This window comes from Tachypleus tridentatus, chromosome 13, assembly GCF_004210375.1.
Source record: "Tachypleus tridentatus isolate NWPU-2018 chromosome 13, ASM421037v1, whole genome shotgun sequence".
NCBI classification, from domain to species: domain Eukaryota; kingdom Metazoa; phylum Arthropoda; class Merostomata; order Xiphosura; family Limulidae; genus Tachypleus; species Tachypleus tridentatus.
In genome coordinates this window covers 26,855,141-27,143,498 of record NC_134837.1, presented here as the reverse complement: position 1 = coordinate 27,143,498, position 288,358 = coordinate 26,855,141, and the positions used below count along the sequence as shown (strand labels likewise).

The window sequence follows — 288,358 nt, the reverse complement described above, 5'->3', positions numbered from 1 at the left end:
ATTTTACTTTCTCGTATTTTTAACGCAAAGCTTTACAGTGAGCGATCTGTACTATGTCCTCCCAGAAGAATCGAGCCCAGATTTTAGCATTATAACAAAAGAAACTTATCGTTGATTGCAGGGGAATCTCCTTTTTTTTTATTTCAAGATCCATCGCTTATTACAAAAACTTTCAAGCAAATATGGAATCATCTTTAAGGGTTCGAGATAATATGATTAGAAACAAACTTGAGATCGAGGAGATTATGATAAAGATTTAGTAATACGAGAGAGATGTTAGTTGGTAGAAGTACAGGAAGTTTTGTCTGTGTTTGTTTTGTTTTCAATTTCGCGCAAAGATACACGAGGGATATCTGCGTTAGCCGTCCCTAATATAGCAATGTAAGATTAGAGGGAAGGCAGCTAGTCATCACCACCAACCGCCAACTTTTGGGCTACTTTTTTACCAAGGAATAGAGGGATTGACTGTCCCATTATAACGCCCCAACGGCTAGGAGAGCGATCATGTTTGGTGTGACGAGGACTCACATTACGAGTCGAATGCCTCAACCACCAGGGCATACTGGGTCTGTACAGGAAGTTGATATGATATTAAATATTTCAACAGGCGAACAAAACTAACCTGGATACTTCACAAATAAGTTAAATTAAACATGGAGGAAAGAAAGAAAAACAGATCTAACATTTTTGAATAACAATAATGCTTCTTTGAAAATAGCACCCGCATAAATTATACCTAAGTATGTAACTCCAAAGAAGTTAAAAAGGAAAACTGTCGATACCAATTATACTTTTCGTTCTTACCATTTTATCAAATATAGAAGAGGAACATCCGGGTATTGTCTCGAGAAAAATATGAACATATGTAGCTGTTTAAGAAATAATGGAGAACAACCCAGAAACGTTTTGCGACAACCACATTCTAACAGTCGCCTCAACGACCAATCTAAGGAAAGTAAGTCCGAAAATGGAATACAAAAGAACTCGATAAATTCAATTAATTCAAAAAGAATGCGTTATGCCATTAGAAGAACCATCAAACCAATCTGTGTATAATGCAGAATGCGTCAGGGGCGGTAGAGTGCGCCAAGTACACAATCTCTACGTGTTAAATATATCTAAAGTTAGCCTTACAAATACACGTATTTTCATTAAGAAAGAATTTAGATTATTGTCCCAAGAGAAAGTTTAATGACTTACAAATAGAACAGGATGTAGATAATTTAATTACGCATATCAAACTTAAAAGAGTTTTATACGTGGTAAGATAACATAAAACTAAACAATGGGCTATTTGTACTGTGTACTCTACAGGTATTAAACCCCGATATTCAACGTTATAATACCTCATACTTACCACTGATTCACCGAGAAGCTAGTTTTAACCAATATATAATATTTGTTTTAAATTGAATACATTATGTAATCGGATGAAAAAAATTTCCTCTGATTTAAACACGATATAGTAATCTCAGGAAAAACACATTATCAGTGTTGCAAATATATAATAGTTGAAAAAGCTGTTAAAGGGAACACAATAGTTTTAATAAATCTTTATGATAAACTCACTATGCGATATGTACGAGTGCGTGTGTGTTTGTTTTCTTATAGCCAAACCCACCGATGGGAATCGAACCCCTTATTTTAGCGTTTTAAATCCGCAGACATACCGCTGTACAAGCGGGAATCGAATATTTAAAAAACAACACAACTTATATGGGCCCGGCATGGCCAGGTCGTTAAGGCACTCTACTTGCAATGTGAGGATAGCGGGTTCGAGTCCTCGTCACACCAAATTTGCTCGCCCTTTCAGCAGTGGGGGCGTTATAACGTGACAGTCAATCACACTATTCGTTGGTAAAAGAGTAACCCAAGAGTTGGCGGTGGATGGAGATGACTAGCTGCCTTCCCTCTAGTCTTACACTGCTAAATTAGGGACGCCCAGCGCAGAGAGCCCTCGAGTAGCTTTGCGTGAAATTTAAACAAAATAAATCAACTTATATGAAGTTTGAATATAATAATTATGATAAATATGTATTACAAAACATTAAATGGTTTACTCAAAAATAAAAACTAGTAAATTGCAAGTAAATTATTTATTTAGTTTTACTCGAAACACTGGGATATTTGATGTCTTACAATATTTAAATAATGGTTATATACGAGTTACTGAAACTTTCCGTTGCCCTAGCAGAACCATTGTTGTAGGATATTAATGTTCCCCTCACCGTATTAATTATTTTGTGGATGAACTGTTAAAACCATTAACTGCTAAAATTAAGAGTTATGTGAGAGATTATTTAGATTTTATATCTAAATTACCTAGAGAACTTGGTCATAACACCAGTTTAATTACATTAGATGTAGTATCTTTATATACTAATATTGAACATGAATTTGATATTACATCTGTAAGCTATTTTTTTTTACCGTTAACCAGAACATTTATATTCCATAGTTATTTAAGAATATTTATTTGAAGCTGTAAAGTAGGTATTGATTAATAATTATTCATCTATAATAATGATGTATAAGATCAGATAAAAAGGAACCGCCATGTATATACATATAAAAAAAGATATCTACTTACGTTATTTTAATAACTGGCGTCCTCAGACAGAAGACGTATAATATTGTACCTCAGCCAATACAACATTGTTTGGAATGAAGATATAATCTGGTTTAATTTGAGTCAAGTTTTAAATGAACTAGATTTAAACATCAAATTTGGTGTTATAATTATTTACCCAAAGAATAAATTTGTTGAATATATTAATTGAAGCACCTGGTGCTAAGTCTTTAAAAACCGATCAATTTTCGTGGTGATTTAGATTTTAAAAGTAACCACTCTAGACGCGTCAAAATACGTTTTTTCCATCAATAAAGATTCTACAGATTGTTAACAATAAAGAAAAGTAGTTTTAGATTAAATGAATTAAAAATAGTTTTATTAAATACAAACTATCTAGAGAGCGTCATTGTCAACTGTGTATTTCGCGCCAAGTTTTACGGTCTAGAAGGTAATGACCAGAAAAAAAGTTTTAGATTAAATAAATTAAGGTTAGTTTAAGTTATCCAGAGAGCCTAATTGGCAATTGTAAATTTTGTGCCAAATTACATGGTCCAGAAGATAATAACCTTTCAGAAGTGTCAGCAGACGTTGTTACATGTACTTCATAGTTGCATGTTAACACTAAGTAATGCAAGACTTTTAATACCGTAAGTTTTTTTTTTTTAATTTCGGGCAAAGTTACACGAGGACTATCTGCGCTAGCCGTCCCTAATTTAGTAGTGTAAAACAAGAGGGGAGGCAGCTAGTCATCAACAACCACCGCCAACTCTTGGGCTACTCTTTTATCAACGAATAGTGGGATTGACTGTCACGTTATAACGCCTCCACTGTTGAAAGGACGAGCATGTTTGGTGTGACGAAGATTCTAACACGCGACCCTCAGATTAGGAGTCGAGTGCCTTAACCACCTGGCCACGCTCAGCCGAGCCGTAAGTAATATAATATATCTATAACTCACAGAAACATCTAAGAATTTTGAACAGTTTTTTTTATAATAAAAAATACTGAACGCTTGCAAATTTAATTGGTGTTATAATTTTAGATGTCAACACTGTAACATAGGTTATATAACTATTACTGATACCATTAGAAATACAGATCCAAATATAAACTTTTCAATCAAAATATATTTCACTTGCATTTTTAGGAACTGTATTTATATGATAGAATTTAACCATATATTTTAAATATTCACATATTCACAACTTTATCTAATTTACCCGCAGCTTATTACAAGAACTCTTGTTTTTCTTTTCCATCTTGGTTGTTTGGTAATCAGGAAAAAAAAAGTTAATGAACATTATTTTTAACAAATAAACTTGGAAGTGAATCTAATTTAAATATATATATTGTGGATTTATTATGTCTTTAAATTGTGTTTCATTATTTACAAGTTTTAATTATCTATGGATTGTAAATAATATATAATTGCTAATTATATCGATTTTAGAATTCTATTGGACTGAGGTATGTGTGTATATATATACATATTGTTATGTACTGTATTTACTTTATGAGTTATTTCTAATTAGATTGGATAAAGTGCAGAGTTAAAACAGAAATAACTTTATACAGCCAATCAAAATCAATAATATATGAGTATATATTTTAGTGAAATTAAATAATTACATCCAATAAAGTTAAATGTCAATTTACTGATGTCATGTTAATTGTGCCTCTACCATACTGGGGGAAGGAATGCAAACTTTAAGAGGTAAGTTTTATCTCACTTTACCATCAAATAGTGGTACCTTATTTTTATTTTATTTTTCATCTTTCTATGTTTATCTTTTTTTTATCCTTATTTTAACTTGGGAGAACAGTCATCTTCCCACAACTGTCTGCAGGCAGTGAAGGGTGATATAGATGTGGGACGTTATGGGCTTGAGCACCCACATCTCGTTCTCCTCATTTGTAAGTTTCTTATGTAAGACTAGCAAATTGGAGGTTAAGACTCATAGACGGTGCATCCCTACTACAATGTGAGTCCTACTTCCGCAGTCACCTCCATAACCTAGGATACATTTTATAATCCGACGTTGTAGCTTGTACCCTAGGGTCCTTTTTCAAAATATACAGCGTATTTTATTTCATATTAATTTGTTTTGTTTATGGCTTGAATATTTATGGTTAAAATATATAAATATATATATATATATATGTGCGATTTTATTTAGAAATATTCTGGGTAAGCTATAGAAACCTGTATGCTTCCTTCTAGGTACTATATATTTCATGATGAAGAGATGTGCGACAGGTAAGTATGTTCTTTGTGGCTGGGACTGAAACCTTATTGTTTCGCTGGTCAGCTTGTGACTGGCTAATGTGTTTTTTGTGCTTTTCTCCAATTGGCTACACTTGTACCAATCAAGATCGCATTAGAAGTGGATCATTGCCTCTGCATTTGTTTCGCCTGATTTTCTCACTTCCGTTCCTGATTAACGATAAGTGCTCCTCGTAAGTCCTCTAACGACGACGAGAAAATCCTTAAACTTTCTTAGGGAAGTTTAAGCTGCATCGATTTCAGCCATAAGAATCTAGTCTTGAAATTAACCTTAGATTTCTCTGATCTTTAAATGTTCACAAAAATAATATTAATATTTTTACACTTATCGAATAATATGCTGGACTTATTACGTCATCAATAATCAATTGACGATCAAATAACTGTGAGAAGTATCACATAGAGAGAACTAATAAGTTCCACTTTTTTTTCAAAGTTCCTTCCCGAAAGAACTTGAACACATTTAGTAACCAAGGTGACATGTAATAAAGATTGTTTAAAAAACTGAGTTTTTGTGCAGCAGTGAATTAACAAAGATGAGGTGACTTGTTATTCTTCAGTACTACACTAATGTAGCAGTGAATTAACAAAAAAAGATGAGGTGACTTGTTATTCTTCAGTACTACACTAATGTACAGTGAATTAACAAACAAAGATGAGGTGACTTGTTATTCTTCAGTACTACACTAATGTAGCAGTGAATTAACAAAAAAAGATGAGGTGACTTGTTATTCTTCAGTACTACACTAATGTACAGTGAATTAACAAACAAAGATGAGGTGACTTGTTATTCTTCAGTACTATGCTAATGTAGCAGTGAATTAACAAACAAAGATGAGGTGACTTGTTATTCTTCAGTACTACACTAATGTACAGTGAATTAACAAACAAAGATGAGGTGACTTGTTATTCTTCAGTACTATGCTAATGTAGCAGTGAATTAACAAAGATGAGGTGACTTGTTATTCTTCAGTACTACACTAATGTAGCAGTTAATTAACAAAGATGAGGTGACTTGTTATTCTTCAGTACTATGCTAATGTAGCAGTGAATTAACAAACAAAGATGAGATGACTTGTTATTCTTCAGTACTACAATAATGTACAGTGAATTAACAAACAAAGATGAGGTGACTTGTTATTCTTCAGTACTATGCTAATGTAGCAGTGAATTAACAAAGATGAGGTGACTTGTTATTCTTCAGTACTACACTAATGTAGCAGTTAATTAACAAAGATGAGGTGACTTGTTATTCTTCAGTACTATGCTAATGTAGCAGTGAATTAACAAACAAAGATGAGATGACTTGTTATTCTTCAGTACTACAATAATGTACAGTGAATTAACAAACAAAGATGAGGTGACTTGTTAATCTTCAGTACTACAATAATGCAGCAGTGAATTAACAAACAAAGATGAGGTGACTTGTTATTCTTCAGTACTACACTAATGTACAGTGAATTAACAAACAAAGATGAGATGACTTGTTATTCTTCAGTACCACACTAATGTAGCAGTGAATTAACAAACAAAGATGAGGTGACTCGTTATTCTTCAGTACTATGCTAATGTACAGTGAATTAACAAAGATGAGGTGACTTGTTATTCTTCAGTACTACACTAATGTAGCAGTGAATTAACAAAGATGAGGTGAATTGTTATTCTTCAGTGCTACACTAATGTAGCAGTGAATTAACAAAGATGAGGTGACTTGTTATTCTTCAGTGCTACACTAATGTACAGTGAATTAACAAACAAAGATGAGGTGACTTGTTATTCTTCAGTACTACACTAATGTAGCAGTGAATTAACAAAGATGAGGTGACTTGTTATTCTTCAGTGCTACACTAATGTACAGTGAATTAACAAAGATGAGGTGAATTGTTATTCTTCAGTGCTACACTAATGTAGCAGTGAATTAACAAAGATGAGGTGACTTGTTATTCTTCAGTACTACACTAATGTACAGTGAATTAACAAACAAAGATGAGGTGACTTGTTATTCTTCAGTACTATGCTAATGTACAGTGAATTAACAAACAAAGATGAGGTGACTTGTTATTCTTCAGTACTACAATAATGTACAGTGAATTAACAAACAAAGATGAGATGACTTGTTATTCTTCAGTACCACACTAATGTAGCAGTGAATTAACAAACAAAGATGAGGTGACTCGTTATTCTTCAGTACTATGCTAATGTACAGTGAATTAACAAACAAAGATGAGGTGACTTGTTATTCTTCAGTACTACACTAATGTAGCAGTGAATTAACAAAGATGAGGTGACTTGTTATTCTTCAGTGCTACACTGATGTACAGTGAATTAACAAACAAAGATGAGGTGACTTGTTATTCTTCAGTACTATGCTAATGTAGCAGTGAATTAACAAACAAAGATGAGGTGACTTGTTATTCTTCAGTACTACACTAATGTACAGTGAATTAACAAACAAAGATGAGGTGACTTGTTATTCTTCAGTACTATGCTAATGTAGCAGTGAATTAACAAACAAAGATGAGATGACTTGTTATTCTTCAGTACTACAATAATGTACAGTGAATTAACAAACAAAGATGAGGTGACTTGTTATTCTTCAGTACTACAATAATGCAGCAGTGAATTAACAAACAAAAATGAGGTGACTTGTTATTCTTCAGTACTACACTAATGTACAGTGAATTAACAAACAAAGATGAGATGACTTGTTATTCTTCAGTACCACACTAATGTAGCAGTGAATTAACAAACAAAGATGAGGTGACTCGTTATTCTTCAGTACTACACTAATGTAGCAGTGAATTAACAAAGATGAGGTGACTTGTTATTCTTCAGTACTACACTAATGTAGCAGTGAATTAACAAACAAAGATGAGGTGACTTGTTATTCTTCAGTACTACACTAATGTAGCAGTGAATTAACAAAGATGAGGTGACTTGTTATTCTTCAGTACTACACTAATGTAGCAGTGAATTAACAAACAAAGATGAGGTGACTTGTTATTCTTCAGTACTATGCTATTGTAGCAGTGAATTAACAAACAAAGATGAGGTGACTTGTTATTCTTCAGTACTACAATAATGTAGCAGTGAATTAACAAACAAAGATGAGGTGACTTGTTATTTTTCAGTACTACACTAATGTAGCAGTGAATTAACAAACAAAGATGAGGTGACTTGTTATTCTTGAGTACTAGACTAATGTACAGTGAATTAACAAACAAAGATGAGGTGACTTGTTATTCTTCAGTACTACACTAATGTAGCAGTGAATTAACAAACAAAGATGAGGTGACTTGTTATTCTTCAGTACTACACTAATGTACAGTGAATTAACAAACAAAGATGAGGTGACTTGTTATTCTTCAGTACTACACTAATGTAGCAGTGAATTAACAAACAAAGATGAGGTGACTTGTTATTCTTCAGTACTACACTAATGTAGCAGTGAATTAACAAAGATGAGGTGACTTGTTATTCTTCAGTACTACACTAATGTAGCAGTGAATTAACAAACAAAGATGAGGTGACTTGTTATTCTTCAGTACTATGCTTTTGTAGCAGTGAATTAACAAACAAAGATGAGGTGACTTGTTATTCTTCAGTACTACACTAATGTAGCAGTGAATTAACAAAGATGAGGTGACTTGTTATTCTTCAGTACTACACCAATGTAGCAGTGAATTAACAAACAAAGATGAGGTGACTTGTTATTCTTCAGTACTACACTAATGTACAGTGAATTAACAAACAAAGATGAGGTGACTTGTTATTCTTCAGTACTACACTAATGTAGCAGTGAATTAACAAAGATGAGGTGACTTGTTATTCTTCAGTACTACACTAATGTAGCAGTGAATTAACAAACAAAGATGAGGTGACTTGTTATTCTTCAGTACTATGCTATTGTAGCAGTGAATTAACAAACAAAGATGAGGTGACTTGTTATTCTTCAGTACTACAATAATGTAGCAGTGAATTAACAAACAAAGATGAGATGACTTGTTATTTTTCAGTACTACACTAATGTAGCAGTGAATTAACAAACAAAGATGAGGTGACTTGTTATTCTTGAGTACTAGACTAATGTACAGTGAATTAACAAACAAAGATGAGGTGACTTGTTATTCTTCAGTACTACACTAATGTAGCAGTGAATTAACAAACAAAGATGAGGTGACTTGTTATTCTTCAGTACTACACTAATGTACAGTGAATTAACAAACAAAGATGAGGTGACTTGTTATTCTTCAGTACTACACTAATGTAGCAGTGAATTAACAAAGATGAGGTGACTTGTTATTCTTCAATACTATGCTAATGTAGCAGTGAATTAACAAACAACAATTATTATCTGTTTTGTCGTTGGGCGATTTGCATAGAATAGAAGAGAGTACGTTAGAAGTTACTTGACGTTATTTTAGTAAGTTCCAATGCACTGAACTCATTTGTTTTGTTCACATCTGTTAGTTTTCTTCCGCAACGTTAAAACTGAGTACAAATAAAACGACACTTGTTGAAACTAGGTATAAACAGAATTAGAAATATTGAAACATGTAAGTGAGTATAACGCATTCACGACTGCAAGGGCGAGCATGGTTGGTTTGTTGGGGATTCAATTCCACGACTCTCAGATTCTTAGTCGAACGCCCTAACCACCTGGCCATGCCGCACCTAAGTATAAACAGAACAACGAATGTTGCAAATGAGTACAACTAGATTGAAAGATGTTGAAACTAGGTATAAACTGAACAACAAATGTTGAAACTGAATATAAACAGAAACTCACATGTAAACAGAAATTAAAGTTGAAATAAGCAAACAAAAACAGCTGACACAAGGTACAAGGAACAAACAGTTCTGGATTATGCAACAGGCAGACTAAGCACGTGCTTAGGGTACCAAAAATGATATATTTTTAAAAATAACTTGATATTTCAAAGAAAGCCTGGAAGTAGCCATCATGAGTTTGGTTTGTTTTGGATTTCGCGCAAAGCTTCACGAGGGCTATCTGCACCAGTTGTCGCTAATGTATCAGTGTAAGACTAGAGGAAGGCAGCTAGTCATCACCACCCACCGCCAACTCTTAGGATACTCTTTTACCAACAAATAGTGGGATTGACCGTCACATTATAACGTCCCCTCGGCTGAAATGGCAAGCATGTTTGATGTAATAACCCGGGAGTCCTCATGGGAAAATTCAAAAGTCTGTTAAACCTCCTTGTACTTCAATACACACTTCTCCCATAATGGTCTCTTTTTTTATTACTTATCCTCTCGTAAACGACGTCTGCATTGATAAATATCAAATTTATGAAGTTGTTTTTATTTTAAATTGTACATGTCGATATATATTATTTTAGAGAAAATGAATACTCATAGAGTTAAGTAAACAAAACAAAACGAAAGAATAAAAAACAGCAAATCCAAACCTCTGACTAATGATATTAGTTTGTTAACGTTTCGTTTAGAAATATAAGCGGCAGTTTATATCACATTAGCTCTTGTTCCTGAAATACAGGCGCCAACTAACACTCTGTTGACGTTTCGTTTAGTGGTGGTTGGGAATTATACTAGTTAATTTAGATAACTGAATGAGACCCTTCATACTAGTATAATTCGTTTACTGGGCTACCAGTCGGTGCCTTTCTATCATAATGGGAATTGGAATTCTATCTTTAAGAGGTAAGTTTAAAAACGGAATTACTCCTCAGGCGGTAGTACCTTATTTTTTCTTATTCTTCTTTTCATGTTTAATTTTTTTGTTTTTTTGTTTTGGAGAGCAGCCACCTTACCACAACCGTTTGCAGACAGTGAAGGGTGATATAGATGTGGGACGTTGTGGGCTTGAGCATCCATATCTCGCTCTCCTAATTTCTATTTCTATGTCTATTGGTATTCCTTTACTTTATTTATGTTTATGTGAGACTGACGAATGAAAGGTTAAGACTAATAGACGGTGTATCCCCACCGCAATGTGGGTCCTATTCCACAGTCACCTCCAAAACCTAGAGTACGTTTTATATCCCACATTATAGTTTGTACCCTGGGATCTTCAATTAAAACAGAGTTTTTTATTTATTAATTTTTGTTTTGACTTGTTTCTCATTATTACAAACTAGTATATACGGAGCACATTAATTATAACATTCATTATAACAAACTAGTATATACGGAGCACATCTATTTCCTTCAATGCTTAGTGCCTATAAATGTCTTAATCTGGTTCTGAGAACAAACTTCATGACAAATCAATGTTTATGCAAATGTACAAATAAGTAAACGGTATAAATTGTCATTTAACTATCGCACATCCAGAATACTTATTAACAATAGTGTTGTTACGTGTAAATGGTTTTCATGGTCGAATTATTATTTTTAGGAGTTTGTACTGGACCAGTGCAATTATATTAGTTAAATGTATTCACTTATGTTAAACATTAAATTCATAATACTACTCATGTTAAACATTAAGTTCATAATACCTCTCATGTTAAATATTAAGTTCATAATACCACTCATATTAAACATTAAGCTCATAATACCTCTCATGTTAAGCAGCAGGTTTATAATACCTCTCATGTTAAACATTAAGTTCATAATACATCTCATGTTAAACAGTAGGTTTATAATACCTCTCATGTTAAACATTAAGTTCATAATACCTCTTCTCCTATTCCAGCTCTATATATCAAAGAAGGACACTATACAATAATAACGCTTTCTTACCTTGGTAAGACTTGAGTGTCCATAAAGGACCTTATTAGAAACGTATTCGGAAATCCACTATGCTATTAAGCGATTTTGTTTTGTTGGTTATAATTTGACAAGTCATGTTTTTCCGATATTTTCGTGAATTCAAGATAATATATGACGAAATTCCTTCGGTTAAACTATAATCAGTCGGTGGTTTTCGAATTTTAAAAATTGTAGTTTGCTGTAACGCATTGACACGGTACGTTAGTTTTGAAATATCGAAAATAGCTAACGCTCTGCTCACAGTTGAGTTTAGAAATTTTATTTCTTCTGAAGTTACTGTGAAATACACACAGATATTACTATGAACACCATTTTGCTGTTTCTTTAGTTTAAGGTGTGTGTATGGAAACGTTTTTTTACTTTCATCTTAGATATACGGGCATTTGGTATCGTAAGTTCTATTTTAATCCTAAGTTTATTGTTACCTAATTGTCTCATATTTATTATGAACATAGACAACGAATGACGTGCGACGTTCGTTTTTGTTTTAATTGTTATTGTGCTACACTTTCAGAGGGATAGTAATGTGTTGGTCGTTCAGACGCGCGGAAAGTAGGTTTTATGAGTACTTGATTCAACCCAGAAACATAAGCGGCAGTTAATATTACATTACCTCTTGTTTCTGTATGTGTGTTTCTTATAGCAAAGTCACAAAGGGCTATCTGCTGTGTCCACCAAGGGGAATCGAGTCCCTGATTTTAGCGTTGTAACTCCGAATACCTACTGCTCTCCCAGCGAGGGACTTGCCTCTTGTTCTTGCAATACAGGCGACAACTACCTCCATTTTGACGTTTCGTTTAGAAATATGAGCAGCTGTTAATATCACATTGGCTCTTTTTCCTGGAATACAGTCAATATATAACGCCCTCTTGACGTTTCATATCGAAATATATGCAGTTGGTAACTGCATTTGATTCATATGGTAAAGTGACAAATACAATGACATTAAAATTCGATTAAAAATATATTTATATATAACTATAGTAATAACTTGTGGTATCACATTAACCTCTAGTTTAGAAGTGTGTCGCTTTCACTTTACGTTTAACATCCTTTCATTCTCCATGGGTTTAAAAGTATCCACTTTCAGTAAAAATGATATTTATATGGACGTCTCCTTCTTATTCAATTAAAAAAAAACTGTACAAAAACGAAAAGAACTTTTTTTATTTAATTTTATATTCATTCTGCACTGCCTCGTGATCCAAGATCCTGTTGTAGAAAACAAACATTCACAGTGTACGGCCCCTCCCTTAAAAAAAATCAAGCATCCAATGTGTCCATCTTTCAACGTTTATAACTAGCATATAATCGATGCATACTCGAACTTTAAAAATCAAACGAAATTGATAGAGACAGCATGTGTCACTTTCAGTTGTATACCTTGTAGTTCCTGACTGTACATACCCATACAGATATATCATATATATAGACCAGCACTTTCAAAGCATGCTAGAGTTATGAACTACCAGTCATTATAATACTGTTCTTCCATTGTACCAGGTGGAAATTTTATTGGTTGTTTTTTTACAACTTTCAATCTTAAATACATAAAGAAATACAGAAACGGTCCCATAGTTTATGAGAATGATTACTGGTAGCAAGTAACATCCTTCATTGGAAATGAGTTCAAATTTTCCATAAATCTCCGAGTTATTTATGTTATTTAACTTTTTGTCTTGTGTCAGAAGCACGTGGTCTCAGACAAGAAATAGAAAGGAATGGTTCCTCGGAGGAACGTTTTCTTCCTTTACAATCTCCACATGATTGATCTATGATAATGCTTCAGGACTTAGTCAGCTGCGTGTGTCACCTATACTTGAGGTTTGATTCTTCCAATATCGAATGAAATGAAAAGCAGTCATCTTCCCATTCCATATCATTGGAGATATGGTTTATAATTACGTAACTTAAACAAGTTTCTTTTTATAAAGAATCCGTCCTCATTGATTTCGGATGAATGTCAAGGGCTGAAATCATGGATAGTATTTTTTTTAAACCGTTTTAATTTTCTTTGAAATAGCTGTACTTTCATTATCAAAGAAAAAATTATGCCATTGTTATAATGTTGGGAATTGTTTATGGAGAAAATGATACGCATATATATATATATATGTGTATGTGTGTGTATACATATATATATACATATTGGAATTTTAATATTTTTATTTTTCGGTCTTGTGGTTATCGATTACTATATAACAGAGGCTTTTGTAAGAGTTGGTTTGGTGCGAAAACAAAGGGATTAAACCAATGTGAAATCGATATAATTATACTTTTAATTAAATAAAAATCTAGTCATTTTTTCTCTTTTTATAGACCAAATCAATTGTCATAATTGTGTAGCCTTAGTCTAGAATGGTCTATATATGGAAAATAAAAACAGGGAAACTCAACTGAACCTTAAATGATGTATTTATTCAAGTCCAAAGTGAGTTATTTAGTTTTTAATACTTTTGTTAACTAAGAGGACAGTGAAAACCACGTTTATTCATCACCGATGGTATCTTATTTCTTATTTATACGGTATATAACATAATAATGGATTGTTGACATCTTCTAGCTTCCGTTTCTTGATTCAACTAGATAACTTTAGAAATAACACGTATGAGAAATTCGTTACTTGAAAACAGTGTCCTCAAATCATTTTCTACAACACATCGACTTCTTCGTGTTGAGGAAGTTTATCTGTAGAAACATTCTGCTAAAGGTCTTTACAGACATCTTCTCCTGTTTGGAGAGATTTATATAAAACATAGAATACATGTTAGTCTCTGCTTCTATTCTCTTCATGTTTAAATATGCTTAGAAGGAGCATGCAAGGGAATATTCCTATTATTTTAACTTTAAACTGCATGTAAGATACGACTCTCAACATCCTTACTTTAAACAGCTTGTGAGATACGACTCTCAACATCCTCACTTTAAACAGCATGTACGATACGACTCTCAACATCCTCACTTTAAACAGCATGTAAGATACGACTCTCAACATCCTCACTTTAAACAGCATGTAAGATACGACTCTCAACATCCTCACTTTAAACAGCTTGTAAGAGAAGACTTCTAACATCCTCACTTTAAACAGCGTGTAAGAGAAGACAACCAACATCCTAACTTTAACAGCATGTAAGTAAAGACTCCAAACATCCTAATTTAAAAAGCATGTAAGAGAAGACTCACAACATCCTCATTTAAAAAGCAGGTAAGAGAAGACTCCTAACATCCTCACTCTAAACAGCATGTAAATAAAGACTCCAAACATCCTCATTTAAACAACATGTAAGTGACGACTCCCAACATTTCTCATTTAAACAGCATGCAAGTGACGACTCCAAACATCCTAATTTTAACAGCATGTATGAGAAGGCTTTCAACATCCTTACTTTAAGCTACATCCTTACTTAAGAAGACTCCTAGTGTCCTCACTTTCTTTTTGATCATATGGGATTGACTAGAAATAATTTGCTTGGAAACCTTACTAATATTCGCATTCTTCTCTGTCCATGAAAAATCCTGTTTTATGTTTCAGGATTCACTTGAACGTAAAAACACCGTTGACACCTGTATATATATTTTGACGACATTTATGTTTTAGCAAAAACCAAAATCTGAGTTTGTATGAAAACGGAGCCCTGACGTTCCAACTTTTGTAAAATGGAAACTATATATATTTTGTCACTCAGAACGTTATCTGTTCTCTAAGCCGTTATGAAATTTACAGTTGTTACTAAATAAAAACAAATTCCGTAAGTATTATAAATCATCCAACTGGGCGAATAATCTAAAAGCAAAGATCTTATATTTACATTTAACAAAGCAGGATTCTCATATAAAGAAACCTCATATTTAAACTGAACACATTTTGCACGATATTTGAAAAACTCTCAGAGAAACTGCTTTATATTATTTCCGCGATTTTCAATCAGCCCAATAAAACTATCTCGAAAAGAAGTTATTTCAGGCATCACGTGACCACGGATGGTTGTTGTTAACCCTCACGATGTCTCACATCTGAAATACACTTCACTCAGATCAATATTCACATGTCGTTGGAAGAGAAAGAGGAATAAAAAAATATAAACTTGTAGCAATAACGATTTAGATAACCAGCATAATATGGTTTAAAGTCACTTTATTATATTTAAGAGTTCATTTGAGATTGTAGCGATAAGGCTAACCCTAAAAACCATATTTAACTCTCTTTCTTTTTTTTCTAATACTTTTACTCTAACTGCGAAACTTATGAAATTTGGTGGCTGTCCTAGTGGCTGAATGTAATCTTATGGTTAACTATAAGAATGACGATGAAGTTTTATTTTCTACTAAATAAGACCTAGCAGTTATATTGACTATCAGCCCTCCCCCGCTGATGCAGCGGTAAGTATACAGACTTACAGCGCAGGGGTTCGATTCCCCACGCTAAACTCAGCAGATAGCCTGATGTGGCTATGCTACCAGAAAACACACACTATCAGCCCTCTTGTCTAGTCTACCTGTTCAAAATTTAAGACAAGTGTATATCGTGCCTGGTTTTAAAGACAAGAAATTTCGCACAAAGCTGCTCGAGGACTATCTGTGCTAGCCGTTCCTAATTTAATAGTGTAAGACTAGAGGGAAAGCAGCTAGTCATCACCACCCACCGTCAACTCTTGGGCTACTCTTTTATCAAAGAGTAGTTGGATTGACCGTCACATTTTAACGCCCTCATGGCTTAAAGGCGGTCGAGTATGTATGTTGCGACCGGGATTCGAACCCGCGGATTATAAGTCGAGTGCTTTAACCACCTGGCCATGCCGGACCTCCCTAGACATGAAAATTTAGAACTCTAGCTTTGTACGTCTCTTGCTACATTATCTACCAGACTGGATGCAGCTCATAAGCTACTCAATATGTATGTATTCTTATATGAACGTTATATTTTTATGACTATTTTATTTGGTCAATTTCAACAAAATGACTTTGATAATTTTAAATCTTCAAACACATAACGTTCGGATTTTTGGTGAAAATATAGAAATCGCTTTTTATTTAAGTTACTTTTGTTTCAGTGTTTTACGACAACAACATTTAAGTATACGACTAAATTGTTCAGAAGACACAGTAATTTATAGTCAGTAACTGGATGAAATATAATACGTGAAAATTCTGTTGTTAACTAAATATATTGTAGCACTTCTGTTCCCCATTATCAACCAGAGAACCTTTAAGGAATTTCAAAATAAGATAACTAGCTTTTCGTAGTTTTCGCTTCTAGCTTTAATTCCCCTTCACTTTGATGTCTGGTTGACGTAGAATTGTAATGGATGGAACCATCATTACAGTGAGATTAAGAAGTGATGCGTATACCTTACGCTTTCAAAGTTGGAAAAAAATAAAACTTACCAGAAGAGAGATAACGACTTCAGCAGCTGCGTATGTGTCTGATTTCTCTCCTTTTCTTTCCATAAATTTTTAATGTTACGGATTAGGAAACAACCTTTCTATGGGAATCAAGAAGTTTGGCGATAAGTAGAACTGGAGATTTATATAAATGTTTAAAGAAAAATAATTTTTCTCGCTATAAATTACTATAATCTGTTTCCAAATGCTTTAGAAATATTACAACGAACGCAAAACTATTTGTCGTTTTACATTTAAAAAAATATAATAGTGCAAACAGAAATATACATAACAAAATGTGCTATTTACACTCGGGAAACACCATCAAAGAAAGTTGGTTTTGGTTTCGTTACTTTAACTTTGGTAATTATTTCTCTGTAATACGTGTTTATAAGTACTTTTCACTTATCAATCTGGAATTTTAGTTCTCCTTAGGTTAATTCGTTTGAAGTTAAACACCAAGATCTATACTGTGAAATCTGTGCTCTGCCCTATACGGGTATTGAAACCCGGTTTCTAGGGCTGTAAGTCAGAAGACATACCGCTGTACCATTGAGAGGAGGTTGTGCCGACTCTAGTAATTGCAACTGTAATTGTTTTTTGTTGTTATTTTGTGTTTTTCTTACGGATAAAACACTTCGTAATCAACCCAGTTAAAGTACCAAGGTTCTATCAAACAAATTACATCCGCTGCCTTTCGTTTTTTGTTGTTATTTTGTTTTTTTTACGGATAAAACACTTCGTAATCAACTGAGTTAAAGTTCCCAGGTTCTATCAAACAAATTACATCCGCTGTCTTTCGTTTTTATTATCCACCAGTGTCTAATCTATAATATTGTAGGATTTTTAGTTTCGAGGGGATCACTTCCTTCCGCTTGTATATCAATTAAATCTCTACGTTTTTGCTATATTAAATATATATATATATACACACATAGTACTCTGTTACCGAGAGTTTTAGGCAATGGCTAATGCGTAATATAAGTTTGTCAATGTGGTATAATTCGGTAAAGACTGCTAAAGATTCAGCAGTTAAAAACTGCGTTTAAAAACTACTATTTATTCTTTTAATACTTCTAAAACAGAGACTGTTATCAAAGAAAATCAAAAAATGGACACTCAACACATTATATATCATGTTTTTTGTGATAGCTTCGGCTGTTGTTTTTTTTATGTATAGAGACAAAATTAGACAACTCGCATGGAAAGTAGTGTAATCGACTGTATGGGATTTTAAAAACACATATATACATATATATATATATATACAGAGTTTATTTATTTAATAAATACACGTTCGATTTAACCATATATATATATATATATATATTAGCTTCTAAATTAATAGTGCTTATTCGAAATAACCCAGTCACGTTTCAGGTGGATCTGTTTACTTCCGACATTCAATAATACAAATTATAAACAACCAATCACATTTAAGTGGATCTGTTTACTTCTAACTTAATAATGTATGACCAACCGCATTCAGATATATCTGTTAACCAGTAATTTAATACCACATATTTGAAATAGTCAGCCAAAAAGTAGATCCGTTTGTTTCTAACTTAATAATTAATCACGTAAGGTGCAGGTGTTTATATGGAAATAAATAAATACCGATATAATAGACTAAGTAAACCAATCACATTCGGGTTTGTTCTTTCATTGGTAAGTAGTAACTCTATGTTCAGTACAACTACCCATACGTTCATTCATTTTGTAAATACACAGACGACTTTATAATGTTCATACGAACATTCTTTTTGCTTGTTGGAAACTTTATTTCTGAAAACTTGACATAATATACAGGGTTTCCCAAAGGTCTTGACCCATAGGGAAAATAGACATCATATTCTAAAAGTTAAACAAACACATTTCTAATGTCAGTTGTATATATTTCAGGAAAAATAATAACCTGATGGCACAGTATACAAAGAACCAATATGTGTGTATGGCTGTTAATGTTATGCAATCTGAATAATAAACAAATTGAGAATAAGTTGTATATTTTCCCTGTGGGTCTAGACTTCTGGGATGCTATGTATATTTGAGTCTATCTTATTTAAATGAACTTTATTTCTCAATACACATTAATACGTATGTAATACCTTTAAAATCAGTCAGTTGTTAAAAATAAAATTAATTATTTTGTTCGATCATTCTGACCACAGGTAACATTTCAATTAACCAAGATCAAATGAACTTGTAGCTTGGGTGCTGTGTAAGATACGTTTACGAAACCACAACGTTAAAGTGTATTTAAGCAGGCACGTAAAAATGATCATGTACAGGTGGATTTGGTCGTTTTAAATTTTTTAAAATACATTTAACGAGTGCATGATGAACGACATATTTTCTTAAACTTTATACTATGGCGCTAGTTTTTACTAAGCTAAAAAAAAAGAATTCATATGTTGTAGGCTAGGTGTGGCGCAGTCGCAGTAGTTTTTACGCCGACTGGTGTCGAAAAGTCGCTTAACAAGTTTCAAATTTGATTCCAAGAGCAGACAAAACCCTTGCAGCAATGTATTTGAACCCAAGGGGTCTCTGGCATGGGCTTAATTCATCCTGTGTGCATGTGGTGTCGTTTACCTTCAGAATTTCACTTCCTGTGCGGTAGTTTGGATTTTTTAATGTAAAATCACTTTGATTTCTGTGAAAATAGATGTTTTTAAGTGTTTTTTTTTTTCATTCTTGGCATTTGAAACATCAAATACAGTTTAAGTTTAAAGAACTATCTGGTGAAAGTGAATTTATTTCAGAAGTGAGATTATTTGAAATCTACACAACTTTTAACTGTGAATCTAGAACAAATTTGTGGCTTAGAATATTTAAACAGGGTACAAGACACGTGATGAGAAATTGGCAAGAAACTGAACGAAGGTTGGTTTTTTTTTATTGTAAACGTGTATAAGGCCACATTTGAGCTAATGCATCTGTACAGCCTACCTGAGAGGGTTATACGTAATTGTACTGTGAAAAGTTGAGAAACATTTTCACTACTTAAAGTCTCTCACGTATAATTATTTATTGTTAGCAGAGACGTTATGCTTTTCTAGAAGTTAAGTGGCTTACTTCATTGTTTTTTTTTATTTGAAATTAGTTTTAGTGGCTACAGTGTAGAACACACTGAAACCATAGCAGACTCCACTATTTTCTATTTGTTTGCTTTAAGTTTCGCACAAATCTACTCGAAGGCTGACAGACTATCCGTCCCTAATTTGGCAGTGATAGACTAGAGAGAGATGACAACTACTTACATTACCCACTACTAATATTTGGGCTGCTCTTTTATTTACTAATAGAGGAATTGATCGACACATTATAATGCTCCTACATTGAAAGGATGAGCATATTTTGTGAAGGAAATGCGGATCGACGACTCGCAGACTGTAAGTCGCGAGTCCTAACTAACAGGTTATACCAAGCCTGCTGTTTTGTATCAGAGCATACTTAGCACATTTTATCTATGTGAGATCGAGTTATATAAATAGCTTTTGATCATAGTAGGCTATTTATAAACGACTGTAGGAGTGACGTATAAGCTAAGCAAGCCACTTACCTGAAATAAACTGACAAGTACATGATATCGTATATCAACCAAGAAAGATAATTGTGATGATCAGAGTGCATTTCGTCATCATCTAGATCCCTCTCTGTGAATAGTCTTCTCAACGTAATCCCACTGATATCTCTTCTTTATTCCGCAGTCTATAAGCTTAAGCCAACAAAGCAAAATAATTGTAATAAATGTAAATAGATAAAAATCGCTATCATAGAGTCTGAAATAGCTATTTATTTTAAACATGGATTTTTCATTTAATGAAGAAAAATGACCAATTCATTTTACCTTGAAATCTAAATTTCAGTCAGTTCATAAATCAAGCGCAAGAGTATGGTGATTGCTGAGAATTCACCAAGACACAAATTTGAAGAGGGAAAGTACAAAATGTGTTTGGTTAACTGTAATCCCACAATATGAAGAATCCCACAGTTATTCTACCGTTTCTATCAGGAAAGAATCTTTTCTGAAACTAATAAAAGTATCAAAATAGAAAATAAAGAACTTAGTTTTATGTGTTCAAATAAGTTTAATGATAGAGTAATGGTTTTAATGTCCGTATGTAAAATATGTAATTTATTTTCCACATCCTTTTTAATAGGCTAACATACCAGAGGTAGTCTATAAAGCTGTGATGAGGCGAACTCATAATGGAGACTTTTATAATCTTCTTCCTAACAATCATAAAGTGAAACCATGGAATGTTTGATTTCTAGTAATTACTGGTGGGGTTTTATAACCTCTCATTGAAGCTGCTACAGAGGTTTACCTTCGTTTAGAAAATCCATCAAAAGAGACGTTAATGTGCGGCGAAAGTACTTCTATGTCTGTCCATCAAGTTCTTAATATGGAACGAATTTTTAATTACTGCCTTAGGCTTAGTTTGACAAGTACGGTGTATTCGTTAGAGAGAAGTATGTGCGAAATCGTTAAAAATATTGCTTCATTTATTTTAATGACATTGGTACGAGTCCAAAACAATAAAGACAAGAGTCTGTCAAGTTGCGATTTAAACATTCTGTGGGGTAAATAGTCTTTTTACAACTTAGTTAACTACTGTAGAAAATTTTAACCCTCTTCTTCATTAAGAAAGAATGCGTTTCCTCACATATTTTCTTTTTTTTCCACTGGCTGGAAGGGCAATTGTCTTGAAAAGAAAGATTTGTTACAGCTGTTAGTCTTATATTCTACTTGTAAGAGGATAAACAAGGCAGCCACTATGAGTGATACGTGCATGTTCTAGGTTTTACATTTAGCCCATTCAACCACGGGTATCAAACACGGATTTTAGGAGTGTGTGTACACAGACACATCACAGCGTCACTTTGAATGGAGATTCAATGATTGTATTGTATTATTTGGCTCTGTTTTTATTCCGGCAAAAGATTTTGACCTAAATATACTTTACTTTGCTAAAGCTTAGGCTTTAGCTCAGCTTTACGCTAACGACTGCAATTTAACTTCAATTTTTAATCTAACTGTGTTTCGTTTTATACCCTTGTACACTTTTTTGCTCTATCTGTAAGTTAAACTTATACGTGTGATTTTCTTTCTGCTTTACACTTAAGTTCACGTATCCAAATCAACCCACAAAACTATGTTTCTCGGGCAGGTCTCTGGTATATACAGTCATGTGAAAAAGTTAAGACACCCTATGAAAGCCTGTGTATTTGTGTAACATTTTTGGATGTACAGATATTTAATCTTAATTTTAACAATACTGAGAGATTATAGGAATACAAGTAAACAATTAAAACTGAAGAAAAGACTTTTCAATATCTTCTGTAAATATAATTCTACAAAAATGCATATTCTAACTGAGAAAAAAGTTAGGACACCCCACTCCCTAATAGCTAGTGTTACCTCCTTTGGCTGAAATAACTGCAGTGAGACGCTTCTTGTAGCCATCTACCAGTCTCTGATATCGGTCTGAAGAAAGTTTACCCCACTCTTCAATGCAGAATTCTTTCAGCTGTGAGATGTTTGAGAGGTTTCTTGCATGTACAGCCCGTTTCAAGTCACCCCACAGAATCTCAATGGGATTAAGATCGGGGCTTTGACTCGGCCATTCCAGGACTCCCCATTTCTTAGTTTTCAGTCAGTCCTTGGTGGATTTACTGGTATGTTTTGGGACATTGTCGTGTTGCAGGGTCCAGTTCCGCTTCAGCTTTAATTTTCTTACATATGGTCTCACATGTTCCTCAAGCACTTTCTGATACACAGTAGAATTCATGGTGGATTCTATGATTGTGAGCTGTCCAGGTCCTGCTGCAGCAAAGCAGCCCCAAACCATGACACTTCCACCTCCATGCTTCACAGTTGATATGAGGTTCTTTTCCTGGAATGCTGTATTTGGTTTACGCCAAATATGTACTCTGTTCTGGTGTACAAATAATTCAATTTTGGACTCATCTGTCCAAAAAACATTATTCTAGAAGTCCTGGTCTTTGTATACATTCTCTCTCTCAAACTTCAGTCTGACCTTGATATTTCTCTTAGAGAGCAAAAGGTTTCCTCCTTGCACACCTCCCATGCAAGTTAAACTTGTGCAGTCTCTTTCTGATTGTAGAGGCATGCACTTTCACATCAACAGTAGCCAGAGCCTGCTGTAGGTCCCGTGATGACATGTTAGGGTGTTTGGAGACCTCTTTTAGCATCTTGCGGTCTGCTCTCGGGGTGAACTTGTTTGGACGTCCAGACCTGGGCATCTTGGCAGATGTTTTAAAGCCCTCCACTTGGTCACTATTTTCCGGACAGTGGAATGGCTGATTTCAAAATCTTTTGGGATCTTTTTAAATCCCTTACCAGACTCATAAGCTGCTACAATTTTCTTTCTGAAGGCCTCAGACAGCTTTTTTGCTCTCACCATGGTGCTCACTCTCACTTCAACAGTCAGGAGCACACCACACTAAATGTCTGAGGTTTAAATAGGGCAAGCCTCATTCAAAATGCTGAGTAACGATCTTCTAATCATGTCCACCTGACGTGATACACCTGTGTGCGAGTTGATCTTGAGTTATTTTAAGTGGTAATAAATGTGGGGGTGTTCTAACTTTTTCCTGAGTTGGAATATGCATTTTTGTAGAATTACATTTACAGAAGATCATGAAAAGTTTTTTCTTCAGTGTTAATTGTTTAGTTATATTCCTATAATATCTCAGTATTGTTAAAATTGAGATTAAATATCTATATATCCAAAAATGTTACAAAATACACAGGCTTTCATAGGGTGTCCGAAATTTTTCATATGACTGTAGCTTTACTTAATCTTCAAAACCATGCTGATGTTTCGTTCTTGCTATGCTTTACCTTCAGATCTGTCATGTACCTTACGTCTTAGAGGAACTTTACCTTTCATTGTAATTGTACTGTATAGGTATGCCAGTTGCAAAGCGTTATGTCAACTGACGTATAACAGTAGGAACTGGGTTTTGATACACGTGGTGGGTACAGCACAAATAGCTAATTGTGTAGCTTTGTGTTTAAATAGAAAATAAGTGTTGTGTAATCAAAACTGTGTTTTATTTTCGAGGCTGAGCCTTAGCGTAACATAGGTTAAATATTGTACTTTGCCTCGTGTTCTATCTCTGACATATATTCAAATCTATAGTTTTATTTTCAATTTCAGATTTAGAGGTATAGTTTTGCTGTAGGCCTTTCTACCTATAACTGTGTTTTATCTTCGATATTATTCAAAGGTATCTACAAAATGTTATCAACACATTTATTTCACTTTCCACTGTATAAAGAAACCAAAATTAATTTATTGAGATGAGGCTTTTATAGAGTGAAAGAAAATACGGTGTTAAACAGAAAGTTAATTTCACTGTGAACTTCTTTCGTCATTATTAAAATATATGTGTACGATAAATTAGAACAGTAAGCAAAATAGGTAAAGTATATATTCATTACAAAAGTGAGTTATGTATTTGTCTTGATTTGCAGCTATCGAAAAGAAGGAAATAAGCCATTCAGAGAACCCTACCACTCACCATTCATAATGAGGGATTGACTGACATTTATTACACTTAGGAGTAAGTAAAGTAATTTTAAATAAATTATTTTCGAATTTATAAACAAAACACAGAAAAAAATTAAACTCACATCCATACTTTCCTCGAGCTCGGCATGACCAGGTGGTTAAGACACTCGACTCGTAATCAGAGGGTCGTTGGTTCGAATCCCCGTCGCATCAAACATACTCGCCCTTTCAGCCGTGGGGGCGTTATAATGTGACTGTCAATCCGACTATTCGTTGGTAAAAGAATAGCCCAAGAGTTGGCAGTGGGTGGTAGTGACTAGCTGCCTTCCATCTAGTCTTACACTGCTCAGTTAGGGACGGCTAGGGCAGATAGCCCTTGTGTGGCTTTGGGCGAAATTCAAAACAGTTTTATTAGTTTTGACGCAGTACTTTTGTTACGCCCCACCAAATAAAATATAAAAAGTGTGGATTTTAACTCAACTTCATATTCATTTTAATCCTACGTGTTTTTTAGGTTGCACGTCTGATACTGTTGTATTTCAATATCACATAATTTCCATGTAAACATTGTGTTGACAGTGCAATATTCGATTTTGTACAACTCATGATTCTCTTGTAACAAATGATATTAGTTGTGTCGCAACTAACGACTGATTTATCTGCGCTTTTAAAGACATTGTGATTTTGCTTTGCAACGTATTTAAAATATTTTTTCACACTCAAGATTTTTATATTTATGATTTACTTTAAGCTCTTTCTGTTTGAAATATCAAAATATTTTACATTTATAATATAGGCCTGCGATAGTTTTATTGTCTTCAAATTTGTACGTGTTCCACAATAATTCCTGTACAACGAATACAAAAATGGTATCCATTTTTCTCCATCACGTGCAGACTTTTCACAAAACTTCATATTGTACTTTATACATAAGTGAATCATTTTCATTGAAATCCGGTCAGTTTTGCTATACTTCAAATGTTGACAACCACTGGCTATACATTTCTCTAGACCAATCGCGACGTGATAGTTTTATTGATCGTTCCAGAACTCAATTATAATAATACAAAAAAATGTTCACTGTGGTAAACGAAATAATAGTTTGATCTATGAAAGATATTTTTTTATTTCGGATTTGTGAAAAAAAAAATCATTACGTGATGGAAAATAAGAGAATATTATTTTCGAAACCTACGTAACTGAGTTATTGAAAATCCGTTATTAAAACCAAAATTTTTATGAAGTTTAAATTCATAGGCCTGTGAGTTAGTTCTTTCGTTTTATTTATAACTAGAAGTGTAATATTGTTTTAAACAACAATTAGATATTTAAGCCACGTATTATTTCTAATACAAACTGACAAGTTACCTTTATTATTCCGAATATTTCTTCTTATTATTTGATCTTATATTTCTTGCCTTTTTTTAAAATAACTTTTTTGATTTATAATAATGCTTATAACCAACAATGGTTTTACTACTGGTCCAACAGTGAGTAATCCCGTCAGTTACGAACTTACAACACTGAAACCCTGGGTTGATTTACACATATCCTATTGTGTAGCTTTGCACTAACACAAAACAATCATACACGCTTTCTGAATTACTGCGTATTTCATCATTTGTTTTACAACAAAATATACTTAATGTGGTACTTTTTATTGATAAATTAGATACATTAAACCACTTGTTTATTATTTATTTCTCTTACTTATCGTGAATGCCCGGCATGGCCAAGTATGTTAAGGCGATCGACTCGTAATCCGAGGGTCGCGGGTTTGAATCCCGGTCGCACCAAACATGCTCGCCACTTTAACCGTGAGAGCGTTATAATGTGACGGTCAATCCCACTATTCGTTGGTAAAAAAGTAACCCAAGAGCTGGTGGTGGGTGGTGAAGACTAGCTGCCTTCCCTATAGTCTCACACTGCAAAATTAGGGATGGCTAGCACAGATAGCCCTCGAGCCTTGCGCGAAATTCAAAACAAACAAACTTATCTGAATTTTCTCACGTTGTTACTAATACTTGGAGATGCCCTCCACTTGAAATATTCATATACTGGTGAATTTTGATTGTATTTTGAAATCCGTTCTTTCCGTGTGTTTGGCACATTATTATTTTCTAACATACAATACTAAATAATTGTTCTCTGCTACAATTCTATAAATGTATTACAATATTGCAGTATAATTTTGTGTTAATACGTCAACGTTCTATTCCACTTGTCTCTTTGAAGGACGCCCCGCTAGTACAGCGGTAAGCCTGCGGCTGTACAACGCTAAATTCATGGGTTCGATTCTCTCGGTGGGCTCAGCAGCCTGATATGGCTTTGCTATAAGAAATACACACACACTCTTTGAAGGAGTTGAATAAGTCTAATAGTGAGTTGCTGTTAGGCTTATTTCTCCATCGTTGAAATAATATAGGCTATTTTTGTTAAGCCTTTTCTGTCGTTTTTTCTGGAAATAGCTTGTTGGGGTTATGTACTGTTAAAGATCATGGATCATCAGTAGTTTTTATTCAAGTTGTTGCATGATCTCCTCTTTAACCTATCTTTCCTTTTCCCTTTTTAATTTCTTGTATATTTTCTTCCTTGAGATACAACATTTTTTCTCGCAATTTTTCCATTGCATTGTCCATCGTGTTTAATACTGTTGTTCAGTGATAAAGTTGCTTTTGATTACAAAATAAAATTTGTATCTTGGAAGGAACAGCAATTTCCATCCGACCCTTTGGGAACAATGTTTCTTTACACAGTATAACGCAGATATTTGCCAATTTTCCACCAGATCTCTTATAGATGATCCAGAGGAAGTCATCTTGAAACATACTGGTGTTTTATCAATCTTCATTTAAACAGCTATGACTTCCCCCCAGCGTGGTACTTGAAACAACACGTTCGGCAGTTATTAATACATATTGCGACATTAATACTATTTTTTAATATAAATGACTTAGTGATATAAAAATCCTTTGCAATTTTTATTTGTTAATTGTATGACTTTTGTCGGATATGCTTGTCTCTTGTAATAATAAACACGGATGTGTTTTCTTACAGCAAAGTCATGTCGGGCTATCTGCTGAGTCTGCCGAGGGGAATCAAACCCCTAATTTTAGCGTTGTAAATCCGTAGACTTACCGCTGTACCAGCGAGAAACAACTTGGAAATACTCTATTGTTGAACATAGGGTTATAATGTATGTTAAATTGGTAGGTGTTTTAGGTGGTTGTATTTTGATCTTATTACACTGTTTGATTGATAAGTCTTAGCACTACATTTGTCACACATACATATATAGATACATATGTATGTGTATTATTCAAGGCTTTCATTTTTTTCCTTGCATTCGTATTCATTAAATGAGATTTCACGTTTATTTTCTCTGCATGTTATACGGATGTTGGCTTTGATAAAGTACGTGGGCAGAATAACCAATCATACCTATCGAAACCGCATGTTGCTAGTTTTCAACATCACTTTATACAATGTTCGCCCTTCTTTTAAATTAGCATAACTCGTTAATACATGAATCCTGTTCATTGTCACTTGTCTCTTTGAAATTATTGTATTTGTTTTCCCGTCGTTTTAGTCCTATCTTTGTAATACCTTTAATATTATCTACTAATATAGCTATGTTTTGTTTGTTTTTGAATTTCGCACAAAGCTACTCGAGGGCTATCTGTGCTAGCCGTCCCTAATTTAGCAGTGTAAGACTAGAGGGAAGGCAGCTAGTCATTACCACCCACCGCAAACTCTTGGGCTACTCTTTTACCAACGAATAGTGGGATTGATAGTCATATTATAACGCCCCCACGGCTGAAAGAGCGAGCATGTTTGGCGCGACGGGGATGCGAACCCGCGATCCTCTGATTACGAGTCGCACGCCTTAACACGCTTGGCCATGCAGGGCCTAATATAGCTATGTATATAGATTTCAGGAAGCTCTTGTGTCGCTGCTTATTCTCTTAACTTTTAACACAAAAAATTGCACAGTTTATCCGAAATAATTCGAATTGTTCTCTTGTTGCCCCCTCAGAGAAACCAAATTCCTTCTTAAGATGAACCATGCGTGGCCTGATGCTCAGCGTAAAGGAGTGTGGCTCTGAACATTCGAGGTTCGCAATGTTATCGCAAAGAAGAAATAAGAAAAGCTGGATGAGTTATAAATATGACAGTTATATCACACTGTTAGTTCAGATAAAAGCATCTCAAAATCTGGCAACGTGTGCTCTGACTAGCTGCCATCTTGGAACAACTATGGGGACATAAATCCAGGAAAAAATGCCACAAGAAAAAAAAATCACAGGACAAAGTTACAATATAAACACAAACACACAATACAAACACGAACATATATATATATATATCTATACAAGCACTTCTGTATAAAATATTATTCCTTTTCCTACGTCTCTATTAGGGCCTGGCATGGCCTAGCGCGTAAAGCGTGCGACTCGTAATCCGAGGGTTGCGGGTTCGCGCCCGTGTCGCGCCAAACATGCTCACCCTCCCAGCCGTGGGGGCGTTATAATATGACGGTCAATCCCACTATTCGTTGGTAAAGGAGTAGCCCAAGAGTTGGCGGTGGGTGGTGATGACTAGCTGCCTTCCCTCTAGTCTTACATTGCTAAATTAGAAACGGCTAGCACAGATGGCCCTCGAGTAGCTTTGTGCGAAATTCGAAAACAAACAAACAAACGTCTTTATTTAACAGCGTTGTCAGTTAATAACTGATTTAGACATTTTTCCTACCAAAATTGTGACTTTATTTCTTTTCACAGCTCTCATAGCCCACTGTGTAGGTTTCTGGGAATTTTGAAAATAAATGTCGAGTCGAAACGATTCCCCGTGATCTTTTTCTTAATACCTTTTAATGTCCGATATCATACTCGTACATGTACTGCATTCACCTCTAAAAGTCTGCAGAATGTTTTCTAGTGAATTTAGCCCGCCAGTGGCACAGCGGTATGTCTTCGGACTCACACCGCTAGAAACCGGGTTTCGATACCCGTGGTGGGCAGAGCACAGGCAGCCCGTTGTGTAGTTTTGGACTTAATTATAAACGAACAAATAAATATTTTCCCTCCAGTGGCACAGTGGTATGTCTTCGGACTCACACCGCTAGAAACCGGGTTTCGATACCCGTGGTGGGCAGAGCACAGGCAGCCCGTTGTGTAGTTTTGGACTTAATTATAAACGAACAAATAAATATTTTCCCGCCAGTGGCACAGCGGTATGTCTTCGAACTCACACCGCTAGAAACCGGGTTTCGATACCCGTGATGGACAGAGCACAGATAGCTCTATGTGTAACTTTGGGCTTAATTTCATATAAACAAAAGAATTTTTATAATGTCTATATTTTGTATCAGATTTATATATATATATATATACTAATAAACCGACGATTTGAATAAAAGTATACCACCTGATAAAGGTAGAACAGTATGTAACGGATACTAGAAACTATCGTTAGTTCAAATTGCGTACTCTTCATACAGTTCTTAATAACTTCGATTTTACTGTTTAGTGGCAAAGTTAAAAAATTGTATAGATCGTGTTTTTCCGTTATAAAAGACTGACGTGGTGCATTATAACATTTGAATTTCAAGTACTTAGCTGACAGCAGGTTTTCAGATCGCATATATTGAGTTTTGTCGGTTGTTACAACCCAACACTAAACACATTTTAATCAAATATGCTATTTAAAAACATTGGCACTGCCATAAAATATATGTGTATTTTAAAAATAGAAAAAATAAACAACAGTAGCTGTTTTAATATTTTATGAAAGTCTATAGGGAAATATTTGTTTATATATATATTTATATATATATTTATTTATCGTTAATATTTATTACAGATTATAACGTGTAGTTTTCTTGACCACACATGCAACTACATCTCAGGGGAATCTCCAGTGATTATGGGTTTCTGAGGTCGCATAACAAAGTTATTGTGAATTACACATATCTGAGACTTTTCCAACAGTTTCTGTTTCATTTCTTCAGATGTTAAAATTTGTAAAGAATGTACCGCCTTTAAAAAGAAGGTGTTTTTTTTTCTGAAACCATCGTCCCTGAAACATTCAAAATACTGAATGTCGAAGACGTCTCAGTATTTAACCCAAATAAGTTTTGAGTACTCAACGTCCATAAATATATGTAAATATATCAAGATGAATAAATTAGATAACCAAAAGCAGTAACCCTAAAAAATCGCGAAACGTTTACCGTGGCTAAATGAGTATTATATTGTAGGTAATATAACAAACATGATCGAAGCTGAAGAATTATCATGTTGCCAGTAATATGATAAAAATGGCTCTAGATACATGTATAGGTGAATTTCTGTAAAGGTAACTTACGCTAATAGTGATCTCGTGAACGTTAATGTGTGTAATTGTACCAGTTACTTAATTAAGGGGAACTTTTATAAAGTAGAGTTAGCTTTGAGTGATTCGTGAAGGTTCATACGTGTAACGTTTGCTAATGTTGTATGTAATTTCCTGTTAAAGGAATTATATGAAATATATGTATGCTGTAGCTAACCATGTCGAGTTGCGTTGTCAGTAGTATGTTGAAGATAATATTGTGCTAAGCCCCGTTTCATTTTTTAAACCTAGTTATAGACATAACAAATCTGTTTTACATATTTTTCTAGGCTTTCAAAATTATCCAGAAAATAAAACTCTATTTTCCTACACTTTGTGGTTTGTTTGTTACGGATCAAACTCACATCGGCTATCTGCTGTGTCCAACAGAGGGTATCTAACTTCGGACTACAGCATTGTAAGTCCGTAAGCCTACCTCTGTCCCACCGAATGACACGTGCTTTAGTACAACTGTTCTATAACGTAAAATAAATTCAAAGTAACGTCTGATTTAAGGGGTTTTTACAGGCTGAGAAAATGTTGCAGCGGTGCGAGTTTCTGTGTTTCTCGAAAAAGGTAAATTTTACAAGTTTACCTAAACGTAATGATCAAAATAACACATTTCTTATTTTAAATTTTAATTGTAAGCAAGCTAAGACATAAAATAGCCTCTAGATATAGTCACAGATAGCGATAATTCATGTCGTATTTCATTAAAGTTTGAATTGAAAAGCAACGTTCAAAGGTTTTCACCAAATGGATTGTTGTGAAAAAGAGAGAAAAAAAATAATAGCATAAATTCGTTCAGGTACAATTTTATGTACATCTAGGATTAAATATCAGGCGTTTATCATGTTTTTTTTTATATCTTAAAACTATTGAATAACATATAAAGTCAGAGAGTGTCGCAAACGAATTGTACGAAAAATAATAACGCATTTAGTTAATAATAAGCACAATAGATGGCAGCAGCAAAACACAATTAGAAAATGTATACCTGGAGTAAAAGTTGTTTATAATTACACAAGGGATGTGTCGTTCCTTGTGTTGCTTTTCACTAGTTATTGTTCTAACGCCGTCTGAAATATTGCAGAGATTATTTAACTGAACTGAATTTAGTTTTTTTTACTATAATGCTTTCCTTAGCACTTCATACCAAACTAGAAGTAAGGAAGTAATTAAAATAAAAAAAAACTTAAATGTTGAAGCCACGTGTCCCCTATTCATGCCAACGCCACTCTGAATAATCAATTGTTTTCAAGATCTACATTCTTTGATCATTTCTTTGCAACTATGATAAAGCATGTGACACATGAAGTGACGTATGTTTTGATTTTAGAACCGACGAATTCGTTTGTTTATATATAATTCGTTGTTGTTATTCTGAGCAGTAAGTGTGTGACTTTTTATTTCTAAATCAATAGATGACGTACAAAGTTTCTTTCTTTAAATAATGTTTTATTAATCAATAAAACTGCTCAAGTGATTTTGTACGGAAAGAAACTGTAAATTTGGTACATTATATAAAATCTGTCGATACGAGAAAAAACGTTCAATATTCAGGCTTTGTACGTTCTATTTATTCCTTTTGACATTTAACATACATGCATGTTTTCCATTTCTCGATACACTTAATGTCTAATGTGTATCAATCATTACACAAAACACCTGGTGTTGAATGCTTTTGTTTTAGTATTGATAATACATAACATTATCTTTAACGTAAAATACAGTTGGAATAGATTATTATGCAAAAATAATAGACACATGATGAAAAACGCACAATATCGCGTTACATATATATATTGTGCGTTTTTCATCATCTGTTAATTGATTATTTATTTTGATAAAACAAGAAATATTTTCTTGAATAAATCTATATTAAATCCTTTTGCTACCACAAACTAGCTGGTACTTTCTTTTGTTCGTTTTGTTACAATACATTACCATCTGTCTGGAAACATTTATCAATGAAACCGACTTTGTTCCCATCCCTCAGGATATCTATGATGGTGGTTCTAGATATATTTTCGAAAGTTGTAGCACCTAGCATCGATTTAAGATATGCTCTATCCGCATGTTTTGAATAGATTGGCTTCCTCTCTAAATTTTTTCTCTCCAAAGAATATAGGATTCTGTATATAAAATTGGGTTATTTGAACTGTAAACCTTACCTGCGTATGACTTAAAAGATGTCAGTCGATAATTGAAATATATATTTGTATTAAAAAAGCCACTGGACCAGGTATTGATTTATCGCTGTTGTACGTTTACTCGCACTGAGTTGTACCTAGAATTGTCAATCACTAGAAATTTAGTTAAACTTTCGAAAACTAATATTTGGGGAAAACAGATTTCGTTAAAGACGAATCATTCTACTTAAGTACCAGTTAGTTTCGGCTTTAACTCAAATCGAATCTCTGGTGAAATAGCATGATGTCATTGGTTTAGCAATTATTAATCGCTAAGACTGTTGGAAAATATGTGGATCTCACTCAAGAAACAATGGAATAATTGATACGTATATTACACAGTTTCAAGGCCCAATTTAGGAACTACTAAAGTCAAATTACTCAGGCCTTGAGGTATAATTTAAGTAATCGTTTTAGAGAAATTGGTAACTTAAATAAGAATATTTTTGTTGGTTTGGAAAAGCAAGAAAAGAAACATTGTGCCAACGATGCTGAGTTTCTGTTGGAGAGCAACAGAACTAGTAAAAGCAATCTTGTGAGTGTGCGTGTTTCTCACAGCAAAGCCACATCGGGATATCTGCTGAGCCCACCGACGGGAATCGAACCCCTATTTTAGCGTTGTAAATCCGTAAACTTATCGCTGTACTAGCGGTGAACGAAACAATCTTCCTATTGACAAGTAAAATAGATGTACACTAATTTCATAGCGGAATTCAGCTTAGGAAGCGTTGTTCAACAGTAAACAAGAGAGATAATGGAAAACTTTACACAGAACTAGAAACGTTAGAGGACGTTGTCCAATAGTAAGCAGGACAATAAGCACAAAACCTTATCTTATGAAGAAGAGATAAAAACAGTATAAATGTCATCTATTAGGTTGAGGAATAATTCGTGAGCGTTTTTAAATCATTTCATTCAAGCATTACATGCAAGACTATACAATACTTCAATGCATGAACACATTACACCCAAAACATTTATTATGATACTTTATTTCATGTAATACCTAGGTATATAGTATGCATTGTTTTAAACGAAGTTGCAAGAAATTAAATGCGAAAAGCAGATGGTGTCGAAAATGCTCGATTTTGTCCACTTGACATTCCATTTAATGAGCTGAAAATCAAAGCAAAAATTAAAGACATATGAAAATCAAACACACCATCTATTAGAGCAAAAATTATCTACCAAATGACATGAAATATTTTGCGAAAGCGTTTCATTTATGAATATATTTTTTAACTTGAAAAAACGCTCACGAATTATTCCTCAACCCAATATTATCAATATATTTATAGAACATTGTTTGGCACTAAGAAAAACAATAGTTTAACACACTTAGTACTATGAAACCTAGGAAGAGTAAAATCTCATTGGTGTTTTAAAGGTTGGAATGAATATTTCGGAGGTTAAATAAATATTGTATAAGCAGTTAGAGAATGTAAGTCGCCGATTGGTTAGAAACTCAACAAATTGTGAAACCATTTAAGAGAGTTTATTGCCGATTGGTTAGAAATTCATATAGTTATAAATCCAGTTACAGAGTGTTAGTTGTCGATTGGATAGAAACTCAACTAGTTATAAAATCTATTCTCGACGGAAAAGTTTAAAAGCTGAATTTTATCAAATGAAATTGCACGAATATGTATTATTTTACAGTTTTAATTGTATCCCTTCCTTAGTGGTACAGCGGTATGTCTGCAGAGTTAAACTAGTTGAAATCGGGTTTTGATGTTCGAGGTGAGCAGAACACTGGCAGTCCATCGTGTGGATTTGTGGTTAACTGTAAAACAAACAGATAAATAGCTGTAAAATATTAGTAGTGATCATAATGTAAAACACACATCAGCTGTGAAATGTTAGACAAAACCTCTTATTGTAGTTGGAAGATTAGAGGGTATCTGATTGATTAAATATGTTTTCTGATAGCTGGCAAGGGGGAAAAAGTGATGAAGAAAGATCACAATGTTGTCTTGTTGACAAGGGAGGAAAGTGGTGAAGAAAGATCTAAATGTTTTCTTGTTGACAAGGGGGAAAGGGATGAAGAAAGATCTAAATGTTTTCTTGTTGACAAGGGAGAAAGGGATGAAGAAAGATTACAAGGTTGTCTTGTTGAAAGGGGAAACGTAGTAAGAAATACCACAATGTTGTCTTGTTGACAAGGGTGGAAAGTGGTGAAGAAAGATCACAATGTCGTCTTGTTGATATGGGAGGAAAGTGGTAAAGAAATCTACTCGGACAGTTTTCTAGCGAGTAAGTAGTTTTAGTTGTTTGTTTTAAAGCACAGTCATATTAGGCTGCTGTGTATATAGCGCAGAATCGAACTCCGTATTTTAATTTTCTAAGTTCTTTAACCCTCAAGTGACCCCCGAGCATACGATTAGTTCGAGGACTAACTTAAATTTTATTGGTTGTGAGAGTTATAGGACGTTATTTAACAAACAAGTACAAAAACCCACTAGGCAGTGTAAATTATCCATTTATTGACAATGCACAGAATAATTAAAGCATGATTGGAACTTGTAATATAATAGTTATAAGAGTAACAATTAATCACTTCGCTCAGTTAGTTATTATTCAAATTAGTCATGTAATATACGTTATATAATCATAAAAGCATGCGATTTGTCACGTGACCTCTGCTGAGCAAATCGGTATTGCACTTGATCTTCTCCCCACTTGTCACTTTTATTGCACAGAATTTAAAGTGCTCCGTTCAAAATGGACCGATAACATCAAAGGGTGAACCAGATTATCATTAGTCCAATGCATCAGCAAAGCAAAGAACAGAAACATGCAGAATATCATTACGTTACAAACCATGGTCTCTGACTTTCAACAATGAGGAAGGAAGAATACAAGACGGAACTACATTGCTCCTGAGTTATCGCTAGACCTCCGAAATAGATACTTGTAGGAAAAGTACAAAGTGGCTAATCACAGCAGACTATTGTAAAGTAGTTACAACTGTTTTAAAACAGATCGTGGGGCTACCTCTAAATCAATGTTACAGTTATTCTCAAGCCTTACAAGACACAACTGAACTAGCAGCCGCTGTCCGCCGATTGTGATTTGTCGCAATCGTAAAAGACCTACATGGAGACTGAACCTGATGTATGCAGCCGGCAAAAGTATAAGCTGTGACAATATACGGGTGATTAAAGATCAACTTTATTAGGCCAACTTGTGGGACAAAAAAGGTGAGTTAAGGTGCAGAACACCTCACCTACAATTGTAGCAAGAACATGTTCATAAGACCAAAAATAAGTAAAACGTTTTTATAAGTGATTCACTTTTGACCCTACATCTACATAACAAGCATGTAAGATATGGAGAAACTCAGAACCAGATACATACCCAGGAACGTGAGGCATTTAGTGATGATGGAAGAGTGTTGTGGGAAAGAACGAACATTAGTTGTGATAATGGTTTCTACGCTCAACTTCATTGAATGGTACCATTATTGTAATACAATACTGTGACAATATCTCACCATAGACTTCTAAACTTTGTTGAATGGTGCCATTACTGTAACACAATACCGTGACCATGTCTTACCGCATGCTTCTAAACTTTATTGAATGGTACCATTAATGTAACATATTAACATATGCTGAAAGATGTATCCCAGTAACAGAGCCCAAAGCCTAAAGAAGATGAGGAAACAGACCTTTCAAAGGAGTGGTCCAATATACTCATTAACATTTTGATGTTTAGTTTGTTATATTGATTCATTCTGTTTGTTTGTTTTGAATTTCGCGATAAGCTATACGAGGGCTATCTGCGCTACCCGCCCCTAATTTAACAGTGTAAGACTAGAGGGAAGACAGCAAGTCATCACCACCCACCGCCAACTCTTGGGCTACTCTTTTACCAGCGAATAGTGGGATTAACCGTAACATTACAATGCTTCCACGACTAAAATGGCAAACAAGTTTGGTGTGACAGGGATTCAAACCCGCGACCCTCAGATTACGATTGGAGTGCTCCTAGCCACTTGACTACGTTGTGCCTGTAATACTGATAACGATAGTTATTTCTGTTAGTGATGACCGTATTTAAAAAAAAATAATTTACTATTGTTACCTGTATGGCTAGCCATTTGCACTGTAACTCATGTAACACGACACCAGGCGCCTTGTTTAAATATTAAGGAAAAGTGATTGATGAACGTTATTCTATAGCGATATTTTAGAATTTTTATAGGTGAAATGCTTAAAATTTAATGATATTATATGTTGTGAGTTGTGTAATTAAAGGAGTCAATAGATAGTATATGGACTAAAATCATAGAATGAACCTTATCCACTAAACTAATTTATGGACTAACTAGAGAGCGTATAAATCTAATGAGCAGTCCAATATTGGGAAAGCGGATAATTTTCGGGCTTACCACTAAAATGTGGCGTTAGATTTCTCGCGCTAGAAGGTCTACCTAGTTTGCACTAAATAAACAAGAACAATAGTTTCCTAGAAAACATTGTCAGAACAACATCTGTTATAGTATTTTAAGGACCCAGCCAGTGGGATAAAGACTGAAATGCTTTGTCTAGAGATTCTCCATTGAAGGGTTAAGACGCCTTGACTGAATACTGCTTCATTGATGTGGTTCGTTTACTTTTATCCCGTTAGTTATGAGAGTATCTGTGTGCTCGGATTAATCATGCCGTTTTTGACATTTCATTGACAAACATCCAGTTAAGAAATAGGCGCCGCTAACTACTTTGCTCATACTTTTATCGGCGCTTCATTATATTTAGTTCTCGATCGTTGCGCCCTCACTAAATATTGGTTTCATTTGAGATAAAGCTCTCGTCACTTTCGTGATATAACGTTGTTTGTTATAGCAATGTGCCATATTTATTACTCGATACTATACAGCAAATCAACTCTTTAATAATTGTTACACGTTTTTATTTCCCCGATGGTCAAATTGAAAATATAGTCTGTGACGTAGAGGCCTAATATATTCTTTGATTGGTCTATCCATCAGGGCCCCCGGCATGGTCAGGTGGTTAAGGCACTCGACTCGTAATCCGAGGGTCTGGGGTTCGAATTCACGTCATACTAAACATGCTTGCCCTGTCAGCCGTGGGGCCGTTATAATGTTTCGATCAATCCCAAAAGAGTAGTCCAAGAGCTGGCGGTGGGTGGTAATGACCAGCTACCTTCTCTCTAGCCTTACACTACTAAATTAGGGACAGCTAGCGCAGATAGCCAAACAGAGTTTGGACCAGCAAACCTAAAAAAACAAATGTATGTCCCTTATAACAGGCGCGGCATGGCCATGCGTGTTAAGGCGTGCAACTCGTAATCTGAGGGTCGCGGGTTCGCATCCCTGTCGCGCCAAACACGCTCGCCCTTTCAGCCGTGTAAGGGCCAGGTGGTAAAGGTACTCAAACCGTAATCCGAGGGTCGCGGGATCGAATCCCCGTCACACCAAATATGGTCGCCCTTTCAGTTGTGGAGGCGTTATAATGTGACGGTGAATCCCACTATTCCTTGGTAAAGAGTAGCCCAAGAGTTGACGATGTGTGATGATGACTAGCTGCCTTCCCTCTAGTCTTACACTGCTAAATTAGGGACAGCTAGCACAGATAGCCCTGGAGTAGCTTTGTGCGAAATTCCAAAACAAACAAACCCTTATTACATGCCCTGCCATCTAACGATAGCTTCTACAAATATATATATTTCAATGCGTATTTATGTTATGGTAAGCAGACAAAGAACGATTCAGTTGCGGCATGTTCCTCATAATAAACCTACTTAATTAAGTTTATAAATTATTATTTGTCAATTCCCTATTATATTAGCGTAATATGCTTCTATACACAAGTAATTGTATTAACGAAATCTCATTTTGCGTTTGTTAATCCTAAAAGTAAAGATTGATATTTAATATACTAAGAATTTTTCATCAAATAAATTAGTTTAAATGACCCGAAATAATATGTTATTTCCGCAGGAGCGAAATTCCTTTTATCTTCTGAAATCACGTAATTTATAAAATTAACACAACAATGTAAAGTTCAAACTCACGTAGCGGTCTCCATATGCAAATTCATCCTACCACTTATAAAATGACATTGAATACATAATATTTATGTCCTGTCTTTAAGCCTCCCCCTTGCAAAGTTTACATATTTTGTTACAGTCTGAGCTTGCAACTGAAATCTTGAAACTTTCAAATGAGACTTTTCTATTTAGATTCTCTACAATCTGCTCCCAACAATGAAAGCTATAACAAAACGACGTACTGATATTATGTAAGTAAGTGAGGATATTAGAATCTTAATCAAAAAGCGCTTGACTCCCAGTCCGAGGGTCACGGGTTCGAATCCTTTCACACCAAACATGCTCGCCCTTTCAGCCGTGGAGACGTGAGGGCAGCTATCGTGCAGCTTTGCCCAAAATTCAAAAACATAAAAACAGACAGTTAGTATCTAACCCCTTTGTTACGGCAAACTTAAAGTAGTTCAGGTGCAAAAGATTGGTGACCTTTAAAAAATTTGCAGAATTCCACGATTCAGCTGAGAGTTGTAATTTATATATCAACAATATACGGGTCCTTACACAAAAATGGCTTGTATAGGTAAGAGTCAAAAAAGAATCCATCATTGAAAAAGAATCATCCTAAATATCTTATTGAGTTTGCTATAAAACTTATAAATGATGCTGTAAACATGTGGGAAAAGTTTTCGTGGTCAGACTAGACTAAAATTGAGTTTTTTTGCTCTACATTCAAAGCGTTAAGTTTGGCAAAAACCAAACACATCACATCACCCGGACAACTGTCAAGCAGTGGTAGTATCATGTTATTGGATGTCTTCTCATCAAAAAAGACTAGAAGGCTTGTCAGAATTGAGGGGAAGATGGATGGTGCAAAGTAGATGAACATCTAAAGTCATAGATGAATCAAATACTGGGTCAAAAATTCACATTTTTCAAGACCAAAGTCACACTGGAGCGGTTTTAAAGGAAGAGAGTGAATATCCTGGAGTAGCACAGTCGAAGTACTACTTGAATTCAATGGAACGTTTATTGTGAGACCTGAAGATTGTGGTAAATCAACAACCCCCAACGAAGTTGTCAGCATTGGAGCAACTATGTCAGAAAGATTGAGCAAAAATTACACTATCCCATTGTGAAAAGCTGGTAGATACTAATACAAAAAGACTCACAACAGCCATTGCTGCCAAACATACTTCCCTAAACATTGATTAGGCACCTGATTATGCAAACACCAAATTTTAATATATATATGTTTTATTTGAAGAGTTTGCTAACATTCAACTTCCTTCACACGTTACATCGTTAAGTTTGATCATTATAGTTTTTGATAAAAACAAATTCATTACAAAAAAAGAGCTTATATTATTTGTATTTTGCTAAAATGTTACATTGTTGGTAAGGGTGAATACTCCTGTAAAGTACCGAGGCCCGGCATGGCCAAGCGTTTTAAGGCGTTCGACTGGTAATCCGAGAGTCGCGGGTTCGAATCCCGGTCGTAACAAACATGCTCGCCCTTTCAGTCGTGGGAGCGTTATAATGTTACGGTCAATCCCACCATTCGTTGGTAAAAGAGTAGCCTGAGAGTTGGCGGTGGGTGTTGATGACTAGCTGCCTTTCCTCTAGTGTAACGCTGCTAAATTAGGGACGGCTAGCGTAGATAACTCTCGAGTAGCTTTGCGCGAAATTCAAAAACCAAAACAAACAAACAGTACACAATCCCTATCACCTTTTAACACTATGTAGTCACGTATTTGATAGATGGCGCTACGGACAGTCAAATGGTAATAAAACAAATCGTTATTAAAATGGAAAGTTCGAATTCCTCGGTTGTTTGAGCTGAATATCACATACAAAATATTCACTGTTTAAATTAATTCTATACATGTATTTATCGTCTGTTTATATGAAAGAGGTAAAGATTTTATCACTGTAAAGAAACATATTACTGAATTACAAGATCAAATTAGCCTAAACGATTTATATCATAGGTCAAAATCACTTGTGCATCACAACAATTTCCAATCATTCTGCTAAAAAATAAAAGGGCGAGGGTTTGTCTGTTTCACTTACAACAAACACATAAATATTAAATTACAGGAAACTAACAAGCGATTCCATCATGTCACCCTGTCCCCTCCTTATTCGATAAGTTTCTCAAAATGCAGCGGATTTCACGAAATAATAGTTTTCAAGGCAGAAGGACAGATAAGCTACAACATACTTATAGGAAAGATAGTTAGAAACTTAAGTATCAACTTGAGTCTTCCTGAGAGAAAGGCAGATTGGAAGATATTAGATTCTGACCGTGTTGCCAGTTGGGTCTTATTCGCCCAAAACTTGTCAGTAAAAGTTTTTTTTTTGCTCTGAATAAATCTATTTATGTGAAAACTAACTGAAGATTCAAGTTGATGCTTATATTTCCTTTTATGCATTGAACTATAACACATTTAATATATAAAATAGTAGCCCCTTGTAACGAGTGCAATATTTCTAGGTTCAGAGTTCTGCGTTACATCTATTGCAGTACTCGTACTTAGTTTACATTTTACTCCTGTAAAATCAAAAGATAGCCACAAATTGCATGTGCATCTGCTTTGGTTTGTGATGGTCGTTGTAAGGCATCGTTGAACAAAATCTTACTTTAAATGGTCAAAGTACAGAGGATTTATAAAAATCCATGAGTGAAAACAACTTATTTGTTTGTTTTAATTTCGTGCAAAGCTACACTAAGACTATCTGTGCTAGCCGTCCCTCATTTATCTGTGCATGACTACAAGGAAGGCAGCTAGTTGTCACCACTCACTACAATGGGGATTCAAAACCGCGACCCTTAGAGTGAGAGCAGAAGAGAATATGGTATATAATGTCAAGCACACTACATTTTCTATACCCAGTGCTGTCAAGACACTAAAAATCCTAAAATTGCGAAATAATTTGATCTTTGATTCCTAAAATAAAAATGGCCCGGCATGGCCAGATGGGTTATGGCTTTCGATTCGTCTTCTGAGGGTCGAAGGTTCGAGTCCCCTTAACACCAAACATGCTCACCCTTTCAGCCGTAAGGGAGGTTATGATGTTACGATCAATCCCACTATTCGTTGGTAAAAGAGTAACCCAAGAGTTAGCGGTAGGTGGAAATGACTATCTGCCTTCCCTTTAGTCTTACACTGCTAAATTAGGGACGGCTAGCGCAAATAGCCCTTGTGTAGCTTTGCGCGAAATTCAAAACAAACAAACAAACATAAAAAAATCTCAAAAAGGAACTAATCTCTAACCTAGCTATTTCAGTTTCTGGAATATTTTTAAATATATCAGATCTAGATTGGTGGAAATGTCAGATAAAGGCAGCCTTAACGAAAAAGTTTTGCAATGGTTTTATTATTATTATATATTATATATTATTATACTGTTTATGTAATGTTTTGCAATGTTTTTATTATTATTATATATTATTATACTGTTTATGTAAAGTTTTGCAATGTTTTTATTATTATTGTATATTATTATACTGTTTATGTAAAAGTTTTGTATATTATTATACTGTTTATTAATGTTTTGCAATGTTTTTATTATTATTATATATTATTATACTGTTTATGTAAAGTTTTGCAATGTTTTTATTATTATTATATATTATTATACTGTTTATGTAAAGTTTTGCAATGTTTTTATTATTATTATATATTATTATACTGTTTATGTAAAGTTTTGGGCGCCTTCTCTTTCATCTTGTTTTCTGGCATCCATGTAAAATCTGTGTAACCGGTGGGTGCCTCTGACTGGTTTCCATTCCTCTGATCGTCAGTTCTAAATTAAACCTTGGGATCTCTGATATCACTGCTTAAACAAGGTGTTGTATAAAAAATATATTAAGAGAAAAATACCGAATTACGTTCATGTAAAGTGTTTGTTTGTTTGTTCTGAATTTCAAGCAAAGTTACACGAAGGCTATTTGCGCTAACAGTCCCTAATTTAGAGGGAAGCTTTCCCCAATCATCACCAATTCTTAGGCTACTATTTTACCAACGAACAATGGAATTGACCGTAAATTATAACATCCTCCTATGGCTGAAAAGACGAACATGTCCGGTGAGACGGAAATTCAAACCCGCGACCCTAAGCTTGCGAGTCGAGCGCCTATACAACCTGGTCATGCCAATACTGAATTGACTTAACAACCAGGTCATGCCAATACTGAATTGACTTAACAACCTGATCATGCCAATAATGAATTGACTTAACAACCTAGTCATGCCAATACTGAATTGACTTAATAACCAGGTCATGCCAATACTGAATTGACTTAACAACCTGGTCATGCCAATACTAAATTGACATAACAACCAGGTCATACCAAATCTGAATTGACTTAACAACCTAGTCATGCCAATACTGAATTGACTTACCAAACAGACATAAAAATATCTGCCACATTCAAATCTTTGACTTTTTTTTTCAATATTCATGATTGAACTAGTAAGTAATGTCCAAACTATAATACAACTGAAAGGTTAGCACAGATTGCACAGTTTTAGGATCATTGATAAAGTTAGTTTTACAAAAAACGTTTTTAAAACTAAGCTGATTTAACAAGATCATTAGTCGCAAAAAAAATTCGTATTGCGTCTTATCTTTCGATAGGTAACGGTTATTATAATTTGCCTAATATACAATACACATTATAATATACAATAAAACTATGCTCTTCTTTTCTTTATTCGACTTTTATTTAAGCTATGTAACGTGTTCATCTTATTCTGAATATTCTATATATCACATTCTTAATTTTTTCTCTGAAAGATATTAAGATATTAACTTATTATATTATAACAAACATTACCATTTTCCGTTACCTATTTGTTACTCATAACACCCAGTTAGGTATGAGCCGCACAGTTGATGCTGTATAGCTGTGATTATTTGAACTTATTTATTTTATGTACTGCAGGATAAGCCTACATTTGATAGGGTAACGTCAACCAAACAGTTTGAACTGTGCACTCTGACCAATTATTGCTAAAAAATATATTTTGTGCGCATTGTGCTGCCATCTTGTAGGGAGACCTAGAATTACTTTGGTAAATAACTTTCACTGCTCTCACTAGATGGCAATAAAAATCGAGTAAGCGAATAATGACCAGCTGAGAACATTCTTGATCATTACAAAAACATAGTCTCCATTCAAGGGAATGGTTTCGTAAGTCTAGATTTTCTGGCGGGATTGGGTTTTGATTTAAAAAAGAGATTCACCCATCATTCCAGTTTGAGTGATTTATTTTATGAGTTCACTGATTCAAAGGTAAACATTACTGAAAACTATAACGAAGTTTCCAGTTTGAGAAGCGCTTTCGGCATCTGTTAAAAACATATAGAAGAAACTCGCTTATGAAACTCACTTAATGTTCCCATTTCTATTTAACTTTGTCTCTCCAATTCGTCTTACCTTAATCCCTGTCACAACGTAACCATGACATGCCGATTACACATATAACAGTCACACACTTCTTCCCCTCGCTGTTTAACACCACTCATCAACACCAGTTATTAGCATCACAACTTATTCCCCGTCCCTATGAGATTCCGTCCTGCCAACTATACTTAAGAACAACAGCAACTTTACAAACCTATGGACCTTGTTTCATCAACTCCAGTTATTAACATCACAACTTATTCCCCGTCGCTATGAGATTCCGTCCTGCCAACTATACTTAAGAACAACAGCAACTTTACAAACCTATGGACCTTGTTTCATCAACTCCAGTTATCAAGATCTCCAGTTGTTGTAAGAACAACAGTACAAACCTATGGACCTTGTTTCATCAACTCCAGTTATCAAGATCTCCAATTGTTGTGTAACTCTATCTCGCCAAATCCTCTTATAAGGTCACCATTTTTTGCCATCATTATATACCTGTCTGATGAACACCTTGTCATGCAAGTTCCAATGTGGAGAGATTTGTTTATTTCTAACAACATAATAAGAAAGGCATGATTTAGAATTAATAGCAAGAGTGGTAAATGTTATACAGGGTGTTCGGAAAATCACTATTTATTAACAGACATGTTTCAATATAGAATACAGGAGGTAAATATGAATGACAATTATAAACAACGTTGAAAGTGACCCCTGTTAGCATCATTACAGGCTTAGATCCTTCTTATTTTGTTTCTAAACACCGCTATCAGTTGCTGGCTTGAAATAGACTGAATAAATGTTGTTACAAAACTGCACAGTGACTTTCCGAACACCTTGTAGAACTACAGTTAACATAAGAAAAAGCAAATATTGTTCAATTACCTTTCAGCTCATAATCCAACTTTGAAACTTCTAACTCTGGTATAAAGCCCAAATCTACACTTCACAATTCAAACATGTGGTGCAGTTCTAGAACTTCTGGTTCTATCACATATTACATTTCCAGAGCTTCCAAACCTAGCATACAGTCCAGATTTATAGTTTTCATTTCCAGTACATGGTGCATCTTTAGAATTTCTAATTCCAGTTCATAGTCAAGCTTGGAAGCTTTCATTTCAAATTATCAAAAAAATTAATCTTGACGTAAACCAGAAAGTATCGAAAACACGCACACAGTCTTTCACTGACCAGAAAGTATCGAAAGCACGCACACTGTATCTGCCTTTCAATGAAGCTGCTAGATATACAGAGATTGTAAAAATCTCTTATGACTTCAACATCATTCATCTCAAGACGGCTCGTCATCACCAACATCATTCATCTCAAGACGTCTCGTCATCAAGAATTACTTTACCAACATCAGTTACTACCGACAACACAGTCACTGGTTTATACACAGATTGAATGTATCAATAAGACATCCAAGGTTCTTCTGTGTTGTCACCGCGAAAGCCTAGTGATTATTTTACGGGCAATACCTTGATCACTCGACAGAATTATATGGTTGTTTGCTTGTATCTTTGTACCTCTTTATAAATTGTACCGTGGAGCTGAAGGCATTATACTCAATGAAGACACAAGGAAATTGTAAAACGTCTCAAAGGAAAGTGCAATTTCATTGACAAGAAGCGAAAAGAAAGTTCAAGTACCTTTGAAATTTTCGTTAAAGATACACAAAAATCTGTTGTGCTCTGTCCAAATATATTCTACCCTTCAGATTAAGAAAAATAGCAAGGTTCAAATCCCGTCTTCTGCACGATAACTGAGAAAATAGGGGAACTTATGAGACTTCTATTTATTTGGATAATCATATTTAAATCAAGTGGATGATGTTTGCCATCTTTTAAACAAACTTGTGAAGTACTTGTTGCTAACTTACTTACTTTTCTAGGAACCAACTTTGACAAAAACGTAAACACGAGAGCTATCTGCGATAGCTATCCCTAATTGAGCAGTGTAAGACTAGAGGGAAGGTAGCTAGTCATCACTACCTACCGCCAACTCTTGAGCTAATCTTGTACCAGCGAAAAGTGGGATTGACCGTCACATTATAACGCCCCCACGCCTGAAAGAGCGAGCATGTTTTGTGTGACCGGGATTCGAACTGTTTGCTACTCTCAGATTACGAGTCAAGTGCCTTATCCACCTGGGCATGCCGAGCCAGTAAATTATTTACCATGCTAGAATACTTATAATGCGTACCATGTTAAAAAATATGCAAGTAGGTTGTATTCAAATAGGTTACATTAAACAATAAACTATGCATAAACATTGATTTATAATAGAAGTAATTTAAATGAATTATTTTAGTTTCAGAGATGTTTGTAGAAGTTGATTACAAGGAGATTTCGTACTTAAATGGTCGGGATAGTTTTAAAACAAAACCATACTGGGTTATCTGCTATTTTCACCGCGGTAAATCGAACCTGGGGTTTTAGTGTTGTACATCCTTACACTCACTGATGTCCCAGTGCGGTGACAAATGATTCTGTCTTTAAAAAAACCAGGAACCCAAAGAAAAGAATTTGCTATATTGATAATGAAAATATTTGTACAAGTTAGCTTGTGAATGGCACGTGGTGTTTCAATATCGCATTATACCCACAATATTTGAAGGAAATGAAAGTTTAAATCGGATTGTTATTTGTCTCGATTAAGTTTATTCGATTTTACGACCGAAAAAATACCTTCCATTTAAAAGTGATAAAAGGTACATGGGTGGTGATGACTAGCTGCCTTCTCTCCGTGTAACTTTGCGCGAAATTCAAAACGAAACATATTAGAGGTGTAAGCACTGCATTGTTATCAAACAATAATATAAATTTAACATTTTATTTCTCATGTATTGAGTTAGATATTTCTTTTTAAGTAACTTCTATATGGATGTTTAGAACTAGAACAGTCCTTGTAGACTAATATTTCCTCTAACAAAATCAAAGGATATACACGTCTGTAAATATCTACACCTTTTCAAAGCTGAAAATACGCTTAGATACCTTGGTGTTATCTTAGCGAAAGTCAATAAATAACCTTCGTATAATGTTTGTGTGAACACTAAGGAATAAGCTATGGAGATAATCCTTCAGAAAGATCAAAACAACGCCATTATTGAGAAGACGACAACGAAGAAACAAAACAGACAAATAAGGACAACTCTCCAAGGTAAAAAAGACAGAAACTTTTCTAAAGTACGTCTCTGTTTTAACTGAGAAATCACGTTCAAGAGCTTTATTAAGAAGTTCGTTATTTAATGAACTGTTGTCTTCCCTATTTATTGTCATAATATTCGCTCTTTACATAAGTGGTCCTACTTATTATTATTCTCTATAATTAAACACAATCTATCCTGAATCTAATGTATCTCTAAGACAGGACTGAGGAATTAAATTTGCGAACTTTCTATTTTAGTTTGTTACTAATCACATAAGCTATACGATGATCTACTGTGCTGCACCCAACAAGTATCGAAGCCAATTTTTAGCAGCTTAAGTTCTCAGACTTCAACTGAACCGCGAAAATCCGGATTTTAATATTATAAACTTTCAAATTTATCGCCCAGCCACTAAAGGTCTTGTAATCACGCGGTGTTTTTTTCAGAAATTTCCATTGAAACAAATCTCTCTTAGTGGTAAAGTGGTAAGTCTACGGAGTTACTACGTTAAAATCAGGGATTCGATTCCCCTCGGTGGACTCAGCAGATAGCCCGATGTGGCTTTGTTATAAGAAACACACACACATACACTTAGTAATATGATTGTGAGGAGGAAAAGGTCAGAGTAAATACTTTATCGTTGTCAGAAATTGGTTTCAAAACTACTGGTACTTCGCCATCTTAAACTACTTAAAGAAATAACTTAGAAACATAATCAAGTCAGTGTAGTAACAAACTCTCAACTGAATACAAGCACCTAACGATCACGTCCAGCGGATCTCTACTTAAACCTCATTAAAATTACAATCTAACGCTAGTAATGAATTCAACTTGTATTTGTGTATCTGTTACCCACTACCTCTTCGCTCCTACTAACTTTTATGTTGTTGAAAGCATGACGCTTCAACAGTGAATGATAAAGAACAATGATTATGGATATTCTTTTTCAATTCTCCAAGTTATTCTCGTTTCCAGAATTAATTTCACATAGTTCATCTCAGAAGGAAAGTATCACGTGATGTCACAACTGCTTCCGGCTTCTTCTCGCGTGATGACATCTTTGAAAAGTGACACACTTTTGAATCCCGCGTAGCTTAGCCCACGTGATAATGTGTGTAATTTGAGCACTATTCTGATATGTATTTCACTTCCGTTTGTGAGTTGCTTCCCTTTAAAGTCTAGTTAAATAATGATGGTTACAGTGTGTGTGTCTTGGGTTGATGCAACGCACCACAATTTGTGAAATCCATCCAAAAATGCTTGAGTGGTACAGTGTATTAAGAGCTAAGTTAAATGTAAATTCAACATTACGTCTTATAATCCAAGACAATGAACGTTAGGATATTTTATTTTAATATTACTCACTGTTTGAGTTAAAGTAAAATTGTGGATGGATTTACCAATAAAAGAAAATATAAAGTTACTAGGGATGATATTTCTTTCTTTTTATAAGAACTGTTTGTTTGTTTGTTTTTGAATTTTGCACAAAGCTACTCGAGGGCTATCTGTGCTAGCCGTTCCTAATTTAGCAGTGTAAGACTAGAGGGAAGGCAGCTAGTCACCACCACCCACCGCCAACTCTTGGGCTACGTTTTTGCCAACGAATAGTGGGATTGACCGTCACATTATAATGACTTCACGGCTGAAAGGGGAGCATGTTTAGCGCGATGGGGATGCGAACCAGCGACCATCAGATTACGAATCGCACGCCTTAACACGCTTGGCCATGCTGGGCCCTATAAGAACTGAAGCAGAGCTCAAAATTTACCTTCTATTATTAAAGATTTATTGATAGATTGTTTAGACAGAGTATTCATGATGAAACTTTGTAGAATGGATGGCAACTGCCTGTTGTGGAGACACAAGTGTAGAGGACGACGTTTCGAAAGTCTTCCGCCTTTTGTCTCCATGTCCACATCAGGCAGTTGCCGTCTATTCTACGAAGTTTCATTATTGAAGATATTTGTCTGTTTTTGAATTTCACGCAAGGCTAATTAAGCTGTAATATACTTAGAGGGAAATCAGCTAAGTAAAGCCACACTCCGCCACCTCATGAGCTACTCCTTCAGTAACAAATAATGGGATCGATCGATACATTATAATACCCTCACGGTTGAAAAGGTGAGCATGTTCGGTGACAAAAATTCGAACTTGCGATCTATCGATCGTGAGTCGAGCGCCCTAACCACCAGACCATTCCAGGGCCTGTAAAGAACTTGTTTATTTGATTTTTTAGAACAAAACCACATCGGGCTATCTGCTAAGTCTATTGAGGGAAATCGAACCCATGATTTTAGTGTTGTAAATCCATAGACTTACCGCTGTACCAGCGGGAGACCCTATAAAGGACACAATTGTTGTTATCACGTGGTGTTATACGTAATTCCTTTTAAAAAATAACTTTCATATATAGAATGGACAGTGTTCTGCACACAAAAAATACTTTTCTTAGAGCTTTACGGTAAAGAAATATCGCGATACGACTCGAAAGGCTTTGAAATATTTACGCCTTAAATGGCCTCATACAAGAACTTTTTTTGAAACAGCAAGAAACGAAGTAATCTAACTTGTTACCCTTAATAGAGGGCTAAGCTGACAAGTTTTTAGCGATAAAGGTCTTTGAACCGAAATAACTGAAATAAGTATCGTTTGAACAAAGACTTTACGTGCACTCAGTAAACCTGATGAACTCTCTGTTCTTCGGCAACGGACTACAAGAAAACGAACGATCTCTGTGTTTACTTGATGCGTTGCTTTAGTACCTCAGTGGATATCAAGCAGAAGAGACCAGATCGAAAGTGTTATAAAAAAGACGGTAATCATTTAATATCGACTTCTTTTTTTTTTTTTACGTCCTTTTTCGTACAATAATTTCGTTCGATATTTGTAATACTGACTGGTTCGATTAGGAAAACTTCAGTGGTTCGGGGTAGTTGTTTGTCTAAAAAGTGATATTCTGTAAATATATTGACTCATATACCTAAATATTACGCTGGGGTTATGTGTTGGTGTACAAAGGGATAAATAAAACTTATGATGGGCACGTAGTGACTCTGTGTGTTATATTTCTTGACGTTTTAATTTGAAAGAGGACCCGGCATGTCCAGGTTGGTTAAGGCATTCGACTCGAAACCTGATGGGTCGCGGGTTCGAATCCCCTTCGCATCAAACATGCTCGCCCTTTCAGCCGGGGACGTTATAATGTGACAGTCAATCCCACTATTCGTTGGTAAAAGAGTAACTCAAGAGTTGGCGGTGGGTGGTGATGACTAGCTGCCTTCCTTTTAGTCTTACACTGTTAAAATAGGGACGGCTAGCGCAGAGAGCCCTCGTGTAGCTTTGCGCGAAATTCCAAAACAATTTCAAGGTGCTTCCGTTACATGTATACTCTTCAATTTAGTAGCTCTGCATATAATGAAAGCGACCTCTAATGATAATGACAAGCGATAAATAAAACGCTGCAATGTTTGTGTATACATTTTGTTTGTTAATGTTTTAATCTCAAGGTGTTTCCGTTACTCATATACCCTTCAATGTAGTATGTACGCGTCTAAAGAAAGCGACATCTAGTGACAGTAATTAGCAATAACTAAAATATTGCGGTGGGAATGCGGTATCTCTATTACATCTCTTAATGTTTTAATCTTAACGTTCTTCTGTTGCACCAAAGCGACCTCTAATGATAGTGCTTGAAAGAACTTTGATTACTATGATATTTGCTTGTTTAATTTACAAAGGCATCTCGAACGTAAATCAACCACATTTGTTTCTTCGACAATTCTAAATTATTCATTCAACATTTTCAAAAAAATATATATCTGAACGAAATAACAGCTCTTTAAAAATATCGTAATCGAATTTCTCAATATTTAAACCTATGCATTCCAAAATTATAACACAGATATAAATTATTTTCTAGTTATTTTAATATTTTCATAAACAATGGCGAATGCTTTACAGATATTTGTGATACGTTAAGTGTGCATGCTCGTGTTTTCGTGTAGCAAAGCTGTATCGAGCTATCTGCTGCGTCCACCGAGGAGAACATTAAGTGTGAAGAAACAGCATAATTGTACGAAACTCTAGAAAGTATCCTTGTAGTTTAAAAGTTTTCAATATGTTGTACTTTTATGAAACGTATCTGTCAGTACGATTTACCAAATTTGTATATAAAAGAATCGAGGCAAATGAACTAGATAATATATTTATACGACTGTTTAAAAGTCTGAGTAAAAGTCAGTCGAACTTAAAACTTCTAGAATGGTTTGTCTTTGCCACTAATAACACTGATACTTGAGTATTTGTAGAATGTTTGTGAGAACACTGATACTGAAAGTTTTCATATGATATGTAATGTATGTTTTCTGATTGCGTAAAAACACGGGTTTTTATGATCCATGTTTTCTGGTTGAATACGGACACACGTTTTTATATAATCTGTAATGCATGTTTTCTGACTGAGTAAAGATACGTGGTTTTTTTTTCCTTATCTGTGATGCACGTTTCTAAATGAATACAATAAAATTGTTTTTAACAGGCTAATAATAACGCTTTTCTGAAAATGTTAGAAGTACGAACTTTCTGAATGGGTTCAAATACAAGTAGAAAAGAATGAACTGCTATCCAGTACACATTTTTTTATTGTAAGTTGTGTTACGAGTTTCTTCACGTAATTTATCGTTTCTGGTATGGCTATTAAAACAAACTATCATATGTAATTTCTGTTAAAGTATTGTTATGGTTTTTATGTTTGCTAAATTACGTTTAGTGTCCATTTTACTGTAAGAAATTTTCTGTAATAATCCTCACTTTGGTTTTGTTGCTTTGGTTTTGTTGTGAATAGTCGCCATGTTTCTACATGAGTATTCGCGTCAGTTTCGCTGTGGGTACTTGAACTAGTTTCTATGTGAGAACTTCCAATGGTTTCCTTATGAATACTCCCAGCACTTTCCGTACGAGTACTGGAATGGAAGAGATTTCTAGTCGTGTATATGTATTGTTTTTAGGGCCATTACTTACATTAATACCTACAGTTATTGACAGTGGCCTAATTGCTTAACTTCCGTAATGCAATTAATTTAATTACCTGGAAGGCTTAAGTGGCAGTTGAATTCTGAGGTCTATGGAAGTCGAACCTAGATGTCTTTAGGCATTCTCTTTAAAAGATATCAATACGCTACATAAGGTTATGCAGTATTTTATAACACATTAATGATTTACTAGAATGATAATACTGGTTGATTAGAAAGGATCAAAGGTAAGAATATTTTAATATACAGAAATTTAACCTACTCTTAGCTGGATTAGTTGTCGTGTGGTAAAGTTTAGAAAAATTTAAGCTACCCTCAGATTTATTAGTTCTAATGTGGTTAACATTAGATGTTGCAAGTCGAAAGTTTCAAGATTCGAGCCTGCTATATGACACCAAACATGTGACATTCATTTGTGGACATGTCATAAGCTGACGTTAATTCTGATATTAGTGGCTGATTTCCCTCCTTTATGAACTTGGCTACTTATTCTTTGTGTCACACCAGATTTCTTTCAGGTTAAAATGTTAAATAGCATTTAACTAATATGCCCTAACTTAACCTAGATGAACTAGGTTAATTATCATAAATGGACCTAATGCCTTGTTTCTCCTCGAAAAGTCCAATGTTCGAGCCCACCAAATGCCACTAAACATGCGATTTTCAGATGTGAACATGTAGGTTTCTTTCCTTTATGACCACCCCCGATAGTACAGCAGTAAGTCTACGGATTTACAACGCTAAAACCATGGGTTCGTTTCCCTCGATAGGCTCAACAGATATTTCGATGTGGCTTTGTTATTAAAAAAAAAACACACAAACATACACTCGTTTATGACCCTGGTTGTTTATCCTAGTGTTATATCAGATATATTTCAGGTTAAGATTATCAACTTAAAATCTAAGTTAACCTAACGTACATAGACTGATTAGTTATTTCCATATTTTGCGTAGAACATTGTTGTTATTTTATATAATTTCGGTTATTCAATCTATGTATCTTTAATGAATGACACATGAATTTTCAAAGTTGAGTACATTTAGTTCACAACGGTGATTTTGCATTTCGTCAATCTCCCTGTCACCTTCTTTATAAATAAACAGTTTAATATTAAGTTCATTAAAGATGAGGGTTTGTTGTTTGTAAATATGTGATGATAACTTGTGGAATAAAATATTGCGCCTGGTTTTACCAAGTGTTAATACAAACAATAATTGGATAATTTAGATATAGTAACCACATACGTTTAATTACGTTTTAACAATAGACACGAGGTTTTTTTTTATATATACATAATGACAACATGTTTGTTGTGCAGTTGAACCTGCCTGTACAACGTCATCATGGCTTGCAATATTGATGTTAAAACTGAATGCTTTCAAGTTTAAGACCAGTTTTAACAGCAACTAACTGGGGTAGCCAAGAGAAAAAAAAATGGATCTCTCATTTACCAACTCGTTCGTTGACCATGTCGAATAATAAATGTTAAAGTGGATTTTTTTTTTTAACTTGACATTCGCGTGAAATATATTAATGATATTTTGGGTGTAGTAACATACAACAAAGAGGCCATCTAACAATTTATTTCTTATGATCAGTCTTGTCATCACAAATACATTCCAAATGTACTTATATATTCCACAGATGTATTTCGTTTATATACAGTAATATAAACTTTTTGAGCAAAAATATTTGAAGTACATGATCATGTCTCACTGTTAAAGATGGACACAGCGGTAGCCCGACACATTCACACACACTGTTTACGAAGAAACTTTACACAGAATAAATTTATTATCCCTCAGATAGCTGTTTCAAAACTTGTTATTGTTCGCAGGTTAAGTGAATACGTCTTAAAACAACACAAAACTACCAGTAGCGACACGTTACTCAAACACAGGTCCTTCAAAGGACTAGTTTTATAGACTTAGTCGTATGCGCTGTAATGAACATGGATTAGAATTTAAGGCTTGACATAATAACTCTATTATTTGAACGAATTGTTGTCTTGTTAATGGTATTAGAAAGATCAGAAGGTAAGTGGGATGTCATACACAAACACTATAAAATATTCCTCTAAATCCAAAATAAACAGAATATCCTTGGTCTTATGTAACTAACCTTTCAACAATAGCATTACCAGAATCATACAGAAAATGCCCACCCCGCTAGCGTTTCGTTACTCGTCATGGGCAGAACACAAATAGCCCATTATGTAACTTTGTACTTTACTTTAAACAAACAGAAATTCGCCTTTCAAACAAGTGACCTTATTTTTCTTCCACCCCCACTCCGCTATCTTTCACAGGAGTTTAAGACTCAAAAACTACACGCAGTTCACTCACGAGTGTCGTGTAGAACAAAATCATGTTAACGCAGCATGCGTCTCAAGTGCGAATAACAAGTGCTTCATCTGTTGCGTCATCTGCAGTATATATACGTCTTCATATACTGGAGAGACGTCATGATTATTAGAAGTGATTAGACAGTAATTTTCGTGACGGTAACGAAGACAGCCCCTGTACCATGAGTGTTCAACTCTCCTATCCACTACAACACTGAAGATATGTGTGGCTTAGATTCAAACCATACAAGACAAAGTGGTATTTTAAATATTAAATTTCCTTACGGTTTGAGTAATGAAAAATCTTCTAATTGACGGGTTACTCTGTTATACCTTAACTCGCAAGAGCTGTATATATATATATATATAATTTTATATTGTTTAATTTGGTTTGGTTTGAATTTCGCGCAAAGCTACACGAGGACTATCTGCGCTATCAGTCCCTAATTTTGAAGTGTAAGACTAGAGGGAAGGAGGCTAGATATAACCTTCCACCGCCAACTCTTAGGCTACTCTTTTACCAAGGAATGGTGGGATTAACTGTCACATTATAACATCTCCGCGGCTGAAAGGGCGAGCATGTTTCGAGTTATGGGGACTTGAACCTCGGCCTTCAGATTATGAGTCGAAAGCCTTAACCACCTCGCCATGCCAGACATTTTTGTTGTTTCTAACGGTATACGAGGTCTGTTCAAAAAATACGCGGACTGTTTGAATTGCGCGGCTACAGTTGGTTCCAGGGGAATCCGCTTGGTGTCGCTAGGTTCGCACAGTTCAGCTGATTACAACGCCATTTCTCGATTGCAGATATCTTCATTTGTGTATTAGCTACGCGGTTTTAAGTAAAGTGAGATTTTTTCGTTTAGCGGATTTCAGAATGAATGACCTGAAGGAGCAACGACTTGCTGTGAAATTTTGTGTTAAACTTGGAAAATCTGCGACTGAAACTTTTGCTATGCTAAACACGGCTTACGGAGATGTTGCTATGAAGCGTACGGCATGTTTCAAGTGGCATGAACGTTTTAAGGATGGTCGACAGTCCATTAAAGATGATGAGCGTCCTGGACGTCCTTCCACGTCAACTGACGTCCCACACGTCGATAAAATCAACACCCTGGTGCGGGCAAATCGACGTCTGACTATCAGGGAGCTTGCTGAAGAGTGTGGGATATCAGTTGAATCTTGTTACGAGATTTTGACCGAAAAATTGAAGATGCACCGCGTTGCTGCGAAATTTGTGCCTCAGAACTCGTGAGTTTTTGGCCAAACACTCGATCACTGTTCTTCCCCACCCCCCTACTAACCTGACCTTGCTCCTTGCGATTTTTTCTTGTTCCCCAAACTCAAAAGACTCTTGAAAGGAAGAAGATTTGAGACGATTCCCGAGATTAAGGCAAATGCGACGAATGAGCTGGAGGACATTACAAAAGAAGCGTACCAGGACTGTTTCAACAAGTGGAAACACCGTTGGGATAAGTGTGTGCGCTGGGGAGGAGAGCACTTTGAAGGGGCCCCAGACCTGTAACTTCTAAATAAAGTACATTTTGTTTTATGACGTCAGTCCGCGTATTTTTTGAACAGCCCTTGTATACTATTACTTGATTATTAAAGGATTACGTATGTATATTTATATAAGTGTGTGTGTTTGTATATATATATATATATATATATATATACACACATATGTATCTGTGCATGCATAATTTATATAAATCTTTGTGTGTGTCTATTATATTGTCTAACTTTACTATATTGTTCGTGTTTTATCACGTGATTTTATCTTATTATTACTTTTTAGTGTAATCAACATATCTTTTATCGTGAGTCATATGCTTACATGAGAGTTTTTTTAAACCATACATCAGTCATTCATACTAATGACAAACCTTACTAGGAGCCGTTTTTCTTTGTTTTAGGTCAAATTCACTTCGCGCTATCTGCTGTGTCCAACCACGGAGAATCGAATTCAAGACTTATGCGTTGTAAGTTACTACTATTCCATCTGTATGGGTCGACTGCCTCTTTTCAATAAGTAACCATTTTTCTCTCCGTAAATTATGTTTAAAAATAGATCTTTGTGTAGTAAGACAGCTTTTTATCGGTCTGTGGACTTCTAGATTTAAAATACGATTTTCGTCTTTTTATCTTTTCAAGGCATAGCTGTCATCATCAGGATTTTCGAAGAGCTATTAATAGGTTTCGTTCACTCCTTTACATCTGCCCTTTTTTCAACGTCGGACTGACAATATTTACTTCAGTGCTTCGTGAAACCAGGTGTATTTTGTATACTTTCTTTTCTTATCAAGAGATTCCTGTCGGTTTTCAGTTAACACGAGCTCACCGAGTATTTAAGGTAAAACTTATAGCATAAGAGTCTTATACTTACAAAGAGCTAACTAATAAAGCACCTCTTCTTATCAATCAAATTAACATCTAACTGTTTCTCTAAACGACATCATGGCTTACAAGAGTGTAGGATCCATAGAAAATGCATATGTCATTCATAGAAAACATACGTCTGTGATCAACTGAACAGTTGTCGATACAATATCATTTACAATAATGAATTAGTAGTGTTAGTGCTACATATTGTTTAAGTACGTCCTATATTTAAACAGGATAATATTTAATTACATAAATACAGGTCTAATAGGGCGAGTAAAGGACACGTATATTAAATTAGGGTGACCGTCAAATGCAATTACCTAAATTGCGAGTAAAAGTTCAGTTGCACTTTGCTGGTTATATAATTTCGGCCTAGTCTAGTTTCTGGCTTCAACGATTACTTTGAACATGTTGGGAAATGGTACCACATCACGTTCACTAAGTGCATGCAAAGACATGCTAAAACTATTCTACCTAAGATTGTTTTAAACGATTTCTCATACTTCTGGTTTCCATACCCAACATGTTCGTTCTTTCAGCTTTAGGAGCGTATTAATATGACGGTCAAACCCACTTTTTGTTGTTAAAAGAGTACCCCAATAGTGGGCGGTGGGCGGTGTTGACTTGTTGCTGCATTCTCTCTAGTTTACCTTTTCAAAATTAAGAACGGTTACTGTAAGTAGCACTCATGTAGCTTTGCGCGAAATTCAAATAACAAACAGTGTTTTGACAATCGATCTGGCGAATAAGCGACTCTCCACAAATTTGGTGATTAAATTTTATTTAAACTTCACAATCTAATATGTAATTTAGATATAATTAGATTCGTTATCACACTAGAAGTACATAAAAATTCAAATGAAATATATTTAAGAGATAGTTTATTTTCGTACAAACAGTAGAAGTAGTAATAAAATAGCATATTGTTTTTGAATTTTGCGCAAAGCTACTCAAGGGCTATCTGCGCTAGCCGTCCCTAATTTAGTAGTGTAAGATTAGAGGGAAGGCAACTAGTCATCACCATCCACTGCCAACTCCTGGACTACTCTTTCACTAACGAATAGCGCGATTGACCGTCGCGTTATAACGCCACTACGGCTAAAAGAGCAAACATGTTTGTTGTGACTGGGATTGGAAACTGCGACCAACAAATGGCGAATCGAGCGCTCTAACCATCAGGCCATGCCGGGCCCGAACTGTATAAAAACTGAAGAGTTGTGACATATGAGCAAATAAGCTTAAAGGTGTAAAAAATAATATTATCGTTAGCACTGAGGGCTCAGAAATTAACTTGTTCACCTTTAATTAATGTCCTGAGCAAAAATGATGGCTTAACGTCGCCTGTTGCATGACAGAAAATAAATCCATTACGTTTAGAAGTAAATTGCAACATTGAATTATTAGAACTTACGTAAATCGTTAATGGTGTCATAGACCATAGAGAGATTATCAGAGTATCGTTTGAACAGTGCGTTCAACACCAAGTGTGAAAAGTACGTATGCTGGGAAAATGTAGCGACTGCAAAGCGTACAAAAAATTTTTCATTTCGTTTGGCGCGTCAGCTGGTAAGCTTCCTTGTAATATTGTATCAAACACAGACCTTTAAATTGGAATTTTCTTTGTTTCAGTTTGTGCGTCACTCAGCAGTACTGAGAATTGGACACTTACATATGATATCATGTTCTATATGAAAGCAATAACGTTGTTCACATTCACGTGTGACTGTGCTGTTAACGCACAGCTCTTTGTACTGTTATCATTAATGTGGCTATTATTTAAAGTTTGTTGATTATAAAGATAAACGCTAACAAAAATTAAAATAAATTAATAGTGGCGTTTTATTTTTTGTGTTGTACCTATGGAGTGAAATTATTTATTATTTTTTGTCAGTTTATGTTTGTTTCCTATACGTTCTGTTAGTCGCTTTATTTCTGTTCTCAGCGTTAGTATGATTTCAATCATATTCTATATACACTCTGTAAACTGATAGAGTTATTCACATTTTATAGCTAACGTTCTGCAAAATAATAAAGCTTTTGTTTGATTGTTTGTTTAGAATTTCGCGCAAAGATACACGAGGGCTATCTGCGATAGCCGTCCCTAATTTAGGAGTGTAAGACTAGAGGGTAGACAGCTAGTCATTACCACCCACCGCTAACTATTGGGCTACTCTTTTACCTACGAATAGTAGGATTGACCGTCACATTATAATGCCCCCACGGCTGAAAGGTCGAACATGTTTGGTACGACGGGGAGTCGAACGCCTTAACACACTTGGCCATGCCGGGCCAATAATAAAGCTATTCAGATATTTAACCTCTAAAAGAAATGAGAGTTTTTGACAGTACTGAGCGTGAAAAGTACGTTTGTATGACGTAAATGTGATATGATTATTTATGCATACTTGCATAATAATTGCTTCCAGAATAAATTACTTATTAATGCATAGAAAAAGTAGAGACAATTCAGGCCAAAAAGGCACGAGTGTAACTGATCAGAACAGTCATTTAGTCAAGCTATCAATCATTTTTATCTTTGTTCTTTCTTTTAGAAATTGGAGAGCATTAAATATAGTTACTCATATGTAAATATTTATAATACACATTACCTGTTCAAGTACTGGTAGATGTTTATAAAAATAATATACGGTTAATATTATAAAGAACGTTTTAGGATAAAGTGTTTAAAATGAACTATTTTTATGACAGGCTTCATAATCTGATGATCTATTTCATTCTGTTAGAACACTAAAATATGTCAGATCTACAGACTTAAAAGGCAAACATGTTTTAGATAGACTACTTACGTTCCACAAAACCAATGAACAACTAGATCGACTTATACTATAAGTTTAAAATTTATTTGTGAGGTTTAATAAAAGCAAAATAACCATTGGCAGAGACCTAGTGTGTTATTATTTATTCGAGGGCTATCTGCGCTAGCCGTCCCTAATTTATCAGTGTAAGACTAGAGGGAAGACAGATAGTCACCACCACCCATCGCCAACTATTTAAGCTACTCTTTTACCAACGAATAGTGGGATTGATCGAACTTTATAACGCTCCCACAGCTGAAATGGCGAGCATGTTTGGTGTAATAGGGATTTGAACCCGCGACCCTCAGGTTAAGAGTAGAGTGTCTTAACCACCTGGCCATGTCGGGCTTAGAGTTACTAAGTGTTTGCACTTAACAAGAAAATAAATAAATATTTCGAAAAGCATTTGAAAAGCGAAACTTAAAATGTAAATGGTTATGAATGTTTAATTTTCAACTTGTTATGGTCTTTGTAAAAAAGCTAATAAATTTTTATGATGATGTATTTAAAATGAATTCATTTCTTAGTCTAGTTAAAGGCTATTAGATAATTATATTATTATCTTATGAGCTTCTATATATTTGTACAATCTTGTTTTTGAATTAAAGACAAAGCTACACAATGGGCTATCTGAGCTCTGCCCACCACGGGTATTGAAACCCGGTTTTTAGCGTTGTTAGTCCGCAGACGTACCGCTGAGCCACTGGGGGCTCTACAGTCTTGAAGATTTATTGTATCAGCAGTATGTTCAATAACATTTGTTAGCCTATATATCATTCTTGATTTTTGGAACAACGATATTTGGTATCCTAACACTGGATACCATTGCTGTCCAGCAGTAATTCTACGGATTTACAACGCTAAAATCAGGGGTTCGATTCCCTCTGTGAGCTCAGCAGATAGCTCGAAGAGGCTTTGCTATTAGAAAACACTCACACTCAATCATAACACTGAAACACTGCTAGTGTTTAAAAACAGCTGTTGCAGATGTAACATAATTATTAAATTCTGATATTGAACAAAATGTCCCACTAGCAATGACGTCCAGTTTTAAAAATATGTATTTGAAAGCTTTTAATATCCGTAATGGGTGAATTACGAATACAGTGTACTAACAAAGACTATGTAATGTATGTTTCACCATATTTATTAAGCATGGTGATCACTTTATCTTCGCCACGTTAGGCATTATGCACCTTAACAGTATTTTTACCATCAATAACACAGCTGCAGAGACACAATCATGACGTAAAATATTCACGGCCCATTCTTTATGTGATGTCACGTTTTTTAGATGGTTTTTGTTTTTCTAAACTTCAAAGAATTTTAAAAACTCTTTCGAATTGTTCTTTTTTTCTTTTAATCCAGACTAGGTACATGAAGTATTATTGTACTACATTCGAGTTTATCATGTGTTAATGAAAACATTTTGAAACGACTGCGCCATGATTCTACATAAATAAAACGACCCTGGCAGAGATAAATGACTTATCTACTGAAATCGATACCAGACGTAAAAGTTACTTGTTTTTTTCTCTATCACGTTATATGCATTTATTGGGATTAATAAACGCATTATTATCCTTCACGTTTTTAAATATTAAAATTTCGTTTGTTCCTCGAAACTGAATTATTAAAGTTATATAATTTATCTTTCGTTTTTCTCTGAGCTCTCTTTTGTACAAGTTACCATTCTAGCATATCGCATGTATAATACTGCGTTCTCATATCTGTCGGATTTTCTCTGCTGTTGATATGTTTTAAACAACTATCAAAGCTAGAGAATGAAACAACCAAGAATTTACAATAAAACACATGCAAGTTGCGTTTCTCTCTTTATTTGTTTGGTTGTTTCACTTGAAATTCATCAAGTTGTAATAGAGTTTTGTAAGCAAAGTGCGTTTGTAATAAGAAAAAGTTCTGTTAAATAAATAACATATCCGTAACATTTCATTTTATATAATCTAGTATGTTTTATATATTGTTTAATGTTTCTGTTCTTATCATTTTTGTTAAGTATGCTGAAATTCAATGTGAATTCCGTTTGACTATTGAAACAGACTATGTGCTTGAAACTTAACGTCTCCTTAGAAGAATAAAAGTAACATAAAACGGTGGAAAGCGGTAGTAACAGATGGAGTGGTTTCCTTCTTTTACCCTCTAACAAGGACCACTTTCGGAAACTAGAAGCGAACATTCTTGTAAACAAAGAGTTAGAAAGTGCTGACGGTGAGATAGCCTGACACGTGCGCTTCTCTACAGTTTAGTTGGTTTGTTAAAGAGATTTGAGACACTTTTAAAGCGAATACAAATGACGTTACATACATGTATTTTTAATACGAACTTTCTATTCGATGTAAAGGCGAATTTATATACAGTAGTTTGCTAAGTCCTAATACTTGACATTAGAAGAGATTTTATTTCCAGCTGAAAACATTGATAATTAAATCATCTTATTTCAGGACTTATTTATGGGATAATCATACGCTCTAAGTGGTTTGTATGTCCTGTAAAAGAGATATGATAAGCTTTATGATTGAGACACAACACACTTGCACACGTATACGTCCTTTGTCTCTAGTTACATCAGAAGCAAGTGAAATATTACACTAGAATATCTGTTGACAGTATCTGTATAAAGCTTTGGAAGATGTAATATGATCCTAATAAAGTTGTAAGTGAAGAATAATTAGGAAGGAAGTACAAGTTACGTAATCTCGCATATCCTTGAGGACTTAAAAGGCAAATATGTTTTAGATAGACTACTTACGTTCCACAAAACCAATGAACAACTAGTTCGACTTATACTATAAGTTTAAAATTTATTTGTGAGGTTTAATAAAAGCAAAATAACCATTGGCAGAGTCCTAGTGTGTTATTATTTATTCGAGGGCTATCTGCGCTAGCCGTTCCTAATTTATCAGTGTAAGACTAGAGGGAAGACAGATAGTCACCACCACCCATCGCCAACTTTTTGGGCTACTCTTTTACCAACGAATAGTGGAATTTGACGTACTTTATAACGCCCCCACGGCTAAAATGGCGAAGATGTTTGGTGTAATAATGATTCGAACCTGCGACCTTCAGATTAAAAGTCAAGTGTCTTAACCACCTGGCCATGTCGGGCTTAGAGTTACTACGTATTTCAGTTGTTTGAGTGATCGTATTCTAGATTTTTGTTTTTCGCTTGTTACTATTACTGTATGTGTTATTTTGTTATATGTTTGTATTTCTTTCTCTACTGAAACTTCGGAGTCTCTCCAGTTGGATATAGAGAATCTAGCGTTGGACTTTTTGATCCGTACCAATGCAGGTTAGCTAATAAGCCTTACCTAACACATTTCTTGAATGCCATTGCTAGCGAGAATTTCGGTTTACGTCAGTTTTAGTGTGTATTTTTTTTAATCTTCAATTTATTGGCTACATTACGTTTCAAAACATTTTTGCTTCCTAGTGACGAGGTGATAATTCTGATTGCTTATAAAGCTAAAAACTGGACACAGCACACACAGCCTATTGTGTAACTTTGCGCTTAAATACAACGTAAAAAATTAAATTGCAAAAAAATGTTATTGCGTATTTCAGTTTTTTTGGTATTTTTGTCATCATTCTTACACCATCGCCCCCTAGCATCACAGCAGAATCTTAACGGACTTTAACTGCTAGAAACCAGATTTCGATACCAGTGGTGGGCTGAGCACAGAGAACCCATTGTGCAACGTTGTGCTTAATTACAAAAATTGCACTGTTTAGGATTCCTAAATATTACCGTTAACCGCAAAATTGGGAATGGATTCTATGTACATTTAAACACATTTTAAAATTATCTGTAATATTTATCCACCGAAATGTTTGTAGGTCCTTGGCTACGATGGTTACAGATTACCAACAACTAAATGAACCACACACACAGAAAATAGGGAAGTAAAAATAAAACCAATATTACCAAAAAGATCCCACTGATTACATTTGGAATCAAACTCATATCTTGGAGGTAAGTTGTGTTAGATTTTTTATCCAAAGCTCCAGATAAGTAATCTTTCATTATAATGTTTGCTTATACTTCAGAAATCCTCAGAAGTTCCAAATTACGCAACAGAACTGGACCGTTTCAATAAAAGAAACACTGGAGAAAGATAAACCATAAAACTGAAAACCCAAGTGTTCAAAAGAAAGAAGTTTTGGTAAAATGCCAAATGTTTTTCCTTATTTTTAGCTCTGTTTGTATTTGACCAAATTGGTTACCTCTCCAAGTGTATGTTATTAGTCATGACGACGGTAAATTTATGATCAACATGTTAAAGGAAGGCGCCTGCGGTCCTGAATCACTTGAACAGAAATATAAATGTCAGTTAGTTTTGGTTTTGTTTTTAAGATTTTTTTACGTGTAATCTGCACTGCTACTTTATCTACACGTTTAACTTTTATTGACTAAATGACATAAAATGTTCGTACCAGTGTTATTTAACCTTTTTGAGGAAGTTGTTTACTCTTTTTTCGTTTATTAAGTTTATTTTTCCTAAACAGGTCATAACTATTTACCGTTTCCTTTAACGTTAACTGTTACTATGCATGAGGAGATTATGCTTCTTCCCTGGTTCTGACTAAGTATTGCTAAAGAAACCACACGTTCTATGAAATATTAACTTATAGTTTTATGTGATCTATTTTGGCAAAATCCACATCTCAACAGCCAATCAGAGGCTCAAAGAGAAAGGTTTGGTAGTTTGATTCCCAAATAAAGCTTTCAGGTAGAATAGATATTTTAGCTTCCTTCACCGTCTGGATCCTGAACTGATCACCAGCGTGATTTAGGTAGTAAATCTCTAAAACCCATACCCTCATCCTAATTACCACACAAAACAGTGGTGGCCGTTTTACTTGTTGCACAATACAAAATACTGTTCCTCAGCACTATAAAACTGTTTTCTCCACAGTCTTACGACTTCTGTCGATATAGATGGACAACGACTATTCAACGAAACTTACTTGTTGCTGTAAGGCGACTAAATACAGTAATTGACTGAACATGAACCTATAATCTATTTTGTACAAAAGAACCACAATTAAGCCATCTCTGAGCCTCCACATCTTTGTGGCTGAACACTAACTGCTAAGAGGTGGTTCTTTGATTGTAATGTGTTTTTTTAAAGGTTTCTCTTCTCTGCAACACCTTTGTTGTAGTTCTAACTTAAATATCGGAAATTGTGACCCACCCAACCCTTTAACCTGGGTTTTATCCACCCACAGACTGAGTGTTAAGAAAGTTTTTTTTTCTTTTTAAAGGAAATATTTGTTCACATTAACAACTGAATGAAATTAAAGTCTCTGGCTTTAATCTTTTTTAAATTAAACTAGGTTAAGTAGGGTTTTTGTAAGAATTATTTCAATGGAATAAATGTAAGAACCCAGGAAATTATTCTCTAAACAAACATAAACTTACTTACAAATAGACACACACGCGAGGTCAGAAACTTAAATGTTAACTTTATAAGTAACTAAAGACGAAGGCTGAAAGAGTGATAAATAAGCAATGGGGAACAATGCGAAAGTGGAGAGAAAGTTCTTAAAACAGGCATTAACTAAATTAAAACCCCTCACTAAAAGCTTGAGGGATTTCGCTTTGGATTGCAGTAGTTATGAGAAGAAAAAAAACTCGTATAGAATAACAAAGGATGTGAGCAAAAGAGGAAAAAAAGTCTTCATTCCAGAAACGTTTCGCGCATCTCTCTGAAAATAAGTCCAAAGCTCGTCAAAATTACATCACTCGACCTTTAGCGCATTCTCTTGTTGACCCTAATTTCCCGCCGAACTCCATTAATGGTTGTAAAGGAGTCCCACAGAGGGTTGACAGGAGAAATAAAAAACCATCCAAACCAAAATACGTTAGATGTTTGTTCTTATCTCTTGCTGCAGGGAATACATAAGTAATTAATGAAACAGGGTTGCACCAGGTCAGCGATAATTAGAAACACCAAATTTAATGCAATTAATTAATCAAATGATGTAGAATTATTACTGTAAACATCTTTCAGTTCCTTTACTTCCGTAATTCACATTGCACTCTTTAATCGTTTGGGATAAACACAGAAATATCTTTGATAAATTGTTTAGGCAGAGCACTCATGAAGAAACTTTGAAGAATGGACGGCAGCTGCCTGTTGTGGAGACACAAGTGCAGAGGACGACGTTTTGAAAGTCTTCCGCCTTTTGTCTTCAGGTCCAATTACACGAGTGAAACTTTATTTTATGTACTCTTGTGCACTTGCACTCTCGTAAATTTCATTTCATTTCACGAATGTTCTGGTCCTACTAACCGTAAAGCAATCGTTGTTAACAAAAACAGGTATTGGTAAGATATTGCAATATACTTAAATCCCATGAAATTCAAGTAAGCCTAACATGATTTATGCTACTACTTGCTGTCTATAAATATTAAAGTAATTATAGTTAGCAAAAACAGGATACGGTAAGTTTCTGCGATATAGTGTTGTTGTTTTTTTTTAATTTCGCACAAAGCTACACGAGAGCTATCTGCGTCCCTAATATAGCAATGTAAGACTAGAGGGAAGACAGCTAGTCATCACCACCCACCGCCAACTCTTGGGCCTGCGTGAATGCCAAGAAATCTAACTAAGCCTAACATGTATGTTGTGGTCCAACTGTGTGTCTCTAAACAGTGTTATTTTATCTTATTGTTGTTTTGTTCATATATGTTAATATATCTCATTATATCTACGTAACCCTGAAGAGAAGACGGGTTTTTCTTTAGTTCCTGCTTTATTTCCTGTATTAAATATATTATTATTAATACAGATTATTTTAAATTTGAAAGTATTTTTTGCTCTTGATCAATTATGTTTTACAAATACGTAACGTGGTCTCGTCATCGAAGTAAAAATTTGTCTGAAGTAATCACAAATATTCTATTTTCACGGCATCGACCGAAGGCATGGTCTGGCAGTTAGGGCCCTCGACCTCTCATATGTGACTCAAGAAATCGAATCTCGTCGCCAAGTATGATCGCCCTTTCAAATGTTGGGGCGTTACAATGTTTCAACAAATCGCATATTTCATAGGTATAAAGGCAGCCCAAAATATGGCGATGGGTGTTGTTAGCTGGATGCTTCTACTCGAGTAAATAATAGTAACTAATAGTTACGTGAAAAACGGGTTGATTCTGTTGTTTTAATTGAATTTTGAGTGTGTTTTGTTTATACTTTATTGTAGAACTGTATTTGAGAAAGCTGTCTTTGGATTTTCTCCGAGTTTCTTTCATCACACTTGTGAAATTTTTTTCATCCATGCCTCTTACAAGAAATAATTTCCTCCTCGATAACGATTTATGCAAGACGGTTGTTAATTGTTCAGTGCAAAATTATAATATTTATCGAAGAAAATGTCAATGCAACTGGATGTTAGTTCTCAACGTCGAAGTAGAAATTATTTTATGAACTAAGATACGGCCCGGCGTGGCCAAGTGTGTTAAGGCGTTCTACTCGTATTCAGAGGGTCGCGGGTTTGAATCCCGATCGCACCAAAACATGCTCGCCCTTTCAGCCGTGGAGACGTTATAATGTGACGGTCATTCCCACTATTCGTTGGTAAAAGAGTAGCCCAAGAGTTGGTGGTGGGTGGTAATGACTAGCTGCCTTCCGTCTAGTCTTATGCTGTTAAATTAGGGACGGCTAGCGCAGATAGCCCTCGAGTAGCTTTGCGCGAAATTAAAATAACAAAAAAATTATGGTACAATTTCAAGTGAAACAAAAGTAGTTTTTAACGGAAATTATCACAAATATTAATTAATATAGGAACTTGTTAAGTGTTTGTGTGCTTTTTATAAAACACTGAGGACACTTTGCGTCAGTTGCGTTTTTTTTTAATTATGTATTCTTTTTTTTTCTCACAGATTTGGAAAAATTAATTTCGTCTTTGGTAACTTTGATCTCAGAATTGAAATCTAGGAATGTAATATTAGACCTGACCCAAACACTGGTGCGTGCAAATAAAATATTTCCTTCTATTAACATTCGTTTATACAACTTCAGTAAAACAGTGCGCCATCTTACTAAGTAGAGGAACCGCAATGAAATGGAAACGTGCATTACTATCAAAAACTAAAGTTATATCCTGTCTGACGTCAGAAATTAATTAAAAGAAGTTACAAATGAGGTTTGTGTCATAATAAAAACAACATGGCGTTTCCTCAAGCGAGTTTTTGTGTACGCTTTTCTCGCTCTTCTGAAATAAACTTGAAATAAACTAATTTAGAAAACAATATAATAAAAAAGTTTCTTTATGAAAATAAAACTAGAGAACGCAGTGCAATTGCATACTTTACAAAAAGATGATTTTGCTATTTTTTTTACAATTACAACAAAGCGAAGTTAATAATAAAGAAGAGAGGCTGGCATCCCCATCTAGTATCTCAGTGTTAGCAGTTAAACTGGGCTTTTTGTATCTTCATAAGTTATAATACTTTTATTTGTTTCCTGCTAAGTACAAATCTACGTAATGGGCTATTTCGCTTATACCCACCTCGGGTAAACAACCGATTTTTAATGTTATGAGCCCTCAGACATAAAGATTGTTCGTGTTTTTTTTAAATTTCGCGCAAAGTTACATCAGGGCTATCTGTTTAAACCTTCCCTAATTTAATAGTTCGTTCATTTTGTTAAGTAGATAATACACAAAGTACACTTAGTGTACGGTATTTCTGATCCTCGTGATTCAAATGAGTCAAATACAGTTACAAAATGTGTCATTTATTTTAACTTTTAGCTGTTATGAATTAGAGAGAGTTGGTTTGAATTTCGTGCGCATCTATACAAGGACTATCTGCGCTAGCTGTCCCTAATTTATCATTGTAAGATTAGAGGGAAGACAGCTAGTCATCACCACCAACCGCCAACTCTTGGACTACTCTTTTACCAGTGTGATTGACCGTCACATTATGACGCCCCCACTGCTAAAAGGGCGAGCATGCTTGGTGCGACGAGGATTCGAACCCGAGACCCTCAGATTACGAGTCGAGTGCTTTAACCCACCTGGCAATGCCGGGCCTGTATTTTAGTATACTCGTGAGTAAACATTCGTTTGTCTTTTTTCTGTTCTACTGTATTTTGTGAACTGAATGACCAAATGACCACTTTATTGGTATCATCAACTATCATCAGATTTAACCACATTTTTTCTGTAATATTATCGTGATCGTGGCGTGACATAAACTACATAAGGTGTTGTTTAACCCATTTGTTGGAGGGTATGGTTTTGAGTTTATTTGTTTTTAACAGATCTCATAAGAGATACAGTCATGTGAAAAAGTTAAGACACCCTAAGAAAGTGTGTGTATTTTGTAACATTATTGGATATATAGATATTTAATCACAATTTTAAAAATACTGAGATATTATAGGAATATAATAAACAATTGAAACTGAAGAAAAGACTTTTCATGATCTTCTGTAAATATAATTCTAGAAAAATGCATATTCTAACTGAGAAAAAAGTTAGGACACCCTACCCCTAATAGCTAGTGTTACCTCCTTTGGCTGAAATAACTGCAGTGAGACGCTTCTTGTAGCCATCTACCAGTCTCTGACATCAGTCTGAAGAAAGTTTGCCCCACTCTTCAATGCAGAATTCTTTCAGCTGTGAGATGTTTGAGGGGTTTCTTGTATGTACAGCCTGTTTCAAGTCCCCCACACCATCTCAATGGGATTAAGATCTGGGCTTTGACTCGGCCATTCCAGGACTCCCCATTTCTTAATTTTCAGTCAGTCCTTGGTGGATTTACTGGTATGTTTTGGTACATTGTCGTGTTGTAGCGTCCAGTTCCGCTTTAGCTTTAATTTTCTTACAGATGGTCTCACATGTTCTTCAAGCACCTTCTGATACACAGTAGAATTCATGGTGGATTCTATGTTTGTGAGCTATCCAGGTCCTGCTGCAGCAAAGCAGCCCCAAACCATGACACCTCCACCTCCATGCTTCACAGTTGATATGAGGTTCTTTTCCTGGAATGCTGTATTTGGTTTACGCCAAACATGTACTCTGTTTTGGTGTCCAAATAATTCAATTTTGGACTCATCTGTCCAAAGAACATTATTCCAGAAGTCCTGGTCTTTGTATACATTCTCTCTGTCAAACTTCAGTCTGACCTTGATGTTTCTCTTAGAGAGCAAAGGTTTCCTCCTTGCACACCTCCCATGCAAGTTAAACTTGTGCAGTCTCTTTCTGATTGTTGAGGCATGCACTTTCACATCAACAGTAGCCAGAGCTTGCTGTAGGTCCCGTGATGACATGTTAGGGTGTTTGGAGACCTCTTTTAGCATATTGCGGTCTGCTCTCGGGTGTGAAGTTGCTTGGACGACCAAACCTGGGCATGTTGGCAGTTGTTTTGAAAGCCCTCCACTTGTTGACTATTTTTCGGACAGTGGAATGGCTGATTTCAATATATTTTAGGATCTTTTTTAAATCCCTTACCAGACCTATAAACTGCTACAATTTTCTTTCTGAAGGCCTCAGACAGCTCTTTTGCTCTCACCATGGTATTCACTCTCACTTCAACAGTTAGGATCACACCAAACTAAATGTCTGACGTTTAAATAGGACAAGCCTTATTCAAAATGCTGAGTAACGATCTTCTAATCATGCGTACCTGACGTGATACACCTGTGTGTGAGTTGAGTTATTTTAAGTGGGAATAAATGTGGGGGGTGTCCTAACTTTTTCCTCAGTTGGAATATGCATTTTTGTAGAATTACATTTACAGAATATCATGAAAAGTCTTTTCTTCAGTTTTAATTGTTTAGTTATATTCTTATAATCTCCATTTATCCAAAAATGTTACAAAAATACACAGGCTTTTATAGGGTGTCCTAACTTTTTCACATGACTGTATATTGTAGCAGATGCAATACTCATCCGAAGTATTTTCAGATCTATTGACTAAGCTTGTTAATAGATGATTGAATTCCCGTTCTGGACAGTGAATTACTTTTGAACAATGTTTATTCAGTAGATTATTACATTTTCGTCTTATATGTACATTATTTGTCCTTGTAAAATAACCAAAGGATCCACTTACTCTCAAAAGAATGTTCACCATATTATTGCACCACCTTTATTATTAACCACTATTAGGGAAATAGAAGAAAGTTTTCATGTTATTATACACATACTTCATTTTGCTTCCAGTTTCAAAAGGGGCAAAAGACGACTTATTACCCGTTATCGCATGTTTTCAATCATTTATTACCCACGGTTTGTGAACTGAGTGTCGAAAAGTCCGAGCTTCTCTGTTCATATCTGAGAATAAGGAAACGTTTGTACTGCTGTTAGCAGCGTTGTGATGTCACTATTGATAGTTTTTAATAGCCTTTGTAGCATCTGTACAGCTGACAAAAAACCGGTATTATAGAGTGATTATTTTCCTGCTAGACGAATACCAACCGTTACGTCCCTTTGAAAGTTGGAACGATACCTGCTCTTGCTAGTGTCTTACATTGTAATAAAAACTAATGAAATTGCTCTGTGAAACTTAAACATTTGGAATAGTACAATATATCTTATTAAAAGATCGATGTAGAAACTAAAATGTAGTAAGCATGCACTGTCAATCATGTTTGGTCGTTGTTGTTCCATATATAAACTAAAATTAAAGTTTGTAATTAAAAGCGGATATAGGTGGTCAAGAATGGTGTTACATTTGATTTACTTCTTTCTGAAAATAATAGAAATAAAAAAGATGCTTTGGTACTGATCTATGCAACTCCTCTCTGTTGTCCTAAAACCACGTTCTGCAATTTCTGTTTGTGTGCTCATGGTAACGGGAACGGTCTAATTACACGATTCCGACATCCAGAAGGGTAGGTTACTGTACCAATAGTTTGCTTAGAGTGCATGGTTTAGCGCAAAGCTCTACAACAAGCTAACTACCGTTTTTCCACCGCGGAGAATCGAACATCGTGTTCGACAAAAATAGAAGATGACGTAAAAGCTGTTCCACCAAGCCATGTACAGATGTTTCAAATGTAAACCACTGATGTATTCACAGTGTAAAGACAGGATTACTTCCATACGTCAGTACCAAGTTAATGACATTCCAACCAATTAGGGTAACAGAAGCAAAATATTCAGACTGTGAAACACAAACATGACTTAGAAAAATTGCCCTGGGGTGAGGAATTAAAAGCAGCGTAGTGGTTTGCGATTTTTGCATTACCCTGTACAGATGAGCAGGTGCAAACCAAATAACATACTTATCTCCACGCACTGTGGCTTTAAGACTCTTTATCATAAAATCAAATTCGATCTCTTTTTTTCTTCCCGTTTGATCTCATGTTTCACTCAATGACTAAGCGTAGCTGTGATGCAATTACTAAGCAAGTGCCTTACTGTCTAACGCTTCTTTCCTTCTTTTTCAATATTTTAGCGTTGTAACCTCTTAAACTCACTGCTGTCCGACTGAGAAATTATAGTCTTACGAAACAAAGATATTTCTGTCAAATTCGTATTTTTCTATTTTTAAACAAAAAAGTAATTTTCCTTCATTTTTTTTAACTGTTTAAAACGCGTTTTCAGAACTTGTTTTATACACTAGCAAGAAACATCAGATGATTTTGGTGAGAAAAATTCTATCTGAAACACAACACCAACACTGAAACTGAAAGCACTCGAGTTAGCCCGTTGAACGTGTATGTCTTTAATAATGTAGCATCTGTAGCGACCTAAGAGACGAGCCGTATGGGACAATACCAGTTTTATGAGCGCAGCAGGGTGATTTCGAATAAACAAAGAGAATTATATAAACCAGACTTACGCGAAGTAATTCTTACTTTATTCGTACATTAGGTTTCTTACTTGACTTTAATGCGTTGAGAATTATTGCAGGTTTTCTTTCCCTGCTTTTGTTAAATGTTTGATAACACGATTCATAAGAAATACGTTTGACGATTAGTTAGAAACGATTTTCTTCGAATGAATTATTCATCTGAAAATTTACATTTTTTCACAATCAAATATTGAAAAAGCTAAAATCAAACATGAAGTTATAAATACATTAGAATACCAGTCTAACGCCAGTTTGTTTTGAATTTTGAGGAAAGCTACCTGAGGGCTATCTGTGCTAGCCGTTCCTAATTTACAGTGTAAAACTAGAGAGAAGGCAGCTAGTCATCACCACCCACTGCCAACTCTTGGGCTACTCTTTTACCAACAAATAGCGGGATTGACCTTCACATTATAACACCCTCATTGCTGAAAGGGCGAGCATGTTTGATGTGACGGGAATTCGAACCCGCGACCCTTGGATTATAGTAGCATGCATTAAAAACAAACAAACGTTAAATATTGTAAAGAGCATTTCTGCTAAAACTATGTACATCCGAAGCAAAAAATAGCATAAAGCTTCAACGGGCAATTAGAAAAGAATTTCTTGTCAATAATTGATGGACAACTGCCAAATTTGGCCGCTTCTTGTAATGGTAGTAAAATCCAATTAGTGAGAAAAGAACACGAGGAATCTAACCTTGTAGTCGCTGTTTCTGCAATGCAGGCTACTGAAAACTTGGTAATTGTATTGGGAACGTTTGTTTGTAGTTAAGCACAACGCCACAATGTGGGCTGTCTGTACTGTGCCCACAACTTAGCTTTTAGCATCATAAGCCTTTAGACTTAGCGCTAAGAAACTCGGAACGTTTATTTTCTGCAGTAACATCAACAGTTTGTTAAACGTTTTGGTGACATTGTTCACCAACAGTACTAGATGTACATCCAGTTTTGCTAGCCTTCTTCATCGTTTTCTAATAACTATAAAAATTTCCGTTAAAGTGTGATAGTCTGTGTCTGCTCAGTCCATAAAGTGTCTTCTATAATAATTGAGTACGTGATTATAAACGGTTGAGTGTGTTATATTGAAACGATACTGGAACCTTACCATGTTGTTATAGACCACGTCACCACGTCTAGCCATGCTCTACCTGAAGATCCGTACAGCTCAGTTTCTACTGTAAAAGAAGCTGTCGTAAAGTTGCTAAGTTTAGACTATACCACTCTTCCTTCAGGCTTTAGAGTGGTGCATCAGGACAATGGCTTTCCACTGCCTGTTTCAGCTGTCCATCGTACAGAAATGTATAAGCGCTGCATCCGACGAATCGATCTGGATGTCTTCATAAAGAACAACTTAAATACCCCTATCGTTCTTCTGCTAATTGACGTGTGATATGATTGAACGAGAGATATAACCAAAGCCTTATAGTTGTGGCACCGTTTCCAAGTAGAGATACTCCTTATTTATCTTGCATATTGTTGTCTGGTAGACGTGGACGAGTTTTGACACTGATCTTTGTGTTTGGGGATTCTTACCTACTAAAATACGCCGCACTTTCCTTACCAAAGTTGTAGTATGACTTATTACAAGTCCTTTTCTTAATAGTTCTGGTACTTCAAGTTGATCCATATTCTTTATTTCTTAATAGCGTTGGTTTCCAAATTTATTAAGTATAAAGGATATCTTGGTTCAAAAGTTCTAAATTCCCAATTTAAATATGTCTTTATGAATTGAGTGTATGAATATTTTAGTTGGAAAGCTCTGTCACATAAATTTTCCAAAAGTGACCAGTTTATAGAGATATCACAGAACCAACGAATGTCAATAAATATCAATATTTTCTCGTGATAAATGCCATTCCACCACAACTTTAGTTGTCACGCAATTTGCCTACTTACGAATTGAAAATTATTATATATCGTTGTTAATCTTACAATTCTTTTAAAAAGTGCTGTTTTAAATTCATTTTATTTTTATGTATCGAAATGCTTCATTTGTTATTTATAAAATGTGACTAAACGTAATCATTAAAGTTCAGGGTATGACTAAATTTTAAAATACTATTTTAGGTTTATTATTTTTGTGCAGGGATATTCATTTCTTGTTTTAAAATAAATAATTCAACACAAGCATTAAAGTTAGGGTGGAGATGTGACTAGTTCTTTAAAAATATAGAATATTTAACGCTAATCGTTTTTGTGTAAAAAATAGTTCGTCATAATCATTATATTTGTAAAATATCCTATTTTAATAGTATTTATTTAGTTTATAAAATAAGGCTTACGCTTCTAACTAATGTAGGCTTCAGCTGGTTTTATTTTTTCATACTAGTCATCTGTCATATTGCTGTCTGTGCTCGTATCGAATGCGATGAAAAGACAAATGACTTAATGACCAGTCATGTCTGGAGATGAAAACCACAAATTTGTTGTCTTTTGTAGCCATGCGACTTTATCTCTGCCTCCCAGGTTGTAGTAACCGGAGCTCTTTATTAAAGGATGGCACCGTATCATCACTTTCAAGCAGGACATCTGGTGGTGTTCAAAAAGAAAAAAGAAAGAAACTGTAGTATTTCGTTCTTCAGGGCTTCGAAGACGTGCAGCTTGTAAGTTATGACTGTTTTTTGTTGTTTTTTTTTCTAACTGGACAAGATCCGTTCGGTTGTAATACAGTTGGTAAGGTCGAATAGAAGAGCAAAAAAACAAAACAAAACCAGTGGTGCATGTTTTAATGGTCAAAAGTATTATATGCTTTTCTGGAGAGGCGGTATCGTGGACAGCCTATATTATCTTTCCGCCATTTTGCTTTAATGCTAAATAAAATATCAGGTGGTAAAATGTTTCAATGATCAATAATCGTTTTCTAGTAATATTGCATGTAAAGTTATTTTTAACTTTCAGTCAGCACCACTGTGAATGTTAGTTCTCAATGCTATGTGTATTACACAAGAAAACAAATAAAACTCCATATTTAAAATGGTTGAGTTTTAAATAGAAATAAAATTTCACTAGCGAATCACATGTTCTGTTAAAGAAACTGTGGATTGTGCCAGAGAATGTATCAAAATTTGTCTTCCTAAATCGTACAAAATTACATTACTGTTATTTCTCTTCCTTTTCTCTGTCTTTCATGAGACAAATTTGTAGAACTGAGTGAGTGTCAGTGTTTAAAATAATGAGAATAACAATGGTTTGGTTTGAATTTCTCGCAAAGATATACAAGGACTATTAGCGCGAGCCGTTCCTAATTTAGCAGTAAAATACAAAATGAAAAACAGCTAATCATCACCATCCACAGCCAACTCTTTTAATAACGAGTAGTGCGATTAACAATCACATTATAATTTACCAATGGTTAAAAGAGCGAGCATGTTTGGTTTAACTAGGGTTTGAACCCGCAACTTTTAGAGTGCGAGACTAGCACCCTAACCATGCCGGTTCCTCAATTCCATAATATATTATACTGGTGGCAACTTCATTTAGCGATGGCTTTTCTTTTTCTGTCACAGTTTATGAAATATCCTGCACTATTCAAGCACACTGCCAACCCTGAATAAAACTTCTGATTCACGATGTAAATACTTTGATTTTTTTTTCTTTTCATTTACTATATGCAGTGTATTTGTCAGCCACTGTTGTTTTGCGCAGTATTTTTTGTACTGATATGTCTACGGTTCTAAATTCTATAAATTATTAAGAAGAATTATTTATATTACTTTTTAAAGCGTCTAAGACAGTAAATTTGATAAACAACTCCCACTTTTATAGCGTGTGTGTTTTTCGTATAGTAAAGCCACAAAGGGCTATCTGCTCAGCCTACCGAGGGGAATCGAACCCCTGATTGTAGCGTTGTAAATCCGGAGACATACCGCTGTACTAGCGGGGGGCGCTTTTATAGCAACAACGACATACAACTATTTTCTTAAAACAGTGTAGTAACACTAATATAAAGAGCTATCAGTGCGTGTTTCTTACAGCAAAGCCACATTGGGCTATCTGCCGAGTCCGCCGAGGGGAATCGAGCCCCTGATTTTAGCGTTGTAACTCCGCCGTAGACATACCGCTGTATTAGCGGGGGACACTATCATTGTAAGCTTCATGTAGGTTAGTTCTAAAAGATATATTTTTATTTTTATATACATACGTGTGTGTGTGTGTGTGTGTGTGTGTGTGTTTTCTTAGAGCAAAGCCACATCAGGCTATCTGCTGAGTCCACCGAGGGAAATCGAACCCCTAATTTTAGCGTTGTAAATCCGGAGACAAACCGCTGTACTAGCAGGGGGCTTATATACAGATAGAGTACAAATCAAGGTTTTGGGATTTATCAAGACCGTAATCCCGAAAATCTTTAGACTAGTTTTATTTTTTTTTGTTTTAAAATTAAATTGAAAAAACAAAACTCTCTTGAATTAAAATCGCTTTCATCAGAAAACCTAAAATATTTTTACCATCTGAATCCAACATTATTATTCAAAACATATTTAATGATCTTTGATATGCACATTTCTGTTTTCTCTAAGAAAAAGGAACATTAAAAACGTATTTAAAACTGTTTTTAAGAAAACATATTTTTCACTTTTGTTTAATTACCAGATCTTATGAACGATTTGGTCCTTATTATCAACACAAAGACCATTGTGTGAGCAAATGAAACGTTGTACTTAAGGCCTTTTATACTCTTACAAAAGACTATTAAATATTATATAGAAATTATATGCGCTGTAATGACTACACAGACCTCACACTGCTGACAAGAATGCGCTCACTATGAATGTCTTAATACTTTTCTACATGCTCTGTTTTTTATACTTGTCGCAAACTATGCCTCGAAAGTTCAAGCATTTTTTGCCCTTAAACTACTCTATGAGACACATTTGGTTTTTTTATAAACAGAAGTTGCACGAAGGATTTTGTCGTCTTTGCTACAGTACTTGTTGTTTTTCTGTATTTAAGAAGCCTGATATTTTTTGTAAAGACATTAGATATTTCAAAGCAAATCGATATTTTGAGCTCAAATATGAACATATTAGATAGGTTTGGGCATTTTCGTGAAGATCGATCAATATTGATATAACACCGATCGTCTGCCGTTTTAGCACTGAGAAGTGAACACTATTGTCGTATGCATTCTGGATAAAAATAAAAAGAACAGATTCTTGTATCAAGAAGATTGATGGATGCACTCAGTGTTTTGATTTGTGATTGGCTATGAATAAAATTAGTTGAAATTTAACTCGATGTTATAGCTAACTAAACTGAAACAACTTAACCAATCACATACAAGCTGTGGTATGTGTGCAGAAAAACTGTCTTTGTGTGTTACGTGGAGCTAGTTACCTTGGTTTCAAACTGACATTTTATAGAAACATGCGTTAAACAGGACATTTTAAATGCATGGAGAGACTGCTTTAATGTTATGCTGTTATGTTGTGACGTAAATTTTATAAAGTAAATCTGTACAAAAACAAACATCTCGATTGTTTATTTGACTTTTGTACGTTTAATAGAATAAACAAATAAATCTTATATAGGTTAGACATAATTACAATTTTATCTTTTAAATAAAATTTTATCTTTTGTAATGAGATGTAATTTTCTTACTATATTATCAAGGTGGAAATGTACGTCACAATTATTCACGTATAACTATAACAACACCATTTGTTTTTCATTTTTTAGTAATATATTTCAACAATGATCCGTTTCTCAGTAAAAAGTGTGTTTATTACTCGGTAAGGAAATTGAGCTGTTATGTTTTTTAACGTAAAAATGTTCTCTCATGAAAATCAAGTTTATTTCTGTTATTTAGTAATGAATTACAACAATAGCTTGTGCCTCAATACAGGCTTATAAAAAGTGTTATTTATCTCTTGTTAAAATAACTGGTTTGCTACGCATTTTAACGCATAAATGTTTCCTCGTGAAAACTGTGTTTATATCCATTGTACAATAATGAATTACACGTCTCTTAAAAACTGTTTATCTCTTCGTAAAATAATTAGGTTCTAATGCATCTTAACGTGCAAACATTTTCCTCATTAAAACTTATTTTATTTCCTGGTAAATCATTGCCCGAGTAACACACTATAATAACACTTCTATTGATATGTCTACAAAAACTGTATTTCTTTATCCGTGAAAATAAACTGACATATTTAACACAACGTGATACGTCTTCTCACGTCAAAACGCTTGATATGTGAACATACATCCGAAACCAGATCATTTTTAATTTAAATAAAGTAGGCGGAAGAATATTTTATGATACTTATTCTTGTGTACTTATAATCCCACAAACAGTTGTTATCCGTATTATACAGAATAAGAAAACTTCAGGTACATTTATGTTTCCACTAAACCATCTTTATTTTCTTAGCCATTTTCAATATCACAGACACACAAACTAAGCAGAAAGTTACTGACGCTTTCAAGAAGTAACGCAATAGAAAACTCCATTTTAAATACTGAGAAAATATTAAAGGTTATATATATATATATATATTCATATATATAACAACTATTATATATGGTTCTTGAAACGTTGAAAGTAGTTCATCTCTTTCTAGGTTAAAGAGAAAGTATGTTTTAAAGTTGACAAACATCGAACATCTCAAGTGAGTCAGTATGACGTAGAATAACAAGTGTATCTCTACAGCTTAAACACCAAAATGAATTTTTTACTAACATGTAGTAATAGATTAATGAGCAAATTACGATTCTTTTAAAACAAACGAGCCACATGGAATGTGAAAACTTGTACGATATAACAGATTTTCGAAAATTACATACATACACGTGCCAGATACTTACCACTTTGGTTTTCAATTTACAAATTCGCTTGTTCCTTTCTCTCCACACATCGTATAACTCAGGTTATTAAATATGAAACATCTACTTAATATCTACTTAGGCATATGGACCGCTGGAAAATTCCAGTCTTTTTTTTTTCCTAACTAGCCCCTAGTGGCCGGATTCAATACTTCCACTGTTTCGGATCGAACGACTCTATCCAGCCATTCTTTTCTTCTCTAAGCTTTGTTACTAACGTGTTCACCGATGTTAAAAGACATATTTGACAACACATGCACGCCACGAGAGCTCAAATGTAAGGGGCTGAGCACGAAGACAGATGTATCTTATGGTTCGTTCATTCCTTTCTAGAGAGAATGAGCACCACCCAAGGAAACGAGACCTGTAGTCAACAACACAGAAACGTGAAAAAGGATTCGATCTCGAGGTCATCTTCTTACTAAGCTCACCACAAGAAGCAACAAGGCTGACAGAAGTCTGGAGACACTGCTACTAGCTCTGGACGAGCTACTTTCGTGCTGCATTGCTGCTGATTTTTCACCTGTAAGAGAAGAGCATAATCAATGTTTCCTGACTTACTCACCGTACATAGATCTACTAATTCGTATTCGTGTATTAGTTTGTAACACAGGCATGAAAAAGGTTTCACAAAAACATAAAACGTGACTGAAGAATTCCATCGACTTCTCCCCACCAAATGTGGGGTAGATAAAGGTTAGTAAATCACAAAGAATAACCAAACTATTCCAAATACAATTAGAAAGTCAAATACATAGGCGAGAAAATGTATACACATTAGGTTAAAGCTTTAGTACAACAAACGTGAGTTTAGCCTTGTTAATGAATCAAATAATTTAGCCACGTAATTCGAAACACGTGTAGTCGAGTATTATAGCCAGAAGGCATTACTTGTTTTATTTTGTTGTTGTTTCTTTTTTTTTACTTACAAGCTAAAGAAGCTTAGCGTCCACCAAAAAAAGAAGCACTCCTCCCTTCAACTGGGAAATCCCATCGCAGTACGTTTACCAATGCGCAGTCTAGGTAGTGTGAAACAATATGAAATATGAGTTCTAACACTGTTAGAAAGCGAAATAGCTTAGATGCGCAACGACCAAATATTTATAAACATGTTAGCAAGTAAAATGTTTTAGCATCAAAAACGAATTAAAAACAAATTTTGTAGGCTGGTGGTCCGTTGTTGCAAAATGTCGCTCCTCACTTTGTAACCAATCAGGCGAGAGTTGGCGGTGAGTGTTTCTAAATAGATTCCTTTCTTCTACCCTAGTTTAAAATTATGATTGTTTATACACAGGATACTTTGATAGTGTAACTCTACTGGAAATTCTAAATTAAACAAAGTTTCTACGTGATGGAATTATTGATGTTGTAAAAACATTACACTTGTAAAATAAACGAGAAATAGAAGACCCTAGCATTCCAGTGGGAGAAAATAAATCTCATTTAAATATGAGAACAAAAACGAAATAAATTTCAAAGAATAAAAATTCCGAAAAAATAAAGGATAGCATTAATCAGTGAAACTTTAATACGGAATTGAGGTATTGACCGTACATTATTGTTACATCAGTGGATTAAGCAGTTTTTTATTGGCAGTGCACCTGCGTACGGAATACATTACTGTACGATGTAAATGCAAATATATTTTTACAGAAACAAAATTATCATGTGTAATAAGTCAATATTAGCATTATTGAAATTCCTTGACTGGTTTCATAGAATAATGTAATAATAGCAAAACCTGGTGGTTAAGGCACTCGATTCGTAATTCGAAGGTCGCGGGTTTGAATCCCCGTCACACCAAATGTGCTCGCCCTTTCAGTCGTGAGGGCGTTATAATGTGACGGTCAATCCCATTATTCGTTGATAAAAGAGTAGTCCAAGAGTTGGCGGTGGGTGGTGATGACTAGCTGCTTTCCTTCTAGTCTTACACTGCTAAATTAGGGACGGCTAGCGCAGATAGCCCTTGAGTAGCTTTGAGCGAAATTCAAAACAAACAAACAAAGACTCACTGGGCGAGCTTCTTAAAATAAGGTCATAAATAATATCAATGTATTGGGATGTGCATGAGCTTTAAATGTGTAACAGGACAGTAAACTTTAAATCGATATCGAACTCTTCTACTGTTGGCTTGATACATTCTTGGTATAGTAGTACTTTATAAAAAAATAATCTGGGAAAAACAATAAAACTCACAATAACGAAAGGCTAATCACCAAATCCTTTACCTTCCTGACAGGTTAAACAATCTCCTGTTCAGCCCTGAGCAACAAAATTGCTTAGCAATATCAGAGATTTGAGTTTATAGTTTGTAAAAAAGAAATTCTTCTACGAGCTTTTCTTTTCAATTACGAATTTTTTTTCTAAACACGCACTTTTTAAAATAAATAATTTTATTCTTGCAGTCTCTTATACACTTGTACTATGGATTTATTGCAATACATAATCGCGTTTGATAGGATGGATTTCATTTTGTAAAAACACCATATTTTTAAAGTTCACTGTCCTGATTGGTACACTACCATTCAGTAAGGAACGTTAGTCAAATTTACTTACACTGCTATCATAAAATAATGATATATATATATACACATTTCCCAGTGTAAGATATAAATAAACAGCCCAAACTAACTGCATTCTAAAGTAGGATTTCAAGTTATACATACGCATATCAGCACATGAACTAGTAATTTTTAATGGCATTGAAATAAGTACGGTGCTGATGTGTAACATAAATATTCGCTAATGTTATTCTGAACTTTCGAGCTGAAACGTACGTAGTATTATTACGCTTCTATACAAAGCTAGAGAATACAGTAATTTTCAATACGGACTAAATAGCGTGACGCCTAGCTACAATTGTTGAAGAAAAACTTGAAAAATAACTACCTAATGATACATAAGCAATTTGTAAAGTTTCATTTCAAATCACATATATTCTAGATTGTTATTAATCATTGTTGGTTAAGTGGGTTTTATATATATATATATATATATATATATATCTGTTCATTCCTTTCAAAAACAATATCTGATCTTCTATAGTCATATATAGCAATACTCATTGACATTAGGGCGCAAAGTTTGAAATGTTGAGTTCGCGAAATATGTCAAGACATTTCAAATCAATTGCATACCTCTGCCCCAAAATGCTATTAAATAGAGTTTTTTTATAGAGTTACTAAATAAAACATAAGAGCTTTGTTACAAAGTTACTTAATAAAACTTACTTCTGCTATACAAAGCTTTATTAGAAAATTACTTAACAAAACTTACTACCGTTAAACAGAGCTTTGTTACAAAGTTACTTAATAAAACTTACTTCTGCTATACAAAGCTTTATTAGAAAATTACTTAACAAAACTTACTACCGTTAAACACAGCTTTGTTGGAGAATTATTTAATAACATTTAATACTGCTAAATAGAGTTTTATTAGAATATTATTAATAAGTTAATAAGTCTGATAAACAGAGTTTTGTCATAGAGTCATTTAAAAGACTTAACATTAATTTAATTAAACAGATCTTTGTTAGAGAAATACTTTATAAGACTTCATTCTGTTAAAAGAAGCTTTGTTACAGAATTACTTAATAAGACTTCTGTGGTCTGAAAATAAACTACTCTTACTTTAACATAGGATTGTACTGAAAGATCTCTTTTAATGTTTAATAGTTAATTTTTTTCATTTATTTAAAGAATCAATATATATATTTATTTTATTTTCATTGCACATTAATTATCGAATAGAATAATGGAGGAAGCCTCAATCTAAGCGCTCAGATCTATGTTTCATTGAAAATATGTAATAATTGTTATTTATTGTAATTTATTTCGAACGAGTCTCCGATTTATTGAGTCATGTACGTTAAGTATTACTATTTCAAATAAATGGAAATTTTGAATTTGAGCTTAGTAGTTAATTAAATGTTAAAATGTATCAAATTTATGTTATTTGCCAACAATATTGATACACACGATTTTATTTTTAACACGTATACATTTTAATATACAAACATAAAAGCGATACAATTATAATAACGGTTATTACTAATAGTTATTACAAATGATGGTTTATATACAAGAGTTTTACAAACTTACAGACAATACTGAGAGTATTATCCGGTCTAGAATTGAATATTCTATCTACTATCCAAGTCCACGACCATCAAATTAGTTCTGAGTTGAGTTGATACTTACGACGTCTTTCTTGGCTAGCCTCACACCTGTCAGAATTTTACTTCTTACTGACGAAGATATTTAATGCCCTCGTAGAAACAATAACGTCAGAGGTAATTCACTGAAGTTTAACGGTTTGTAATATTCGAAATTTATAACGTACCTTGTCAAATACTGTAGTTTTCCTATCAATAGACTCTAACCACAGTTATAGCTTTTTAGGTCTATAGTGTATTGAATATAACTATCCAGTAATATTCTATTATTCTGTCTCTCAGCTAGCCGTTTTTAATAGGAACTACGGGAGTCTCTAGAATATTCACCAAAGTTTGCCACACTACTGTCAATTACTAATGTTACATACACATCTAGTACATTGTTGATTGTTACGCACACGAACGTTCTACAAATTTTGAGAACAGTTGGGACTTGCGCAATACACAGTCAAGAAAATGCGTGATAGGCAGAAAAGAAAACTATAAAGAAGCAAGCATAAGCACTAAAATAAATGTACAACGGTAAATCCGTTACATAATGAAACCATATTATTGTTACGACATTAAAATTGAAAGTTAGCGAAGCAATAAAACTATCAGTTCTGTTATTAGTGAAGAAAATCAAACCAAAATGCAGATTTTCCATCCAAATCTTTAGAATTAGTATATTATGGACTTTAAATCAAATATTTAAAAATAGCTATTTAGATATATTTTTTATCTGCCACCACTCACTAATAAATAAGGTATTTTCTTCAATATCTGAATTCGTTAGCTGGAAGCTAATCCTATTTTATGCACTGTGCTAAATATTTAATGTTGAAGTTCAACGTATCAAAAGCTAGCGAAGTAATAAAACCTATACGTGTAGTATGATAAAAAAAAACACCAAACGATCGCAAAACTTTGCAGATGTTTTCTGTTTTTCCTAATCAAAAATAACGTGGAATAAAACCAAATCAGCATGTTAATGCGGTCTTTGTCATTAAAGCATATTTTTATAAGGCTTTGACTGAGCAGAATCATTTTAAAGAAACTACACCATACAGTGATTTAATGAACAGCGTGTCATCTTTTTTTTTAAAGTCATCAATCGATCAAACGAAGTTACACGTGTGAATATTCAACAGTATCCTACACGCGTGATTTTTAATGTGAAAATTAATCAGAAAATAAGGACGAATACGACGTATGCTGGTATAAAACGCACAAAGCTGATACGTCAAGATGCAGAGTAAAATCAAAGTTATGGTTTATGGCGGGATTAAGTTGGTAATCTTGGAAAGTTTTAATGGAAATTATTACCAATTGTAACGACGAGAGTGACAAAACGTGACTTGATTTTAGAAAGCGATTGTACGGTTTAAAGAAAAATTGTTAAGAATAATTTCTGTGACTTGTGTTAAATTTTGAGATATACAAAACACAAAGAAAATGTCATTTCACAGCGTATATGATGATGCTATGAAACTGCTAATGTAAAGCAAATATATTTTATCTAAAACAAATTATTTAGTGACTTTCATATAAAACTGAAATCTTAAGGTCTGCATATTAAAACAATATTTCCAGAAATGAAATTATTACAAACAGTTTGTTCTTAAACACAAAGCTCCACAACCATCTCTCTGTATCTGCCTATAGCGGGTATCGAGACCCGAATTTTAACGTTGTAAGATGGGAGTCTTACTGCTGAGCCACGGAAGGGGGGAGATCCACATGTTTATATATATATATATATAATACATACAATTTGGAGTAGACTTGGGCTAAATTATCTCATCAAATTGAAAATACTAGAGAACTGGATATATATATATTTATATATACTCTTTTCTGCTGCTAATAAAAATTATTCGTTATTATTATTATAATACACCTTCACGTTACACGAAATTTCGGTTTCAAATCTAATATTTAGATTAGCTTCCCAATCCTGTTATACTTAAAACAAGTTTAACAATAAGATAAAACATTTTTTTTTGTCTTAAACACGTTACAAATGTTATTCATGTTAGGAAAACTCGGCATGGCCAGGTGATTAAGGCACTCCACTCATAATTCAAAGGTTGCGGGTTCAAATCTCCGTCACATCAAATATGCTCGCCCTTTCAGCGTTATAATATTTCAATCAATCCCACTATTCGTTTGTAATAGAGTAGTCCAAGATTTGGCGGTTCGTGGTGGTGACTAGCTACTTTCCCTCTAGTCTTACACTGCAAAATTAGGGATGACTAATGCAGATAACCCTCTAGTTTCTTTAAGCGAAATTAAAAACACATTAAAGTTATGATTTTTAAATATGTTTTTCAACTGTTAAACACCTCAACATTTTACTTGGAGGATCAAGATGGTCCGGTTCCTTCCTGGATTGTATCCTCTTTTATGGGTTTTGTTGTTGCTGTTAACAAATTAATTTACTGGAGTTTTTTTATTATAATTTTTACATAAATATTAGCACAGATAGCCCTCGAGTAGCTTTGTGTGAAATTCAAAACAAACAAACAAACAGACATAAATATCACGTAAGTGAACTTCAGAAAGATATTTTATACGCAGGGGCGGTCAAAGTTTTTCTTCCCACTTCTATTAAGTTAGGTCGTCAACTTTGACCTCTCAACCCTATTTCTTGTGTGTAAAATCTTCTACACAACCACTGATAACATGTTAACATATTTAACAACTAGGAATTTTACACCCAACAATCAAACATTACCCACGTCTACGTATTGAATACAGGTAACATTTTAATACATCTAGATATTCTTTTTGGATTATACTTTAGTGTTTATAACATAGAGAGCTCATTGTGTAGCTTTGCATGTAATTACAAACAAGCAAATAAAAGCAGTAAATCCCGATATTTGATAATGAGGTTTATTGGATCAATATTTGATATTAGTAACAAAAGCTTTATAATGTAGTATCAGTTTACCTAACGAAATAATTGAAAAACCTAAAATTCATTATTTTTGACATAAAATGACAAATTTGTATCTAAATAAAGGTCATTGCTAATGAAATGACAGGAACTTCATAAACTTTTTATGAGAAGTCTCATTATTGATAGGGTCCCCAGAGATTCGATCAAAATAAATGTGTTAATACTGACAAGATAGTCTACAAAGAATAAAAGAAAAAATTATTTATTTTACAAAATTTTTCGTAATTGGAACACAATTTAAACTAGAAATTCGACTAGTTGATCCAAGTTTAATATTTTATCACAATCTTCTATTTCTGCCAATTTCCTTCATTTGTTTGTTCAATTTGGTTTCTTTCGAATTTCGCGCAAAGCTACTCGAGGGCTATTTGCGCTAGCTGTCCCTAATTTAGCAGTGCAAGACTAGACAGTAGGCAGGTAGTCATCACCACCCACCACCAACTCTTGAGCTATTCTTTTACCAACGAATAGTGTGATTGGCCGTAACTTTATAGCGCCCCCACGGCTAAAAGAGCTAGCATGATTGGTGTGACTGGGATTCGAACCCGTGACCCTCAGATTATCAGTCGATTGCCTTAACTCACATGGCTATGCCGGGCTTGTTTGTACAGGATGAAGCATGAAGCTACACAATGAGCTATTGGTGCTCTACCAACATCGAATATCGAAACCCGGTTTGTAGCAGTGTGAATCCGAATATATAGCGCTGTGCTACTAGACAGATTATCTGCGCAACTGATTATAGTTTTGGAGAATTAAACACAAGTGATATGCTGAAACATTTTTTATGATAGAAACTGTTCAATTAATATTCAGAAATATCTGATTTCATTTTTCCAGCAGCTTCGTTTTTCTGCTTTATAATGTTGTTAGTATATATACATTAGTGATAATAATACAACTTAAACTTCGACTGGAAAGAATCCCTTTGTGTCGCTGTCATGGAAAATAATGGTAGTAACAATATGACTTAAATCCTCTGTTGAAAAAAAATCCCTTTGTGTTGAGGTCATATGACTTAAATCCTCTGTTGAAAAAAATCCCTTTGTGTTGAGGTCATAAGACTTAAATCCTCTGTTGAAAAAAAATCCCTTTGTGTTGAGGTCATATGACTTAAATCATCTGTTGAAAAAAAATCCCTTTGTGTTGAGGTCATATGACTTAAATCATCTGTTGAAAAAAAATCCCTTTGTGTTGAGGTCATATGACTTAAATCTTCTGTTGAAAAAAAATCCCTTTGTGTTGAGGTCACCGAAAATGTTGGTATTAGCATAGTTTTAAATTATGTTACTAGTAAATACGATACAGATCTCATGTTATAGTAAACGTAACTGAAAACAATTATTGTTGAGTACTTTTGTCAAGTCATTTCAAAACCGGAGATTCAAAGATATACATCTGAAAATAGAAAACGTTTTCAAATTATACGAATAAACAAACTGATCATGTGCGTTTCTGAGTAATAAGAAGTTGTCTTTTAATCATGATAAAACTCAAAAACTCAACGAGGGATTAACTTTACAATGAGAAGTCATTTGGAATTTCACTCCAAAATGTGAATGAAGTACAATGACGTATCACAGGAACGATAGTGTTACTTATCGTCTATAGAACTACAATCCACTGACGATAATAAATTTCCATATAATCCCTATTCCTTACCATTCAACACATGGACATAAACACTCGTCGGCCCAGCGTTTGAAGGACCGCACGTGTAGTTGCCACTGTCCGTCAGTTCAGCATCTTTAATATACAGTGTACTAATGGCAGTGTCGCCGCTGCCCTTCTCCACAGAGATCTTTCCACGTGCAGAATCATAGTTGATCATTCGTTGGTTGTGGTACCAAAAAACGAAGACAGGTGCCGCTGGACTGTTGCTTATTGTACAAGTCAAGTTGATAGAGCTCTTCGTCTTAACATAGCGGATAGCGTCCCCTTCTATTGTAGCCTCGGCCACTTTAAAATGAAAAAAAAACAAAACAACAACAACAAAAAACTGATTTTGAAAGTTTATATTTGATTTTACATGAAACGATTACACATATGCTACATATTACTTAATAATCGTTTACAATTTTTGCTTGCTTATTAACGCAAAAAGCAGAAACGACCGCTTATTCTTTATGCATAATAAACACGCTGCTATTATTATTGTTGTTTCCAGTCTTAGCTAACACTAACATCTTATCAATAAGATTCATTTCGCGGTAAATAAAAATCACGTATTTGTGTTTCAAGAAAAAAATTATAGCGTAACAATAGGATCAAAATAGTATATAAACAAACAAAGCCACAGTAACTAAACGTCCTTCAGTTATTGTTATATCCTGTACTTATCCTTTCCAAAAAGAGACTGTTTTACACATTTTACAAACATCCCTGTAAGTGTTATTAAAACCTCAAAGGACTTTTTCAAGATGAAATATACAATTGCGACATCATGGCAATCGTACATCATTAACCAATTCGTAAGTACCTGTTGTTTTCCGATTCCACAATGCGCCACCTCTCGGCACGAATTAAATTAAGTCTTAAATAGAACGAAGGAAACTAGTTCATCATTTACTTAGCTTCTTTGACGGGCAGTTAATGGCACATACTTCACTGTTCAGTAAAGGACAACTGAAAGCAGTGCACGTTGAAAGTTTTAACGACACCGAGTGTTAGCTCATAAGCAAATATCACTACAAGAAATATAAAAACACCTGAAACTTCCGATCCAGCTTTCTCACATTTGTTCACGATTTCCCCAAAAAAAAACTTTCTTTTTGCGTTTCTTTTCATCTTTCATAATTCTCATCAACTTGTCAAGCATTTAATAACACAAAAAAGGCCTGTTGTATACGAAAAAAACAAAACAAAAATTGAAGACCCTTTGTCTTTTTTTTATTGGAAACATAATAAAGAATTTTGCGTGAATGCGTGTATCGATATTACATTACACGACAAAAACGCTCTTATGAGTACACATTTCTGGTTGGTTTAAAAGACCTGACAAGTCAATCAACCAGTGATATTGTTTTGCTTGTACGCAAAGCCTCAGTAAGTAAAATTTTTAACGCTAAATTATCTGTCTTCCCGCACCCTTCCAACTTCTGTTGTTTTTTTTCTCTTCGCTTATGTCGTGTCTTTCAGAATTAGAAATATTATTCCAACAGTAGTTAGTGTGTCGGTATGCAGATCGAGGGTTCGAGCCGAAGTTCCATTGAACATGTTCCGCACTGTGAGCGCGTAATAAGAGTGGTAATTAATGCTGTTATTCGAAACAAAGAGCATGTCATGGTTTTTACAGCGGTAGACGTTGTAGACTAGTTGTCTTCCCTCTTGTCAGTAGTATAACATTAGGGACAGTTATAACTTGGCACTACTGATTTTTATCCTTCCTCTCGTCAGTAGTATAAAATTAGGGACAATTATAACTTGCTACTGCTAATTAGCTGCATTCCTTCTCGTCAGTATTATAACATTAAGAATGGCTATAACATGACCCATAAGAATCCCTGACATGACCCCTTAACCCGACGTGTACATGAGTCGTCCTTTGTACTGATGGTAGCAATGTCATGCTGGAACTTCTGCTTTAATGTTAAGCGTAAAACAAACAACTTGAACTCTCAACTTGATTATTACGCTTAGGTTAAATCAACTCGATTTTAACGTTAATATTTTTTTATTCGTCCAATGTTCTTTTCAGTTTAAAAATAACCCAGCAGATGAAGTTCATTAACATTCACCTGCACTCTAAAACTCTCTTAAAATATTATTTTCAGCGAGGATAATTTTCATCGATAAATTTAGATAGGTTGTTGTGAAACATTAATCTGCACACCATCTGTGTTCTGTCCACCACGGATATAGAAATACGATTTTTTTTTAACGTCGTAAGCACGAATACTGCCGCTGAGCCGCTAGAAACATATTCATTTTCATCTTATGTACTATTAAACCACAATTCTGTGAATTTGAAATACAAGACGGCTAATTAAATAAAGCAAGGCGTGGCTTACTTGCCAGGTTCAAAGAAATTCCGGTTAATGAAGTCTGGTTTGATTTACTTCGGTTACACATGTTTCAAATACAATATTAATCTTTTGTTGTGCTCAAACTTAGGCTAAAAGGACAGTGTAAAAGGCATTAAAAATACATTTTTCGATTACGATTTTAATATGCCTTTCATTGAAAAAAATATCAAATGTCAGATCTTGAATTTTAGTCTCTGATATTTTGAAATACAAGACTTTCTAACGAAGTTCTAAGTTTTTATCTATTTTTATATACATGACATAAAATAACATGAAATAACTAGAGGTGTGTTATATCCATACTTATACGTGTCTTTAGATCAACAAACTTGAAAAACAAATACAAGGTTAGTTTATCCTCTTTTCATAAAGCTATCTCTCTTCTCGCTTTCAGTATAATAAACAAGACTATCACTTACTAAACCTGTCAATAATATCAGTGAGCTTCAGGAAAAAAAAAACACTTTAGTAACGTCACCTCAAACTTTAATTAATTCATAAAATAGAATATTATAACATTATCTTTTATCTCAGTTACCTCATGAAATAGACTAGTAAAGCATTGCCTCTAACTTTAGTTACCTTATTAACTAGTCTGTTATAACACCTTTCACTTTAGTTACTTCATGAAAAAGACTATTTATAACACCAGTTTTTTTTCATTTTGCTACCAGTTTCCTATGATGGTTAGTTTAGTTTTAATACCATTAGCAACAAAAACTGTTTTTAAATAAAAACACCTATACACAATCGTCAAAATTCTAATTATTTGTTACCTGTGTTTTATATACGAAGGTCAGTAAGTTGTTACCATGTTTGAAACAGACAAATCCTCATTTTAAACATATTAAGAACATTATCACGAAATAGTTTGTTCTCACACATGAACCATATTTTTATCGCAATATTTATTTTTAACTATAAATAGAGCTTGTTATTTTCAATACTGCATGTTGTCTGACAGTATCGAAAATACTTTAAAAAAAGTATTCATTGTTACGTTTCGTATTATTGTCATGTAATGTAAATATGACGTATGAAAAGTTCGTTCTTACATGTTGTATTAGTGACCTAAATAATAAATTACATTGTTCGTAGCGTTCCTCGTGACAAGTTGTATTTTTGTATAGAGTCTAAACAATGAAGAAATGTATATTTATTATATTATGGTTTATTGCTATTTTAGAGTTTAAAGATCGTTTTGTATCCTGAACTACAAATAAAACATAAATGATATAGTATGAATAAAAATGCATCATGTTAGCTTCGAATTCGTTTGATTGGCTGGTTTGTTATTGGGCGCAGTTGTACAATGGACTATCAGTGTTCCACCAACCACGAATATGAAAGTACGATTTGTAACGTCTTAAACACCAAGACTTACCACTGAACCATTATAAAAAGTTGTTAAGCCTAAAACTGTTTCTTCATATTTTTGAAAATTAGATTTTTTTTTATTTTTGGTATTATTCAAACGTATTTATGTTTCGTATATTGTTCTATTATTTTCATTTGTGCCTCCTTTAATATTTTGTCTTCAGTTATATTTTAAAGTAGGTATATATAATCCATACAAAACTTAGAAAAGGGCATCAATGTGTTAGAAACTATCACAGTTTCTGTTGTTATTTAAGCCTAATGTAGTTTAATAACTGTGGAGCCTTTTCCATCATCTTACATGAATATAATATTAATCAGTTTTCAGGAATCACGTGAAAAGTGTAGTATTTAAACGATATGTGTCTTAAAATTCTTCAACTAGGATACCTTTAAAAGGGCGTTACAGTAGTGTAAATGAAAACCTATAGCATGCATTGTTGGATGCTGTATTTTTCTAGAGGACAATACGAAAATGTATTTGCTATTGTAAGATTTTTTATGACTGGTATGATATATAAAAGACTTGCAACATGCGTTATGTTGCATGCTCTGTTTATGTGCCGGACAGTTAACGACGTTAAATTATTTTGTTACGATCACATAGGAAATTACGTAGTGAACAAACTAATGGCAGACGATATTTCAGCAATAGCAAAAAAATGTGTTCAATAAATTCGTTCTTTCAAAACAGTATAATAACATTTAATCCCATAATTACGGGTATGCTATTATCGATTATCTTTTTCGTGTGTGATTTTAATGAGAACTTCTCCAGTGCTATCGCTGTGTGAACTTGTAAAGTGTTATTGATGTGTAAAATTGTCCAGAGCTACTTATATCTATTTTTACAGTGTTATTGACGTGTGTCTTTGTTCAGTGTTATTGATGTGTGTACTTATTCAGTGTTATTGGTTTGGTTTGGTTTGAATTTCCCGCAAAGCTACTCGAGGGCTATCTGCGCTTGCCGTCCCTAATTTGGCAGTGTTAGACTAGAGGAAAGACAGCTAGCTATCACCACCCACCGCCAACTCTTAAGCTACTCTTTTACCGACGAATAGTAGGATTGACCGTCACATTATAAGATCCTCCACGGCTGAAAGGGCGAGTATGTTTGGTGTGAAGGGGATTCGAACCCGCGACCATCAGATTACGAGTCGAGTGCCTTAACCACCTGGCCATGCCGAGCCTGCAGTATTATTAATGTGTGTACTTGTTCGGTGTTATTGATGTGTGAACTTGTAGAGTGCTACAGCATTCTGTTCATTTGTTCGATGTATCTTTAACCTGAGGTTGCTTATATCCCTATAATTTGTTCAGATTTCGGGAAAGCCATTAATTTCCATGTTAAAATTTTGTAGAGAAATATTAATAAGGAAAATAAAACTTTCTTGTTTGATAATACAGAAACACACTTTCAGCGAAATGAAAGCTGCGAGGCGATTTTTGTCTCTTTAATTTTGTCCGGTTCATGTCATTTTAATTATGTGACGTCAATCATGTTTTTCTTCCGTTATCGAAAGAAATGCCAATATCAAATACTAATTCTGTGTTCTTTAGGTTCCTGTATGTCACTTAGTTACCCAATATTATCGAGTAATGTTAAAAAATAAGATGGCTAATTTAGAGACAAATTCTGTTATCCTTAAAAACACCGTTTGTATGACACTCAAATATTACCCTACTTACCTAAAACCGTAAGGTTGTAATAGTGGCTGATTTTAGGATCAGAGCTAACCTGACACTCATATAGTCCGGCATCACTCAACTGAACGAACTTAATCTGTAAAACCCAGTCCTTTTCAGACTGGGTAAGGACGGCTTGGAAGCGGTCGTCGGTAATGTACGTGTCAGACCCAACTGTTAGAACGTGGAAGTCTTTTCTTCTAATCCAGGAGACCTAAAACGACAAATACGCTAATTTACAATTGGCCTTTTTAAAAACCGATTATTTTTCTTTCTTTCTTTCTTTTTCCTTTTTGCTAAGGAGTTTGAAATGAATGAAGAATAAATGACACAAAATATAACCGAAACTTTAACGAAAATAAAAGCTTCTCTGTGATTGGTTCAAACCCACTTATGTCAGCAAATAAGACAAGTTATGAGTAAAAAGTAGCAAATTAAGAAGTAAAAACGTAACAACTTGTAACAATATTCGAAATGGAAATAATGAATATATTTGTTAAAATATCTCCTCGTTACCTTTAAAAACAAAGCAGCTTTTAATATTTTTGTTGTTTTTCCATTCGAGAAACTTCTAACATAGTTTTTACTTTTGTTCACACCACAAGCCTAAGACTGTTTCGCCGAGAGACTTCTGAACACAGACTGTTTATAACGATCATTTATATTGGAATAATTTCATTGATATCACTCATTGACAATGTATCAGTTTAATTTTATATTTAATTTTTGTTTTTTGTTTCTCTGCTGTTGGTTGGGTGTGCTGTTTACCTTGTTGGTAAGTAACATCATTTGATTCTTTACACTTAGAACAATTTCTAATACTTCTACCTTTAAAGAGTTTAGGCTTAAGAACCACAACTTTCTCACTGAAAAAAAAAAAATTCCATCGTATATGTTCGGAAATAACAAGCGTCTCGTATTTTCAACCTTTAACATTTGAATTTAAAAGTTCACCGGAGTTTTACTACAGGGCCGCGTCCAAAGAGGATATATCAAAACAGAATTTGAATATTCTATTTTTTCTTTTACTTTCGTTTTACTTTCTACTTTCTTATACTATTTATCGATATTTCAAGGTGAAATATATATATATACAAATAAAACTAATCGGATATATTAAAATTCCTTTTCAATTCAAAAATATGGATTTTCTAAATAAATGCTGAAATACTTTCACGTACTCCCTAGTAGCATCTGATAATAAAACTGTTTGTTAAAGCACCCGTTAATAGCACTCAGTAAAAAGTGTTTATTAAAGCACTTCCGAGCAACACTTGGAAGGAAGTGTTTTATATAATAGTTTATGAAAAATTGCACTAACACTATGTAACAAAATTTTTACTTTTTCTTGTTCCTGGGCAGTAAATGTTATTTTCCTACTGTTTATGCCTAAAGTATGTGGAAAATACCTATTTTTCTCTTCAAACTGTGCTTTTGTGACCTGGGTAATGAAATTTTCAAATTCACCTATTTTCCAGAACATTCCAGGTAAATTCAGTGCTGAGTAGCTCATACAAAATTTTCTCAAACTTACCAGAATTTTCCAGAATGTTGTAGAACTTCAGTCCCCAAGATGGGCTCTGCTTCTGCCACAATATATCCGGTCTGTGCAAGGCACTGGAATTGCCTATAACCCGAACAAGTGATGCCTCTTCATTGATAGCTCATCCAGAAGCCTCAAAGCTGTGCTGCTCCATAACGGGAATAAGTATCCGTCTCTTCCCCTGGCTCATTTGGTGCACCTCAAAGAGGAATACATCAGCGTCAAGACCTTGCTAGAAGCCTTGAAATATGATGAGTATAGCTGGGAGGTTATCGGAGACTTCAAAATGGTGGCATCCCTGATGGGTTTCCAAGGAAGCTTTACCAAGTTTCCCTGTTATCTTTGTCTTTGGGACAGCAGGGACGCCGGAGCGTACTACAACAGGAAGCACTGGCTACAACTAACCGAGTTCTCGGTGTGGAGGCACAATGTGAGGTGTGAGCCACTAGTGGACCTCCAGAAGGTGTTGTTCCCACCATTGCACACAAAATTGAGTCTTATGAAACAATTTGTCACAGCTCTTGATAAGGAGTCTGCAGTCTCAAGTACCTTCGAGACTTCTTCCCTAAGCTGTCTGAGGCAAAGGTCAAAGCTGATGTCTTCGTTGAACCACAAATAAAGAAGATCCTGGAGTGCAAAGAATTCCCCAAGAAGCTCAGTAGGAAAGAAAAAAGCTTGGGGCAGCTTTGTCGTAGTGGTTCGGGGCAATCACAAGACCGAAAATTATGTAGAACTGGTTGAGGCTCTGTTGAAGAACTATGGCAAAATGGGCCGCAGGATGTCCCTGAAAGTCCATATCTTTGACGCTCATCTTGATAAATTCAATGAGAACATTGGTGCATACACAGAGGAGCAATGCGAGCGCTTCCACCAAGATATACTGGACTTTGAATGCCGTTACCAAAAAGCGTATAACGAAAACATGATGGGAGACTATATTTGGGGGCTGATACGTGAAAGTGATTTACATTACAGCCGCAAATCTAAAAAAAAAAAACTATTCACTTCTAAATATTTAGTTTATTTCTGTATAACTTCAAAATAAATACATGTAAATCTTGATTCATATGTTGTTTTATTCAGACCTTATGTAAATGAAAATGTGCAAATGTACCCGTTTTTACATAGAAAATAGTTAATTTCTAAATTTCATTACCCACGTCACAAAAGCAAAGTTTGAAGAGAATAATGGCCATTTTCTGTACTTTTACAACATAAACAATGAAGAAGTAGCACATACTATCCAGGAACAATATTTGTGTTACATAGGGTGATTAATAAATTAATTGGAAGTGTAGCCGTAGCTCCATAATATATTAAGTTTGTATCCTTCAAATTCCAATCCACACAAAGTAAAACATGTAAATCTTTACCTTTGTATTCTATTTCTATTCACCAAAAATGAACAATAAGGAAAAGCGACAAGTATCATTAAGTAAATAACAGGATCAAATTTTGATGAACTGTTAACATATAAACAGATGAACCGTAGCTGCAATACCTGATGAAAACTGCATTTTCTTTATTCTACTATTATATTGAATTAACGAACACGAGTGTCTTTAGTCGTATCGAGGTATGTTTTATGAAAATGTTATCAATTAGCAATAGGTAGTTACTTGTCTTTAGTCGTATCGAGGTATGTTTTATGAAATTGTTATCAATTAGCAATAGGTAGTTACTTGTCTTTAGTCGTATCGAGGTATGTTTTATGAAATTGTTATCAATTAGCAATAGGTAGTTACTTGTCTTTAGTCGTATCGAGGTATGTTTTATGAAAATGTTATCAATTAGCAATAGGTAGTTACTTGTCTTTAGTCGTATCGAGGTATGTTTTATGAAAATGTTATCAATTAGCAATAGGTAGTTACTTGTCTTTAGTCGTATCGAGGTATGTTTTATGAAAATGTTATCAATTAGCAATAGGTAGTTACTTGTCTTTAGTCGTATCGAGGTATGTTTTATGAAATTGTTATCAATTAGCAATAGGTAGTTACTTGTCTTTAGTCGTATCGAGGTATGTTTTATGAAATTGTTATCAATTAGCAATAGGTAGTTACTTGTCTTTAGTCGTATCGAGGTATGTTTTATGAAAATGTTATCAATTAGCAATAGGTAGTTACTTGTCTTTAGTCGTATCGAGGTATGTTTTATGAAATTGTTATCAATTAGCAATAGGTAGTTACTTGTCTTTAGTCGTATCGAGGTATGTTTTATGAAAATGTTATCAATTAGCAATAGGTAGTTACTTGTCTTTAGTCGTATCGAGGTATGTTTTATGAAATTGTTATCAATTAGCAATAGGTAGTTACTTGTCTTTAGTCGTATCGAGGTATGTTTTATGAAATTGTTATCAATTAGCAATAGGTAGTTACTTGTCTTTAGTCGTATCGAGGTATGTTTTATGAAAATGTTATCAATTAGCAATAGGTAGTTACTTGTCTTTAGTCGTATCGAGGTATGTTTTATGAAAATGTTATCAATTAGCAATAGGTAGTTACTTGTCTTTAGTCGTATCGAGGTATGTTTTATGAAAATGTTATCAATTAGCAATAGGTAGTTACATTATTTTAGATTAATGACTGAGAATTTTCTAAAAATAAAGTAATTATTCATAAAGGCAGTTTCTGTAATTTATTTTTATCTATTAATGTTTCAGTATATGTATACTTGTTTTGATAGACACCTTTAACAAAAAAATTTAAACAGATTATGCAGTACTAATACCAGTAAACTGTTTGTGATACAAGGCACTAAAGTTGTGACACGAATAGTTGTTTAACATCAATCTCAAAATTAGCTTTCGTCTCATTTCACTACAAATATACTTACCAAAATATGACTCTTGGAAGACACGCTGAAACCAGTGTTAATTATAATAAACTTTAGTCGTTTTTTGGCTTGATTTTTTTTTTAACGAGCAAAGAGTGGCCAAGTGATTAGCGTACCGAAACTGTGAATCCAGTTATTAAATATCTGCATCCCCTTATCGCAAAATTATGCGCCGCACTTCGAGACCATGGGTCCATTTCCACCAATAATTCAGAGTACAGTATTCAAGAGTTAATGACAGGTACTAATCACTCTTCTCTAGTGTATCATTTCAAAATTAGGGTTAGCTATACACGGATAACATTTGTGTATATAGCTTTGAGCAAAATGTCCACACAAAATGAGCAAACTTTTTTATTTCATTTCTTATTATTTATTTCTCTGTTTTGAAATTTTCGCAAAGCCACGCGAGGACTATCTGCACTCGCCGTCCCTAATTTAGCAGTGCAAGACTAGAGGGAAGGCATCTACTCTTTTACCAACGGATAGTGGGATTGACCGTATATATATAACGCCACCACAGCTGAAAGGGCAAGCATGTTTGGTGTGACTCTGATTCGAACTCGCGAATCTCAGATTGCGAGTCGAGTGCCAAGACCACCTGGCCATGCTGGGTCTCATTTTTGTATGACTGTGAAATAACAACAAAAGCATTCTATACGCAGAAACTGATTTCTCAAGATACAATAATAGATACAGATTATATTTGACGAAAATAAAGGTTCTAAGAGTCAGAAAGGTTATTTTTGCGGAAATGTGCGAGATTTTTACGGTAAATGTATCGATCTGTTCAATCTTTATATGATATAATTCATAAAGTATAACCAACACCTCGATACACGAAGTATTCCTTGACTAGAAATAGCCAAGATTGTCCACACTTACTAAACATATCCTACAAAATTAATAAACAGACGAAAGACTTCGTTAAGAATTCCGGGTAAGTAGAAATAGTGGAACAAATTGAAATTCTGTAAGAGTTTTCTTGCGATACATGTAGTGATGCGAGGAGACAAACAGTGATTCAGTGCTTACTCTGATTGTATTTTTTTTAAACGTTAGCCCCTGCTCGGAATCTTAAGTAGGATAAAGTTGGTAGGCTTTGGATATAAGGTCTACTGTTTCCGCTTTTCTTCTGAATCCATATCTTTCCAAGACTACCTTCGTAGAAGAAGAAAAAATATTGCTGAACAGTTGGATCGGCTAACTGCATGCTTCAAAGAAATTGCTGTGAGTAACTTGTAAGCTAAATTTCTTGAAGTTAGAACATTTCACGTCTCAAAAACTATCAACTGACGTTAGTCAGTTACTGTTCATGTTTTGTTGTTTTATTCCTTTCGTTTGTTACTTAAATACAAGTCCTCTGAGGTCCAGCGATAAGTCTGCGGGCTTACAATACTAAAATTTGTAGTTCGATTCCCGAGAGGAAAAGAGTGAAAAGCCAAATGTGACTTTGTTTTAAAACAAAGAAATAATGCTGTCACAAAAGTAAAAATAATTCTAAACACTTGGTATTTACTTATCTCATTCTTTATAGCATATTTCACAAATTAGAAAATAAATAATTCGTAACTTGTACAATGCCATAACCAATAAATTAATGATAAATATATTTTGTTCTCTACAGCTGTCTAAATATATTATCTTGCTTTGTTTATATACGTTCACTAAGGTTTGTCTAGTGCTTGAAACTGACAACCAGGGTACATGTGTTCCGCAGGTAGGACATACACTGATATTTTTATTTCATTAATTTGATTAATAGTTTTGGTTAGAATGTTTAATATGTCTAATTGTCTTGTTTTAATTATTGTTTTTGCTATTATTCTTATATTTCATAGACCATTTTATACTGCTAACTTCATATATAGAAATTTAACTAACCAAAATCTCTTAAGCCGGTGAGCCTTGTGAGATATTGTTGGGCTTATATCCGAAAATATTACTAACAGGATAGATAATAGATTGATGAGATAATGCATTACAATATTTATAAGCAAGAATATGATAAAATATATCTGGTTAGCTGTACTCATTTCAAAGTTGAGTTTTAGTGTTCTTCTGAATATGCTGCTTGCTCTGATTAGGATATTTACTTTGCATATCAATAGTAAGGGACGTTCTCTCCAATTAACACAAACCTAGAGACGAGAGAAGTTTTACCGAGAAAATGTTAACCGTATGAGCTTCGTGTGTAGCAGATAAGTATGGGATAAAACGCACGCTCTTAAACCTCAGGCACAGGCTAGATATGCATATGGTGTATGGCATATGATGTATAATGCCAGTTCTTAAACCTCGTGTAGGAGCTAGGAATGATATATAGTACCAGTTTTTAAACCTCGTGTAGGAGCCAGGAATGATATATAGTCCTAGGTCTTAAACCTCGTGTAGGAGCTAGGTATGATGTATAATACCAGTTCTTAAACCTCGTGTAGAAGCTAGAACTGGTATTATATATTACTAACACGAGGTTTAAGAACTAAATGATATATAATACCAGTTTTTAAACCTCGTGTATGAGCTAGAAATGATATATAATACCAGTTCTTAAACCTCGTATAGGAGCTAGAAATGATATATAATACCAGTTCTTAAACCTCGAATAGGAGCTAGGTGTTGCTTATAATATCCACTCCATCTCTTCTTAAATTCCTAAATACAGTTGAACCTGAGCTGGCACTAGTTTATGGTATATATAATTCTTGTACATGTGATGCATGAGTGGATATTAAGATAAAACGACACCTGTCTATTCCAAATTTTGTTTACTATAAAAGTAAATATTTTATATTCAAGCACGTTGTTATTCTCTACAATTAATTATCTCTAATTAATCATCTCTACATCACCATGGCATCCTTCAGAAAGTAGTAAACTTCGAAAGAATTAACTTATGTGAAACAGGCATGAATTTTATATACAAAAGCATATCAACACCACGTGTCGTCCAGTTACAATGCATCTCTAAATGTCTATATATGAAAGCAGCATATTATAATTACCAAGATATCTTTACATCTTTAATAAAGTACTCGAGCAAAGGTTGTTTATATTTTTTATCTATTTTATATATATATATATATAATACAACATTTACGTTACGTGTTGATGAAATTTTCTATATCTTTCCGATACGCGAATATTTGAAATATTTTCGACATTACATTCAGAGCTCTAAACAAAAATATGATTTATATTACAGCCATTATCTAAACGTACCCTACCTATCCAGTGAAGGTTCAGTATTTCTCAGCAGGTATAACGTTTTAAGCTGTGCTCCAACCAAAATAAGCACTGCTTTCGTAACGTTGAACCTGAAGGTTTTCAAGAACTATTCGTAATAACAGGAGAAACTAAGTATGTCAGAGAAGCCTGTAATATAAACATGGTAGTGTATACTCTCTTTTTCTCTCCCGTTAAGTTCTTTCGGTTTACTCTTTTTTGTCTAATAAACTTGAAAATCAAAAGAAATTACTTTAAATGTACAAAAAAATCAAAACATTGTTAAACAAAATTTATGCGAAGGAATTTAAAACTTTAATTGAACTTTACAATGATATGTTTGATTTTTAAACCAAACATTTTTTAAGTTAATTAGCAATGTAAAAATTCTACTTCAGTTATAAATACAGATAAAAATGTGTTCTCAATCAGGTATTAAACGTAACTGAAATAATCTACTGTGAACGCAAGTAAAATATTTTAAAAACCCGGTTGTTAATTAAAGAAAACCTTTGGCTGAGTGATTTCAATTACGCTTTTATTTTACTACCGCTCGTAGAGTGTAGATTTGAGTTTGTTTTGAATTTCGCGCAAAGCTACACGAGGGCTATCTGCGCTAACTATCCCTAATTTAGTTGTGTAAGCCTAGAAGGAAGGCAGTTAGTCATCACCACCCACCTCCAACTCTTGGGCTACTCTTTTACCAACAAATAGTGGGATTGACCGTAACATTATAACGCCCCCACGGCTGAAAGAACGAGAACGTGTGGTGCGACGGGAATTCGAACCTGCAACTCTCGGATTACGAACTGAATGTCTTTGCCACTCGGCTAAAATATAGAACTCACTACACCACACTTTCTAATTACGGATACTACAGAACTCAGTACACCACACTTCCTAATTACTGATACTACAGAACTCAGTACACCACACTTCCTAATTACTGATACTACAGAACTCAGTACACCTTCTTACTAATTACGGATACTTCAGAACTTAGTACACCACACTTCCTAATTACTGATACTACAGAACTCAGTACATCACACCTCCTAATTACGGATACTACAGAACTCAGTACACCATACATCCTAATTACTGATACTACAGAACTCAGTACACCATACATCCTAATTACGGATACTACAGAACTCAGTACACCACACTTCCTAATTACTGATACTACAGAACTCAGTACACCACACTTCCTAATTACGGATACTACAGAACTCAGTACACCATACATCCTAATTACGGATACTACAGAACTCAGTACACCACACTTCCTAATTACGGATACTACAGAACTCAGTACACCACACTTCCTAATTACGGATACTACAGAACTCAGTACACCATACATCCTAATTACTGATACTACAGAACTCAGTACACCACACTTCCTAATTACTGATACTACAGAACTCAGTACACCTTCTTACTAATTACGGATACTTCAGAACTCAGTACACCACACTTTCTAATTACGGATACTACAGAACTCAGTACACCACACTTCCTAATTACTGATACTACAGAACTCAGTACACCACACTTCCTAATTACTGATACTACAGAACTCAGTACACCTTCTTACTAATTACGGATACTACAGAACTCAGTACACCACACTTCCTAATTACGGATACTACAGAACTCAGTACACCACACATCCTAATTACGGATACTACAGAACTCAGTACACCACACTTCCTAATTACTGATACTACAGAACTCAGTACACCACACTTCCTAATTACGGATTCTTAAACCTTTATTGCATATAGCAATGAAATCATATGAAATAATACATTCAATATTATACAATTTTTTACATTTAAGTAAAATATTTCATGAAACTCGATATGAAAATAAGTCCAAAAAACGTACAATTTCGGAATTCGATTCTCTATGGTGGGCAGAGCGCAAATACTCTAATGCATTTGTGAGGAGAAATACGCCCACAACATAGAAGGGAATTTAGAATTGTTTCTTTATTCTGCCATTATGCACAAAACTACACAAAGGGCTACCTGTGCTCTGTCCAAAACAGGTATCGAAACCTGATTTCTAGCAGTATAAGTCCGCAGACTTTCCACTGTGCCACTAGAGGAGGAAGGAAGTTCGAAAGAAACTATATGATATATATTACCAACCAATAACGAATTTCACAAAATTGAGATATACTGTAAGCACTAATAACGAAATTCATACAATGACTTTTATACAATTCCTTTAGAACGTTCAACATATCCTGGAGTATCAGCATTGGGTTTTTACCTGAATATATAAGAGAGCACGATGTTTGATTTTGTCGAAGTAAGTATCGTCAAGCACAGTTCCAGAGAAGCTATCTTTAAGAAAAATGTCGTTTCGTTTCTCCGTGATTCCCAGCGAACATCGAAGTTATTTCTTTTCCGTGAACTTAGGTTTCTGGATCAAATAACGAACTGCGTAAACACCATCATTACGGTCACCCTGGAGAGAAGTGATAAGATTTCGATCACCGAATCCGCTCGTGAAAACCGATGCTTTCTGAAATGACAGAACTATTTTTATGGGGATGGGGGGTAATAATAAAATAAAACAGAGTTGGATGTAGCACGTGCACTAAAGTGTGAAGCGTAAGGCAATTTCGTTGCTTCATGTTCTGATAAATTACAACACCTGAAAGTTCCGACTGTTTATAAAACTTATTAGGCAGATACATATAATAAGCATCAGACTGGATTACTGAAAGCATTTCTGTCGCAATAACTTGTATTTCAGTTCCTGATGTGATTTGCGAATTCCTAGTAAAATTCACAACTTTTTCAAAAAACAAATCCATCAGCTCACCACGTAGTTCAGTAAAACTAGTGCCGTATTATAGTTTGGTATGCGATTAAAATTTACAACTTTTACAAAAACAAATCTATCAGTTCACCACGTACGTCCGGTAAAACTAGTGCCGTATTATAGTTTGGTATGCAAATTCCAAGTAAAATTTACAAGTTTTTCAAAAACAAATATCTGTGAGCTCACCACGTACGTCCGGCAAAACTAGTGCCGTATTATAGTTTGGTAAATCTTAAAGAAGTAGCTGTTTTATATTTTTAAAAAAATAAATTCAGTAAATAAAAGCAAAATCGCGTGGAACAATTTATTTCCAAGATAGTTTTCTCTAAAACAGGAACAAAAAGGTTCAGTATCGACATTAATGCCAATACATCTTTCTAACCATAGAACGTTCTTGACGGCAGATTATAGCACCATCAGATGGCTAGTCATGATCAACAGATATGAATTCACCAAAGTGATTATAATGTTGATTATTTTCAATGTTGCGGCCATTATACGTTCAGTGTTTCTTCGTCATAAACAGTTAATTTTCAACCATGACAACTAGAGGATTAACTGCGTTCAGTGTTGTGGCCGGCGAAGTGTCTGAGGTTCACGTTTTGGAACATATGCAAAAACTGATGTGGATAGACAAATTCTTGTTGACACATTTTGTAAAACCTTTGTGATTCAGCGGTTTCACCTGGCGACAAGAGTATTTAAAGCTGACACTATTCCCAATAAATTTTATTTTATTTTAGGATTTGTTTCAAGATACTGAAGCAGTCATGAATATATATATTTTGCTTATAAGCATTGTACACAATTCTGCATATGGATAAGCCCTGACGGCACTTTCATACCGGATTATGTTATACGAAAACCGAAAATGATAAAGACCCCTGTGAGTCATCATGGTTAAGCCTACTTGGTGATAATTTTAAAATAATTGTTAATATATTTTATTTTTCCAATTGCAGATGAAGCAGTTGTCGTGGCATTGATCATTGAGGAACTAGGATCATAGGTGCAAAAAAAAAGTAAAATTGGCACTTTAAAAGAACACCCACTTCTGATTTTTTATTATTATAAACCCTTTTGTGTATTTGTGTGTTCTATAATAAAAGCACTGTATTGGCCACATACATCTGTGTATTGCAGCTTAGTACTAATATGATATATAGAACCTAAACGTGTATTTACTTAAGTACATTTAATTGAACATGGACACTTGAAATAAAACAAAAGTTCCGTGATTTTTGTTATCATTCCAGTATCTGCTCATATTTGAAGATTTTTCACAAAAATAAACTATTATTTTCAGCAAAGCTTTCGTAGCTTTTTATCCTTTCTGAAAGGATAATAGTTCTAATGATTTAATTCAGAATAAAAAAATATCTATTAGATCCCAATGTTATAGCTGTTTTAATGTATGCAAGGAAGGTGACTCACCGCCTGATGAGAGTGGCGCCACCTGCCATCGGGTGAGTGTTGTCAAGTAGATTTATGCGAAGAATTAGCTTGCTTATGGAACATCCAACTATATTTAAGTGCTCGTAAGCCCATACACATATTATATAAGAAGTGTGTTTGTTTGATTTCTTTTATTTTGAATTTACGCAAAACTACACAAAGGCTATCTGCGCCAGCCGTCTCTAATTTATCAGTGTAAGACTAGAGAGAAGGCAGGTAGTCATCATCACCAGCCATCAACTCTTGGGCTACTCTTTTACCAGCAGATAGTGGGATTGACCGTAACACTATATCGCCCCCACGACTGAAAGAGGGAGCATGTTCGGTGTGACAGGGATTTAAACTCGCGACCCTCGGATTACGGTTCAAGTAGTCGAGAGCCCTAACCATTTGGCTATGTCGAACCATTATATGAACTATGTAGATATGTTCACCACTTCACGTTTATACATAGGTTTTCCCTCTATGTTTAAGACTGTTGTAGACTGAAGGCGAACTATATCTTAATTATGTTAAGTGTAGTAAGATATTAAACAGAATACACAATATATGACACTTATGAGATGATTAGTTCAATACCAGCACCAAACATTATTTTTTCCTCTCTTTATTATAAAGTATTTTATTTCATAATTTGGTTTTGTAATTAGTTATAGCAATTTCAGCCGATTTTACAATCTACGCATGTTTTATTTAAAGTTGTTGTTTTGAACTAAGCACAAAGCTACACAATGGGTTATCTGTGCTCTGCCCTTCTCCGGTATCGAAACCCGGTTTTTAGCGTTTAAGTCCGCAGATATACTGCTGAGACACTGGGGGCGCTTTATTTAAAGTGAAATGTGTTACAACAATGTAACCTCAGATAGAAGAGACTGATTTTGTATTTAAGACGAAATAGGCGACAACAATATGAGTTATTGTGTCACAATAAGAGTACAACAGAACTGAATCTGTCACGTGCTTCATGGGTCACTAGAAGAGTCCAGCAGTGTTGAGTCTGGCACATTTGAGACAAGTTCGGTGGTTCTGTCGATCATCGTCCGTTACGTCATCTTACTAGAAGACAAACGTGTTAATAAGAAATTTAGCCTCCAACTACTGGACCTTCTGGAAGTCTAGGAATAATGGACTGGTGACTTCAGTGATGTCGAGAAACCTGACGATGACCGAAGAAGGTCGAAACGTTGTTCGCTCCTCTACGCAAAATATTTTCTCAACCCAACGAGCCGTTTTTACATATATATTGGACTAGTGACTTCTTTCTTAGAAGAACGTGATCTATATTTGTTTGTCATGAAACACCGTATCGAATACAGCTTTTCGGTATAGCTCGGTTTTATCCTTTGAGTGATGTATGAAATTTCATTTCACCAAAATCAGTAGTTGTGGTCATTGATTTTTCCACTCAATGTAAAATATCACTGATAAACGTATTATTAGCATCATTCAGTGAAGAAGATTGGCATCATTACTAGTCTAGCCTCTTCGGCCAGTTATTCCACGGTCTAAGACGTGTTTCTAAACTTCTAATCACTGTGGTCCTTGATATATCAGGCTTGAGAAACGCCTCTTCACTTTGAGAAATTTCAGCTACCGAGGCAGCGAAGTCTTCACCAGTAAGGAATTATCTAGGTTCTTCTGGTGACACACAAACTCTGTGTTCTGGAAATCGTTACGTCGTCACTTGATTGCACTGTTAGATTAAACCTATGCATAAGAGACGCGCCGGATTTAATTTTCCACTAAAAACAACAGCCGAATTCAGTGTATTACACAACAGTTTGAGTTTCCGCTCAGAGATTGCTACTTCATCACTGCGTGTATCCTAAGTGAAGTTAAAAAGCTTCACATCAACATATGATTCATTAACATTAAACGATTTACGGACGGAAAATCTTAGTTATCTTGCAACTTTTTACAGTTGTGCGTTATTTTACGCGGTTTAGCCAATTGTATTCTGTAGAACTGAGAGCAGATGACTGGCTTAAAATTTAGAGGAACATGTTTAAAATGATTCTATTTGATGATATTAATAATTCGTTGTCATATTATTTAAATTGTTTGTGTATTTGTGTCATGGAATACCTTACTTATCAATGTTGCTTTCAAAGGATGCTGATAGAGTTAATTTTATAACAAGTAGACAAACGCCTCCCAGTGGCTCAGCGGTATGTCTGCGGACTTACAACGCTAAAAACCAGGTCTCGATAACCGTGGTGGACAGAGCACAGATAGCCCATTGTGTAGCTTTGTGCTTAATTCAAAACAACAACAACAACAAGTAGACAAACGTATTGATAAATTGAAAAACCAACAACAACCTGACTTATAAGAATAGAAAATATATTAACACTCTGGTGGGTCAGAGGTACACAGTGGTACAGAATAATGAATTAAGAATTTACGTAATAATAAGATTAACAAAATAATGTGTATATATATACATATATACAGAATGAGGAATTAGTGTCTATGTGGTATTAAGGAAATAATACACATAAATATATGGGTATACCTACCAATAGGAAGAGAAGATATATTGAAAGAATGACGAATCAGAGTCTATATAATAGTATTAAACGAAGATATATTTAAAATGTGGTGAATCAGGGTCTATGTAATAATAGGAACAATGGCCTAGTAGTAAGAAAACAATTATATTGGTACGGTTATTTCTTAAAATGAAAGAGCGACATTGTCCAAATGTGATAGACATGGTCCACGAAGCTTTACGTGTGACAGTGCTGCCTCAGCGGTTGATAATATCACTAAATATGCATAGCCTCTTTATGTGTCGAAGGGTTGAGGGCCATAAACACAGCTAACAACGAAGGTGTCCAACTGATAACCTAGGGCTGAGTGATTATAAAAGCTATATGTGGTTTATCTGTTTCCCATAAGTAACTGTGATTATTATCTTAGAATTTTAGTGGCTCTTCTGGTAGAAGCTATTACATAAATGGATAAGACTATTAAGCCTGGCTGCATTACGTGGTATCAACTTATCCATATCAAAACTGAATAATAAATAATGTACGGCTAGTGACGGTTTTAATTGAAAATTTTTCGTGCAGCTAAAACGAGAAATTTAATTAAAATTTCAATTGTTTCTTTGTTTTATTTTGCGCAAAGCTGCGCGCTTATCTTGAAAATTCGCAGTGGTGTTATTTCTTTTCATTTTCTGTGTCTTTCAAAAGCATGAGATAAATTATTCGAATCAAATGCGTGTCAGTATACAGAATAACGCGGAGATCTGGTTTGGTTCGATTTGAATTTCGTGCAAAGCTACGCGAAGGCTATCTGCGCTAGCTGTCCTAATTTTAGTTGTGAAGAAGTAGATGGAAGTCATTACAACCCATCGCTAACTCTTGCGCCACTGTTTTTAAACAATGAATAGTGGGTTTGATCGTAACATTATACAGCCCACAAATGAAAAGGGAAACATATTTAATGGGATGGAAATTCAAACCTTTTTTTGTTTTTTGCTAATAAAATAATGTTTGAAGAAACAAAGACTAGATGCTATATTGATGGAAACAAATGATTTCTTATCAGTTAAACACCCGATTTACCAAAAAAGATCAATGTTCATGTTTTGTCATTGCTATTCAAGTATTTCGATTTTCATCTTGGATCTGATCTTGCTACAAAAATGCTATATACTCGTTATTGGATTTCAGTGGGAGCCGTAATAATCAGAAACTTTAAGAACAGTTTGTGAAATGACGTTATACCATTATATTTTTAACTTCATTAAACTTCAATAAAACACGAACTTTTGTTCATCACAAATATAAAATTTTAAGGTTTTGGTCGACTTTTTTTTTAGTTCAAAATCTTCGAACATAAATCTTTCAAATAGAATGTTTTGGTTTAAATATACGGTGTTTCCACTGGAGTTGTTACAGCAGAGTAACTTTTTCACTGGTTCTAAAAAACCAAATTTTCCATTAGTATATTAAATTGTAACATTTTATTCCTGTTATAAAATCAGTTTTACTCACTTGAACTTTGATACGTTTGAGTTTTTTACGAGAAAAAAAATATTGATTTAAGAAAGGCGGGTCGTTTGCATTTACCAGGAATCAAGTTAACGAAAGAACACAGGTAGAGACTTACTACTGAGCTCCTGTGGTCTTTAATACTGATCTAGAGTCGTGGTACTTAGGCGTGACCACCTCGTTTCACTTATCCTCCTTGAAGCGTATAAAGCCTTTTATTACGTCACTCATCTTCCTGAGTCAATACATAGAAAGACTCTAATCATAACAATTTACTGTTAAGTTGTGAAAGACATCGGTATTAATCTTCCAACACCAGTACAAAGAATGTCATAACAACAGTGGTATTATTTAGTTGTTATGAAGAATGGTATGATAATAATATCAATATGAACTTCCCTCAGATGGCTTTTGGGTAAATTAACACTTGCCCCAACTAATCTTTTTAAACATGTATGTTAGTCTTCGTTATTAGTATCACAAAGCACTAATACATGCATTAATAGTAACACGAAACACCATTACATTTATTATTAATACTACAAAGCACCAACACATTTATTATTAATATCACAATGTACTAATACATTTATTATTAGTACCACTAGGCACCAATACAGTTATTATTGATACTACAAAGAACCAACACATTTATTATTAGTATCACAAGGTACTAATACATGTATTAATAGTTCCACGAGGCATCAATACATCTATTATTAACACCGAAAGGCCCGGCATGGCCAAGCGTGTTAAGGCGTGCGACTCATAATCTGAGGGTCGCGGATTCGCATCCCCGTCGCGCCAAACATGCTCGCCCTTTCAGCCGTGGGGGCGTTATAATGTGACGGTCAATTCCACTATTCGTTGGTAAAAGAGTAGCCCAAGAGTTGGCGGTGGGTGGTGATGACTAGCTGCCTTCCCTCTTGTCTTACACTGTTAAATTAGGGACGGCTAGCGCAGATAGCCCTCGAGTAGCTTTGTGCGAAATTCAAAACAAACAAATTAACACCAAAAGGCACCAATACATTTATTATTTGTACCACAAGGCCTCAGATTTGTTTCATTAAAGCAACAAAATTTGTAACTACTGGCACTAGAGAGCTGATGATGAGAGAAAACAATATATGTGCAACTAGACTCCCAAGTGTTTCTTGTTAAACTATTTATTATGTTTCTGTATATACACGAGTGTATTATGTAAACAAACAACGTGGGTGGGAGTGTTGTATACTATATTGTATATCTGATAAACCAAACTTAGTTAAGAAGTCCCTCAGACAGCTTAATATCTGGCAAATTAAACGTATTTACATTCTTACCTCAGACAGCTTAATGTCTGGCAAATCAAACGTATTTACATACTTACCTCAGACAGCTTAATATTTGGCATATCAGGCTTCCTTCGTACTTCTCTTAGACAGCTTTTAATATGACAAGTGTTACGTATGATAATTTATCTTGCACGAGTCTCCGATTTATTATGTTACGTACATTTCGTATTACAATTTCAAATAGTCCAAAATTCAAATGTAAGTTTAGAACATATAATATTACGATACTTATCAACAGATTAATACACACAATTTTCTTTCTTAATATAAATACATTTTAATATACAAACAACAATACAATTTTTAATAAAAGTTATTACAAATAATTATTAAAGATATTGGCATATATGCAAGAGTTTTACGAACGTACCAATAATACTGAGTTTTTTATCTGATCTGGAACTGAATCTTTTATCGACGGTTCTCGGAGAGCAAATTAGTACAATGTTGATACAGAGATAAACTTCTCTTGATGGGTAGCTAGCTAGCTGCTTCACTGAGGACGTAAGTTTTTCACCGAAAACAATATCTAATGTTCTTGTAAAAATACTAACGCGCGAAGTTAAATCACTGAAGATAAACGGTTTAAGATCTATAAACATTCCTGGTCAAATATTTGTAGCTTTCCGATCAATAAGCGTTTATCACAGTTATAGCTTTCGAAGTTCACAGCATACTGTCTGTAGCAATCAAACAATGTTATTTAACTGTCTCCCCGCGCTGCGATTTCTAAACTTTAAAGTGAGGTTCTCAAACATCAAACTGGCAACTGGTAATCACTCGTACTTCTTGTACATTGCATCATACAATGTGTTCTAAAGACTGCTGGTCTTTCTAACAGTTGACGTTAGAAACTTCCCCGTCGCACCGCATCATTCTTTAATATTGTGGATATTAAAACTTTATTAAAATAAAGTACAGAACAACATTTCGACCTAGTTAGGTCATCTTCAGGTTAAAAAAGAGAATTTGCAACTGATCGTTGCCAGGCTCAGAGACGAAATAGTGAACGGGTACGATATTATAGAGGGCGCTAGAGTGGAATGTTAGGTTATTAATTAATATAGGTATAAAGGTTTTCTTTTGTATTGGCTAAAGTTTGGTTCGAGATCTTGTAAAAGTAGAACGTCTTTGATTTTATATTTCTTTCTCTACTTATTATCTGGTTGTTTTCTATTAATACAATGGCGCTTCCCTCATATATTTTTAGTTCTTTATTTACTAGAAAGCAAGCTTTTAATATATTTCAATCATATTTGGAATAACCAGCGGTATGTCTTTTACAACGCTAAAATCAAGGTTTCGATTCCCCTTTCAGATCTTTTGTGGCTTATTATAAGAAAACACGAATACTATAAATTACCTCTTGTAAATACTAACGTTATATAAACTAAGTTACGATGCGTTACGTTTTTTAAGTATATTGCATCTGGATTATTCTTAATATGCGAGAAAACAAATATTACAAACCTTTTTTTTACCTATATAAATATACTTGTACTGTCTGTTGTATTTCACGTAACTAGATCTCTGGGTGTGGATGGACGTCTACCAAAATTGATGTGGAAGCTCATTTAGTCCATGGGGGGTGGTACATACAAATTTTAGTTTAGCATTTTGTGGTTTTATGAGAGTTTTTGCATGTATTTTTTTTTTACAACTGCTTCGCACCCCAGCAGGCCTGGCATGGCCAAGCGCATAAGGCGTGCGACTCGTAATCCGAGGGTCGCGGGTTCGCGCCCGCGTCGCGCTAAACATGCTCGCCCTCCCAGCCGTGGGGTGTATAATGTGACGGTCAATCCCACTATTCGTTGGTAAAAGAGTAGCCCAAGAGTTGGCGGTGGGTGGTGATGACTAGCTGCCTTCCCTCTTGTCTTACACTGCTAAATTAGGGACGGCTAGCACAGATAGCCCGAGAGTAGCTTTGTGCGAAATTCCCAAACAAACAAACAAACAAAATTCGCACCCTAGCAACGAATCTTCACCAAATTTTGTATAGGGATTCACAGTGTCCATACAAAGGTACTTACGGATGTGAGGTTTTTACATTTTAGGTTTTGCGGCTTTTATGAGCGTTTATTTACAATTACATATAAGGGAAGCAAATTTTCAAGTCCTAACATAACCTTTGAGTAACCATAGATTTGAAGGTGCTCCAACTATCTATATGATAAAACAAACTTTACATACACTCCGTTCAAACACCTAAATTTGTCACAAAATACGTTTCGTATGCTTATAAAGGATAATTTGTGTGGGTTATTCTTTAGTACGATTATAAGATTGATTAGTAGTTCATTTTAACCTGTTGACTGCCAAGTATTACAGCTGCTACGACAACTCTAAACCAAGTTCAAAATACAACTCTAATGCTTCTTCATTTTGTAACCTTTTTTGTGACGCTATTTTGGATCGAAAGTGAAACAATATATAAGTAGGTCAAATGCATGTATGGTGCTGACATCTAGCGTTGAAGTTAGGTATTATTGAGAACGAATTAACTCGTCCGTGGCACTGTGTTACCGATTAGTTTTGACGAGCTATCTCGTCTACCACACTGAACAGGTTAAGAAGTATCCTTTCATTTGTTTCTGTCAGACTCGAGTTATTTTGACAATAAAATAAATAATGAAACATCGAATGAATATAATTGCTGATTACTAATGGACTCGCTTCACTTTAAACTGATTCCTTGAAGGTAAACCTTCATTTTTGAATGGACTCGCTCAAAGTAAACCTTGATTTAGAATGGAGTAGTTTAAGGTAACACTAATACTGAATGGATTCACTTAATGTAACCATTGGTTTATGAATAGATCGTAATAGTTTTTCCAACCACACTTTGAGTGCATTGCCAGTTTTTATAATAAGTGTTTTTCTTAAAAAATTAATTGTTGGCTTGGCATGGCCGGGTGTTTGTTGGCTTGACATGGCCAGGTGGTTGTTGGCCTGGCATGGCCAGGTGGTAAGGGCGCTCTACTCGTAAGTTAAGAGTCGCGGGCTCAAATCCCCGTAGCACCAAACATGCTCGCCCTTCCAGCCATGGAGGTGTTATTATGTGACAGCCAATCCTATTATTCGTTGGTAAAAGAGCAGCCCAAGATTTGGCGGTGGGTGGTGATAACTAATTGCCTTTCCTCTAATCCTACACTGCTGAAGTAGGGACGGCTAGCGCAGATGGTCCTCATGTAGCTTTGCACAAAATTCAAACAAAATCTGTTTTTGTATACATATTCTGATACATATTTCACAGTTTTATATATTACTATTTTGGAACATCAGACAAATATTTCTTTAACATATAAGCTTGTAAGCTCAATAATCACCAGATTTTAGAATATATTTATCGTGTTATCTGATAAAGTAAAAATATAAACTTCTGTTATATTCTCTCTGGCTTCTTTCCAATTCTACGTTACAATTTGTTGTAATTACGAACTATTCCATTAGGTACTATAAGATAGTTCAAAAGTATATATACATACACACATATGTATATATATATAGTCAGTTCGGTACTCTTACCTTATTCAGTACCATAAATATACATTTCAAATATTGCTACAATGTGTTTTCGGGATATCAGTTACATAAGTCTTAGATCCTTGAACATGGACGTATTGTTGGACATGGACGTATTGTTGAACATGGACGTATTGTTGGACATGGACGTATTGTTGAACATGGACGTATTGTTGGACATAGACGTATTATTGGACATGGACGTATTGTTGAACATGGACGTATTGTTATAGTTACCATTTCCAACATTTTTTTTCATGCAGAGAAATATGAGGGATTTTTTATATGGTCGTAACACTTATCATTCAGTTTCTGATGGATACTTTTAAAATGTCACAAAATTGTCTAAAATATTAATCATTGACCCCATTCACATCGAAGGCAAGGCGACTAATCTCATGCAAATCTCATTTGATATAGTCACACAGATACATAGGAAAACGAAAACAAAACCTTCACCAAATTCTCGGATTCGTGGTGTATGTTGCGAGGAATGTAATTTCGGTGAACCTCTTTACTTAAACTTTATTCAAAGTTTCCACATGAATCGCATTAGATTCACGACGAGCTCGGAGTGCCTTTGTGAATGAGAGTCAGAACATGCCTTATTTATTTATTCCCGTGACATAAAACTCAGTTCTAGAGATAGCGTACCTTCATTATTGGCACCAAGTTGAAAAATGCATGTCTCACATCTATTTGTATTTATTTATTTATTCTTTTTTTTCAAACACGTAGCATAGAGTCTCATAGAAAATGTGAACCAAATCTAATCTGCTAGGATATTATGTATTCACAGTATTATTACGAAAAGCGTTACGACTAAATCTAGTTATTTGCACGTGAGCTCGAACTTGGTACGGTAAACATAGGGAACACAAGTAATCCTAAAACGATGCAAGCGAAAGCTAAAGATTTTTTTGTCGTGACCTCCAAGGCTGAGAATGCACAGATGTTTAAATGAATGTAAGTTTCATTGCACAGTTTTGAAAACCTTGCGGGAGATATATCTTCGTTAGTACACATGAAAACACTCTTAATGTTTTAAGAGATCTGTTTTTTTTTTTAATATCGGTATGAATACACATGAAAACAAAACTTCTAAAACATCCAAGTTTTAAACATTGAAAATAAGTTTCTTTTTTAAAAATCTCCGAAAGTAATTGGAGTTAGAAATAGTATTTCAGGATCAGTACAAAGCTACAAAATGGGCTATTTGTGTTACGCCCGCCACGGGTATCGGAACACGATTTTTAGTGTCATAAATTCAGACGTCGCTGAGTTACTGTTTAACGGTTAACGCTGCGATTAGATCTTGCTTTTAAAGTAAAAACTTTCCTTACCGCTTTTGAGTTTTACGCAATCCATTTTGTGCTTCAATTTGTAAAACTACGCGATGTTAAAGTGTTCAACATGATTTTCTTACTCGTCTCAGTACTTTCAGTTTTTATTATGCTCACCAAAGTGAACCCATATTTATATAGAATTTCAATAATGTATGACACCAATGTCACATATTTTACAAATCATATAAAAATTCAGGTTTATTTTACTATGATGAGTGATAAACAAGTGAAACATCATTTATATATAGTCTTGTTTTCTCAGTTTGCTGTTGTTCAGGGTTACTATTAGTGATAGAATTGCCTGATATCAAAATAACACAGTGACAAGTGTTGAATTGAGTAATAGGTTTGGTGTACTTAACTGCTATTCTGTAAGGACCTGCAGCATTTCTACAACATTATCTATTTATTATTATGTTAGGACCTGTAGCACTCTTACTTCACTAACTATCATTCTGTTTGGACCAGTAGCTTACTACAGTAACTATCATTCTGTTAGGACCTGTAGCACTCTTACTTCACTAACTATCATTCTGTTAGGACCTGTAGCACTCTTACTACACTAACTATCATTCTGTTAGGACCTGTAGCACTCTTACTTCACTAACTATCATTCTGTTAGGCACTGTAGCACTGTAATCCACTAACTATCATTCTGTTAGGACCTGTAGCACTCTTACTTCACTAACTATCATTTTGTTAGGCACTGTAGCACTGTTAATCCACTAACTATCATTCTGTTAGGACCAGTAGCACTCTTACTTCACTAACTATCATTCTGTTAGGCACTGTAGCACTGTTACTACACTAAATGCTATTTTATTAGGATCTGTAACATTTTTTATACGCTAAATACTATTTAGCTAGGACCTATAGTACTCTAACTATACTAAGTGCTACTCAGCAGCACTGTTTCTAAGCTCGTGCACAATATAATGCTAGTTACCTATGTACACAACGTTGTATTAGTACTTTTAGACTGGTTAATAGTTCTTAGTTCTATACTCTTTAGCCCGATATTGATGTTTATTTATGTACTTTGAGTATTATTGAATGAAAAAAGACTGGAGTACAAAGGCTGAGTACTAAAATGATTTCCAAATGCGTTATTAAACATTCCGGTAGCAAATATCTATTGGAATTACATCTTGCACCTTAAGCGACATATTATTGTATGTACAAACATGGATAGCCTGAGCAGAGGGCGTAACTGGAAACTTTATCTGGATGAACTAGTACTTTGCTGACCTTATTTCCAAACAAACATTTTTCTTTATTATATTACGTATTAGTGAATCATATGGACAATTTTGCTACGGACCATTGTGTTCTTGGATTCTCACTCGTTTAAAAACGCCGCATCTCTTTTATCAAGGTTGGGGTAAGACTTGTTGTAGGATGCCGTCTTGATAGCCCTGACGCCACAAGTTGATCCATATTTCTTTCCTTTTAAATGCCATTAACTGCAAGATATATTTTACCATTTTGGAAATTCTAAATCTACTATCTTAGCACATCCTTGTAATTATAGTATAAAATTATTTTGCGACAGAAGGTGTTGCTATATATCATTTTTAGAACGATAAACTTCCTGTGGCGTAACACTGTCATAACACCAACTATGAATACGAAACAGTGTTAAAATGTATATCTGATATATGCCAGTTTTATGAGAGCTATCGGTTGTATTTATCAGCTGACTTACAGATTTACATATTCAGGTTTGTTATAATATCCTAACCTCAAACCTCTGGTCAACCATTCATATGCGGTTGTTGTTTATAAACATTATTATGAAATAACTACCTACACGTAATATTAACAATAAGAAGTGTTAAATGTGACTGTTAAATGGGAAATACAGCGTATTGAATTGTCAAAGAGTGAATAATGCATACATTGAACAAAAATATAATTGTCTTTATGTAATAAAGATGGTGTATTGTAGCTATTGAAGCGACACTATATTCTGTAGTACAACTTCTCGTGCTCATAAAGAATGTATAATGTAGTTAGGGCTAACTGATAATATAGAATAAGTCTATTGAAGATTTATCACAGTTCACCGAGTTCATCAAAAACATGGTTTCTACGTTAATTAAACGATACTTTGGATTAAACATCAAACCTGAAGAAATGAGTTGAAATACTAATAGAATATGAAGTGTTTTGAATTTGTAGTGTTTGCATGGGGATCGTCTGTCGGCCGTGGCTGAGTAGTAAACGATCCCTGATTTAATCTAAGAATTCCAAATTCGCGATATGATTTCCATCAACTTTGGGACCATGGATTATCAAATACAACTATTATATAACACAGATGTAACCCAACAACTGGTGATGCATACTGTTGACCAGCTTTCTTTCCTGTATTAGCTCAATCTTATGGAGAGCCCCTGATTTTAACGTTATAAATCCGAAGACTTATCGCTGTACTAGCAGAGGGATACAATAATAAAAAACAAATTGAAAATATACCACGGACAGATATATGTATAACTTTAAGATGTTACAATAATAAAAAACAAATTGTGAATATACCACGTCAGATGTATGTATCACTTTCAAATGTTACAATAATAAAAAACAAATTGTGAATATACCACGGCCAGATGTATGTATCACTTTCAGATGTTACAATAATAAAAAAACAAATTGTGAATAAACCACAGCCAGATGTATGTATCACTTTCAGATGTTACAATAATAAAAAACAAATTGTGAATATACCACGGCCAGATGTATGTATCACTTTCAGATGTTACAATAATAAAAAAACAAATTGTGAATAAACCACAGCCAGATGCATATATCACTTTAAAATCCAGATTTAGAATAATATGAAGTGCACTCATTTAAGAATTAATCCATTGTTGAAGAAAAATTTAATATCACATTTACTGTCAATAAATGCGCTTGCAGTTTGTTCTGTATGTGGTCATCCCTGATTATAAGTTTCAGATTGGAGCTACTTCTCTATTTGTTTATTCTAAGATTAAGGTTTAATCTTGTTCTTTGTGTGCTTAATTAGGTCTAAAATTCAAGTTTCAAATTAGTCTTGCCGTTTTACTTCTAAAAAGAAATATATGATCTTTTATCATAAATGTTCTCAAACCTCAGACTAAAAGTACCAACTCCAACAGAAACAACAATGATACTCAACTTTTCGACAGCAGATGTCGCTCTATCACTTGACTTTTGCCTGTTTGTTCGTTCGTTTGTTTTAAAAAAAAAAACACAGGTGGCTATCTGCTCTGTCGACCGTAGGCAGTCGAACAGCAGATTTCAGCATCATTATAAGTGAGTTAACTAACCGCTGTCCCGCAAAAACATTTTGATTTTTATAATTTATGTTTTATGTTATTTCTTCAGCTTTTTTTATTCGAAAACCAATTTACCCACATAATGGTATTCCGAAAGGAAAATACTTTAAACGTGTAAAAACACTATCACTTGTGCAGTGTTTTCATTTATAAAGTTAGCTCAGATTTATATCAGTTTGTTTGTTTAACTTAATTTAAAGTTACTCAATATTAAATGCTACAATCGTTTCTAATCGTGAAGTTATACTCTAAATGGAAACAAAAATAGTTAATATCATCCACTACCAACTCTTCACTTTTTTTTTATTAAACCAACGAATAATAGGACTGACAGTCGCATTATAGAGCTCATAGGGCAGGAAGAGGTGCTCTGTGATTGATTTTGATGCTGTGACTCACAGTTTATGAAAGAAGCACTCTAGCTAGGTTTGTTTAAAGTTACTAATATCTGAACGATATGAACAACGAGTTCCACGAGACATTTTTCATCCTAAGACTATAAAACTCTAATTTACATACGAGATAATTTTCATTGATGTGTCAGTAAAATAGCCAAAACAGGCTTATGTCCCTGTAAAGAAAAACATAGAATATTCAACTTATGTGACTTCGCCAGTCACACATCATTCACACATATTTAACATATCATTTTTGGATAGTATATGAAATTTCAATCATTTTCAACAAAAATAGTAATGTTAATAAGGAATACATTTTGGTAAAAACAAATTCTTATATTTGAACTCTGTCTTCAGATCTATCATTTTTATGCTTTTCGAAAAATCAAATTTCTTGTTTTCTATATACATATATATGATTTCTGACTGGAGAAGGCATTCATGTCCAGATCTTATAATTTATATTGCAAAAATATTTATAAATGTTTATTTTCTGGTAGCTAAGAACTCAGCAGTGTTATATGTACATCAAGATCTTTACCACAGAAGGAACCTCTTGAACGAAAATACTCTTGTTGAAGAAGATAATGCCAAGAAACGATGGTTAGCAGGCGAGTCAGCTGTAATTTTACTGTGACCTGCAACAATTAAATCTGGGGTTTAATTCCTTGTTGATGATAGCTTATTATGTAGCTTCGGGCTTAAACAAATGATAAACCGTTAACTTAATAACGTTATATATCTGAAATCTACAGCTAGGTGAGTTTAAAAGATACGCCAGTAACGATTGTAACAGAGACAGTTCTTCTGCAGTTCCAAGATTATGAGATAAGTCATTCAGCAAGAAAGAAAGTATTCTGGAAAGCATAACAAAGAAATAAAGAAATACCCCAAACTTCCATCTTCAAAGTATTCGATAATATTGCCCTCAGAAGAGACATGCAAAAGAAAATGAAAGATAACATTGACACAATCAAGAAGCTCGAACATCGTTTAGAAGAGAACAAGGTAAGATTAGCTGTACTCCTGTCTTCAATGATTAAATTCTTTCAGTCTCAGTGTATACCCTCAAGCAAACTATATTCTCTTTAGAGAAGAGAGGACTTTGGCATATTTGTTTCAAGCCAAGAGTCTCTGCAATTTTTTTACCTTCATAGCTTAATATAAGAAGCGCATTTCTTTTTTTATTCCAAATGATGAAAAGTGTTATTGGAAATTTAACACATGTCCTAAACGTACGAAATTATGTGTTGTTTATTCTTTGGTTCATAATGTAAGTGCATTGTTCAATCATGGGTATTTTAAAGGTATTACCATTATTATTTTATTTTTATTACATAGCAATGACATCAGCAAATTGATTTGAAACAGAAAGGAAAAATAATGATTTATATTTGATTTGTTTTATATTTTGGTTTATTATGAGCTTCGTGTCTCTGATGAAACCCAAAAGGCAAATCAGACGTTGAAACATCAATTTATTTTGTGTAGAACAACGAACCGCTTTGGATTCGTGTTTCGAACCTTTCTTAGGATGTGATCAGTTTGATCCTTCTTTATCAGAATATTTTTCACCACAGACTACGTGGACATCCACTTTTCAATTTTAAAGATTATCTGTGAATTAATTTTTATTATGTTTCATAAAGAAGAAATAATAGATGGCAGAAAGTATATCACTTACAAATGAACAGTAATGAAGTAAAGGTACATGTAATGAGTTATTCATCATATCTAGTGGTTAGGATATTCGACTCGCAACTATGATATCAAGGGCTCGAATTCCATCATTGAACATATTCGATATTTCATTCATGGCGGCGTTATAATGTATTGGCTAATCCCATTATTCATTTAAAGTAAATCAAGAGTTGATGGTGGATGGTATTGGTTAGCTGCTTTCCTCTAATTTTTTACTTCAAAATTAAACATGGTTAACACACATTGCCCTCGAGTTTATTGGCGCGAAATGTAACACACGTAACCATTGGCAAAAAAAAAAAATCTTTGTAAGCGCTTCACTATTTTTTTTTATCTTCTATGAAGTGTGATCAGAAAACAACTTATATGGACACATTCATTATCCAATATTAAACGATCACGAGTTCCTGTTAAAAAGGAACATACCCTGAAACATGTGCTTTCTTTTATTCACTTCTTTAACCCTTGTCAGAGAGGAAATGTCATAAGATGGTCAATATCCTTTTTTGAATGAGAAATCATACGCATAAAGTAACTAATGATGAAGAACCATTTACCTTCTACAGAGTTCTGAGTCTTTGCTAGAAACAACCTAGAATAACACATTCTACCAAATGGTAGAATTTTATATTAAAAATGCGCGTTGTGAACATCTTCCCACAAGACGTAAATACCCATAAACTAATTCAAGCCTTACATCTGGGGTACTTTTAGAAAGGACGAAGATGCTCTATTTATCATCCATCAATGGGTAATTCGCAACACTCAAGAGTTCAGTTGGATCGTTTCCAGGACGTTAGCTATCAGTTCCAAATTACACCAGACCTCCTTTATGACTGCAGCTCATGAAATGAGAGGGAAAATGATAAGAGAACTTCATAGAAAATAACTGGAATATTGATCCCACTTGAAAGTCAATGATTGAAATTCAGCATTTAAAAAAAACAATAAAAAAGGTAAACTCCTCTCATTTTTCTCTGATTGGTTGGACCGTCAGCTGTCTTTCACGTGCCTCAAAATGTGGAATTTTTTAAAAAACAAATCATAAGTGTTAGTTTTCAGTTTTATGGAAGAAGTAAAAATAAAGAACCAAAAGACATATTCACAGTAAGTTTAGATGGCGGGCCATTATCTATTCTCTCTTTGAGATTGGAACGATTTGTTTCAGAGAATTTAAAGTTGATGCTCTGTTTTCGAAATGACAATGGTAGCAGAACTGACTGGCTAAATTAACCGTGTTTCACTAAAACGAAAGAAAATAAAATAAGTTACTCCTTCAGTGTCTGGTTATTTTTTGAGAAGCGAGGCATGTAGAATATCTTTCTGTCCTTTTTGTTGAATATGGGTGAAACGTCACCGCAACGCTCGGGCGTTGTGGAATAGTCAAAATCAAAGTTCTGGCTCTGTTACAGTTTTAAACTCCCAAATAGAACGTTTCAGTGCACTAGTTTACTTCATATAAATCTAATCAGACGCTCTAAGTGATAACAGCTTAAGTAGAATGTTGCGAATAAATTATATGGTTGACATTAGTCTAAGTGGAATATCTTCCTATGTTATTTGTCTGATGATGGTTTGGTTGCATGTGTTCTCAGGGTATTGTACTCAGTATAAACAGTAGAATTGTTCATGATATTAGAGAAACACGTGGTTTAAGGAATATTGATAGAAATGAATGAAAAACCCACAAGCTAGAGGGTTTTTATTGATAGAAATGAATGAAAAACCCACAAACTCGAGGGTTTTTATTGATAGAAGTGAATGAAAAACCCACAAGCTAGAGGGTTTTTATTCATTTCTATGAGCAGTAGAAGGTATTGTTTAATTTGTTCAAAGTAATTTACTTAAAATTCTCAATGGGCCTTGCGCTTATTATCAATCCAAATAAAAGTAAACAATGTGTAACGTAATTAAACTTTCGTAACACATATTAAGTACATCTTCCTTAGAAATTTTCGGCAGGCTAGTCAAAAGTGTTTTTGCGTTATGCTTAATAATTGTAGTCATTCATTCATTCACCTCTCGATTCCATCAAGGAACATAGGTCCGCAATCGCTTGCGGATTCTTCAACAGGTATTTAAGTGAGTAGGTTGTTAGCCCACTGCACCGAGCCGTCCCTAATTTAGTAGTGTAAGACTAGAGAGAAGGCAGCTAGTCATCACCACCCACCGCCAACTCTTGGACTACTCTTTTACCACCGAATAGTGGGATTGACCGTCACATTATAATGCCCCCACGGCTGGGAGGGCGAGCATGTTTGGCGCGACGCGGGCGCGAACCCGCGGCCCTCGGATTACGAGTCGTACGCCTTACTCGCTTGGCCATGCCGGGCCCAATAATTGCAGTAAAAGTACAATTTCGTTGAGTGTTATGTGTTTCATAAGAGTACAATGAGAATTATTTGTCTGTTATGCGTCTGATAGAAGTAAAAATAGAATAGCGTTGTGTTTTATATGTTTAATTCTAATAAAATTTGTATCAGTTTATGTGTTATGCGTTTAATAGGGGTAAATATAGAATTAATTTAGGTGTTACGCATTTAATTATGGTAAAGTAGAATTACTTTTTGTGTTAAGCGTTTAATTTCAGTTAAGAAAAGATTACTTTGTTTATGTACTTAATAGTAATAAAATATCCCTCTACGCTATGTAATTAATATTAGTGAAATCATTGTTTATTTGTGTGTTATGTGTTTAAAAGTAGTAAAGGTGGAATAATTTCGTGTGTTATACGTCTAATAACAGTAAAATTAGTATTGTTTTTTGAGTTAAGCACAAAGCTATACAATGGGCTATATATGCTCTGCTTACAACTGGTATCGAAACCCGGATTCTATTAGACATACTACTGTGCTACTGGGGAAGCCAAAGTTAGAATTATTTTTCGTTATTTCTTTGATATATTAGTAAAAGTAAAATTACTTAGTATTATGTGTTTAATACTTCTGTGAAATTATTCTGATTTATGTTCAACTGTTTTTTTGTTCGACAAGCACAAAGCTGCACAATGAACTACCTGTACTGTGCTAACCTCGGGTATTGAAACTCAATTAGGCCCTTAAATGTTGTGTTAGCACTTTCTCATTTGTTAAAAGACGTCGCACTTTGCTTACCATGGCTGAAATACGACTTGTTGCCAGTCGTTATTTGGGTGGTCAATTCCCCAAATGATCTATGTTTTGTTTTTATCGAAACTAAGTATAAGAAATATACCCATATTAGAAATTCTAAATAAATGATCCAAACACGTCTTTATAACTCGACTTAGTAATTGATTTGCGTCAGAAAGATCTGTTACGCCCATTTCCTTAAATCCGTGAAAGCTTGTACAATCACATTATTTATGTAATACCATCAATGCTAAAATGTAGTTCTGAAACACACCTTTCAACCATGACTTTATATCGGGTGTAGTTTTGATGTGACTTGTCGATTTACCTTGTAAAAATAAACATGTTATTGTAGCAGCTGGGTGCATTCAAATACAATTCATAAAAATATGTTTTCGTACAACATGAAAAACTTTAATGAGACTTGAGACAGCTTCTTTTGTGCAACTGATGACAGATGTTAATAATTGTTTTTGGACTCATGCTTCTATAGAAATAGGAGAAGCTATAATACTGTTTATAGCAAAATATTCTTATGGCAATATAGAGACACTACAATAACTCATAAAAGTATGTTAATGTGACAGATGGATATATTAACCTTAATATTGAAAGTACGTGAATTTATGAAAGCATGTTTGTGTTACAAATAAAGACTGATATATTAAATAAAAGTATGTTCATGTTATACTCATATGAGGACAGTATTATAATTTATTAAAGCATCTTTGTGTGACACATGGAAACACCAATATTATTCATCAAAGCACGTTTGTGTGTATCTCTTGAAAACGCTAATATAATTCTTGGAAGCATGTTTCAGTGACTGAGGAAAACACTGTAAGATAATATCGTGACAACATTTTATACAGTAAAAAAACAACACTTAATATTTATTATAAAATAGCGTGCTCTTTGCTTTAATATAAAATATTTGCAGTGAAGCATATAATGATTCCAGCTAACGTTATTTATAAAATGAGGAATCTCGCTGTACCTGACATTTTCAAGTAGGAAATATTTCGATTTGCTTGTGTTTCCCAACAGCTCTAATAGCTTAGGAAGCGAATCTTTGCTATTATCTAGGTCCCTAACCAGTCATTACGTCAGGGTTGTTATTTTTGTATTGAGAACATCGAATTCGTCGGTTTAAAAGGACGTTATATCCTTGTCTAGAAACAGAAAAAAAAAAAAGATTAACATTTCCAACAAACGGTGTTAAACAATTATTGGTCGAAGTTTGCTATACGTTATCTAAACATTATGAAACATGTAGGATATTCCTCGTGTGGGGAAGCTCATGGCGCATACTTGTTTATTTTATAGTATAGTTGTTTAACTGGTTTGTTTTCCGTGTTTAGGGAATTTTAACAGTTTCATGTTATTTCTCGTGAAAATAACCTATGAGAACAGGCTTTCTACTTTCAAATGAAAAACGTTGGGATACTTCGAAATATACTTGCTTCTATAGTGAGAGAATTTTTAATTGTTTATATAAGTAACCTGTTATATTCTCATAAAAAAGAACAGGTTAGTTATATTCTCATAAAAAAAGAACAGGTTAGTTATATTCTCATAACAAAATTAACGGGTTAGTTACACTCTCATAACAAAAATATGTTTTCATGTTACCAGTGCATCTTAGATATAACACTTATACAACTATGTGCATCTCGCTTATTAGCATAGCCTCAGTGGCCTGCGGTATGTCTGCGGACACCTCTCATTATAAACCAGGTTTCAATATCCGTGGTGGGCAGAACACAAATAGATCACTGGGTATCTCAAGTCTAAACAAACAAAGCTACATATTACACATGAACAACTAATTTAGTGTCTTTAAGATTATTACATTTTATCAAAGACAAAAGAAGCAAATTAATTTACCACAAACAATGTTAAATGATTCGAACTAGATATTTTTTTTTCAGTTTCTTAAGATCTTATGCTCAATAAACAATGCGTGGCTGTATAACGTACGCTTAGCATATCTCTATATCAGCTTCCAACGCGGTACTTCGAACATGATAATTAAACATCTTATAAACTCTCATGTGTGAGATAATTTATCCAAATATCTTCAGCTCGCAGCATTACACAAAGTTAAGTTTCTAGAGGCTTCTGTATATTTTTTGAAGGAGATGGGAGGGATCATTATTAACCTGGTTCTCTTGTGAATATAATTAGGCATGCTTTTTAAGTTTTATGCATATATTTCAGCTTGTAATCCCATAGGATAATTATGGAGCACGTGGCTCTTTCCCACGGCAACTACAAAGACGACAAACTTAAAAACGTAAATATAGTCATAAAATTCCAAGTTGCTGATATAATGAAGATATATAAAGAATAAAGTTAACAATAATGCACATATTTACTTGTAATACGCAAAATGGTTTCTTTTTTCATAATTTTCATTCTTAATTTTTTAATGAAGTCTAAAGTAAAATTCATTGTTATGTTTCTCGATTTAACAAAGCCAAATTTGTTAAGGGATATCTGAAAAAACGATTGATTTCAAGGATTCATTTTACTCAGGAGTAGAGTTAACTTACTTATACAAAATGTGCTTTCAATTGTATCTCAAAATTCCTTCCTCTGACAATTTAACTTTCTTCTGTAAAAGTTGGATTTAAATCAAATAGAAGAGAAGAAAGTTAATTTCAATAATACGAAAGAGTAATACACTGTTACCAAACCATATTATAACGTAACAAGAGGTGAGTATAATTTCCTCCTTTTTGGAAGTCATTTTTTCTTTCAATAAACTCACGTTAGAACAGACCATTTCCTTTCTTTTGCAAGTGACTAATGGTTCAGTTTTATTAAAAATTAATTTATGCGTTTGTTTTTCTTATTTCGCGTAAGGCTACACGACGGCTATCTGCGTTAGCCGTCCCTAATTTTGCAGTGTAAGACCAGAAGGAAGACAGATAGTCATCACCACTCACCGCCAACTCTTGGATTACTCTTTTACCAATTAATAGTGGGATTGACTTTTACATTATAAGGACGAGCTTGTTCAGTGTGGTGGGGATTCGAACACGCGACCTCAGATTACGAGTCGATCGCCTTAACATCCTAGCCATGCCGGGACAAATTATTTTGTTGTTAACACGAAGCTACGTAGTAGAATACTTGGCTCGTGCAAACAACGAGTATTAGTGTCAGCTTTAAAAAATATAGAAATGCCTTTTTAAAACTCAAATCGCTATCAACTTATCATTTATTCTCGTGTCTTTTGTGAACAATTTTACAGGACTTAGCAAGTTTTAATATGCAAATTTTCAAGTCTTAGCCAATATAAATCGCAATGGAAGGATAGTCATCTGAACTATGTTTTGATGATATATTACATTCGTGAGTGAGTTGATGTCACCAAAAATTAATGTTTTTACGAAATGTATCTGACATATATTTCCAAAGAAAAATATTCATACACTCAATTCATAAAGATATGTTGAGTTTGGAGCTTTAAAATGTCTGAGAAGAAGATTATCCATGTACCAAATGATACTAGAATAGAAAGTAATATGTGATGACGAGTAAACCCACTTGTAAAGAAAAATATATATGTAAAAACGGCTGGTATGGGTAGAGAAAAGTTTACGTAGAGGAGCGAACCTCTTCTACCTCCGAGACCCTAACCCATCAATAGACACTCCCAGCAACCAATTAGCAACCGTCATAGAATTAATCACGATGAAGACAAACTTCATATTTGACAACCACAACTATATACAAACAAGTGGCCTAAGCATGGGCAACCCAGTATCACCAATTCTAGCCAATATTTCTATGACGCATGTTGAAACACAAGCAATTGACACAGCATTATATCCACCACTATACTGGTACAGACGTGTAGATGACACGGTTGCGGGATTCACACCTATATATTAACGCTATGCATCCCAACATTAACTTCACATGTGAACAGGACGAAAGCAATCAAATATAATTTCTTAACCTCAAAATTACAAGAACCGATACACAATTTAAAAGAGAAATCCACCGAAAAATCACCCACACTGGACTATACATTCCTTGGGACTCAGAACATGAAACAAAACAAAACTCAACATTCTAAGAAACCAAATAAACACAGCCATAAAACTATGCTCATCAGATAAAATTAATGACGAATTAAAGAAAATAAAACAATATTTCATCAACATGAATAAGTTTCCTCTACAAACCGTAGAAAACATTATACGCACACACCTAGACATAAAGCAGAATCAACCAACAAAAGTAAATATATCCCACGAATTAAAAAATCACGAAACCATATACTGCTGCATACCGTATATACCCGACATCAGCAGAAAAATAACCAATATTTAGCAAAAAATAGCAACAAAATATGACATCCCAGTTAATACTAAATCTATTCAGAAACCAGGTACAAAACTGAGGTCTATACTATGTGAAAACTACACTGACAAACACCACACCAACATTATTTATAAAATGCAATGTGATAACTGTCACGACTTCTATATTGGTGAAACAAGTAGAAAAATGAAAACAGATTCAAATCACACAAAAAGTCCCCTTTACACGTTTTCAAACACTGCAAACCAAATAAACACAACATAACCGTAAAAAAAAACCAAATACTAAATAAAGAAACATAAACAAACGTAACATTAAAGAAGCCTTACTTATATAACAACTCAAGCCCAAAATAAACCAATACAAAGGAACACCTTTATACCTATATTAATAAATATAATCAAACATCTAAGCACGCTCTCTACATTTCTATACTCAGTTACACAACCCCCTTCAAACATGTGGTCAGCAATTGGTCAGTTATCTCTTTCTTTCTTTGTGAAACTGACGACGACCTAAGAAGCTCCAAACGTTGTTCGCTCCTCTACATACAATTTTCTCAACTCGTACCAGCCGTTTTAACATTTATAGAAAGTAATATGGATCAAGTTGGGGTACTAGAACCGTGAAAAAAATTACAGTACTTTTTATCCTATCAGTTACAAGCAAAGAGTGGTGTCTTGGAAAAAATGAAAACCTAGAAAACAAATTCAGTTGTAAATGTAGTTCATGTGCCTCAGGTAACACTACCGAACAAAATAAAAAAGATTTACGTCTGGAAAGCGACACAAGCTGCATGTTTACAATCTGCTTGCATTGCATATCCTTTCAATCATCACATACCACAAGCAGCTGCAAATTGAAATGGTTTTTCATGCTGTACCAAATGAAGCTACACTTGTTAAGCCATTGGACGCAGCGATTATGTGCTTCTGTATGATACTACTTTTAAAACAAACGCTGGGAAACTTTTCTTCGTACTTTTGACAGCTTACGGAAAGCATGTAAGAGAATGAGCGTACGTTGGTCTTGACAACTTTATGATAAACTACTTTGCAACGGGAACTTCCTTCTGTAGATTGTACGATATTACTAGCTGGTCAGTTCCAATTCTTATTTTTGTTTGTTCTCTTAATTTCGCGCAAAGCTACACGAGGGCTATCTGCGCCAGCTATCCCTAATTTAACAGTGTAAGGTTAGAGGGAGACAGCAAGTCATCACCACCAACTCTTGGACTACTCTTTTACCAACAAATTGTGGGATTGACCGTCATATTATAACGCACCCATGGCTGCAAAGGCGAACATGTTTGGTGTGATGAGGATTCGAAGCCGCGACCCTCGGATTACCAGTCTGGTGCCTTAACTACCTGGCTATGCAGAGCCAACTCTTAGTTTGATTAATCGTTTGTTTATAAAAATCAAATAATAATTGACTGGTTCAAAATAAATTAGCCAGTTTCTCTTTCATATGACAATTTACTGCTAAATCGTTTTGAAACAAAACATTACAAGATCAGTCCTAACTAAAACGAAACAAATGTTTTTGAAGGTTGTATATATATCAAAATATTTGCTTTATAAGTTACTAAATATTACCTTTTATGAATTTTAAATTATTATTTACTAAGAAAATTTTAGTTAAAAATTATATGTCTTAACCATGACTTACCTTCCAAACTGTAAGTTAAAGTTTTAGCAGTGATAGTAGGTGGACAGACAACTGTTATTATGTTTGCATGATGTGTTTCAGTAGCTTGTGTGTAAGAAATATGACCAATCGACCAACAGAAAATTGAATTCAATTACGTTTACAATCGATTGAGAGAGGTGCCCGTGCCAAGCGCGTCTTATATTTCGTTAGCTTCACTAAGATGGTAGGAAATCACGTTTGTGTTGCACCCGCCTGCACGAGAGCACGAGGAAAAGTAATATCTGAAAATGAATAAAATAAGGAACTTCAGAACCCCTTTTCGAAATAACCCCCCCTGAAAAAGGAAATTTCATGATGATTACGAGTCTGTAAATTTTCATCAGGGTAAACAAATATACTTTAAGATGCCAAACCTTGTTCTTCCTTACTAATGAAGGAAAAACAGAGAAGGTTAGTGCCTAGTAAACAGCATAAAATATCTATTCTGTAAGCAGGTTCGGAAAGTGGCTATTCTTCCCTTATTGCACTGTTTTTTTAGAAAAACAAATATTCTAGTCTGAATTACAAATTACACTATGTAACACAAATTTTGTTCCTGGATAGTATATGTTATTTTTTAATTGCCTATGTCGTAGAAGTACAGAAATTGACCATTATTCGCTTCAAACTTTACTTTTGTGACCTGGATAGCGAAATTTAGAAATTAACCTATTTTCTTTGTAAAAACGGGCAAATTTGTATATATGAATAAATATTTACATGTATTTATACTAAAGCCATACAAAAATGAACAAAAATGTTTAGAAGTGAGTAGTTTTTCGAGATTTGCGACTGTAATGTAAATCACTTTCACGTATCAGCCCCCAAATACAGTCACCCATCACGTTTTCGTTACACGCTTCCAGGTCACAAAAGCAAAGTTTGAAGAAAAATAGGTTTTTTCCATTTACTTTAGGCATAAGTAGTTCAGAAATAACACTTTCTGCCCAGGAACAAGAAAAAGTAAAATTATTTTTACACAGTGTCTTGCCTTATATATTTCTGGTCCTTATTTAAGCAATTGAAAATAAATGAAGCAGTTGGGTTTTAGAATGTAAGTTATTGTCCACTTAGGCCTAACTAAATCCAGCTATGTTTTTCATTCTTTAGCTCCAAATCCTCTTTCAATTATCCCAAAATAAAAGAGAAAATTGTTTCAACTTCCTACATAGATAATTACCAATATGTTTTCTTCAAAGACAAATGAAATTTCTGGTTCAATGGTTGTACGGCGTAATAAACTCTTGAATGAACTTAAGCTGAAATAATGAACGTGCTATTACATTTTTGATTAAATGTCGTCAATTGTATTAGATAGCAAGAAAACTAATTTAGTTAGAAGCTTGAGAATCAATCTTTTATTATATCTTATACCAACCATTTGGCCAATTCAAATCAATTTTGTTTTATAAACTGTAAATCATGTTACTTACACCCGCTCTACCTTGTACTTGAAATATCTACCGTGTTTCTCCGATAATAAGACCTACCCATAAAATAAGACCTAGTGTGATTTTTGGGGATAGTTTTAATATAAGCCCTACCCTTAAAATAAGCCCTAGTTAAGAGTGGCAGGAAAAGGAAAGAAATAAAAAAAAATAATTTATTAATTAGTTTAATAGTTAGTTAATTAGTTTGTTTAAGTGTTAATCAGTTAGTTTAATAGTTTACTAATAGTTTATTTTAAATGGTTAGTTTAATAGTTTTACTTTATAACTTCATTTTTTTTAATATATCAAAATAAGACATCCCCCGAAAATAAGCCCTAGTGTCATATTTTGGAGTGAAAATTAATATAAGCCCTGTCTTATTTTCGGAGAAACACGGTATAACCCAATCTACTTTGATGTGTCCCAACAACCTACGTCACAAACTATATACATTTACTGTTCCAAATTTGTACGTGTAATACTTATAATCTACTGCACCAAATTCATGCATCAAACACCTTTAACTCGCTGCACCACCTATTTTGATGTGTTTCAAATTCGTACATTTAACACATTTATCCAAATGTTCCACCTACACTAATTGCCCCAAATTCATACATGAAATCCCTATAGCAACACAACACCTGCAGTAATAGTCCCATGTCGTATATCAAACACCTACAGCCCCACACCACCTGCACTGATTGTCCCATAGTCGTATAGCAAACACCTGTATCCCCCTACCCCCTGCACTAGTGGTCCCAGATTCGTATATCAAACACCTATATCCCCACATCACCTGCATTGATGGCCCCATAGTCATATATCAAACACCTATATCCTCACATCGCCTGCACTGATGGTTTCATATTATTAAGCACTGCATTCTTTTTCGAACGCTGCTCTGCCTGTTAGGCGTTTTATCACTTTTAGCACATTTTTTTTTTATTAGCAGGGAATACTTTAATTTCTCATCGTCGTAAAGATGTATAAAGGATCTTATTTAGTAGTTACTACAACATCAAAACCAGACAATATGAAAGTCCAGACTAATCCGAATGTTAGGACTCGTGTGTTTCCCGATCCCCAAGAAAACTTTTAATAAACCGTCCTAACCAACCGAACTTTTGTAGATTAGAAAGTGATTAAGAAATTTATCTTTTCCTACACATTTCAGAATTTTCTTCATGATATTTAATATTCAACGCAATTATCCATCTTAAGTTATGAAATGTTTATAGTTGACACTAAATACATCTCAGAATGGAACTTTTCTGTTTTTACACCTACGAGAGTAAGGAGATATTTCTGTTGTTAGGTATCCAAGCTGTTTTGCTATCGTGGTTTTTTTATTTTTAAGTGCCTATGTTGTCGAATATCGTAACTTTTTTTGCTGTTAAAAAGTGTGCAAGCTGTTCCAATATTGCAAATTCTATACTGTTAGATATCCAAGCGGTTTTGGTATCGCGACGTTTCTATGGTTATGTGTCCAACTTGCTAGAATATTATGGCTTTTATATTGTTAAGTCCACGAGAAGTTTCATTGAAGTCTGCGAGACTTTTAATTATGAAAAAAACAATTCTACTGAAAATAATTTAGATTAAATACGTGACGTCAACAACAGTATGCTATTTGTTTCCTTATATTAGCTGAAAAGAAAGGAGAGTACACTCGTAATGTTTACGCTTACAAGGAACGCACCTAACTACATAAAATATCAGTAACTCAGAACACAAAAAGCTTTACGAAAGATCTGGTCTTCAGCGATCTTTGTAATGTGGTACGATATATGTTCATTTGAAAGCAAATTCTATACCTGACAGCAAGGCACTACCGCAAATTATTATATATATAGTTAATGGATGTAACTGTTTGTTTGTGAAAAAAAGCACAAAGTTACGCATTGGGCTGTCTGTGATCTGTCCATCACAAATAGTTTGTTTGTTTTAGCTTGTTTTGAAACTTCGCACAAAGCTACTCGAGGGCTATCTGTGCCAGCCGTTCCTAATTAAGTAGTGTAAGACTAGAGGAAAGGCAGCTAGTCATCACCACCCACCGCCAACTCTTGGGCTACTCTTTTACCAACGAATAGTGGGATTGATCGTCACATTATAACGCCCCCACGGCTGAAAGGGCGAGCATGTTTGGTGCGACGGGGATGAGAACCCGTGACCTTCAGATTACGAGTCGCACGCCTTAACACGCTTGGCCATGCCGGGCCCCATCACGAATAGCGAAAGACGGTTTCTAGCAGTATAAGTCCGCAGACATTCCGCTGTGCCATTGGAGCGGCCTCGATAGGGCCAGGTGGGTTAGGACGTTCGACTCGTAATCCGAGGGTCGCGGGTTCGAATCCCCGTCGCACCAAACATGCTCGCCCTTTTAGCCGTGGGGGCGTTATTATATATCGGTCAATCCCACTATTCGTTGGTAAAAGAGTAGCCCAAGAGTTGGCGGTGGGTGGTGATGACTAACTGCCTTCCATCTAGTCTTACACTGTTAAATTAGAGATTGCTAGCACAGACAGTTCTCATGCAGTTTTGCGTGAAATTCAAGAAACAAACAAATAAGCCATTGGAGAGCAATGAATATGATAAATTTTTGAGCATAGAGAGTTATGTGATTGCGCTGAGAAACTGTAAACATCTGTAACAGTTTCACAACACTAAAAATATCTAAGACATATTTTATAACTGCTTGTAAAAATGTTAGAACAAATATGTCACAATAATAGTCCATTTCACGCAGAGACAAAATCAAAGCCATTTCGTTATGCTCCAAGATACACGATTAAGTCAGAGAACTAGACGTAAAAAAAATCCATGTTTATGCTGAATGAAGATAGAAGTTATTTGTTCAGGCTTTAAGACCAATGACTGGATAAGATACTAGTTATAAATATAGAAAAAATATGGCATTCCTTAAGACCAATGACCATATAAACAAACGCGGTATATACGGATCAAAACGCGGTGTGATTAGGTGACTAATTCTTTCTTGAAATTATTATTAGTTCTAACTTGATAACAAGAGCACAAGTGTACATAGACCATCAGATGATGGTAAGCTTTGAACAAATGCTGAATTTCTAATAAAAGTCTGCATTATTCTTTTCGGATTTCAAACAAACTAACATGCTTTTTTGAAGCGTCTCTGGGCCCGGTATGGTCATGTGATTAGGGCGCTCGACTCGTAATCTCAGGGCCGTGAATTCAAATCACCGTCACACCAAACGTGCTCGCTTTTTCAGCTGTAGGGACATTATAATGCGACTATTAATCCCACTATTCGTTGGTAAAAGAGTGGCCCAAGTGTTGGCGATGGGTGGTGATGACTAACTGCCTTCGTTTTAATCTTACACTCCTAAATTAGGTACGGCTAGCGCAGATATCTCTCATGTAATTTTGCGTGAAATTCAAAAAGAAATGAACGAAACAGCTCTGAAAACTACATGGTTGTAGACTTTTTGCCTTATGGACCCGAATAAAGCAAATGATAATAAAGTAAGCCATGAGCTATTCATGGTCATGTTCTTCATGGTCATTTCAAAACGATTGCATCCCATAAACTAGAGTAGAAGGAAAGAATATACAGATCCTCTCGAGCTTAAAGGGAAACGTTAGTTATACAACACCAGAATAAATAGATGTGTCCCACTGGTATCGTTTGGTGCTGTACCATCAGAGAAGAATTATTATTGGCACTTAACCAAATTCTAAATTGATATAAAAAAATAGCATAGCTGTATAAAGCAGTTTTGTTCAACACTTTGCCCAAAGAACTATTTGGTTCAATTGTATCCATGTTTGTTGTTGTTGTATTAGTGTTTTTAATGTTACAATCAGATTAAGAATAATATTGCTAAGGTAAACGTATAATGGTAAATATTCGATAAACACTGTGCAATTAAGAAACAACCAAGAAAAAATTGCTTTTGTAAATTTCACACAGAGTTCACTTATGGAAATCACGCTACTGCAAAATAATTAGTTCCACAGTGTGAAACACATGGTAATTTGAAACCTTCCTTATGTGTTAACAATCTGTCTTAGAGCGTAAATATGCTACAATATAGCATACACTGATCTTATGAATCGTTCTGTGTGTCCATCCTTTAAGCCATCCACTTTGTGACCACCCGGTGGTTTATTCACATTGTGAAACACATGATAATTTGGAGCCTTCATTATGTGTTAACCGTGTTCTTTCTCTACAATGCAACACATATCATGTGGTCCATTCGTAGCGTGGAACACACAATAACGTGTGTGAATCACAATGTAAGTAACCTTTGACCGGTCCACAGTGTAGCCACTTCTGAGACAAAGTTCTCAGTATTAAATTTTCCAATCACAATATTTATCATTAAACTTATTGTACGGAGCAATATATGAGATACGTCAAAAACGCATCTTCAATTAAATTTCCAATAAATGATACATCATTAATGTAGCTTGGAAAATATAGAATTAACCCGTTTCATTATGCAGTTATATTAGAAAATACAACTAACCAGTTATCTAAAGCTTCGAAGAAACGTTTCCAGTCAACATCTTCAGTTACGAGACACAAACGTCTTAAACTTTGTATGCCACTCTTAATCAACCAATTGCATTTATTAAGTAACGAAACTTATCAAAATCTCAATTTTATAATAGTTAAAATCAGTATATAAGTCAGGCCTTATCAAATAATTTACAATGAGATGAAAAAATTAGTACTTATCCTTTTGTTTTCCTTTAAATTAGTGTATTTTAAAAGATTTTGACCTGATTTTCAGGTCAAGATGTTAAACTAGTCGTAAAGTATTCCAAATGTTACATATTTAACACTCATGCAGAATGATATAAAAACATGTGTGCGTATATCTGTGTTGTTGGGTTTCCAGATATCACTCAATTACCATAGTATTTCGTATGGTAACTAGCGACCGTCCAACGATATACACTAGCTACTTTGTTTTATAATTTTTATCCGAGAAAGGATGCAAGAAACAAAACGACACAGGGCAAATTTTCAATTTTTTTATAGACGTTTGGCTTTGAATTTAACGACACAAACACTTAACCAATTTGATGAGTTAATTATTCCTTTCCAAACAACAGTATATACAATTAGAAGCTAATGAGACCATTAGGGACTTAGTAATAAAACAAAGGAAAATTACGGTGTCCTAACATTTACAACGGTTTTGCCTCCTGAATGAGTAACATCAGGAAGGATATACTGTCTTAATGGTGATATATTACAAAAATATGTAAAGATTTAGTAATAAAAGAAACTATATAATCAAACATGAATCCAAACTTCACTTTATGTAAACCTTAAAATTCATTCTTGTATAAATGTTAATTTTGGAAACGTATAAATAAGAAAAATGAATTCAATCTTTTATTGTAACAGTATATTAAACTCTGTCTTCAATGTTTTTCATGTAAGAATAGACGTTTGTATAATGTTCTAGGAGAAAAGTTCATAAATCACACTGAAAATCATAATTTTGTGTTCATTGAATCCATTATTCATTATTTCGACATTGTGAGACCAGAGATGCCCATCCTTGTGAACTTTCTAATGCATAATATCTGAGTATAAATATGCATTAGTCTAATAAAATTTTAACGATCGTTTTGTCCAAAACCATTCATACATAACAGCAAACATATCAAAAATATGTGCCAACTTCTTTCTAAGTACACACATTATTGTAATGTTCGTAAAGTAAAACCAACAATAAAGTTACGTACTGGTTTATAATCAAAACTATATCTTGTAATTTAAATCACTGTGTAAGTGTTCTTTCAGGTTCCGATTTTGTCAGTTAAGGTAAATGTTTGTTTGTTTTGAAATTTCGCACAAAGCTACTCGAGGGCTATCTGTGCTAGCCGTCCCTAATTTAGCAGTGTAAGACTAGAGGGAAGGCAGCTAGTCATCACCACCCACCGCCAACTCTTGGGCTACTCTTTTACCAACGAAAAGTGGGATTGAGCGTTACATTATACACCCCACAGCTGGGAGGACGAGCATGTTTAGCGCGACGCGGGCGCGAACCCGCGACCCTCGGATTACGAGTCGCACGCCTTACGCGCTTGGCCATGCCAGGCTCAAAGGTAAACGAAAGTTTTAATTTTACGAAAGATGAATACAAGATAATGTGTGGTACAACCTAAAAACCATCGCTTGTTTGTTTATTTTGAATTTCGTGCAAAGCTACACGAGGGCTATCTGCCCTAGCCGTCTCTTATTTAACAGTGTAAAACTAGAGGGAAGGCGACTAGTCATCACCACCCACCGCCAACTCTTAGGCTACTTCTTTACCAACGAATAGTGGGAATGACCGTAACATTTTTTGATGGTTTCAGATAGGCACTATCTAGGCTTATTACCTCTTTAACTGTTGTTTTCATTTTCTGAAAGAACTCTAAAAAGGATATTTCATTATAAAACAAATAATCAGTAGTAATATTTTAATTTTAAAAAGTAACTTCATATAACACAAAAACTGCACTATCAGCATATATGGTTACAGAACACAGTTGTGCGTTTTTAAACAACTAACAAAGCAAATGAATTTATCGAAATCTGGGGAGACAATTTACGCCTTTTAGGCCCGTGTCCTCGTGTATTCTTTTATTTGACTTTTCTAGGTTTTTCTGCTTCTCTCTTAGTATACATGCATTGTGTCATGTAATGTACTTTAAAATCGCCCAATCTGGACATTACAAATAACAAGTGATGTAATTCGTTTTCAGTTCTTTTATGAGCCAAAGAAACCGTTTCGGTTACTTACGAAACTTTCCTTAGTTTTATTCTTTATGTGATGTTTATAGTTTCAATTAAATCTTTTTGCGATTGTCACTCTTCAAATGTGCTGAGTTTGAGTTTAAATCAAGGATAAAGTTATGTTCAGATAGAATTTAATTGAAAGATGTTTCCGTTTCAAAATCACATAAAATGGCAAAACTTATCAGTTTAAAGCATTTTATATTCCCAGCTTATAATTGGTAAAACGCAATGATTTCAAACAGTTTTTGTACACTACCAATACTGAAGCTAAATTTATAACTGTTATATATGTGTGTTTTTAGATAGCACGACTATGAATTAAGAACCAAAATGTTATCTTTACTTAACGATATGGTATCATTTAAACAAAATGTATGAGATGTGACTTATTTTGTGAAACGCATCCATACAAATTCTCTTTACAAACAATTCTTTTAGGCTTTTACACAATCGGTAAACATCTTATGTATTACACCATGTGAAATATCAAAGCATAAAATAACTTTGAAAAGATTATCTGTCAAAACAACTGGGACGTGTCTGGCCAATCTTTTGAAAATGAGGATTCATCAGAAGGAAATGAAACAATACGAGATTTTCAGATTATCAAACATCTTATGCTTTTTTAACCCTTCGCCTTATATGTTTGTAACGTCTTATTAAGATCATCCAGTACTGATCTGTTCTAAACACTATACAAGCTGATTGACGAATCACATGTATTTGTTTTTACCTCCGAACATTAATTGTCTGTTTCACCTGATTCGTCGTGAAGTTTTCCCTTTTAACATAAAAATGCATTTTAAGTGTACTTAAGTAATTACAGATGCAATCAAGCAATCTAACACCATAATCTACATTTAAAATTCGCGTTCTTTTGTCTCATAGAAAAATTACGACTAACTCTAACTCTATATAATCCAGTAAGTGCAACTAAAACTGTAATATGGCCATATCTTAATCACCTTACATTAGCAAACAAAAAATGTATTTAGTTTTCTTTGCAATTTTGGAGTAAGATAACAGAGTCAAGAATATTGTAGCAATGAAGCAAGTAATTCAGGTGTTGTTTTTTTGTTTGGTATTGTTATGCTAATCGATAAAAAATTGCATTTTACTTTATACGAAACAGAACTAGACCTAGGCCTAAAAAGGAAAAAACCTGCAATTTATTCTTTAGACCTGCAGATGCCATTACAAGCCACCAAAGATCTTGTGTCAATGTTTTAACTTTAGACATTTTCCTTCTTGTCGAATTACAAATTACCCAAATTGAAAGAACGTTAAATTATTAATTTATTTATGCTGAAAATAATTGATAATTGATTGAAAATATTTGATTGAAGGAAAGACAGTTGTATGTCCTGGATGTTGCTCAAGAGTATCTTTTAATTGGTACACAAAATGTGCATTCGGTCATACAGAACATGAACTGGTACACGAAATGTGCATTCTGTCATACAGAACATGACCCAATGCACAAAATATCCATTTTGGTATACAGAGCATAAACTAGTACAAAAAATGTCCATTCTGTCATACAAAACATGAACTGGTATACAAAATGTGCATTCTGTCATACAGGACATGAACTGGTATAGAAAATGTCTATTTTGTCATACAGAACATGAACTAGTGCACAAAATATCCATTCTGCTATACACAACATGAACTGGTATGCAAAATGTCCAGTATGGTATACAAGAAGTCTAAAAATGCCCTTTATGGATATTACATCAAACGTTAGTTACTGCAGTTCTTCAAGCCAAATTACTTATCAGTGCATTATTACTTTTTCTATTACGCTTCCACATAGCAAAATTAATGTAAAGCAGCTTTTCATCAGCATATAGACCATAACATTGATACCGATTGAGTAATTCGTGTATTGCTATGATCCAAGAAATGCTTTTATTGAACAATGCTGCAATAAGTAACTTCCCCACATTTTCATCACCTGTTTGAAGTTCATGTTTCTAGTTTGCTAAGAGGACGCTATTTCTGCACAGAAGAAAGGTGACATTTTAAAATGAACAATAATCGTATCATTACATTCAGTTAGCAAAATTTTTCTTTTCCTTTTTCAAGTAACCTTTAAATGATATAAACCACATCATTGCATTCACCCACAAAACTTGTCACTTTGAAGTAATGTTAGTGAGTGATAAACTATATCAACCTATTCACATGTCAAACACTTTATTTTGAAATATCCATCTTACACGATATAGACTACATCATGGCTTTCATCTATGAAAAGCTCTAATATAAAGTAATTTGATTAAATGATGTAATATAATAGCCATCCTTTATCTATTTTAATGGTTGTTTCGTTGCTGTGAAAAACAAATGTCGTCAATAACTTATCATTTGTGGCTCTTGAAATCGGAATTAGTTCCAAGTTCACTAATTGGTTGACAATTATTATGAAAATCAAAAATATATTTTAAAAGAAACAAAAATAGAATTACTTCAAAACAGTGAGCCAGAGATTTTCTAGAATCTCAGCTTTAAAATTCTACCATCCCCACCATGAATAATCAAACACACATAATGTCTTTCCAAGTTTATTAATAAGCACTAACCACCCTGAATGAGAACCCTCTCCAATTGGTGAATCTAAGGAACTGTTGTAGTAGCTTTGTTTTAAATCATTATTTCCTGACTTGTTGTGAAATTAGTATCCACTATTAGCTCTTGGTTGTGTTGTATTTTTACAAAGTGTTCCAAAGGAAATATTTTTTTTGTATATTACCTAACCTTTAAAAGATTATATATCAACAACACCTCTCAACCCAGGAAGTACAGAGGCTCTAGTTCCGAAACCACTCTCTATAAATTACTGTATAGATAATTAATGTTACGAGGTGCCAATAAAATCAATGCTGTCTCTTATAAAATCATTCGATTATTAAATCATTGTTAGGAGAATTAATTATATTATTAGGTAGAAGTTTCTCGGTTCAGGTGTAGTTTCCCAAAGAAATTTACTCAACTGGGGAAAAAAAGGTTCTTTTCTTCATTCTGTATTTTTAAAACGTAACGAAAAAAAATAATGTGAACAGAATTTTATATTAGTTTCCTCCTGAAACTTTGATGCGTTTTATAGCATTTCAATCACTTTTCCTGTAATTTGCTTTTGTACTTTTACTTAGATAAAGTAGGCTTAAAGGTAGAAGAACGAACTCGCTCATTGAAGGCAAACCGAGCACAATTTCGTTTTTTCTTTTCCATCCACAAAAAAATTCTTAAAAGATTTTTTATTACCTTTACTTAAAAAGCATGAAGAGTCAACTATACATATATACTCACATTCAGAACCGAGTTTCAAAAAGACTAAAATGAAATTTTTGAAATTCATTAAAAATACAATGGTTTACGATTGCTTCTGGAAGCTGTCGTATTTAGATACATAGTTGTTTATGTAAGCTTGTATTCTACGTTAATTCGATGTTTTATCTAGGCGACTTAATCGTCAAAGTTTCATTTTCTCAATATATAGAACCAGAGTTCCTTATGGTAGGCATGAAGATCTCATTAATTTTACCACTGTCCCTACGAACGTGTAAATCAAAATAAGTTAGTTGTGGTGTATTTCTTTAAAGTGAATACAGCATTAAAGAATAGCTTGATGTAATTATTTAATATAGCTTAGTTTTGTTTTTGTTTTTTTTATACCGTGGTGTTAATTTATAACAAAAAATATTACGCTTCATTTAATTCGTCTTATTAATTTGGAAAGTTATGGAATTATAGAATTCAAGACCCTGATTCTTAACAAACATAAATAAGGTGAAACAAAAATTAATTTATAATTAAAAATTCCCGATAACGCGAGCGTTTCCAAGATGAAGACTTTCATTTTCTTCACCCAATCGACATTTATTAACACAACAGTTTCGAGAAATCTGAAGCATTGCAGTGACCACTTAAAGGAAAGAAATGAGTTTCATAGCTTTAATTTAATAAATAATGTGATTTAAAACATTTTTAACGAGTCAACTAAAGAACCTTCTGGAAACAAACATTAGTTTTTAAATTATTTACAATTGAACAAAATCAAACAATGTTAAAATATTTACTTTGCTATAGGGCCCAGCATGGCCAAGCGTGTTAAGGCGTGCGACTGGTAATCTGAGAGTCGCGGGTTCGCATCCCTGTCACGCCAAACATGCTCGCCCTTTCAGCCGTAGGGGCGTTATAATGTGACGATCAATCCCACTATTCGTTGGTAAAAGAGTAGCCCAAGAGTTGGCGGTGTGTGGTGATGACTAGCTGCCTTCCCTCTAGTCTTACACTGCTAAATTAGGGACGGCTAGCACAGATAGCCCTCGAGTAGCTTTGTGCGAAATTTCAAAACAAACAAACAACTTTGCTATATAATAGCATACAATGAAGCGTACAGATAACTAATTTATGACAAAAACTTCATGTTTTCAAATAAAATAACTATTTTCATTTGAATGACTCGTTAGACATCTCCTATTGCCTTCGATTATTCTAATTATCATACTTTTATTTTTTTAACAAAAAACGTTTGAATACTCTGTGAGAATGTAAAAGATAAATTAAAGGTTCATTCATGATTGGTCTGTTATAATTTGTTTAAGGTCCATTGATGATTGGTTCGTTTTAATTTGTTTAAGGTCCATTGATGATTAGTTCGTTTTAATTTGTTTAAGGTCCATTGATGATTGGTTCGTTTTAATTTGTTTAAGGTCCATTGATGATAAGTTCGTTTTAATTTGTTTAATGTCCATTGATGATTGGTTCGTTTTAATTTGTTTAATGTCCATTGATGATTGGTTCGTTTTAATTTGTTTAAGGTCCATTGATGATTGGTTCGTTTTAATTTGTTTAAGGTCCATTGATGATTGGTTCGTTTTAATTTGTTTAAGGTCCATTGATGATTAGTTCGTTTTAATTTGTTTAAGGTCCATTGATGATTGGTTCGTTTTAATTTGTTTAAGGTCCATTGATGATAAGTTCGTTTTAATTTGTTTAAGGTCCATTGATGATTGGTTCGTTTTAATTTGTTTAAGGTCCATTGATGATTGGTTCGTTTTAATTTGTTTAATGTCCATTGATGATTGGTTCGTTTTAATTTGTTTAAGGTCCATTGATGATTGGTTCGTTTTAATTTGTTTAAGGTCCATTGATGATTGGTTCGTTTTAATTTGTTTAATGTCCATTGATGATTGGTTCGTTTTAATTTGTTTAAGGTCCATTGATGATTGGTTCGTTTTAATTTGTTTACGGTCCATTGATGATTGGTTCGTTTTAATTTGTTTAAGGTCCATTGATGATTGGTTCGTTTTAATTTGTTTAATGTCCATTGATGATTGGTTCGTTTTAATTTGTTTAAGGTCCATTGATGATTGGTTCGTTTTAATTTCTTTAAGGTCCATTGATGATTAGTTCGTTTTAATTTGTTTAAGGTCCATTGATGATTGGTTCGTTTTAATTTGTTTAAGGTCCATTGATGATAAGTTCGTTTTAATTTGTTTAAGGTCCATTGATGATTGGTTCGTTTTAATTTGTTTAAGGTCCATTGATGATTGGTTCGTTTTAATTTGTTTAAGGTCCATTGATGATAAGTTCGTTTTAATTTGTTTAATGTCCATTGATGATTGGTTCGTTTTAATTTGTTTAAGGTCCATTGATGATTGGTTCGTTTTAATTTGTTTAAGGTCCATTGATGATTAGTTCGTTTTAATTTGTTTAAGGTCCATTGATGATTGGTTCGTTTTAATTTGTTTAAGGTCCATTGATGATAAGTTCGTTTTAATTTGTTTAAGGTCCATTGATGATTGGTTCGTTTTAATTTGTTTAAGGTCCATTGATGATTGGTTCGTTTTAATTTGTTTAATGTCCATTGATGATTGGTTCGTTTTAATTTGTTTAAGGTCCATTGATGATTGGTTCGTTTTAATTTGTTTAAGGTCCATTGATGATTGGTTCGTTTTAATTTGTTTAATGTCCATTGATGATTGGTTCGTTTTAATTTGTTTAAGGTCCATTGATGATTGGTTCGTTTTAATTTGTTTACGGTCCATTGATGATTGGTTCGTTTTAATTTGTTTAAGGTCCATTGATGATTGGTTCGTTTTAATTTGTTTAATGTCCATTGATGATTGGTTCGTTTTAATTTGTTTAAGGTCCATTGATGATTGGTTCGTTTTAATTTCTTTAAGGTCCATTGATGATTAGTTCGTTTTAATTTGTTTAAGGTCCATTGATGATTGGTTCGTTTTAATTTGTTTAAGGTCCATTGATGATAAGTTCGTTTTAATTTGTTTAAGGTCCATTGATGATTGGTTCGTTTTAATTTGTTTAAGGTCCATTGATGATTGGTTCGTTTTAATTTGTTTAAGGTCCATTGATGATAAGTTCGTTTTAATTTGTTTAATGTCCATTGATGATTGGTTCGTTTTAATTTGTTTAAGGTCCATTGATGATCAGTTCGTTTTAATTTGCTTACAGTCCTTTCATGATTGGTTCGTTTTAATTTGTTTAAGGTCCATTGATGATTAGTTCGTTTTAATTTGTTTACAGTCCTTTCATGATTAATCTGTTTTAGTTCTTTTAAAGTCTTTTGATGATTGGTCAGTTTTGATGTGTTTAAAGTTTTCTTCATTATTTCTCCGTTTTCATGTGTTTAAATTTTTCTTCATTATTTTTCTCTTTTAAGTTGTTTAAAGTCCATTCAAGATTGATTTGTTATAGTTTGTTTACAATCTTTTTCTTTATCTATAAGTAAAATGTCATAAAACTAGAAACATAATAAAGAGTGAAATTTCATTATATGCTGATTTTTCCCAAGAGTTGCACAGTTAGGCAGGTTTTTTTTCCTGTCACATTTTATCATGTTCATTAGGTTATCTTACCGTTTTGTCTCCAAGCTTATCCACTCCACAATGAATGTAAGCTGTCTGACCCAACTGACTTGTTACGTTTCTCACGGTGATGTTACCAAACATCGGGAGGATGTACCCTCCCAGGTTCCAGTATTCCTCTAGCGGTAAGATTCCTTCTTTAACCTCAGTTGGTGACTTTTTTGTACTGACGCCAGCTGTCGTTTCGTTGGTTCCTGCATAAAGTGGAAAAAAATAAAATTGAGTATATTGTACAACGTACTGATGCACATCTTCATGTATGAAACAGAAGTGACGTCTGTGTGGTTGCTTTTCACGACCACAATTTTTAACTAATTTCATCAAACTTTAAAGTAAGCCTTAAGGTTCTCTGTGAAGTGAAATAGGAAATAGGCATGAAAGAACGTACAGACAGACTGAACCCCGAAGATTGATACAGGAGAGTTATATTCGAAAGCCTATCTCCTCTGTATCCTTTCTCTCACATACTATGATCTTTCCAGGCGATGAACGGATATATCCACTAGTATTTAATAAACGATTGCACGTTATACCAATGTTGTCGGTTTCATAACTTAAAACATTGCATGAAGGCTACGGTAGACGCAGTGAATATTTACCACCAGTTTACAAAGGCTCACGGTATAATACAGTGATATCATATCCGACTCTGACACCATATTTGCATTCCTCGTGAAAGTTTCGGTTACAAGAGAGATACAAAGTAAAAACTGGTTAACATAGGTAAATAAGCAACATTTGATTCACTTCCTAGAACCAGAATGTGTTGAGATATTTTCTGAGATGGCTAGTGAGAATAATAACAATAAATATGCTCTGGAAAAAATTAACTTTTATAAAAGTTACAAGCTATTCCAATTTCTCGACCATTTAAATTGCAAATTGCATGAATTTGTATCTTCTTTAATATAATAAAGTTGTACTTTCTGTATACTGTCAATTTACTGTTCGAGAGTCGTCTGCATTAGGGAATTTTCACTCTGTACACCTCTGATAATCGAGCCCCTAAACCAGTAGTTCTAAATTCATAAAATTACGGCTGATCCATTTACTACAGCAATAGAACACACGCTCATAAAAAAATGTGATATGATACAAACATTATCATTCAACATGTTTTTTCTTTGTTCTTTTGGTATAACCAATACGCAGAATGGATCATACGACATTCTGATGGAAGTGACAGTCACACTGATAATTTAACAAGTTTTGGCAGATAAGACAGCTTTTTAAATTTTTTTACCATAAAAATGGTAATTTTGCGAAATCTAGACCTCCCATAAATTAGAGATAAGAGATTATTTGTGAACCGTATTTCACATCATACAGTATACTTTATCTCTGGTTCTGAAAGATAAAATAACTAATTTTCTTATTGTTTTTATTCATCCATAAAATTAGAGTTTGCTACAAAATATTCCAATCTTTTTACTTTCAGTTAATACAACAGGTTCTAAATGCTAAAGAAGTCGGAAGTATTTTGTTATTTATCGACGAGATTAAACTATATTAGGAAATTTGATAAATTTTTAAGAAGGGGGTTCATAATGGAAGATCTTTACATCTATGTTTACTTATTTATCATATCCTGTTTTCAAACAATTCTTTCGCTTTTCTTCTCGTTTTGTTTCTGAATTGTTCTTTTTATCAATTATTTACTCAATCCTACACCGTTATCATGTCTCCCTTTGGAACAGTAATAGTTTCATGGACAAAAAACGTTAAATTCCGGGGTTATATAACTCTGTAGTGGACATAGCAGATAGCACAATGTTGCTTTATTATAAAATAAACAAACAAACAATTAAATCTTCGCAATTTCTTATTAATCTCATCCTCTATCAGCAATTATAATTCTTATTTTATTGTTATTGTTTACGATTTCGTGACAAAGGCGTTGATGAATGGATGCCCTCTTACCTACCTTACCAGAAGATTTGTGTTGAGATAGAACGTATCAAAGCGATTTAGACAGTAAGTCGCAAAAAACATTTGAAATAAGAATACTGAAATCTTTGAAAAATAAACTTACTCAATGAAATATTTACCTACACATTTATTATTATATAAGATCATTTTGTTTATAAACTTCCATTGCTTTCTTTTGTTGTTTAAATTACCTGACTAGACATCATTACATACATTATAGGTTTTACATCATTCTCAAATTACACCTTAATTGATGTTCATTGTTGATTTTGTCTTCTCTTACGCCATTATATATATTCATCTTTCTTGCTACTCTACCATTATCTGTGTTTATTGTTATTCTAATATCTATCCACGCCATCATAGATGTCCATTTTACTTGTTCCCCTTCCATTATCTATGTTTATTCATTACTTCATTCACTCCCTACATCAACAAAGTTTCTTGTTTGGTTAACACTCTAAAAATATTTATGTTTATTTATTACTTCAAACTCTCCGAACATTAATCTTAATTGTTGTTTGGTTCACACTCTACCATTATTTATGTTGATTTATTACTTTATTCTATCCCTACATTTACTTTGTTTGTTGTTTGGTTTACACTCTACCATTACTTATGTTTATTTATTATTTCACTCTATCCCTAAATTAACCTTCTTTGTTGTTTGGTTCACACTCTACCATTATATATGTTTATTTATTACTTCACTTCATCCCTACATTAAACTTCTTTGTTGTTTGGTTCACACTCTACCATTATATATGTTTATTTATTACTTCACTTCATCCCTACATTAAACTTCTTTGTTGTTTGGTTCACAATATACCATTATTTATATTTATTACCTCATTCTATCCTTACATAAACCTAGTTTGTTGTTTGGATCATACTCTACAATTATTTATATTTATTTATCACTTCATTCTATTCCTACATTAACCTAGTTTGTTGTTGGTTTACACTCTACATTATTTATATTTATTACCTCATCCTATCGCTACATTAACCTTGTTTGTTGTTTGGTTCACACTCTACTATTATTTATGTTTATCTACTACATTATTCTCTCCCTACATTAAACTTCTTTGTTGTTTGGTTCACAATATACCATTATTTATATTTATTACCTCATTCTATCCTTACATAAACCTAGTTTGTTGTTTGGATCATACTCTACAATTATTTATATTTATTTATCACTTCATTCTATTCCTACATTAACCTAGTTTGTTGTTGGTTTACACTCTACATTATTTATATTTATTACCTCATCCTATCGCTACATTAACCTTGTTTGTTGTTTGGTTCACACTCTACTATTATTTATGTTTATCTACTACATTATTCTCTCCCTACATTAAACTTGTTTGTTGTTTAGTTCACACTCTACCATTATATAAGTTTATTTATTACTTTATTTTATCCCTACATTAACTTAGTTTTTTGTTTGAGTCACACTCTACATTATTTATATTTATCACCTATTCTATCCCTACATTAATCTTGATTGTTGTTTAGTTCACACTATACCATTATTTGTGTTTATTTATTACTTCATTCTATCTTTACATTAACGTAGTTTGGTTTTGGTTTACACTCTTCATTATTTATATTTATTACCTCATCCTATCGCTACATTAACCTTATTTATTGTTTGGTTCACACTCTACATTATTTATGTTTATTTACTACTTTATTTTCTCCCTACATTCAACTTGTTTGTTGTTTGGTTCACACTCTAACATTATTTATGTTTATTTATTTCTTCATTCTATCCCTACATTAACCTAATTTCTTGTTTGGTTAACATTGTACCATTATTTATGTTTATTGATTATTTCATTCTATCTTTCCTTTAACCTTGTTTGTTGTTTGGTTCACACTCTACATTATTTAGATTTATTACCTCATTCTATCCCTACATTAACCTTGTTTGTGGTTTGGTTCACACTCTACCATTTTTTATGTTTATATATTACTTCATTCTACCCTACATCAACCTTGTTTCTTGTTTGGTTCACTCTTTATCATTATTTATATTTATTTATCACTTCAATCTCTCCCTACATAAATCATGATTGTTGTTTAGTTCACACTCTACCATTATTTATGTTTATTTACAACTTCATTCTCTAACCACTTTAACCTAGTTTGTTGTTTCGTTCACACTCTACATTATTTATGTTTATTAGCTCATACTATCGCTATATTAACCATGTTTGTTGTTTGGTTCACACTCTACCATTACTTATTTTTATTTATTACTTCACTCTATCCCTATATTAACCTTGTTTCGTTTTTGGTTCACACTCTACCATTACTTATGTTTATTTATTACTTTACTCTATCCCTACGTTAACCTTGTTTCTTGTTTGGTTCACACTCTAGAATTATTTATGTTTATTTATTACATCACTTTATTTCTACATTAACCTTGTTTGTTGTTTGGTTCACACTCTACCATTATTTATGTTTATTTATTACTTCCTTCTATCCCTACATTAACCTAATTTGTTGTTTGGTTCACATTCTACCATTATTTATGTTTATTTATTCCTTCATTCTATACATACATATACCTAATTTGTTGTTTGGTTCACACTCTACCATTATTTATGTTTCTTTATTACATCATTCTATCACTATATTAACCTAGTTTGTTGTTTGGTTCACACACTACCATTATTTATGTTTATTTATAACTTCATTCTATCACTATCTTAATCTTTTTTGTTGTTTGGTTCACACTCTACCATTATTTATGTTTATTTATTACTTCATTCTATTTGTACGTTAACCTAATTTGTTTTTTGTTTCACACTCTACCATTAATTATATTTATTTATTACTTCTCTCTAGCCCTACATTAACCTTGTTTGTTGTTTGGTTCACACTCTACCATTATTATGTTTATTTATTTCTTCATTCTATACATACATATACCTAATTTGTTATTTGGATCACACTATACCATTATTTATGTTTCTTTATTACTTCATTCTATCCCTACATTAACCTAGTTTCTTGTTTGGTTCACACTCTACGTTATTGATATTTATTACCTTATTCTATCCCTACAATAACCTTGTTTATTGTTTGGTTCACACACAACCTATATCGATGTTTATTTATTACTTCATTCTCTCCCTACATTAATCTTGTTTGTTGTTTGGTTCACACTCTACCATTACTTATGTTTATTTCTTACTTCATTCTCTCCCTACATTAATTTTGTTTGTTGTTTGGTTCACACTCTACCATTATTTGTGTTTATTTATTTCTTCATTCTATGCCTACATTAACGTAATTTGTTTTCTGGTTTACACTCTTCCGTTATTTAAGTATCTTTATTTCTTCTTTTTATCCCTACATTAACCTAATTTCTTGGTTGCTTCACATTCTACCATTATTTATATTTATTTATTACTTCATTCTATCCCTCCGTTTACCTTGTTTGTTGTTTGGTTCATACTCCACATTATTTATATTTATTACTTTATTCTCTTTTTAAATTAACCTTGTTTGTTGTTTGGTTCACACTATACCATTATTTATGTTTTTATATTACTTCAATCTCTCTCTATATTAATCCTGATTGTTGTTTACTTCACACTCTACCATTATTTATGTTTCCTTATCACTTCACTTTCTATCTACATTAATCTTCTTTGTTGTTTGGTTCACACTCTACTATTACTTATATTTATTTATTACTTCACTCTATCCCTATATTAACCTTGTTTCGTTTTTGGTTCACACTCTACCATTACTTATGTTTATTTATTACTTTACTCTATCCCTACATTAACTTTGTTTGTTGTTTGGTTCACACTCTACCATTATTTGTTTATTTATTACTTCGATCTCTCCCTACATTAACCTTGTTTGTTTTTTGGTTCACACTCTACCACTGTTTATATTTATTTATTACTTCATTCTATCCCGACGTTAACATTGTTTCTTGTTTGGTTCACACTCTAGAATTATTTATGTTTATTTATTACATCACTTTATTTCTACATTAACCTTGTTTATTGTTTGGTTCACACTCTACCATTATTTATGTTTATTTATTACTTCATTCTATCCCTACATTAACCTAATTTGTTGTTTGGTTCACACTCTACCATTATTTATGTTTATTTATTTCTTCATTCTATTCTTACTTTAACATAATTGATTGTTTGGGTCACACTCTTCCATTATTTATGTTTATTTATTTATTTATTTATTCTATCCCTACATTAACCTAATTTGTCGTTTGGTTCCCACTCTATCATTATTTATATTTATTTTTTACTTCATTCTATCACTCCCTTAAACTTTTTTGTTGTTTGGTTCACACTCTACATTGTTTATATTTATTACTTCATTCTATCCCTACATTAACTTTGTTTGTTTGGTTCACACACTACCATTTATTTATGTTTATTTATTTCTTCATACTATCCCTACATTAACCTAATTTGTTGTTTGGTTCACATTCTACATTATTTATACTTATTACCTCATTTTATCCTACATTAACCTTGTTTGTTGTTTGGTTCACACTCTACCATTATTTATGTTTATTTATTACTTCATTCTATCTTTACATTAACCTGGTTTGTTGTTTGGTTCACTCACTATCATTATTTATGTTTATTTATTACTTCATTCTATCCCAACATTAACCTAATTTATTGTTTGTTTCACACCCTACCATTATTTATGTTTATTTATTTCTTCATTCTATCCCTACTTTAACATAATTGGTTGTTTGGTTCACACATTACCATTATTTATGTTTATTTATTACTTCATTTTATCCCTGCATTAACCTACTTTGGTTTTTGGTTCACATTTTATGTTATTTATATTTATTACCTTATTCTACCCTTACATTAACCTTGTTTATTGTTTGTTTCACATTCTAACATAATTTATGTTTATTTATTACTTCACCCTATCCCCACATTAAACTTGTTTGTGGTTTGGTTCACATTCTACAATTATATATGTTTATTTCTTACTTCATTTTATCCCTACAATAACATAACTGGTTGTTTCTTTCACACTTTTCCATTATTTATGTTTATTTATTACCACAATCTCTCTCTACATTAATCTTGATTTTTGTTTGGTTTACCCTCTATGATTGTTTATGTTTAATTATTCCCTCATTTTATCCCTACATTAACATTGTTTGTTGTTTCGTTCACACTCTACCATTATTTATGTTTATTTATTACCTCATTTTATCTTTACGTTAAACTTGTTTCTTGTTTGATTTACTCTCCACCATTATTTATGTTTATTTATTACTTTATTTTATCCCTACTTTAACCTAATTTGTTGTTTGGTTCACATTCTACGTTATTTGTATTTATTACCTTATTTTACACCTACATTATTCTTGTTTATTGTTTGGTTCACTTTCTAACATTATTTATGTTTATTTATTACTTCACCCTATCCCTACATAAATCTACTTTGTTGTTTGGTTAACATTCTACGTTATTTGTATTTATTACCTTATTTTACACCTACATTATTCTTGTTTATTGTTTGGTTCACTTTCTAACATTATTTATGTTTATTTATTACTTCACCCTATCCCTACATAAATATTGTTTGTTGTTTGGTTCACACTCTACATTCTTTATATTTATTACCTTATTCTACACCAACATTATTCTTGTTTGTTGTTTGGTTCACACTATACCATCATTCATGTTTATTTATTACATCATTCTAACCCTATCTAAACCATGTTTGTTGTTTGGTTCACACTCTACATTATTTATATTTTTTTACCACTTCATTCTCTCCCTACATTAACCTTGTTTGTTTTTTGGTTCACACTCTACCATTATTTATGTTTCCTTATTACTTCACTTTCTCTCTACATTAACCTTGTTTGTTTTTTCTTTCACACTCTAAAATTATTTATGTTTATTTATTACCTCATTCTATCCCTACCTTAACCTAGTTTGTTGTTTGGTTCAAACTGTACCATTATTTATAATTTTTTACTACTTCATTCTATCACACCCGTAACCTTTTTCGTTGTTTGGTTCACACCCTACATTATTTATATTTATTACTTTATTCTATCCCTGCATTAACTTTGTTTGTTGTTTGGTTTACACTCTACCATTACTTATGTTTATTTATTACTTCGTTCTATCTTTATCTTAATTTTATTTGTTGTTTGGTTCACATTCTACATTATTTATACTTATTTATTACTTCAATCTCTACCTACATTAATTTTGATTGTTATTTGGTTCACACTCTCTCATTATTGATTTTTATTTATTTTTTTATTCTCTCCCTACATTTCCCTTGATTGTTATTTGGTTCACACTCTACCATTATTTATTTTTATTTATTTCTTCATTCTTTCCCTACATTAACCTAGTTTGTTGTTTGGTTCACACTATACATTATTTATATTTATTACCTCATCCTTTCGCTACATTAACCATGTTTGTTGTTTAGTTCACACTCTACCATTATTTATGTTTATTTATTACTACACTCTATCCCTACATTAACCTTGTTTGTTGTTTGGTTCACACTCTACCATTATTTATGTTTATTTATTACTTCAATCTCTCCCTACATTAATCTTGATTGTTGTTTGGCTCACACTCTAACATTATTAATGTTTATTTATTACCTCACTTTATCCGTACATTAACCTTGTTTGTTGTTTGGTTCACACTCTACCATTATTTATATTTATTTATTACTTCAATCTCTCCCTACATTAATCTTGATTGTTGTTTGGTTCACACTCTCTCATTATTGATTTTTATTTATTTTTTTATTCTCTCCCTACATTTCCCTTGATTGTTATTTGGTTTACACTGTACTATTATTTATCTTTATTTATTACTTCAGTCTCTCCCTACCTTAACCTTGTTTGTTGTTTGGTTCACACTCTACCATTATTTATGTTGATTTATTACTTCATTCTATTCCTACATTTTCCTCGTTTGTTGTTTTGTTTACACTCTACCATTATTTATATTTATTTATTTCTTCATTCTATTTCTACATTAACCTTGTTTGTTGTTTGGTTCACACTCTACCATTATTTATGTTTACTTATTACTTCATTCTATCCAAACAATAACCTAGTTTGTTGTTTGGTTCACATTCTACGTTATTTATATTTATTACCTTATTCTATCTCTACATTAACCTTGTTTATTGTTTGGTTCAAACAGTACCATTATTTATGTTTTTTTATTACTTCATTCTCTCCCTACATTAATCTTGTTTGTTGTTTGGTTCACATTCTACCATTATTTATGTTTATTTATTACTTCATTCTATCCCTACATTAACCTTGATTTTTTTTCACTTTCTGTTTATCGTGAACTTTAACTTCTATCTTTACCATTCTCAGTATTAGTTTTTAATAACGTCGTGTGTTATATTGTCAGTATCTAAATTTACTTTGCTTGTTTCTATTTATTTTCACACTTTTTGTCTGCACTAAAATATTAGGTAAACTACAACATTCATTTATTATTGTGCTATCTCATCATAATTCGGTATCTATATGAAAACGTAGATGCATTATTGTTGTTTTTTATCGTAATAATACATCTAAACTACAATATAGATTAATTATTATTTTTCATCATAATATTGTTTCCACTTTGTAACGTGGATTCATTGTTCTTTTATTTTCATAATAATGTATCTAAACTACAACACTGATTAATTATTGTTATTTTTAATCGTAATATTGTATCTAAACTACCACACTGATTAATTATTGTTATTTTAATCATAATATTGTATCTAAACTACAACATAGATTCATTTTTCATCAATATATTCCATCTACACTACAACATACATTAGTTAGTGTTATTTTCATCATATTGTTTCTACATTACAACGCAGATTCATGGCTTTCATCATCTATACCACAATATACATTAATTATTGTTGTTTTTGGTAACTTACTCATCTTTTCCTTTATGTGCATCCATCGTTTGTATCATTAAGATCATTTTATCATTCAACTGTTGCTTACGTTTACCTTCCATCTACTCTGACTTGCATGTTAAACAGTTTTATATGTGTCTAGTTATTTCTTTCTCTTTTGAGTTACGACTAAATACATTGTGTCAATTGCAATTATCAACGTCTTTGTTAATTTCAAAATCATAATGTAATTACACTTAATGTTTATTTTTTTCTTCCTATGCGGATCGTTTATCAAAATAATATTAAATCTAAAACTATTCAAGTAATAAACCTAACTAAAATTAAGAAGTTATGTTTTCATAGAGAAATAGGAAGTTAGACCTAAATGCGCTTAGACTTAGTGCGTACTAGCAAGGGTCCTCGATAGAGGCACGATGTTTATTTATTTCGTTTAAAGACAAAGGCTGAACAGTATGTCATTTCACATCCAGGTCCATAAAATACTGTCATAAAACCTTCTAGAAAGTCAACTCTATTTTACCAGCTTCTTCTTATTAGAGTAATTACTTTGAGTATAATATTTAGTTTGTACATCTGTGTGTCATGAAAATTTGGGTCACATTCAAGACTCCTGTAACTTTCATGGGAACCGAGTTCGGATAGTAAAAATTCAATCAATAGCAAGGGGGAAAACTGGAATGACTGTCGAGTTCGTAAATATGTGAAACAAAATAAGGAAGAGGTTTTAGAATTTCTTTCATGTTTACTCTACAATTTCTGAAAATTTCATGAAGATCAGAGATTGGAATATTTTCATAACTGGCACGTACAAACACATAAACCACTATGCATTATAGATAATTATATATATTATCATACGCGAGTGAATATAATGATCGTACATCTTCAACTAATATATTTTTTGAAATATAATTTCATTCTCCAGGAGGTCAGAGCGCTTTACTCGCAATCTGAGGGTCGGTGGTTCGAATCCTTGTACTACCAAACATTCTCTTTCTTTCAGCCAGGGGACGTTATAATGTCACGGAAAATTCCACTATTGGTTGGTAAAGAGTAGCCCATGTGTTGACAGTGGTGGTGATAATTAGCTGCTATACTTCTAGTCTAAATTAAAAACGGCTAGCTCAGATAGCCCTCGTGTACTTTTGCGCGAAATTCAAAAAACAAACAAAACATCAAACACTTAACGCGATCCGCGCTCTCAACTATCTCGAGGCATTATAATTAAACAATTGCTTCGCTATTTGTGTAAAAGAAGTTGCTTTTTGCGTAGCTTTGAGCTTAATTACAAACAAAAAAAGGATTATGCATTTCCTCTAGTGCGAAAAATGTGATATATTTCTCTAGAGATCCTCTCTTTTCTATTTCATTAACCCTCTATCCAATAAATACGAAATATAACATGAATTATTTACTATAAATCGTATTCCTCAGAAAAACCATAAATGTTATTTCATTCAATTTTTCGGTTACCAAACCAGATACCACCTGTCATATCCTCTCTTTCAGGATTTGTTAGTAGTTTTTCATTCAATTTTTTGGTTACCAAACCAGATCCCACCTGTCATATCCTCTCTTTCAGGATTTGTTAGTAGTTTTTTATTCAATTTTTTGGTTACCAAACCAGATCCCACCTGTCGTATCCTCTCTTTCAGGATTTGTTAGTAGTTTTTCATTCAATTTTTTGGTTACCAAACCAGATCCCACCTGTCATATCCTCTCTTTCAGGATTTGTTAGTAGTTTTTCATTCAATTTTTTGGTTACCAAACCAGATCCCACCTGTCGTATCCTCTCTTTCAGGATTTGTTAGTAGTTTTTCATTCAATTTTTTGGTTACCAAACCAGATCCCACCTGTCGTATCCTCTCTTTCAGGATTTGTTAGTAGTTTTTCATTCAATTTTTTGGTTACCAAACCAGATCCCACCTGTCGTATCCTCTCTTTCAGGATTTGTTAGTAGTTTTTCATTCAATTTTTTGGTTACCAAACCAGATCCCACCTGTCGTATCCTCTCTTTCAGGATTTGTTAGTAGTTTTTCATTCAATTTTTTGGTTACCAAACCAGATCCCACCTGTCGTATCCTCTCTTTCAGGATTTGTTAGTAGTTTTCATTCAATTTTTGGTTACCAAACCAGATCCCACCTGTCGTATCCTCTCTTTCAGGATTTGTTAGTAGTTTTTCATTCAATTTTTTGGTTACCAAACCAGATCCCACCTGTCATATCCTCTCTTTCAGGATTTGTTAGTAGTTTTCTCTTATATTTAATTTTATATTGTGTATAACAAATAGAAAGTCAAAATTTTGATCTACCAAATGACGCATTAATTACGTCTTTTCTGGATGGAGAATTTTCAAATTAGTACAAGCTTCATTCCAATGGGAATGATGAGGACCAGCTTGTATGAATTTGTAGAAGCTCTTGTCGAATAGTTAAACTCCCAGAAAAAATGTCTGTTTTTGTTATTATTCTATGTTTTTTGTATATTACTTAATTAAATGAAATTATTTAGTGAATTACAGCCATTATTGTAAAAAGTAGAGTTAACTGTCACCGACAGCAAAAAAGATCGTGATAAATGCTTTATTTCTTGTTTTTCATATTTTTTCTTTATTTGTTATTATAAAAGTTACTAAGGTGTAAAAATATCAATCTCTTTAGGTTATTTAAGATTAGATTAGGTAAAATAAATAATAAAAATGTTCAAGTTTCGTTTGTTTGTTTTGAATTTCGCACAAAGATACTCGAGGGCTATCTGCGCTAGCCGTCCCTAATTTAGCAGTGTAATACTAGAGGGAAGGCAGCTAGTCATCACCACCCACCGCCAACTCTTGGGCTACTTTATTACCAACGAATAGTGGGGATTACCGTCACATTATGACGCCTCCACAACTGAAAGGGCGACCATATTTGGTGTGACGGGGATTCGATCCCGCGACTTTACCACCTGGCCCTTACACGGCTGAAAGGGCGAGCGTGTTTGGCGCGACAGGGATGCGAACCCGCGACCCTCAGGTTACGAGTCGCATGCCTTAACACGCTTGGCCATGCCGGGCCCAAATGTTCAAGAGATATGCACGTAAGAAGCTCGTTGGTAGTATAATATGATAGCGTAAAGTGAGCTTCACGTTCCCCACGTGGTTTACAACTTATAATGGCATGACTAGTAGTAGTTCAACTGCTTGCAATTACAATTAAATGGCAATAAAACAATAAACTTCAAGTATAAAGAAGTGTATACCGCTATAAATTTAAAGCTTTTTTTTTAAATAAACGAATGTAGTTTCATGTTATAACTTGAATTCATTCTCAGAGAAAACAAGGGTAATTTAGATTTATTTTGATTTTTGGCAGTTATGAAGTCGGTCACATTGACCAATCTTGTGTAGAATTAAGGTAGAGAAAATAACACATAAAATATCATTGTAATTGAAATGTGATTGGGAGGGTTTAGATATTGTTAAAAATTCTTCACAAAAAGGATGACTTTTTGTATATGAGAGCTTATAATGTTTACTGAAAGCCTGCTAAATTTTGTGAATATATATACTATATTAAAACTTAATAGTATCAAAACTATGATTACTTCAAACAACCACAAAAAAGGTCATGTGGGCGGTCAAATTGATCAAACTCGTGTTTAGAGAGTATAACTGTATGTTTAAAGAAAACATATTTGAATGCATGTAGACGTTGAAAGCAAAGTGGATATAACTTCAGTGTCATGAAGTTTCTTTCCTCACTATATTTCTTATATTGGTACAACTGCTTCAGCTATAGGCTAAGTAGGCAGCTAGATCGATAGATATAATTACGAAACCCACTGTAAAAAATGAAATGTAATAAGCGTTTCTTTTCTGCTCTTTGTGTCTTTGCTGGTTCATCACAGTCATTTATTGTGACTATTAAATCTTTGTTAGCGTACTACAATGAAACTAGCCTGCAATTATTTCTTTCATTCCGTAATCTAGAAACTGACAATAGTGAAAATGTGGGTGGTGCTTCTAAACCAAAGATCGCTTTAACTTTGTCGAGTATAACTTTTAGTAATTGTTTTACTAAAATTCTTAGTTTTTCATATGTGGGGTTTTAAAAACTGGTGTTACAGATTTTATATAGTGTTTGTTTGTTTTTGAATTTCGCGCAAAGTTACATGAATGCTATGTGCGCTAGCCTTCTCGAACTTAGTAGTGTAAGACCAGAGGGAAGGCAGCTAGTCATCATCACCCTCCGCCAACTCTTGGGCTACTTTTTACCAACGAATAGTGGGGATTACCATCACATTATGACGCCCCCACGGCTGAAATGGCGAGCATGTTTGGTGTGATGGGGATTCGAACCCGTGACTCTTAGATTACGAGTCGAGTGCCTTAGCCACCTAGCTATGCCGGGCTCTTCATGCAGTGAGATAATATGGTGATAAATGCTGTCATAATTTAAGTTCAAAGGATGAAAGAACTTACACATTACCGTATTGAAAATTATTATGGAAATAATAAATAAAACTGGTTCAAAATGCAAAGATTTTGTGACCACTCCCTCTATACTGTAGAAAAATGAATTCTACTAGGGTAGAGTAGCGTGTTGGTAGATTACGCTGCGATTGGGTGCCATCTAGCCAATCAGGTGGTAGCATACATATATAATACCTGCGAAACAGCAGGCAGGCATATCTTCCTCGGGAGTCAATGTTTAGGTGACGAAGGACAACTGGTTAGCAGATATAACCAAACCGAACATAAGGCTTCAAAGAATTAGGTAAGCATTGTTGAAGAAGTATGACCTTTGAAGCAAATCTCCAATTCAAATTATTTGTAACAAATAATGATGAAAGATAAGAAAAAAGAAATATTTATGTAATACCTGCAATCGAATATGATGGAAGAAAATATAAGTGTGTGTGTTTGATACTCCACATCTCAAACAATCGTGTCAGGAATACATTGTGTACTGATAATACCCTATTTACCTACAGATAAAGTACATCTTCATACATCATTTTACCTCCTGTTAGGAAGGAATTCTTCTTGCAGCAATACAATAAACATAAGCATGCCATGTATGTAGGGAAACGATACCTGGATGTTAAAAAAGACCATAGAATACGAACTGCAATGGATTATCATAATCAGTGATGACGAGAAAACCCACTTGTAGAGAAAAATATATATCTACAAACGGCTGGTATGGGTAGTGAAAGCTTCATGTAGAGGAGCGAACAACTATAGAAAACACCCAAATACTAAACAAGGAAACAAACCTAAACAAACGCAAAATTAAAGAAGTCTTATTTATACAACAACTCAAGCTCAAGATAAACCAATACAAAGGAACACCTTTATACCTATATTAATAAATATATCCAACATATAAACACGCCCTCTACATTCCTACACTCAATTACACACCCACTTTCAAACGTGCGGTCAGCTATCGGTCCGTTACATCTTTCTTTCTTTGTGAACCTGATGATGACCGATGAAGATCGAAACGTTGTTCTCTCCTCTACATAGAGCTTTCGCTATCCATACCAGGCGTTTTTACATATATACTATTGAGATTGCTTGGGCTTACATTGAAACAGAAAGGGTTAGAGAGCAATCAAACAACGTGATGAATTGTTGTGGGGAGAAAAACAATTATACATTGACATGCTTAATGTAATATAAAAAAACAAATTATTTTGTGGCTTGTACCAGCTTCAAAATCTGAAGGTCCAAAGTTCGAGCTACATGCCCTAAAATCAGTTTGCACTTTCAGCTGTAAGGATTGTAATTGTGACAGTCAGTACTGCTACTTAATTAATATTACGAGCAGCACCGTAGGAGCTGGTGCTGTTAACTGTTTGCCCTATCTTCCATCAGCAACTTAAATTAGGTATATGATCCTAACCTTGCCGTTTAACTAATGTGTGGCATACAGAGATATCCCTCGTGATAAAAGTATGAATGAAAGTAAATATTTGTTCTCCGGGGACTCAGCCGTAAGTCTGATTGCATATAATGCTAAGAACCAGATTTCAATATCCGTGGTGTGCACAGCAAATATAACATATTGTTCAGTTTTATGCTTAACAGACAAACAAATAATCTAAAAAATTAAAGAGATGTTTCAGCTTTTCAATGAAATTTGATAATTCGTCAAAATACACGAATTACCTTATTCTTTCTTCACATTATTGTCTAGTGATAGTACAGTAAATCACGTTTATGAAGTATAGTTCCATGAAACAGAGTAGAATGATTTTATGTTGACTTGCGACAAAAAAAAAAGTCTCTAATCTACGTCTCGTGTTCAAAATAATCCATTCTACCAGTTTTGTTTCTGTGATTTTTGTGTACGTGCCATTTGTTTGCCTGTCTAAAGGATTATACATATCTCTTTGTTCTCTGTTCTACCCGTCTTAAATTAAGGTGTATATATTGCTTGTTATAATTCCTAACCCTCACTTTGTTGTTTAGGTCACACTTGTTAGTCTTCACCATTGTTCTTCTTAAGTAGCTGAAGACGGGAAATTTCACAATATATTTCTGGTGCAATAGGACGTAAGTTAATTGTTTTTGAACAATAAATATAAACTACATCACTTCTTCAAACACATACACGTATAGTGTATTAAATCTGTCGTTTCCGATCATTGGTTAACACTGATCTGATTAAAAACTAACCATATTTGAAACTACAGTTTTTAACCGCTAACTAATGGGTTTAACCAAACCCTAAACTGAGAAAAAGATCAAAGATTATAGTTTGTTTTCTGTGTGTGTTTGTTGTTAAACACAAAATTACACACTGGGACATCCGTGTTTAAAAAAGCCACGGGTATCGAGACTAGATTTTTAAATTTATAATCCCACGGACTTGCTGTTGATCCATTTGAGGGCCCAGAATTGTGGATTTTCATTTCACTTTCGCTTTTAAGTCAAAGCTATACCATGGGCTACATGTGCCTTGCCAACCTCGGAGAATTAAATTCTGGATCAGATTGTAAAAATATCCCTTTTCCCAACGTGGAACCGAGAGTTACGTAGCTGGATGAATAAACACAAAAGTTTTTAAACTATATTAAAAGAAATTATATGTTTATGTGTAGTCTTACAGTGTAATATTATACAAGTAGTCAAAATTGTTTGTAAGAAAAGAGTTGAAAAAATATTGTTTTGTATGAAATTACATAAGTAACAAAGGTATAGATGTTAATATTCAAATGTGAAACACGTGTGAGTGCAAGGACTGTGAATTATCCATGTATCGAAAGACTTACCTCAGTATATTTATGGCAAAATGGACTCGAGGAATAATAAAAATAAAATTTGTTCATCTACTCAAGGTATATTCCTTCAAGCAGATAAAAGAGAGCGTGTGTTGAAAGCAAGAATATTTGATTGGTGTCATTCTTATGCCTTAAAGCTTCCATTGTGAAGCCAAACTATTGAAACATGATCTTATAAATGCAAAGTTTGTATTCAACTAAATTATCAAGAAGAAAGATCAGTAAAAATTCAATAGATCAATTAATCCATCCTCTCGAACAAATCCCTAAAATTGCTGTCTTTAACTGACTAATGAAGATTCACGTTCATTCAATGTAGTACAATCTTCCTTACCAACCTACGCCAAGATGATTAAATTGTTATTTTTATTATTTATTTTACATTATAAATTTTTCAGTAAGATATCTTAAGTTAGCAGAACTTATAAAAAACGTTTAGACATCATATTAACCTGTTGTTATAGTATATAGATATCATGCTTCTTAATAATGTTTACGTTATGAGAAACCGAAAAATAAATCTATTTATTTTGCCTCGTGAAGCATAGTAATTCTAAGGCCAACGAAATTTCTTACACATGAATATGATTTTTATTTCTATCGAGTTTCATGCGTCAAATAGGATTGTTTAGAGAACACCATAGTGTTCAAGAAATGCATGAATATTTCATTGGTGTATAGAAATGCAGTCATCGATAAGTCTTTCCCAAGTTACCTTTTGCTTTTCAGCTTGAAACAGAACCATCGACTGCGAATTTAATTTTGAAATAATGCCACACAGTGGTTTGTTACTGCACTGACTGTCAAGAGGTTTACGAAACAAACCTTGTAGGGAGAAAAGGAAAGCGTTTTTGTATCCGAAAATATATGAAAGAGTAAATAATCTTATCACTCGTTACTACTTCAAGTTATCAAATCAGTTTTAAAAATACCGATAGCAACTAACTGTATTTTAACGTGTGTGTTTTTTTTCAAACACCACTTTTCCCAATGTAATTCAGAACATGAATGACTCTTATCAAAACAAGAGAAAACTCAGGCATTGTAACACTAGTTCTCTTTTCAGATCTCAGTATCAAATACCAGTACAATTGTAAATCTCAAAAACAGTTATTTGGGAGAGGAAGAAGGGTGAAACTTAAGGCAAGATATTCCAAAGAAGTAATGATATATTGCGTTTTCTTTGCTGTTATTGAAATATTAGGCTTAACATATACATTTTAACATTGTTCTTAATATAGAATGAAAAGATGTTTATTGTGATGTGAGTATATATAGTTTGTTTGTTTTTAATTTCGCACAAAGCTACTCGAGGGCTATCTGTGCTAGCTGTCCCTAATTTAGCAGTTTGAGACTAGAGGGAAGGCAGCTAGTCATCACCACCCACCACCAACTGTTGGGTTACGTTTTTACCAACGAAGAGTGGGATTGACCGTCACATTGTAAAGCCCCCACGGCTGAAAGGGCGAGCATGTTTGGCGCGACGGGGATGCGAACCCGCGACCCTCAGATTACAAGTCGCACGCCTTAACACGCTTAGCCATGCCAGGCGAGTACATATAGATTGGACTTTCACAGAATGATGTGAGAAAACTGGGGTTTGAATTTCATGTAGCTCAGTAGTATACCTTCGTGGTGATATAGCATCTACTGACATAAAGGTGCACATTATGAAATATTGTCATGTTACATCTTAACGTTGATTAAAAAAAAACGTGCACTGCTTACGGTTTTGAGTTTCAAGCAGTTTAGTTATCTGTTAATTGAAGTTTGAAACAAGTCGCTCATTTCCATTAGTTTGAACTGCAAACCTATACAAGAGTAGCTTTTGAAACACCATTAAATATGTTGACCGTTTTATGGTTTTAATTAACATATTTTTAAAAGTTCTTCCATATCATTGATTACCATAAAGCTTCTAACGATATTTTCCCCTTTCAGTGATTTCCTCCTTTATAAGGGAGAAAATATTAACCTGACTATAACCGGATGATATCTCCAAATAACCTTTCTATATTGGGAAGGTTAAATAAAATCTGTTTTATTCGAGCTTGTTTGTTTGTTTTTTAGGATTTCTCTTTATTCAAAAGAAATTCTAAAGAGCTAAACTTCCATTTAGCTCGCGCAGTCAGTGCAACTTTTCTAATTTTACTACTTAATAGGGAAACTGAGATATAGTTTCTTTAGTCTCAGCCGTACTTAAACATAAAGAAGTTTAACCATTATTCATCGCATTATATATTGTTCATTAAATTGGAACATGATTAATCTCCATAATTATAAAATGATTACTTATAAGAAATATTCTCACGTACTTCTGTATACTGCAGATGCATTTAGCAATTACCATAATTATAACTATGTTATAATGGCATTGGATGTTCACTAGTTTAAAGTAAGGTTTATAAAAGAAAGTAAAATATAATTTTTATATAAAAAACACATTTTTTCGAAATATCTAGTGTACCAGCATAATTTAGTCTTAAAACAGCAGGATAAAAAACTTGTTTAGAAATCACGAAAAATGTTCTGTTTCGTGACGAACGTAAACATCACGCTTCAAAAGCATTTTACTTCAACCAACAACGGAAAACACACAAGATGAGGATGGTGTAATATAGTGTCCAATATGCACTTGTAACTAGTCAATTTGTTGAAAGTATTTACCAATATAAAATTTTGTTAACACCAGACTAGAAATACAGCGCGTCATCTTCGAAAGTTTAAAGTATAACGAAAGTTATAATCTTTATACAGAGCAAAACTTAGTTTGCCACAAGTCTAAAAACGTGTAATGCTGAATTATATAATTAGTCTCTGATTTATTTTCATATTGACTGGAGATACAACAACCAACAGTATAAAATGACAAATATAACTTTGAGATCACTAAATACACTATATTTGTGAGTTTAATCACACAGCCACACCTTACGTTCTTTGCATTATGCCCTTCTCTGGTATCAAACCTGGATTTCTAAGGAAATAAGCTTTAAAGCTTTCCTGAGCTACCAGTGGGAAACTATGTAGGCAAGGATAAGATTTTGATGACTTTGAGTTTGAAAATATAAATATTAATCACTTTGAGTTTAAATAAAATTTTTGAGTATTTAGAATAATATTGTACCAGTTGAGCTGAGTTCAGTGGACAGCTGGGACTAGCATTGCCTGCAGTTGGCTAACTAGATACTGATACCGATAAATCTTATTTAAATGAATAATCACATAGCTAAACGTGTAATTGAATAATAATAAACAATATATATAAAAGTTTAGTTAAATAATAATATACATAAACGTTTAATTAAGTAGTAACAAAAATAAAGTTTTAGTTAAATAGTAATATATTTAAGGTTTAGTTAAATAGTAATATAGTTAAGGTTTAGTTAAATAGTAATATAGTAAAGGCTTAGTTAAATAGTAATAAAGATAAAAGTTTAATTAAGTAATAACGTATATAAAGGATTAAATTACTAATAACATAGATAAATATTTAGTTAAATATTGATATACTCAATAGGTATAGTTAAATAGTAATATAGATAAAGGTTTATCTGAATAACAGTATAAATAAAGGTTTAGTTAATGGTCACAATTGCAAATATTTATCATATCCTGACGAAGTGTATCTTATAAAGGTGAGTAAAACCAGTCATCAGTGGTATCTGTGTAAATAACAATAGGATATATGAATAAATTTATTATATACATTATCAAACAAGTACAGTTATCCGAGTAGATTTAAACAAGAATGAAAATACTTGATGGTTTAACAATTATATTCATCATGTCAACTGTTGGCTATTTAAAACAGTGTAAGTTCAATACCGTTAAAGGGTCTCCGGGAACTAATTCCTTCGTGTGACCTGGCTTGTAAAAAAATGTATCTACGTCGACTGATACAGTCAGTTTTGAGCCTATTAAACTACAGGTGGCGCGGATTTAAAAAGGTTTTGAACATAGTGGCATAGACGGACATGTAAAAACGACAGCTATAGGTCGCTTTACGAAATTTCTATGTGGTACGACACGTCAAGAAAAGCACATCTTCCTCATGTTTACACTGGCTGTTTGTTCAAGGAATTCTTAACGAGGCATTAGGTTATTTAAATTTTCTTATCGTTAGAAGAGGAAAATTAACATTTAGAATGCATTTGCAACCAAACGTGTAGTATTGATATTAAGGATTTTTGAATTCTCGAAAGAAATTATTTAGCAGTTTCTAGTTAACAGTACTGAATAACGTATTAAAAAGAAACGTTACTACATATTTGTATAAAACAGAAATACTTTTAAATTAGGTTTTAAGAAAATGTTAGAATATTTGAAGAGCAACACCCACAGGATTACAGAAGGCTGTTTGTACCTTATAACAACCATTTGCGTATATTTAGGCTTCTTGCCGCAGATGATTACCAAGGAACCATGGAAGACCCGTTTTGCCTTACGTATTTAGTTAACAGCAAATTTCAAAATTAATCTGTAGTATTACGTGAAATTGATATACGCTATTGAAGAGTACATTTGTTTACGAAGAAAACATCTCCAACGTTGTACACTAAACTGGGAAAGCTTGCACAGGAACGCACCCGAAACAGTATCTCTCATCACTCTAAAGCAACGTAAAGTAAAAGGCTATTATTACAAAGAAAAGAATTTTCCCAGTCATTAAATCCATTGTTAGGGAGGTTAGACGTATTTGCTGCTACTGTTAGCAAGATTATAAACAATCATTTGAAGTTGGTGACGTCTCTCAAGAGTCTATCAATACTTCGAAATGAAAGACTTTATGATCGGGTCTTTTGTACAATATAACTTATCACATTCTCTGTATTTAATTTACATTATATTTTGTTTTTAACGTAAAGAAAAGGAACAGAAAATAAATGTGAAATTGATGAACTTCCAAAAACGAACGTCTATAAAAGAAATTTCAAATTTCTTATCTCTATATAGATAAAAAGACCTGTAAAGTTGCTATAAGATATACGAATCTGTATATTGTAAAGTAACTGTCAGGTTTGTATTTATCTGTACAGTTAGAAGGAAAACTGTAAAATATGCACATTTCTGAAAGTGTAAGTTACAAGAAAAGTGAGTTGGCTATTAAAATCAATGAATTCGTTCATCCGCTGCATAACTGGAACATGAACATATGAAACGTGAACTTTTGAATCCGTGCAGTTCGAGAAAACATTAAAGTTACAATAAAAACCCTGAATCGATACGTATTAGCTTTTAACAATATTTATTATATGAAAACGCTACACACAGTATTTAAAAAAAATACAATCGGTTTAGGTGAAAGAAAGTCACTTTTCTTTTAATATTTGATCCTTCCAGTAAACTCTACGCGGGTCCTCCGTATTGCTTGAGGAGTCCAACCAGAACCACAAAATAATCATTAATTTCCGGAAACCATTAAAACAGTTTCTAGAAATAGAAAAATAAACACAAAATCATCAAACAGCTGAGAGCAGAAGAAGGTATATTCCAATTTTTGAGTACCCCGGATTTAAACCTCTCTCGACATCGACGACAACGATAACAGAGTAAATGAGTCAAACTGTACACTTTCTGAATGTCATGATAAAAAGATGCTAATTGACGAAACACTCCTTGAATATTTACAGCAAGAAGATTAAATTAATTACAAAAATCTTTACCCTCTGTGTAGAAAGAAAACTGAAAAAATAGCCATAATTTTTCCCAGTTAGCACTAACCGAGGTAGGTATTTGATGTATTTAAATTTCCAGAATAGATTTTTGCAAGGAGAACTAAATATATCGTAAAAACCATCAAATCTGTATCCAGCAAGAAAGAAACCAAAAACCAATGCGAGTGCCAAATCAATGAATCGTTTTTAAAACTAGATTGTTATTGTGTCATAACGTTATCGTGTAACCATATATTCTACATAGGAAATTGAAATAATATTTAAAGCCAATGAATCATTGAATTTTACGTAGATATGAAACTATCTTTTTTACATTGACAAAGTATTACAGCTCCTAACCCAGTCGCTTCCTTTACTTGTAAGTTCAATCCTTTTTATCGGATAAAGTTACAAAACGTATCGACCTTTTGTATTTTTGAAAGGTTACAGTTGTTACATCAAGTCATACGTAATCTAATACCTTTGATCAAACGAAAACATCTTCATAGTTACCACTTACCTGAATCAAAGATGAGTTTCCCTCGAAACTATTTATTTTTCTCTATTTTTTTGTGATATTCCTCCAGCACTGTCATCACAGAAACGGAGATCAAATTACAAAAAAACAACAACAAACAAACTAAATATAAGATCTCCATCGTCAAATGCGCCTCTCTACGAATTATGTTTCAGGATAACATCAAAAAGCATTTTTATTGAGCGAGAAGCCACACAAAGGATTACATGTAGTGTCCCAGCCGCGGGTATCGAACCCACTTAAGCCCCCAAGCTTACCGTTGAGCCACAGAAAGGCAGAATTTATAGGAACTACAATTCTTTTTCAATAACTTTTTATCACCTGGATCAATAAATATCGCTACTTATATTACAATAAAATACACTTGAGTCATATATAATACATTTGTACACAGATATAAGAAAATAACAATAGGATATACTACTATTATTCTAAAAATCATGGTATAAAACTGAACAAGCCCATGATTTAGGGTTTTTCAGATTATAACTGGAAGCACTTATTTAGCTTAATTAAGATGTATTGTGTATAATGTAGTGGTCATGGCGACAATGGTGGAAAAGAATAGTAACAGACAAATTCTTCAGGAATTCCCTGCTTAGACATCTTGAACACAACTTGATAAGTTGATAAATGAATCTAGACATCTTGAACACAACTTGATATGTTGATAAATGAATCTAGACATCTTGAACACTACTTGATATGTTGATAAATGAATCTAGACATCTTGAACACTACTTGATAAGTTGATAAATGAATCTAGACATCTTGAACACAACTTGATAAGTTGATAAATGAATCTAGACATCCTGAAGACTACGAGATAAGTTAGTAAATGAACTTAGACATCCTTAAGACTACTGAGTAAGTTGGTAAATGAACCTCAACATCGTGAAGACTACTTGGTAAGTTGACAAATTGAACTTCAACATCCTGAAGACTACTTGATAAGTTGACAAATTAGCCTAGACATCCTGAAGACTACTTGGTAAGTTGGTAAATAAGCCTAGACGTCCTCAAGACTACTTGATTAGTTGATAAATGAATCTCAACATCATGAAGACCACTTGGTAAGTTGGTAAATGAACCTCAACATCCTGAAGACTACTTGGTAAGTTGATAAATGAACTTAGACATCATGAAGATTACAAAATTACAGAATGAACTATCTGTGCTCTACTTACCCCTGGTATCAAAACCCGATTTATAGCGCAGTAAGATAGCAGGCATGCTGCTGCGCTACTGGACGGGAGTGATTAGAGAACTATTGTAATGGTGCAATTGATGTGATAAGAAAATGACTGATCAATGAATACTGGGACGAGACTCTCTTTAAATAACGAGATATTGTTCACGATAAGATTTAGTTTCTGCAGGCTAGAGGGCAGAAGGGTTACAAATGCATATTGGAGAATTCAAATTTGGTTGACTCTGGTTTCCTGCCATTTTTGAAGGGTTGTTATACAAGTTTATATTGTTGAGTTACGGTATTACAATGAAGTCCTATAGTCACTAACTCAATAATACAAACTCGATCTTATAACGTCAATGAACAACATTGTTAAATATATTTCGTTTTATAACGATTTCCATAATTTCACATCTAATTCAAGTACATAAATCATTTTTATGCTCAAATAGCAAATGTATTCTATAGGTAAAGTCAGAATTTATTAATAATACAAAACATTCTAACACTAAAATGTGTTCAACAGGTTATGTGCTTAGCTGTTGATATTTAATAGTAGACTGTTTTTATCTACAAAAACGTGTATAGTTCCATTTTTTCCTACGTACTGGTTTAACTCATTGTGTGTTAAGCTCTCTTCATAATGCCAGTTCTTCATTTCATGTATTCTATTCATAAAATCAGTCACGTAGCATTTTGTATATATCAGATATGCCATACCGTTTTTTACTTTATAACTGTAATGTAGGCTCGGCATAGCCAGTTGGTTAGGACGCTCGCCTCGTAATCTCAGCGACGTGGGTTTGAATCCCCATCACACCAAATATGCTCGTCATTTCAGCCGTGTGGGCGTTATAATGTGACGGTCAATCCCACTATTCGTTCATAAAAGAGTACTCCAAGAGTTGGTGGTGGGTGATGATGACTAGCTGCTTCCCCTCTAGTCTTACGGTGATAAATTAGGAACGGCTAGCGCAGACTGCCTTCATCTAGCTTTGCGCGAAATTCAAAACAAATAAATTTAAATGTACTCTACGTATATCGTCAATTGCGTAGCAAATTTATATATCAAGGAAAAATATCGTTTAACAAGCCATAGCTTATAATATCATGTTCTTTGAAATTATCTTTAATATAGTTTATTTATCATGAAACAATATTAGGCCTCACAGCATAAAACATAATAATATATTTTTTTGAAAGTTAGTGGTTGAAAATAACCACAACAATTAACAAATATCTTTCTCTGCACTTGGCAAACCTTGAGTTCTGCTTTAGGCCCATTTGTATTATGCCATATGTAGGAACGTATCTCCTTCATTCACAATAAGCAAAATTTGAAGTTCTTATAAGACCAATTGTTTCTCTTCAGGTTAAGTTCTAATACGTAGTTATATCTTTCACGAAATATCTTTTAACCTTAGAATATGACGATCCTTACAACTTGCTTCAACTGTATCGACAGTATTACATACAACACTTTTCTCTTTCCAAGTTTCTAGTTTTTTAATATATATAGTTAGCTATAAATGCGCTTATCATTTTCATGTTTCCGGTTTCTAAATTTCGCAAGCAGGATGAACTGTTCATTACATTACTATAATTAGTAATTCCTAACAGATATCACACTGGTCTTCTTTCAGTGACGACACAGTAACAGCGGAGTTGCTTACATAATTAAAGCAGTTGGTTTTCCTGGAGTTGAGCCTATATACACAGCAGCTGATGAATTAGTCCTTATGCTCGTTATACTGCAGGCCCAGCATTTGATCGATATTAAGAGTTTACAAAGACTTTTAGCTGTCGAAAAAGGGGCTAATTACTTGAATCATAGTGATTCCTTTGTCGTTTCTAATTGAAGAGACAAAGAAAACGAAAAATAAGATGTATTGTCAATCCCATTTTGTGTAAATGAACACTGAAATAATGGGATTATATAGCTGTTTTTTCGTTACGCGTTTAACTAATAATAGGTATTTACGAATGTTTAGATATTTCCGAACTAAAAGGCTCCGGCATAGCCACGTAGGTTAAGGTGTTCCACTCGTCACAGGTTCGAATCCCCGTTGTGCCAAACATGCTCGCCCTTTCAGCCGTGGGAGGCGTTATAAAGTTACGGTCAATCCCGCTGTTCGTTGGTAAAAGAGTAGTCCAAGGGTTGGCGGTGGGTGGTGATGACTAGCTGCCTTCCCTCTAGTCTTACACTGCTAAATTAGGGACGGCTAGCGCAAATAGCTCTCGTGTAGCTTTGTGCGAAATTAAAAAAAAAAACAGAACAAAACCTAACGAAAATGTTATTTCTGTCTAAGAAAATGATAGGAAGTGGCTTCACAAACAAAACTTTAAACGTTTGAAACTAAACACACACTTTGCACTGACCTTAAATCTTTATATCAAATTTTACACTCAACCAGTCGACCTACACTGCCATATCGTGACATTTTCTACTGACTATAAAATTTAATTAGTATTTACACTCAACCATTCAGTCAACTTACACTACTATACCGTGAGACTATTTACTGACTATAAACTTTATATTAAATTTTACACTCAACCAATCAACCTACGCTGCCATATCGTGCGACTTTTTACTGGCTATAAACTTTATATTATTTTTTTACACTCAACCAATCAACCTGCACATTATCGTGATATTTATTCATAACATACGTGTTTTTCTCATATTTTATATGTTGTAGATAAACCCTTATATCAAGTCATTGTATTGAACCTACACGCCTGTGTCGTGTTTTGTATACTGTGTATGTACTCTTAAGTCGGGTCATGTTTACCGATCCTACACTGTTATGTCGTATCAAATTAGGGTTGGTTATATCACACATACACTCTTATACCTAGTGTTTTATTCTAAACTCTACGTTCAGACTGAATTATTTACATGAAACCTTATAGCGAACCTGCATTTTTAAACTGAGTTCCCTATATTGAGACTATACTCTCAAACTAGGGCTTTTGTGCTTTTCCGGTATTTTATACAAATTAGTTATGATTGATGTTTTGTTTTGCTTAGAATATTCACATAAAGCTACACAGGATCTACCTGCTCATGTTACGATCTTTAATTTTGAGCTGTTTCTCTTAGAAAAAAGGAAATAATAGGAAAAAAACACTTACCGCCAACTACTGAGATACTCTTATCTGACCAATAGTAGGATTTGGTAATCATTCTTATATCGCATTTACAGCTCACAGTATGAGTGCGTTCTTGCAGTAACGGGGCGCAAACCTTAAACCCTGAGATTCATAATCCAGTACACTAACCATTAGGTCATAATTGACCCCACTAAAGCTAAACCCGTGATTCAACTTTCTTTTTAAAAAAATGTATTTAACCTATTTATTACATATTGTTATGGCCCGGCATGACCAGGTGGTTAATGAATTCGACTCGTAATCGGAGGGTCGCGGGTTCGAATTACCGTCACACTAAACAATGCTCGCCCTTTCAGCCATGGGAGCGTTATTATGTGACGATCAATCCCACTATTCGTAGGTAATAGAGTAGCCCAAGAGTTAGCGGTAGATGGTGATGACTAGCTGCCTTCCCTCTAGTACTACACTACTAAATTAGGGACGGCTAACGCAGATAGTCCTCGAGTAGCTTTGCTAGAAATTCAAAACAAATAAACAAATATATTGTCGTATGGAATCCGTTTGATAAATTTAAGTTAAACTTTTAGAAACATGTTCGACTCCGCAGTGAGTTAAATAATGATTTTTAAATGCGTCAATCTTATAACCAGCTCAAAACACACTTGATAATATATTGGGGTAGTTCTTAGTAGCATATACACACATATATTAATTTATTACCAGCCTCGCCATGGCGTAACAACACATCTATTACCTTAAAAACCCAATATGTGTCACGCGCACTCTTGTTTTCATTTTTTTTCTTAACTGTATCCTCACATATGTTCTGCTGTATATACTAAATACACTCGTAAAGTGAGTACTTCATTTTCGTGCTTGTAGGTTAATTTGTATGTAAAAGTTTTCTCTACATTTCCTGTTTTTATTAACTCTACGCTTATAAATATGTACGTATATTATTCTGTATTTTTACTTATATATCTTCATCTTATCCATAGAATGACATATATGCGTCTATACGATTTATATCAGATCTATATTCATAAATACATGTATGTGTTATTGTGTTTTTTTGTTGTTGTTGAACAGAATGTATTTTATAACTCCATACGTTTTCATCAAAACAACTGATTAGATATATTTACAAACTTAAGTACTCTGGTAGCCTAGAGACAAACATTAGTGTTTATATCATTGATTACCTGCTTTCGATACTCGTGATGGTTGCAACGCAGATTGACCATGTACGTTTACGTTCACGAGTGAAGAACTGCAAATCCACAAACGTTTATTGAACCGATTGACTTAAGTCCATGTGTCTACTAAAATGGTCTGATGATTCACAGTTTTCTACCGAACATGTGTTCGTAGATCTGTTGGTGTTGTCGAAACGGTATAGTTAGTGAAAAACAAAGATTCATAAATCGACGTTTCTCCTATTAATTTATACTCTTAAATTCCTATTGTATCATGTTGTTGTTGCTATCAACCATGCTCAGAAGCCAGGCATGGCCAAGTGGATTACGGCGTTCGACTCGTAATCTGAGAGTCACGGCTTTGAATCCCCGTCGCGCCAAATATGCTCGCCATTTCAGCCGTGGGGGCGTTATAATGTTACGGTAAATTCCACTATTTGTTGGTAAATGAGTGACCCAAGATTTGGCGATGGGTGGTAATGACTAGCTGTCTTTCCTGTAGTCTTACACCACTAAATTAGGGACGGCTAAAGCATATAGTCCTTGAGTAGCTTTGCGTGAAATTAAAAAAAACAAAAAACGCCCATGCTCGCTGAATATATTATTTTATCGTAAATACATACATAAAATAGAAATTTATGTTTAATGTACCTTTACTTCTATAAGTTTATATAGAAAAGCTATACTAGTATTCGTAGCTTTTTCATTTTTTTCCAAAATATTGCACAATATCCACGGGTGTTGCCTAGGCACTGGCACAGGGGGTCAGTCCCCCAATTCTAAATGACAGTCCCTCAAATCCCTAGTTAATGTCTTGAAAATCGGAACATAAAATTATGATTGATATTCCCTGAATTGCTGAAAATCCCCACGCCATGTGAGGGGTCAGAGCCCCAAATCATTTAAGTGCCTAACGATGTTCGGCTACTTGTAATCTCTAACGGGCATCAAGGAGAGTTTTATTTAAATTGTAGAACTAAAATCCTGTGTACGACTCCCTGCTACGAACAGAGCGCAGATAGCCTATTGTATAGCTGCGTGCTAAAAGAAATCAAACAAACAATTTATAAAAAAAAATTCACACCTAATTATATGGGTATTTTTCATTTGGGCTGCGAAATAGGAGCAACTTTTTTTCCGTCTATCATTTAAACTCGCCAAATGTGGAATCTGGAATTATTTACTGTTATGCACACAGTGGTTCCTGCATTAACCTCATTTATAGGATAATATAGTTTAAAAATATTTCAAACTTGGTTTGAGAACGACAAGTCAACATATGTACATATACATTCTCTTATTTAAATGACAAAACCATACCCATAAAAGCAATTTCTACGGTGAAAGTTTTTTTTTGTTTTTTTTCTGTAGGTTCACACATAATAATTGCCATTGCTATTGGACCACTGCTTCAAAATAGTCGAAATATTGATCATTTCGACGATGTCTCCTAAAAACATGTCAGCTTCTTTGGTTCAGTCTTATTTGCTAATGTTTACTTCGTTTGCACAGTGGCCGCTAGGGATTAAGGCATCTCTCAAAGAAACAAGCAAACGCGTCTTATAAGGAAAAGAAAATTAGCAATCGTTGCAAATAACTAGAATTGGTTCTATTTGATTACGTTTTTGTTAAAATGTAAATTTATAAAAAAACTTTAAATTAATTATTCTTCCCTGTGTTTGATAATAAAAATCAAACTACAGTTTGTGAAGTGTGTTTTTTTGTTGTTCATACATCTGGTTAATTTACACTTCTTGTGTGTATCTACAGTCTTTGTGTTTAGTCCTCATAAAATTTACTTTTTTAAGTTTCGTTGAAAAGAAGGCATATTTTGCGTTAACTAAACATAAGGCTAGCCCACAATGAGGTAGGCACGAGCAGTGGAAAACTTATCTAGTGAGGTGAATAAGAATCCACACTATAAACACGTGTTCAGTTCACATGAAATGTGCTTTTTAACTTTGATTGATAAATGCATCATTTGTGTTAATTGAATACAAGTTTTAAATACGATTTATCAAGAGCGAAGAACAGCAAATCTTAAAATACCGTTCAAATGCGACCCTGTTTCCAAATCGGTTTAATGAACAATTAAAACATTATACCTAATTTCCGTTTTACAATTGTCTGAAACTGGCGAAGAAAAGACGAGTGAAACGTTAAGGCTTAGTTTTGAACAAAGAAAAACGAAACGTTCTGAGGTCCTAGGATGAAAACGGGATCCGAAACCGAAATCTCATGATCAGGAATAAGATGTGTTAAATATTAGGCCTGTACAGTTTAGAATACGTTTGTGATTTGAGTTCGAGACCTCAGGCGCAATAAAGCAGAAGCTGAAATAGTGTAGTTTTATATATGCTCCTTGTAAAGCCATTAATAATCACAATAAAATATCGATATTGAGCAGTGCGATAAAAAGATAAATAGTCAATATATTTTTCAAATACGTGAAGGTGTCCTTCATTACCACATAAGTAAAGTTATAATTTATGCTTCCTAATGTATATACAAAATCTTATGGTAAATAAGAACAGTACTTAGACTCTTCCTTGCGCTTGTCTGTCTGTCGGCTGCATGTAACATTCATTTATACATCTTTGGAGTTAGGATAAGTATAGTACAATGTTTGTGAACGTATGTTTGTCTGTCATGCATTCCTCCATGGCTCTATGTATGTATGTCTGCCTGTGAAGTTGTGACATTCACTTACGAATGTGCGTTTGTCTGTCTGTGTAGCTTCAAGATTCGCTTAAGATCATTTCTCTGTTTATAAGTCTTGGTACTAGCACATTAGCTAATTCATTTTTTGTGGTCGCTTAAAACCTTGCATCTGCTTGTTAGTCTTGGTAGTAGCACACTAGTTGATCCAATGTTTGTTCCTCTGTCTGAGTACATAAAAAGGTTTATCTGGGAAATACAGACATTCGTTCACTCTGTCGTATTTGATTCTTTATCTTAAATGAAATTGTACTTTAAATCTATAATTTCATCCGTGTCTTAACCAATTAAAATATTGGTTCAAGAATCATATTTCTTCCAGATTGGTCAGTTGGGTAATGTTAGTAGAGCCTTTTATTGACTGGTGGTTGAGTCTGCGATGCTGTGTTTGTCCGAAGAGGGGTTTATTAGGGCGCTTCAAAAAAGTTTCATTTCTCTGCCTGGCTGAACGACTGGCTAGTTTGCAGAAAGATTCTTAGTTTGAGCTCACAAATATCGCTTAATACGAGATCCGGCATGGACAGGTGGTTAAGGCGCTCGACTTGTTATCTGAGGATCGTGGGACTGAATCCCCGTCACACCAAACATTCTCGCCCTTTTAGTGGTGGGGGCGTTATAATGTGACAGTCAACCCCACTATTCGTTGGTAAAAGAGTATCCCAAGAGTTGGCGGTGGGTGGTGATGATCAGCTGCTTTCCTTCTGGTCTTACACTGCTAAATTAGGGACGGCTAGCCCTTGAGTCGCTTTTCGTGAAATAAAAACAAACAAACAAAACATCAAACACTGGACACGATCCGCGTTCTCAGCTATTTGGAGGCATGAAAATTAAACAATTGCCTCGCTATTCGCTTAAGAAAATTTATGCAGGCGTTGGGTACCTATGACTGACAACCTTATTCTGGTAAGCGTTTTAAAATTAAAGATGATTATGTTTGAACGTTTAGGTCTGACACGTGGCGGTCCATATATCAGACAAGGTGCCGTTCAAGTTGAAAATACTGGTAAAAATTTGTGAAACCTTGCTTGTCTGACATATGTTTTTAATACTCCTGATAACATGATTGTCTGACAGGTTTTTATAATAATTTTCAGAGTGTTTCTCTGACAGATATCTACAATATTTGTGATAATAGTGTTTCTGACAGGTGTTTGTAATACTGAGAGAGTGTTTGTCTGACATATGTTTTAATACTCCTGATAACATGATTGTCTGACAGGTTTTTATAATAATTTTCAGAGTGTTTCTCTGACAGATATCTACAATATTTGTGATAATAGTGTTTCTGACAGGTGTTTGTAATACTGGAGAGAGTGTTTGTCTGACATATGTTTTTAATACTCCTGATAACATGATTGTCTGACAGGTTTTTATAATAATTTTCAGAGTGTTTCTCTGACAGATATCTACAATATTTGTGATAATAGTGTTTCTGACAGGTGTTTGTAATACTGGAGAGAGTGTTTGTCTGACATATGTTTTAATACTCCTGATAACATGATTGTCTGACAGGTTTTATAATAATTTTCAGAGTGTTTCTCTGACAGATATCTACAATATTTGTGATAATAGTGTTTCTGACAGGTGTTTGTAATACTGAGAGAGTGTTTGTCTGACATATGTTTTTAATACTCCTGATAACATGATTGTCTGACAGGTTTTTATAATAATTTTCAGAGTGTTTCTCTGACAGATATCTACAATATTTGTGATAATAGTGTTTCTGACAGGTGTTTGTAATACTGGAGAGAGTGTTTGTCTGACATATGTTTTAATACTCCTGATAACATGATTGTCTGACAGGTTTTATAATAATTTTCAGAGTGTTTCTCTGACAGATATCTACAATATTTGTGATAATAGTGTTTCTGACAGGTGTTTGTAATACTGGAGAGAGTGTTTGTCTGACATATGTTTTTAATACTCCTGATAACATGATTGTCTGACAGGTTTTTATAATAATTTTCAGAGTGTTTCTCTGACAGATATCTACAATATTTGTGATAATAGTGTTTCTGACAGGTGTTTGTAATACTGGAGAGAGTGTTTGTCTGACATATGCCTGCAATACTTGTGACAGTATGTTTTTCTTACAGGTGTTTATAATACTTTTTAGAGTGTGTTTGTCTGACAGGTGTTTACTCATGATAGTAAGTTTTTATGATTTCGGCCAAATTCCGTTGATCTGCTCGGAATTGTTCGTTTGTTTGTTTATTTTTGAATTTCGCGCAAAGCTACACAGCTATTTGCGTAGTCGTCTCTAATTTAATAGTGAAGAATTATATTGAAGACAGCCAATTATCACCACCCACCGCCAACTCTTTGGTTACTCTTTTACCAACGAATAATGGATTTAACTGAAACTTTATAACGCGTCCACATCTAAAAGGGCGAGCATGTTTAATGGGACAGGAATTTGAAGCTGCGACCCTTGGATTGCGACCCAAGGGCTCCAGCCAATTGGTCATGGCGGGTCCGTTTTCTCGGGTAAAGGAGTTTCTGGTTGGATAGATTCCAGGATCTAAATCTTTTTGGCTCAACGTAAATCAAGCTGCATATAACTGAATATACCTGACGTAGATCGCCCAACCATCTCTTTGAATAATCCCGAGAAACATTTGAAACAAAACAGGACATTTTAAAGAAAGAAAGTGACATACAAATACGTTTTCTTATCTTTATTTGTTGAAATGCTCACGAATTCTTTCCGTTTCGCCACGAATAAGCTTGACCAAGCATGTATTCACTGTTAAGTGACAGATGGAAAGAAAAATAAACTCCCCACTTCTATATTATGAAACGTGTCGTGTTGTAAATGTTGATTTTATGTCGGTTGATCTGTTGATTTCTTAGCGACAACCATTGACAAATGAAATGGTTCTTGAACTTTTATGTAGTCACCGTTTTCCGGTAGAGGGAAACACAAAAAACAGAGAAAGAAGAGCAACACTTTTTATATTTCCATGTTGATCTCACAACGGAATAAAAATTACGTTACAAGTGTTGAATGGCTTCCTTCTAAGTAACTTCAACATTCCTCGCTCCGCTATACAACTACCTTTGTGTCACTAATAATATTCTTTTAATAGTACCTGAACTAGGAACTTAAGTTAGAGTCTTTTAGCGTAAATAATGGGTTCAATACGCCGTCTGTACTAGTACAATCGATCATGAGTGTTAAATACGATTGTCTGTTTATATCGACGATTCACGCAAAACTACGCAAGAGCTGTCTGTACTAGCAGTCTAGAACTTTAAACTAGTAGGCTAGAAAGAAGGTAACTTGTCAACAGCACCTACCACCAACTATTAGGCTAGTCAACAGCATCTGTAACCAACTATTAGACTAGTCAACAGCACCTACCATCAACTATTAGGCTAGTCAACAGCATCTACCACCAACTATTAGGCTGGTCAACAGGAAATATCGCCAACTATTAGACTTCTTCAATCTAAAAGTGAAATTCAACCGATACTTATATAACGTACCCAAAGTTTCACGATACGATTTTGCGTCAACGAGACGAGAAGCGTAAATTTTCCAATTCACAATCAGGCACGCTAGCCACTAGACAAGCCCTGCGAAGCACCAACAACGGTAATTAACGTGAATATTACAGTGTCGCAAAAAACTCGAAAAGAGGATAAAAGCTATTCCAGTTATTCCTCTTACAATTAAGAGTGAAATACTAAATTGACCAGTATGTATTGTCTTTTCACTTCTGTACGTTTTTATAAGTTATACTGATTCAGTGTGTCTTCGATTTATTTCAGCTTGTGTGGATAATACTTGAAATATTTTATAATGAATAAACGTTAGAAAATATCATTAATTTCTTTCATAACTATTTATTTTAAGTATTTGCGTCATAAACGCTTCAGAATAATTTATTTAATAATGTGTGTTCTTACTCTCACGGACTCAAGTTTAATTCACATAAAATATTGGAACCTAACGCCCTCTGTATTTTGAAGAATGTGCAATGCTCTTCATTTTTTTCTAGCTTGAAGATAAACAAATGCCTTTGATAAAACGTCACATTCAATTGTTTCATTGTATAATCACGCGCTCTTATCCACGTGGTCCCACTAAAAGTAAAACAAATCACCAGATAAACTATTTCTCAACCACAGATACTATCATTCAGGTTTACTGAAAGATTTAACAACCACAAAGTAAGTAAACAGTTTTGATGTAGGTATCTGCGAAGGCTTGTTGAACGACAGGAAGAGACTGTACTAAGTACTGCTGATTGCTGTTGTTGAAACAGAGAATGGGGTGCGTTGTATGGAAAAACCTTCCTGGTTTCTAAATGTAGCCCGGTTCCATGCGTATGTTTCTCAAGTTAGCAAAATACAAAAACTATGAACTTATAATCAAATACATAAATATATTAACCTAATATGCTATTAGGAGTTAAAAAGTGCATCACATGTCTCAAGTGGTTTTCTGAAGATAAAAATTATATAATTAACGTTGTTCACATTAGCTGTCACATTTCTAAATCTCAAGTGTCACAAGTGAAACCTGTGTATGATCTGTATTATAATTAACATAATTTCTCTTGGCTGTCATACATGTGAAGTTATACATTTTACAATCTCAAGTGTCACAAGTGAAACCTGAGTATCGTCTATATTATAATTAGCATAGTTTCTATTGGCTGTCATACATGTGACGTAGTATATTTTATATTTGCAATCACAAGTGAAGCCTGTGTGTCGTCTGTGGTACAATTAACACACTTTATATATGTAAAAACGGCTAGTTTGGGTTGAGAAAAATTTTTTGTAGAGGAACGAACACGGTTTCGACCTTCTTCAGTCATTGTCAGTTTCACAAAGAAAAAAGAGGTAACTGACCGATAGCTGACCACATATTTGAAGGGGGTTGTGTAATTGAATGTAGGAATGTAGAGGGCGTGCTCAGATGTTTGATTATATTTATTAATATAGATATAAAGGTGTTACTTTGTATTGGCTTATTTTGGGCTTGAGTTGTTGTACAAGTAAGGCTTCTTTAATTTTATGTTTGTTTCTTTATTTCTGTTTTCTATTGTTATGTTGTGTTTATTCGACTTGCAGTGTTCGAAAACGTGTGAAGATGACTTTTTATGTTCTATGAATATGGTTTCCATTTTTCTACTTGTTTCTCCAATATAGAAGTCGTGACAGTTATCACATTGTATTTTATAAATAATGTTGATGTGGTGTGTGTCAGTGTAGTTTTTACATAGTATGGACCTTAGTTTTGTGCCTGGTTTTTGAATAAATTTCGTATTAACTGGAATGTCATATTTTTTACTAGTTTTTGCCAAATGTTGGTTATTTTTCTCAACCCAAACCAGCCGTTTTTACATATATATTTTTCGCTACAAGTGGGTTTTCTCGTCATCACTAATTAACATACTTTGTATCAGCTTTCGTATATATGAAGTTATACATTTTACAATGTCGAGTGTCACAAGTGAAACCTGTGTATCGTGTGTATTGTAATTCTTACAAGACCAAGTTAAACTTATCTTTCTCCTTTATAATTTTAAACACAACTGATATTCACATATTCCTGCATATGCAAATCGAATATGTGCTAAACTTATTAAAACCACGTGATATATAGTCACTAAATAAAGTTCCTAAACTTCATTTTGTTATTTATAATAATCCATATTGTTTCTCCTAATTCACAGTATATACAAGACCTGGAGTTATAACATCACAATATCTACAAGACCTGGAGTTATAACATCACAATATCTACAAGACCTGGAGTTATAACATCAAAAAATCAATAACTAATAGATACAATATGTTTTCAAGTTTACAGTGAGGTTAGTTCATCTTTCACCCATAATCATTGTTTCTCCAACTTTACTTCATTTATTATGTATTTAAAGTCTGATTTTTTTTTCTGCAAATCGTTTTACAATGTATTAGATTCTAAGCAGGAAACATTTGCTAATTTAGATCACAAGAAGAAAATTCCAACAATGAACGAGTGACACGCAGTCCAAAACACCACGTAAAACGTTAAATGTTATGAATACGTAATGCAATCGTGTGTTTACTAAAATTAGATATGCCAAGAAATGGAATCTTTCATACTGACAGAGAAGTCCAGCTCTCGCGTGTTTCGCACTCGTTTCTTCTGCAGAAGGTAAAAGATCAATAACTAATTTCCGCCCGAAAGAAACTTGAGTCAGAAAATTAAAAAACAAAGCATTTTCTCTCTTTATGCAAGTCAGAGAGGAGATTTCGAATACTAGTTATTAAATCGATCACACATCTATTGCAACACTGTCGTAATAGTGAAAGTGCTGAAATTGAACAATGAAGATTGGAACAAATTTAAGGTGATTTCCATCTCTGAGTGCTTTCGCTGCAGAAAGAATGGGTCATATATAAAAGAAACTAAATGAGAAATAAAAATATACAAGACGAAACGATTTCCAAAATAATCGGGCCTTAGCTTCTGCAGCAAATTTACACGAGGGTAGTTTCTGTTTTCGAAAAATACCTTTGAACACATTATCCAGTAGGCCGACCACTTAATGTGACACAACCTTGTATATCTCACATCTACACTACAGATCCAACGAAACTTGTTCACATAATTAAAGAACGATGAATACTAATTTATGAATAAATTGAATTCAATTAGTGTTGATTCGCAAGAAATCGAAATAATGAATAAAAAAAGCTTGCTTGTGTAAAACATCCGAGCTATTTGAAAGAACGATAAGCGCAATATACCAGTATAAACCATTTTTACAAGTTAAGAAAGTAGGCCTCGAAAATTTAATTTATTCTATTTTATATTCGTCATTATCCAGTTTATCAAAGTACTGGTCACGTTATTTTTTTTTTCAATACATTTTAACCTCAAAAGTGAGACTTCCAGTTGTAATCTATTCCAACTTTTGACAACCTGAAATTTGCAGATCATATAAGTAGCAAGACAAAGAGTCTGTTGTTCAAAAACCAATGACCCACCTAACAGTTAAATTCTAGTGCATAATCAGTATAGAATTCTCTTGTTGAATATTCGTGATTAAAGCCACGCCGAAACTGGACAGACGAAGCAAAATGCTGTCCTTAGCAATTCTGAACATTATCATTCAAGACATTTCTTCAAGAGACAACTCGTCTAAAGTACAGAAGAATTTATATATTATGCTATTAAAATTTTCTTAACGTTTATGTTTCATCGCTGAATAGTGCTTCTTCGCGTTAAAAGTTTGTTGTTTGTTGTTGTTTTTAATTTCGCGAAAAGCTGCACGAGGGCTACCTGCGTCACCTTAAAAGAGCATTTGACATGAGATTACTATTACTGTGAATTAATTTACCATGCTCAGACATTTCCGAAAACTCTGATAACATACTGATGTAATTATAATTATTTATTTATAAAAATATATTGTTTTATGGGAAGAAAATCTCATAGATCCGTACAATAATTTCACCAAAATTAAATATTTGTCTATTTAGTCAATCAATTAATATATAACTTAAATATCACATGGAGGGTCACATATTTAAGTATGAAAAATGCTTACGGAAACAGTGAAGTGAAACCAAAATACTACGGGAATGCCGCCCAATTATTTTGTGAAAACAACATGCATATAGTGGCATTTGTTAGTTACACTATGATTACCTTTCATTCATAAAATAAATAAATGTACCGGCAGTTATTATATGCACATAATTAGCGGTGTGACTCAGATTAAAACATGTCTAGTCATGGATACTTCATCCGAAAATTTTCAGTAAGAATCCCTTTTCGTTTTTGGAAGAACTGTATGCAAGACTTTGAAGGGGGCACGTAAAACTAGAACCATAAGAATTAAAAGTAGTCAAGGTAGAAAACAAAATGGATATTACGAACCATAGGATATGTTCTTTATGAGACACATATTGTCAAGTGCAGCTCTTGCCAATGAATCTGGCTTAAGTACAGATGAGAATTTTACTCGAAAAAATAAAATATACATCAGCAAGATATCGACACGGAGTTGTTCAAAAACCGATACAGACCAAGATGTTGAAATTACAAACAAATCACAAATATTAGAATCAACAAAGCAGGATATATAAACATATTTACGGATGAATCAAAGATCGAACAGATTGACAGCAATCAACAACGGTTTATTGGACGGCAGAGAGAAATACGGTATCTTAGTTAATGTACGGTAGATTTAGTGACATACGGTAGAGATCACGCATGTTTGTCGCTACATCACCGTGTCGAGAATATACACTGAATTTATGGCATTCTGTCTGCTGACAGATACAGGTACTTTCTAATCCATCATCTCATTCCCTCAAGAACACTACTGATCTGCAAAGATTCATCTCCCAGTACACAGCAAGTGAGATGAAAAGATATCTTGATGGTAAAGAGGCCGATAGACTTCCACATCCATGGCTTGGTCCACATAAAGACCAGATATAAACGTTCTAGAGAACTGACTAAAACCTAAGGAGGTTAGGAAATGACGAAATAACATGACTGAGTTGTGTAGAGGTAAAGTAATCCGAGGTATTTGAAACAAAATTTCACACTCGTTTCTTGATAAACTGCATGAAAACAAAGAAACAACGCTCTGTGTAAAAGCAAAGGACTCGCTCACAAGCTCCTCTTTTCATATATTTCTCTGGTCTGTTTTATAACATTCCTAAATTTGACACCTGGTTTCCACAACTAGTTATTTGCGTGCGTATGTATAGCCTAGGTGTTGTCCATGATTATTACCATCACTTCTAAACAATTATGGATGGAGTATTTTATAACCTAAATGTGAGTTATAAACTTACTTCAAAACGTTTAATTCAAAGCGATTTCACGCAAGTTTATATCAGTAAATAACTAAATCTAGGTTTGAAACATACTTGCTTTATATATGCTGTTGTTTATTTTACATTTCTGGGCATTATTCAACCAGATGTAACATGAAATATTGATTAAACATATTAAATATGTCCACATGTAAGAGACAAACTGTGTCATAAGAACTACATAGAAGTAGTTATGAACCACCATTTAGTAACCTAAATTAACTAAGGTGAGTGTATATTGCCATGACATGGCAACTAATTCATTATTGATATCGCTCTGCGAACAAACTGTTTAATATTTATAAATATGTTTGTTGTAATTTCATTTCTTTGTACCGAAGGTAAAACTAAAAAGAAAATCTTTGACGTAGAGGCCTCATGCATTCCTTGAACTGCCTTGAGTGGGCAAAACTACAGTTCACAGCAGAAGATTCTGCTAATCAACGAATGTATTGGGCCTCTGCGTCACAACATCTCATGTTAGTTTTAGGAGTAAAGATATGGGTAAAGTAAATGACGGAAAAACTATTGATCCATGTAGTAGAATAAGGTTTAAAATGTTGATTCTGAGCAGACACCCATGATGTACAATGATGGCAGAACCAAGATATGCGATATTGACAGTATCACGTTTATAGAATTCTGATTATGTAAAGAGGCCAAACCACCAGTCGTAATATGTGAGAACCAATATATATGTACACATATAAAATACTGTTTATACAAATGTATATTCTATATGAATGCTAATATGTTCAGTTCCTCCAAGTTCACTGTAACTTGTTTTCACATGATACACGTCTGAATAAGAGAGATAACGCCAATGTTGATTTTCTTACATGAGGTACTTATTTCCTTTATATTTCCCAATAGAGGTAGATAAGTTACTTCTTCAAATACACGTCGTGAGAGATAACAGACATGTGTGTGCATGCCGATGGCAAATTAACTTTCTTCTAATACATTACGGGCTCTACCATTATCTACACTACTGATCTTTTTGTGACATTAGGGCAAATTGTCGGTGAGTCAAATATTCAAGAGTACTAATATAAACAGACCAATATTACTTTAATACGACGTAATTGGTGACATGTATATATATATAAACCGTTAACTCTGGAATTATTTCATCCTAAAGTCAGATATGTTTCATTTAGGGGAATTAATTACAAGCACATAGATGGAACAATATAATTTGGTATAAATACGTAATATAATTCGTGGAAAAGCTCACTTTAAAATTTGGAAACTTTTTATTTTTCTTAACCGATTCCACATGATATTTAATCAGACCTGGGGTTTATTTAGCTACCTCAAAGACCGGCATTATCTATCGTCTAATGAAAAGAAACAGTCAACCACGTGGTTATTAAATAACATTTAATGTTTCTTGCTAATCACAAAAATATGCAATGGTTTATCGGTGTTGCTCCCCGCTAGTACAGCGGTATGTCTACGGATTTACAACGCTAAAATCAGGGGTTCGATTCCTCTCGGTGGAGCAGATAGCCCGATGTGGCTTTGCTATAAGAAACACGAAATTCATCGGTGCTGTGCCTAATGTTGGTATAGAAACACAAGTTTTAGCGTTATAAACGCTCAGCCTTACAACTGAGCCGATAAGAGCTCATTAAAACATGTTTAACAAATACAGAAATATAGAAATTAGAGCTTCATTTCCAAGTATAAAAATTTATAAGAAAATTCTCAGGATATGTGAAATAAAATATGTCGACCTTAACATGCCCACTTTAAATATTTAAAAATATATATATATAATTAGGTATGATAACCGTAGCTTCACCACTTTAAGTGTTTAAAATATATATATAATTAAATACAATAACCTTAACCTGCCCACTTTAAGTTGATTTTAGTGTTTTACGTAACTACCAACAAATACCATTATTAAACCTTATTGATAATTCTTTGTTCTAAAATGGTTGTATTACAATCTCTAATGAGACTGACAGGTGGAGAAAACTGACTTAATACAGTTATAAGGATGGAGGCGAAAGTGTTTTTTTTTTTCTTGTGATCTTATGTTTTCTACAAAGTAATATATAATTCCCCTTCAAAAAAATAAAATGATTTCTCTTAATAGACATCTGTAACTGAAGAAAAAAACAGAGAAAGAGAGACTTGAATGTTTTTAATGCGAATTTATAACAGCAAAGAAGTCCACAAGTTTTATCCCAAAGTTGGAGGCTTACAATTAATCTATACCAAAGGGTTGAATAGAAATGTGTTTGTTTTGAATTTTGCGCAAAGCTACAAAAGGGCTATCTGCGCTAGCCATCTCTAATTTTGCAGTGCAAGACTAGAGAGAAGGCAGCTAGTCATCACCACCCGCCGCCAACTCTTGGGCTACTCTTTTACCAATGAATAGTAGGATTGCCCGTCACATTATAACGCCCCCCACGGCTTAAAGGGCAAACATGTTTGGTGCGACGGGGATTCGAGCCCGTGACCCTCACACTACGAGTAAAATGCCTTAACCCACCTGGCCATGTCGGGCCTGAACAGAAATAAAACACTAAATAATCTTTATTAAATGAATGAAAAGTAGGGTAAAAAATTCGGCACTTCTAGGACAAGGCGAGTTGGCGGCTAGCGTGCCCTGACTATCAGTCCACGGGTTCACATTTCGCACCATGTTGCGGGAAAAACGTGATACACAGATATCCTAAAGAGTGGTTCTTCGCTCTATTTTACTACACTAGTCTTCGTGTGTATGAATGTAAGACAGCACAATTATTTAATGCTATGTCATTTGGGCTGTAAAACTCGGCAATCATGTAACGGTTATATAATAAAATGTTATTTATTTATAATCAATGTTGAGCTAATATATAAATAACTAAGGTATAACAAGAGTTATATTTAAAAATAAGTAAAAAATTGCATTCATAAATACGATATTTTTCATCGTTTTTATTCGATATAGAAGAAAAAAGTCGTTATATTACAAGATTTTAGTAATGTAGATAAACAAATCACACGACTACTATCGCTCATAATAAGTTGCGTTGGAACACAATGTACTAGAAATACATTTTGACAATGGTTACTGTTTTAGGTAGTGAAAAATTTATCGCTCATGGAAAGGAGATGCAACATCCATTTCTAACGCGAAGTATCGATACACTCAAGTCATAAGGATGTGTTTAGTTCGAATATTTAGAACTTCGAGGGTATGGATATCCTTTGTACTTAATGATATTGTAAAAAAAAAGGAATGTAGATCATCTTAAGAGATCTGACCCATTCAGAAAGTAACCTTTAACAAGTTCTACTCTAGTTACGATAAGAAAAGTCCAGCGTCTTGTAACAGGTGATAATCTATTAATATTTGAATCAGTAACAAAAGCCGTCCAGGAATGCAACACAATCCAGCTGCTTCTACGAGGTTTTCGTTTAACAATCACGTTTAAAGTAACTGATGTTAAGATAATTATTCACACTATTCCATACTAGTCAGGTTGCTGCACGCAACACCTGTGAACAAACTATTGAAACAGGCAGCAGTAAACGGCGTCAATGTACATTAGATGAATTATAAAAATTAAGGACGAGTTGTTTGCTTTGAACGTGACAGTCTAACAACGAAGCATTTCGATGTAGAAACAACGGTGCAGAACTATTGTATATGGATATCATACAGAATTTGACTCTACATCGCGACTAAGACAAATTGAGACTTCAATATTGTTTTAATATAACGTACTCAACGTCTTTCAAATCGTATTTTCGACAAGTTTACTCTTCATAAATTATAACTAAATCCTTCGTAATTGTAAATCACAAAATAAGAAAACAATAACCCGAACGCCATCTGTAGGTATAGCGTTTAGGGATGATTTAATAAATTTGCTTAGATTCATCGAACGTAAGTTTGTTACCGTATGTGTACGACTGTTTTGTAACTTGTATTGATAGCAATTTGGCAAAATAAACAGTAATATAAAGAATAATTTATGATGACACAAAAGAACCATGAGAATTAATCACAACCATTCTTGTTATAATAACTTTCCAGCTAATAGGGTTATTGAATATTCATGCGGTTTCTATAGTAGGCAGAAACGCATACAGAATACCTTAATGAAAACTAGTAACTCTGAACAAGGTGTCTGCGTTACAAAAGAAATAACCATATTCTAGAAATAATGCGGCATTTACAATATTACATATTATTTCGAGGAATATCCGAAAATTAGAAACAGTTCTTCATTTAATATTCTGTGTTTACCAGGTTAGATGAAAGTGGAAAACAACAAGAACAGTCTTTGTTAAGAATTAGACTTCTAAACGAAACAAAACGTACATTTCCGAAGAAATGTGTGCATGCGAAGCTAACCGAAAGTTTTATGTTTCTAAAGCAAACATGATCAGGAGAAGCAAACTGTATATGTTGAGTCATAAAATGAGGTTCCATGTACGAAACTCAAAAATGTTCTGGAAAACTAGAATCAACAAGCAGACGTAGCCGTAAAGAAGGGCAGTAAATAGTCATAATGAGCTACTTGGTAATTTATGATAAAAGTTCACCAACGGACAAAACGTTCTACCTCGTTTTGTTTAACTATTCGATCGCGATCTTATGAAAGCTACGTTTTGTATTCTTCCATTCAAAACACAAATGAAATAAAAATATAGAACATAACATAATGAGTACCATCGGAGGAAGTTTCATTTTCTTAAATAACTTTAAACAAAAGCTAAAGCGAACCACCCGTGGTCAGACTGATAAGAAACAACATTTGAACGTTTTCTGTTTGATGGCCGTTAACAACAGAGTGAAAAAAATGTAATTAATTCTGTAAGAAAAGAGAACTGTGTTTTCCAAAATCCTGTTTTGAAATAATGTAGATTTGGTAAATATATAAATATATATATATATTACTAGCGCCTCCTTGTGGCTCAGCGTTAAGTCAGGGAGACTCATAACTCTAAAAGTTAAGTTTGTTTTGCTTGAATTTCGCGCAAAGCTACACGAGAGCTATCTGCGTTAGCCGTCCCTAATTTAGCAGTGTAAGACTAAAGGGAAGGCAGCTAGTCATCACCACCCACTTCCACCCATAGCTATTAGCCTTCTTTTACTAGCAAGTAGTGAAATTGACAGGTCACATTATAACGTCCCCACAGTTGAATGGGCGAGCATGTTTGGTGCGACGGGATTCGAATCCGCTACCCTCAGATTAAGATTCGAACGCCTTAACACGCTTGGCCTAAAAGCTAGGTTTCGATAACCGTAGTAAACAGCGCACAGATAACCTACTATGTAACTTTGTGTTTTATATTTAAACAAATAAGTTATACTCAAAGTGTATTTCTGCGAAATACACGCACTATGTTAACTACAGTGACACAGTTGTAACTGTCGTCCGGACTGACAGACTGTAAAACTTTATGTTATATTATAGATTGTAACAGTGCTTCAACATTGTAAAAACAAATATCAACACCTAAATCTCACAAAATTGATCGGACACCTAATTTTACAAGGAAATTAACAGAACAGAAAAGCCACCATTTCAAAAAGCAGTTTTTCAGAGAATCAAACAATTGTTTATTTGTCCGTTTACCCGCCTTTCAATAAATCAATCAAGATATATCTCTTTAGATAACTAAATATTTAAATCTTTTCATATGCGAATTAGAAGTACACTACTGGCCAAAATCTTAAGGCCAATGAACATAAAGAAAAATATGCATTTTGCGTTGTTAGACTCAACCACTTATTTGAGTAGAGCTCCAAAAGATGAAAATAAGAAAAGGGAAAATAAAAATAAAAACTTTTTTAGCATTTAATAGGAAAAATGTGAACACTATAAAATTAGCCTAAATACTAGCTTGGCAAAAGTTTAAAACCATACAAAAAAGAAGTTCTAAACAGGATAGAAAATGCCCAACAAGAGGTCTCAGTAGTGAGTTTCACGGCCGTCATTGCGAATAACTGCAAACATTCACTTTGGCATGGTCGATATAAGCGTTTGCATAAAATGGCTGGAACGTTATTCCAAGTGGTGAAGATGGCTTTACGAAGATCATGCATTGTTTGGAATTGACGTCCATTTCTATAGACTTCCCTTGTCATCCACCCCCTGACATTTTTAATGGGGTTCAGTTCGGGCGAACACTCTGGATGGTCCAAAAGAATTAATCACATTATTTGCCATGAAAAAGTCCTTTGTCTTGCGGGCATTGTGGATTGCAGCGTTGTCCTGCTGAAAGATCCAGTAATTTCCACACAACCGAGGGCGTTCAGTCAATAAGGATGCTTTCTCGAACATGCCAATGCAGACAGCTGCTGTTTGACGCCCGTGTATAACCTGAAGCTCCATTGTTCCATGGAAGGAGAAAGCACCCCAGATCATGATGGAACCTCCTCCACTGTGTCATGTAAAAAATGTCTCCGATGGGATATCCTTCTCGTGTCAGTCACGTTGGAAGCTATCTGGACCATCCAGGTTAATTTTTTTCTCATCAGAGAACAAAACCTTCTTCCACTTTTCTACATCTCATGTTTGGTGCTTCTTAGCAAAATTTAACCGAACTGATTCGTGGTGTGGAAGGAGGCGTAGCCTTTGAAGACGTTTACGGTTTTTAAAGCCTTTTTCTCGTAGGTGCCGTCTTATTGTTCTTGAGCAGCATTCTGCATCCGTAAGGGCCTTAATCTGGTTCGACGATAGGTTGGTGTCTTGCCAGACAACCCATTGAATCCTCCTGCTCAACGCCGGCGAAATATTCTTGAGCCGACCATTTGAAATTCTCGTTCCATATCCCCCAGGGTCTTTTAAGAAATTTGCAAGAATAGTTTTACTACGCCCAATCTCACCAGCCATGGCACGTTTAGAGAGACCTTGCTTTTGCAGCTCAATAATTCTGCCACCCTCAAACTCTGTCAACTTTTTATCCTTTGCCATGTTTTTACCCAATGTAACACAGGAGATGTCAGTGGAAGATGTTGACAAAGCTGATGCTTGAACACAAATGACTAAATTTCGTAAGACCCAGCATAGCCAGGTGGGTTAACTCGTGCGACTCGTAATCTGAGGGTCGCGGGTTCGCATCCCCGCCATATCAAACATGCTAACCCTTGTAGCCGTGGAGGTGTTATAACGTGTTGGTCAATCCCACTATTCGTTGGTAAAAGAGTAGCCCAAAAGTTGGCGATGGGGAGGGTGATGACTAGCTGCCTTTTCTCTAGTCTTACACTGCTGAATTATGGACGGCTAGCGCAGATAGCCCTTGAGTAGCTTTGCGCGAAATTCAAAAACAAATTTCTTTACGTGTTTACCTATGAATGCTTCGTTTCATTATGGTCTAAACTTTTGACCAGCTAGTATTTAGGCTAATTTATAGTGTTCACATTTTCCATATTAAATGCTAAAAAAGTTTTATTTTCCCTTTTCTTATTTTCATCTTTCGAAGCTCTACTCAAATAAGTTGTTGAATCTAACAACGCAAAATGTGTATTTTTTTCTTTATGTTCATTGGCCTTAAGATTTCGGCCAGCAATGTATATATGTATATTAGTGTATTTATGCGTGCGTGAAATGTTTTTCCAAAAAAACCTGTAAACTTTGTTAGTTTTTCCTTTTAGTTTTAACTGTGATCTAAGCTTTGCGTTTTGTGTTTCATTGCTGGTGTTCTAGAGTTTATTTTTTTCCTCAGTTTTTGTAATTATCATTCAGTGCTTGACGCAATTCAACTAAATCTTTCTATCTTTCGAATGTTTAATGTCACAGGTCATTCTATTTCAATTATTTTCTAAGTTTTACTGCCTCAGTTTCTCAAAACTGGTTACACTGGAACCTATTTACCAAGCTCTTTGTAATTCCATAGTGACTGTTTTTCTGCTAAACAACGGTTGTGGGTAGAACGCCTTGTATTGTAAAATTCAACATTTATGTTTCTTTCTTTTTACGTTTCTTGAACTTTCTTCTATAGTTTACTTTTATATAAGTTTTTGAGTTCTATTGGATTAGTTTTCTAAAATTTATTTCTTTGCTGTCTGCTCGCCAAGTCTTCAGTAAATCTATAGTAAGTGTCATGGGATCCTCGAGTTTAAGAACCATGTCTGTGGAAGTTTTCGTTTTATCAAGTTTAATTTTACTGAACATGGAAGTAGAAAGTGTTTGGTATTTCTTGATATTACTAATAAGCCGTTCCAGTAAGATAACACATCTTTCATATTATAGAACCGTCCAAACAAGTTTAGTGTTCTAGAAATATTTTCAAGACTAAAATTCATTATTTTAAATATTTTATAAGTTCAGAAAAAAATAAAAGCATAATTTTGTGTTGAAATCACAGTGTTACTTATTATAATTTACAAAATAAAAGCATAATGTTGTATTGAAATCACAGTGTTACTTATTATAATTTACAAAATAAAAGCAGAATGTTGTATTGAAATCACAGTGTTACGTATTATAATATATAAAATAAAAGCATAATGTTGTATTGAAATCACAGTGTTACGTATTATAATATATAAAATAAAAGCATAATATTGTATTGAAATCACAGTATTACGTATTATAATATATAAAATAAAAGCATGATATTGTATTGAAATCACAGTATTACGTATTATAATATATAAAATAAAAGCATGATATTGTATTGAAATCACAGTATTACGTATTATAATATATAAAATAAAAGCATAATGCTGTATTGAAATAACAGTGTTACGTATTATAATATATCTCGGACGATTTTCCGAGTTATTATGTTAGGGTACGCTTCGTATTACGATTTCAAATAGCCATAAATTCGAACTTAGAAGTTAATTAAATGTCCATTTATATCAGATTTGTGACATTTACAAACAGGATTGATACACACAATTTTCTTTATTAATACAAATATATATTAATATACAGAGAAAAACAATACAATTTATAATAACGGTTATTACAAGTGATTATTTATATACAATAGTTTTAACAGACTCAAAAACAATATTCATATTTCTATCTAGTCTGGAACTGAATATTGTATCGACGGTCCAGGTTCACGACAAGCGAATTAATTTTATGTTGATACACTACACTTGACAGGAATGCTAGCTTGCCCTATTCTTCACACGTGAGTTTTTCACCAACGACAATTTCTAATGTCATCGTAAAATACTAATATCCAAAGTTAATTCTCTGAAGTTTGTAATCTTTCAACGTTCCTCATCAAATATCGGCAGTTCTCTGATTTATAAGCATTAATTACGATTACATCTTCTGAAATTTATAGTATAATGACTGTAGCTGACAAATAATATTTTATTACTGTCTCTCTGCGTCTTGCGCTGGCTTGCTTTTATATTTGAAAGTTCAGCAATATTCAAATATACGCCAGTGATTTCGTAAAACATATATTGTTGATTCTTACGTTAGAAAAGCTTCTACAAATTTATAGAACAGGCGGGACATGTGCAATACGCATTTAACAATATTCTTTACATGCTTTAAACTGAAACAAACGTAGATAGTAAAATAAATGAAAAACAGTAAATCTGTTACATCCGACAATATATCGACCATTTAAATTAGAATTATCTGTTTTGAACATGTTCTCAATGTTATATATGAAAAGGTTCATTTCTATTTTCAGTTCTATTCAACTGTACTAATACTTTTGTTTCATTTTTAATCACTAGAGTTTCCCGTTAAGGTCCAATTTTCAAATAACTATACCAAAAATAGAGATGCCCCCCTTTTGAAAGGCCAAAATATTTGCATATTTTGTAACATATAAGATCATTATTATTAATATGGAATACAAATACACTTAACACTGTCCAACTGAAATACGGATGTTATATTAAACATCTGCATACGTAATCTGTATCATAAGACAGGTTCTATGGACATCATGAACGATTTATTACAACAGCAAAGAATTGTAATCAGACATCTGTAATGATACCAGCATTTCACCTATCACAACGAAGCTTTACGAAAATATATATAATGACAAAATATTACATCAATTTTATACAAATAGCGTCTGCAACCTTATATCACTCAATATCAAAAAATCAATATTTGATTTGTTCTTCTCATACCTTAATAACCTCCGTAAATCGACGTAGCATGCTGTCGATGAGGTTATTGATGTAATCCATTGTGATTTCATTCTAAACTGTCACTAAAAGGCGCTTCAACTCAGCTACAGTCGGCGGTAGTTTACGGTCGTGGTTAGCAACCTTTTGGTAAAGTTATGCCTGCTATTTCTTTATATAATTATTATCTGGGCACTTTGCTGACCATGGCACTTTTGTAACATCCTCCTGGTACTTACAAACTTGTAGCATACAAGTCGTCTTATAACACAAAGATACTGCCAAATATTGTTCTAGCATATGGGAAAAATATCATCTTCATGTGATGTTTGTAGGAGGCTCCATTGACGTTTTTCCACCGTGATGAACAGATGCCAATTATTTGCTGCACCATATTCTATGTGTTCCATGTTAGAAAGATATTCTACCCTCTTCTGTTCTCCAGGCAAACGACGAACAAGAATCCTACCATCAGCTTTAACAAGCCAAAGACAGAACTCATCTGAAAAGATGGCATGTCGCCAGTGTCTTAACTATAAGTTGTCATGTTGTCTTGCCCAAGAAACACACTGATGGAGATGAATTTTGATTCATATTGCTTCACAGTTAGTTCTCATTGGAAAATAACTTTCTTTCTTCAGTCTACCATTTACTATTATTCTGGATACCTTGTAATGAATGCGTCCATGTTATTTCTGTCGTATGGTTTTACAAGACGTTTTTTCATCTTGACATCTTAACTTGATCAAAACACGGTCATCTCGGGTAGTAATCTTTCAGTGTCTACCAGTAGACCCTCATGGTACAAAGTTTCCTGTACTCTGATGACGTTTCAGGATTCTGCATACAGTACACTAAGGGTACCATACTGTTCTGGTAATGTCCATTTGCTTTTTTATATTTCGAAACCGCGACCTTCAGATTACGAGTCGATTGCCCTAACCAACCGCCTGGCCATGTCAGGCCACTTCTAGACAATCAAACAATTTGACGTCATATAACTTATGGTACGTGATGACGTATGACTCTACTCCAGATACAAATATACTGGCTGAACGAAGGGTTGAACTGTTTCGAGAAATATTACACCAAAAACACACCCTTTTATAAAAAGCAGATGTAAATGTGCGTTTTGACGTTATGCTAAAAGCAACTTAGACCAGAATGAGGTTTATCTGATCAAACGCTACCTTCTCTGTTACTTTTTAGACATTTTCTCAATAATTACTCCATGTGTGTTGACAATAACATCAGTGTAGAACATCATCTAAACATTTTGGCTAAAATTGTAATATTTTATTCCCTTATAATTAAATATTTTCAATTACATGTAGGATCATGAGGATGTTCTTTTCAGAAACAAACTTTACTGAACTGTATGACCTGCAGAATGCTTAGATTGAGTTCAGTCTCCCTATTTTGACTTATAGTCAAAATTAGTGTACGAACAGTATTTGTTCTCTTCCAAAGTAAATCATCAAAACAAAAGTTGGAACGGTATTGGATATTTATCGATGTTATTCATAAAAATTAAAGTATGCGCACTATTGGTCCTTTTCCAAAATTATCCATCAGGACCACAGCACGAACAGTGTTAATTCTATTCCAAAAGTATCAGTTGTTTTTAAAAATTATCCAGTACTATTTGATGTTCTACCAGGATAGAAATCCATTATTTAAATAATCGTCTAGTTCCATTTCGTTGTTTTTCCTGACTTAAAAATGAATTTTGAAACTAATATTGTCGCCTTTGATGTCTAGTTTCAGTAGCTATTTATTTCTATTTCCAACTTGTATTAAGGACGATATTTAAAATAGTTCTATTAATTTAGTACGAATATTAGATTCTGCTTTGTTACCATCTTTATTTAATTGTTTTATTTTATAATTTTTGTTACTCGAGAGCTGTCTGGGCAAGCATTCACTAATTTAAAAGTGATAGACTAGTGGGAAGGCTTGTCAGCCAACGCCATTTCTTGGGGAACAATAATCAAATAGTGGAACAAACTGTCAAGCTATAACGACAAAAAAAAAGAGCATTTTTAGCGTTGGAATTCGAATCCATGAACAGTGTATTCCGAGTCAAACGCCTTAACCATCACGCCCTTCTATTCGATATAAGGCGAACACTACCGATAGTATTGAACTAAAAACTTTTTATCTCTAATAATCGAGCTGTAAACTTGTTATGGTACGTTTTTTTCTATTATTTGTTTGTATCTTAAGATATATTAAATTTGTCATTAGCCGTCTTTTAACATGGACCAGTTCTTAACATAGCTTGCCAGACAACGCAACGTTTTATCAGAAAATATTTTATACAAGTTTGTGACAAAAAATATATATTTAAAAACGGCTGGTATGGACAGAGAAAGCACTGGTAGAGGAGCAAACAACGTTTCGACCTTTTTCGGTCATCATCAGGTTTGCAAAGAAAGAAAGAGTTACTGAGCGGAAGCTGACCACATGTTTGAAGGCGGTTGTGTAATTGAGTGTAGGAATGTAGAGGGCGTGCTTAGATGTTGAATATATTTATTAATATGAGTATAAAGGGCTTGAGTTGTTGTACAAATAAGGCTTCTTTAATTTTGCGTTTGTTTATGTTTGTTTCTTTATTTAGTATTTGGGTGTTTTATATGGTTATCTTGTGTTTATTTGATTTGCAGTGTTCGAAAACGTGTGAAGGTGACTTTTTGTGCTCTTTGAATTTGGTTTCCATTTTTCTACTTGTTTCTCCAATATAGAAGTCGTGGAAACACCAGTATTATTTATAAAATACAATGTGATAACTGCCAGTATCCCTTTCTTTCTTTGTGAACCTGACGATGATCGAAGAAGGTCGAAACGTTGTTCGCTCCTCTACTAGTGCTTTCTCTACCCATACCAGCCGTTTTTAAATGTATAATTTTCTCTACAAGTGTGTTTTCTCGTCATCATGGGTTAAGTTCGCACGCAAAAACGACTCATTTTAGAAAAACATGTGCTCACACCATTCTAAAAAATATTGTGAACACATAGTATATGAGTTAGAGACCACAAAGCAGTGATTTAAAGAAACATTCGTTTGTTTCTTGTGAAGCACAACTCTAAGTACTATTTGTGCTTGACTACCACGAGAATCAAAACCTTATTTTTACCGTTATAAGCCCTCATATTTACAGCTAAGCCAATGTGGGTTTAAGGAGCGTGAAGCAGTATTATAAGATAGTATGCCAGCCCGCACGTTTGGACTTTAAGCAAGCCCTAATATAAAAGATGAAATTATCGTGTTCCACATTAATGTTCTACATGCTCATGAGAATCAGATACACTGATACAGTCATGTGGAAAAGTTAAAACACCCTATGAAAGCCTGTGTATTTTTGTAACATTTTTGGATATATAGATATTTAATCTCAATTTTAACAATACTGAGATATTATAGGAATATAACTAAACAATTAACACTGAAGAAAAAACTTTTCATGATCTTCTGTAAATGTAATTCTACAAAAATGCATATTCCAACTGAGGAAAAAGTTAGGACACACCCACATTTATTCCCACTTAAAATAACTCAACTCACACACAGGTGTATCACGTCAGCTGGACATGATTAGAAGATCGTTACTCAGCATTTTGAAAGAGGCTTGCCCTATTTAAACCTCAGACATTTAGTTTGTTGTGCTCCTGACTGTTGAAGTGAGAGTGAGCACCATGGTGAGAGCAAAAGAGCTGTCTGAGGCCTTCAGAAAGAAAATTGTAGCAGCTTATGAGTCTGGTAAGGGATTTAAAAAAATCCCAAAAGATTTTGAAATCAGCCATTCCACTGTCCGGAAAATAGTCAACAAGTGGAGGGCTTTCAAAACAACTGCCAACATGCTCAGGTCTGGTCGTCCAAGCAAGCTCACCTCAAGAGCAGACCGAAAGATGCTAAAACAGGTCTCCATACACCCTAACATGTCATCACGGACGTATAGCAGGCTCTGGCTACTGTTGATGTGAAAGTGCATGCCTCTACAATCAGAAAGAGACTGCACAAGTTTAACTTGCATGGGAGGTGTGCAAGGAGGAAACCTTTGCTCTCTGAGAGAAACATCAAGGCCAGACTGAAGTTTGACAGAGAGAATGTATACAAAGACCAGGACTTCTGGAATAATGTTCTTTGGACAGATAAGTCCAAAATTGAATTATTTAGACACCAGCACAGAGAACATGTTTGGCGTAAACCAAATACAGCATTCCAGGATAAGAACCTCATACCAACTATGAAGCATGGAGGTGGAAGTGTCATGGTTTGGGGCTGCTTTGCTGCAGCAGGACCTGGACAGCTCAAACATAGAATCACCATGAATTCTACTGTGTATCAGAAAGTGCTTGAGGAACATGAGTCCATCTGTAAGAAAATTAAAGCTGAAGTGGAACTGCACCCTGCAACATGACAATGACCTAAAACATACAAGTAAATCCACCAAGGACTAGCTGAAAACTAAGAAATGGAGAGTCAAAAGCCGAGTCAGAGCCCAGATCTTAATCCCATTGAGATGGTGTGGCGTGACTTGAAACTTGAAGCTGGCTGTACATTCAAGAAACCCCTCAAACGTTTCACAGCTGAAAGAATTCCGCATTGAGGAGTGGGGCAAACTTTCTTCAGACTGATATCAGAGACTGGTAGATGGTTACAAGAAGCGTCTTATTGCAGTTATTTTAGCCAAAGGGGTAACACTAGCTATTAGGGGGTAGGGTGTCCTAACTTTTTTCTCAGTTAGAATATGCATTTTTGTAGAATTACATTCACAGAAGATCTTGAAAAGTCTTTTTTTCAGTTTTAATTGTTTAGTTATATTCCTATAACCATTCAGTATTGCTAACATTGAGATTAAATATCTATATATCCAAAAGTGTTACAAAAATACACAGGCTTTCATAGGGTGTCCTAACGTTTTCACATGACTGTATATCATAAACTCATACAAACAACACTAACGACTAACGATCTAATAAAACTATCATAATATGGATACGAGTGAAATAATATGGCCTCATATTACAATATCATTTTATGAAATTAATGTATATTCCTTTTAATATGATTAACATTAATTAACGTAGATGTGATCTAGACGTTAGAGTTTCGGGCTGCTTATCGATTGGTCTTGTTTTTAAGTAGTTTAGATGCTCGTCACTTTCAGCTGTGGGAGCGTTATAAAAGTGACATACTGTAATTTGCATTAGCCGATTCAAACATCCGTGGTGTGTAGAGCACACATAGCCCATTAATTCCAAACTTATCAAAATTCAGTGGTACAACAGTATATCTGCCGACTTATAACGCTAAAACCGAGATTCGTTACCCGTATGGGCAGAGCACAGATAACCCCTCTGTAGCTTTGTGCTTAATAAACAACAACAATATTCTACGTACTAGCTCAAAATTAGGTGAACCTTAGATTAGATGTCTATGACCTGGCTATTAGTCTACGTGCATATAAGGTGTCGTTCAGGTCAAAAATCCAGAATTCCAACATAAATTGTAATATGTGTTAGCATTTCATACTCTGAACAATATATTAAGATTTTGTGTGATGTATTTCTTAACGAATCGTTAATAATCGTAATTTCGAGTGCATATTGTATAAGCTCTATATATATGTTGTCTTCCACAAATACATGTATCATTTACATATGCAAACGTGTTATGCATAGAAGCTGCATACATTTGTTCCTGTTCAAGTTATCCGACAGCTAAAAGTAAACTAGACATTTTGTCGAAGAGTTCTGTACAAAATTATAATTAGTGACTTTTTGTAAGAACGTTGTACCCACTTCTAAGATCAGACAATTTTTTCAACTCTATTACTAAGTTAAGCAAATTTTCCTTCACATTTATATGTTGAGATAAGTATCTTAGTCACATTTTTAACTTGATGTAAGTTCCATCTCCCTATTTCTAGGTTGAGTTGAACTTACTACTCCCATCTCTAAGATGAGATAAGGTTCATCTCTCTAATTCTAGGTTGAGTTGAACTTTCTACTCCCATTTCTAAGATGAGATAAGGTTCATCTCCCTATTTCTAGGTTGAGCTGAACTTTCTACTCCCATTTCTAAGATGAGATAAGGTTTATCTCTTTATTTCTAGGTTGAGCTGAACTTTCTACTCCCATTTCTAAGATGAAATAAGGTTCATCTCCCTATCTCTAGGTTGGGTTGAACTTTCTACTCCCATTTCTAAGATGAGATAAGGTTTATCTCCCTAATTATAGGTTGAGTTGATCTTTCTACTCCCATTTCTAAGATGAGATAAGATTCATCTCCCTATTCCTAGGTTGAAACACGTTTTTGTGTTCCCACTCATAATTTGAGGCAAATTTTCCCTAAACATTGGTGTAAACTGGAATCCCAAATTCTGTTGGTGTTTTTTTTAGATAACTGAAATAACGCTTACATGCAAAGTTACAGCTGAGTATAAATAGTAGTTGACCAAATGCTGTTTGTTTGTTTGTTTGTTTTAATTTCGCGCAAAGCTACACGAGGGCTATCTGCCCTAGTCATCACCACCCACAGCCAACTCTTGGGCTATTCTTTTACAAACGAATAATGGGATTGATCGACATATTATAACGCCCCCACGGCTGAAAAGACGAGCACGTTTGGTGCGACTAGGATTCAAACCCGCGATCCTCAGATTACTGGTCGAGCGCTTAACCACCTGGGATCAAATACTGAAGAAGGAAACTGACATCAGGTTTGATGTCATTCACGTGAAATATAGTGGTTTTTAAAATGTGGACATCAGGTTTGATGTCATTCACGTGAAATATAGTGGTTTTGTTTACATTTTCGCTAACGTTCACGTGAAAAATGGTGATTTTTTGGTTTAGAGTCTCATAAGCATTCGTCCTCCGCTAGTACAGCGGTATGTCTCCGGATTTACAATGCTAAAATCAGGAGTTCGATTCCCGTCGGTGGGCTCAGCAGATAGCCCGAGGTGGCTTTGCTATAAGAACACACTCATAAGCATTCATATGAAACACAATGAACACTTTAAAACCAAAAACACTATGTTTCACGTGGATGTTAACGAGATTTAAAAAAAAAAGCTTCGTGTTTCGAGTGAACATTAGCAAGCCTGCAAACAAAAAATCGCTGTGTTTCACGTAAATATTAATGATACTATAAACAGAAAAATCACCGTATTTCACGTAAATATTAGCGATACTTTAAACAAAATTTACCGTGTGTCACGTGAACCTCAGCGAGACTGTAAAAAAAAATCACAGTATTTCACGTAAATGTTAGCGAAACTGTAAGCAAACCAATCATTAAAAGAAAACTACAAGATCCATAAGAACAATAGGAATACAGAGAGAGGTTTAATACGTTATTCCTTCCTTTTTTATCAGATTGCTAAACAACTGATCGCTTTATACTTATTTTAACAACAGATTTGCATAATCAGTTTCAGTAGGTTTCTTTTCTGTTATCTTCATTCTTGAAAACGCAATACCAAGTTTACCAAAATCGGCGTGGCCGCTTCTCTGAATAGCATTTTATGCAACGTTAATAAATGATTGACGGTAGCTCGATTAAAGAAAATCTAATGTTGTTGTTATAGGTGGATATCTTCAGAATATTTTTCACAGCGACACAAACGTTCACCTAATGAAATATTACTGAAAAATCTACTTCAAGAACCCTGATAGTTTTACCGCACGGCTAAAATGAGATAAAAGCCTCTGTAGAAATACGGTGTTGTTTTATTTTAAAAATTAAATGGGTTAGATGAGAACCGTATTCTTGAACACGGCATTTTCTTCACACATTGAAAATTTCATTACGCGAAAATCACGCATATAAACATAATGTTTGTTTTTCTTTCTGTTGATGAAAGGTGTCATTAATACAAAACAAAAATCATTTTTTCGTACGATTGAAATCGGTCTAGAGATGAACCGCATATATAAATACAAAGTTTCTTTTTGGGATAGGAAATATAAAAATATGATCATTAATGTCTCATACTATGACAGATGTAGGGTAAAGTCAGTCGCATATACAACGTTATCCTTGAATTAAGAGGCAGCATCGCTAACACAGATATAGATTTGGTGTATGAGAAAGTTTAGATAGAGAGTAGCCACACACACGTATATACAAGCATGAGAAATAAAACCAAGTCAGGTATGTTCAAATGTATTTCAGTTTGTGTTGTTAAAATACGAACGTAAAACATTTCACTTTGATTTTTTTTTTTTTTTACTTTAAGGCAAATTTATATTCGCGACATTTTATTTTAATCCAAAAAATCCAAAACTATCCCAATGGCTGTTTTTCTGCACGAATTAAATGAAACACAGGAAATGTTCGTTTGCATACGGCATTGTATCAGTCCTTAATCAGTTACTGGTTTACAATTACACAACTTAAGCCTTGCAAATGCAACACAAAATCCACTCACATTTGAAATGTTTGTTAAGAAATGTTAGAGTACAGAAGAGTGGAAGAGCATCACCCTTTATTTGTTTGCGTAAAATTTACATTTAAGGTTTACCCATGTTTAACTTCTTATGTTGCATCTGCAGACATATTGAGAGATACTTTTATAAAGTATAACATTATGCATTTAAATAAGATTCCCGGATCATTTAACTTCAATAATCCACTACAAGGAACTGAAGAGACTTAAAATACCATCTTACTACAGGTTGAGTGCTTCTAAAAACACACTAGTAGTCTGTAACGAAGCGGTAAATTATTGAGGTGTCCTCCTCTATAGCCATCACAACAAGCCTCGATTCTGAAGTGATAGATATTCGATACCAGATTTCATACTAGGACCCAACCAATGCTATATCAGCTATGATTATCGCAGTTACGTTGATATCGAGGAACATTATCCAAAAAAAGCTGTCTATCTCTGTACTTTCACACGCTAGGAAAATAGATTACTAAACCTTGTTCGAACGCTAGAAATTCCAAAGTTGTTTTTTTTGCGTTATCAAAAAGAAATGTAGACGGGTTTGTGCACAGTCGTGACCATAATAATTTAAAATAAATTCTTGTCGAAATTATTTTTTTGAGCATGTTTTTGACGAATTTATCTTACCGAAACTTTTACATATTATTAAAAAAAGAAAATAAGTCACGTTCCGTTTCATCTCGTATGTACCCAAAACTGCTTAAACCACGAAGCACATTTGAATACAAATAGATATTATAAGTTACATATTTTCACTAAACGCTTCAAGAATGTTCAGATATTAAGTTTTACATAACTAGACCCATCTAAATGTGCTGATTAAAACACCGAGATGATTCCAGCAAGTTCTTCAGTGGCAACCATAGTTTTTCAACTGCATTTCGTGCACGAGCGTTTGAGAAAAACATTCAAAATGAAAACAGTTCTCAAACAATGAACTAAAGAAATGTAATGATTATACGTGTCGTAAGCCTAATAACGCAGTGTTATAAACAGTAAGTTTCACGCGTAAAAATACCACAAATTCACTTCTAAAATGACTGAAAGTAGAAATAATATTTTATTTTTATGGTCTACGTCTGCGGATAGACTAATGACAAACATGCATATACACTGCTGGCCAAAATCGTAAAACCAATGAACATAAAGAAAAAAATATGCATTTTGCGTTGTTAGACTCAACCACTTATTTGAGTAGAGTTTCGAAAGATGAAAATAAGAAAAGGGAAAATAAAAATAAAAAACTTTTTAGCATTTAACAGTGAAAATGTGAACACTATGAAATTAGTCTAAATACTAGCTTGTCAAAAGTTTAAGACCATACCAAAACAAAGTCCGAAACAGAGTAGGAAATGCACAACAAGAGGTCCCAGTAGTGAGTTGCACGGCCGTCATTGCGAATAACTTCAAACGTTCGCTTTGGCATGGTCGATATAAGTGTTTACAGAAGACTGATTGGAACGTTAATCCAAGTGGTGAAGATAGCTTCACGAAGATCATACACTGTTTGGAATTGACGTCCATTTCTATAGACTTCTCTTGCCATCCACCTCCAAACGTTTTCAATGGGGTTCAGTTAGGGCGAACACGCTGGATGGTCCAAAAGAATCACGTTATTCGCCATGAAAAAAGTCCTTTGTCTTGCGAGCATTGTGGATTGCAGCGTTGTCCAGCTGAAAGATCCAGTAATTTCCACACAAGCGAGGGCGTTCAGTCAATAAGGATGCGCTCTCGAACATGCCAATGTAGCCAGCTGCTGTTTGACGCCTCTGTATAACCTAAGCTACATTGTTCCATGGAAGGAGAAAGCACCCCAGATCATTATGGAACCTCCTTCACTGTGTTGTGTAGAAAATGTCTCCGGTGGGATACCCTTATCGTGCCAGTAACGTTGGGAGCCATCTGGACCTACCAGGTTATTCTTTTTCTCATCGGAGCACAAACCTTCTTACACTTTTCTAAGTCTCATGTTTGGTGCTTCTCAGCAAAGTTTAACCAAGCTGATTCGTGGTGTACAAGGAGGCGTGGCCTTTGAAGACGTTTACGGTTTTTAAAGCCTTTTTCTCGTAGGTGCCGTCTTATTGTTCCTGAGCTGCATTCTGCATCCGTAAGGGTCTTAATCAGGTTCGACGATCGGCTGGTGTCTTGACGGACAACCCGTCGAATCCTCCTACTCAACACCGGCGAAATTTTCTTGGGCCAACCACTTGAAATTCTCGTTCCATATTTCTCTGGGTCTTTTAAGAAATTCGCAACAGCAGTTTTACTACACCCAATCTCACCAGCGATGGCACGTTGAGAGAGACCTTGCTTTTGCTGCTCGACAATTCTGCCACGCTCAAACTCTGTCAACTTTTTCGCCTTTGCCATGTTTTTACCCAATGTAATACATGAGATGTCAGTGGGAGATGTTGACAACGTTAATGCTTGAACACAAATGACTAAATTTCGTTTCGTGTTTACCGATTAACGCTTCGTTTCAGTATGGTCTTCACTTTTTGACCAGCTAGTATTTAGGCTAATTTCATAGTGTTCACATTTTCCCTATTAACTGCTGAAAAAGTTCTTTATTTTTATTTTCCCTTTTCATCTTTCAAAGCTCTACTCAAATAAGTGGTTCAGTCTAACAACGCAAAATGCACATTTTTTCTTTATGTTCATTAGCCTTAAGATTTTGGCCAGAAGTGTATCTAAAAAACAAAATGTTCTCACACTAATTAAAGTTATATCGTATCAACAATGTACACGATAAATTTTGTAATCATAACAGATTAAAGGTGCTACTGATTTATCCTTTCTGTTTATTTATCAAAATCTGTTAAATATTTATTTTCTCTTCAGTAAACTTTCTTTTTTGAAATTACAAAAATAAGAGAACTTTAACAATTAGACAACGTTTACTTTCATAATTTCAACTTTTCGACCCATAATATCGAATCATTATGTGCGTATATTGTTGAACAATGTTATTGAAATGTTTGAAATAAAGTATGTTGTATGACATGTGAATTCGTGGTTTGACTATGTTAAGGTGATATTCATATTTTTATTCATCATTAACTTCTAATTTTGGAAGAAAAGAATTAGCATACACGTATATGGTCAGTAATAAAGCAACCATTTCATGAAACTTCACTAGAACCTAATTAAATAAAATTCCGCTTTTAACTTCATTATTTTTCATGTCATCGTGAAACACTGTAATTTGACATTAGCTTTCTTTTTTTCATTTTTGTTGATTAATTTAATATGTTTCAAGTCCAGATTACAAAACTACAGTAGACAAGTAGAGATATTCGAAGAACGTTTCAGTGATAGTCCAGAGGAATACGTTACAATGTCGTTTTGCATGATATCACGTGTTGTCAGAATGGCTTAGAAACGATACGAAAGAAATAGTAACGGATTACGTATTTATAATGTGAACAAGGATAACAAAGTAAACTGTAATTATGATTATTAGTCTTATTGAAGTCACTTACAAATAATGTTTTCCGAGTAAGAATTGATAACACGCTATTATCTAGGACCGTCATGGCCAAGCGTGTTAAGGCGTTCTACTCGTAATCCGAGGATCGCGGATTCGAATCCTGGTCGCACCAGACATGCTCGCCCTCTCAGCCTTAGGGGCGTTATAATGTTACGGTTAAAAGAGTAGCCCAAGAGTTGGCGGTGGATGGTGATGACTAGCTGCCTTCCTTCTAGTCTTACACTGCTAAAGTGGGGACGGCTAGCGCAGATAGCCCTCGAGTAGATAGCTTTGCGCGAAATTCAAAATAGCTATTATCTCTTGATTTTTTTAACTGTAATTATTCAAGTTTAATTATTTACACGAAATAGCTTCACCACTGGTCACTAAAACTTGGCAAACCAACAAGATATATAAATTAAAGTAGTATGTTGTGCTAATATAATATTAAAATATCCACAGTCCCTATACCTCATTCTCTTAAACTTTGTTGTCAAATGATATAATGTTTAAAATAAATATATATTTCAGTGGTGATAGGATATAAACTGTGTTATGTCTCTGAGAACTAGATCAACTAATCCACAGTATCATCTGGTGCTAAACTTCCGCAGCGGGTGTCACCATCAATCCGGCTGGAAACCTTTTGAACAAACATAATGTTTTAGTGTTATTCCCAGTTCTCTGATTTTAGATTTCCAGAATATAATTGAAAACTGAAGATATCTTCAATAAGGGACAGACAATGTCACTAGAATATCAACTGACAAGAAACGAACCAACATCACTGATAACCAGTTATTATTGGTGTAGGTAAGGGATAATAACAGTGGTAATAAACATGAATTAATTTTTCCTTAATTTGTCATTTATTGCGACCAATTCTGTATAGTGTATCATTTTATAGGATTTGCTGAAGTATTAATTAAAAACTTATATAGTTTCTAATTTGATGGCCTAAAATAAGTTATATAAATTGAAGGTGAGCTGTTGAGCCGCAAACTGTATATAAGTATATTCTTTATATGTACCGTTGTATTTCAAATTATACATATTTTACTTTTATATGTATTTATATTCTGTAAATCCTACACAACTGATTATACTGTGTAAATACACTGTTATACTGTAAACTACTCACAACTGAATTCTTTAAATGAATTGTAAGCCTCTGACAATTACGCTCACAATAAATACCATTACATTGTAAGTTACACAAATTGCGTTCTCTATATGATATTTCATTGAAAATAACACTCCTTTATAAATCCCATATATTCTGTAATTCATAGCCCTAACATGTACAGGTACATTGCTTCGAAAGTTATATACCTGTTTTAATTCATAGTCCTAACATGTACAGATACATTGCTTCGAAAGTTCTATACCTGTTTTAATTCATAGCCCTAACATGTACAGGTACATTGCTTCGAAAGTTATATACCTGTTTTAATTCATAGCCCTAACATGTACAGGTACATTGCTTCGAAAGTTATATACCTGTTTTAATTCATAGCCCTAACGGGTACAGATACATTGCTTCGAAAGTTCTATACCTGTTTTAATTCATAGCTCTAACGGATACAGATACATTGCTTCGAAAGTTCTATACCTGTTTTAATTCATAGCTCTAACGGATACAGATACATTGCTTCGAAAGTTCTATACCTGTTTCAATTCATAGCCCTAACTGGTACAGATACATTATTTCTACAGCATATAATCCAGTAGTTCTTTTTATATCAATAATGTACTCACCGACGTACTTACTCTTCCCTACTATCGTTGACTTTCTACTGATATATTGGAACATTGAACTAACCTTTAACATAACAATAAAATACCTTTGGGATGATTGCAATAAATTAGTGTACCGAAAGTTCGTCAAACCCATCAGTAACTCGCAACTCTAAAGGTAGGATTTCAATTATTTATTAGATAAGCGTACATTCTTTATATTTACTAGTATAGAGTAGATATTATATTAATAAGTACGCTAAGTATATTACATGTTTCTTAGAAACATCTAGTCTGCACACAAACAAACCCAAATTTAAAGTATTAATTTGTGCGTAATTTATGATATTCACTGCTGGCCAAAATCTTAAGGCCAATGAATATAAAGAAATAATATGCATTTTGCGTTGTTAGACTCAACCACTTATTTTGGTAGAGCTCGAGAGACGAAAATAAAAAAAAGGGAAAATAAAAATAAAAAAACAACTTTTTGAGCATTTAATAGGAAAAATGTAAACACTATAAAATTAGCCTAAATACTAGCTGGTCAAAAGTTTAAGACCATACTGAAACGAAACGTTAATCGGTAAACACGTAACGAAATTTAATCATTTGTGTTCAAGAATTAGCGTTGTCAACATCTCCCACTGACATCTCATATGTTACATTGGGTAAAAACATGGCAAAGGATAAAAAGTTGACAGAGTTTGAACGTGGCAGAATTGTCGAGCTGCAAAAGCAAGGTCTCTCTCAACGTGCCATCGCTGGTGAGATTGGGCGTAGTAAAACTACTGTTGCAAATTTCTTTAAAGACCCTGAGAGATACGGAACGAGAATTTTAAGTGGTCGGCCCAAGAAAATTTCGCCGGTGTTGAGCAGGAGGATTCGACGGGTTGTCCGGCAAGACACCAACCGATCGTCGAACCAGATTAAGGCCCTTACGGATGCAGAATGCAGCTCAAGAACAATAAGACGGCACCTACGAGAAAAAGGCTTTAAAAACCGTAAACGTCTTCAAAGGCCACGCTTCCTTCCACACCACGAATCAGCTCGGTTAAACTTTGCTGGAAAGCACCAAACATGGGACGTAGAAAAGTGGAAGAAGGTTTGTGCTCCGATGAGAAAAAGATTAACCTGGATGGTCCAGATGGCTTCCAACGTTACTGGCACGATAAGAATATCTCACACTAGACATTTCCACATGACACAGTGGAGGAGGTTCCATCATGATCTGGGGTGCTTTCTCCTTCCATGGAACAATGAAGCTTCAGGTTATACAGGGGCGTCAAACAGCAGCTGGCTACATTAGCATGATGAAGAGAACATCCTTGTTGACTGAAAGTCCTCGCTTGTATGGAAATGACTGGATCTTTCAGCTGGACAACGCTGCAATCCACAATGCCCGCAGGACAAAGGACTTTATCATGGCGAATAACGTGATTCTTTTGGACCATCCAGCATGTTCGCCCGAACTGAACCACACTGAAAACGTTTGAGGTGGATGGCAAGAGAAGTCTATAGAAATGGACGTCAATTTCAAGTAGTGCATGATCTTCGTGAAGCCATCTTCAACACTTGGAATAACATTCCAGCCAGCCTGCTGCAAATGCTTATATCGACCATGCCAAAGCGAATGTTTGAAGTTACTCGCAATAACGGTCGTGCAACTCACTACAGAGACCTCTTGTTGGGTATTTCCTACCCTGTTTAGGGCTTCTTTTTGGTATGGTCTTAAATTTTTGACCAGCTAGTATTTTGCTAATTTCATAGTGTTGATTTTCCTATTAAATTCTAAAATTTTTTTTTTTTTTCATTTTCACTTTTCTGATTTTCATCTTTCAAGCTCTACTCAAATAAATGGTTTAGTCTAACAACGCAAAATGCATATTTTTTTTTTATGTTCATTGGCCTTGAGATTTTGCCAGCAGTATATATGACAGCATACGAAATTCCAAGTTCCTTAATCGTGGCAAATTGAGGTCTACCTCATTGTTATCAAATGTTTTTCTGTTTAACGTAGTTATAACTTACTTTGTTCTTTATAGCTTGGAAAGAGGAACCTTTTGGCTAGATATTACGGTTATTGGGCTATCACACGTATTGTGACTGCATTAAGTATGTCTAGAATTCTTTTAAATGTTTTTGTTCTCAACTGTTTTTACTTCAGTTATGGATTGTCTAATCAATGCATAACTTTATTTTACAGTATAATGAATTCATAATTTACAGTTTTGTGAAGAATATTTCTTATTTTTGCTGTAAAAGCCGGATCATAGCAAAGCATACAGGAAACATAATCAGTCCACAAACTGTTATGTAGGAGTTACAAAAATGTGTTGCCTCATGGATTATAAGGCTAGCATCCAGATTTCCATATACATAAACTATACACTACATGTAGCCTATTGTGTGGCTTTGTTCTTAACAAGAAACACGTAAAATAATATTTACTACAGCAAGACATGTATCTGCTGAAGCACGAAGCATATCGCAGTAGTGATACACTGTGTAACATAACTGATTAATATTGATATATAATGTGGTAGTGATACACTGTGTAACATAACTGATTAATATTGATATATAATGTGGTAGTGATACACTGTGTAACATAACTGATTATTATTAATATATAATGTGGTAGTGATACACCGTGTAACATAACTGATTAATACTAACATATAATGTGATAGTGATACACTGTGTAACATAATGCAACATAACTGACTGATATTAACATATAATGTGGTAGTGATACACTGTGTAACGTAACTGATTAATATTAACATATAATGTGGTAGTGATACACTGTCTTTTTGTGCTCTGCTCACCCATGGGTATTTAAACCCGGTTTCTAGCGTTGTAAATCTAAAGACATACCCGTGTGGGAAGCTAAAAGTAATACAGAGTGTACAGAAAGTATTAACACGTTAATACACCTGTGAGATTCTGGGATCTGCAGCTGTTGTGGCCTATTCCCCTATTCCCAACTGATTGTTGAATCACAGAGTCAAAATGTGGCTTGCCTCTTAAAAAAGTGTTAACGATTTTCAAAATGTGCTTTTTTGGCTTACCTTGGTACCAGCGAATATGCTGTCTACCTTGGTACCAGCGAATATGCTGTCTATCTTCCTTTTGCTGTATATTCTAATATGTATATAGAAATTGCTGTACCGGTCAATCTTCTGATTTCACCAGACGATAATACATTTTCAGTGCACTAACGTTAGAATGCAAAAACAAAATCAATATTTGCTTATAACTCCATTTGCAAGGAACTCGTCCTTTCAGAGGAAGAAAACTTGGAGACAGCTCGCTTGCCAGTGGTATATCGTAAAACTCGTATTCAACACGTACGACAAAAGCTATACCCTACTTTACTTATTACATTGTGGGTTTCCACTGCATAGAGCTTTACTAGCTCCGAATTATGTTTTTTTGTACAAAAAAAAGATTCCAATATGTACGCTTTATCTTGTAGTACAAGTTTTATGTTAAAATAACAGTATGGGAGAATTAGTTATAAAAGTGGTAGTTGGGCTATCATATGAACTCTTAATATACTCTACCACTGCATTATGCCACATGAAAAACATTAACGCAGAGTATGTTATACGAAAAGGAAATCTTGATACATAGATTGTGTTACACCAAATGCATAAAATAAACATGTAATGTGCACTGGAGTTTACTACAGGTTGTGTGTATCCAGTTTCTACTTTTATTAAGGTCTTATAACACATAATCAGCTTTGGATAATTACTATAGAAAGGATAATAACATTATAGAAATTCAGTCAAACTCAAATGTTAAATGTCATTAGCAGCATAAGTAAAACCTTATAATATTTAATCCAGTTTGGATGGTAAGTGTCAAAATTATACACAAAATATAATTAAATTATTACAATACTAAATTGGCTTTGGATATCAACTATCAGAAAGATACTGGGACAAAATTTTTGTATCGATAAATACTTCATGTTATTAACTCATTTCTAAGTCATTAGAACCTGGAACAATAAGAAAATGATGTGTATTTTAAACACAGCATATCAAAGTTACTTTTAAAATAAAAGCTTATTATTTATCATTATTTTGCCTTATCAAGACTGCCATAATAAATTGGACAGATTCCGCATGATTTAATATATAAATGGGTAGACAGGAGGCGTATTTCCTGATACAAGTGTGTGCTTATGAGTGTTTTTCTTTTAACAACGCCACATTGGGCTATCTGTTGAGTCATGGCCCGGCATGGCCAAGCGTGTTAAGGCGTGCGACTCGTAATCTGAGGGTCGCGGTTTCGCATCCCTGTCGCGCCAAACATGCTCGCCCTTTCAGCCGTGGGGGCGTTATAATGTTACGGTCAATCCCACTATTCGTTGGTAAAAGAGTAGCCCAAGAGTTGGCGGTGGGTGGTGATGAATAGCTGCCTTCCCACTGCTAAATTAGGGACAGCGAGCACAGATAGCGCTCGAGTAGCTTTGTGCGAAATTCAAAAACAAACAAAACTATTGAGTCCACAGAGGGGGAATCGAACCCCTGATTTTAGCTTTGTAAATCCGAAGGTTCTGATACAAGTATCTGGACAAATTATAATGATGTAGAAGATTTCGTTGCATTTTATCTTCGCACAAAAAGATTCAATTCTTAGGAGAAAAGAAAATTTGCAAAAACTCAAGTTATTATTATTACCAGTGTGATTTGGTCTCAAGATAACTGGCACATCTGTATGCAAACTTACTATTAGCAATGTGATTTGATCTCAAGATAACTGGCACATCTGTATGCAAACTTATGTATACCGGAAAAGTTGCCACGACTTAGCTAGACTTTTGTCAGTTGAACCTTTTTATCAGCTAGTTGCACGTGACAGAAACGGACAGTTAAGTGTTCAGTGCTTTGAATATATTAGCAGAGTTTATTAAGTTTAAAAGCAGTTGGAGCTGGAAGGCAGCACTCTAAAACGGGTGACAATTTTCCAGAAATGTTATTTTTATTTCTGATTTGTGAATAATTAATTAATGTTTTACCATCCTAAACTCAATGTTCATAGGATGAAGAACAAAACTACCTTTACCTTTATCTGCTTTACACTTGTAATTATTCAGTATTTATATTCCTAGTTTTGCTTTTCCACTATTAAGTAAGATAAGCTACACCAGATGTATGCTTTTCATGGACTTATTTTGAACCAAAGAGACCATACTTTGAATTCGTTCATTGCCATGTATATTTCTAAAAAAGTATACATCAGGAACGTATATAAGAGTATGTATATATTTCCATTAATCCTCGAACAACAAAGCATTTTCTCTTCTTATTGTTACCAGTGACTGAATGTTTAGATATTTTTTTATACTTTAGTAGAAAAATACACGGAATAATTAATACTTTTTTATGTCTATTTTCACTTCGCTTGTAATTTATAAATCCAGAATGAGGGATATCAACTCTTTTCACATCAATAAAAGCCAGAAATTAGGCCAGTTTTCATGGTTCTGTATTTCTCATGTTGCTATACCATTTATCTATTACCTGTTGTTATTTGCTTTTCAGGTTATTACAGTACAAATAATCTGTTCGTCAATGCTTTGTGTTTTCGTCTCTATAAACTTTCATAGAACCAGGTTTAAGATCGAGAGCTTTATTAAATCGTATCGAGCATTCTTTAAGCTCTCAGACTGCAGGTTGACTAATCATCTATGTAATACTGCAAACAATTTTTTGGAGAAACCTGTATGACATAGATCTTTACATATATAAATACCTTAGTTTTTGGCCAAGCATGGCCAGGTGGTTAAGGCATTCGACTCGTAACCCGAGGATCGCGGGTTCCAATCCCCGTCGCACCAAACATGCTCGCCCTTTCAGTCATGGAGACATTATAATGTGACGGTAAATCCCACTATTCGTTGGTAAAAGAGTAGCCCAAGAGTTGGCGGTGGGTGGTCCTAAATTAGGGACGGCTAGCGCAGATAGCCCTCGTTTAGTTTTGCGCGAGATTCAAACCAAACCAATCTTAGTTTTTGGGATCGAAATCTGATGTACTCTTTCTTATTAACATCCAGTTTGTACCTTAGCAACTGGCACCACTTCTCCATCATAGTTTTAATTCATTCCCGTAGAAACATTTATTTCAACACAACTTAAAATCATTTAGTGTAATTTTTTAACGTCTGTTTGACCACAATTTTCCTCAACAAATGCCTTGTTTCCACAATATTAGCACACCCTACAGTTGTTCAAGACCGCTGATATAACAGTAAATACTGTGATTTAATTTTCAGTGTGCACATCTGTTACTCAGCTTAACAGTTGTCTAACGCAGCCCTATAAAGCTTTATCTCCCTCAAGCTTGATAAGATATTCACCAGATGGAGTAAATCGTAAGCCATGTACTATAATGTTTGTTTGTTTTCTTGTTTGAATTTCGCACAGAGCTACACGAGGGCTATCCGTGCTGTCCATACATGATTTAGCAGTGTAAAACTACAGAAAAGGCAGCTAGACATTACCACCCGCCACAAACTCTTGGCCAATCTTTTATCAACGAATAGTGGGATTGATCGTAACACATTATAGCGCCATAACGGTTGAAAGAGCGAACATGTTTGGTGTGACGAGGATTCGAACCCGTGACCCTCAAATTACCACCTCGCCACTTTGAGCCTACGTATTATAAAACCTAATATACGATCTTGTTTGCCCTTGAGTTTTAAAATCTTATCCTATCAACAGATCATAAAATTGTTGAGTTGTTGTCAAGAGAGGACGCTTTTCCATGAGAACATATTCAACGTTCAGGAGATTCAAATCTTGCTTTCCCTTCGTTATGCCGTTATAACACAAAAAATATTGAGAAAGCTGGTTCAACACAATAATATATATATATACACTAAAAGAACCTGTTAGCTCATCGAAAGTCACTCAACCTTTCATTAGTTAGTTGGATTAGTGTTTTAACGGCTTGAGCAAGCAAACGTTTGGAAAACATTTTGTTCATGAGTTTTCCGTTGGTTTCAGAACGGCTTTTGATTAGAATCACAAATGTTAATTAAATAACATTATACTCTTTTCCGTATATCAGCCAATCAGAAATAAAAGAGCACGTTTTGTAAAGAACAGATTCGTAAACCATATGCCACTTTTTCCATGAACGTCTATTTGTTTGAAGAAACGCTATTTATGAACAATATATAACTGAGCTTTGCCTATACAGCATTATCATTATTTCCTTGTTTTTTTTTGTTTTTGTTAAATCGTGTAAAAAGGATTTCTATTGTTAGAATACCCTGATGAATTCTACATCAACAATGTACTAGTCGAATGAAACAATTAATTGTTTGGTGGTTAAGGTTGAAACATTTTCTGCTAACGTTTCAGCGAAAATAAAGGAGCTTGAAATCAGGAAATCTTATTTACTACGCCTTCATTTACGTTTCTCTTATGCGTATTTTCACCTATTTTCATTCCCGTCCTTTTCCTTATTGTTATTATAATACACTTCTGAGACAAGTATGATTTTTTTCATCCTTTGTTCTCATGCCATTGAATTTTTCATTTTTCTCTCTCTGTGCTACACTGATATTCAAGCTCTGACACCCCATCTTATGTGCAACGTCATAAAGAAAGAGCTAACAGCAAGTTTGTTGACAAGGGTTAACCGTATGTTTGTTGACAAGGGCTAACCATAATTTTGTTGATAAAGTTTAGCCTTAAAATTATCGAGAAAGGCTAATTATACGTTTTTTGAAGGCCAATTTTAAATTTGCTGATAAAAGTTATCCATAAGTTTAATGACAGGGGGTTACTCTAAGTTTGTTGACAAAAGCTAACTATAACCTTCTTGATTTTGTCTGTTTTTAATTTTGCTCAAAACAACATGAAAAGTATGTGTGCTAGCCGTCCCTAATTTAGCAGTGTGAGACTGACTACAGGGAAGGTAGTTAGCTTGTCATCACTTCCCACCACCAACTCTTTGGCTACTCTTTTACCAACGAATAGTGGGATTGACCATCACTTATAACGCCCCATACCTCCTTGCCATGTCGGGCCAAGTTTGTTGATAAAGCCTAACTATAATTTTTTTTCATAAAAAGATAACTGTAAATTTGTTGACAAAAGCCATCAATAAATTTCTTTGTTGATTACTGCATGATTGTTTCCATCTGTGACCTGAAATTCAGTGACTTATGTTGAAAATAATAAACACAGTCAGAACACATCAGTCTTTCTTTCCCATCTCAAGGAGCAATAACAGATTCAATGGTTCTCTTTCACCGCAAAAGAGCGTTTCTTTTAGGTCAAGCACAAACCTCTGCAATTGACCACCTGTTCTCTGTTCAACACTGGTATCGAAACCTGATTTTTACCGTTATAAACTCTGATACTTGTCAGATACAGATACAAAGCCAACTGTTCTTACTCATCTCATAGAGACACAACACATTCAAACGTAGCTGAATTATTTTCATAAGTGAAATCATAAAATGTATTAAAATTAAAAACTAAAACAATAAGAAATGTTTTCTGCAAAGGCACAAGATTCCCTTTATATATTACCAAAGAATGTTTATAGTTCTGCAATACATAGGGTAGATAGGTTTTTATATCTCAATCAATACGTAATCGACTCTCGAAATACCCTGAAAACAATAAGATTTTCAAGGGTGACAATAAACTATGTTACGGCTTCAGACAAGATTGTACGGTGTTTATATATAGAGTTCTGAAACGCGTGATCTGATTATTTAAAGGGAAACAAACCCACGAACCTTCAAAGATTTAAATAGTAAAATTATATAACTCATTTACATCCATCCAATCGCCTTCACGAAGTAAAACGGTATCATTAAAACTTCAACTTATAACGAGGATAATGGTTTTGGAATCTTCACTATAAAAATATGTCTAAGCTCCCTTTGAAAGAACGCCATAAAAAGCAAATTGGCGCCACACAGTATTAAGAACGAAAGTTTTGTAATTTAAAATAAATTCTGAAAAGTAATAACAGTTCTACAATTGTTTAGCACTAAATACCACACGAGATGGACTACTTCAAACACACACGATTTTCGATTAACCTTTAGGTAAGAAAATGTGATAATTAATGAAATAATATTCTTGCAGTGTAAAATCTGGAAATATATTCATGCAACGTGGATAAGAATTGTACCATTAAAGAGAGGTCATGTAACAAAGACAAGAAATAAACGATCAAGGAGAAGTCACGCAAAAAAGGTGAGAAATAAGGGCTAAAGATAAGTAATGCAACAGAGATAAATAAACAATAAAATAGAAGTAATGCAACAGAAAAAGATATACACAAACAAGTAGAAGCAATGCAATATAGATAAGAAATGAACGACCAAGCAAAGTCATGTATGAGATAAGAAATAAACAATGAAAGAGAAGTCATGCAGCAAAGGTAAGAAATAAAGGGCTAAAGACAAACAATGCAACAGAGATAAATAAGCAATAAAATAGAAGTAATGCAACAGAATAAGATATAAACAAACAAACAGAAAGCATGCAATATAGATAAGAAATAAACGACCAAGAGAAGTCATGCAACAGAGATAAGAACTAAAGGACTAAAGATAAGTAATGCAACAGAGATAAGAAATAATCGATCAAATAGAAGTCATACAACAAAGGTAAAAAATATAAATCAAATAGAAGTCATACAACAAAGGTAAAAAATAAACAATCAAATAGAAGTCATACAACAAGGGTAAGAAATAAACAATCAAATAGAAGTCATACAACAAAGGTAAGAAATAAGCAGTAAAATAGAAGTAATGCAACAGAATAAGATATAAACAAACAAACAGAAGGCATGCAATATAGATAAGAAATAAACGACCAAGAGAAGTCATGCAACAGAGATAAGAACTAAAGGACTAAAGATAAGTAATGCAACAGAGATAAGAAATAATCGATCAAATAGAAGTCATACAACAAAGGTAAAAATATACAATCAAATAGAAGTCATACAACAAAGGTAAAAAATATATATCAAATAGAAGTCATACAACAAAGGTAAAAAATAAACAATCAAATAGAAGTCATACAACAAAGGTAGGAAATAAACAATCAAATAGAAGTCATACAACAAGGGTAAGAAATAAACAATCAAATAGAAGTCATACAACAAAGGTAAGAAATAAGCAGTAAAATAGAAGTAATGCAACAGAATAAGATATAAACAAACAAACAGAAGGCATGCAATATAGATAAGAAATAAACGACCAAGAGAAGTCATACAACAAAGGTAAGAAATAAACGATCAAATAGAAGTTATACAACAAAGGTAAGAAATAAACAATCAAATAGAAATCATACAACAAAGGTAAAAATATACAATCAAATAGAAGTCATACAACAAAGGTAAAAAATAAACAATCAAATAGAAGCCATACAACAAAGGTAAGAAATAAACAATGAAATAGAAGTCATACAACATAGGTAAGAAATAAACGATCAAATAGAAGTCATACAACAAAGGTAAGAAATAAACGATCAAAGTCATAAAGCAGAGATAATCCTGTAACCTTCAAAGAAGAAAATCATATGGTTAACTGTAAAATTAGTAACTATGATTGAAAGTACATAACTTTAAAAAAATGATTTTTCAGATTTAATTGACCCGGCATGGCCTAGCGCGTAAGGCGTGCGACTCGTAATCCGAGGGTCGCGGGTTCGCGCCCGCGTCGCGCTAAACATGCTCGCCCTCCCAGCCGTGGGGGTGTATAAACTTACGGTCAATCCCACTATTCGTTGGTAAAGGGTAGCCCAAGAGTTGGCGGTGGGTGATGATGACTAGCTGCCTTCCCTCTAGTCTTACACTGCTAAATTAGGGACGGCTAGCACAAATAGCCCTCGAGTAGCTTTGTGCGAAATTCCCAAACAAACAAACAGGTTTAATTTGTACATGTGTTAACACAACAATGCTTATACATTGGATATATTGTGAAATGTATTATTCCTTAAACCACAGATATTTAAAAAAATTAACCTTAAATGGTACATGTTTTATTCTATTTCTCTGATATGATATTAATCGTATAAATATGGTTGATTTAAATTTCGTGCTTGATTTAATAGTCATTTGTTGGTGAATTAAAAAGTTAATATATTTCTAGTGTGGATTTCTTCCACTGTTATTTATCATGCGCTAGACTGAAAAGGATGCCAGGTTGATTTTACTGGTGGGTAATATAAAAACCATGTCCTTTAAGAAGGAGTTCATTATGCACGAGAATGTTCACGAGGATACTGTTTTGATCATAAAATGTTAATTAAGCAGCGGAAGATTAAGTTAAACATTGTGCTGAATCTTAAAATGACAACTATAAACATGGCTTAATCTAGATAACGCAGTGACTGTCATCTCTAATAACAATACACAAGCTGACCTTCATATTGTTTCAAGGTTCAAGTCCTCTAGTTGTAGAAAGACATAGAAGGAAAATATCGCTGGAATTTCATACTGCTTTGCTGTACAAAGTTGTTCTCTTTAACTTCTCAAGTCCTCGCAACCAGTAGTGACAGATAGTTAAAATACATTGCAGAAAACATTTCTTCAAAAACAGAATATTTTGAATGGTCTATAAATATTTTCTTTTATAATACTGGTAACAGTGACTAGGACTAGTTTTATTATTTCACTAGCTGTCTTGTCCGATCCATGTGTTCCTTAATTATACCAAGGCTACCATCACTAAGATAACTAGTATATTGAAAAAAAATCTCGATGACTAAGTTTGACCAAACAGTTTTTAATTGTCGTGATTTATTTAACTTGTGGAGTTTTTGAAGTTTTTTTTTATTTTGGTGACCATCAAAGGTAAACAATACAGCAATAACAACCTGGTATTTATCAGTGTTAGATTAGTTTCAAATTAGAGTAGCTATTAAATCTCAATAGTTTTGGCTATCTAATATTTTGTTATTTTTTGGAAGTTAATCACCTTATGTTGCAGGATATTCGTACACTCGTTAAGAACGATCACTGAAGAATTGTTTGTTTCAACTGTGAGTAAAAAGCTACACGAGAGCCCTCTGCGCTAACAGTCCTTAGCTTTGAATTCGTAAACTGTATGAATAACAAATAACCAACAGCACCCACAGCCAACTTTTTGGCTACTCTAATCGAATAGTTTTATTTAACTGCCACTCTTAGAGCGCAATCACATGCGTAAAAACGTGATTGCCAATTTACAGCATATGGACAAAAACTAGAGATGATTTGATTTACAGTTGGGTACAAACTATAAGGCTGCGCTGACCCATCAGTAGAGAAAACGCAAGATAAGGTTAATAGTTTAAACAAAACTAGTGTAAAAGTGAAGCCTGTTTTATGGGTTATCAGTTACACCCAGTTATCCTGCTGAATAACGACTTCATTTCTTTGCCCAAAAATCATAACTATATACTCGAATCAGAACCAACATGGACCGTGTACACACACACAGATAGGTTCAGTTTCATGATAAAATTGAGACAAAATGGTTAATTGTAGTCATCAGTACTCACCTTCTAGACCCCAGCATGGGGGGAAGAATGACTGGAGAGCTATGCCTACGACGATCCACATGGAAAAAAACATCATCTGATGGTCTCTAACGAATATTGTATCCTACACTGTGATGCTGGATTTCCTGGAATTCTCAGATCGGTGATCTTACGGTATTGTTTCTGCTTCGTTTTTAGCTTGAGGCGATATCAGATTCATTCCAGATCATAAACTTCTACCTTACTCTGGACAGATTTTTCTCAACCCGAACAACCAGCAACGCAACGGACCGCGCTCACTTGAAGCGTCTCAGATACATGATATCTCTTGAAGCTTCGCTGGACTGTCTGCATCAACGCGCGTGCTGCCTCTCAACGTCGTGACGTGGAGAAGTCATGTGGCCACGCTGGTGGTGCATTACTAATCTAGGTTCGGCCCCTGAAGAAAACTTCAGAGAATAAACAATAACGCATAACAGCGTATACTTATAGACATTTTTAGCCCTGAAAGCTATCAGCATCGTTATTACTATTCTAGGGTTCTCTCCTGAAGAAAGCTTCAGCGAACAAAAAATAACCCTCAAATCAGATCCGTGTATATATAGCTATTTTAGGCTTAAAACTTCTAAATCGAAGCAGCTATACGATACCATTAAGTGAAAACCACTGCAACATAAGTACATGTACTTGTGAATGTAGATTACTAAAAGCCTGATAACATCTGTTGCGAATTGCACACATCTTTGTACTTCGCTGTGAGTTTTAACTAGTCATACTGAGTAATGGAAACGATGAAGAGTATAATAACAGTATTCAGAAGAGACGAACAACTTGATAAGATATCGCATATTAAGTAACACAAGTCTGTTAAACAAAGATATTGGTATATAATAAGGAAACGTGTTTTATTTATTATTCTATTCGATTTGACATTTCGTTCGATTTGACATTTTGTTTATATATATATATATATATGGAACAGCGGTAATTTCACGGACTTACAACGCTAAAATCAGGGATCTGATTCTCCTCGGTGGACATAGCAGATAGCCTGATATGGGTTTGTTATGAGACACGTACAAACATATCCAATAATAGAGAGTCACAATACGTTCTTCGAGTAGTTTTGCTCAAGGTAACTTTTACATGAGAAAAATGAATATACGAGTTATAGTTTAACACTTTGTCCTACCCAAAAAAGAAAAAGCCTCTTAAGATGAATTAATGTGATAACTATTCCAGAAATTTTTCCAGTTATAATTAGTTATAAGCTGTTAAAGCCCGATTTATGATGTTAAGATTTAACATCTCTCATATTATATCGTTAATCGCGTGATTCGCTCATGTCAAACTCATCGTAAGTGAGTCAATACCGTTATGTTCAACTTCAGATTTTATTCCAAACGGTAGAGGCACATGTAATCAACAAACATGAATTATTCAGTACAGTTTCAAGAGAACTTCCAATTAATTTTTGATAAGTTCCTAGTTTTGCACGGCGCTGCCGCTTCAAGCGAGGACTAACCTCAGAATCCCGTTATCATAAATATGAAGACTAATTCTTGGCAGTCCTCAACTAGTTTGAAAAAAAAACAAAAAGTATAAACGACCTGATTTCCAAATACATTCCATGATGCTGTTTTTTTTTAGTATTATTATTTGTAGCTGATTGTTTGTTGTTGTTTTGTAAATCTCACGAACCAGATAAGCTTTGCAATGATGTTTTTCAACATTACACCTGTGACCAATATCGCACACAATATCAAGAGTAATTACAACATATTTGTGTATCATGACTTCTTCATCGCTTAATATTTAAAATGATTCATCTGTCTGCACGTTATGCCTAATGTCATTTAGCGTTTTGTGGTATAGAAAGATTCAAATTTACCTGTTTCTCAACTCTCTTTAATTCGAACAGTATGTGTATAGTACCTGTTTGTTGGTTGGTTTATCGAATTTCACGCAAAGATACACGAGAGTTAACAAGACGTCTCTTTTGAAGTGATAGACGAGATTAAAGTTAGCTGCATCACCCACCGCCATCTCTTGAACTACTCTTTATCTATAAAAAGTGGGATTGTTTGTTATGAATTTGTGTCAAACCTACATGAGGGCTATTTGCGCTAGCTGTCCCTAATAAGACTAGAGGGAAGGCAGCCAGTCATCACCACCCACCGTCAACTCTTGGACTACTCTTTTACAAACGAAGAGTGGGGTTGACTGTAACGTTATAACGCTCCCACGGCTGAAAGGGCGAGCATGTTTGATGTGACGGGGATTCGAACCCGCGACCCTTGGTTTAGGAGTTGAGTATCTTAACCACCTAGCCATGCAGGGTTCTACAGTTTAATAAAAATGTAAAAGAAATATAAAAATATATGATTCATATTGGATTCAAATAATAATAGGCTAAGTCAGAGTATTATAAATACTTAAATTGTGTATGCTAGCCCGACGTTGTAAAGGATAAAATAATATTAAAATATATTTCCCATTATAACTTAGTAGTGTGTTTTTTCTGAAAACGCTAATATGTAAATTAAATATATTAATTTATATTTTTCTAATATAATGGCTTTTGCACTTTTATAAATAGTACAAGCTCTTTTACAAAACAATAAAAAAACCAAAGACTTTCTCAAAGGAAATGACTAATCCCAAAGACCTTTTGTGAAAAATCCCTTTCCTAGACGTAACCCTATTTCGCTAACATTTGCTATTTCTGGGAACTTCAGTGTTACATTTCTGTGGACTTTCTAGTTGCAAAAATATTCCGTCTACTTAAAGGAAAAAAGGTAATTGTAGTAAATTCCGGAAACGTTCTGAACCAGCGAGGCAAATAAAATGTTATTAATTTCAAGTAAGAATTTTTTTTTTTTTTTGAAATGTAACAAGGATGACAAACTTTTGATCTTTTGATTTCTTTTTAGCAATCAATGTTCTAACAAATTTCATATTTGTATAACATCTAATAAGACTGAAAGCCCAGAACAAGAATTTATTTCTTAGAAAATGTTTGAGTGGTTAAATTAGATATACAGTTTCTGCCAAAAGAACTGTAAAGGTTTTATATATTCAGATTTTTCAGAATGTGAATACATAACAGATTAATGGTTTGGATTGTAATGAAGAACACATGGACAATCCGACAATGTTCTTTGTGATGACGAGAAACCCACTTGAAGTAAAAATGTATTCTCAAGACGGCTGATATGGATATTGTTAACCTAAAGATGACCTAAGAAGGTCGAAACATTGTTCTGTACTTTCTTTAAATAAAGTTGTAACACTCATACCAACTGTCTTGAGAATACATTACAATATTGTTCTCTTATTGTTGAGATTCATTTCCATTTTAAAAATTAATGCTCCGTCGAGAATTTGATATTAATATCATTTATTCTAAACATGTCATCAACGGGAAATTTGGGTTCAACAAGATGGACCCACTCGTCATACAGTGCGAAGAACAATGACATTGTGGCGTGAACTGTATCCAGATAGGGTAAGTTCTCATAATGGAGACATAAACTGGCCTCCACGTTTCTCGGATTTGTCAGCAGTCAATTTCATTTTGTGGGATTACTGATAGAATAGAGTATATCTCTAGAAGCCCCGAGCAGAATAGGATTAGAACGATATAATAAAGACAGAAATTAATGGTCTTAAACTTGGACCTTTGCAATAGAATTGTCATCCTTGCTGCACACCAGTGTGTAGCAAGCAGTTCATGGTGGACCTCTACCGGACGTTTTCATACTTAAGTGTTACAAGAAATCTGACTGAGCTACAATTTCATAAATAATAAACACAAATTATACCAACAGATGTCGTTGTCGTTACATGCAAAACTTGTATATTTTAGAAGTAAAATTCTTCTCTTAACATATGATCATTAAATAATTATCTAAAATACAAATTAAAGATCAAAAGATGTTCTATGAAAACACTTGTAAATAAATTCGCAACACCAACATATTTGCTGTTGCTTTTAAATATGTTTTATGTTATTCTTTGATGTATCAGTTCACCTCCACTGACGAGGCCTGCGTGTTGACATTAACCTATCACAAATTAAAAAGTGTTAAGTTAAAAACATTATTTTTAAATATTCACGTGAAGTTTTAGCTTAAGTCACAAAAATATAAATATTGTCTTTTGTTTATCTTTTCTGTGATATAAAATCACTAATTCTTTAGGATATAAAAGTGTTACTTGTACAAGACAATGAACAAGTGCAAATTACTAAATTAAATCCTTGATTACTGTGCCTTCAGGTGTGGTTACCAACACAATTACATACTTAGAAACAATGTCAACATATATTTAGAGCATGAAAGTTGCAAACCAGTGTTTGAAAGCCCCGCCTGCCAATGTTTTAATTTTAACCTGTTCAGTAACGTAGACGAGATAACTCGTCCAAGCCGATCGGTAACACAGTGCCATAGACGAGTAAATTTGTTCTCAATAATACCTAACTTCAACGCTAAATGTTAGCATCATACATGCATTTGACCTACTTATAAACTGTATCACTTTCGATCCAAAATGGCGTCACGAAAAAAGTTATAAAATGAAGAAGCATTGGAGTTGTATTGTAGCAGCTGAAATACTTGTCAGTAAACAGGTTAATTCTAATACTGTTTTAATGTTAACGGGAAATTTCATAACACAAGCACAGTTAGGACAATATAGTTTTACACTATTCAGTTTTAATCCTAACAATCTGATACTAGTTTTAGTGTAAAAGTTATTCCTACTTCCTCCATTGCAAAACATGATGGTGGTTAAAGCAACGTTCTACCTTCTATATATTAAACAGAAAATACTAAAATTTAATTTCAACTGTATCTATAAACTCGAAAATTTTAAAGAGAAAGCAATAATTTGAAACTTTATGATTGAGCTAACGTTTAAATTGATATGCTTGTGAGTCTGAATGTTATAACAATTTTAATTTATCTGTTTATTATTTTTAAATTGCAAAAAAATTAACTCAAGCTCTACTTCGGTGCAGTTATCTGGAGAGGAACAAATGTGATGAACAAGCTGCGTTAGTTGTAAAGTTTAAATGATTTTTTATCTCTGTCGTTTAGTACCAGTACGTACAATTACAAATCAAATTACCATATTAGGTAAGTCTTGTTTTCATTTTATCATTATCAGAATTTACGTTTTACTTTAGTTTCAGCTTGTTTTGAATTTCACGCAAAGCTACTCGAGGGCTATCTACGCTAGCCGTCCCTAATTTTGCAGTGTAGGACTAGAAGGAAGGTAGCTAGTCATCACCATTGACCGTCAACTCTTGGACTACTTTTTTACCAAAGATTAGTAAGATAGACCGACACATTATAACGCTCCCACGGCTGAAAGGGCGAGCGTGTTTAGTATGATGGGGGTTCAAATCCGCGACCCTCAGATTACGAGTCTAGTGCTTTAACCACCTGGCCATGCCGGGCCTTTAGTTTCGGAGAGCTTAATTAATATATAACTTGAGCGTAAACAAAACAATGCATAACTCTGACGAAAAAAAAGATGGTTTTCCATTATAATCGACTTGAGAAAATAAGACATTTCTTGCTGCGGTTAAAGCAACTTAATTCAAATATGTGATGATTAATATTTTAAACCCTAACGGACACATTACGTAACTCGTAACTAAACAAACAACCAAGTACAAGCATCACTCAGTCAGGCAGGACTGTTGAACATTCACTGCCTACGCGAGGTTGTTATGGTTACGAATCCCACAAAACTGGAAGTGTGTAGAACGGTTTGTTTATCGTAGCTTCAGCTTTGGATTGTCTGAATCACATCCAAACATGCTCATTTTTACTTCACACCCGACATGTATTTACCTCAAACACAAATACATCCCTAAAGTAGGAATGACTCTTTTTTTTTTTTTTTTTGAAAGGAAAACATATGTCTAATTTACGATACTTTTCTAAAGTGAGATCTGCGAATAATGTTGCTATTTGCACATATAATGTGCGGAAAAAATCTATAAATAGGCCTCATATTATCTGCGGGTTATTGTTATTATATATATATATACTTTAATAAGAATTCAAGTTCCTTTTCTGTCCTTAAAGAGTCCACGGTTCGAGAAAAGTGCCACTGGACACGCCTTTGGTGCGTAATAAAGTGACAGTTAGTACCATTAACCATTTCAAAGAACCAGACAAAACCCTCGTGGTTTTGTGATTTGCCGACTGGTTTTACTCCTTCCCTGGTGATTAGTAAAAATTTAGGGTCAGTCGTAACTGAATCAATTAAGGTATCTGACCTGACATTATAACCCAGCTGCACAAAATGTGTCACTAATTTTATTTTTTCTATTTCTTACTCACACAGTTTGCAAATTATTATTATCTTATAAAAACAAGATTTAATAGAAAACTGTTTACCTTCGTTTAATTTAATCGTCTTGAAGAAATGTAGTTGATTAAGGTTATATCATGGATAGATTTAATTTGGATGAGAAATAAATTACTCTATCATTTTTTACATTTCCATTTGTTATCAGTTCATTGATTCAGTAATATAGTTTTATTTTTCCCCTAATAAAAACTCGTATGTACCAATGTTTACATTTCATCAAAGGAAACCATTTTGCAACTATTTGTAAATAGTAAGCAGGTCTATATGTTCTGATCAATTTTCTTATTTATAAGATTATTACTAAGAATAGTTCATTTACTTATCTAACTGTTTTCGGTTTTTTTTTTACTAACGGATTAATATAGTTGTTAAAATCATTCTCTGGTTAAAGGAAGCTACCTACATAGATAAGAAATACAAAAATATAATAATTAGTGACAGGCACAATTAATTAAATATAACCTTCAAACTATTGTGCTTATAACGTGATCGATGAGAATGCACTGTTCCGTCAATTGGGTATCTTCGCCATTAACGATATTTTCGGCCGTAAACCCAATAGTATCTCCTGAAGTTCAAACCAGCCCAGGAGGTATAGGAAAGTCCTAAATCCGTATACTAACTAAAATTCAGAAAAGTCATTATGATAATAGAATAAAGATAGAAATAGAATTAGAAATAATAAAATCTCATAAATAAAAGTACACACATTAAACATTTTAAGTAACACGATGTATCTAAGTAAGAACTACGACAATTTCATAAAAGTGTCACTTGTTTACGTTGATGCCTAAGTAAAAACCACTGCACTTTGATAAAAGTTTTAATTGTTTAAGCCAATGTTCAAGTAAAAATATAACATTTTAGTAGAAGTTTCACATGTTTAAGCCAACTGCCAAGTAAGAAATATCACACTTTGATTAAGCGCTTCTACATGGATTAACTGGTTTGCTAGATTTATGCTACTCTAAAACTTACAAATTATACTATAATAAAAGTGATTTATTTTTCTATTCTCACTGTTTATTCATATTGCTTGGTATAAAAGTATAAAAAAATTCAGTTAATTAATGATAAACATTTAAAATTATAGTATTTAGTCAAGAAAGAAAAATAATAGGAATAATAAGAAAAATAGAATTTAGAAGAAAACTAGTTGGAGATTATTTAAGAATGATGTTCTTAGCTACATCATCCATTTTATGTGAAGACAATACAAGCTTTAAAAAACAAATAATTTGATGTGAATGTTTGAGTGGAAATTACATGGACATTTATAACGTGAGATACGACGATAGTTCTTATACTAGTACGTACACAGCTTTTCAATTTGGACTTATATCAAATTTTGTAAAAACACAATTATGAATTGTATTGTTTTGGGTTGATGTAGTAAACAACCGTAAGAACGTATTTATAAACATTTTGTTTCATTTTATTGTTTAGCAAAATGGGCTATCTATGATCTGCCCACCGTAGGTATATAAACCCGATTTTGAGAGTTACAAACATTCAGACTTATTGTTTATTCCCCGCGAAATTTGTTTATCAAAAATAAGTTTGGGAAATGTAGGTCAAATTATATCGATTACCTCAAGACAGAAACAATAGAATATGCTATGACACCGTTAAGTTTTTTGTCAAATTATATGCATAGCTTCTCGTAAGATATCTGCCCTAGTGTCCCTAATTTATCAATGATACACTAGACGAAAGGCAGCTAGTTAACGTCACCCTTCGCCAACTCTTGAGCTACTATTTTACCAACAAATGGGATTGACTGTTTCATTATAACGTTCCTACAGGTGAAGACAAAAGCGCGTTAAGTGACAGGATTCGAACCCACGACTCGCACATGGTGAATCGAGTGCCAGGCTCTCGTGCGAAAGAAACATATCTTCAACTCCGTCGTTTTTTCATAATAATAGATTACACACTTAATAATAAAATATTAGACACTTAATCATAACCTATTGCATACTTAATCATAACCTATTGCATAATTATCTTTTTACTACATGTATCGATAATTTCTGACTAATTTTTTCTCTTGTTAAAAATATATTGTTTTTATTTGTAAATGAGCAGAAAGCTAGGTGTGCTCTGCGCAACACGTGTATCGAAACCCGGATCCTGGCGGTGTGAATCTGCAAACATATCGCTGTGCCACTGGGGGGCGAATAGATTGTGACTTGTCTCATTGGCATCTGATTCTAGATGCTGATAAGGTTTTATCTTATAGTTTGTTTGTTTTTTGTGGGGATAGCAGCATATTACTTTCTTATTTATGAGCCACGTCTCTGTAAGAGTCAGTTTGCTGTGCTTTTGTTAACAATGGATTTCATAAATGGATGTTAAAATATTTTAAGCAACACACTGACATGGATTTCAACTGCATAGAAATGTTGGTTTTTGACAATTTCGACATCGTTCAAAGTCCCTGGCAAGAACTAAACGCGAATGGTAAGGCTTAAAAACAATGACATTTGGATCTGAAAATTGTTCAGTATCAAATTGTGCGTGTAATTGTACAAATACTTAAAGATCTGTAACATTATAGGAAATAGTTTCTCAACGACCTAAATCTTATACTTTTTTCACAACGCTTTTGAAACGTATAGTACGGTAATAACTGTGGTATTCTCTGTAGCTTAACCAAATAGTATCCTGTTTCTAGTAGAAGTTAAATTCCGATGTTTGTTTGTTTTCAAGATTTTCAAAATGATTTCACTGAGAGTGCTCGTGCAGAATATTAACTTACAGAAACTCTACAAAATCACACGCAAGAATAGTCGACTTAAAACGAATCAACAACGTGCACTTTTGGTAAGACGAGACCTGCACACTTAAAAAGTTTAAACAAGTTTTATCTTAACACTGAACCAACTTAAACGGTACTCGATATTCTTGGTTGGATTTCGACGAAGGCTTTAGATTTTTAAGGTTTTATTCTTTCGCTATATCAGCTTCACAGCAATTAGGCCACAAACTATCTAACCAATTGCGTCTAGGAGTTAATAGGGACTTTGTCTTAACAAAGCATACTGCGATTAAAAGGAAAAAAATACTTAACTCCATCAATCATTGCTCTGGATTTTGATTAACAGATCCAGCCACATCTTACGGTTGTTGAATAGCCAAGTTGTCTAATCATTCATAATTTGGCTATACTGGCTTAAAAATTAGTGTAATTACCTTTATTAAACCAGAACGCCCATATCGTTTATTCGATCAATTGCTTTCTTTCTTAGAGAAAAATAACCCACCTTCCATCAGTAAATTAGTTAATATTGTTAAAATGAAGCAGCACAAAAAAAATCAAATTAGGTAACTGAGGTAACCTATAAGAATTGTTCATAGTGTAATTTGTTCTCTTGCATATTAAAATCAAGCTGGCACTTTTCTCAATTTTAAATTATGTGTATGTAGTTTGCAACGAGCCCACGAACTGATGTTTTAATATATTTAACTTGTTTATAAGAGAATCAAACTAAACTATAATAGCATTTACTTTCAAGTACGTTCTCTGTTATAAAAAGGATATTCGAATGATTAGCATCTAAATAAATTACAATGTTCAAATCAAAGATATTTGTAGTTGTCACAAAGCAGACTTATAAGATAAACCACGAACAAAAATTTTCATGCTAGCAGATAAAATATACATGATGGAAATTATTCTGCATCACTTTATATATATTTACTCGAGTAATAATTAATATACTTTAAAATATACTTACTTTTAAGTTTCACTATAATAATAAAACTTATCTGTTACTTTATATCTAACTTGAATGGCAAATATCATGGAAGATTTTTATTCTAATTAATTGAAAAGACCTTACTTTGTGTTATTCTGTTTTCTATTTATGTTAATAAGAAATATGAAAGTATATGCAGTATAGATGTTTAGATGCAAATCTCCTCACGCGGAAGCTTGGGTATCACGTCTCCTCATACATTTCTCTGTTCTAAGGGGGAATTCTCCCCCTCCCATTTTCTCTATAATTTATATTTAAAAATAAACATTGCCAAGGCGTCAGTTTCAAAAATTGATATATCTAAACCATACATTTCCTAACTTATACGTAAAATTCACAAACCTCTCTTTGAAAAACGCATATTATGGTTTATGTGTCGTCTTTAAAACATATACACTCAGACATGTATTCATACAAATAGTTTGTTATAAAAGAAATTTCGCGTAAAGCTACTCGAGGGCTTTCTGCGCTAGCCGACCATAATTTATCAGTGTAAGACTAGATGGAAAGCAGCTAGTCATCACCACTCGCCGCCAACTCTTGGGATACTTTTTTTACCAATGAATAGTGGGATATACAGTTACATTATAACACCCCATGGCTAAAAGGGCGAGCATGTTTGGTGTGACGGGGATTTGAACCCGCGACCCTCGGATTACGAGTCCAGTGCCTTAACCACCTGGCCATGCTGGGCCAGGTAAACCAATTGCAAAGATCCCTAGGGTACAGACTGTAATATGGGATATAAAATGTACCCTAGGCTTGTTTCATCTTCCTTAATTCTTCAGTATTAATATTATATATATATATAATATATACAGACATATATATGTCTGTATGCAAACTTCAGAAATACGTGTAAAACAAACATTGTACGATTTACATATTTTCTTCAGAATTCATTTTAAAGCATACTTACCGTAAGTTTGATGTGAGATTCAGAAACACGTTATTAAAACACACGTACCTTAAGTTAGGTCTGAACTTCAGAAACACCTTATCAAACACACGTACCCTAAGTTAGATCTGAACTTCATAAACATCTTATCAAACACACGTACCCTAAGTTAGATCTAAGCTTCAGAAACACCTTATCAAACACGCGTACCGTAAGTTAGATCTAAACTTCATAAACATCTTATCAAACACACGTACCTTAAGTTAGATCTAAGCTTCAGAAACACCTTATCAAACACGCGTACCGTAAGTTAGATCTAAACTTCATAAACATCTTATCAAACACACGTACCTTAAGTTAGATCTAAGCTTCAGAAACACCTTATCAAACACGCGTACCGTAAGTTAGATCTAAACTTCATAAACATCTTATCAAACACACGTACCTTAAGTTAGGTCTGAACTTCATAAACACCTTATTAAACACGCGTACCCTAAGTTAGATCTAAGCTTCAGAAACACCTTATCAAACACGCGTACCGTAAGTTAGATCTGAACTTCATAAACATCTTATCAAACACACGTACCTTAAGTTAGATCTAAGCTTCAGAAACACCTTATCAAACACACGTACCCTAAGTTAGATCTGAACTTCATAAACATCTTATCAAACACACGTACCCTAAGTTAGATCTAAGCTTCAGAAACACCTTATCAAACACGCGTACCGTAAGTTAGATCTAAACTTCATAAACATCTTATCAAACACACGTACCGTAAGTTAGATCTGAACTTCATAAACATCTTATCAAATACACGTACCCTAAGTTAGATCTAAGCTTCAGAAACACCTTATCAAACACGCGTACCCTAAGTTAGATCTAAGCTTCAGAAACACCTTATCAAACACGCGTACCCTAAGTTAGATCTGAACTTCATAAACATCTTATCAAACACACGTACCCTAAGTTAGATCTAAGCTTCAGAAACACCTTATCAAACACGCGTACCGTAAGTTAGATCTGAACTTCATAAACATCTTATCAAACACACGTACCCTAAGTTAGATCTAAGCTTCAGAAACACCTTATCAAACACACGTACCCTAAGTTAGATCTAAGCTTCAGAAACACCTTATCAAACACGCGTACCGTAAGTTAGATCTAAACTTCATAAACATCTTATCAAACACACGTACCTTAAGTTAGATCTAAGCTTCAGAAACACCTTATCAAACACGCGTACCGTAAGTTAGATCTAAACTTCATAAACATCTTATCAAACACACGTACCTTAAGTTAGGTCTGAACTTCATAAACACCTTATTAAACACGCGTACCCTAAGTTAGATCTAAGCTTCAGAAACACCTTATCAAACACGCGTACCGTAAGTTAGATCTGAACTTCATAAACATCTTATCAAACACACGTACCTTAAGTTAGATCTAAGCTTCAGAAACACCTTATCAAACACACGTACCCTAAGTTAGATCTGAACTTCATAAACATCTTATCAAACACACGTACCTAAGTTAGATCTAAGCTTCAGAAACACCTTATCAAACACGCGTACCGTAAGTTAGATCTAAACTTCATAAACATCTTATCAAACACACGTATCGTAAGTTAGATCTGAACTTCATAAACATCTTATCAAATACACGTACCCTAAGTTAGATCTAAGCTTCAGAAACACCTTATCAAACACGCGTACCCTAAGTTAGATCTAAGCTTCAGAAACACCTTATCAAACACGCGTACCCTAAGTTAGATCTGAACTTCATAAACATCTTATCAAACACACGTGCCTAAGTTAGATCTAAGCTTCAGAAACACCTTATCAAACACGCGTACCGTAAGTTAGATCTGAACTTCATAAACATCTTATCAAACACACGTACCCTAAGTTAGATCTAAGCTTCAGAAACACCTTATCAAACACACGTACCCTAAGTTAGATCTAAGCTTCATAAACAACTTATCAAACACACGTACCGTTAGTTAGATGTGAACTTCATAAACAACTTATCAAACACACGTACCGTAAGTTAGATGTGAACATCGTAAAGTTTTATGTGATCACAAATGCATGTTTGCACATCATGCTCGAAAACTTCAACTAACTAAAACACCAGATGAAACTGTCAGTAATGTAATTTTAGATCACCAGATACTGTCAGTAAAGTAATCTTAAAACGTCGGATATAACTGTCAGTAAAGTATTCTTAGATCACCAGATACTGTCAGTAAAGTAACCTTAAAACACCGCATATAACTAACTGTCAGTAATGTAATTTTAGATCACCAGATACTGTCAGTAAAGTAACCTTAAAACGACGGATATAACTGTCAGTAGAGTATTCTTAGATCACCAGATACTGTCAGTAACATAACCTTAGAACACCGGATTAGAATCTTGTCAGCAAAATAATTCTTAACTAAATCGAATATTCTAATGTAACAAACCTTCTTGATATATTTTTATAGATTATGTACCACTTGTATAGCGGTTTATTTTGTTGTTGTTATTATAAACTTTGATAAAAGATAATTTAGAAATTTCAATTAGATATTATATATTGTCTGTTTGTGTCTTGTTGTGTACAAAGCTACCTAATTGATTACCTGTGCTTTATTCACAGAAAGTATGGAAACCCAGTTTTTGTCGTTGTGGTTTCTCAGACTTAATACATAATTTTGTTTTGTATTTGGGTTTTATTAATTTCGCAAAATGCTACTCGAGGACTATCTGTGCTAGCCGTCCATAATTTAGCAGTGTAAGACTAGAGAAAAGACACCTAGTCATCACCACCAACCGCCAAACTTGGGCTACTCTTTTATCAACGAATAGTGGGATTGACCGTTACATTATAACGCCCCACGGTTGAAGGGGCGAGCATGTTTGGCGCGATGGGATATAGGGAGTGGAATATAGAAAAAAAAACTCCAATTTTGTTTCTCTAAACTAGCCAAACTCCTGTCGATGTTTTAAATTGATTGTCAATTGAAATAAGTGTTTTTATTTGCAATTTTTTTTTTCAGCTGCTAACAGTATTGTTAAAAAACAACAAATTTCCCGTCGTTGTCTTTTAGACAAGATTATGGGATAGTTTTTTTTTCTGTTGTCGTTTTTATGCTAAACTTGGTTGACAGAGGCACGCAGATATTGAATTATCGTAGAAACCAGTGTCGTGACGTTCGTTTGTTGAACAAATACCATGGTAACATAAAACAGATGTAATAAGACATAGTAAAATCTCTTACTGACACTGAAAGGTCTGATTTTTGACATTTTCTTTTCGCTTTCTGCTGAAAATAGCTCTCATTTGTCACATAGCACAACAAAATGTAATTCAAACAAGAATTCCCAAGTATGCATGCATTATTTTAAAGTACCTTTACAAACACTAACGTTCTAGAATTTTCCTCTTTTAAATCAAAATTCTATTTTCATCACATTTCACAAGTTCTTTTTTATATAGTTAGGTGTCACCGTCATCTGGTTGGAGTTCATATTTAAGTGCAGAGAGATTTAAAAAGAAAAACTTCAACTTCGCGTTTAAAATGATTAAATTTAAAAAAAATAGTTGTAGTAGGTGCACAAAATTTCAAAATAACGACTTTAAGGATCATATAGGATTTGTGTAAAAGTCTATACACGGTACAGTGTGTTTCAAAATCGTATGTCGTGTAGCTACATTGTTGTTCGCGCAAGGTAGCAATACATTCATTCTCTTTTTTTGTCTAACAATACTGCCTTGGTAATAGGAATAAATACGTTTCAGCGTATAGAATATGTTTGTTTTTTTCAACAATACTGGCTTGGTAATAAAAAAAATTCTTCTGAATATGCAGGATATTTTTTCTTTTAACAATACTGGCTTAATAATTTGAATAAATACGTCTTAGCGTGCAGGATATTTTTTCAATAATACTGGATTGGTAATTAGAATAAATATGTTTCAGCATGCAGGGTACTTTTTTCAGCAATACTGGCTTGGTAATCGGAATAATTACGTTTCAGTTTGCAGGGTATTTTTTCAACAATACTGGCTTGGTAATCGGAATAATTACGTTTCAGTTTGCAGGATATTTTTTCAACAATACTGGCTTGGTAATCGGAAATAATTACGTTTCAATTTGCAGGATATTTTTTCAATAATACTGGATTGGTAATTAGAATAAATATGTTTCAGCATGCAGGATATTTTTTCAACACCACTGGCTTAGTAATCGGAAATAATTACGTTTCAATTTGCAGGATATTTTTTCAATAATACTGGATTGGTAATTAGAATAAATATGTTTCAGCATGCAGGGTACTTTTTTCAGCAATACTGGCTTGGTAATCGGAATAATTACGTTTCAGTTTGCAGGGTATTTTTTCAACAATACTGGCTTGGTAATCGGAATAATTACGTTTCAGTTTGCAGGATATTTTTTCAACAATACTGGCTTGGTAATCAGAAATAATTACGTTTCAATTTGCAGGATATTTTTTCAACAATACTGGCTTGGTAATCGGAATAATTACGTTTCAGTTTGCAGGATATTTTTTCAACAATACTGGCTTGGTAATCGGAAATAATTACGTTTCAATTTGCAGGGTATTTTTTCAACAATACTGGCTTGGTAATCGGAATAATTACGTTTCAGTTTGCAGGATATTTTTTCAACAATACTGGCTTGGTAATCGGAAATAATTACGTTTCAATTTGCAGGATATTTTTTCAGTAATACTGGATTGGTAATTAGAATAAATATGTTTCAGCATGCAGGATATTTTTTCAACACCACTGGCTTAGTAATCGGAAATAATTACGTTTCAATTTGCAGGATATTTTTTCAATAATACTGGATTGGTAATTAGAATAAATATGTTTCAGCATGCAGGGTACTTTTTTCAGCAATACTGGCTTGGTAATCGGAATAATTACGTTTCAGTTTGCAGGGTATTTTTTCAACAATACTGGCTTGGTAATCGGAATAATTACGTTTCAGTTTGCAGGATATTTTTTCAACAATACTGGCTTGGTAATCAGAAATAATTACGTTTCAATTTGCAGGATATTTTTTCAACAATACTGGCTTGGTAATCGGAATAATTACGTTTCAGTTTGCAGGATATTTTTTTCAACAATACTGGCTTGGTAATCGGAAATAATTACGTTTCAATTTGCAGGATATTTTTTCAACAATACTGGCTTGGTAATCGGAATAAATATGTTTCAGTTGGTAGGATATTTTTCTTTCAACAATACCGGATAGGTAAGTTGAATACGTTTCAGGACATTGCGAAGATCAATTAACACTATTTAAAAAAAGAATTAAAGTAGTTCATTCAGAAACAGGCTTAATGTGGTGGCTTAGAATAATAGTAAGCATACTAAACACATTGTGTAAAGTTTCTGTATTTAAAATATCTAGTACTATGCCCACACTTTCTGGAATAAAAATAATTTTCTTAACAAAAATCTGAAAATATTTTATTCTCTTCAGATAAATAGTTTTAATTATAATCATTTTAAAATTAGAACTTCATTTATTATCACTCTGTATTTAAAAATAACTGTGTTTTTAGCTTTTATTTACTGCCGCACAATTTATACTATATTTAGAAGTTTAAATATTGTCGCATCCGCCATAACGTAAATGTTATCGTGTTTTTACTCCCTTAAGAGTTAGATATATACAATTCTATTTCATTTTACACATAAATGCACTATTTATTTTACCCTCAGAGAGACTTAATCGTATGTTTGCAATCCTAATTTCTTTCTCAGCTGTACAAACAAGATAAAAAAACATAGTTGATTTTAATCGTCATACGTTTTTTTTTATATATATTTAACTTAAGTTTCACATGCTGTTTTCCAAGCGGAGTGATATTCTGGTTTCAGTTTATTTTCTTTCTTCTCGTATTTTCATTACAAATATTAACAATAATAATGCGATTTTCTACTTTGATTATTAATATGAATTTTGGGTTAAACTAACTCCACTGAATATCAGTTGCTTTTTTCAATATTTTATGAGGGATATGTAAATTAAAAGATGGACCCACCAGTGATAGTTTTAAGATTTATATGCTTCGAATGAAGCACAAAGACACACAAGGGGCCAACTGTGCTCTTCCAACAACGAGTGTCGAAACCCGAATTTTAGCGTTGTAAGTCCTCAGACACGAGGGAATCGTTTTAAAAACACTCTACTTCTTGTTTTGTTCTTTCTAAAACCTTACACACTTGAACAGCCTCAGTTTCTAACAACAGAGCGTGTATAACAAGAGAAGGTTCTTTGGAAATTTTTTGATCCGTGAAATGAAGAGATTTGGGCATTCGTACTTGGTTTATTTAGTTTATCAAAGATGGATAGAAGAAATCCAAATCCCAGCTCAGACTTCTTTTTTTTTTCTCTTTATCCGTTAACTCAGCGAGAACAAAATCGAGAAACAAAAACAAAATGTATGAATTTACTCTAGACATATATTTCTGTAACAGTTTAGTTCTCTTAATGTACCCGTATGCTAGCTTTATGTAATGCTATTGTCACTGGATAACTTAGTAAAGTAAGGTAGAAACACTACAATTATTTGCTGCTCTTCTGATAGCGCCCTCTACAGGTATCGTTTGGATGAATAATATATTTTCAAGTCAATATAAGAATGAAATGCTGTGTTAAGACTACAGTATACGGGGTTTCCACTGAATTATATGTTTGCAAAGAACCTCTTGCACATTTAAACGTTAGACTTACAATGTAACGGGTGATTAAAATAGAACTAAAGAAAACTATAACAGAAAGACCAAATAAATCTTAACATTAAGTAAAACGCTATAAAAATTATAAGACGCAGATTTCATCCTTCCACGACCTGTTCCTTGTTATAAGATGGGCTATCGTATTATTACATTCTTGTGGTATATTTCAAAGTGCTAGTATTAGGGAAGTTAGAGTTTTGCCTTTATTACAAACTGCTGTGCTAAGTTAAACTCAATAATAACACAAGTGTCTTTATTTTCCGAAATTACGGAGAAAAAATCAGTAACTATAATAATATTTTACATTACATTTTGGAGTCAATAACAAAAGTCAAATGTGGTACTTTTATCGTTATATGAATGTCAGGGCCTTTTAACCTATTCTTATGGAAAATTAAATGTGGTACTTTGATCGTTACAAGTGTCAGTACTTTTCAACCTATTATTATGGAAATTTAAATGCGGCATTTTTCTAGTTACATCAGTAGCAGTACCATTCAACCTAAACTTATTAAGAGTAAGTTAAATGTGGTACTTTCATCGTTACATAAGTGTCAGTACCTTCCAACCTAATCTTATAGAAAGTCAAAAGTGGTACTTTGATCATTTAAAGAATTTCAGTATCTTTCAACCAATTCTTAAAGAAAGGTGCATGTGATACTTTAATCGTTACATGAGTGTCAATACTTATGAACCTACTCTTATTAAGAGTTAAATGTGATCTTTTATCGTTATATGAAAGTCAATACCTTTAAACCTACTTTTATGGAAAGCCAAATGTGATGCTTTGGTGTTAAAAGAGTGTCAGTACTTTTCAACCGACTCTTATGGGAAGTTAAAAGTGGTACTTTAATTCCAAATGATTGATTTCATACAGCTTGAAAGAAAGGTTATTTTCTTCACCTTCAAGTGTCTGTATACAATTCCACATTCATGGGGTACGACGAATGGTTAAGCCTCATAATTTCGATTGTTCTTCGAATAAGTATATAAAGCATTTTAAAGAAAGTGAATTATTTTAAGTTATTTTTTAATAAAAGTCTGACTTTCCACATTCGTGATCAGAAAAGAGTTAAACCTTTTACTTTTATTATTACTGTCAAGGTTCTGCATTTTGATTCCCAGTCGCATAAGGTGAAACATGGTTTTAATTTGCACACAATAATCCTGATTGAAAACGATGGTATTTAAACCTATTCTAATAAATGTTCATTTTTACTGAAAGTTGCAATGAATTAAACTATTTACTTTTACTAGTCCATCAAAACACGACCTCATCTAACAAAATAAGTTAAAGCTCTGGATTAACACGCTTTATTTTGAAACTTCTCTTGAGGAAAATAAACTATTTTACTTTAGATTTTATATCCTTCTGAGACCCAAACTTTTAAATACTCGTTTTGTTTAAAGATTTGCTACGTTTTTGCTTTCAACGCTTTCTTTACCAACATTGAAAAGAGATACAGAAATCCCGCTGTTAACCACGCACTAACTACTTATCCAAGCTTAATTTATCTGCTAAGGAAAAGGCGTAACCATGACAACCAACAAGCTGTTCATTACAGTGTTTGTTTGGTTTTCTTAAAAAGTATTGATTAGTTGAAAAAAATGTTATTTTTGCTACAAGTTGATATTTCATTTGGAAGCAATATGTACGAGTTATAATGGTTTGGAAAATGTTGCGATATATTTTTAAGGTGAAAACTTGTTAAAACGAAATGTAAGATTAAACTTTTATTAGGCTTAAGTATTATTATGAATACCATCTTGTTAATATTTCACGTGAATTGAATTCACAGTATAGAATGTTTTCGAACATTTCTTATATTTTTTATGTAATATCCTTTTTTGCGTGTAAATTGGTTTTAAAAACAGTTTAAGCTCCCTACTGGTACAGTGGTATATCTACGGACTTATGCTGTTAGAAACCGGGTTTCGATGCCCGTGGTAGGCAGATCCCAGGTAGTCAGTTCTTTGTGTATCTTTGATCAAAATAACAAATAAAACAGTTTAAGTTTTTCTTTAAAATCTTGTCGCATTTGCTTTTAGAGTTCCAATATTCTTCGTTTTTAATGGGGGCATTGCTTCTGATAAATTTAAAAATATAGGGATTATATATAATCTAAATGGTTTGAAGCTTAACACAGAAGTAAGATGGTGTAGAGCACTTTTACTTGAACAATCATATTGAAAACTTTCTAATGAATTTTAAAACTGATATACCGTGTGTGCAAGGGCTAACATGTGTTGTTCAATATTCATGGTAACAAAAGTTGCTATTTCTAAGTGGCACCTACTTTCTGCAAACTGACGTGTACTGTTTTTATATAAACAAAACACAGGCTTATTTTGCTACGTTACGAACATTACAAAATCGTAAAAACATAATGAAACACACTCTAACAACACAGCTAGTTCCATAACGGAAGGGTCTGGCATGGCCAAGCGTGACTCGTAAACTGAGGGTCGCGGGTTCGCATCCCCGTCGCGCCAAACACGCCGTAGGGGCTTTATAATGAGACGGTCAATCCCACTATTCGTTGGTAAAAGAGTAGCCCAAGAGATGGCGGTGAGTGGTGATGACTAGCTGTCTTCCCTCTAGTCTTACACTGCTAAATTAGGGACGGCTAGCACAGATAGCCCTCGAGTAGCTTTGTACGAAATTCAAAAACAAACAAAGAAATAAACCAAAGCGTAAACTACAGAATGATTTATATCTTCACTATAGGGTCAACAATGTATCCCAAAATATGAATAACTCACAGTGTATCATATTGTGTCGACCCTGTGACCAGTCCGCAGAGCCGGCATCCTCTGAATCTCATACAGTGTGGACATCTTCTGACCAGTCCACAGTGTAGATATTCCATGCACAACACAAAGCGTGGCCATCTTCTGACCAATCCGCATTGTATATATTCCATGAACCACACATAGTGTGGCCATCCTGTGAATCATATGGCTGAGGCACATTGTGGTTACTTTTTAACCATCCACGATATGGTTACGCTAATTAGTGTGGCGTATATCTAGTAGACAACAGAGAAACATCTTCTGTAGACAGTATTTGTTAAACATAAACGACTTTATGTTTTTATATCATTTTTAAACAAACAAATGCTTATGTCAGGCACGGAAACTTGTCCAAAACCGATAATAGAATAACCTAGTCTTAAAATACCGAACAGAAAGCAGTAGATAAACTTCGTTATTAAATGATTTGCTATAGAGTGAAATATCTTAGCACTTATTTTTTTAATTTTTCATTAATTAATAACTTTTAACAAATGGCACTATAAACACACAGTGCAAACAGTTTTAACTCACAGAAGTAGATGGGCAGGTGTTAAACTAGGTGATAATGTATTTTTGAAGTTAAATTTTAATGTTTGTGCTTTGAAGTATACTACGAGTACAGTAATTTATGAAGTTCCAAAGAAACATTCTACATTTTAAAATTATATAGAAATTATATTTCATATATATATAAAATTATATAGAAATTATATTTCATATATATATAAAATTATATAGAAATTATATTTCATATATATATAAAATTATATAGAAATTATATTTCATATATATATAAAATTATATATATGAAAACAAGAAAGTGTCCACCATCTTGGTTCTGGGGAATAAAAACAAAGTTGCGTTCAAACACCAGTTGAATTTGCTCATTATGTAATATAGAATACGTATGTGTCAATGTATTTTAGTGTAATAAAATTCTAACAAACGTTTTGTCCAAAACAATTCTTACATGACAGCAAGCATACCAAAATAAGTAGCAGCTTCTTTATTAGTACAAACATTATTGTAATCCTCGTAAAATAAACTCACGAATAAAGTTACGTATTTATTTGTGAACAAAACCAAAACCATATCATGTAATTTATTTAGTCACAGAGCAGTTATTAAACAAGAAAGTATTGAGGCACAGTACGAGTGTTCTTTTAGTTTCTCAATTAATTAATACTGTATCTAGAACATGTTAGATTTTAACTTCGTAAAATATGCAACATTGAGCAACCATACACCACTAGAAGTATTATACGATTAAATTTTCAACTGATGGATTTTTTTTCCCACCTTTTAGGTAAACAAATATGAACTACTACCTTCAGATGTTCCAATATCTACATTTATCGCCTCTTTAATTGTTGTTTGCATTTCTCGATCAAATCCTAAAAATGGCATTTAATTATGAAACGAGTAACGTGATTGTAAATAACATTTTAATTTCAAGGGTTAATTTCATATAATATTAAAACTATTATCTTACAATATATAACTATTGTACATAATAGCACATTTTTAAATAACTAATAGAACAAATATAGTATACTATTCGATAAAGAATGGAGTTATATTAATCTATTCAGGTGTTATTTATTTCCTGTGTTACATATCGAGGTAAATAATCTTGTAACATCAGATTCGTTAACTTGTTTAATTGAACACTCAACATTTCGTTTTCTTCCAATTAAGTAATAGTAACAAATTTGGTGCAAAACGTCATTTATTTCCAGTATTAAAACAAATCACGTGATACGTACATATATCTTCTTGTAATATTTTACAATTACCTTCATCCATTTTTTTGTTTTTTCATTATGTATTATAATACGGATTTAGAAAAATAATTTGGACCAGGAATACAGCTTATCTTCAGAGTCTTTTGATGATGTCAAATTGTAATTTGATATTTTTCGGACCTCTTATGAATTAAAAAAAATTGATTTTATTTCCAAAATATTTCTTTGTATCTTTAATATATACGTACGTAAATAATTCGGTTTACAGTCATAACTCTTCAACCATATACACTGTTTGCCTTTCAATTATGATCATTCAATTAAAACTTGTTCTATTTTTCTTAAACTTTCCCAGACGTGCAAGAGCTATAGTTTTCAACCATTTTATACTACCAAGCTTCAAAATTACATGTTTGTACTGTTTGAAGTTAAACACAAAGCTACACAATATGCTATCTGTGCTCTGCCCACCACGGGTATCGAAACCCGGTTCCCTCCTAACGTAGTAAGTCGGTAGACATATCTTTGTACCTCTGAGGGAGATGATTATTCTAATAGATAGGACTGAGTCTTTTTAAACACCTACACTTTGGACACTACCAACACTGAAGCAAAAGCTACGGTTATGTATATACGTACCTTTGTGTATGTGTTGTATTCAGCACCGTCTTGCCCTTTGAATAAGATATATAAGACATGGTGTACATTGTGAACAATTAGCAATTATATACTGAAAGAAATGGCTGGGAGCTACATGACTTTTATAGATTCTCTTTAAAACAGTTTTAGCAGACTGTTACACGTCTAATGTATCATTTATATATATCATAAAAATTAGCCTAATTTTAATAAGGCTAATAAGTAATATAATTTATATGGAGTGCTGTTATAAAAGTTAAAAAATCTGTTTGTGAGTGAAAGCTACTATCATACACAAGTTATCTGATTTCCATAATTACTTGGAATTCTGCACAGTTGTTCGGTATTAAAAATTACATCAAGTTTGTTACGCGACATAAACCCGTATTCTAACTTATTATACAAAGTCAACTTGTATTTTAACTTGTTATACAAAAGCAACCCATATTTTATCTTATTATACAGAATTAGCCCGTATTTTAACTTATTATACAGAATCAACCCATATTTAACTTGTTATACAGAGTCAAACCGTATTTTAACTTGTTATACACAATCAAGGCATATTTAACTTGTTATACAGAATCAACTCGTATTTTAACATGTTATACAGAATATATCCATATCGTAATTCGTTATGCAAAAAATTCACTTCGTTTTTGTTTTGTTCATGTTATGTAAATTCGACGGAATTATGCAAATTATGCGAAATTGTACCCCCTTGTGTGAGCCGTCACATTATCATATTATTATTAATAACAGTATGTTTAGTATTATACAGATGAATAATTCTAACAGCAGCTGCCTTTGATGGATATGGTTTATACACGCCTCTTAATGCTGTTAGACAAGGACGACGTGTTACCTTCCCAGTACCTAAATAAGCTTTTTTATGCTAATAACACTAACAACTGGGTTTTGATACCCACAGAGAGCACAGCACAAACGGCCTATCGTGTAGCCGTTTAATAATACACACAAATCAAAAAAATGACAGGTGTTCCACAGTATCAGTTTGGATTTGGATTGTCCAACGTCGATTGAACGTAAAAAATACCTTGCAATAATTACTGGTTGAGTTTTAACCCATTCTATAAGCATAAACAATATTCTCAAACTAGCCTAAAATTCAATAATTAAATTATTAAAATAAATATAATTCTGTCCTAGTACTGCAACACACATTACCACGTGTCACAACAGGTTTTAAGAAAAATCTATTATTAAAATGTAATTTGCGATTACTTTATAAACAAGACTGAGTGACAAATAAATCACTTCTCATATGAAAAGTAAAAAAAAAAGAAAGTTTTATATATAATTTTATATTAGCAAACCTCAAAAATATTCGGTAAATATTATTCATCATCCAGATATTATACGCCTAATATGTTCTAAGGAGAGTTTTTTTTTATTTCGTAATATATATCAATAAGAAGCAGTAAATAATTAATACATAAGTCAATGTAATGTCATATTACTTCTTTATTTATTAAGATACTAAGGATATTACAACATTTTTTTTTATTCCCAGCTGAAGCAAGTCTCATGATACCTCGGAACAGCATATAATTAGGAATATTAGAACGAAGCAAAATAATTAGAACTACTGTAACACATAAAGAAAGCAGCACTAAAGCACTACGTTCCCTGTCTTAGGTTGAGTGTTACACAATGTAGACTATGTGAAGAGACAAACCGAGTAATATAAAGGAACATGAATCACATTGTTAATACACTGTGTATTACTCATTTTGAAACACAGTGTACGCTTTGTTGGTAGTGTCATCATACTGATTTCACATGCTACGCACTGTTTTCCCTGCGTTTCACAATGTCGTTTCTATGTTGTTTTCCTTTACGGGTACATGAGAACTAAGAAGTGGCTTATATCAATGGAATCACGAACATAACAGTATAAATTAACACACGAGATTTTTCATGACTATAGTGTGTTGAATGAACAGTCAGGTACCCATGCAGTTAGCGTTATTTGAATACTTTCATACAGTTTGGAAGACTTAGATTAGCCCTACTTCTGAAAAGTACCGTCGAGTCAATGTTGTGATTAGGACTTTGCTGTCGTTTACTTATTATTCCATCTATCGTTCAATTTATCTGTGAACTCTTAGCTACATTTAAAACGCTAGATAATGACGTTTATTCTGATTATTTTTAATGTATTATGACTGACATCAGTTACCCCTTGCGGTGACGTACAGATATCATTGGTGTTGCACTATAAGCGTGTAAAATATGTACAAACGTTTTGCACAGGGTTATGTTATTTATGACAAAGTCAGTTCTCCAGATATAGCTGAGCAATGTTATTAGTTTTTGGAATTTAAATAAGGAATATTTTTTTATTTTTCAAACTAGGATATTTTATTTTCTCCAGATCCCTTTATTTATTGGTTGAAAAAAATTAAACTATATTTATATATATATTGCATTGTTTACTATTATTAGTTTCAGGTCCTAGCCAATAACATATTTCATTAATATGTTTAAGTTCGATTATTTGGAATTAAGCATATGGATCTACACTGTGCTATCTGTGCTCTGTCTCCGTCGGCTGTCCAAAACCAGGTTTCTAGCAGTGCATACATACCGCTATGCGACTGAAGGTGGTGTTTTAAAGTAATTTAACAATTTTGTGTTTCAACAGTTTCATTTAAAGTTGTATTTTAACACAAAACTAAATAAATATTCCATAAAACGTTTAATTCCTCTAGTAACGGAAATCATTTTAACATACAACTATGTGAAGCTGCTGTTAAAACACGATACGAGAAACTCCTTTTAAGAAAATATTAGAATGGATTTTGAGCCCTGTTCACGATGTATTGTACTTTTGAACAAATCCAATTGTATAATTAGTTTCAAGCAGAGGTTATTATTTCTCATTTATTTGGAATAGTTATACCGAGATACAGAAGATTTGGAAACTGGGAAATTATAATAAACAAATAGCTAGAAATAATGAACCAGATTTTGAATTTGAAAGCACAAATAATATGCTTGCTTCATATGTTGTTCGTGAGAATGCCTTCCTTCGTTGTCACTGTTTAAAGTGCCGGGCTGGGATCCGATGTTTCGTGGTTCTTGCTCTCTTATCACCACCTCGTACCTGGTATGGCCAGGTGGTTAAGGCACTCGACTCGTAATCTGAGGCTCGCGAGTTCGAATCCCCGTTACACCAAACACGTTCGCCTTTTCAGCCGTGTGAGTGTTATAATATGACAGTCAATCCCACTTTTTGTTGGTAAAAGAGTAGCCCAAGAGTTGGCGGTGGGTGGTGATGACTAACTTCCTTCTCTCTAGTTTTACACTACTAAATTAGGGGCGGCTAGCGCAGATAGCCCTCGTATAGCTTTGCGCGAATTTCAGAAGCAAACAAAATAACCACCACCAACCACAAAAAAAAAATCGTGCTTCACACGTGAGGATTATGAATGCGTTATAACAGTGACGATTATATTACACTTTTTTACTTGAATAACCAACAAGTTGACTATTGTTAGTGTTCACTAGTCAAGTACTTGGAAACTAGGGATTGTTAGCGCAGATAACCATCCAGTAGCTTCGTGAAAAATTCAGCAAATAAAAAAAAGTAAAAATCTCTCACAACAGACACTAGGCTGAGGCCAAAGAACGATTACAAAACATTAATTTGTAACTTTAATTCGTGTCCATAGCATGTTAACATTTGTTTTGTGTTTAACGTTAAACATTCTTTCTTTGCTTTAACTTTATTTTTTCTCACCAATAGCTGGTGAAGAAAATATTAACAAGCCTACCACATATTGACATTATACCACACATTGACATTATACCACACATTGACATTATACCACACATTTACATTATACCACACATTTACATTATACCACACATTTACATTATACCACACATTTACATTATACCACACATTTACATTATACCACACATTGACATTATACCACACATTGACATTATACCACACATTTACATTATATCACACATTGACATTATACCACACATTGACATTATACCACACATTGACATTATACCACACATTTACATTATACCACACATTTACATTGTATCACACATTGACATTATACCACACATTTACATTGTACCACACATTTACATTATACCACACATTTACATTATACCACACATTGACATTATACCACACATTTACATTATACCACACATTGACATTATACCACACATTGACATTATACCACACATTTACATTATACCACACATTTACATTATACCACACATTGACATTATACCACACATTGACATTATACCACACATTTACATTATACCACACATTTACATTGTATCACACATTGACATTATACCACACATTTACATTGTATCACACATTGACATTATACCACACATTGACATTATACCACACATTGACATTATACCACACATTGACATTATACTAGGGCTGTTGTCAAATTAATTGGGAAGTCTTCTTCTCTTTCCTGGATCTCTGAAAGACACATTGTTACAGATTACCAGTACATATTATTCAGTGTATGTATAAATCTTTAACAACTAGTACTACTATAGTCCGTACCTCATTGTTAAACCAAAATACCGTCTTAACTAACATGCATATTTTTGTTAAATAATACATAATATTTCAATATTTAACACGTGCTATTTATGATAATTGAAAATACATCGATTTTGCCAATCATAAAACACCGTTTGCATTAATTTGCATTATAGTAATTTCAAATTGAATTTTGACACTTTTAGTACAGCGGTAAGTCTGTAGATTTACAATGCTATAATCGGGAGTTGGATTCCATTCGGTCGACTCAGCAGATAGCCCAATGTGGCATTGCTATAAGAAAACATACACACACTCTAATGTACTAATCCTATAATAACAGATATTTGTTACTTTACAGTGAAATTTGTTTCATTTTCTCAACTTTTAAAACTCACATATTTTATTAGGCCTCTGAATGAACAGTTGAAGCATATTTAATTGAGTTATTTATTTGTAATTGAAGCAAAGATTTTAGATTCTGTTTCGTTATTAGATAGTTTGTTCTCATTACAATGTTTATACTTAAAATACAGCTTATTCCAACAATATTTTTGTTACATTATCTCATCATTTTTTCATAATTTGTTTAGAACTTTGTGTTTCAAACAAAGCAGAATATCCTATAGGAATACAGCGAACTTACGCATAATAAATCTTTATTTTCTATTTGTTTGTATATCCATTGGCAAGTTTTTTTTTAAACCAGTTATTCACTCACGTACAATATATTTCATAAAATATGCAAAGTAGTCAAGAGAATAATTGAGTCCTATAAATGCAGAAGTTTTAGTTTTATAACTGTTATTCTACAGCAGAACAAGTTAGCAGACGAATCTCACTTACTTTCAAATAAGCTGATAGTAAATGCCCGTATATCAAGATCGTCGATACCAAAAACCATTTGTTCAAAAACATCTGTCATCAGAGTTCATCATTTGCGGTAATCGAAAGAGAATTACACGTGTAGTAATGAAGAACTGTGTCCGATAACCATTAATGACTTATTATAAAGAAAACGATGATTGTCTAGGCAACAGATGTAAGACTGTTGCCTCATTTGTCAGATTCCTTCAGTAATGATCACAATTCTTTGTCTCTGGCCACAAAAAGTAATCAACACTAGAATTATAAGAGGCAACAACTTGTCCAAAATCGTTTATCACAGATTTAAAATAGGGTTGCACTGGACATTGAATGATTGGAAGTATTTGATACGGTATGATGATGAACGTAATATCCTTTTATGTATTGACGGTACAATAAAGTATGGTGGAACCTTAGCCAATAATATGCATTTTCCTGACCACACACGTTACTGGAGCTGTGAAAACTGAACTGGATCGTTTAATGTCTTTAATAAGGCATTAAATACCCAAACGGTATCTAAACATAGTTGTCTTTCAAATTCATCCAACAATACCGCATTTCTACTCTCGTTTACATTAATTCTTCCAACTCTTGATGGAAATGAATTAAAAGCCTATAACCCTAATACAGACCTTAAACCTTTTTGAACAATGTGTTGATAATATTAATAAAATGAAAGAAGTCATTTAAACAATCTTAAACCGAACAATGTGTTGATAATATTAATAAAATGAAAGAAGTCATTTAAACAATCTTAAACCGAACAATGTGTTGATAACATTAATAAAATGAAAGAAGTCATTTAAACAATCTTAAACCGAACAATGTGTTGATAATATTAATAAAATGAAAGAAGTCATTTAAACAATCTTAAACCGAACAATATGTTGATAATATTAATAAAATGAAAGAAGTCATTTAAACAATCTTAAACCGAACAATGTGTTGATAACATTAATAAAATGAAAGAAGTCATTTAAACAATCTTAAACCGAACAATGTGTTGATAATATTAATAAAATGAAAGAAGTCATTTAAACAATCTTAAACCGAACAATATGTTGATAATATTAATAAAATGAAAGAAGTCATTTAAACAATCTTAAACCGAACAACAATATCATAATAAAGCCAGCAAACAAAGGTGGAGCCATTGTTATTGTTAACAAAGGTGATTATATGATGGAAGCTAACCAGAAACTGGAGGACACTAATATATATTAAAACAGTCTCACATGATTTTACAGCTCAGTTTATTAAATAATGAGAACTCCTCTAAAACAATGAAATTAACAAAGAAACCTTTCGGTGATTGATATCCAGACAAGCTTTTCCTGGTTCATTCTACTCCCTGTACCCTACTCCCCTTTTACATAAATAATGCTACCATTTTTTTTAATATTTCATTGCATGGTGGATGTTTCTTCCAATTACACCAATATTCCACATGATGAAGAACTAGAAACTCTAAAGTCCACATTAAACCTTCCTAAGCAATCAGAATCTCAAACAGTAACTGATCTTGCCAGTCTGGATTAAATTTAATAACTTCGAATTTAATAACGAACATTACATTCAGGTTAACGGTACTACTACAATAGCAACCAATATGGCTTCCAATTATGCCAACACGTCTAGTGGTCATATTGAAAAAAAATCAGGTTTTACAACTAAGTCCTATTAAACGTTATAAATGGAATATTTATAACGTATTTTTCATTTGGACAGTTCGTCTAAAATCACTTAAATAATTCATCACACATGTAAACTCCTTACACAAAAGAATCAGTTTTACCTATGGTTACTCCTACCCAGATTAACTTTCTTGAAGTCACAGTTTTTCTAAAAGACAGAATTTCACTTACCTAAAGATAGACCACTCACTACGTTCACTATAAAATTATTACTCACTGAACGAAACGCTATCTACAGTTAAGCTCTTAGAATAAAGAAAATATGCTCAGATGGAACAGTGTATAGGACACACATCAAGGATCTAAAACAAACCATGTTACAAAGAGAACATAAAGATACCAAAATCGACAGACAAATCGAAAAATCTGACAACACTTAGCAGAAAAAAACATCCTTAAACATAACAATACTAAACGTTCAAACTGGATTTTAAAAAAATGGAACTTCTATAGCTCAACAATAGTTTTAAACAGACATTTTCTGAAGTTTCTATTACCTCATTCCGAAAAAGCAGAACTCTAAAAGATACCCTTGTTCACACAAAAGTGAATTATATCCTACTCAAAAATGGTTGTTATTCATCAGTAAAGCATGTTTTCAAACCTCATTTTGTGATAATCAACCAAAGAAACTTTAAAATATCCAAAGAAATCATTTTTAAACAAAAACGCCATTTATCTTAAACAGTATAACAAATGTAATCATCAATATGTAGACCATACACAAACAGTTCTTATAGAACGTTTCAATAACCATAAATCATGTAATGACACTGAAAAAGACCTTCCTGGTGGTCAACACTTAAATCAACCTGGTCATTCCATTTACGTTGTTACTCTCATCAGTATTGAAACAGGATTCAAAACTAAAACAGATAGAGAAATAAATGAAACTCATTGGATTGGTAATCTAAGCATTGTTCAATCATTCGGAATTAAGCTGAATCCTGAAACAGTGATCTCCTTTTATTGGTTCTCTGGCATAAAAATATTTTTTGTCTAGTTTTCATGGAATATGGAAGCTAAATTTCCTAAAACTTACTATTTGTTTAAATTAAAATATCATACTTGTTTCTCTTTAATTAATTATATAGCATATGTGTTTCTATCAGTCTTCAGGTGTCACAATTATTTTACCTAAACACTCAAGTATATTTTTAGATATACATATATTTAGTCATTTCTAAAGTAAAATATCCATAACATCTTTTCACGCGCACTCTCGCCATCAGCTACATTGTACTGGAAATAAGATGCTTCCAAGAACACGTAGAGAAATAAACATTTCCTGGAAAAATGGTTGACCTTCTCGATGTCACTAAACCCCCTTTATAATGTGACACTCATTCGATTACAACACCACCATTCCCAGTTTGCCCCCTGAAGAAGGAAGGTCTACCTGTTGAAAGCGCTTGAATTTTAGGTTTTTTATTAATTTCTATCAAGACTTCTTATACCTACGTATTTTTCTAATTTCATGAATGTGCCACCGCGTGAGGAACATTAACCCAGTTCTGGTAAGTATACTATTTTATTTTCTAACATAGCCATTTTGGGTGATTCAGTGCTTAAGTATATACACGAACACATAGCCTTTATTGATGGACATGCATCAATGGAGCTAAAATAAAATATGCCACAGTTATGACCAGTTATAATGTCATAACTATGGTGATTATATGATCACCATATAATAAACAAATAACATATGTTATTTAACATATGTTAAATAATATTTAAAACAAACCATGTTTTAAATGGTTAAAAAAATGTTTAACCATTTTTGTTTTAAACCAAAAATGTTTTAAATGGTTTCTTCACCATTCTTATTTACCCACAAACCCTTCAACTCCCTTATCTACAAAACCACACCAAATCACTAGTGGTCAAATCATCGAGTTTCTTAATGATTTCTCGTCATTAAGAAATCTGTCCAATTTCTCATAATTCACTTTAGTGGTAACGGCCTGAAATAATCTGATAAGACTGCTGAAGACAATAACACATATCTTCAGCATCAGACCACACATTAAACTGGGTATCTATATAGTAATATATAGACATGTGAACAGAATACTTTCATTAATTACAACACAGCACAGTATTTAAACACCTTAACAACAAGATTCAACATTTTAATGAATTAACCAAACATCTATATAAACTTAACTTCCAACTTGCCTTCATTAACCAAGCAAACCTTATACCACTCACTAATTTTCTTAAGTTTCACCTCAACTTTTCTAATATTTCTACTCTGGCCTCAATCTTCGAGTACTTTATTTACCTTAACATTCTCCCACTGTTGTCTTCCTTTAATACGTCACACCAATCATCTTTTATTTCCACTTCTAATAGTCCTTCTCTTCCCTGGTCAAATTCTACATTTCTCTCTATATCAGAAGCCACCAACGTGTCTCACAGTAATATCTTTATCACTCATTCTACCCAATTAAAAACTCATTCACATTCTCACAGAGATCCTTCAAGTTCTGATAGAGGATTAAACACAAATCACGCTGTTCATCACATTCCACAAATAACAACATTCGTTATTCTTATGTTTAAGTTGGTCATTCTTATTTACCCACAAACCCTTCAACTCCCTTATCTACAAAACCACACCAAATCACTTCCAGTGTAAACACTAAACACATCAATCAGTTCATCAGTCTCTTGTAGAACAACTTTCATTAGAACACAGCACTTTGTCAGCTGTTAACATAAACTCTAGAATGACCTCCAATGTACTAAACGCCCTAAAGAACATAGTTATTTTTCTGTTCGTTACCTCAAACCTAACCATCATCTATCTCACAGTTACAATGATTTCCTTATATCAGTATCTGTCAACATTCAACGTGAACCAAACGGTGAATCACTCAATTGCAGTAGAAAACAACTATTTCAAAACCTTAGGAAACTAAAAAAAATGTTATAGGGCTTGTATTCATTTCTATCAAGACTTATTGAGCCTACGTGTTATTTTAATGTCATGAACTCTTTCAACTCTGGAAGACATTGATTCTTCCAACTCTTGTGGGTAAAACAGCTTTTCTAATTCTGGTAGACAATGAGTCTTCTAGCTCTTTCAAACACTGACTATTTCAATTCCGATAAACACTGAATCTTTGAACTCTTGTAGACACAGACTCTTTCAATTCTGTTAAACATTGACTCTTTCAAGACAAAAAACAACGGTCTACAATGTCTGTGTGGTCTGAAATTAGTTAAATGAGCGTGAAAGTAATTTTTAGTAATTTTGATTCATCAACACAATCACCAGATTTTAACCCAAATAAAAATTTCTGGGGACAATCTTTAACAGTTGCATTCACCATTCTAATCTTCTGTTGAAGTCTGTGAATCACTTGCAGGCCTTATTCCCTAACATATAAAATACATTAAGACACGTTACCGCATATAGCGGCGTTTCCACGATCTAGGTTATTAACTTAGTGAAAGCTGGCACAAACAAATATTAGATAGAGTGCTAATAAAGTGGATAGTCATAACATTTATTTCTGGCTCCACTTCAGCCAATTATGTTGTAGTTGTTTGTTCGTTTGTTTCAGTATTTTCTTTCTTTTAGCCCAAAGCCGTATTTTTTCAGATCACACATAAACCTCTAGTATACTACTTTACGAAATGTTTATTTTAATGTAAGCTAGACATTTTTTATTTTATTATATACACAAAACAAAAAGTAAGCTATCTGCGCTCTGTTAACCAAAGGAATCAAACTCTGGTCTTTAGCGTTGTAAATCTGTCAGCATAGTACTTACCAACTAGAATACTTATGAATACGTAAAATATTTAGCGTTTTCCTGTGAATCAACAGCAAGTTTAAGAACTTAAAGTGTAATAATCCGAGGTTCTATTCCCAATAGTGGACGGAGCACTAAAATATATTTATATGCTTCTAGACTTGAAAGTTTTCAAAATAATGAACTGATTTAACTTTGTAGATTTTTGAAATAAACAGTTGTATAAGAAAAAAGATTACGAGAAATGTTTACCTGCGTGTGTGTTTTTCTTTTAGCAAAGCCACATCTGGCTATTTGCTGTGCGTGTCTTAAGTAAGAATTTCGTTTAAAGTGTAACAAAATGTATATAAAACTAATGTTTCTTCACTGAGTGTTAGCTTGGCATGGTCTGGTGATTAGGGTGCTCAACTCTTAAGCTGAGGGTCATAGGTTCAAATTCTCGTAACACCAAACATACTCGCCTTTTTCAACCGCGGGAACGTTATAAAGTGAGGGTCGATCCCACTATTTGTTGGTAAAATAGTAACCCAAAAGTTGGTGGTGGGTGGTGATGACTAGCTGCCTTCCCTCTAGTTTTACGCTGCTAAATAAGGGACGGCTAGTGCAGGTAGCCCTCGTGTAGCTTTGCGTGATATTCAAAACCAACCGTTCTTCGGAAACTTAGTGATTCGTGTGAGGGCTAATAACGCTATAGATCGAGTTTCGATGCCCTCGACAAGTAATGTACACACAGCCCACTGTGTAATTTTGTGATTAAAAGAAAACCAATATCAGCGGCCCACTTGTCACCGTTGAGAAAGAATAGATAAGGCTTACAATTTCTTTTTTATTGGAGGATGTCTAAAGATTCACGTGATGTTTAAACTTCAGAAACTGAAGATTCACGTGATATTTAAACTTCAGACTGCTAAAGATTCACGTGATGTTTAAACTTCAGAAACTGAAGATTCACGTGATATTTAAACTTCAAACTACTAAAGATTTACTTAATATCCAAACTTCGAACTACTAAAGATTCACGTAATGTCCATACTTCAAACAACTAAAGATTCACTTGATGTCCAGGCTTCTAACTACAGCTGTCTGATTGGTAACTTTATGACACGGAATATATGAATTCTGAGCAAAATAAAACTAAAGTTTTAATGCGATTATATTTCATTTGGAAAGAAATACATTAACATGAATGGAAAAGAACATCAAGTGGTAGAACCGTTTAAAGAAAATTAAGTGTTATTTTCAGCTTGTATTCAAACCATTTTATCTTTTCCAATTAATCGACGAAGATCCTACATCAACCAGAAGAAACAATTAAAGATTTATCACCCAGAGCTCACAAATTAAAACAAACAACTGAAGAAACTAAGAAACATTGATCAATTGGTCCATACTGGGAAGTTCTTATGATTAATCAAAATTCGCAAAGGGAAAACACGTGTTTACAATAGGTTATTTGTTATTTTGAATTTCGCACAAAGCTACTCGAGGGCTATCTGTGCTAGCCGTCCCTAATTTAGCAGTGTAAGACTAGAGGGAAGGCAGCTAGTCATCACCACCCACCGCCAACTCTTAGGCTACTCTTTTACCAACGAATAGTGGGATTGATCGTAACATTATAACGCTCCCATGGCTGAAAGGGCGAGCATGTTTAGCGCGACGGGGGTGCGAACCCACGAACCTCAGATTACGAGTCGCACGCCTTAACACACTTGGCCATGCCGGGCCTATTTACAATAGGTAGTCCATAATTTATCACAGTTATATGTAAATTAGTTACATCGTAAAATATAGCGAAAAGTAGTTGATAAGTGAGAACAGTTAACTTATAATACAGCCTTCATTTTGTAACATAAAATCTTTGTTCCTTGAAGGATATTTTCGTTGGAGCGATCAGATACGAATTTAACATTTTCATATATTGAAACAGAATAAAGATTTTAAAATAAAAACACTATTTAAAACTATTATTCAATACACCTCAGATCTGTCTCATTTGATAGAAATAACTTAGGATGGTAAACATTTTTTAAAAACTGTTTGTTCGTTTATTTGGCGTTATATACTCTAAGCCGTGCTGTTGAGCCACTGTGTTACACAAAAGAAGTGAAAACTGAAACAGACGAGATTCGAGCTCGAGGCTCTATATAATAACGAGATATTTTAGTAAGTAAAAAATGAGGAATTTAACGTTCGTAACTCGACTCTTAAGTTTTGATGCTACCAACCTCGACTTTAGCTTATTTATAAAATATATTTTGATGGGTTAAATTCAACAGTTTCGACTTTAGCTTCGTTGAAAAATATCATTTGATGAGTTTGGACCCTACCAATTTCGACTTTAGGTCATTTATAAAATATTTTTGATGGGATTGGATTTAGTAGTCTCGACTTGTTTATAAAATATGTGTCAAATTTACATATTGTAAGATGCAGTCATAAAGTTGTTTGACTACGTAATTGCTAATTACTCTCTATGCTCATGGTTAAAGTTTTTCTTTTTTGTATGAACAATTGAAACGTTCATACTATGGACGAAATATGGTTTTGTACTTTATAGACTTTGAAGGTCTAATGGTTTCAGCACTTAAGCAATAAACTTCCAATACTGGTTTTACAGCTCAAAGTCTAGTTGATTGACAGATTTTTTTAATGTTGGATTTAAATATAAATGGGGCGTTTAACATTAAAATCTAATGCAAATCCATCTTTGTATCCAGTCTTATAGAACGTGTAGCTGTAAATCATAGTCTATAAAGGTGTTACAGCTTCAGACCATAGTTTTTCATGATGTTGTGTAAACGGTAAGTACTTGTTTACAGTTACATATTAAGTGAGCTAAAACTGTAAACGTGTAATCTCTGAAATGTTGTTACGACTTACAGAAGATAGGGGCTCTCTCCTGTCTGAGTCCTAATAAGATATCACCTTATTTAAGATAAAAAAAAAAACGATATATAAACATACGTGAATTATGATGTGGTTTTTTAACAATTAAATTTAGATTAAAGTAGATCCCTTTATAAGGTAAGGATCAAATAAATTACATGTATGTCTCCCTTTAGGTGTGTTTGTTTTAAATGCCCCAGATAGAACCAACGGGATATTGGATTTAAAATAGGATGTTTTATAATGTTGTTGAATAAATTTCTGTGTCCTATCGCCTTGTTATTTATAAGTATTATGAAATATTTTGTTCGTGATTCGTATTCCTTCTACATTATTAAATCTAGTCAGAATTTTAGAATTTCTTGATACTAACTTTAGAAAAGCAAGCTTTTTAAATTACTAAAAACGATTTTACCTCTGGCCTTAAAATTCTTAGTGCACTTGTATCCACAAATAGTTATGTAGTTAGCAATCTCTACCTATTTTTGGATGTTTATTTTTGCATTAACCACCGAAAAATCGTTACATTTATATTATATCTAATTTGCACAAGAAACAATAACTCTGAAAGATACAAGCCAAAACCTTGTCTGAACTTTGTGTTTATTCTCTATATGAAACTTTGGTTTAATTAAAGTATAGATTAATCAGGTAGGTGGCGTTCTTCAGATTCTTTGTTTCTTAAGCTGTTACAGGTTGGTACGAAAATTCATCTGCATCGTGATACACTGACTATACCTGATAATTAGTATTCCAAGTATTACAGGTGATAGTGATAGGTAGGAGTCAACATATTAAGAGTTCAATAAATACAACATACTGGTTTAACAGAAAACTGTAATTTTTTATCTTTGCTCGTTCATCACAACACCAGAATGTATTGATAATTAAACAACATTTTTCTTTGTTTGTTTGGAATTAAACACAAAGCTACATAATTAGCTATATGTGCTCTGCCACCACGGGTATCGAAACCCGATTTTTAAAGGTGGAAGTCCACCGACATACCGCTGTGTCACTGAAGATTAGAAAGCAATATATTCTATGCAACTGAATATCACTATGTATTTTGTAGCAACTTTGATTTCGTACTGGTTTAGTTCGTTATTAAATCTAGTATATCTTTGCGAAGTTGGATATATCACAATTCATTAAATCTTACGTTGTCGATGTTTTAAAAAATCAGGTATCTTAAGAATCTACCTTTCTTTCGTATATATATTTTTATGACAGCGATAGTTTCTCTTGCACGTTTCAGTCTGGAATTAATCGACTCGCACCATGCTGAAAAAAACAAAGCACACGTGCTCCAGTACACTTAGCAATGTTTCTCAAGAAAGTTTAAAAAGAAATCTTCAGGATCCTGATTGGCTTACTTCTTTACAAACTATTTGAAGTTATACGTTTGAACATTTAACTCTTAGTTTATGTCTTACTTTATTTGCTCACTTTTTCAATATATTTTTAATGGTGAAGTTTCTGTCTAAGCGAAATGAACTTATTCTGCCTATACGGGGTGCATATTAACTGAATGATCACAGGTTCAACGTAGTAAAACAAACGTCTAAGAATATCTCGCTATAATTTACAATGAAATTAATTTTCAAAGTTTATTGGCTCTAAAACATTAGAAACATTCCGATAACTTCAAGGGACGCGTTCCGGAACGTGTTATATTTGTATATTCATCGTAAGACAGTCGTCGCAAGGACTAGACAAACCGCCAGCAATTTCACAACTGATGCTATAATATTGCATTACGCGAGTAATATCACAGGATTTTACTGCAATTCGAGAAAGACTGAAATCAGTTGCCCAAGAAAACATTTCGGTTATGTATAAGGATGCGCAATAAAAGGCCAGTCTTCCGTCTCCGTGACGCATGGGAACCCATCAATCTATGTCGCCTGTAATTCATGCGCAATAAATCATTATATATTAACAACCACTTAGGTGGTTAATGGATACGTGTCTTTTCTCTAAAGTAGCGATTTATTTATTCTTTGATATTTTGTAACTTTGGGATACAATATATACAATATTCGCCCGAATGAAGAAATGGCATTTTGAATGTTTTATGAAAAGGGGGAGAATTGGTGGGGAAATACCATTTCATAAATCAAAATCCAAAAGCAAACAATAACTAGAGCAGAAACCGAGTACTACATGTAACGTTTTATTACTGGAACTAGCACCATAAAGTACACAAACGAATTAGCTTATTAAAAAGCAAGTTTGACTGAGCTCTTTCGAAAGCCAGTTCCTAGTGATTCTATAATATAAAGCCTTTGTTTTTGTTCTAGCTTTGGAGCCACATCTACTTTCTTGTTCTCGTTTTCAGAAGAGGTAGGTTACTTATATTTGATGTCTTTTATTTAAATAACTGAAAATGGTTCGTTTTGTTTTGTCTTGTTCTGTTTTGTCAGGGGTTCTCATTTATCAATCAAAATCGTAGTTTCAGAGTAAAAGGAAGAATCAAAAGTACCATAATGTGTGGTTCGTGCGATATGAATAACTATGTGTGTGCTGATTGCTCTACTTCAGAACACCTTTGGAACAGGCCTACAGAATTTAATCTACCACTTTTGATTCTACAGCTACGTGAAATTTCCCAGACAATTTTCATTAGCCTCAGCCTATTTACACTAATAAAATAAGAATGTAGTCAAAGGTTCTTTGTACAACTTTTGAAAAGTTTCCTTTTCGAAAGTGTCAAACTGATGGGGTAACTTTGAAGCTAGCCTGTATTTCTGGCTGTTAAAGGAACCATCCGAGCACTTTCAACGTGAGTACCTAGTGACCACCGCCAAAAATCTGCACTTTATCTCTTAAAATGTACGATATGTACTAACCCTAGCGTTAGAGATGAAGCAATTAATTCAACTTGCATCTATTTAGCTGGGGCATTTACCTACTTCTTTTTTTAGCTGTCAATTAGTATTCATTCTTAAAAGCAAGTCATATCAAAAATGAAGGAGAAAGAACATTAATTAATGAAAAAAAACTTTATATGTCACTATTTTTACCCGAGTTAATTTTAGATCCTGCTCTTTCTCACGTGCTGTCATTATTAAAGAACACTCTTTTCAGTTGCATCTAATATACTTGACAACACATATATATATATATATAATATAAACAATCGACTAACTTGTCTGTACATTGTAAATTACTTCTGTTTAAGATTTGCTTCGTTTTGATGATATAGTTAAACAACATACATCCAAGAACGTCCGAGAGAGAACAACAGCCATATTTCAAACAGTAAGTATTACCCCAGAAAAACAGTAAAGTAATACATCAGAGAAACAGTGAAGTAATACCTCAGAGAAACAGTAAAAGAATATCTTAGAGAAACAGTAAAGTAATGCCTCAGAGAAACAGTAAAGTAATACCTCAGAGAAACAGTAAAGTAATGCTTCAGAGAAACAGTAAAGTAATACCTCAGAGAAACAGTGAAATAATACCTCAGAGAAACAGCGAAGTAATGCCTCAGAGAAACAGTGAAGTAAACCTCAGAGAAACAGTAAAGTAATGCTTCAGAGAAACAGTAAAGTAATACCTCAGAGAAACAGTGAAGTAATACCTCAGAGAAACAGTGAAGTAATGCCTCAGAAAAACAGTAAAGTAATACCTCAGAGAAACAGTAAAGTAATACCTCAAAGAAACAGTAATACCTCAGAGAAACAGTGAAGTAATACCTCAGAGAAACAGTGAAGTAATGCCTCAGAGAAACAGTAAAGTAATACCTCAGAGAAACAGTAATACCTCAGAGAAACAGTGAGTAATACCTCAGATAAACAGTGAAGTAATACCTCAGAGAAACAGTGAGTAATACCTCAGATTAACAGTGAAGTAATGCCTCAGAGAAACAGTAAAGTAATACCTCAGAGAAACAGTAAAGTAATGCCTCAGAGAAACAGTAAAGTAATAGCTCAGAGAAACAGTAAAGTAATGCCTCAGAGAAACAGTAAAGTAATACCTCAGAGAAACAGTAATACCTCAGAGAAACAGTAAGTAATACCTCAGAGAAACAGTAAAGTAATACCTCAGAGAAACAGTAAGTAATACAACTTTTCATCACTGAATTTACTTCATTTGTTCATGTGCCGTAAAAATGAATTTTAATTAAACCGTTTTTGGGTTGACTCTTTTATAAATGATATTGTTAAGCATAATTTTTAATTAATCAAAACTCAAAATAAATCCGAACTAAGATTTATCCTAAAGGATTGCTTTCTTTCTTTCTGGCCCGGCATGGCCAGTTGGGTTAATCCATGCGACTCGTAATCTGAGGGTCGCGGGTTCGCATCCCCATCGCACCAAACATGATCGCCCTTTCAGCCGTGGGGGCGTTATAATGTGACGGTCAATCCCACTATTAGTTGGTAAAAGAGTAGCCCAAGAGTTGGCGGTGATGGTGACTAGCTGCCTTCCCTCTAGTCTTACACTGCTAAATTAGGGACGGCTAGCACAGATAGCCCTCGAGTAGCTTTGCGCGAAATTTAAAAAAAAAACATCTTTCTTTCTTCGTCTTCAAATAAAGATGGCGTTGTCTCCCCAGTGTTGTCGGTACCGCATTTTGTTGTTTTACATTAAAAGCAACAACAAGACAAGCTACCATTTTTAATACGATACAGTACAGGTAATAATGGTGTTATCTCTACATTGAATGATGTTGATATAGTTAATAACGTGATCTTATTATCATCAAAACACGCTGACTGAAAAATAAAGTTTCTGAAACAGTTAAAGTGCTCACTCTGATATCCTTAATGTGCTGACACTTTGCTTACTCGAGATAGGTTGACATTGCTATTACAGTTAGAATAATCTCGATGACTAGAATACTATTATATATTATTTTAGACCAGCTTAGGTGTCCATTTCATATTTGTTTTAAATGTTCAATTTTTGTTTACGACTAATTGGCCATTGTATAACCTCCAGTAATTGTTTTCGACTGGTCATGATGTTATCTATAACACATTTTGAACATTGATGGTGACATCATAATAAAGATGGTATCACCCTTTAGCCAGACTCTCCTCTTGATTAAAGTTTGTCTGACTACATTTTTACTTCAATTAATACAAACTGAGAATTAATTAATATGCGATAATTCTGAATTCCTTAGTACAGACGCAATACTTTCTTGAGGAGGATTACATACTTCTACTTGGTGGAGGTAACGGTATCATGATACAGCTATCATTATAGAAGTGGTAATGCAAGTATTCAGACAATTTCTTCTGATTCTCCTCAACATCAACTGTAAGTTCCAACTTTTTAAAGCATGTCGGCGTTTAGATTATCAGTTGTTTTTTCCCTACCCTAGATATTGTGGATGTTTTCAAGACGAAAGAAGTGTATTGTGTTTTCTTATAGCAAAGCCACATCGGGCTATCTGCTGGGCACACCGAGGGGAATCGAACCCCTGATTTTGTGTTATAAATCCGTAGACATACCGCTGAACTAGCGGGTGGCAAGACGAAAGGAAATAAGATATATTCAAGGCAGGAAAGTAAACTATATTCTTTCTGTATTTGACTGAACAAAACTGGTCTGGATTGTCTGACAGGAGAATGAAGTAAATTATAAATATTATCACAACAGCTGTTCCTGAAAAGTTCTCAGAACTGAAATTTCAGTCTATGTTTAAATTGACTCTCTCTCTACATATATATACACACATACATCTTACAATGTTTTCCACAATAAATTTTAGTTAGGAGCCCTAAAAGTACTTAGTGATATGTTAGATTTAGTTAATCCATTTTTGTTTTTTTAGGTTTATAAGTAGTTTTATTTGTTTGTTTGTTTGTTTGTTTGTTTGGAATAAAGCACAAAGCTACACAAAGAGCTATCTGTGCTCTGCCCACCACGGATATCAAAACCTGTTTCTAGCGTTGTGAGTCTGCAGACATACTGCTGTGCCACTCTATTATCATCCACTATTGTAACCACTAGTGGAACACTTCTAACCATCTAACAATACACTAGTAGCCATATTCTTTGATTACGAGCACGCTCTGTGACTTTTCAAGTAACAACCTATCTTCTTTCATATCACCTACGGGTGTTCGACTGCTTATGCATATGATAAGCATGCAACTGTATCATTTAGATAAACAATGTGAACTACGCAAATGCTCTGTGATCTAACATTTGAAAATGAAATTTTCTGTTCTATGTATGTGACAGGAAGCGTTCTTCGTTGAACAAAGCAATTATGTTATAGCAGTCGGTGCTTAAGACGTGAGTGTTCTGCGTGAGAACGAACGCTACCACTGCCGAATTCTGACACAGCTTTGTTCGAATGCTCTGGTCTGGAAACCAGAATAATAAGTTTTATAATGTACTTTTGCATTGTTTACAAACTATTTGTAATCTATTGATGTCTAAGGTTTTACTTAAAACTGTGTAATATTTAAAATATGCCTTTCAAGGGAAGAAACGAAAGAAAAGCAGAAAAATGTATGTTGATAGCCTTGAAAATTCTTTGTCCCAGTGAAGAGAGAAATACTGCAAGAATATTGATAAGGTTAGAATTAGTTTTGTTTGTTTTTAATTTCACACAAAGCTACTCGAGGGCTATCTGTGCTAGCCGTCCCTAATTTAGCAGTGTAAGACTAGAGGGAAGGCAGCTAATCATCACCACCCATCGCCAACTCTTAGACTACTCTTTTACCAACGAATAGTGGGATTGACCGTTACATTATAACGCCCCCACGGCTGAAAGGGCGAGCATGTTTGGCGCGACGGGGATACGAACCCGCGACCCTCAGATTACGAGTCGCACGCCTTAACAAGCTTGGCCATGCCGGGCCATTAGAAATAGTAGCCTTAGCCACTAATCTATCTAAACAAAAACTGGTACCCATACTAGATGAAAGAAAATCTAAAACAAAGATACCAGCAAAAGCTGGAAAATTCTGAGAGATAGTTCTAAATAAAACTACGAGAATGATAAGCATAGATACTAGTTACTCTTCGTACCAAAACACATCTATGAGACAACTCTAAAAAACTTTAAATAAAAATTAAGAAATACGAAGAAAAGAACCAAAACAGCAAGGAAACAAAGTAGAAAGGGGTGAGATAACATTACAACACTTTGACAAGAAACAACCTGAAAGTGGGCATGGACATCGTCTCAGACATTTCTAGCTCGTGTTTTAGCCTCAACTTTGACCCAATTATAAACTTAAATTGAGTTTAATCAGTAGATAATTCTCTCTAAATACCCAATAAATTTAAATAAATAAAAACAAATGGGTTTGATAATATTCTCTAGGCCAGCTTATTATCAGTCACAGAGCTACAATACATTAATTAGATTTTTCATCATCAGCCCTTCTTTATGAAGTCGTGTATTAATTAGGGTCACGTACTTTTACTACATATGTGTATATATGTACTCGAATGCTGAAACAAAGTTTACAACAGATAAAATTCAACTGTACAAATAAATTCATCTTTCACTTAGTTTGAACAATTATCAATTTATAGTAATCAAACGATGTAGGATAGACAGAACAATGGTCGAATCTACTCTGAGGTTGCACTGTGTCAAAAGCAGAAAGTGTTGTAATGTTATCCCACGCATTCTTTCCTTGTTTCCTTACTTTCTGGGCCTCCCATTCCAACTTCTTATTGTTTATTTAACAGTGCTTCGACGAGCTAGGCACCCAGAATTTTCATTCCGGAACGTTTGTATATTGCTAATTCTTTTACCAAAACCTCAATGGACAAAAAAGTGGCGATTGTTGCACCTTCGATGAAAACCGTATCCACGAATGGTCACAATGAGATATCAACATAATATCGACGTTAAGTGAATGAGTGTATTGATTTTGTATTCATAAGGCAACGTTAATACAAAAAATGGGCTATAAGTAGAGAATGTGTATATTGGTACTTGTAGGAAATGCTCTCGATGTCAGTGTGGATGCAAAGGTGTAAACCTAGACATTAAAATGGCATGAAAAGCAAATGAGGAAAAGCCGCAGCTCAAATTAAAGGTATAAAAAAAGGAAAGATTGATTACAATATTCCATTGGAGAGTGATGAAGATGAAATGTTTAGCGATACTTCTGAGAATCCCTTGGATTTTGTGACATCGAAGAAACGACGTACATCATCCAAAAAACGCAAGTGTGAAAGTAAGGCGTTGTTGTGGCGCTCCAACAAGGCGCGGGATCCATTTCTATTCCTTTTGGCAATTCTTTGGAATCGAATCGACAGCGATATCAAACTTTCCAAATGAAGAAATTCGACGGAAGGCATCAAGTTTCTGTGCTTTTGAAAAGAACAATCGATTGCTTGTGTTCTGCGTGACTGTGTTAAGGATCCTATGCACCATATTAGTCCCGGAAAATCGTTATTGTCTTATGAATGTGACTGGAAACAATATTTGTTAAAACTCATCTGCCAACGATGTTCAACAAGCACCGACAGAGAAATGTATTCAGATAAAAGTTATACTTGCACTGCTATGTTAGTCAATGACATTCAAATATGTGAAAAAGAAATTTAAAATTGGAGAATTAGCTTTTGAAACAGCTAGATGGCACTTTTGTCGATTGAAATCTAAGTTTCAGCTAGAAATAAATTGCAGTCTGTTCAGCATTACAGTGAATGAGCTGAACTGAAAGCGGTAGAGTACCTTTGGTAAAGGTGATGATAATTATCCCAAGGTCAAGGCCTTTCTATATTCTCCGGAATCGAATAATAAGAACGCAAACAAATAGCCAAGAACACCACATCTGTGCTTCAACTTAGCCAAGAGATCGAGTGGATAGGTCAACGAAACAACTTCACATGTTCATCTTTTAAGTTTATTACTGTACACTGAATTTGCGATTTTTATCATAAAACGTTTTGTTCAGATACATTTTAACCTGAAAATACTAAAAGTAGGGCTTCATCTTATTCTGTAATGATACTATATATTAAGACCTGTCTTACAGCCCAAATATTGGGTACCTGGCCCATGGAAGCACTGTTAAAAATTATACTTGTTATCTTCGAAACAATAAGTGACAAAATTTCTTCAAGTACATAAAACTAAGTTAGAATTAGACTTACTATAGAAACCGTTTGTTTCAAGAAACAAGTAAACTGACAAAACGAATGGAAGCACTTGAAAACGTTTTCCATTAAGTTAAAAATCTTTAGCAAAGAGAGACATTATTGAATAAATATTTATCTTTCAGTCAATATACAGTAGTTTTGGTTGGCAAGGAATAACAATATTATTCATGACTTTTACTGTGGAAAAAGTTGTTTTCAAGTTTTAGTTATTTAATGTTTGCTTTTACGATTATGTATATTTGTTTTCGCATGTTTTGAATTATAAGGTTACCTTTTATACACAAACATTACCTAGGTTTCCTATTTGATTATATGGATTCCAAATCAAATAATTTCCTTCTTGATATGAAAAAAAAATACGAGGTCTGTTCAAAAAATACGCGGACTGACGTCATAAAACAAAATGTACTTTATTTAGAAGTTACAGGTCTGGGACTCCTTCAAAGTACTCTCCTCCCCAACGCACACACTTATCCCAACGGTGATTCCACTTGTTGAAACAGTCCTGGTACGCTTCTTTTGTAATGTCCTCCAGCTCCTTCGTCACATTTGCCTTAATCTCGGGAATCGTCTCAAATCTTCTTCCTTTCAAGGGTCTTTTGAGTTTGGGGAACAAGAAAAAATCGCAAGGAGCAAGGTCAGGTGAGTAGAGGGGGTGGAGAAGAACAGTGATCGAGTGTTTGGCCAAAAACTCACGAGTTCTGAGGCACAAATTTCGCAGCAACGCGGTGCATCTTCAGTTTTTCGGTCAAAATCTCGTAACAAGATCCAACTGATATCCCACACTCTTCAGCAAGCTCCCTGACAGTCAGACATCAATTTTCCCGTACCAGGGTGTTGATTTTGTCGACGTGTGGGACGTCAGTTGACGTGGAAGGACGTCCAGGACGCTCATCATCTTCAATGGACTGTCGACCATCCTTAAAACGTTCATGCCACTTGATACATGCCGTACGCTTCATAGCAACATCACCGTAAGCCGTGTTAAGCATAGCAAAAGTTTCAGTCGCAGATTTTCCAAGTTTAACACAAAATTTCACAGCAAGTTGTTGCTCCTTCAGGTCATTCATTCTGAAATCCGCCAAACGAAAAAATCGCACTTCATTTAAAACCGCGTAGCTAATACACAAATAAAGATATCTGCAATCGGAAAATGGCGTCATAATCAGCTGATCTGTGCAAATCTAGCGACACCAAGCGGATTCTCCTGGAACCAACTGGAGCCGCGCAATTCAAACAGTCGCGTATTTTTTTAACAGCCCTCGTATACACTAGAGTTCCAATATGAAGTTTATAAGTTTTCTTTCTGGAGTGTATTTTAAGTATTACGGAATTTTACATTTTAAAACTAAAACTGTTTTTTTCTAAAACTTGCTATTAAGCGTGTTGATTCAGTTTATTGGTTAGCGCACCGGACTGTAAATCTATGAATATGTAATTTATGCCCAATTACAGCTAAAACAAATTCACGTCTGTATTTCTCGAGGAGGCTTTATTATCACAGCAGTTTACCTGCGGACTTACAACTCTAAAAAACCGAGTTTCGATACACGTGGAAGATAGTGCATAAATTGCCTATCGTGTATCTTTTAGCTTAACTTCAAACAAACAAATTATCAGGTAGTAAACGGTGCTGAATATAATTATGAAAGAACTTGGTCTGGAAGAACATTCACATCTATTAAACAAAATTAGTTTTCATGTGCAATCAGCTGTGCATGCCATAAGCAGCTGGAGAACAAAACAGGTATTCATACTATTCCATGATAAGGCATACTGGTATAATTTCAGTACATAGCGTTTATAGACTTCTGTCTGGTAAACAAGACAGAAACAAGCTCCTCGTTCATTAGATGGATTATAGAATGCAGACAGGGCGGTTTAGTGTGCTTTGAACACATCCTTACAACTACGTATTTTAAAAATAGAGGTTACGTGATATAACTGTTGTCAAAATACACAGTTGTTAGGTAAAGCGTTGGTGATGTTCAAGTATTGCAGACCAACCAACATGCTATTATTAAACAATAAATAATTTACTATCATGGTACACGTTATATCGTGAACAAAACAACACACTTATATTAAATTTAAATAGTTACTATTAACTTGAACACTGATTAAAATATATAATATTATAAAATAAGTTCGTATACAAACAAAACTGTTTCAAAGCTTTCATGATGACGAGAAAACCCCCAAGCGCGTAAGGCGTGCGACTCGTAATCCGAGGGTCGCGGGTTTGCGCCCGCGTCGCGCTAAACATGTTCGCCCTCCCAGCCGTGGGGGCGTATAATGTGACGGTCAATCCCGCTATTCGTTGGTAAAAGAGTAGCCCAAGAGTTGGCGGTGGGTGGTGATGACTAGCTGCCTTCCCTCTCGTCTTACACTGCTAAATTAGGGACGGCTAGCACAGATAGCCCTCGAGTAGCTTTGTGCGAAATTCCAAAACAAACAAACAGACGAGAAAACCCACTTGTAGAGAAAATTATATATTTAAAAACAGCTGGTATGGGTGGAGAAAGCACTAATAGAGGAGCGAACAACGTTTCGACCTTCTTCGGTCACCGTTAGGATCACAAAAAAAGAAAGATGTTATTGACCGATAATTAAACACATGTTTGAAGGAGGTTGTGTAACTTAGTGTAGGAATGTAGAGGGCGTGCTTAGATGTTGGATGTATTTATTAATATAGGTATAAAGGTGTTCCTTTTTATTGGTTTATTTTGAGTTTGAGTTGTTGTATAAGTAAGGCTTCTTTAATTTTGCGTGTGTTTATGTTTGTTTCTTTATTTGGTATTTGAGTGTTTTTTTATGGTTATGTTATGTTTATTTGATTTGCAGTGTTCGAAAACGTGTGAAGGTTAAGGCACTCGACTCGTAATCCGAAGGTCGCGGATTCAAAACCCCGTCACACCAAACATACTCGCCCCTTTCAATCGTGGGGGCTTTATAATATGATGGTCAATCCCACTATTCGTTGGTAAAAGAGTATTCCAAGAAATGACGGTGAGAGGTGATGACTAGCTGTCTTCTCTCTAGTCTTACGCTGCTAGATTAAAGATGACTAGTACAGATAGCCCTCGTGTATAGAATTTAAAATTTATAAATCTGAAAAAAATATATAACCTGAAGTAAGTAAAACAGTTCCGTGTATTACAGATTTCAGGTAAATTTGAAATTCTAATTAGTAAGTATATGATTCTCTGAACTAAATACATTGTATTGTCAATTTGATAAATTATTATATTAGTCACCAAAAAAGTGTAAAATATTATGTATAAAGTTATCTTATCAACGACACGATTATCTGAATTAAATGCATTGTATTGTCAATTTGATAAATTATTATATCAGTCACCAAAAAAGTGTAAAATATTATGTATAAAGTTATCTTATCAACGACACGATTATCTGAACTAAATGCATTGTATTGTCAATTTGATAAATTATTATATCAGTCACCAAAAAAGTGTAAAATATTATGTATAAAGTTATCTTATCAACGACACGACTTTATTAATCCGTACTTTTAAATGACAATGCTATAACGGACTATTTTATTATCTGGATCATGTGAAAGACCGCTTTATAACAATTGTTATTATTTATATCACGTGAATGACCATATTGTAACGGAGTGGCACATCGGTATATCTGGAGATTTACAATGCTAGAAACCGGGTTTCAATACTTGTGGTGGGCAGAGTACATATAATCCATTGTGTAGCTTTCTGTTTAAATCTAAACAAACCAAACCAGCATAACGATATTAGGCGGTTATTTACCTAGATATTTATGTAACGACAAGCAAAAGTACCCGTTTGAGTTAATCTACTAAAATTATTTCGTACACTTTAAAAATGTTAATTATGTTCCACTTTTGGTTTCCCTGAGAGCCAAAACTCTGAGCTGCTTGTATCGCCCACCAGAAAAATTCATTGTTGAACGTTTCAGTCATGCCAAGAGCCACTAAATATTAACATAAGTTAAATCTAGATTTTTATTGTTTACGTTTTGTCACATTTCGAAATATAAACAATAGTGTAATTAATTCCCTATATTTAAATGTAGAAAATCTTAATTTGTGAAACATGGGACATCAACACTATTCGTGTATTTTCTATTGTCATTTCAAAAATGAATGTTGAGCTTAGCCTACTTGTACAGCTTTTCAAAAGCAGCGTAGGAAGCAGTCACCAAAAAACGGGAGACAGACGAACGCATGGAAAGACACCACTGTGTTGCAATATATATATATATTTATAAAGTAAGAGCTGAATTACCCTTTCCCTGCAAAAGTATCTAAATTACTTAACGAATATTTAAAAACACAATGAAATTACGTTTTAAAACATTTATTTAAAAAATTCAGTTTTCATAACATGTTAACTTTTATCCAAATATTATACATTCTAAATTAAAGTTCCTTGACAACATAAATAGGTTTTGATGAGATACAACCCTGAATATATCACACAGAATTGACAATGTAGAGACTAAGGCTGCTTCAGAAACAATCCAGCAGCCGTCAAACCTTGACCTTGTAACTTATTAATTGACATATCAAACAAATTGTAACTGGAAAATGGAGCTTTCAAATTACAATGGGGTAATACTTTGTTGCAAAAGAATTTTGGAAATGAAGACATGTTCACTTTTGACATTACTTGTTGTAATTGTTGCTTCAACAACAAAGGATAGTAAAGTCTTAACAACTAAACTTGTGACATTACATAATTTTGGAGAATTAAGATTCCTCAATAACTTTATTGGTGAACCAACCTTAAGATTATGTCTTGGCACACCAGGTGGTTCTATATAATTTAGGAGCTCAGTTGAGTTATTTACAGCATCAATGGTACTGAAACAATGACAATTGAGTTGTAGGCGAATTACTTTCTGGAAACCTTTTACAATAAGTCATCATTTATGTCATCAACAGTATCATACAAACCTGTTGTGTAACATCATTACCAATATAATACATACCTGTTGTATAACATCCAGGGGCGTAGTTCTTGGGAGGGATTGGGGGATATACATCTCCTCTTCATTTTAGGTTGGGGTATGGTGCATACAATCATCCTCCCTCCCCCGACAGTTTGGTCTGTTGAATTGTTTTATTGCATCACAAGCCTACAAATTGTGTGTTTGTTTTTGTGATTCTCGTGTTCTTACCAATCGAATTATATAATTAGGCCTAGATGTAGGATTTTTCAGTAGCCGAAATGTACATCCTTAATATAGGCGTGTTTCTAAGCTTTTCAATCTAAGCGATAGTCGTAAGTATCAGTCAGTAGGCCTAAGTATACATGCAAGTATCGTGGCAACAAGATTAATCTGTGACTGCATGTTTACAGCTTTCAGGTTCACGTAATCAGAGATTTGCAAATTGAATAGTCCACATAAGTGGTTGCAAAAATCATCCTCCCCACCTGGTGTAAAAAATCTACGCCCCTGATAACATTATAACCCAATATCATACAAACCTGTTGTATAACATCGTTATTCAATATCATACAAACCTGTTGTATAACATCGTTATTCAATATCAAACAAACCTGTTGTATAACATCGTTATTCAATATCATACAAACCTGTTGTATAACATCGTTACCTAATATTATAAAATCTGTTGTATAACATCATAACCCAATATCAAACAAACCTGTTGTATAACATCGTTATTCAATATCATACAAACCTGTTGTATAACATCGTTATTCAATATCAAACAAACCTGTTGTATAACATCGTTATTCAATATCATACAAACTTGTTGTATAACATCGTTATTCAATATCATACAAACCTGTTGTATAACATCGTTATTCAATATCATACAAACCTGTTGTATAACATCATTACCTAATATTATAAAATCTGTTGTATAACATCATAACCCAATATCATACAAACCTGTTGTATAACATCGTTATTCAATATCATACAAACCTGTTGTATAACATCATTACCTAATATAATAAAATCTGTTGTATAACATCATAACCCAGTATCATACAAACCTGTTGTATAACATCGTTATTCAATATCAAACAAACCTGTTATATAACATCATTACCTGATATTATAAAACCTGTTGTAGAATATCATTACCTAATATTATAAAATCTGTTATATAACATCATAACCCAATATCATACAAATCTGTTGTATAACATCATAACCCAATATCATACAAAACTGTTGTATAACATCGTTATTCAATATGAAACAAACCTGTTATATAACATCATTACCTGATATTATAAAACCTGTTGTAGAATATCATTACCTAATATTATAAAATCTGTTGTATAACATCGTTATTCAATATCAAACAAACCTGTTATATAACATCATTACCTAATATTATAAAATATGTTGTATAACATCATTACTCAATATCGTACAAACCTGTTGTATAACATCATTACCTAATAACAAAGAAATCTGTTGTATGACATCGTTATTCAATATCAAACAAACCTGTTATATAACATCATTACCTAATATTATAAAATCTGTTGTATAACATCATTACTCAATATCGTACAAACCTGTTGTATAACATCATTACCTAATAACAAAGAAATCTGTTGTATGACATCGTTATTCAATATCAAACAAATTTGTTGTATAATATCATTACTCAATATCGTACAAACGTGTTGTATAACATCGGTACTCAATGTTATACAAACCTGTTGTCTGTACCAAGATATTGATATGTTAATGTTACCTTATCTTAGTTGAAAATACTAATTTACAATATCAGCTTACACTTTTTTAGTTAAATATAGATATAAGAATTACAATCACTAAAGTGTGCTTAATATCTATGAACGAACTTTCTCTGCAATTCAGTTATGTTTAAAACCACTGCCTCCAAGCTGGTTTACAATAAACAACTGAATCATCTACCTTATTTCTACACATTAAACTTACTGTACAAATCACTGTTAAGTTCTTTAAACAGTGACGGCTTTTTAACTAATCGAACATTTAATTAGTATAGTTTTTAGCCGTTGAATTGGTTTGGTTTGAATTTCGCGGAACTTTTGCAGTGTAAAACTAGAGGAAAGGCAGCCAGTCATCATCACCCACCACCAACTCTTGGGCTAATCCTTTACTAACGAATAGCGAGATTGACTGTCACATCATAACGCCCACACGGCTGAAAGGGCGAGCATGCTTGGTGTGACGGGGATTCGAACTTGTGACCTTCAGATTACGAGTCGAGTGCCTTAACCACCTGGTTACTACCGTATGAATCCCTTGAGTCATTAATGTTTCTATAGCACCAACCAAAAGATTAGTAACACAGTTTGTTGTACTACTATACAGGTTATATAAAATACTATAATAAGATATACCTCTTGACACAACTCTTTATTAACCAGCTCAATACGAGTTAAGAATAGTGTCTTAATGTCATTTAAAAACATATCGTGTGTTGAAGTGATGGCGACAAGACAGTTCGCTTACTATTAGAAGAAGTGTAGTCAACTAGCTTATACCATATCACACTAATATTACATCTTTATATGGACGGAATATATACCAACACAATTTGGACATCTAACAATAACTCCAAATCATTTAGAAGTGAAAAAATTGAAGGAAAACAAATAGTAAACATTGCCCACCGCAAATTCTTGAGATACTAAAATCGAATTATAGGTTTTTACTGTCACATTATAATGCCCCAAAGGCGTGTATAGTGATGGGGTTCGAACGTAAAACACGTAGAATGCAAGTTGAGAGCTATAATTTAACTTTTCTTTGATTTCGATTACAAACCTTAAAGAGTTTTTGGTAATCTTGATCATTCTTATAAAAAATGTAAATTACGGGTTTGCAAAGCAAAGACCACATTCTCAAACCCATTATATAATTGACTGTTGATTAATTATCATTATGAAGTAATAACCAACGCACGTTCACTCCATGATAGCAAATGTATATTTTATTACACTAAAAAAAACTGATAATTCTATTTTGCTATAATTGTGTAATAATTCTTAAATTATTGAAATCAAAATACTTTTATTGGCCAACAGTTGCTGTTAACCCTAGAAAAGTAGTCCCCTGAGAGCGATAAGTTTATGAGCTTATAACTTTAAAAAACAGAGTTAAAGCTCCGCGGTAGACACAACAAATAGTTCATTATATATTTTCTCTAAAATAAAACAAACAACTATTGTTCTGTAATCTTAGCACCATGGATTTTAGCGCCCAATGAGTTAGTGGGAATTTGTGGGATCTAAAACCACTAAAAACAGGATTTCGATACATCTGAGCACAGTGAAGTAATCAACGGTGTAATTTTTGTGCTTAACAAATAAGCAAGTTGAACAGGAAAATTATGCTTCAAACTCTATAAAGTGTTCCATTTTTAACTAAAATAAAAGTAGTAAACGTGCTTGTAACTTATGGTTTGTAACACAAAACGTTATCTGAAGATATTAATATAAAGTTGTAATATACTACTTTGGAAACACAGATTTTTAGCATTCATTAGAACGATGGTCAAAGTTTCTGAGTTTAGGTGTTGATTAAACCAAAACTGTTGCTGCTTTCACTAGTTTTATTAAATACTGGACTACTGAGAACAGCTAACTCGCACACGAAATCCGAGACTAAGTTTCTTAACCTTTGGTAAAACTAAACATACACGTTAATGTAATAAAAGAAGTTCTATGTTGTTCATGTTTGTTGACACAAAGCTGGACAATGGGCTATTATCGTTTTATCCATCGCGAAGAATCGAACTTCTGAAACTTATCACTGACCTGCCGACGGACAAGAGGTTTTAGATTATTAATAACCATTATCTTGGATCACTTTTCCCAGTTTATAAAAATCGTGGCTACTGCGAGATGTCTGCGCTAGTTGTCCCTAATTTTGATGTCATAGACTAGATCAAATGCTCACCTAGTCAACGCCATCTACCGTCAACTGTCGGGATGTTATTTTACCATCGGTTTGTTTGTTTGTTTTTTTGGAATTTCACACAAAGCTACTCGAGGGCTATCTGTGCTAGCCGTCCCTAATTAAGCAGTGTACGACTAGAGGGAAGGCAGCTAGTCATCACCACCCACCGCCAACTCTTGGGCTACTCTTTTACCAACGAATAGTGGGATTTACCATCGGCTAGTAAAGTTGACTGTCACGTAATAACGCCTTCATAACTGAAAAGCTTACGAGTAGGGTACCCTAAATATCAGAAATTTCCAGGCTCTTAAACTAACTGCCTTTTTTTTAAATATAAAACCACATACTTTGATTTACATCGTACGGAGACTTAGTTGACGGATAATTATTCCGTATGCTTTATAGTTTTGTCTAAAGCAGCTTCGTATATCGGTTTAATAGAACAAAAACTGACACCCAGTGGAACACATTTAAAAGGTTCCTTTGAAGACTCAGAGATCATATCAGTTTTCATAATAAACTATTCCCTACTGTTATTACTCTTCAGTCAAACATAACTGTTATCAAAATGTTATCATAACTTTAAATATGCATGTTTCAAATTGTCAAAGTTGTAATTCATACGTATACTAAGGGTTAATAACACTTCACAGAAACGATGGTCGAAGCCTACTGAGAGTTAATAGGACTTTACAGGAACGATGCTTCAAGTCTAATTACGGTTACTAACACTACAGGAACGATAATTCAAGTCTAATTACGGTTAATAACACTACAGGAATGATGCTTCAAGTCTAATTACGGTTACTAACACTACAGGAACGATAATTCAAGTCTAATTACGGTTACTAACACTACAGGAACGATGCTTCAATTCGAATTATGGTTACTAACACTACAGGAACGATGCTTCAAGTCTAATTACGGTTACTAACACCACATGAATGATGCTTCAAGTCTAATTACGGTTACTAACACTACAGGAACGATACTTCAAATCTAATTACGGTTAATAACACTACAGGAACGATGCTTCAAGTCTAATTACGGTTACTAACACTACAGGAATGATGCTTCAAGTCTAATTACGGTTACTAACACTACAGGAATGATGCTTCAAGTCTAATTACGATTACTAACACTACAGGAACGATGCTTCAATTCGAATTATGGTTAATAACACTACAGGAACGATGATTCAAGTCTAATTACGGTTAATAACACTACAGAAACGATGCTTCACGTCTAATTACGGTTAATAACACCACAGGAACGATGATTCATGTCTTATTACGGTTAATAACATCACAGGAACAATGTTTATTTTTCTAATAATATGTACTATTGTCTGACCATCTAGCTTTTTCCATCTGTGTTAATAAATCCCTAAAAATCAAGTTTCGATACCAGTGGTGGGCAAAGCATAGATAGCCTAGTGTGTAGCTTTGTGCTTAATTCTAAACGAACGAACAAACTTATTAAATCCCAGTTTGTTTGTTTCTTCTTATTAACGAAACCATAACTTTAACGTGAGGATGAGGATATTGTTCAGGGTTTAGATGAAGGAACATTTCTGAGCCCGCTACTGTCCCAAATCCTCTGCTGTACGGGTTATTTTACATTCTCATGAAAAACATTCTCCTTTTAAAAGTATTGTGTCTTATGACTACATTATTCACCAGCTTTGCCATATCCTTCATCAGAAAGGTCAGTGAGATGGTACTCAAATCCTTAAAATCATATTGTATATACAAGTAAACCAAGTGTGTGTTTGGGGCACTACGGCTCGCACATAATGCCATTATTTCGTATATACAAGCCAACCTAATAAAGTATAATTAACCCTTGCAGTCCAATCAATTACTCTAATGGCAGTACAAGATACGGATAAACCTCACCATCTATGTCAAATCATTTTAAATGAAGTAGGCTTACACTGGAACGCGCGTACACTTACTACGATAAAATGAATTTTAAGAAATGCGCCATATTTGTGTGAAGTGAAAAATAGAACAAAGAACAATCGGGTTGGGTTTTGTTATTTCTCTTCTCCAACTGACTTTATTGTTCAGTACAACGTTTAAACTGTAAGTCAACTATTTTCTACAGTTAATCATTGTTAAACGGATACAGTCGATGTTTTTCTTGTCATTGACTGAAAACTCTTTGTACATTTGATTGTTTCGTTTAACTTACGGTAACACGTTAAATTAGCTCATGCAGTATGTCTACAGTGCTCTGTATTAGGTTGTTTACTATACCCTCCAACCGTATATTCTAATCTACTAGATCACGTAATAAAAATGCTCGGCTGCTCATCGAATTCGGTACTTAATTGTTTTATTATTTTACCATCTGCAGTTTCTCTCAGTTACTCTGGTTGATGCGTTAACTTGGTTTGTCTTTTATTCCTCCATTAGTGAAACATTTGAATCATTTCTACGACAAGTAAAAATAAATTACTGTGTTTTCGCTATCGATTTTTCCCTTACAGGTTTTGGTTTACTGTAGCAAATTCTTTTACATTTACTCTTACCGTCTTAATTGATCTTAACAGCATACAATACATACGGTTGGATAAAAGAAAATTTTACCTTCATACTAGTGGTTGTAAAATTATGCGGTAATTTGCAAATTCGTAAGACGAAATTGCAGCGTTCGTGTTTGTAGTTGTTGTTATTTTAAAATGTTGTCATGCATGTCAGAGACCAAATTCTTTCATTTCAACATATCCATGCGTTATATATATATATATACACGTCATCAGCTTAGAAATGTTTTCAATATGAATAATCAATATTTCCACTTCCCCCCCCAATGTGTCCTAGTTTCTTTGTTATTTTTATTTCAAATAAAAATGGAATATTTAGTTATTTTTAATTGTATTTATATTTCTTATTTATAATATAACTTGTTTCTTTGTTTGTTATTAAGCGTAAAGCTACACAGATGGCTATTTGTGTTCTGTCAGTCACTGGATTTGAACTTGTGTTTTTAGGATTAAAAGTCTTATAATTTACCACTGAGCATTGCACAGCTACTAAGCCTATTTATTGCCGTCCGTGATTTTGAGCTACTGTCAAGAGAGAAGGCGATCAGTGGAGAGTATTCTCTAACCCGCGTTTCATGGTAAGGTATTCACCCTCATCCTTACAACACACCCACGGCTTGAAGAGTGAGAGATGTTTTTGTGATAGTGAATGGATTCATGTGTGCCTGATTGTGCTAATCTTCAAAGCTTCGTTTGGCATATAATCTGCGGGTTGAGAAATCAAAGCTGTCACCAAACATGTTCGCCCTTTTTAGCCATAGAGGCGTTATACAGTAAGAGTAATCCATATATTCCTGCATAAAGAATACCCCAAGAGTTGATGGTTGGTGGAGTTGATTAGTTTCCTTCCATATATAGTCTATTAATTCAAAATTAAGGACAGCTAGAGAGAAATTAAACACACGCAGCCTCTAAAATCCACAGGGTCAAAAGCGCCTTTTTTTATAATGTTTTGTTTTAAAGGGTTTTTAGTTTATAAACGTAACAGTGAAAATACCGTAGTTTAAATGAAGCTCATCGACTTGCATTGAACAATATATACAGTTACAATGAGAATGTGGAACAGAAAACATCTCTATAAACACAAATATGAACATCTTATCTATGACGAAAAAGATGGATTAGAATTACGTTAAGATTGATCCTAACTCGCCTTCTTTTCATCATTTGTCTTTCTTTTTTCCTACTTTTTAAGTATATAATTCCAAGAAGCTACTCATTTGGATGTCAATGGAGAAATTTCAACATTGTGACTGAAAAGGTATCTGCCTTATTGTGGATGTGTCGCACTCTCGTGATTTCTGAATGAAATATAAAACCCATACAAAACTACTTTCATGGCATCTGGTGATGTATTTACTGCATTGACAGGTTAAACAGACGACAATAAAATAATATATTCGGGTGTGTATTTCACGTTTGATGTCATATAAAGGCACAAAGAAGTTTCATGTTTTGCTAACAGGACCTCTCGGTGTATTTTTCGTTGAATGTGTTATTTTCTGCATTTAAACGTTTCGAGCAAAGTCTTCGGGTTTGTAACAAGAATGATATTTTGTAGTGATTTATACTAAGTTTCTAGTTGAACTACGTTTATCGATCAATGACTAGAAGTTTTATGGTTTTATTTAAACTAATGTAACATGACTATCGTGCTTCTTGAAAGCCATTTCAGTCGTTCAAGAATCTGACACTAGTATGAATAGGATGATTATTGTCTGATGGCGAATACCGTTACATCAATCACCGGCCTCAAGCAGTAAGAGGTGATAAGAAGATCTGTATACATTCTGTCCTAGATCACTGACATCCTATAACACTGGATAATTCTCTGGCTTAAAGGAAGAGATTTGATATAAGGCGAATAACTACAGGTCGTCCCTTTAGTGGCTGAACATCGAGGCCTCTTGTCTTATCAATGACAATTGCCCAATCCATATCCTCTGTTACTCTGTGATCTCTCCCATGACCAAAAAACGACTTATTTCACTGTATTTTTTCCTTTTTATACAAACTACAAAACAGGGTATTTGCAAAACATCACATTTGATTGATAGCTGCAATTTTTGTTTGCCTATCGCTGTCATCCACAACTTGAGATTTTTTACAGACCCTTTCAGAATGACCGTTTTTCTTTTATCCAACATTATTACTAAATGTATCCTAAGTGCATCATACCTTTGACTCCATTAACTTGTCACCAAGTTTCTCCAGAGACAAATTTCCTAATCTAAGTTAATATTGAAACATGTTACTGCTTTCACAATATTTTTGTTCCTCTTGTGACATACGAACACAGCGGAGCGTATTAGTTTTCTATATAACCAACTCGTGCAAAGTATTGTAAGAACAAATAATTTCGTAGCGTTTTTAGGTTCAACGAAGAGGTTTAATACAAATATTATGTCAAGAAACATGTACAAGTTCATCCTACACGAGCTCCCCATGGTTCAACCATAAATCTAAAGAATTGTAACCTTAAAAGTCGGGTTTCGATACCCGCAATGGGCAGAGCACAGATAGCATAGTACGTAGATGTGCGCTTAAAAACATAGAAACAAATACCTTATACTTTTCCGACGGTTAAAGGAGAGTTTAAGAAACTGATTGTTCGGGTACTAAACTATAAATTGGTCAAACTTCTAGAAACGTATAGGGAAGAAGACAAGATCACCAACATAATGTTAGAAAGAAATTAATAAACTGCTGTTTAACTCTGTTTAAAAAAAAGAAAAAGCTAGAAATACGTAATCATTCAGATGATATTCTAAGTCTATATTGTGGGTCATACAAATTTCACCACAAAATGTTGGAACTTTCCCTCTACTAATAATTATAATTCCCTCTTGTTTGGATATAAGACCAACATGTTTATGTATTGTGAACTGATAAGTTACGTTGTGCTTTTTCTTTCCCATTTCAGTTTTATTTATTTACTTATTGATATAACATACCATATCATATGAATCTTTAGAACTGTTCTTGAACTGTAATTTGAATTTTTCACGTATGACAATGCACATGCTTTTTAGCAATTCAAAACACGTGAGTTGAACATGTTCATGTCTCTTGAAATAATATTTGTATTAAAATCTTTCACTTCAACAAAAAAACTGTGCATAGTAATTGAGTTTTACAAAGTAAATTATACTTTCATATTTGACGTACAACGTACAAATTCTATTACTTCTATTTTATATAATAAATAAAGTTATTTTCAATAACATCAAAGAGCTTTGCCTTTGAAATGGAGTCGCACAACCTTTCTTAGTATGGAGTATTGGCCAAGCTAACTAAAAAGCTAGTGATGGATCTGCGAATCCAATGCTTAAGTCCCGTTACCAAAACAAATAGTGCTTCATGCTTTGGGAACATGCCAGAGGACAAATCCTACTATCTGTCATACATGAATATTCTACATGTTCTTTCGACTAGCTGCCTCCACTCTAGTCTATCACTTGAAAAGTATGGATGGCACTTGCAAATACACCTTGAGTAGCTGTAAACTAATATTCAAAAACAATAAGATAAATTTGAGAGAACATAATCATTTGTCCCGGCATGGCGAGGTGGGCTAATGCGTTCGGCTTGTAATCGGAGAGTCGCGGGTTCGAATCTCCGTCACACCAAACATGCTCGCCCTTTCAGTCGTGAGGGCGTTATAATGTGACTGCCAATCCCGCTTTTCGTTTGTAAAAGAGTAGCCCAAGAGTTGGTGGTGGGTGGCGATGATTAGCTGTCTTCCTTCTAATCTTACACTGCTAAATTAGGGACGGCTAACGCAGATAGCCCTTGAGTAGCTTTGCACTTTCCCATTTTGAAGGTTTAATGTTATTTGAATAATTTTTTTTAGTATAGGATACGTGTTTTGATTGGTATTACGGCCCACATATCATGGAGTATGAAGTCGTCAAGAGTGTGAAATTTGACACCCTAGAAATAAACTCTCATTCCTAACTTTCTTTCTTTCGCAGATAACGTTATCAGAGTAATTAAGCTTTAATCATAATGGTATCTCTTTTTAGTTAATTATTGTTTAAACGTCCTTTTGATAGTTGAATGAATATTATCAATATCGGGGCAAAAATCTTAACTTTTCGAATGAAAACACAAACCAGAACGTGTTCTTATATACCGCTATTTTGTTAATGTCGAAATGGTTATTAGTTCTTAAATAGAAACACTTTAATATATTACACAAGCCTGTGATGATTTTACTCTCTTGAAATTTTCACATTTTCTATAGTAATTCCTTGACGCTGAATCCCGAAATGATATCCACCTTTATCACGTAGGAATTTTTCTTAGAAATTCATATGCATTTTTACGTAAGTAAATCATTTTCGCTGCAATTGGGTCACATTTTCTTATGCTTAAAATGTTGCCAATTACAGGCTATAGATTTCTCTAGATCAATCGCGACGTGATAGTTTTATCGGTCATTCTAGAACCCAAACATAAAAAATGTTCACTGTAGTAAACGAAATAATAATTTGATCGAAGTAAGATGTTTTTTTCTTTCTGATTTGTAAACAAATCCTTACTTGATACAAAATATAATATAATACAAAACAACTTTTATGAAGTTTACATTCACGGTCCTGTGTTATTCCTGGATGCTATATTATATGGCACATGAGCTAAGCAACTCAGTAAGAGACCACAATGTTCTGCCACAGCCGATACTTACTTTGAACTATGGAGCAGAAAAAAGACATCAGTCAGCACCAATCATTGTCTTAGCAGTTAAGCCTAATCAAATAGTGGTAATGAAAGCCTCTTTTATCACCCTTATTTAACTAAAAGTGCTCAACAGTACATTGCGGGTCCGAACCTAAAACTTTCCTTACCGCACCTAGCATGTTAATACTAAGTTAGTCTAATATAAAATTGTATACGTAACTTACGTAACTCTTTCCTTCTTCAACATTACACATTTTACTGAAAAGTAAGTCCCCGCTGGAACAGAGGTAAGTCTACGGTCTCATAAAGTAAAATTCAGGGGTTCGATTCCTCTCGGTGGCCTCAGCAGATAGTCCGATGTGACTTTGCTATACGAAAACACACACACAAGTAAAATTACATGTGCATTAAAAATAAAAGCATTTCGATTGTTTTTTTAATTTCTCTGCTCTCACTGTCCCTAATTTAGCAGCTAGTCATCACCATCCACCATCAACTCTTGGGTTACCCTTTTACTAACGAATAGTGGGATTGACCGTCACTTATAACGCCCCCACAACTTAAAGAGCGAAGAGCAAACATGTTTGGTGTCACGGGGGTTCGAACTCGCGACCTTCGGATTACAAATCGAATGCCTTAACCTCCTGGCCATACCGAGCCCATTTCGATTGTCGTGTCGTTGAACAATTGTTTTTGTTAAAAACAAATACGTTTTAAAAATACATTATTACTGAAATGAGCTAATATTTCTGTACGAAATGGTAATTTCACATCCTTTTCAAAAGTATACAATAAAACATTTATCTTATTAAAAAGGCAGGAATTTGGTTCCCATAATAAAAAAAAATTACTTCGAGGATTTTCAAAAGGATTACTTAGTAATATAATCCGTTCAATTCAATATTTACATATCGATATATTTCAAGCAAAAATAATACATTGATTATTGAACTATGAGTAAGAAATTTGGAAAACATATAATGCTTACGTTTTTATATTGATACAACTGGACTCGAAATGTCAGTCATTTTAAATTATTCTAACAGTGTTCAGTAACTATATCAACCTAGAAGAATAACTGAAGTCACTACGATGCAAAGCGATATAAATTTGCACATTAGCAGCAGTTGTTAAATTTTCTTCTTAAAAATAGTCTTTTTCTGACACGTCAGAAATTTATAGGAAACGGTGTTCAAGTTCGTCAGGTTATTTCATAACCTTCGAGCCATCATTTGTCCATAATTTCATGTTTAAGCATCACCGATTCCACCTCCGGCAGTGGCACAGCGGCATGTCTGCGAACTCACATCCCTAAAAACCGGCTTTCGATACTTGTGGTTGGCTGAACACAGATAACTCATTGAATAGCTTTGTGCTTAAATATAAACAAACAAGCATCACTGTAGCCTTTCCTTTCATTTTATATCTAAAGTAAGCAGTTTCTAGAACTATTTATTGGCTATTGTGAAACAGGATTTATCTGTATGGCCCAACTGTACAAAGTCGAATACCAGATACTGTTAAAGAAATTTAGTAGATTGGACGCGTCCTGACATCTGTTGTTCTATAGCGTCTTGTATATTTGTATTTTTCTTTATGTATTACAAGTAGCTGGCAACCAAATTTTACCAATGTAGACAAATTTCCTTTGGGATATCATTGCTTAACTGTTAGGATGACGTATGTATCCTTTAACATCTAGCCAAGGAAACTGTCTGTGACAATGAGACTTGTACAGAAGGTAAGCCTACTGCCACATCCCTTTGAAAATCCAGATACATGGTTGCTCTTATTCATTTCAAAACAAACTAACAAATATGATCTCTAGTTTTTTAAAGCTGATTATAAATAAATAATAAACATATAATAATAATTGATTTTATTCATTAAAAAGTAAAATTGTAATAACAATTAAACAGATATTTCAAGGTGTGTGTTTCCATACTTTTGTTTTTGATGCAACATTTCTTCAGACTGCAAATTTGGTTTTAAAATAATTACCAGTATAATAACTGAACGTTCATACAAACAACATTTACAGCGACTCGGGATTTAACCAAGTAACAACAATGATTAGAAGGCCTCATTTAAGAAGACGTCATTGTTGGTAATTGCTATTTCTAAGCAACCACGAATAAACTAATTGGAAGAGCAACTGTCTGTTGCAATTTTAGAAGTAGAAAAAAGGAAAAAAGGAGCGAACTTCCAACAAAAAAGAACTTGTTTCTAATATCGATTGTGATGCCACACATCGGTCAGTGAATATTTCTATACATTAACATAACTGAAGTTTCACAAAAGAGAAGAGAAAATATTTAAAGATGAAGAGAAAGAACAAAGAATATTCAGGTGTGTCCAATATCTTGAACCGTTCTTTACGTACTACTGGTCACTGAAATAATTTATATGTTATACAGTCCCCGTATGTTTCCTTCTTAATATTAAAATTTATCTTTATTCAGGATTTTATGTATGGCATGGCCAGGTGGTTAAGGCACTGAACTCGTAACCCGAGGGTCGCGGATTCGAATCCCCGTCGCAACAAACATGCTCGCCTTTTTAGTCGTGGGAGCGTTATAATGTGACGATCAATCCCACTATTCCTTGGTAAAAGAGTAGCCTAAGAGTTGCCGGTAGGTGGAGATGACTAGCTGCGTTCCTTCTAGTCTTACATTACTAAATTATGGATGGCTAGCACAGATAGTACTCGTGTAGCTTTGCGCGAAATTATAGCAAAACAAAGCAAAAAAAAAAAGAAAAATTCTGAATATACATTGCCAAATAAGAAAAAAAATATTTTACCATATTCATAGGAGCTTGTTTCTCTAAGAATGCGAATACGTGATGCATCTACTGGTTGGAATTTTATAAGTATCTTGTTTCTCATCAGGATTATGTAAAAACTTTTATAATTTTTCTATCCGTTATAGTTATAATTTATATATAACTACATGAAGAAATAATCGTATTTGGACAAAAAAAGTATAATTGAAAACGAAACTGTTTGTTGTTTCCTATGGAAAAAAATGGAATTACAATTATATTGTAAATGAAAGACCGACGCAAGACTCCAAGTTGTCTATTTTTGCGATGAACTGCCCCTTGTAACCTGATATCTATTCGGCGGTTTTTAGTTGTTTTTCCGATGTTTTAATTAATAACTTTTTATCACATTCTATATTTAATATGACAACAGCACTGACAAAATAGTTTGGTTAAATGTCTGTCACACTAACTAAACACGCAGGATATTACCATGATGAAAATAGATTGGTTGGATACTTTTTACGTCAATTAATCACGTGAATACTTTCATGTTCACTAGGTAGTATTAGTGTGGATATTCCTCGACAACATATCTACAATCGCAGAACTTGATCAGTTAATTAACTAGACGTCCAAACTTTGATCAGTTAATTCGATAGACGCCCAGAGTTTGACCAGTTAATTAGCTAGACGTGCCGAGTTTGATCAGCTAATTAGATAGACGTTCAGAGTTTCACCAGTTAATTAGCTAGACGTGCAGAGTTTGATCAGTTAATTAGCTAGACGTGCCGAGTTTGATATGTTAATTAAATAGACGTGCACAGTTTGATCAGTTAATTAGCTAGACGTCCGAAGTTTGATCAGCTAATTAGATAGACGTTCAGAGTTTGATAAGATAATTAGAAAGACATGCAGTGCTTGATCAGTCATTTGTTTAGTCATTCAGGACTAAACTGGCTAAATTGGACAGACGTAAAT

The 288,358-nt window shown here is 33.9% G+C and overlaps 1 protein-coding gene across 1 annotated transcript; it reads right to left on the bottom strand.

Annotated features, from left to right (window-relative positions):
- Positions 1–79,005: 79,005 nt before the first annotated feature.
- On the bottom strand, positions 79,006–222,950 carry LOC143238937 (zwei Ig domain protein zig-8-like). Its single transcript, XM_076479593.1, has 5 exons — positions 222,599–222,950; positions 145,891–146,093; positions 94,129–94,339; positions 88,700–88,996; positions 79,006–80,442 (listed from the first exon to the last, which is right to left on the bottom strand). Exons 1-5 carry the CDS (start codon positions 222,672–222,674, stop codon positions 80,330–80,332), a joined length of 900 nt encoding a protein of 299 aa, XP_076335708.1. The 5' UTR covers positions 222,675–222,950; the 3' UTR covers positions 79,006–80,329.
- Positions 222,951–288,358: the final 65,408 nt, after the last annotated feature.

What these genes read in the sequence shown, in the direction of transcription:
- LOC143238937 (XM_076479593.1), bottom strand. Translation starts at nt 222,674, where the DNA reads ATGATGTTTTTTTCCATGTGGATCGTCGTAGGCATAGCTCTCCAGTCA. An exon ending in CCCATGCTGGGGTCTAGAAG is followed by an intron (nt 146,094 to 222,598) that starts GTGAGTACTGAT and finishes CACTTTATGCAG; the next exon opens with GAACCAACGAAACGACAGCT. An exon ending in ATAAGCTTGGAGACAAAACG is followed by an intron (nt 94,340 to 145,890) that starts GTAAGATAACCT and finishes TTGTCGTTTTAG; the next exon opens with GTCTCCTGGATTAGAAGAAA.